The following is a 247,893-nucleotide window of genomic DNA, read 5'->3' as shown; positions in this document are numbered from 1 at the left end:
CACAAGCTTCAGGAACACACTTCTACGCTGCCTGTGCGGAGTTTGCATGCTCTCACTGCAACCGCATGGGTTTCCTCCGGGTACTGTTTCCCCCGTATCCCAAAGACGAGCCGATAGAGTAATTGGCCTCTGTAAATTTCCCTTAGTGCAGACTAAAGGCAAAAAGAATCAATGGAGAGTTGATGGGTGTGTGCATGTGTGAGAGAGGCTAAGGTTCAGGAGATGGACACAAAGTGCTGGAGTAACTCAGCGGGACAGGCAGCATCTCTGGAGAGAAGTGGTGGGTGACATTTCGGGTCGAGATCCTTCTTCAACCTGGTTCAGGGCTGCAGGACTATGGAAGGGGGAATGGGAGCAATGAACTTACTCAACCCAGTGCACCTTGGACCTGATGGGCCGAATGGCCTCCTTCTGTGTCACAGTAAACAACCATTTTATTAAGGCAGTGATTCTTCAATGCATGCACGCTCCCTGCAATAAATTTCTCCCATCCCTTTTAAAACAATAAAACACAGAAATAAGGCTGTTTTTATCAAATTGTTTGAACCGGAACAATGAGTTTAGGGTAAACACAAAAAGCTGGACAGGCAGGACAGACACCATCTCTGGAGAAAAGGAATGGGTGACGTTTTGGGTCGGGACCCTTCTTTAGGATTAGAGGGCACAGATAGAGCACTCACCAGCCTTCAGAAAGTGATTAGAGATAAGTTAAGTATAGGAAGGAAGTGCGGATGCTGGTTTACACCAAAGATAGACCCAAAATGCTGTAGTCGAGACAACCCGAAACATCACCCATTCCTTCTCTCCAGAGATGCTACTTGTGTCGCTGAGTTACTCCAGCATTTTGTGTCTATCTTTAGAGAGAGGTTAAGTTCGCCACAGTAGGATATATTCCCATTGCAAGCAGTTAACTCCCGGGCCACAGCGTGCATGATATAAGAACATAGAATGGTACAGCATATAGTATAGAGTATAGGAGTTGGGAGGTCATGTTACAGTTATATAAACCATTGTTGAGGCCCCATTTAGAGTATCGTGCTCAGTTTTGGACACCTTGTTATTGGAAAGATGTTGTCAATCAGGAAAGGGCGCAGAGAAGATTTACAAGGATGTTGCCAAGACTCGAGGGCCTGAGCTATAGGGAGAAGTTGAGCAGGCTAGGACTCTATTCCTTAGAACACAGGAGCATTGGGGATGATTTTAAATTATGAGAGGAATAGATTGGATAAACGCACAGTCTCTTGCCCAGAGTGGGGAATCGAGAACCAGAGGTCAGAGGTTTAAGGAGAGGGGGAAACAATTAATAGGAACCTGTGGGGTAACTTATTTTACACAAAGGGTGGTAGGTGTATGCAACGAGCTGCTGAAGAAGGTAGTTTAGGCAGGTACTATCACAATGCGCAAGGAAGCATTTGGACAGGAACATGGAAAGGACAGGTTTATAGGGAAATGGGCCAAACATGGGCAGGTGGGATGTGTAGATGGGACATGTTGGTCGGTGTGGACGTTGGGCTTGTTTCCACATTGTATGACTATGACAGCACAGTCAGAGACCCTTCGGCCCACAATATCCTTGCTGAACATAATGCCAAATTAAACTACTCTACCTGCACGTGTTCCATTTTGCTCCATTCCCTGCATATCCATGTGCCGATCTAAAAGCCTCCTAAATGCCACCATCGTAGGTATCTGCCTTCTCCACTGCCACCCCTGGTACAAACTGGGTAAAGATGGGAATTTCCCCTAATTTAGCTGCCAGGTTTTAAATTATATTACTATTGCTGGTTTCTTATTGGATCCTAAAAACATTTAATTATTTAAATGTAAATTGCAATTTAATTATTTGAATTAGGGGACACAGTGACGCAGCGGTAGTATTGCTGCCTTACAGCGCCAGCGACCCGGGTTTGATCCTGACCTCGGGTGCTGTCTGTGCGGAGTTCGTACGTTCTCCCTGTGACTGCGTGGGTTTTACTCCGGGTGCTCCGGTTTCCTCCCACACTCCAAAGAAGTACAGGTTTGTAGGTTAATCGGCTTCGGTAAACATGTCTTTCATGTGTAGGAAAGTGCTAATGTACGGGGTGATTGCTGGTTGTGGCAAACTCCGTAAAGGCAGCACCCGTAGCAGGGTCTGTGGTGCTGTTAAGCAGCAATTCCACCACTGCGCTAATGTGTGCCGCCCTAAATCAGGGAAGGAAAATGTCTGATTAGCCACATTAGAGCTAGTTAGCCTCTGGCTGTAGTCTAGTGATGCTCACAACACCACATTTGTTTTAGATATTGCTAACTTTTCGTAAGTAGCTGACTATGTTCCTTATCCTGGCTGAAGACTTTGACTCAGGAAGAACGCACTTGGTTACTCAGTCCTTTTGAGTGTCAATCTTTCCACATGTTATTCCTGTTTCCGGAAACTCAAAGGCCTCAAACGAAAGGGATCAAAGATTGTGACTCAGGACAGCAGCCAGAAACTGCAGAGTTTCCACAAATAAACGACCGAAGTCAAGTAAACAGACACGTTAACAAGCAAGGATGTGGGAAACTCACAGAGCAACTCTGGCAGCCCAGCAGGCAATTCCTGCTACAAAACTTAAGGAAGGACACAGTGCTGGAGTAACTCAGCGGGTCAGGCAGCATCTCTGCAGAACATGGATAGACTCCGTTTCGGGTCGAGCCCCTTCTTCAGACTCAAGTCAGGTTCTGAAGAAGCTGGTCACGGATGCTGTCTGTAAGGAGTTTGTATCTTATCCGTGTGACTGCGTGGGTTTTCTCCGGGTGCTCCGGTTTCCTCCCACATCCCAAAAACATGCAGCTTTGTTGATTAATGGCTTCTGTAAATTGTCCCTAGTGTGCAGGATAAAACTAGTGTGAATAGGTGATCGATGGACTCGGTGGGCCGAAAGGCCTGTTTCCATGCTGTAACTCTAAAGCTAAACTCAAAACTAAAACAATCAGGATGATCCAATGCCTCTTTCTCCCACTGTTTTATTTTTCCTGAACAAGGACTTTTTATTGCATAATCAGTTACAAAATACTGCATAAATCAAAATTGCTTGTGCAGCTTGCAAACATCAAGCATTAAATTACCACATTGCCATCCATATCCATGACTCACTCGAACCCCCGTGGTGACCAGCATTCATCAAAGGCTCCAAAATTCCCATGGACATGTGGGATATGTGTACAAAATCATAAGAGGAATAGATCAGGTAGACAGACACACAGAGTCTCTTGCCCAAAGTAGGGGAATCGAAAATCAGAGGACATTGATTTAAGATGAAAGGAGGGGGGGGGGGGAGATTTAATAGGAACGTGAGGGGTAACCTTTTTACACAAAGGGTGGTGGGTGTGTGGTACAAGCTGCCAAAGGAGGTAGTTGAGGCAGGTACTATGGCAACGTTTAAGAACAAATACATGGATAGGATAGGTTTTGAGGAACATGGGCCAAACACAGGCAGTTGGGACTAGTGTAGATGGGGCATGTTGGTCGATGTGGACAAGTTGGGTCGAAGAGCCTATTTTCATGCTGTATGACTGACTCTATGACACCACGTGCTCCCACTCCAAGGTCTCGTGGGCAAGGGAGTGACCCTGGAAGAGGGGCAGGCAGTCAACTTGGACAGAAGCCTTATTGTCTCCAGTAGCATATGTCAATGTGGAAACTCTTCAGGGATGTTCTAAGGGAGTCTTCAAATCTCATTTCTCTCCCCGCAATGTTATTGTTTCCCCTCCCCCTTCCCTGCCGACTCTCCACAAAGTAGCAGCTTTGGTACTCTGCCATCAAACATTCTTTGGAATGTCTGAAGAAGGGTCCCAACCCAAAACACCACCTATCCATGTTCTCCAGAGATGCTGCCTGACCCGCTGCATTACTCCAGCACTTTGTGTTTTTATCACATTCCACCTGCTTCTCGTGTCTCCATTTGTCATAAATTCATAAGTCGTAGGAGCAGAGTTAGGCCATTCGGCCCATTGAGTTTATTCCACGATTCAATCAAGGCTGATCTATTTTTCTTTCTCAACCCCATTCTCCTGCCTTCTCCCCGTAACCGTTCAAGGTTAGACTGGATAGACTCGGCTTGTACTCGCTAGAATTTAGAAGATTGAGGGGGGATCTTATAGAAACTTACAAAATTCTTAAGGGGTTGGACAGGCTAGATGCAGGAAGATTGTTCCCGATGTTGGGGAAGTCCAGAACAAGGGGTCACAGTTTAAGGATAAGGGGGAAATCTTTTAGGACCGAGATGAGAAAAACATTTTTCACACAGAGAGTGGTGAATCTCTGGAATTCTCTGCCACAGAAGGTAGATGAGGCCAGTTGATTGGCTATATTTAAGAGATGTGGCCCTTGTGGCTAAAGGGATCAGGGGGTATGGAGAGAAGGCAGATACAGGATACTGAGTTGGATGATCAGCCATGATCATATTGAATGGCGGTGCAGGTTCGAAGGGCCGAACGGCCTACTCCTGCACCTATTTTCTATGTTTCTAATTCCAATGGAATTGGCTCAAGTCCATTTTCTTAGACTTAAATGCTGGAAACTAATAAGGGTGTTTAGGTGATTTATGTCCAGAGTAACTGTTTTCTGGAGCGTGTATGAACTGGAATATAATCAAGATGTTTAGGTAAAAATAGTAAAGATTAAACAACTTTCCTGTTGTATGTTGATTCCGTTTCTCGGCTGAATTGCCAGAGCCTATTACAAGTGAACTTTCTGTTAATTTTAAAGAATGTTTCAAAGTCCTAGGTTGTTTTTGTTCAACCCAGGCAGGCTTTGCCAGCGTCACAGGATTATACAATTCAGGTCACTGACGCACAGGGAAACTTATTGCAAACTGATTGCAGTATCTTTTATCGGGAAAGGGGTAGGAGACTTGGCAAGCAGGTAGCTGGGGGTGAACAGGGTCATTAAAAACACGCAGAGGCTGTCTTGTACCTGCAGTTGCCAGTGGGAACAATCACCCCTGCACCAGAAGGAATGGGGCAGCCAAAGGTACAAATCAACTTTGACAGGGAGAAGGTACACAAAATTGCTGGAGAAACTCAGCGGGTGCAGCAGCATCTATGGAGCGAAGGAAATAGGCGACGTTTCGGGCCGAAACCCTTCTACAGACAGGGAGAATACTGATGTGCCTTCCCGATCCCCCATTCGCTGTGATGGCATTTCAGTCTCAGTCACAGAGGCCGACGTCAGGAAATCCTTCAGAGGGGTGAACCCCCGAAAAGCACCTGGTCCTGATGGTATACCCGGTTGTGTTCTAAAAACCTGTGCGGACCAACTGGCGGGAGTTTTTACGGACATTTTCAACCTCTCACTTCTGAGGTCTGAGGTCCCCACCTGCTTTAAAAGGACATCAATTATACCGGTGCCCAAGAAGAGTAAGGTGACGTGCCTCAATGACTATCGACCAGTGGCACTAACGCCGGTGGTGATGAAGTGCTTTGAGAGGTTGATCATGGAGCAAATCAACTCCTACCTCGACAAAAACCTGGACCCACTGCAGTTCGCGTACCGCCACAACAGATCAACAGTGGATGCGATCTCGCTGGCCCTCCACTCCGCACTGGACCACTTGGACAACAAAAACTCATATGTCAGGCTGTTATTCATTGATTACAGCTCGGCATTTAACACAATCATCCCCTCTGGTTACCAAACTCGCAGAACTGGGTCTCTGCGTATCCCTCTGCAACTGGATCCTCGACTTCCTCATCCGCAGACCACAGTCTGTTCGTATTGGTGGAAATGTGTCAGCCTCGATAACAATCAGCACGGGAGCACCTCAAGGCTGCGTGCTCAGCCCCTGCTGTACTCACTCTATACCCATGACTGCGTAGCGAACCACAGTGCGAACTCCATCATCAAGTTCGCTGACGACACCACTATTGTGGGGCGTATCACTGATGGGGATGAGTCAGAATACAGAAGAGAGATCAAGCAACTGTCCATATGGTGCCAGCGCAATAACCTGGCCCTCAACACCAGCAAAACCAAGGAACTGATTGTGGACTTTGGAAGTAGTAGGAGGGGGACCCACAGCCCCATTTATATCAACGGGTCAATGGTTGAAAGGGTCAAGAACTTCAAATTCCTGGGCGTGCACATCTCTGAAGATCTTTCCTGGTCCGAGAACACTAACGCAATTATCAAAAAGCTCATCAGCGCCTCTACTTCCTGAGAAGATTACGGAGAGTCGGATTGTCAAGGAAGACTCTCTCTAACTTCTACAGGTGCACAGTCGAGAGCATGCTGACCGGTTGCATCGTGGCTTGGTTCGGCAATTTGAGCGCCCTGGAGAGGAAAAGACTACAAAAAGTAGTAAACACTGCCCAGTCCATCATCGGCTCTGACCTTCCTTCCATCGAGGGGATTTATCGCAGTCGCTGCCTCAAAAAGGCTGGCAGTATCATCAAAGACCCACACCATCCTGGCCACACACTCATCTCCCTGCTACATTCAGGTAGAAGGTACAGGAGCTTGAAGACTGCAACAACCAGGTTCAGGAATAGCTACTTCCCCACAGCCATCAGGCTATTAAACCTGGCTCAGACAAAACTCTGATTATTAATAACCACTTTCTATTATTTGCACTTTACCAGTTTATTTATTCATGTGTGTATATATTTATATCATGGTACATGGACACATTTATCTGTTTTGTAGTAAATGCCTACTATTTTCTGTGTGCTTAAGCAAAGCAAGAATTTCATTGACCTATACAGGGACACATGACAATAAACTCACTTGAACTTGAACTTGATCAACCCTTTAGAAAACAGAAAACAATGAAAGACAGAACAGAGAGAAAAAAAAAGAAAGTGCCCGAGCTTTCATAGGGACAGGGACCCGGGTTCAATCCTGGCCACGGGTGCTGTCTGTACAGAGTTTGTATATTGTCCCCGTGACCGCGTGGGTTTTCTCCGGGTGCTCCGGTTTCCCTCCACGCTCCAAAGACCTACAGGTTTGTAGGTCAATTGGCTTGTGTAAAAAAATGGTAAATTGTCCCGAGTGTGTAGGATAGTGTTAGTACAATATATATATATAAGTTTGCAAGTTCTCCCTGTTTCCTCCATGCGCTCCGGTTTCCTCCCACATCCCAAAGATGTGCAGGTATGTAGCTTAATTGGCCCTCTGTAAATTACCCCTAGTGCATGAAGGGAATAGATAGATAGTCCTTTACCTAAGGTAGGGGAATCAAGAACTAGAGGTCTATGATGATGCTGGCTGCCTTTTTGAGACAGTGCCTCCTGTAGATCCCTTCGATGATGGGGAGATCAGCACCTGTTAGAGAGGCAGTGTCCACCAGCTTCGGTGATCTCCTAGGCTTGCTGGAACAGCCAGAAGCGGACACAACATGTGAAGAAAATTTTAAAAATCCTCTGAGATTTGCAAATTATCTTTTTAACATCAGGGCTTAAAGCGTTCAGCAGTAGTTTTGGCAAACACCTTCTCTCTCTCGGCCCTATCATTGCAACAGCTGACTGATGCAGAGTTACAGGGATATAAGCAAGGCAGGCAAAACAGTGCATGCTGTATCCCGCCACGCAATACACTTATGGGACCTTTGAGACCACAGCAATGCAACTCCTGTAAACAGGAATCTAAAGATAGTTTCCATGCTGTATGAACAGTGGCACGGTGGCACAGAGGTAGATTCACAATGCCAGAAACCCGGGTTCGATCCTGAAATTGGTGCTGTCTGTCTGGAGTTTGTACATTCTCCCCTGGGACTGTGTTGGGTTTTCTCCGGGTGCTCTGGTTTCCTCCCACATTCATAAGACTACACCAACTGAACTACTATCTACCTCATTGGAGACCGTCGGACTATCTTATATTGGACTTTACTGACTTTATCTTGCACTAAACTTTATTCACGTTATTCCTTTTATCATGTATCTGTAGACTGTGATGACTCGATTGTAATGTTGTATTGCCTTTCCGCTGACTGGTTAGCGCGCAACAAAAGCTTTTCACTGTACCTTGGTACACGTGACAATAAACTAAACCAGATGAAAGACTTGCGGGTTTGTAGGATAATTAATAATAATAATAATAAATTTTATTTATGGGCGCCTTTCAAGAGTCTCAAGGACACCTTACAAAAATTGAGCATGTAGAGGAAAAACATGTAAGGGGAATGAAATAAATAGTAGAGACATGACTAGTACACAAAGTAAAGACAGAATTCAATACAAAACACAGTATGAGGCAATTAATGTACAGATGAAAAGGGACGGGGACGTGGGGCTAAGGATAGGCAGAGGTGAAGAGATGGGTCTTGAGGCGGGACTGGAAGATGGTGAGGGGCACGGAATTGCGGATCAGTTGGGGGAGGGAGTTCCAGAGCCTGGGAGCTGCCCTGGAGAAGGCTCTGTCCCCAAAACTGCGGAGGTTGGACTTGTGGATGGAGAGGAGACCGGCTGATGTGGATCTGAGGGACCGTGAGGGTTGGTAGGGGGAGAGGAGGTCAGTGAGATATGGGGGGGCCAGATGGTCGAGGGCTTTGTAGGTGAGGATCAGGATTTTGTAGGTGATCCGGTGGGAGATGGGAAGCCAGTGAAGTTTTTTGAGGACTGGAGTGATGTGATGCCAGGATTTGGTGTGGGTGATGAGTCGGGCGGCTGCGTTCTGGACCAGTTGGAGTCGATTGATGTAGGTGGAGCTGATGCCAAGGAGAAGTGAGTTGCAATAGTCCAGTCGGGAGGAGATGAAGGCATGGATGAGTCTTTCAGCAGCAGGCGGTGTGAGAGAGGGTCTGAGTTTGGCGATGTTGCGGAGATGAAAGAAGGAGGTTTAATGACATGGCGGATGTGAGGCTCAAGGGAGAGGGTGGAATCAAAGATCACGCCAAGGTTGCGGGCCTGGGGAGATGGGGAGACAGTGGTGCCGTCGATGGTGAGAGTGGGGTTATTGATTTTGCTGAGTGTGGCTTTGGAGCCTATGAGGAGGAATTCTGTCTTAATTTTGGCTTCAGACATTGGCTTCAGACATTGTCCCTAGTGTGTAGGATTAAAAGGGTGATCGGGTAGACTCGGTGGGCCGAAGACCCTGTTTCTACGCTGTATCTCTAAACTAAACTAAAGTTGCATTTATTGGCATTTGATGTTTTGTTCTCCAGCTTTGGTTCCAGCTTGCAATAATCATTTGCAACAAGGGTTATAGAACGCTCTTGGAACAGGACAAGTTAAAGAGAGATTAAGGCACTTGAAAATCTCAAGGGATTTCAATAGAGCACTGATAGAGGCAGGGCACATGCAATTAAAATAAAGGGCAAACGGGATCAGTGAAGAAATACTTTTGGTTTTATTCAGAGAAGATCTGGTCTGGGACACACAGCTGGTAGTGCGGTGGAAACTATGATTAAAAGAGAATTGGAGAGACGCAAGGGGGAGTAATTTACAGGGTATGGGGAGGGAAAGGGCACAGAGAGGGGTGGCGTGGTGGCACAGCGCCTTACAGCGCCAGAGACCTGGGTTTGATCCTGACTGTGGGAGCTGTCTGTACAGAGTTTGCTTGTTCTCCCCTTGACCGCGTGGGTTTTCCCCAGGTGCTCCAGTTTCCTCCCACATTCAAAAACGTAGGTTCATTTGGCTTTGGTAAAAATTGTAAAACTGCCCCTAGTGTGTAGGATAGTGGTAATGTATGGGGTGATCGCTAGTCGCCACAAATCCGGTGGGCTGAAGGGCCTGTTTCCGCACTGAACCTTTAAACCAAACTAAAGAGGGCAGAAAGAATAGTCTCTTTCTGTGGACACAAGAGACTGCAGATTCTGTAATCTGCAGCATGAAAAATGCTGGAGCAACTCAACGGGTTGAACAGCGTCTGTGGAGGCAGGGGATGATGGACTTTGTCCATGGAACTGATGCACTGCAATGATAATATTCTGCACTCTGTATCTTCCCCTTTATCTATTGTACTTGAGTTTGAACTGAATGGCATTATCTGGTCTGATTGGATAGCGTGCAAAACTAAGTTTTTATTTGTACCTCAGTACATGCGACAATAATAAACCTAACCCCAAATCAAGCTATTTGATCTTAAGCACACACTGGAAAGTTAAAGTAACCAAACGAAGTGTAAATAATCAGGGATATATACAAGGTGTCCCTGGGTTACACCTGATTAGGGACACTAGTACTTACAGACGACCTCCTACAATATGATGTATTGCTATTAAATGCAGAAGTCTCACGTAGGTACATACTTGCGATCGTACAGGCAGCATAACTAGTTTCCTCTCTCTACCCACTTTTATTAATTGTTCTTTCTTATCAGCGCTATTTGCTTATGATGCCATTCATTACAATACTGTGGAGATATGCTCACCATAGTGATTGCTTTTTATGTATTTTCCAACAAATTAGACTTGGGCATCTGTAAAATCAGAACCAGCTTCTTACCCTGGTATATTCCTATATGTACATGTAAAAAACACAGGGAGCAAAGTACAGGGTTTTCTCCTTGACCATTATTTACAACTTGTTTTGAGAGATAAAAGTACTGGTTCAGTAAGTGCTGTAGATAGATAAGTCAATGTCATAGAGAGTCATAGAGTCCGACAGCACAGAAATAGGCCCTTCGGCTCAACTTGCCCACGCCAACCAAGATGTCCCATCTATACAAGTTCCGCCAGCCCGCGTTTGAGCCATGTTCCGCTGAAATATCCATGTACTTGTCCAAATGTTTTTTTAAATTGTTATAGTACCTGATAAGAGTGTTTAATTGTCATATGTAACAAAATGGAACATGGAATTTCTTACTTGCAGCAGTACAACAGTTTTGTAATCACAGTACTCAGCAGATAATGTAATAATAAGCAGACTAAAAAAAAGTTCAATAAATGACAAAGCCTATAAAGTGCAAAAAACAAAACAAAACCCAAAGTCCCCAGTGCAACCCAGACAGTTCATTGTTCACGTTTAGTTATAGTGTGTTCAATAGCCTGATGGTCATTGGGAAGAAGCTGTTTCTGAACCAGAACATCATACCAACCCTTTCCCCTTGGGTAAAAGATACATTGGCATTAGAGCTCTACCAATTGTCCAAGCTTATAACAGCATTTAAAAGACACTTGAAAAAGTTTAGTGGCATATAGGGCGAACGTGGACAAATGGGATGAGCTTAGATAGGGCATCTTGTCAGCATAGATGGGCCAAGGGCTTGTTTACGTGCTGTTTGACTATGACTCTATGATATTTAACCCTCAATCAGCATTACTGAAACAATCATCCTGTTGTTATCATATTAATATTTATGGGAGATGGCTGTGCACGGATTGTCTGTATAAGACTTTGGAACATCCAGGGCAGTGAAAGACACAATAAATATATAAACCTTACATAATTTTAAATTTTATTTTAATTGTATATTTCACAACCAACTCTGAGAAAGTTTGAAACTTTGTGGGTCCAGTCTCCAAAGTAATCTATTTTCCCATTTTCCACTTCAAGAAAGTATTTTTTCAAAGAAATCTGCTATTAAAATTAAGTACCCATATTCTTAATTTTGGCAAGACCCTCACTCACTCTGTTCCACCCCCCTTCTTCTTCCACTCCAAACTTTATTTCCCAGGAAATGTCAAAGACTAGAAAGCAGACCCTTAAGGTGAGAGGGCTAGAAACATAGAAACGCAGAAAAATAGATGCAGGAGTAGGCCATTCGGCCCTTTGAGCCAGCACTGCCATTCAATATGATCATGGCTGATCGTCTAAAATTAGTACCCCGTTCCTGCTTTTTCCCCATATCCTATGATTCTGTTAGCCCTAAGAACTAATTCTAACTCTCTCTTGAAAATATCCAGTAAATGGACCTCCACTGCCTTCTGTGGAAGAGAATTCCACAGATTCACAACTCTTTGGGTTTTTCCTCATCTCAGTCCTAAATCGCCTACCCTTTATTCTTAAATTGTGACCCCTGGTTCTGGACTCCCCCAACATCGGGAAAAATTTTCCTGCATCTAGCCTGTCCAATCCTTTAGAATTTTTTGTTTCTATAAGATATCCTCTCATCCTTATAAATTCCAGTGAATACAAGCCCAGTCGACCCATTCTTTCATCATATGTCAGGCCCGCCATCCCGGGAATTAACCTGGTGAACCTACGCTTCATAATGTCCTTCCTCAAATTAGGAGACCATAATTGCACACAATACTCCAGGTGTGGTCTCACCAGGGCCATGTACAACTGCAGTACCTGCAGTTCTTGCTCCTAAACTCAAATCCTCACGCAATGAAGGCCAACATGCCATTAGCTTTATTCACTGCCTGCTGTACCTGCATGCTTACTTTCAGTGACTGATGTACAAGCACATCCAGGTCTCGTTGCACCTAATCTGACACCATTCAGATAATAATCTGTCTTCCTGTTCTTGCCACCAAAGTGGATAATCTCACATTTATCCACATTATACTGCATCTGCCATGCATCTGCCCACTCACCCAACCTATCCAAGTCACTCTGCAGCCTCATAGCATCCTCATCGCAGCTCACACTGCCACCCAGCTTTGTGTCATCCGCAAACTTGGAGAAGTTACATTTAATTCCCTCGTTTAAATGTGGGAAAATAAAGGAGATGATCGTTTAAAGGAGATGTGCGGGCTAAGTTCTTTTATACATGGAGTGGTGGGTGCTAGGAATGTGCTGCCAGGGAAAGTGATGGAGGCAGATACAATAGTGGTGTTTATGAGGCTTTTAGATAAGCATATATGCAAGTGTATATGCATGGAATGAAGTGATAAGGATCATGTGCAGGCAGTGAAGATTAGTTTAACTTGGCATTGTGTTCAGCTCAGGCATTGTGGGCCGAAGGGCCTGTTCCTGTGTTGTACTGTTGTACGATAAGGATTGCCTAAGGCTTTCTGAAAAGATATGCCATAGATCATATGGCAAGAAAACAGACCCTTCGGCCCAACTTGCCTGTACTGACCAAGATGCCCTATCTAACCCTGTCCCATTTGGCCCATATTGCTCTAAAACTTTCCTGCGTTATATTCTACTTTGTCAACCGAACTTTAAATGAGTTAGACTGGAAGGATTTGTGTAAAATCCAGCAAAAACACCTCGATAAACTTCCTTTTATAAAATGTCAAAAAACCATTGAAGATTGTGTTCAAAAGGGAACTGCAGATGCTGGAATATCGAAGGTACACAAAATTGCTGGAGGAACTCAGCGGGTGCAGCAGCATCTATGGAGCGAAGGAAATAGGCGACGTTTCGGGCCGAAACCCTTCTTCAGACTGATGGGGGGTGGGGAAAGAAAGAAGGAAAAAGGGGAGGAGGAGGAGCCCGAGGGCGGGCGGATGGGAGGGTGGGAGGAGACAGCTAGAGGGTGAAGGAAGGGGAGGGGACAGCACAGGCTAACCAAATTGGGGGAATTCAATGTTGATGCCATAAGGGCGCAAGGACCCCAGACGGAATATGAGGTGCTGTTCCTCCAATTTCCGCTGTTGCTCACTCTGGCAATGGAGGAGACCCAGGACAGAGAGGTCGGATTGGGAATGGGAGGGGGAGTTGAAGTGCTGAGCCACCGGGAGGTCAGGTAGGTTAAGGCGGACTGAGTGGAGGTGTTCGGCGAAACGGTCGCCCAACCTACGCTTGGTCTCACCGATGTAAATTAGCTGACATCTAGAGCAGCGGATGCAGTAGATGAGGTTGGAGGAGATACAGGTGAACCTTTGTCGCACCTGGAACGACTGCTTGGGACCTTGAATGGAGTCGAGGGGGGAGGTGAAGGGACAGGTGTTGCATTTCTTGCGGTTGCAACGGAAAGTGCCCGGGGAGGGGGTGGTGCGGGAGGGAAGGGAAGAATTGACGAGGGAGTTGCGGAGGGAGCGGTCTTTGCGGAAGGCAGACATGGGGGGAGATGGGAAGATGTGGCGAGTGGTGGGGTCACGTTGGAGGTGGCGGAAATGGCGGAGGATTATGTGTTGTATTTGCCGGCTGGTGGGGTGAAAGGTGAGGACCAGAGGGACTCTGCCCTTGTTGCGTGTGCGGGGATGGGGAGAGAGAGCAGTGTTGCGGGGTATGGATGAGACCCTGGTGTGAGCCTCATCTATGGTGGCGGAGGGGAATCCCCGTTCCCTGAAGAACGAGGACATTTCCGATGCCCTGGTATGAAATGTCTCATCCTGGGAACAGATGCGGCGTAGGCGGCACTCTCCGCCGCCTCCACGCATTCCACTCTCTGGGCCCTCACCCCCTCATCTTCACCATGGATGTCCGGTCACTCTACACCTCCATCCCCCACCAGGATGGCCTCAAAGCCCTCCGGTTCTTCCTCGACCAGAGGAGCAACCTTTACCCAGCCACTGACACTCTCCTCCGCTTAGCGGAGTTGGTCCTCACCCTCAATAACTTTACATTTGACTCCTCCCATTTCCTCCAAACACAAGGCGTAGCTATGGGCACACGCATGGGCCCCAGCTACGCCTGCCTCTTTGTCGGGTACGTTGAACAATCCTTGTTCGATGCGTACCAGGGCCCCATCCCCGACCTCTACCTCCGCTACATTGACGACTGCTTTGGTGCCACCTCCTGCACCCACACACAACTGACTGACTTCATCCACTTCACCACCAACTTCCATCCGGCACTCCAATACACCTGGACGATTTCCGACACTTCCCTACCATTCCTTGACCTCACCATCTCCATCGCAGGGGACAGACTCCTGACCGACATACATTATAAACCCACTGACTCACATGGCTATCTGGACTACACGTCTTCCCACCCTGCCCCCTGTAAAGACTCCATCCCCTACTCCCAATTCCTCCGCCTACGCCGCATCTGTTCCCAGGATGAGACATTTCATACCAGGGCATCGGAAATGTCCTCGTTCTTCAGGGAACGGGGATTCCCCTCCGCCACCATAGATGAGGCTCACACCAGGGTCTCATCCATACCCCGCAACACTGCTCTCTCTCCCCATCCCCGCACACGCAACAAGGGCAGAGTCCCTCTGGTCCTCACCTTTCACCCCACCAGCCGGCAAATACAACACATAATCCTCCGCCATTTCCGCCACCTCCAACGTGACCCCACCACTCGCCACATCTTCCCATCTCCCCCCATGTCTGCCTTCCGCAAAGACCGCTCCCTCCGCAACTCCCTCGTCAATTCTTCCCTTCCCTCCCGCACCACCCCCTCCCCGGGCACTTTCCGTTGCAACCGCAAGAAATGCAACACCTGTCCCTTCACCTCCCCCCTCGACTCCATTCAAGGTCCCAAGCAGTCGTTCCAGGTGCGACAAAGGTTCACCTGTATCTCCTCCAACCTCATCTACTGCATCCGCTGCTCTAGATGTCAGCTAATTTACATCGGTGAGACCAAGCGTAGGTTGGGCGACCGTTTCGCCGAACACCTCCGCTCAGTCCGCCTTAACCTACCTGACCTCCCGGTGGCTCAGCACTTCAACTCCCCCTCCCATTCCCAATCCGATCTCTCTGTCCTGGGTCTCCTCCATTGCCAGAGTGAGCAACAGCGGAAATTGGAGGAACAGCACCTCATATTCCGTCTGGGGTCCTTGCGCCCTTATGGCATCAACATTGAATTCCCCCAATTTGGTTAGCCTGTGCTGTCCCCTCCCCTTCCTTCACCCTCTAGCTGTCTCCTCCCACCCTCCCATCCGCCCGCCCTCGGGCTCCTCCTCCTCCCCTTTTTCCTTCTTTCTTTCCCCACCCCCCATCAGTCTGAAGAAGGGTTTCGGCCCGAAACGTCGCCTATTTCCTTCGCTCCATAGATGCTGCTGCACCCGCTGAGTTCCTCCAGCAATTTTGTGTACCAACCATTGAAGATTGTTTGATGCCACGCACAAATGTTCAGATTCAGATGCAAACTTTATTGTCATTGTGCAGTGTACAGTACAGAGACAACGAAATGCAGTTAGCATCTCCCTAGAAGAGCGACATAGAATATGAGCAATAAATAAATATATGGCATCTGAGGAGCATTTAAAAATACCCCCAAGTTGAACATTTACCTGCAAAGCCTGATTTTAAGAATATGAATCTGCCTCGATAGGGGACTGATTCCATCGTTTCATTTTGTATTTTCATTCTTTCTATTTATGTTTCAGTTAATGCTTTTGGCTTTGCCCCTCACAAAGATGGCGGGCTGCGGCTGCGGCTGCCTCCCGGTATCCAAGGCGGTTGTCAAGGGCAACGGAGCCGGCGAGCCAATGAAGGCGTGGCTTATGAGGCGGGGTGCGCTGCCTGGGAAGAGGACATGTCTGACTCAGGCAGGGCCTGGGAGCTGAGAATTCCTCGATTTAAGGCTGGCTCCTTAGAACATCCACAGGCTGAGCAGTGCATCAAGGTGAGTATGCACCTAGGAATAAAACCCAGGTACTCCGCTTCTGCATCTTGAACATTTTATTGTCTACATTTAAAATGTCAGTGGAGGGGAGGGGAAGGGCCATGTATGGTGTGCTCACCTTGTCAGATCCAGCTGGGAAAAGACTGATGGGCTTATTAATCTTGTGCATGCATCTTTTTTTTAAAGGGCCTTGCTGCTTGGCTATTCTTTACAATGAGATATTAAACCGGCGTGTCTGCCTGCCTTCAGACATACAACACAGAAACGGGCCCTTCGACCCGATTCGTCCATGCCGACCAAGATGCCTCATCTAAACTAGTCCCATTTCCCTGCCCCCTATTTCTCTCCCCGATGCCACACCTGGACGTACTTATCTCTCCCCTCCCATTCTGCCTATATTCCATCTGCCTATCAAAACGCCTGTGTACACCTATTGCCTGCCATGCTTTGTCTTATCCCTCATCTCTTCCAGCTTTCTTCCCCCCACCCCCAACAATCAGTCTGAAGAAGGGTCCCATCGCTAAATGTCACCTATCCATGTTCTCCAGGGATGCCACCTGACCTGCTGAATTAGTCCAGCACTTTGTCTTTTTTTGGAAACCAGCATCTGCATTTCATTGTTTGTACCTCCTCTGGTAGTTTGTTCCATCTACCCATCACCCTCTTGAGAGAACGTGTTGCCCCTCGGGTTCCTATTAAATCTCTTCCCACTCACCTTAAACCCATGTTCTCTGGTTCTTAATCCCCCTACCATGGGTAAAAAAAACTGTGCATTTACCCAAACTATTACTTTCATGATTTTATACACCTCTATTAGATCACCCCCTCAGCCTCCTACACTTCAAAGCATAAAGCCCTAGCCTGCCAAATCTCTTCTTATAGCTCAGGCCCTTGAGTCCTGGCAACATCATCGCAAATCTTACGATGTGTTTTGACTGCTAACTCTGTGGCGGCACAGTCGCGCTGCAGTAGAGTTGCTACCTCACAGCAGCAGAGACCCGGGTTCAATCCTGACTACAAGTGCTGTCTGTGTGGTCTTGCTGTGACTGCATGGGTTTTCTCCAGATGGTCTGATTTCCTCCCACATTCCAATGGCGTGTAGGTTTGTAGGTTAATTTGTTTCTGTTAATTGCCCCTAGTGTGTAGGATAGAGCAGGAGTATGGAGATTGCTGGTTAGCACGGACTTGGTGGGCTGAAGGGCCAATTTCTGTGCGCTATCTTGGAACTAAATTAGACTATTTTCTTTGATGTTTCAGGGCATTTGCTGTGGTAAGGGTGTGGCATTTTGTCCCAGGGACATAAGGTGCACCATGAGCAATTGTTTCTGAGCGCCTTTTACTCAGTGTTGCAGATAAAAGCTCCCTCGAGTGACTAATTGATGGAACTGCATTAGTTCATTTCATTTTATCTCCCAAATTCTGTAATATTCAATAATGCCCAGTGAAGTTCTTGAACAGATCTAAATTCTTTATTTAAACCACGCACTATCGCTCCCCTGTCCCATTGTAAGATTTATTACCCTATCCCATTGGGACATCCATCGCTAACTGTGGCCTTGTTTGTGTCTTTATATTTTTGGTTCTTTTTCTTTTGGGGGCGGCACAGTGGCTCAGCGGTAGAGATGCTGCCTTGCAGTGCCAGAGTCCAGGGTTCGATCCTGACTGCGGGTGCTGTCTGTAGGGACTTTGTACATTCTCCCTGTGACCACCTGGCGTTTCTGCTGTTTCTCCGGTTTCCTCCCACACTCCAAAGACGTAGAGGTTTGTAAGTTAATTGGCTTCGGTAAAATTGTAAAACTTGTCCCTAGTGTGTAGGATAATCCTGGTGTACATACAGAGTGAACACTGGTCACTGCGGACTCAGTTGGCCGAAGGGCCTGTTTCCATTCTGTATCTCTAAAGTCTAAAGTTCTGCTTTGCGCAGCTGACTATTCATATTGCCAATTTTCTGTATGTAACCTATCCTGGTCAGGTTGTAATCAAGAGTTTATATGGAACCCCACAGTGATACTTTGAGAATGTAGGCTTGTGTTAAAAAGAAACCTGGAACTCAACAAACCAGGTGTGGTGAAAGGACACAAAGAGCTGGAGTAACTCAGCAGGTCTATCTATTGAACTTGAGTTTGACGATTGTATTTATATATAGTATATCAGATCTGTTTGGTCAGCATGCAAAACAAAGCTCTTGACCGTACCTTGGTACACATGATAATAATAAAGCAAAACATACTGATCTGCAATAATGTGGCACCAATATCACTGAACGATTCTTATCTTGGTGTAAGCTCAATAGTGTCTTGAATTATAAACTCCAATGATTCCACCGGGGCAAAAGTAACCAATGATCGAATGTGAAAGTGTAATAAGTTCATAAGTGATAGGAACAGAATTAGGCCATTCGGCCCATCAAGTCAACTCCGCCATTCAACCATGGCTGATCTATCTTTCCCTCGTAACCCCATTCCCCTGCCTTCTCCCGATAACCCCTGACACCCGTACTAATCAAGAATCTGTCAGTCTCTGCCTTAAAAATATTCCTAGACTTGGCCTACACAGCCATCTGTGGTAATGAATTTTACAGATTCATCACCCTCTTGACTAAAGAAATTCTTCCTCGTCTTCCTAAAAGAAAGTCCTTTAATTCTGACCTCTGGTCCTAGATTCTCCCACTAGTGGAAACATCCACTCCAACAAGGAACTGCAGATGCTGATTAATGCCACAGATAGACACAAAGTGCTGGAGGAACTCAGCGGGTTAGGCAGCATCTCTGGTGAACATGGATAGGCGATGTTTCGGGTTGGTTTCCTTCTTCAGACCGATTGTAGGGGGGAGTGGGGGGTGAACTGGAAGCACGAAAAGGCCAGGACAATTCGTACCGGCAACAAATGATTTTAGATTGGGAAGATAGACACAAAAAGCATGAGTAGCTCAGCGGGACAGGCTGCATCTCTGGAGAGAAGGAATGGGTGACATTTCGGGTCGAGACCCTTCTTCAGACTGTTTAGGGATAAGGGAAACGAGATATAGATGGTGATGTGGAGAGATAAAGAACAATGAATGAAATATATGCAAAAAAGTAAAGATGATAAAGGAAACAGGCCATTGTTAGCTGTTTGTAGGGTTAAAATGAGAAGCTGGTGCGAATTGGGTGGGGGAGGGATAGTGAGAGAAGGAATGCTGGGGCTCTCACCTGCAGTGAGAGAAATCAATATTCATGTCCTGGGTCTCCTCCATTGCCAGAGTGAGCAACACCGGAAATTGGAGGAACAGCACCTCATATTCCGCCTGGGTTGCTTGCGTCCGGATGGCATGAACGTTGAATTCTCCCAGTTTTGCTAGCCCTTGCTGTCTCCTCCCCTTCCTTAACCCTCGAGCTGTCTCCTCCCATCCCCCCCGCCCTCGGGCTCCTCCTCCTCCCTTTTTCCTTCCTTCTGCCCCCCACCCCCCATCAGTCTGAAGAAGGGTTTCGGCCCGAAACGTTGCCTATCTCCTTCGCTCCATAGATGCTGCTGCACCCGCTGAGTTTCTCCAGCATTTTTGTGTACCTTCAATATTCATACCACTGGGCTGTAAGCTGCCCAAGTGAAATATGAGATGCTGTTCCTCCAATTTGTGTTCAGCCTTACTCTGACAAGAGGAGACAGAAAGGACTGTGCAGGAATGGGAAAGAGAATTAAAGTGTTCAGCAACCGGGAGATCAGGTTGGTTCACGCGGGCTGAGCAAAGGTGTTCCGCGAAGCAATTGTCCAGTCTGTGTTTGGTCTTGCTGATGTATAAGAGGTCACATCTTGAAGAACGGATACAGTAGATGAGGTTGGAGGAGGTGCAAGCGAACCTCTGCCTATCCTTAAAGGACTGTGGAAATCTCAAGGTATGTCTACTTTGAAGAAGTTCTCCCTCTGAAAAAATCAGCATCTGCAGTTCCTTCTTACAGATTTTGTCTGCTTCACTGCAAAATCTCCTCAAGGTATGTCTACTTTGATGAAGGTCTCCTCTCTCCGAAGCTCCAGAGAGGCTGCCTGTCCCGCTGGGTTACTACAGCTTTTGGTTTAAATCAGCACCTGCAATTCCTTCTTACACACTTCAGGTAGGGAGGTTCCCAGACAGGCCAATTGTTGGCTAGGGACGGTGTGGAACTATGAAACTGTTAACTGACTTTTTGTGGAGGAAGGGGAGTGAGAGCAAGGGGTGTTTTTTCGAAGAGTGTTTATAGAAGTTACCTAAAATTAGATAAATCAATGTTTATACCACTGGGTTTTAAGCTCCCAGATCAAATGCAAAACTTGGGCTCAGCTACTCACTGGAACAACTGTGGTGTGCTTTCATTTAGATTGGAGCATGACGCTGATTAAAGGAAGCTTCACCTATTCCAGCGGTGAGGAGTATCATGGCGAGTGGAAGGAAGGTAAGTCATTCTCTCTACACTTTGTTCCTCTGTGGCCCACAAAGGGTGTCTCAGGTGGCTTGTCTCATTCAATTGAACTACCTGGTCAATTTAGAGATACAGTGTGGAAACGGGCATTTCGCCCCACCGAGCCCACGCTGATCACCAGGTACACTAATTCTATCCTAACACTAGGGTGGCGCAGCAGTAAAGTTGCTGCCTCACAGCGCCGGTGAGCCAGTTTGATCCTGACTACATGTGCTGTCTGTGTGGAGTTTGTACGTTCTCCTTGCGACCACCTGGATTTTCTCGGGTTGCTCTAGTTTCCTCACACGCTCCGAAGACGTACAAGTTTGTAGATTAATCGGCTTTGGTTACATATTGACCCTATTGTTTAGGATAGTGTTAGTGTAGATGTGGGGCCTGTTTCCGCACTGTATCTCTAAAGTCTAAGGACAATTCATAAGTGCCAGATACCCAGGTTTGATCTGATCTTGGCAGCTATATTCGTGAAGTTTGCACATTCTCCCTGTGACCATGTGGATTTCCTTTGGGAACTCCTGTTTCCTCCCACATCTCAAAGGTGTGTGGCTTTGTAGATTGATTTTCCCTCTGTAAATTATCTCTCGTGTGCAGGGAGTGGATGAGAAAATGGGATCCCATCATCTCAGTCTGAGAGTCATACAGCATGGAAACAGGCCCTTCGGCCCAACTTGCCAATGCCGACCATGATGCCCATTCTACACTAGTCTCACCTGCCTGCGTTTGGACCATATCCTTCTAAACCTTTCCTATCCATGTAGCTGCCAAAATGTCTTTTAAATGTTGTCATCTCTCCCTGTTCCAGTAATCAATAGTTCTTCGACAAGGCTATTCAAAAGTTTGCCCACTCAGGCATGCCAGTTATTGCATCAACTAGTATTACATAACATCTATTGTACTTTGCACTCTCGAGTTCCAGTTCCGGTTCCTATCGCATCCCGTCGGTGACTCAGCAGTTACACTCTCCCTGCTGATTCAGAACACAAAGTCCCATTCCAGACGGATGAGCACAAAATCTAGACTCGCTCTCCAAGTGCAGCACCCACATGAATATTAGACTCTCAGCAAGCATGGAGGCACAGAGATACAGTGCAGAAACAGGCCTACCAAGCCCCCTGACCACTAACCATTCTTTAAAGTTTCGTTTCGTCTAGAGATACAGCGCGGAAACAGGCCCATTGGCCCACCGAGTCCACGCCGACCAGTGATCTCCGCACATTATCTATCCACCCCACACATCCATTCACCACCCACCCACACCAATCTGACACTAACCCAATTGTTTTATTATCTCCACCTTCTCAACTTAATTTAGTTTAGAGATACAGCATGGAAAAGGCCCTTCGGCCCATCGAGTTCATACTGATCACCCGTTCACACCAGTTCTATGATATCTCACTTTGTCATCAACTCCCTACACACTATGGGTAATTTACAGAGGGCAGTTCACCTCCAAAGCTGCATATCTTTGGGATGTAGGAGGAAACCTTGATTAGTAAGGGTGCCAATGGTTGTGGGGAGAAGGCAGGAGAAGGGGGTTGAGAGGGAAAAATAAATCAACCATGATCGAATGGCGGAGCAGACTTGACGGGCCAAATGGCCTAATTCTGCTCCTATGTCTTGTTATCTTATGAAACATGAGCACAGGGAGAACGTGCAAACTCCGCATGCCTTTGGCGTGTGGGAGGATAACCACGCAGTTGCAGGGAGAACTGCACGCAGACAGCAGCTGAGGTCAGGATCGAACCTGGGTCTCTGGCGCTGTGAGACATTGACTCTACTAGTTGCGCCGCTGTGCAGGAAGTTCCTATGTTGTTACAGATGTCCCGCACAGTGATTCACGGCCTGGCATACTTACTGTGAAATCATCCTCGCTGTGATTTTTATTTTTTTCTCCGCTGCTCCAGGTCGACGACAGGGGATCGGACAGCTGAGGTTTGCGGATGGCAGCAGCTACGTGGGTCAGTTTGAAAATGGCCTGTTCAGTGGCCGCGGGACACTGGCCTTCTCGGACGGCTCGAGGTAAGTCCACTTACTGCCAATCCTGCTCCCTCGCGCACTTGATTGCTGACCTCTGGTAGAAACAAAACAACACTGCACCTCAGTACACATGACACCAAACTGAACGCTTAAGGGCCTGTCCCACGAGCATGCGACTGCATGCGGCAAGCGCGACCAAACCGGAAGCGGGGGCCGCGCGGAGGTCGAGTGATCCCCGTACGGGTTGATGTGAAGTTCGAGCAAAGTCTGCGGGAAGTTTGCGCTAGGCGTACGCCGTCAAGACGCTGCGTACGGCGTCGAGACGGTGCGTACGCCCGTCGAGGCGGTGCGTACGGCCTCAATGCGGCTGCGGGCCGACAGGCCATTGCCGCGCGGAATTTTTGAACTGTGTCAGTTTTTCGGAGCCCCACGCGATGTGGAGACCAGCTCCGCACAACTCCATACGGCTCCGGTGATCGAAGTGGGACCGGCCTCGCGAGGCCGTACGGCTCAAGCGACCAAGTTAGATCCCGCTTGCCGCATGCAATCGCATGCTCGTGGGACAGGCCCATAAACCTTTCCTATCATGTACCTGTTTTAAAATGTTGTTGTTGTTGTAGCGAGCTCCTCTGGCAGCTCGTTTCATATACCCACCACCCTCTGAGTTGAAAAAATTGCCCCTCAGCTTCCTATTAAATCTTTACCCTCTCACAAACCTATGTCCTCTGGTTCTTGATTCCCCTGGGTGAAAGACTCTGTGCGTTCACCTTATCTATTCTACTCATGGTTTTATACACCGTTTCAAGATCACCCCTTAGCCTCATGCACTTCAATGAATAATGTCCAAGCTTTCCCAACCTCTCCATATAGCTCCGGCACTTGAATCCTGACAACATCCTCCACTTGTGCAAAGCATTCAGCTTGCTGCCCTCTAACAGAAACAAAAGGAGTGTCTTGCCTTTTATAATGCCTTTTCAAAACCAATGTAGTAGTTTCAGAAGCTTGGTTGCTGATGTACATCAATAGACACAGGAACTAACATAAATACCACAAGTTCCCTCATAGCAATGTGTCAATGTCTGCATGTGCGTGCGTGTGCCATCCGATGACGCGACTATTGTTGGAGTATAAACAGCAGCTTGGACCTTTTACGTTAAATGGGTTTTCATAAGTCATAGGGACAGAATAATACCATTCGGCCCATCAAGTCTACTCCACCTTTGATTGATGGCTGATCTAACATTCCCTTTCAAGCCCTTTCTCCTGGCTTCTTCCCTTAACCTTTGACACCCTTACTCATGGGCAGCACGGTGGTGCAGCGGGAGCATTGCTGCCTTACAGCGCTTGCATTGCTGGAGACCCAGGTTCGATCCTGACTACGGGTGCTGTTTGTATGAAGTTTATACATTCTCCCCTTGACCGCGTGGGTTTTCTCCGAGATCTTCCGTTTCCTCCCACACTCCAAAGACACACAGGTTTGTGGGTTAAAGGCGTGGTGTGTGTAAATTGTTCCTAGTGTATGCAGGTATGATAGTGTTAATGTGCGGGTATCACTGGTCGGTGTGCTCGGTTGGCCGAAGGGCCTATTTCTGCGCAGTATTTCTACACTAAACTAAATTAATCCAGTATCTGTCAATCTCCACCCAAAAAATTGTCCTTCTGTACGGTAATCTCTATGGATTGGATGATGGTTGGTGGGAGGGAAACAGATGAGGGGACAATGGTTAATTGAAGCAAAGCTGACCTGACCGTCCAACTATGTAGGAAAGAACTGCAGATGCTGGTTTTATTCGAAGGTAGACGCAAAATACTGGAGCAACTCAGTGGGTCAGGCAGCATCTCTGGAGAGAGGGAATGGGTGATATTTCGGGTCGAGACTCTTCAGACTCAAACGTCTCACCCATTCCTTCTCCCCCAGAGGTGCTGCCTGACCCGCTGAGTTGCTCCAGCATTTTGTGTCTTCCTTTTGACCGTCCAACTGCTTTCCTCCACCTTGCACACCACAACTGTTATGGCCTCCATCTGCCTTCAGGTACGAGGGGGAGTTTGTCCAGGGGAAGTTTCAAGGAGTCGGAGTCTTCACTCGATGCGACGGGATGAAGTTTGAAGGAGAGTTCAAAAATGGACGCGTGGAAGGATATGGTAAGGAGTGATCTACCCGCAGGATCCTGGGTACATTAAAAAAAAATTCACTGGGAGTCAAACTAGCCTCACTTGTCTAAACCTGTCGAAGAATATGATCTCCCAGCCCAAACTGGCTTCTGACTTGGTGCTGACACAAACCCATCCAATTCTGCCTGTTGCCATTTGAGCTTATTTTTTGTTAATTTTTGTGGTATATTGTGATTTAACAATTAAACTTTCTTCAAAAATGGTAGTGTTGTCTTTTGACCTTGGGGGAGAAGAATGGGAGGTAATAAACTTGGTTTGATAGTTGGAGTAACTCAATGGATCAGGCAGCATCCCTGGAGAACATGGATAGGTGAAATTTCTGGAAGTTTGAAGAAGGGCCGTGACCTAAAGCGTCACATATCCATGTTCTCCAGAGATGCTGCCTGACCCGCTCAGTTACAGGCACTTGTTGCCTTTTTTTGTTGTAAATCAGCATCTGCAGTTCCTTGCCTTAAATTTAGGTTTAATAGAAGTTGTGCAAAAGAAAAATATTCAACCCACCCTCAAAGCTCAGCTAGAAATGGATTTGGAAGGAGTGAGACTTCATGTTGGTTGGGCTATGTCTCAATGTGTTTGGTTTGAAGGGGTCACCAGGAAACACATTGAGACAAAGGAGAACATGCCAGGGCAGACAGGATTGTACTGATTGGTGGGGCAAGCTTGAAGGGCTAATTTCTTAAGTTCTTATCACCTTGGGTCCTTGAGAACCAGAAAGAGAATGAACTGATGGAGTTTAGAATAATGATGCAAGTTAATTTATTTAATCTCTAGCAAAGCTCGTGATGAAAGAAATAACATTGAGGGTAGAGGTTTGGCTTACTAACATGAAAATAAGTAAATGAGAATAATATAGAAACAAGGAACTGCAGATACTGATTTAGTATAAATAGTCACAAGGTAACTCAGCGGGACAGGCAGCATCCATGGAGAACATGGGTAGGTGACATTTCAGGTTGAGTCCCTTCTTCAGACTGAAATGTCACCCATTCTTTCAGTCCCGAAACGTCACCCATTCCTTCACTCCAGAGATGCTGCCTGACCCTGAGTTACTCCAGCACTTTGTGTCCTTCTTTCCCCATTGTTATACCTTAATCCTTGTAGCTGTGTGTCACTGGACTTAATTCGGGTGTTGTTCTTTCTCCCAGGGCTGCTGATGTTTCCTGATGGGTCTCACGGTCACCCCAGAAATGAGGGCATCTTTGAGAACAACAGGCTGTCCAAGAGGGAGAAGTGTCAAGCTGTGATTCAGAGAGCGCAGGCAAGTGCGAAAACCGCACGGGGCCTCTCCCTTTAACTGCTTCCCCACATGAAACATCCATCTTTTATGCTTGCCGTGTCTGTGCAAGAAACCAGCAAGGCTGGGTTTGAGCTGTGAATTGTTGATTTCAATCTTGTGTGTGATGCTGTGCTATTTATTCCCCCCCCCCCCCCCCCCCGTTCCTCATTATCTGTCAGTCCTACCAACTCTGGTTGGAATTGTGCAGGTAGCTGAAGACTGCCCGCAGCTGGGCGCAGGTAGGACAGTCTTTGCATTTGATAGGCTCACTAATCTTGAGGTGCAAAATTAAGACCTCACCTTCATTTGGAGATGCTGATACAGCATGGAAACGGGCCTTACGGCCCACCAAGCCCATACCAACTCATTCACACTAGTTCTATGTTATCCCACTTTTGCATCCACGCCCTACGCGCTGGGGGAATTTACAGAGGCCACTGACCCATATGCCTTGGGATGTAGGAGGAAGCCGGAGAAAACCCACGTAGTCAAAGGGAGAACGTGTAAACTCCACACAGATAGCACTGGTGCGCCACTGTGCTGCCCCCTGAACTGGCGACGTTCAAACCTTGCACGGCAACACACCTGACCTGATCCTTGGAGTTAGTGATCAGGCATTGGGGAGTGGTTACTGACCACTGGATTCTTGGCCTTTGACCTGCTCTTAAATACATACTAAACTTTGTGGGAGAATGTCCATAAGTCATAGGAGCAGAATTAACCCATTCGGCCGATCGAGTCAACTCTGCCATTTAATCATGACTTATCTATTTTTCCTTCTCAACCCCATTCTTCTCCCTGCAACCTTTGACACCCTCATTAAACAAGAACCTCCACTTTAAAAATACCCAATGACTTGACCTCCACCGCTGTCTGTGGCAATGAATTCCAGATTCACCACCCTCCGGCTAAAGAAATTCTTCCTCGTCCCCTTTTCTAAAGGGATGTCCTGTACTTTTAGAAAGGAGATGAGGAAAGAAAGTCTCCCCAGATTCTTTCTGCCAACTTGCAGAACGCAATACCTCTTTTGTTGAGTGGCCCACTCTATCAAGACCTTGCAGTATTTTGTACACCTCAACATGACTCTATTCTCGACCTGCACTGACCCAGTAAATGATTGGTGCTTGCAGCTTAGTGTTTTTATTTAAGATTTATCCATTGAACAGCTGCACTAGTGCAGATCTTTCCAGTGTGTGGCTTCTCAAGTACCAAACCAGATAACCCTCGCAATAAAGAATGTAGAACAAAGTCCTGGGCTTGGTAGGAAGGATGTCTCGGAGTTGCCAACAACCAAATGTATCTTGTCCAATCTCACTCATTAATCTCTCCTTCTGAGGCCCTTCGACCGCGTTGGCATACAGGACATTTGGCCCATTGCGTTTTTGACCTTCCTATCCAGTTAGTCTGACGAAGGGTCCCGACCAGAAACCTCACCTGTCCATCTTCTCCAGAGATGCTGCCTGACCAGCTGAGCTACAGCACTTTGTATCTTTTGTCCATTTGTGTGTAAGTTGCTTTCCTAGATTAACACAACATATAACAGCACAGAAACAAGCCCTTCGGCCCACGACATGTGCTGAACAGATAGCATTGCCTTTATTTCTCATGTCCAACCCTCCCACCCCACCGCTCCATTATTGAATTGTTATTCTTGAAGTCCAATGCACCCAGTCCATTCCCTCCTTATCTGTCCCACTCTGAAACCTCTGGTGGGAAGTAGGTGCGGATTGCAATCACACCCCTCCTGACATTATGACTCCATCACAGATCAGTTTCTCTCCACGTTGTTACCTTCCTGGAGCCGGAACAACCCGCCTGCCACCCCTCCTCGATGTGATGTGTGTCGGATCATGTTGCCCGGTGGGTCAATTGTTTCACCGGTTATCATGTATTATCTCAGCGTTGGAACGCTTGCCAAGAACCAAATGAGTGTTTGGCATGACTTGCCGAAATTGGTTGAGAGTTCGACCCAGCACAGTGTAAAATCAAAGGTTAGCCTTGCAGTGATCCAGTGTTCCGTGCGAGTATGCTTTTTATTTGTGTTGCAGTATTTGAGCAGTCCCATGAAGCTGCTGGCTTTAGAGCAAAGCTGAGAAGTATTTCCATTAAAACATGCAGTATTGACAAACCAGAATCTCACTGCGAGCTTACCTAGAAGCCAGTAAGACACTGAGATCGCATTTCCCCCCCTCCCCTCCCATCCCCTGAGAAGCGAGTTATTACTTTATTCTCCAAGGAGTAGACTTGATGGGCCGAATGGTGTAATTCTGCTCCTATTACTTATGACCTTATGACCCGGTGTGAATTCAGCCACCACAGGAACCCAGGAGACATCGCCTTAAGTATGAGAATGAATAGTCAGTGGGGCTACTTTTTGCATTTGCAAATGGCACCAAAATATGGTGCCAGGTGCAAGAATATCTGTGCAGTGCATACGTGACAATAAAGAACTATTGATTGTTCCTGCGCTACCTCTTCCCTCTCCAGGCCATTCACACTCCCACGTTCCATGTTTAAGATCATGCACAAAGGGCGGGTCTAGGTTAAATTCGGGCCAGTCCGGGTAAGGTTCCTGAAGCCACCTGATTGATTTTCACTACAACTTTGTAGCTTCCATTGCAGGGGCTTTTGTTATCAGGTTGAATCATTTGTAGTTAAATTCAGCAGCTCTTGTGGTGGGATTCAAACTATTGCCGCCAGACCTGTAGTTCAAGCCTCTGGGTGCGAGTTTACCAGATAACTTGTCAATCCTATCACAAAAATACCTCTTCCGTACCATACGATCAAAAAAAGACACACAGTGCTGGAGTGACTCAGTAGGTGAGGCAGCATTTCTGAGGCACATAGATGTTTCGGGTCAGGACCCTTCTTCAGACTGATCGTGGTGAGTGGTGGGGGGATGGTGGGGGGGGGGCAAAGAAAGCCCCCCTCCCCCACAATCAGTCTGAAGAAGGGTCCGAACCCAAAACGTAACCCATCCACATTTCCCACAGATGCTGCCTGACCTGCTGACTTACTCCAGCATTTTGGTTTGGAAACCAGCATCCTCAGTTCCTTGTTTCTCCTAAACCATTTGATCAGTCTGGGAGTGGGTGTGATTTGGGGGAAGGGGAAGATTTTGGTGGTAGCATAATTTTAAAAGGGAGTCTGATGCCTTAACTGTGGGAATACCAATTGATGTGGGGTGTGTGATAATGAGAGACAATTGGGAAAGCATCTTCTGTCGAATGTAAACCAGTCAGTGGCAGCTTTTTGAAGCGGGCTTCTTTTAATTGTGAATTTTATAAAGTCTGAAATTGGCAAAGTGCTTAATTTCAAGTAACGTTGTTTTGCTGCTGCTGTTTATTGTGCCTTTTTGTTTTGCCTTTGGATGCAGTGAAGTGTAAAACCTGTGGCTGAATGTGTTAGAATAGGAACATTTCTCCCAATCTGTTTGGATGTGAACGCAGTGTAGATGAGGTGGAATAGGACATTTCGGACTTTGGGTTCCGTAAATTCTACACTGGGATTTCTTCACCTCTTCTCTGGGTGTGTTGTTTGTTCATTAGCAGAGATTTATAGGTGTGTTTGATCAAAAGCTCCTATCGTTGTAACATGGGACTATCTAAATGGTGGAAGATACCTTCATGGTAGTTCTATGAATGATCTATTAATGTAATGAAAAATATCGTCAGTGGGTGGTAATTCAGATCACCATCCGAATCTTACTGGCAGAATGAGACTTGAATTCTGTCCATACATTTGCTGTATGTCTTTCTATTCCTGTTGGCAGATCGGTTCTATTTGATCTGTGCCCTGTCCTGAACTGCTGGCCTCAGTTAGTCCAGTCTTGGGGGTTCTGAGATTGCTTTCCGTACTTTGTAATAGATAGTTTTTAACCCCTTTGCCATTATCCATTTTCCCTTTCTCTACCAGATTTACCTGTGACTCTCTCACCATGTTCCAATAGAGCACAAAGTGCTGGAGTAACTCAGTGGGTCAAGCAGCATCTCTGGAGGACACTGATAGGTGACATTCCAGGTCAGGACCCTTGTTCCTCAAGACTGAGGATATCAAAAGTGGGAGGGCCCTGAACCAAAACATCACCTATCCATGTCCTCCAGAGATGCTGCCTGACCTGCTGAGTTACTCCAGCACTTTGTGTTTTGCGCAAGTTACCAACATTTCCTGTCTCTTGTGTCACCGCACTCCACTAACCTGACTTCAATTTTCTTTCCATTTTCATTGGGTGTGTATGTGTCTCTGGCTCGTGTCTGCCTTTGTGTATGTGTCTGTCCGTCTGTGTTTCGTGTCTGCCTCTATCTGTCTGTGTGTGTGTGTGTGTGTGTGTGTCTCTCATGTCTACCTCTGTCTGTGTGTGTCTCTCGTGTCTGCCTCTATCTGTCTGTGTGTGTCTCTCATGTCTGCCGGTGTGTGTGTGTGTGTGTGTGTGTGTGTATCTCTGTCTTCACTCATTCTTTCACTTTTTCTCACACACCTTCTTGCCCTCTCCATTTTCATTCATTTCTGTACCACTCATTTAATTTGGGTATCTTGGCCTTTCTTCACCTTAACATTCCCATCCTTTCTTCACCTTGTCTTTCTCTGAGTTGGGGGAACCCCAAAGGTATAATTGTGTTGCTGCTGCAATCTATAACAGCTACACTAACCTGGTTGATTTATAATTTTTAGCCATTGTTCTAAAAGGGCTGGATTCCTTTTAATGTTTGCAAGTGCTGCTTTCGTCCCGTGTTCCAGCGTGATGTGAAGCAGGCAGGGAAACTCATTAACCATGACTACCAAACTCAATCGAGCTAATACAGAATGTCGGTCAAGGTGAAACATGGTGCTTTCCAATTACTTGACTATTTATTTTTACGCCTTCAGTATCTGTGAAGAATCGTGTATTTTCTTGCACACTTAACGAATAAGGGACAATAATCTCCTGGAATTGTATTAATGTCACATTCTTACATGGGCTGCCTTTTTATTAAAGTCTTATTTTTCAAGTGCGATTAAATATTTGTTGTGATTACAAACTGGTTTGTTCAAATAATGCAATAAATGTGGGCTCTATAAATGACTTTTCTATCTTTTTGCCATTCTTTTCTGTGTAGAATCTCTATCCTTCAGTGGGTCAGAGGTGCTGATATAAATTGTTTACAATGGGATGAATATACTAAAGGGATTATCACAGAACTTGCTCCCTTATTCTTGCCAATGGGTTGGAACAGAATAAGGTTCCCCGTACACTTCCTCCATTTAACATTTAAACCTTCAGAAATTCTTGCAAATAAGTGCAGCATTGCCATTTTTAGTTTAGAGATACAGCGTGGAAACAGGCTCTGCGTCCCACACAGACCAGTGATCATCCCGCACACTAGCACCATCCTACACACAAGGGACAATTTATAATTTTACCGAAGTCAATTAAGCTACAAACCTGCACATCTTTGGAGTGCGGGAGGAAACCGGAGCACACGGAGAAAACCCACACGGGAGAACGTGCAAACTCCGTACAGATCGTGAGGTGCTGTGAGGCAGCAACTCTGCGACTGCGCCGCCATAAATGTTCCTGCGCTGTATGGTTTTATTTTGATGCTGGAATTAATATGCAATTAAACTAACTGCAGTGTGGTAATTCTCCACTTTGCAGACAAAGTCGAGGGTTGGTAGGAGCAATGGTTTAGGGAGTTGAGAGGAGATGAAGTGCACTTGATTATGGAATTAGTAGATTGATGTTTTCAAGTAAAGTGGAAGCATAATTCTTTCTGAATCCCAAGATTGCAGAGAGTGCCGGTGGACAAGGTTACAGCCAGCCGTTGGATGTGAAGTCATTCCGTAACTCCCCCCTCTCTGCTTCTGTTAGGGGTAAGAGCGGAGTTCGGCAGGAGCCTCCGTAATATCCAAACCATTCCATCGCTTCCTTCAGGGCTGCGATACCAAACTTGCGTGTAATCTGCGGGAAATAATGTCTATTAGATCACGTCTTAGACCCGGGCGATGAAATGTAAACCAAAGTTGCTGGATTTATGTTTGAGTCTGAAGAACGGTTTCAACCCAAAACATCACCTATTCTTCTTTTCCCCAGAGATGCTGCCTGACCCACTGAGTTACTCCAGCATTTTGTGTCTATCTTCGGATATATATTTGATGTATTTTGTTGATTTTTACTTTAATATAGAAATACCGCAAGAAAACGGGCCCTTTGGGTGGCACAGCGATAGAGTTGCTGCCGTACACCACCAGAGACGCAGATTCAATCCTGACTATATCTGTATGGTTTGTTTGTACGTTCTCCCTGTGTCTGCGTGGGTTTCCTCTAGATTCCTCCCACACTCCAAAGAAGTGCAGGTTTGTAGATTTATTGTCTTTGGTAAAATTGTAAATTGTTCCCAGTGTGTAGGATAGTGCTAGAGTATGGGGTGATCGCAGGTGAGCGTCGTCTCTGTGTTATCTCAGTAGCTCCAAAAGACTCAACACCGACCATCGATCACCCGTTCACACTAGTTCTACATTATCCCACTCTTGCATCAACTGCCAACACACTGGGAACAATTTACAGAGGGCCAATTAACCTATAAACCTGCCCATCTTTGGGATGTGGGAGGAAGCCAGAGCACCCGGAAGAGACCCACGCAGTCACACGGAGAACGTGCAAACTCCACACAGACAGCACCTGAGGTCTGGATCGCACCTGGGTCTCGAGCTGTGAGGCAGCAGATGCTCCACCGTGCCGTGAATGTGGCCGAACACTGGAATAGATGGTCTGAGCTGTACTAACCGCTGCGTTTGGCTCGATCAGCCTGTACTGAAGTTCCTGGGCGTCCTTCCACTTTCCAGTCAGGCAAAGCTTCTCCAGATTGCACAGTGGCTGTCCGAGAACATTAGCCAAAGCGCACACCCCACCCACAGCACCTGCGACGATAAAAAATCAACTAAAACGGCTGGAAAATTAGTGATGGATTGAAAGATACAGCAGGGAAAAACAGGCCCTTCACCCCATGTCGACCATTGAACACCCATTCACACTTGGTCTATGTTATCCAACAACTTACAGAGGGTCAAATAACCTACGAAGCTGCACATCTTTGGGATGGGGGAGGAAACCGGATCGCCAGGAGGAAACCCACGTGGTCACAGGGAGAATGTGCAAACTCCACACAGACAGCACCTGAGGTCAGTAGCGAACCCGGGTTTCTAGCGCTGTGAGGCAGCAAATCTACCGCTGCACCATCTACTGTAAATGGAGAGTAAATTACACAACTACACTGGTCCTAGGTTTCTTACATATTTAATTACTTTTGAAATACATGGGATTTTGACTTTAGAGATAGAGTGGAAACAGGCTCTTCGGCTCTCCAAGTCTGCACCGACCAGCAATCATCCCGTACACTAGTTCTATCCTACACGCTAGGGACAATTTACAGAAGCCAATTAACCAACAAACCTGTACGTCTTTGGAGCCTGAGAGCAAACCAGAGCACCCAGAGAAAACCCACGCGGTCACAGGGAGAACCTACGAACTCCGTACAGACAGCACCCGTAAGGATTTGAGTATAGGAGCAGGGAGGTTCTGCTGCAGTTGTACAGGGTCTTGGTGAGACCACACCTGGAGTATTGCGTACAGTTTTGGTCTCCTAATCTGAGAAAAGACATTCTTGCCATAGAGGGAGTGCAGAGAAGGTTCACCAGACTGATTCCTGGGATGTCAGGACTTTCATATGAAGAAAGACTGAATAGACTCGGCTTGTACTCGCTAGAATTTAGAAGATTGAGGGGGGATCTTATAGAAACTTACAAAATTCTTAAGGGGTTGGACAGGCTAGATGCAGGAAGATTGTTCCTGATGTTGGGGAAGTACAGAACAAGGGGTCACAGTTTAAGGATAAGGGGGAAATCTTTTAGGATTGAGATGAGACCTAAATTCTATTTCTATGTTTCTATAATCAAGATCAAACCCGGGTTTCTGACGCTGTAAGGCAGCAACTCTACAGCTGCGCCACTGTGCCACCCTTAATTTGTGGACAGGTTCTCACATAAAACCAAGTATAGCAGCATATGTTTTTTTGCTCTGATCTACCCATTCCCCTACTCACCTATTGAGTAAGCGGCAAGGAGATATCCCGCAGATCCAGCCAGCAACTGGAAATCCTGCTCCCGAGTTTTGTGAACAATCAGTGCCATTCTTGTAACCTTGAGGAAAGGGGAAGAGTTTACAGGTGGACGGGAACAAAGGAGATGACGGAGAGTGGTGGACATTGCCTGGTCCATCACAGATACTGACCTGCCCGCCATCGAAGGGAGCTACAGGAACCATAGAGTCATACAGTGTGGAAACATGCCCAACTAGCCCACTCCAACCAACATGCCCCATCTACAATAGTCCCACCAGCCTGCGTTTGTCCCATATCCTTCTAAACCAATCCTATCCATGGGCCTGTCTAAATGTTTTTAAATGGAATAGTACCTGCAAAAAAAAAAGAAAAAAAAAGTTGCCCCTCATGTTAAATCCTGCCCCCTCACCTTATGCCCACGCCCCCTGGTTCTTGACTAAACACTGCCTCAAAAGGGCAGCCAATATCATCAAAGACCCACACCATCCCGGTCGCGCTCAGGAAGAAGGTACAGGAGCCTGAAAACCGTGACCGCCAGCTTCCAGCTTCTTCCCAGCAATCTTCAGGCTCTTGAACACTGCACAAAACTAACCTCATGTATGATTTTCTATGGTTGCACAAAATACTTTTTTTATTTGCACTAATATTGTGGTTATTAATTCATTGATTTTTTAAAATTTATTATCTATGTGTATTTTTTTACTGGCCTGTTATGCTGCTGCAAGTAAGAATTTCATTGCTATAGATCACTGTGTGGAAACAGGCCAAGGGGCCCAACTTGCCCACATTAACCAACATGTGCCGTCTACACTAGTCCCATCTGCTTGCATGTGGCACATATCCCTCTAAACCTTTCCTGTCCATGTACCTGTCTAAATGTTTCTTAAACGTTGCGATAGTACCTGCCACAACTACCTCCTCCGGCAGCTCGTTCCGTACACCCACCACCTTTTGTGTAAAAAAGGTACCCTTCATGTTCCTATTAAAGTTTTCTCCAACCCCCCACCTTAAAACTATGTCCCCTGGTTCTTGATACTCCTCCTTTGACCAAGAGACTGTGCGTTTATCCAATCTATTCCCCTCATGATGTTATACACCTCAATACGAGCACCCCTCATCCTCCTGCGCTCCAAGGAATAGAGTCCTCGTCCTGCTCAACCTCTCCCTATAGCTCAGGCCTTCGAGTCCTGGCAACATCCTCTCAAAATAACTTGATTCTTGAGCTGCCAGTCACACAGCGAGCTTCATTGCAGGTAGGGCATGGATTAAAGAGCAGATTACACAGCAAACAACAGTCCACTAACCAGCAATCAGATGTCTCCAATTCGGCTTGTGAAGATGGACACAAAGTGCTGGACTAACTCAGTGGGTCGGCCAGCTGAGATATTGCCTGACCCATTGTGTTACTCCAGCACCTTGTGTCTATTTTTGGTATAAACCTGCATTTGTAGTTCTTTGTTTCCACCAGAAGGATCCCAACCCAAATGTCACCTTGTTTCTCCACTTCAGGTCGTGACTCCTCTACAATCGTCTTGCCATTGACGTCTTCACCTGCACCCAGATGCAGTGGAAAGGCTTTGTGGGTACAAAGAACTGCAGATGCTGGTTTACAATAAAAAAGGCACAAAGTGCTGAGGTAACTCAGCGGATCAGACAGCATCTGTGGAGAAAAGGAATAGGTGACGTTTTGAGTCTGAACCCTTCTTCATGACCTGAAGAAGGGTCTCAACTTGAAACATCACCTATTTCTTTTCTATAGAGATGCTGCCTGACCTGTTGAGTTACTCCAGCATTTTGTGTCTTTACTCTGGGAAAATATGGAGACGGGTTGGACCCTGCACGGGGGAATTGATGGTTCCCAACTCGTAATGTCACCTATCCACGTTTTCCACAGATGCTGCCTGATCCAGCATTTTTGTCTTTTTTTTTAGCGAAATGCTTGCGATCGTGACAAATCATGCCATACACGAGTGCAAAAGAGAGTATAAACAGAGTGTTTAAACAAATAGATAGAAATACAGGTGGGATCAAATACAGCATTACAAGTTTCACGCCGCCTCGGCAAGGCCACCAGCATAATCAAGGACTAATCTCACCCCGGTCACTCCCTCTTCTCCCCTCTCCCATCAAGCAAGAGGTACAGAAGTGTTGAAATGCACACCTCCAGATTCACGGACAGTTTCTTCCCAGGCAACTGAAGCATCCGACCAGCAACTAGACAGAGATCCTGACCTCCCTATCTACCTCATTGGAGATCCTCAGCTCTATCTCTACTTGGATGTTACCTTGCACTAAACGTTATTCCCTTTATCCTGTATCTGTACACTGTGGACTACTTGATATCATGTATAGCCTTTCTCTTGACTAGATGGCACACACCAAAAATGTTTTTCGCTGTACCTTCGTGCACGTGACAATAATAAGTAAACTGGGCTCAAGGGTTGGGCCAGGAGATAAGAGTCGATTCCTAGCTATAGGTGAGAGAGACAGTAGACACTCACGTCGTTGCCGCTGTCCTTCAGGCCGACAATGTTGGGGTGTTGTGCGAGAGTGACGATGGCATCCACTGGCAGCTCCAAAGCCGTGTTGCCTGGGACACTGTACAGGACGACCGGCACGGGCGAGGCATCCGCTACCTATATTTCAATGAACAAAAGCAACAGCCATTGAACTCAATTAACCGACAAAAACGCACCTCTTTGGGATGTGGGAGGAAACCCACGCGGTCACAGGGAAAACGTGCAAACTCCGCACATACAAACTCGGACAGCGCCCGAGGTCAGGATCGAACCTGGACCTCTGGTGCTGTGAGGCAGCGGCTCCACCCGCTGCACCACTGTGCTGCTCTGTGTAACCAGCCTCAAGAGCAGCAATGAACTGAGATACATCTCTGCCTGTACTGAGAGCCATGATCACATTGAGATAGGAAGCCTCAAGAGCAGCAATGAACTGAGATACATCTCTGCCTGTACTGAGAGCCATGATCACATTGAGTTAGATAGAGCTCTAAGGGCTAGTGGAGTCAAGGGATATGGAGAGAAGGCAGGCACGGATTATTGATAGGGGACGTTCAGCCATGATCACAATGAATGGCGATGCTGGCTCGAAGAGCCGAATGGCCTCCTCCTGCACCTATTGTCTATTGAGAGTTCAGGTTCAGGAGCAGCTTCTTCCCTACAGTCATCAGGCTATTAAACACTACAACCTCCAAATAAGCTGCAAACTATATAGACTTAGGGCATTGGTTTTGTCTATTTGCACTATTATTGTTTGTTTTTATGTGTATGTATGTGTATAATATATTCACACACACACACATATATCTACACACATATACACTTACATATATGCACATATACACACATGTATTTTGTTTTTTATTATTATGTATTGTATCATTTATTAAATATATCCAATGAGTTTCACTGTCCTGATTAATTTTACTGTTTATATGCCTCGTTGTCACCTTCCCCTCAGCCATCAATGAACCGTTGTACAATTTCGTGATCATCGCCTGCTTCATCTGTCCTTTTCGCACCTTACATTCTCTTCGTACCCTTCCATATCCCCAGTTGACTCTCAGTCCGAAGAAGGGTCTCGAACCGAAACGCCACCCATTCCTTCTCTCCAGAGATGCTGCCTGTCCCGCTGAGTTACGCCAGCATTTTGTACGAACCAGCATCAGCAGTTCCTTCCTGCGTTGTCGTTTATTATATTGTTTATAGAGTACTGTATTATTCTATTGCGCTGCTGCAAGAAAGAATGTCATTGTTCTGCCTGGGACATGAGGCAGTAAAACACTCTTGGCTCTCGAGTGCTTACCCGTGTGTAGTGGTGGATGAAGGCAGCACTGTTCATGCGGCCCCTGTAGTAACATGGAGTGATGACCAACACCGCACTCGTGCCTGCATCCGCCATCTTCTGTGTCATCGTCACAGTGGCCTCCGTGGCTGTGGGGAAAGGAAGCAAGGTGGTTCCTCAGCTCGGGCAGAGAGCTCACAGTCTTCAACCAAGGCCAAGAGTTCTTTCTCAGAGAGCTGTTTAAATAACCAGAAACAACTTGCACAACCTAACAACTCCCCCACCCCCCCGAATACAAAGATACAAAGTGTTGGAGTAACTCAACGAGTCAGGCAGCATCTCTGCAGAAAAAGGATGCGTGACGTTTCGGGTTGGGACACGTCTTCAGACCGAGTCCATGCTTCAGATTGAGTCATGTCCTGACCTGAAATGTCTTCTCCAGAGATGTTGTCTGACCCACTGAGTTACTCCAGCACTTTGTGTCTCAGTATAAACCAGCATCTGCAATTCCTTTCTACACAACCTCCCCCCCGCCCCCCCCCCCCCCATCACTTATCTCACCCCCCAATCCCCAGCCTAGTCATCCTACTAATTCCACTGTTCACATCCTTGTATCCCTGTCATTAGCACACGTTTTCCCAGCCAACAATGGGCCATTATGGACTCCACCCTTCCTGACATCATCTGTGTACTGTTCTCCGTACTGTTCTGGCCTATCGTTCAGTCTGACCAAGGGCTCCGACCAGAATCGTCACCTATCCCTTTTCTCCCGAGATGCTACCTGACCCGCTGAGTTACTCCAGCATTTTGTGTCTATCCACCAACTTTTACAGTTGTACAAAACATTGGTGTGACCACATTTAAGGTACTTTCAATTTTGGTCACCGTGTTACCGGAAGAATATTGTCAAGCTGGAAAGGGTGCAGAGAAGATCTACGAGAATGTTGCTAGGCCTCGACAGCCTGAACTAAAGGGAGAGGTTGGGCTGGCTAGGACTTTACTCCTTGGAGCGCAGGAGGCTCAGGGATGATCTTATAGACACCTATAAAATCAGGAGGGGAATAGATAGGGTGAATGCAGAGTATTTTATCCAGAGTAGGGGAATCAAGAACCATAGGTTTGTGAGTGGGGAAAAAATTGATAGGAGCATGAGGGGCAACTCTTTTACACAGAGGGTGGTGGGTGTATGGAAAGTACTATCAGAGAAGGTAGTCGAGGCAGGTAATACGACAACATTTAAGAGACATTTGGACAGGTATGTACCTGAATAGGACAGGTTTAGAGGGATATGGGCCAAATGCAGGCAGGTGGGACTAGTGAAGATGGGGCCTGTCGGTCGGCAAGTTGGGCCAAAGTTGAGGCAGAGGAGGCAGTTGAGGCAGGTATAACACTATTTAAGACATTTGGTCAGGTACAAGGGGTGGAAAGGTTTCGAGGGATATGGACAAATAGGAGTAGCTTGGATGGGGCATCTTGGTTGGCAGGGACGGGTTGGGCCGAAGGGCCTGTTTGCGAGCAGCACGACTATAGACAGGAGGTGAGCACTCACACAAAAGGAGGGAAGAAGTTAACACGTTCTTGCCTTACCTCACAGTGCGCTGTGGTGGGTGTTTATGTTGATTTTTATATAGTTGTGTGTCTTGTTGCTGTTTTGGTATCACTGTGTGGCAAATCAAATTCCTTGTATGTTTTTACATGCTTGGCGAATAAATGAATTATAATTATTAGCTGGCCTGTCTCTATCAGAGCCTTGGCCCAGGCGGGATCCTCCTCGGTTCACTTCCCCATTACTGTTTATCCACAGATTCTACTCACATTCACATCCCGATCCGGCCACCAGAAGCATCTCCTGAGGGAGCACCTGCCTCACCCTGCGGACAACCTCGACCCGCTCCTGGCCACTCAGGTAGACAAATTCCCCATTGGAGCCCTGCACAACCAGCCCTGCAGAGAGGGAGAGAGAGAGAGGACTCGCGTTCAGTTATGGGCCTGTCCCACTTAGGCTATTTTTAGGGGACTGCCGGTGACTGTCATAGTCGTTGTAGGTCGTCATAAAAACGACAACTGGACCTCCCTTCGATATAAAATTTGAAATAAAATCATTACTTTAACAACAACAAAAAAATCCAAAGTCAGCACCAGCGACAACCTACGCCACTAGGTGACAACCTACGTTAACCTGGCGATAACTACGACAGCACCTACGTCAGGCGAAGTCATGCTACGCTCATTGGCATCAAACCCACTGTCGCCGACTGTCTCAGAAAAATGTTCATCATGTTGAAAATCCAGTGGCGACCAAAAAGACGCTACGACTCCTTGGGCGACTGAGGAGACTACTCACGACTATACAGGCGACACCCCAGTGACCATGGGGCCACAGCCTAGTCACTGGCAGTCGCCCAAGTGGGACAAGCCCAACATGCCTTCCCGACGGTGAGATATGCCAGGGAACATCACATGTAAAGAAGCAGATGTGCAGTGCAGCCACTGTTGTCAATGTGGGAAGCAGAGATACAGCTCAGTAACAGGCCTTCTGAGTCCACGCCAACCAGCGATCCCCACACACTAGCACTATTATACACACACTGGGGGAAATCTTTTATTTTTACTAAAACCTGTAAACCCGCATTTCTGTGGAGTTTGGGTGGAAACTGAAGCACCCGGAGTAAACCTACACGGTCACAGGGAGAATGTACAAACTCCGTACAGCCTGCATCCATAGTCAGGGTCGTAGAACTACTGTGAACGGGTGATCGATGGTCGCCACAGATGATTTCTCCTCTAAACTAAATTAATCTTTAAGCTTTGCCAATCTCACCCGTTGAACCTGTACAAAGCACAGGTTAGATCATAGGTGGAGTCCTGAGTTACAGTCTGAAGAATGGTCTCGACCCGAAACGTCGCCCATTCCTTCTCTCCTGAGATGCTGCCTGTCCCGCTGAGTTACACCAGCATTTTATGTCTATCCTGAGTTACACACACTGGATTTAAACGAACATCCCTTACATGGGAGCGAGTTTGGTAGACCGGCGAGATGGATGGAAATAGACTTGCTGGCTGCTGCAGTTCCTAATTCTTAAAGGGATATGGGTTGGAAAGCGGGAGAATGGGATTAGTTTATATGGTGAATCTTGGTCGGCAGGACGAGTTGGGCCGAAGAGCCTGTTTCCGTTCACTGTAACTACAAGAGATCTTCTTATTTCGTGTGGCGTGCACAGCCTAAAGTTGTTGGACAACTTGTTCTATTTGACCTTACGTTTGTGCAAGTCGAGTTGATTGCATTAGTCGAAACGGGGCGGACCACTTGAAGGTTGCAATCTTCCACCCCGCTACAGGATCCACCCCGCTACAGGAGATGTCAGGAAGGGAGGGTCGTCCAGTCCAAGGTGCGTGTAAACGTTTGCAGAGGGAGCAAAGCCAAGGACCTGACCAACAATTCATTAATGTGTAACAGGAGAACAGCGAGACATTAGGGGCGTGACAGTTCCCTATTAGGCCGGGCACATTGGCTACAGCTCTGTCCGCCTCCTCTGGATACACGGGGTTATATTGTTGGGTCACGTTTAGATATACGGCACTTCAGCCCATCGAGTGCACTGACCAGCGAGTACACTAGATATAGGATCATTGACTAACACTATCCTACACGCTAGGGACAATTTTACCAAAGCCAATTAACCTACAAACATGCACGTATTTGGGAGGAAACCGGAGCACCCGTAGAAAACCCACCCGGTCACGGGGAGAACATGCAAACTCGGTGCAGACAGCACCCAAGGTCAGGATCGAACCCGGGTCTCTGGCGCTGTGAGGCAGCGCTGCGCCACTAAAATAAGTACACGTTACCTCTAAAGGGGATCTGGCTCCACTTGTGAACGTTGCTCTCCAGTTTCTGATAGTCCACCTCGCCCCCCGGGTTGAATGGGGTGCTTATAGGGGGGTAGATACCAGCCAGGTCCAGTCTGCAGCCAGAGCTGCTGGCCCTGCTCTCCCTCATGCCCGTCGCCGACACCCACCGCCCCAAACATCTCCATGGGGAAAGTTTCCTGCAGAACATCCTCCCAGGCCCTCGTCTCTCTTACACAACCTCGACTAACTTTGACTGCCCCAGAACCTCTCGAGTTATTCTCGCGAGTTGTTTATATTTCAGGGTAAAAAAACGACACGTGCAGTTTAAAAAAAACATTCTTTAACCGCACACGTGCACAAAGAAAAATAACTTTAAAGGTGTTTTTTAAAGTTTCGCGAATGAACTTCGGACGGCTCAGCTGCGACGCCCGGTGGCCATAGGGGGTAGCACCGCTGGAGACTGGATTTAGTTTAGTTTATTCTCATTGCTTCACGTTCATTTAATGTGGAGAGGGAGAATGAAACGGTGTTACACTTTTTCAATTCAATTCAATTCAACTTTAATGTCATTGCACAAATACAAGTATGGGTACAACGAAATGCAGTTTAGCGTCAGTCCGTAGTAGTAGTGCAATATAGAAATAAAAATACAGAATAAGCAAAGAATGTGGACGGAGAGACTGGAGACATCTATCGGCGGGACTCCGAGTTCAGCAATGTGATAGTGTTGTTGTAGAAGCTGTTCCTCATCCTACTAGTACGAGACCTGAGGCTCCTGTACCGCCTCCCTGATGGGAGGAGGGCAAACAGTCCATGGTTGGGGTGGGAGGGGTCTTTGATGATCTTCCCGGCCCGTCTCAGACACCGTTTTCGGTGGAGGGCATCCATGGCAGGGAGCGGGGCACCGATGATGTACTGAGCGGTTTTCACCACCCGTTGTAGTGCCTTCCTGTCCGCTACGGTGCAACTGCTGTACCATACCGTGAAGCAGGTGGTCAGGATGCTTTCGATGGTACAGCGGTAGAAGTTGGTCAGGATCTGGGGGGACAGGTGGGCTTTCTTGAGCCTCCTCAGGAAGTAAAGGCGCTGCTGCGCCTTTTTGATCAGCTTGGAGGTGTTGAGGGACCAGGACAGATCCTCCGAGATGTGTACCCCGAGGAATTTGTAGCTGGAGACGCACTCCACCTCAGTCCCGTTTATATGGATGGGGGTATGTCTGCCCCCTCTGGTCTTCCTGAAATCAACAGTAATTTCCTTCGTCTTCTTGGAGTTGAGGACTGAACAGTACAGCACAGGAACAGGCCTTTCTGGCCACAATGTTCGCTCACAAGGCTAACTCATATCTGCCTGCACATAATCCATTTCCCTGCATATCCACCTGCCTATCCAAATGTTTCTCAAATACCACTATCGCATCTGCCACCGAGTCAAGTCAAGTCAAGTTTATTTGTCATATACACATACAAGATGTGCAGTGAAATGAAAAGTGGCAATGCTCGCGGACTTTGTGCAAAAAGACAAACAAACAAACAACCAAACAAACTACATACAGAATCACATATTCTTTTACATATTAAATATTGTGGGCGGAAGGAAAAAGGTTCAGTAAAGTTAGTCCCTGGTGAGATAGGAATTACAGTCCGAATGGCCTCTGGGAAGAAACTCCTTCTCATCCTCTCCGTTCTCACAGCATGGCAACGGAGGCGTTTGCCTGACCGCAGCAGCTGGAACAGTCCGTTGCAGGGGTGGAAGGGGTCTCCTATGATTTTATTGGCTCTGGAGTTGCACCTCCTGATGTATAGTTCCTGCAGGGGGGCGAGTGAAGTTCCCATAGTGCGTTCGACCGAACGCACTACTCTCTGCAGAGCCTTCTTGTCCTGGGCAGAGCAATTCCCAAACCAGATGGTAATATTTCCGGACACCACCACCACCCCTACATGGCAGCACGTTCCAGGCACCCACAACTCTCTGTGCAAAAAAAACATGCCTCACCTGTCTCCTTTAAACGTTGCCCCTCTCATCTTAAAGCTATGTCCTCCAGTCATTGATATATTTCACCTTGGAAAAAAGGTTCTGACTGTGTCCCCTATCTATGCCACTCTTTATATACTTCTATCAGGTCTCCCTTCAATCTCCGATGCTCCAGAGAAAACAATCCAAGTCTGTTCAACCTCTCCCTGTAGCGAATAGCAAATACTCCAGGCATAATTCTCGTAAAACCTCTTCAAAACCTCCACATCCTTCCTATAATGGGATGACCCGGACTGCACACAATACACAATATGTGGCCTAACCAAAGTCTTATAATGTTGCAACATGACATCCTGACTCTTATACCCAACGCCCTGACTAATGAAGACAAGCATTTTATATGTTTAAGAGTCTGAAGAAGGGTTTCGGCCCGAAACGTTGCCTATTTCCTACGCTCCATGGATGCTGCCGCAACCGCTGAGTTTCTCCAGCACTTTTGTCTACCCAGCATTTTATATACCTTCTTTAGGTCACAAAGTGCTGGAGTAACTCAGCGGGTCAGGCAGCATCTCTGGAGAAAAGGAATAGATGATGTTTTGGTAGACACAAAACACTGGAGTAACTCAGCGGGTTAGGCAGCACCTCTGGAGAGAAGGAATGGGTGATGTTTCAGGTCGAGACTTCTTCAGACTGCCACTACACTGTGGACAGCTTGATTGTAATCATGTATAGACTTTTGGCAGACTGGACGGCATGCAGCAGAAGGCTTTCCATTGTACTGTGGTACAGCTCACTGTACCTTCTGAGTGACAACATGTTCACCAAGGTACTGTTCTGTGTGCGGTACCTCCTGTCAGATGGGAGCAGAGGAAAAGAGGGACGACTGTGAATGACTTGGAAAATCATTTACCATTAGCCACCAGCATAACCAAGGACCAGTCTCACCTGGTCACTCCCTCTTCTCCCCTCTCCCATCAAGCAAGAGGTACAGAAGTGTGAAAACGCACAACTCCAGATTCAGGGACAGCTTCTTCCCAGCCGTTATCAGGCAACTGAACCGTCCTCTACCAACTAGAAAGCAGTCTTGACTTCCCATCTATCCCATTGGAGACCCTCGGACTGTCTTTAATCAGACTTTACTGGACTTTATCTTGTTACATCTTAATGGTTACATCATTTATCCAGTATCTGAACACTGTGGACGGCTTGATTGTAATCTTCGCTGACTGGATAGCATGCAAGAAAAAAGCTTTTTACTGTACCTAGACACACGAAACAATAATAAACTAAACTAAACTGAACCTCCTGTGATCCGCGGAATGCAAAGACAGCCCATGCAGTGTCCATGTTGTGAAGGACATGTGTAAAGGCTGGGACATGATGAGTATAGGACAATCAGGCAGTCATATTTCCATTTATTGAGGCCTTTAATTATCAAGAGATGGAGATAAACACTGGAGTCCGGACTTGTCAACTTGAGATAGGGTTAGTCGATCCGAGATTTCTTTATTGAAAAGGTTGTTAACTTTAGATGTTAGAAAAAAGCTCTTTGGCCCGCTGAGTCCACGCCGATCGATCACCCTGTACACTTACACCCTCCTACACACTTGGAACAATTTACAGTTTGCAGAAGCCAAACCCGCACGTCTTTGGAGAGTGGGAGGAAACCGGAGCGCCCGGAGAAAACCCGCGCGGTCACAGGGAGAACGTACAGACTCCGGACAGACAGCACCCGTGGTCAGGGTCGAACCCCTGGTGCTGGTGCTGTGAGCTGGTAGCTCTACTGCCGTGCTGCCCAACAGAATTCTCCAGGGGCTATGGATGCTCAGAAGATAAAGGTATTCAACGCTGAAACAGATCCATGTTGGACACTGAGGGATTGTTTCAGTTGTGAAAGTATTTTGGGGAATTAGCTTTTTATAAGCCACTGTTTTTTTAATGCAAAATCACTGAAGCCTTACAAGGTTGTGATATCACAACGCAGTTGTGGATGCAGCCCAGTCCATCACACAGACCAGACTCCCCACCATCGACTCCATCTACACTTCACGATGCCTCGGGAAAGCAGCCAACATAATCTATGACTTGTCCAACCCTCAAGATAGACACAAAATGCTGGAGTAACTCAGCAGGTCAGGCAACATCTCTGGAGAAAAGGAATAGGTGATGTTTTGGGTCGTGACTCTTTCTCAGACTCACCCCATATAACCATATAACAATTACAGCACGGAAACAGGCCATCTCGACCCTTCTAGTCCGTGCCGAACACATAATCTCCCCTAGTCCCATATACCTGCGCTCAGACCATAACCCTCCATTCCTTTCCCATCCATATAACTATCCAATTTATTTTTAAATGATAAAAACGAACCTGCCTCCACCACCTTCACTGGAAGCTCATTCCACACAGCTACCACTCTCTGAGTAAAGAAATTCCCCCTCATGTTACCCCTAAACTTCAGTCCCTTAATTCTCAAGTCATGTCCCCTTGTTTGAATCTTCCCTACTCTCAGTGGGAAAAGCTTTTCCACGTCAACTCTGTCTATCCCTCTCATCATTTTAAAAACCTCTATCAAGTCCCCCCTTAACCTTCTGCGCTCCAAAGAATAAAGCCCTAACTTGTTCAACCTTTCTCTGTAACTTAGTTGCTGAAACCCAGGCAACATTCTAGTAAATCTCCTCTGTACTCTCTCTATTTTGTTGACATCCTTCCTATAATTAGGCGACCAAAATTGTACACCATACTCCAGAATTGGCCTCACCAATGCCTTGTACAATTTTAACATTACATCCCAACTTCTATACTCAATGCTCTGATTTATAAAGGCCAGCACACCAAAAGCTTTCTTTACCACCCTATCTACATGAGATTCCACTTTCAGGGAACTGTGCACAGTTATTCCCAGATCCCTCTGTTCACCTACATTCTTCAATTCCCTACCATTTACCATGTACGTCCTATTTTGATTTGTCCTGCCAAGATGTAGCACCTCACACTTATCAGCATTAAACTCCATCTGCCATCTTTCAGCCCACTCTTCCAACTGGCATAAATCTGGTTATAAATAGACTTTGAAACTCTACTTCATTACCCGCAACCCCACCTATCTTAGTATCATCTGCATACTTACTAATCCAATTTACCACACCATCGTCCAGATCATTGATGTACATGACAAACAACAGTGGACCCAACACAGATCCCTGTGGCACCCCACTCGTCACTGGCCTCCAACCTGACAAACAACCATCCACCATTACTCTCTGGCATCTCCCATTCAGCCACTGTTGAATCCATCTTGCTACTCCACCATTAATACCCAACCATTGAACCTTCTTAACCAACCTTCCATGAGGAACCTTGTCAAAGGCCTTACTGAAGTCCATATACACAACATCCACTGCTTTACCCTCATCAATTTCCCGAGTAACATCTTCAAAAAATTCAAGAAGATTAGTTAAACATGACCTTCCAGGCACAAATCCATGTTGACTGTTCCTAATCAGACCCTGTTTATCCAGATGCTTATATATATTATCTCTAAGTATTCTTTCCATTAATTTGCCCACCACTGACGTCAAACTAACAGGTCTATAATTGCTAGGTTTACTCTTAGACCCCTTTTTAAACAATGGAACAACATGCGCAGTACGCCAATCCTCCGGCACTATTCCCGTTTCTAATGACATTTGAAATATTTCTGCCATAGCCCCTGCTATTTCTACACTAACTTCCCTCAATGTCCTAGGGAATATCCTGTCCGGACCTGGAGACTTATCCACTTTTATATTTCTCAAAAGTGTCAGTACTTCCTCTTCTTTGATCCTCATAGTTTCCATAGCTACTCTACTTGTTTCCCTTACCTCACATAATTCAATATCCTTCTCCTTGGTGAATACCGAAGAAAAGAAACTGTTCAATATCAATGACCCAGTTGGTCATTCCCTCTTCTCCCCTCTCTTGTCGGTCAGAAGCTACAAAAGCTTGAACGAACACACCACCAGATTCAGGAACAGCTTCCTCCCTGCTGTTATCACACTATGAACAGTCCTCCCATAAGCTAGGGATAAACTCCCGGTCTTCCAACCCACCTTATTGTGGCCCTTGCACTTTTTTTATCTGCACTTTCTCTTTAACTATATTCTTCACTCTGTGTCCTTACACTTTTTGCACTACCTGTTTAGTTTAGTTTAGTTTAATTTGGAGATACAGCATGCAAACAGCTCCTTCGGTCCACCGAGTCTACGCCAACCATTGATCACCCGTACACTAGTTCTATGTTATCCCACATTTGCACCCTACTCACCAAGTACAATTTACAGAAGCCAATTAACTTACAAACCTGCATGTCATTTGCGTGTGGGAGGAAACCGGAGCACCCAGAGAAAACCCACACAGTCACATGGAGAACGCACAAACTCCACACAGGCAGCACCTGAGGACAGGATTGAACCCGGGTCTCTGACGCAGTGAGGCAGCAGCTCTACCTGCTGCGCCACTGTACACCTGTTGTACTCATGTATGGTAGACCTTTCCTGGATAGCACGCAAAATAATTTTTTTCTCTTTATCTCGATACATTTGACAATAATAACTAATAACAATATCAGTTTTTATTCCACTACCATTTAACTATGGAGCTACACAACATGGAAAAAGGCCCTTCGGCCCACCGAGTGCATGCGGGCCATCGACCACCTATCCACACTAATCGCACATTAATTCCTATCTATTGCCCCGTATTCCCACCAACTCCCCCCAGATTCTACCCCTCACCAACACGCTAGGGACAGTTTACAGTGGCCAGTTCATCTACGGACATGCGCGTCATTGGGATGTAGGAGGAAACTCCAGGATGCGCTCCCCAGGAGAACGTGCAAACTCAACACAGACAGCCCCCGAGGTCAGGATTGAACCCGGGACCCTGGGGATGTGAGGCAGCGGCACTACCCGTCGCTGAGCTCTGTGTCCAACCTTTGTGATTATTCTGAGAAGCATCAATTGGTTTGTGGGCTCCTTTAATCCCACTCCCCAACAACCTGGCTGGATCTCGCATCATCAGTCAGCGGTGGCTAAATGTTTGGCCTGCAGGTGTCTTCGTTTGGCAGAATCAATGTTTAGAGTCACAGTCACACAGCACAGAAACAGACCCTTTGGCCCAATTTGCCCATGCTGTCCAAGATGCCCCATCTACATTAGTCCCACCTGCCCATGTTTTGCCCATATCCCTCTAGACTTTTCCTATCTCTGTACCTGTCCGAATTTATTTTAAGTACATGCCTCAACTACCTCCTCTGGCAGCTCATTCCATCTACCCACCACCCTCTGAGTGAACCTTCAGATTCCTATTAAATCTTTCCCCTTTCACCTTAAACCTAAGTCCTCTGGTTCTTGATTCTCCTACTCGGGTGACTAGGGTGCATTCACCCTAACGATTCCCCTCATGATTTTATACACCTCTATAAGATCACCCCTCAGCCTCCAGCGCTCCATGGAAAAAAGTCCTAGCCCGCCCAACCTCTCCCGGCAGCTCAGGCTCTCGAGTCCTGGCGACATTCTTGTCAATCTTCTCAAGATTTCGTAAATCTCGTACGTCTGTAAAAGTGAAATTAGTTGCGGGCTGCGATGTTTGCGGGGAAAGATTCAGCGGACAGTCAGAGTTTTGTTAGCGGAAACGTTGCACGATGGTTTTACTGCCGCATGCTAGTTTGCGTGGGCAAAGGCGCCTTTAGTTTCGAGTTGCCACTGCTGCACCAGGTCGATGGGAGTCTTCCCCTCCTACATGAAAGAAAGACAGACATCGTCAGCCCACGAGCAGGGTCTTGCACCACACAGGGACAGCATCTTACCACCACACCACACAGGGACAGCATCTTACCACGAGCAGGGTCTTGCACCACACAGGGACAGCATCTTACCACCCACCACACAGGGACAGCATCTTACCACCACACCACTGCGCTAGCTGATCAAGATCTCCCTGTCATTCTTGATAATCTAATTGACACCACACACCAACGCCTCTATTTCCCTAGAAGGCTCAGGAAGCTCGGCATGTCCCCATCAACTCTCACCGACTTCTACAGATGCGCCGCAGAAAGCATTTTATCGGGATGCATCACAGCTCCATCCGAGACCGCAAGAAATTACAGAGAATTGTGGACGCAGCCCAGACCATCACACAAACCGACCTCCCTTCCATTGACTCCATCTACACCTCACGCTGCCTCGGCAAGGCCACCAGCATAATCAAGGGCGAGTCGCACCCTGGCCACTCCCTCTTCTCCACTCCCCCATCAGGCAAAAGGTACAGAAGTGTGAAAACGCACACCTCCGGATTCAGGGACAGTTTCTTCCCAGCTGTTTTCAGGCAACTGAACCATCCTATCACAACTAGAGAGCAGTCCTCACCCACCATCTACATTGGAGACCCTTAGACTATCTTTGATCGGACTATACTGGGCTTTATCTTGCACTAAACGCGTTATTCCCTTTATCCTGTATCTGTACACTGTGGACGGCTCGATTGTCTTTCCGCTGACTGGAGTGCTCGCAACAAAAGCTTTTCACTGTACCTTGGTACACGTGACAATAAACTAAAACTCAAGCTCAAGCCCTTTGAACCTTTCGGTAATTCGCCAGACACTGTCGTGAGGCTCCGAAACGTCTCAGGAATACTCACGTTGTTTTTGGTCCTCAAATCAGCCCCTTGCAAAATGAGCAGTTTGGTTATCTTGTAGCGGCTCAGTCGAACAGCGTCGTGCAGGGCAGTGTCACCTTCCTGCGGGACAAAGCGCGAGGCAGTCAGGACATTCCCGCTCACATCACAGACGGTAGACCATAGAGCAGTACAGCACAGGAACAGGCCCTTCGGCCCACAACGTCCCCGCTGTGCTCGATACCCAAATTAAACTAATCTCCGCTGCCTGCATATGATCCATATCCCTCCATTCCCTGCACATCCACCTGCATATCCAAATGCCTCTTAAACACCACTATCGTATCTACCTCCACCACCACCTCTGGCAGTACGTTCCAGGCACTCTGTGCAAAATAACTTGCCCCGCACATCTCCTTTAAACATTCTGCCCCGCTCACCCTAAAGCTATGGCCTCCAGTCTTTGATATTTTCACCTTGGGAAAAAAGGTTCTGACCATCTTCTATGCCTCTCATCATTTTATAAACTTCAATCAGGTCTTCCCGCAACCTCCTGCATTCCAGAAAAAAACAATCCAAGTCTGTCCAACCTCTCCATGTAGCTAATAGCTCTTAATCCAGGCATCACAGACATAGAGCATAGAACAGCACCACAACGGATCAGGCCCTTCGCCCACAACTTCCGTGTTGAGCTCGATGGCCAAGTTTAAGTAATCTCCTCTGCCTGCACGAGATCCATTTCCCTCCATATCCACGTGTCTATCCAAATGCTTCTCAAATGCCACTGTCGTATCTGCCTCCACCACCACCCCTGCCTTGCGGCAAGTTCCAGGCACCCACAACTCTCTGTGTAATAAAACTTGCCCCGCACATCTTTAAACTTCTGCCCCTCTCACCTTAAAAGCCTTGCCCCACGGTACGAGTTCATTCCAAGAGCTCTCCCGAGTTAAGAAAAAAATCAAACTCGTGGTAAGCACGGAGAATGAACGTAGCGGGTACGTCGTGGTTCGGGGACATCTCTTAGAGGCTCGTAACGCTAACGGCAGGTACTCGGGAAGACTCGCTAACGGCAGGTAAGCACGGGAAGCCTCGTGAAGATTTTTCAACATGTTGAAAATTTTCCACGAGAGCCCCGAGTACCGACGAGTGACCATTACCGTAAATCTCCCAGTTCGAATCAGGGCAAACTCGGGAGAATTCTTGGAATGAACTCGTACCGTGGGACAGAGGTTTAAAGCTATGCCATCCAGCCATTGATATTTTCACCTTGGGGGGGAAAAGGTTCTGTGTCTCCCTTATCTATGGCGCTCATAATTTGATATATTTATATCAGGTCACCCCTCAATCTAAAAGTCTTGTAAACACACTGTTGTATCTGCCTCCACCACCAGCCCCGGCAGCACGTTCCAGGCATCCTGTTTATCGCGGCAGTGGGGAAAAGGTTGACCTTACCCGGTCCCTGGAGTTGATGTTAATGTCACAGGCGATGAGGTACTCGACGCACTCCAGGTGGCCAGTCCGGGTAGCGACGTGTAGCGGAGTACTGAGCAACTGTAACCCAACAAACTCCCCATTAGATTGGAGCAGCCCATTAAACATCCCACAAATCACATCCTCGCCGACCACTGCTGCGATCCAGCGGTTCATTCACCCGTAAAGACAAGACACAAAGCGCTGGCGGAAGATCACCCCTCAGCCTCCAGCGCTGCAAGAAGTAAAGTCCTACCCTGCCCAACCTCTCCCTATAGCTCAGGGCCCTGAGTCCTGGCAACATCCCACGTCTCCCCCCCCCCCCCCCTCCCCCCGACCCTCACCTTGTCATGTACATTGACCGAGGCCCCTTTCTCCCGCAGGATTTTCAGCACCTCCAGCCGTCCCCCCCGACAGGCCCAGTGGACAGATGTACAGTCGAGCTGCAAGGAGAGGTGACAGAGGAGGGGAGTCAGAGACCGCCTGGGACCACGCTTCTGACAATGGGTCTCAGACCAGAGACTTGAAATCTGTTTCTCTTTCCACAGATGCTGCCTAACCTGCTGAGTGTTTCCATTATGTTCTGTTTTTATTTCAATATTGTGTGTGTGTGTGTGTGTGTGTGTGTGTGTGTGTGTGTGTGTGTGTGTGTGTGTGTCAGTGTGAGTGTGTGGCATTGTGAGTGTGTGTGTCACTGTGAGTGTGTGTCAGTGTGAGCGTGTGTCAGTGAGCACGTGCCAGTGAATGTGTAATTTGTTTTAATGTGTGTATATGTGTGAGTGTGTGTGCATGTCAGTGTGTGTGTGTGCACACATGCGTGTTTGTGCCTGTCAGTGTGTGTGTGTGTGTGTACGTGCATATATATGTGTGCGTCAGTGTGTGTGTGTGTCAGTGTGTGTGCGTGCCTGCGTGTGCTTGTCAGCGTGTGTGCGTCAGTGTGTGTGTGTCAGTGTGTCTGCATGTGTGTGTATGTGTATGACTGTACGTGTGTGTGTGTGTGTGGAGCTGGATCACCATTGAGCATGTCTTCTGTTCTCACACCTACGACAGACAGTCCAGGGTGAAAGTGTCTGATGGCATCGGAAGAGATGGTTTCTCCTGCATCGAGTTTGTGATTTGGAATTTCCAGCCCAAAGTGGGCAGAAACAGATTTAATAGGGCTGGTCCTCAGAGTGTGTGACGGGAGTGTAGAGTGTAGAGGGAGCTTCACTAACCCGTGCTGTCCCTGCCCTGGGAGTGGGTGATGGGACAGTATGGAGGATGGAAGTTGAGGAATAAAACACTCACCCTGTCCTTGAAGTCAACAGTGGCTCCTGCATCCAGAAGTTCCATGACTATTTCTGTGTGACCTTCCAGAGCTGCTCGGTGCAGGGCGGTTCGCTTAAACTAAAAGATAAAGTAAACATTGAATGCACAGCATATTTGAATTGCCACATGATTGGAATTCTGACAGCAGATTTTAATGTATACAACATCAATAATTTATTCCCGACTCCCCGACCTACCTCCTTGTGGCCTTTGCACTTGTTTGAATCTGCACTTTCTCTGCAACTGTAACATTATATTTTGCACTCTTTTAGTTAGTTAGTTAGAAACAGGCCACGCTGACCACCAGGTCCACGCTGACCACCGATCACCCATTCACACTAGTTCTATGTCATCCCACATCTCATCCACTCCCAACACGATTACTAAGGGTCTATCAACCTATAAACCCGCACGTCTTTGGAATGTGGGAGGAAACCGGAGCACCCGGAGGAAACCCATGTGGTCACAAGGAGAAGGTGCAAACTCCACTCACAGGCAGCAACCAAGGTCAGGATCGAACCCGGGTCTCCGGCACAGTGAGGCGGTGGCTCTACCAGCTACACCACCATGTATTGTCATAGAGTCACAGAGCAGGGAAACAGGCCCTTCGGCCCAACTTAGTCCATGTGAACCAACATGCCTCACCTGCCCGCATTTGACCCAATTCTCTCTAAACCCATCCTATCCATGTACCTAACACAGACACAAAATGCTAAAGCAACTCAATGAGTCAGGCAGCATCTCTGGAGAGAAGGAATCGGTGATGTTTAGGGTCGAGACCCTTCGGAGCTCAGTCTGAAGAAGGATCTCCACCCGAAACGTCACCTATTCCTTTTCTCCAGAGATGCTGCCTGTCCCACTGAGTCACTCCAGCATTTTGTTTCTATCTTCGGTGTAAACCAGCATCTGCAGTTCCTTCCTACACTATCCTTGTACCTGTCCGAATGCATTTCAAATGTTGTTAACATTGAGCCTTGAGCTAAACACAAAGCGCTGGTGGATGAAATGGAGACAGGACGGAGACAGGGCACAGGGTTAACAAAGAGGGAGACCGATCGACCCACACACACCCCCCTTGCCCCCCCCACTTCCACCCCCTCCCCTCCCACCTCATCACAAGCGTCAGCATCTCCACCGTGTGCAAAGTATTTCTTGACAGTTCCAATCTTTCCTCGAACCGCTGCAAGAAGAAACTCTGGCACCTCGACTGGCCCTGGCTGGAGACACAGACAACAGATGCATTAAGGACTCGAGGGCCTGAGCTACAGGGACAGATTGAGCAAGCTTGGACCTTATTCCTTGGAGCGCAGGAGGATGAGGGGTGATCTTACACTTTGGTTCACTTTACTTTAGACTTGCAGCGTGGAAAAAGGCCCTTCAGCTAGAACGAGATTAGTTTCTTCAAGAACAGGAAGGCAGATTATTATCTGAATGGTGTCAGATTAGGAAAAGGGGAGGTGCAACAAGACCTGGGTGTGTTTGTACATCAGTCACTGAAAGTAAGCATGCAGGTACGGCAGGCAGTGAAGAAAGCTAATGGCATGTTGGCCTTCAATGCGAGAGGATTTAAGATTAGGAGCAAGGAGGTCCTACTGCAGTTGTTCAGGGCCTTGGTGAGACCACACCGGAGTATTGTGTGCAATTTTGGTCCAATTTGAGGAAGGACATTAATGCTATTGAAGGAATTAATGCAATTTGAGGAAGGACTTTAATGCTATTGAGGGAGTGCAGCGTAGATTCACCAGGTTAAATCCCGGGATGGTGACACTGACATATGATGAAAGAATGGGTAGACTGGGCTAATATTCACTGGAATTTAGAAGGATGAGAAGGGATCTTATAGAAACATATAAAATTCTTAAAGGATTGGACAGGAATTTTTTTCCTGATGTTGGGGAAGTCCAGAACCAGGGGTCACATTTTACGAATAAGGGGTAGGCTATTTAGGACTGAGATAAGGAAGACCTTTTTTGCCCAGAGAGTTGTGAATCTGTGGAATTCTCTGCCACAGAAGGCAATGGAGGCCAATTTAGTGGATGTTTTCAAGATAGATTTAGATTTCGCTCTTTGGGCTAAAGGAATATGGCGGAAAAGCAGGAACGGAGTACTGATTTTAGATGATCAGCCACGATCATATTGAATGGCGGTGCTGGCTCGAGGGGCCGAATGGCCTACTCCTGCATCTATTTTCTATATTTTCTATGTTTCTTTGTTTAGTTTAGTTTAGTTTATTGTCACGTCTAATGTGTAGGTACGGTGAAAAGCTTTTTTGCTGCTGCTATCCAGTCAGCGGAAAGACTATACATGATTACAATCAAGCCGTCCACAGTGTACAGATACAGGATAAAGGGAATAGCGTTCAGTATAAGATTTTCCAGTAAAGTCCGATTAAAGATAGTCCAAGGGTCTCCAATGAGGTAGATTGGAGGTCAGGACCACTCTATAGTTGGTGATAGGATGGTTCAGTTGCCTGATAACAGCTGGGAAAAAAGCGTCTCTGAATCTGGAGGTGTGCGTTTTCACATTTCTATACCTCTCGCCTGACGGGAGAGGGGTGGTCAGTATGGGAGTGGGAAGGGGAGTTGAGATAGTTAGCAACCGGGAGATCCAGCCGGCTTCGCGACGTACTTACAATTTCCTCATCCTCGGGCTCGGGAGCTGGAACCTTCTTCCTCTCTTTCCTTTTCTTCCGAAGTTCAATCAGGTTATGGATTCCGCCCAGACTGATGATTTCCTGACGGAGATCCCTGGAGGTTCTCCTTACTCTCTCTTCACCCTGAGCGGTTCAGACAGCAACAGGACGTTACGGGGACCACGGACGGTTCTCAGACAGTGACTGTGTTCGTTGCTCGTGTCTGGGGGCGAGCACGATGGTGGTGGGGAGAGCGGAGGGAGGCTCGTTGCAGGAGGGATGGAACGTGCCAGTGGCAGAGGGAGAGAGAGAGGGAGAGAGAGAGAGAGATAGGTTGGGTGAACAACACGAGAGAGGCAGAGCAGAGGGGGAGAGAAATGGACCGAGAAACAGAGAGAGGGGGAGGAAGGGGGAGGGCAATGGAAGATGGGGGAGAGGGAGGTGATGAGAGCGAGGGAGAGAATGAGACAAGTGGAAAGAGAGAGATGAGCTGTATCTTTCTTTCACACATTCTGACTCTTTCTCACACACACTTGTACTCTCCCTCGGACTCTCAGACATGTCTTTTTTGTTTTTAGAGATACAGTATGGAAACAGGCCCTTCAGCCCAGCGACTCCATGCCGACCATCATTCACCCATTCACACTAGTCCTACATATCTTATCGCAGTTTTGCATCCTACACACTAGGGGCGATCTTACAGAAGCCAATTAACCGGCAACCCCGCACGTCTTTGGGATGTGGGAGGAAACCGGAGCACCCGGAGAAAAGCCATGCGGTCACAGGGAGAAGGTGCAAACTCCACACGCAGGCAGCACCTGAGGTCAGGATTGAACCCGGGATTCTGGCAGCGTGGAGCAGCAACTCTCCCTACCAAGTGTAGTGTGCCGCCCGGTGGGACGGGTGTAGGTGGGGCATCGTGGGCGTGCTGGGCCGAAGGGCCTGTTTGTATGCTGTACTGCCCTGTGACTATGACATTGGATTGTGGGGGGTGGTGTCTGAGGTTGCCCGTTCAACATGGGAAGTGCCAACACAACAGGTGTCACCAGTACTGGACCAAGGTCACTGAACAAATCTCCGCGCTTTACTGCAGCTGCTGAACAAAGCTCACACCGCCATCGAAGCCACAAAACCCTGGGAGCCGGGGAGCAGGGGATAGATGCCACAGCGCAATCTGCTTACAGTTGCCAAGGTTACCCATTGATCTAGCCTGACATTGAGAGCATGAAGGTGACTGAGGCAATGCTGAGCCCACAACAGTTGGCACCGGTCCACAGGATGGTGCCACAATGCTCTGGCACAGTCAGCTGACTCCTCCCTGGTCGCACAGTGACCCACACCACAGCACGTCCTTCCTCTTAGACTCACACAGCGCGCAAACAGGCCCTTCAGCCCAACTCGACCGTACCGACCAACGTGCCCCATCCATGCTAGTCCCATTTGCCCGCGTTTGGTCCATCTCCCTCTCATGCCTACGACAGGCACAAAATGCCGGAGTAACTCAGCGGGCCAGGCAGCATCTCTGGAGAAAAGGAATAGATGGCGTTTCAGGTCGGAACCCCTCTTCAGACGGCAAGTCCGAAGAAAGGTCGTGACCTGGGATGTCATCTATTCTTTTTCTCCAGAGATGCTGCCTGACACGCTGAGTTACTCCAACATATTGTGCGTTTTTCCCCCCCACTGTCTTGAGCTTGCTCTGGGATTCAGCCTCGTGTCAGTCATTACTTTCACTGCCAGAACCCTGCCGCCTTCCGCTGCCTCGCGGTATTTCTCTTTCTCCAGGTCAGCCGCTTCCATTCCGGTGATCGCCATCTTGCACCCACGGGACCTCTGCTGGGAATAGAGGGAGAAGCAGCATTTTAGTAAGGAGTCTCCATATCTGAACCCTCTCTCTCTCTCTCTCTCTCACACGCAGAGTCACACAGAGAGGAAACACGGCTGACACGAGCATCTCAAAGTATTAAAAATGTAGAAAGTAAATTCTACTGAAAGTAGAAAGTAAGTTAGTCTGAAGAAGGGTCCCGACCCGAAATGTCACCCATCTTTTTTCTCCAGAGATGCTGCCTGACCCTTTGAGTTACTCCAGCACTTTGTGTTTATCTTTGGTATCAACCAGCATCTGCACTTCTTTGTTTCTGGAAAATAAATGGTTTACATTTATATATAGATGTTTAGATATAGTTTGAATAGTGGGCAAATGGGACTAGCATGGATGGAGTCTGGTTCAGTTTACTGTCATGTGTAGCAAGGCACAGTTAAAAGCTTTTTTTGTTGCATGCTATCCAGTCAGCCAAAAGACTATACATGATTACAATCAAGTTGTCCATGGTGTACAGCTACAGGATAAAGGGAATTATGTATAGTGCAAGATAAAGTCCCGATTAAAGATAGATTGAAGAGTTTTCAATAAGGTAGATAGTAGCTCAGGGCCGCTCTCTAGTGGTGATATAATGGTTCAATTGCCTGATACCAGCTGGGAAGAAACCGTCCCTGAATCTGGAGGTGTGCGTTTTCACACTTCTGTACCTCCTGCCTGTTGGGTGAGGGGAGAAGAGGGAGTGACTGGGGTGAGACTGGTCCTTGATGATGCTGGTGTCCTTGCCGAGGCAGCGTGAAGTGTAGATGGAGTCAATGGAATGGACGTTGGTTTGCATGATGGTCTGGGTTGCGTCGATGTCTTTGATCTGATAACTGCTATTGATTATTATTGTCACATATCTTTTCCCAGGGTGGAGATGTAAAAGGCTATAGGTATAGGTATAGCTTCAACATGAAACATGGACAGGTGATGTTTCGGGTTGGGACCCTTCTTCATATCCTTCTTCAGGACTCGACCTGAAACTCTCATCGCCTATCCATGTTTCCCAAAGATGCTGCCTGTCCCGTTGAGTTCACTCCAGCACTTTACATCTTTATTTGTCAACCAGCACCTGCAGTTCCTTGCAGAAACAAAAAACTGCAGATGCTGGTTTACACCAAAGTTTGTAAACAGGCTCTTCGGCCCAACTCGTCCATGCCGACCAAGATGCCCCATCTACACTAGTCCCTTGTGCCCGTGTTTGGCGTATATCCCTCCTATCCGTGTACCTGTCCAAGTGTATCTTAAAATGTTGTTATAGTACCTGCCTCAACAGTGCGGTTAAATTGGTATCATGGTTGGCAGTGACATCACGGGCCGAAGGGCCTGTTACTGTTCTGTGCTGCTCCATGTTCTATGTTGCTTTCATATCCATGCCCTGGGTCAATCAAACAGATTAACGGGCAAGAATAAGCCATCTGCAGTCTACAGATACAGGATAAAGGGAATAACTTTCAGCGCAAGATAAAGTCCAGTAAAGTCCAATTAAAGATAGTCCAAGGGTCTCTAGTGGGGTAGATGTGAGGTCAGGACCGATCTCCAGTTGCCTGATAACAGCTGGGAGGAAACTGTCCCTGAATCTGGAGGTGTGTATTTTCATACTTTTGTACCACTTGTCTGATGGAAAAGGGGAGAGGGAGGACTGACCAGGTGAGACTGGTCCTTGGTTATGCTGGTGGCTAATGGTATATTTTGTGGGATTTTCCAAATCATTCCAAGTCATTCCTTCTTTCCCCTGCTCCCATCTAGCAGGAGGAGGTACCGCACATAGAACAGTACAGCACAGAAACAGACCCTTCGGCCCACAATGTCTGTGCTGAACGTGATCTCGAGACCAACTCTTAAGATGTGTGCATAAATTCATATTCCTCCATTTTCTGTCCATAAGTGTCTTAACATCGCGCGCCGGGGGCTTTGACTTTGTCTTTGACTCTGACATGGGGGGGAGAGGGGAGTGCAGGGGAGAGATATGTTTTTTTTGCCTTCCTTCACAGCGAGGAGAAGATGCGCTGTGAAGCATGTTTGTGTAAATTGTGTTGGGTCTTGGGTCTTTTTTGTTTTGTATGTATGGCTGCAGAAACGGCATTTCGTTTGGACCTCAACGGTGTCCAAATGACAAATAAATGTATTGTATTGTATTGTATTGTATTGTATTGTATTGTATTGTATTGTATTGTATTGTATTGTATTGTATTGTAGAAGGCGCGCACCACCAGACTCAGGAACAGCTTCTTCCCCTCTGTTATCAGACTTCTGAACGGCCATTCCATAAGCTAGGGTACTGCCCGATTCACCTCTACCCCATTGCGGACATTGGACTTTGTCTGTGGAACTGATGCGCGACAATGCTGATTACTATATTCTGCCCTTTGTATCTTCCCCTTTGCTCTACCTGTTGTACTTGTTTGACGATTGTATTTATGTATAGTATTATCTGATCTGTTGGGGTAGCGTGCAAAACAAAGCTTTTCACTGTACCTCGGTACACATGACAATAATAAACATGAACTTTAAATCTCCAATAATTCACCTGAAAATTCCCCTGTCTTCTCCAAGTGGGGGAAGGTGAGGGAGCTGGAGCGGTCGTAGTCTTTTACATCAGTAAGACCGAGTGTAGATTATTGCCTGATTCGCTGAACACTAGAAAAATGGGATAACCTAGAACTGGTGTGAATGGGTGATCGATGGTCGGCGTGGACTCCTGGGGCTGAAGGGCCCCTTTTCCAATCAATTCAATCCCATTAACCTACGAGCCCGCACCTCTTTGGGAAGTGGGAGGGTACCAGAGCACCCAGAGGAAACCCCATGGTCACAGGGAGAACATGCCAACTCCACACAGACAGCACCTGAGGTCAGGATCGAACCGGCGTTCCTGGTGATTTCCCCCAACATCCAGTAGCTGTTGCAGTTTGGAGCGTGAAAGGATTCCTCATAGAACTGTACGGCGTGGAAACAGGCCGTTCGGCCCACCTAATTCCGTGGCGACCAAGTTGGCATACTGACTAAATCCCTATTTGCCTGCAATTGCCTCGCATCCCTTACCATATCTTTCCCAATTACTTTAAAAAGTCAATTACATCCGTTTCTATAGCTCCTGATCAAAGACAGGGGGAATAAGGGATTGGGAGAACGTGCAAACTCCACTACTGACAGCAGTGGAGGTCGGGATCGAACCCTCGGGTTAGTCTTGGCAATTTACCTGCTCCGTCCGCTCCAGGCTCTCCTTCAGTTCCACCTGGTCGATCAACAAGCTGATCTCCATGTCCCCTTCCATGCCTCTCCCTCCCTCCCTCTGTCCCTCCCTCCAATCCTCGGTCGACGGGTTGCAACCGGTCAGGAACCAAGTCCTCCTTTATAGCTGTGGGGAGAGGGAGGAGGGGCAGGGATGGGAGGGGTAGGACAGGGAGGGAGGGAGGGAGGGATGGGAGGGAGCATGATAGAGGTAGGAGGGGGACGGTGCTCGACAAATGGGCTCCTAGAGTCAACTGTGCCCAGGAGATGGGGAGGGAGGGGGTGGAGTGACTTTGGCCTCAGGCACCAGTAACAGTTGGGATGGGGAGGGGAGGGACAGCTTTAGCAGCTCAGCAATGACGGTTAGGGAATGCTAGGACTTTTGAGGTCATTTGACAAGCACACTGCCACAGAGGGGTAGCGTGGAGATGTACTGGAAGGACACATGCACACGCACAAACTCAATGAGTCATTGTAAATCACAGAAGATGCCCAGAGAGGGAGATGACACAAGGGCAGAGGCATGCGGGAATGCAAATAATTGGTGCCCAGCTATTGGAGTGGGATTGTGGAGATTATGCGTTAATTTCCGTGAAGTGATCAGCTCTGATCCCTCGGCAGCAGCCCGCCTGTCCAGCCTGGAAAATAATACACATAGACCATAGAACAGTACAGCACAGGAACAGGCCCTTCAGCCCACAATGTCCGTGCAAGAACATGATGCCAAGACCAACTCTTATCTAATAACAAGTGACTGCAGATGCTGGTTTATACCAAAGAAGCGGTGGTGCAGCGTTAAAGCTGCTGCCTCAGCGCCAGAGACCGGGGTTCGATCCTGACCACGGTGCTGTCTGTACGGAATTTGTATGTTCTGCTGATGACCGCTTGGATTTTCACCGGGTGCTCCGGTTTTCTCCCACACTCCAAAGAGGTGCAGGTTTGTAAGTTAATTGGCTTTGGTAAAATTGTAAAGATTGTATATTATCCCTAGGGTGTAGGATAGTTCTAGTGCACAGGTTTGGCATGGACTCGGTGTGCCAAAGGACCTGTATCCACCCTGTTTCTCTAGAGTAAAGCAAGGTGCTGGAGTAACTCAGCGGGTCAGGCAGCATCTATGGGGAACATGGACAGTTGACGAATCGGCTCATGACTCTTCTTCAGATTCCTCTTATTCACCTTATCTAACTTATCCAAAAGGCTCTTAAATGCCACTATCGTACCTGCCTCTACCACCACCCCTGGCAGCGCGTTCCAGGCACTCACCACGCTCTTTACTTTTCCCACACTACTCCCTTAAACTTTACCTCTTTCACAAAGCTATGCTCGCTAGTATTTAGTTTTTGATTAGTTTAGTTTATTATTGTCACGTGTACCGAGGTACAGTGAAAAGCTTTTATTTCCGTGCTATCACAGTGCCCAGATAAAGGATAAAAGGTACAACATTTCTTGCAAGATAATGGTCCGATAAAGTACGATTAAAGGTCTCCTTCCTGGGAAAAAGGTTCTGTCTTCCCTATTTATGTCTCTCCTAATCTTGCATATTACTATCAGGTCTCCCTGCAACCTCCAGAAAAGTCTGTTCAACATCTCCTTAAGGCTAATACCAACCAACCCAGGCTTCATTCTGGTAAACCTCCTCTGTAGTTCTGAAACCTCCACATCTTCCTGTAATGGGGCGACCAGCTCTGCACGCAATACCACAAATGTGGTCTAACCCAATAAAGCTGCATCAAGACTTCCTGAATCCTTAAATATTTCCAGGAGATGCAGGAAAAATGCAACTCAGGCCAGAAACCAGCTGGTCAAAGACAAGAGGTTGAAGGTTAGAGGGGAAAGGTTTAATAGGGACCTGAGGGGCAACTTAGTTTTCTCCTAAAGGGTGGTGGGTATAAGGAATGAGTTGCCAGAGAAGGTAGTTGAGGTTCGATGGTGCTTTTAATGTCACATGTGCAAAGTGCAAACACATAGTGAAATTATTTTCTTACCGACAGTCCAGTAGAGTATTACCATACTCGAGTACATTCCCAATTAGCAAATTGTACTGAAATTGTCTACTGATCCTGCATTTCCAGAGTCCAGTCCATGCTCTGTCTATTGTGAGTGGTACCTGTTCCAGGCAAGCGCCTACGACTCCACGAATAGTATGATTTGACCGGATAGCAGTGGAGAGCACATAAACAAAGGCAGTCCACTGTATGCTCCATAGATGCTCCCGCTGAGTTTCTCCAGAATTTTTGTCTACCTTCGATTTTCCAGCATCTGCAGTTCCTTCTTAAACTTGTTAACCACTGTATATCTCGGTACACATGTCAATAATAAACCAATACTTATAATTTTTGAAACACCACACCGCATATGCAATCAGCAAACTCCAAACAGTTAGTTAGTCCCATTTCTGTGGGCAAATAGGACTAACTTAGATGAGACACCTTGGTCAGCATGGATGAGTTGGGCCAAAGGGCCTGTTTCCGCTCTGTATGACTCTAATACATCAATAACAATGATTTAAAAAAAAAATCATTTTGTACAACTATATCGGTTGAGGGACGAATATTGGGCAGGACATGCAGGCAATAGTGTTTACTCCGAGCAAGTTCTATTAATCAGTCTGAAGAAGGATTTTGGCCCGAAACGTTGCCTATTTCCATCGCTCCATAGATGCTGCTGCACCCGCTGAGTTTCTCCAACATTTTTGTGTACCTTCGATTTTCCAGCATCTGCAGTTCCTTCTTGAACACAAGTTCTATTGACCTTGGGTTCCAATGTTGCCAATGACCAGTTGAACTTGGAGATGCAGGCAGGTCCTCCCGGCCGGCAGGGGGCGCCGGGGCAGCAGGAGGCGCGCCGCTCTTTCCCTCCCCGCACTCTCTTTGACGTTGGGCCTCCAAGATGGCGGCGCCTAGGGCTTCGCGGAACGAGGGTGCGGGACACGATCAACTTACTTTCCTCTTTCTATTTAAAAATCGCAAGGGGGAAAACTTCAGCAAACGAATGCAACCGGTTAGATACAACTTTGGGCGGGAGCAGCTGCATGTAGAGAGCTGCAATTAAGCGTTGTTGTTGCAATGGGAGCTTGGTTCCGGGACCCGGGAGGGACAGGGCTCGGGCAGGCGATTTGCAGCTGAAAACAACCTTTTGCAACGAATTACACCCATAAAGACCGAGTTTGCACCTTTAATGCAACATTTGTCGTTCAGTGCATTCTCTTCCTGCTTCTTCTTGTCCATATTTAGTCTTATGTTCATCTTGCCCTGGTGATTTTCTTGCAAAGGTTGTGTCTGCGGCATTCACACAGCCGAAGAGGGGCTGAAGGGCCTCTTCCTGTGCTGTGTTGCTCGACCTTCTTGTTGATTTTGCAAGGGTTGTGTTTGTGTGTTTTGGAAAGAAAAGTTTTTTTTTCTACTTCCTCTAAACATAGCTCAGTTTGCTTTAGATCGTAGAATATATTCAATACAGCACAGAAACAGTCAATTAATAGACCCTTTGGCCCAACTTGCTCATGCGATCAAGATGCCCCATCTACATTAGTCCCACCTGCCCTTGCTTGGCCCATATCTCTAAACCTTTCCTATCCATGTACCTGTCCAAATATTTAAATGCTGTTATGGTACCTTCCTCAACTACTGTTGCTATGGTACCTACCTCCTCTGGCAGCTCGTTCATGCCCTCACCACCCTCTGTGTGAAAACGGTGACCCTCGGGTTCTTATTAAATCTCTTCCCTCTCACCTTAAACCTATGTTCTCAGGTTCTTGATTCCCCTGCTCTGGGTAAAAGACTGCTCATTCACCCTAACCGCCTCATGATTTTATACACATGTATAAGATCATTTATTACACCCCTTCGACCTGCAATGTCATTCCCGTTCTCATCTTTGACTCAACGCTTCGAAGGATGCACAACAAAACTAGAGGAACAGCATCTAACCTTTGACAAGAGACTTCTCAGCCCCTAGGAACCAGCACCAGACGCAGCAAATTTGGATAAGGACCCTTCTGTGTGTATTTTCCTTTCCTCTGGACACACCTTTCATTCCTTGCCTCTTTATTCTCTCAAGTCTTTTACACCATCACAAACCTTTGCTCTCCTGCCCTCTATGCTTTTTTTTCCAACTTTTATTCTTATTTGAAGTACGGTGTGCATGCCTTCATTGGTCAGGCATTGAGTATATGAGTCTGGAAGTCATGGTGTAGCTATATAGGACTTTGGTCAGGCCGCATTTGGAGTATTGTGTGCAGTTCCAGTCGCCCCATTACAGGAAGGATGTGGAGGCTTTGGAGAGGGTGCAGAGGAGGTTTACCAGGATGATGCCTGGATTAGGGAGTATTAACTACATTGAGAGTTTGGGCAGACTTGGATTGTTTTCTCCAGATTGCTGGAGGTTTGCAGGGAGATCTGATAGAAGTATATAACATTATGAAGGGCCTCAATAGGGTAGACAGAACATTTTATCTATGCCCTCTTAATAATAGAGGGGAGAGATTTAAGGTGAGAGAGGCAAGTTTTTTTATACAGAGGATAGTGAGTACCTGCAACATGTTGCCGGGGTGATGATGAAGGCAGATACGTTTGTGGCATTCAAGAGACTTTTGGATAGGCACATGGATATGCAACAAATGGAAGTATATGGATCAGGTGCAGGCAGATAAGAGTTTGGCTTGGCATCATGGTCAGCACAGACATTGTGGGCCGAAGGGCTGTTCCTGTGCTGTACTATTCAATGTTTAAAATTCTACTAATTTGTTTCTTATTTTAATGTAACGTCGCTGTTTAGTAACGTGTTGGACAGCCTGTGTTTTTTCCCCTGTAGTGCGGGGAGGCTGAGGAGTGGCCTTATAGAGATGTTTAAAGTCATGAGGGACATGGATCAGGTGAAAGGCCGAAGTCTTTACCCCAGCGTAGGTTTAGTCTAGAACTAGAGGGCATAGGTTTAAAGTGAGGGGAAAGATTTCAGAGGATCCTGAGGGGCAGCTTTTCCACGCAGAAGGTGTGGGTGGGTGTAGGGAATAAGCTGCTAGAGGAGGTAGATGAGGTACTATAACAAGTCATTTGGACAGATGAGAATATCCATTGTGGATAAGAAACATTTAGAGGGAAATGTGCCAAAAGTTGGCAGATGGGACTAGACCCTCTGTTACCTGACCGTTCGAGTTTCTCCAGCACTTTGTGCCTATTTGTTAAGGCAGCAGATAGCTCAGTAGCTCACTGAATGAGTTAGGCTGAGGGACCTATTTAACTTCATGACCATGTTAATTCTGTTTCTCCGCAGATGCTGCCTGACCTGTTGAGTGTTCTCCCTGTCGCCACTCAAGCATCTGCAGTCGTTTGCTTTGGCCTGGGAGGTGGTGGGCGAGAGGTGGGATCGTTGCGTTAGACCTTGGCGAGACGGAGGACCCTCGTGAGGAGATGGAGGTTGCCGAGCGCCCGTTGGCCAGGGCGGGCAAGCTGCGGGCCAGTGTTGAGAGGGCAGAGGCCACGTTCCCCCCCGGTGCCAGCGACTCCCCCTCAGACTCCCTCTCGGAGGGTCACGTGGTCACCATGCAGGCACAGACCCACAATTTGCCACAAGGACACCTGGCTCCAGACTCCGAGCCGACCAGCGGCCGTGGTGACTCTATCCCTCTGCCAGATGCCTTGGACGGATTGGCTGCCGGCAGCGGTCAGCTGACAGGAGCTCCCATGCCCTCCGACCCTCATAGACTGGACGTGACGAGAGGTAAAGATGCACCGTGCGGTCACAGTGTGGCGTACATCGCGGAAACAGGCCCTTCGGCCCACATTGTCCCTGCCGTCCAAGTTGGCATATTGGGAGGCAGTAACAAGGAACTACAGATACTGGTTTACAAGAGAGGCCACAGAGTGATGCAGGGAGGGGGGAAGGATTTAATTGGAACCCAAAGGGCAATTTTTCACTCAGATGGCGGCACAGTGGCACAGCGGTAGAGTTGCTGCCTCACAGCGCTAGAGACCTGGGTTCGATCCTGACTACGGGTGCCGTCTGTACACAGTTTGTACGTTCTTCCAGTGACCGCGTAGGTTTCCTCCGGGTGCTCCGGCTTCCTCCCACATTGTCACGTGCACTGAGGTACAGCGCAAAGCTTTGATTTGCATGCTATGCAATCAGTTCAGATAATACTATCGAATCAGATATACAATCAAGTCAAGTCAAGTACAATAGGTGGAGCAAAGGGGAAGATACAGAGTGCAGAATATAGTTCTCAGCATTGTAGCGCATCTGATCCAGAGACAAAGTCCAATGACCACAATGGGGTAGAGGTGAATCGAACAGTATCCTAGCTTATGGAAGGATCGTTTTGAAGCCTGATAACAGAGGGGAAGAAGCTGTTACCGAGTCTGGAGGTGTGCACTTTCAAGATTCTGAATGGTCATTCCATCAGCTCGGGTACTGTCCAATTCACCTCAATCCCATTGCGGATATTGGACTTTGTCTCTGGAACTGATGCGCTACAATGCTGAGAACTATACTCTGCACTCTGTATCTTCCCCTTTGCTCTACCTATTGTACACATTTGGCTTGATTGTATTTAGGTATAGCATTATCTGATCTGATTAGCAGCATGTAAAACAAAGCTTTTCACTGTACCTCGGTACACGTGACAATAATATACATGAACCATACAATTATAATTAAGCATGGGGGAGGGGAAGGAATGACCAGGGTAGGACAAGTGATAGAGCTAGATAGATAGAGAGACAGTGTGCAATCAGGCCCTTTGGCCCTCTGTGTCCACGCTGACCAGCGATCCCTGCACAATAACACTATCTGACACATAAAGGTCGATTTACAATTTTTCTGAAGCCAGTTAACCTACAAACCAGCATGTCTTTGGAGTGTGGGAGGAAACCAGAGCACCCGGCGAAACCAAACGTGGTCACAGGGAGAACATACAAACTCTGTACAGATAGTGCCCATAGTTGGGATCGAGCCCGGATCTCTGGCGCTGTAAGGCACCAACTCTACTGCCGTACCACCAGTCTATGATGGTGTTGGTGTTACTGTTCAGGACGTTGACTCTCAGTTGGGACTTGAGTCCCCGGCGTTGGGTTACAGAGACTGCCTGGGTTTACTGTTGGGGTCTGTTCCCCTCTTGCACCCGCAGAGAGCTGGGACCTCCTGGAGACGGCGCAGGTCCTGAGCGAGATTGCCGGGCCCTTCCCGCCGGTCAGCGGCACGTCGGAAGAGGAGAGCCCGCCCAATCCCTTGGCCCGGGTGTCCGACCCGCACCTCCTGGTCCTGTCGACGGCACAGACGGAGAACCCCGAGCTTCAGGTGACCGAGGAGGTGATTCTGGAACTCCCCAACGGCATCAAGATGTACGGCAAAGACCTGTCCGGCCTTACGGAGCTCCTGCATCCAACACAGGTACTGGAACATAACACAGGTACTGCAACCGGCAGGAGGGAGCAGTGGAGTCTAATGCAGAGAAGTGCGAGCTGCTCCATTTTGGGAACTCTAACGAGGGCAGGACCTACACAGTGAACTCGAGGGCCTGAGCTATAGGGAGATATTGGACAGGCTAGGAATTTATTCCTTGGAGCGCAGGAGGATGAGGGGTGTATGAGATCATGAGAGGCATAGATAGGGTGAATGCGCAGTCTTTTACCCAGAATCAAGAACAAGAGGATCTTAGGTTTAAAGTGAGGGTGGGAGGGGGGGGGGTGCAAGATTTAACAGGGACCTGAGGGGCAACGTGGATGTATGAAACGAGCTGCCAAAGGAGGTAGTTATGGCAGGTACCATCATGTTTAAGAAACATTTGGACAGATACATGGATAGGATAGGTTTAGAGAGATATGGACCAAACGCAGGCAGGTGGGACTGGTGTAGATGGGGCATGTTGGTCGGTGTGGGCAAGCTGGGCCAAAGGGCCTGTTTCCACGCTGCGTGATTCTATGACCATTAGTTTAATTTAGTTTCATGTTCTGCTAATCCAGCTAGTCATGTCGGGTCTCCACCATAATCACAAGAAGCATCTTAAATCAACAGGGCGGCACAGCGGTAGAGTTGCTGCGTTACAGCGCTTTCAGCGCCAGAGACACGGGTTCGATCCCGACAACGGGTGCTGCCTGTGTGGAGTTTGTACGTTCTCCCCGTGACCGCGTGGGTTTTCTCAGTGATCTTCGTTGTCCTTCCACACTCCAAAGATGTACAGGTTTGTAGGTTAATTGGCTCGGTATAAATGTAAATTGTCCCTAGTGTGTGTAGCGTAGTGTTAATGTGCGGGGATCGCTGGACGCTGCGGACTCGATGGGCCGAAAGGCCTGTTTCCGTGCTGTCGCTCTGAAACTAAAAAACTAAACCTAAAATATACTTAACAGGTTATATATAACTGTTGACCCATAATATGACTGTCCCTGCTCTGGGAGTGTGTGATGGGACAGCCCAGAACCAGGAGCCACATGTCTTAGAATAAAGGGGAGGTCATTTAAGACTGCGGTGAGAAAAAACTTTTTCACCCAGAGAGTTGTGAATTCATGGAATTCCCTGCCACAGAGGAAAGTGGAGGCCAAGTCACTGGATGGATTTAAGAGAGAGTTAGATAGAGCTCTAGGGGCTGATGGAGTCAAGGGATATGGGGAGAAGGCAGGCACTGGGTTATTGATAGGGGACGATCAGCCATGATCACAATGAATGGCTGTGCTGGCTCGAAGGGCCGAATGGCCTCCTCCTGCACCTATTATCTATGTTTGTATGTAGAGGGAGCTTCAGTCCGAATTGTGGAAGTAACATTACTGGTCTTGTTGATGATGAAGGTTTGCGGTGCTGAGTGTGATTTGCTTTTGGGACCGTGACCTTTCACCGGGCAGGTCCTCCTGCAGGTCGGCCCTCGGAAGTTCACGCTGGCCACGACTGACGCGCTGCTCCCGGCCGGCTCTCTGGTCTTCACCGTGTCACAGGAAACGACGCAGGATGAGACTCCGGTGAAGCAGCCAGGTGAGTCCCCTCGTCACTTTAGTCTCATGTGTTTTGTGTTTTATGACTGTTGTCAGATCAATTTCCCTCCTGGGATAAATAAAGTTCTATTGTATCGTATCGTCCCCCTACCCCCAGCTGGACCTTTAGTTTAGCTCGGTGCAGAGATACAGCGTGGATACAGGCCCTTCAGCCCTCAATGGTTCTTTATTGTCATGTATGCACTGCACAGTGAAATTCCTTTTCCATAGCTCACATGTGCATACGTTTTAATTTAGTTTACAGCAGGGAAACAGACCGTTCGGCCCACCGGGGACCCATTCTGTGCCGCCCCGCTATCCCCGCAGACGAGCACTATCCTGCATATACGGGGGGCAATTTACATTTTTCAGCAGCCAATTAACCTACAAACCTGTACGTCTTTGGAATGTGGGAAAAAACCCGCGCACCCGGAGAAAACCTACGCAGGTCATGGGCAGAACATACAATCTCCGTAGCGACAGCACCCGTGATCAGGATCGAACCCTGGTCCCTGGCGCTGTAAGGCAGCAACTTTACCGCTGCGCCACTGTGCCGCCCTATTTTATAAAAGTTGCCATATTTTGGTGTAATTTACATAAAAGTCCAAAGCGGCTCTCGATCCTAGTGAGCCCCAGGCTGCTGCCCCAAGGCCTCCCTCCTTCGTTGACCGGCTCGGCCCGTCAACCAACGCCCCTCTCCTCGCCGGACCACCTCTGTGTCCCGGGGACGCCTCCCGCAGCTGAACTTGAAGCCGCCTTTGGGATTTGGGAGGAAACAGGAGCACCCGGAGAAAGCCTACCGGGGGGGGGGGGGGGGGGGGTGATGGGTGGAGACATAGGGAGAACATGCAAACTCCACACAGACAGCACACGAGGTCAGGATGGAACCTGGGTCTCTGGCACTGTTAGGCAGCAGCTCCACCGCTGCGCCATCTCTGAAGTGTAAAGTAGAGGCGTTGGCTGTTGCTTCATTGCTCGCCACAGATCGTGTTTCTTTAAACAGATGCAGAAGTGGAAGGGAGCTTGTACAGATGTTACCTCTGCAGTTTGACCTTCAACCGCCGTGGCAATTACGTCCGACACAAGAAAATCCACATGGTCAACACCGAGGTTGGTGGGCTTCCTGTTTCTTCCCATCAGCAAAGCCACCGATAGCTCACTCGGGGCTCTGTCCTCTCCTCTCCAACTACCCCCTGAGACCTCTTCCCTCCAACCCCATTCCCTTGCCACCAATAATGGAAGAAACGTCCGGACACGAAACGTCACCTATCCGTGTCCTCCAGAGATGCTGCCTGACCCGCTGAGTTACTCCAGCACTTGGTGTTCTGCACAAGATTCCAGCAGCTGCAGTTCCACATGTCAGTACCTTCAGCTTGCCCATCAATGGCCTTACCTTCAGCTCCCTGGGCACAATGTTTAGAGATACAGCATGGAAACAGGCCCTTCCGTCCACAGAGTGTATGCCCACCATCGATCACCTGTTTGTACTAGTTCATTCTGCTGCAAGAAGGGTCCCGACCTGAAACGTCACCTATCCATGTTCTCCAGAAATGATACCTGACCCACTGAGTTACTCCAGCACTTTGTGTCTTTTGTTTTTGTAGAATCCAGCATCTGCAGTTCCTTGTTTCTTCATGGCACTAGTTCCATGTTATCCCGCTTCTCATCCACTCCCAACACATTATGGGCAATTTTCAGAGGAACAATTAACTTACAAAGTTGAAGGGTTTTCTGCAGAGAACAAATATACCTCCAGGGGTGTGTTAGAGGCTGGGATCTTTCAAGCGGTTTGGAGGGTTTATGTGTCCAATGGCAGATGCCTGGGATTGAGTTAAAGGCTGGGATCTATCGAGGGGTTTATGCACAGGAATGTACCCCTGGGATCTGGGACGTCTTTGCGGTATGGGAGGAAACCCACGCGGTCTGCCATGGAGCTGATCATTCAACACTGTTAATGCTGCCTCTTTTCCCCTCTCTCCGCCCCCCCCTCTCTCCCCCCCCTCTCTTCCCCCCCCCCTCCCCACTCTAACCCCACCCCCCCCCTCTCTCCCCCACCCCCCCCTCTCTCCCCCTCCCCCCTCTATCCCCACTCCCCCCCATCCTCCCGCTCCCCTCCCCACTCCACCTCCTCCTTCCCCTCCACCCCCCCTCCCCCCCCCCCGATGCAGGAGGATGCCAGGTACAAGTGCCCCCACTGCGACCGGCAATTCATCCAGCATTGTGACCTGCGTAGACACACACACGTCCACACGGGGACCCAACCCCACAAGTGCGAGCTGTGTGGCAAAGCTTTCCTCAGAGCAAGGTAAGGGAACGGTCTCCCCGACGACCAGGGGCAATCTCACCCAGCCTCCTCCCCTATGGTTGGTGGGCGCTGTACGGTGAGCGTTTGGTGCTGTACAGTGGGCGCTGTACGGTGAGCGTTTGGTGCTGTACAGTGGGCGCTGTACGGCGGGCGCTGTACGGTGGCAGATTGTCGGCACTGGGTTTGCACTCGCTGGAGTTTAGAAGGATATGGGGGGACCTAATTGAAACCTACCGAATAGTGAAAGGCCTGGATAGAGTGAATGTGGAGAGAATGTTTCCACTACTGGCAGAGTCTAGGTCTAGAGGGCCCAGCCTCGGGATAAAAGGATGTTCCTTCAGGAAGGAGATGAGGAGGAATTTCTTTACTCAGGGGGTGGTGAATCTGTGGAATTCATTGCCACAGACGGCGGTGGAGGCCGTCATTGGGTATTTTTAAAGCAGAGGTTGATTAGTAAGGGTGTCAGGGGTTACGGGAAGAAGGCAGGAGAATGGGGTTGAGAGGGAAGGATAGATCAGCCATGATTGAATGGTGGAGTAGACTTGATGGGCCAAGTGGCCTAATTCTGCTCCTGGATCCTATGAATGTATGACCTCCCGTTTGCTTCTGACGCTGTGTTCTGCTTGGCTTTTTCAGTGACCTGGTGGTTCACAGACGGTTCCACACCAAAGATCGACCCTTCCAGTGCGGCCAGTGCCAGAAATCCTTCTTCCAGTCTGGTGAGTTTGTCCAAGACCCTGTCCAGTCCAAACCCCCGGATGAGATGGCAGCGTGTACCTCACTCTGGGGGGGGGGGCCGTGTGGACGTGTAAACCTCTTGATTACATCCCAGCTTGTAACCCAACCCGAGCATCTGTTATACTGTCCATAAACAGCCCCTGAAAATATCCCAGCCTGTAACCAACGGGGTATGTTACTGTCTATAAAACTCTGTTTACTCCAGCACTTTGTGTATATAAAACTCGATGATCCCAGCCTTCAACTCAATTCTGTGCATCTGGTATTTTGTGCAAAAACCCTCCTAACTGCTCAGTAGACCCCAGTCAGTAACTCCTTACTAACCAAGAATCTGCAGATCTCTGCCTTAAAATACCTAACAACTAGCCCTCCACAGCATATGTGTCAATGAATTCTACATGTTCTCTCTGGGTGCTCTGGTTTTCTCCCACATCCCCAAGACATGCAGGTTTGTAGTTAATTGGCCCTCTGTAAATTGTCCCTCGTGTGTAGGATAGAGCCAGTGTACAAGTGATTGTTGGTCGGTGCGGGCTCAGTGGGCCAAAGGGTCTGTTTCCGCGCTGTATCTCTAAAATAACTAACGATTCCAGTCTGTAGCTTATTCCCAGATATGTCAAAATGGAGAAGCAAAGAACTGGTTTATAGCAAATTGCTGGAGTAGCTCAGCAGGTCGGGCAGCATCTCTGGAGCAAAAGGATGGGTGATCTTTCGCGACCCTGGTAATGAATAAGGTTGCGATGCAAAACATCACCCATCCTTTTTCTCCAGTGATGCTGCCCGACCCGCTGAGTTACTCCAGCACTTTGTGTCTATCCTAGACATGTCAATGTTTGTTTGGGACCATTGATTTTCAAGACCTTTCCAAATATGCAATTTATTTTAGCTGAAGCCTCCCGTTACTGCCCCTGATATTGAAAAACTACAAGGATGCAAACCTAACGCTGGGCCCCATTCAACAATAATAATACAATCTTCATCCCCGGTGGTGTTTATCGCTTGAATCGAGCTTGCGGAAGTACTTATGACTGAGGAGAGAATGTCCAGTTATTTCAATGTGAAGACAACTGCTGCTTAACCAGATCAGGTGCCTTGTTGCAGCCTTGACTTTAGCCGCCTGTCACATGAGATGCCTGTGTATACTACATGGTGAAAGTGTATGAAGTTCATTGAAGATAGACACAAAATGCTGGAGTAACTCAGCGGGCCAGGCAGCATCTCTGGTGAGAAGGAAAGGGTGACGTTTCAGGTCGATACCCTTCTCCAGTCTGAAGAAGGGTCTCAACTCGAAACGTCACCCATTCTTTTTCTCCAGAGATGCCACCTGTCCCTCTGAGTTACTCCAGCATTTTGTGGCTACCTTTGGTGTAAACCAGCATCTGCCGTTCCGTCCTATACATATGAAATCCATTCACAACTTCAAAATCGTTTTCAGCTTGTGGACTCCACACAATATTCGGACTAGATTGGACATCACTCCTGTAGCTGAATAGCCTCCCGGGGCAGCACATTGGCCAGCGTAAGAGCTGCTGCCTTACAGCGCCGGAGACCCTGGTTCAATCCTGACCACGGGCGCTGTTGGTGTATGAATGGGTGATCGCGGGCTTGGTGGGCCGAAGGGCCTGTTTCCGTGCTGCATCTCTGAACTCCACTAATAAAATATCAAACCTATCTGTTGGAATCTCAGGTTGAAATATAGGAATATTTTACATTTTGCATCCCATTCAATCTGTATTCACAGATGTAAGCTTAACAATCAATAGTTCCACATCACCTACAAATATCAATGTGGTAAGCACCCCACTGATGGTTGGCATGGACTCGGTGGGCCGAAGGGACTGTTTCCACACTCCCTCTAAAGTCTAAAGTAAAGGAGGCTTGACGGAGGCTCCCATGATCAGTGTCTATCACAAAGCTGCCATTGAATAATGGACCACACATCGAGATAGAGTTGACTGGTTTGAAGGTAGTAGGAGAAGAAGGGGATGGAGGGCATTGAACCCTTGGCTGTGGACCCTTTGTGCAATCGGTGATTTACTCCACAGGTGACCTCCGGCGGCATGTGAGGAACATCCACATGACCAACGCCCGGATGTTGAGCTGTGGCCACTGCAAGAAGAAGTACATCAAGGAGGCCACGCTGCTCCACCACATCCAGACCGTGCACCAGGATATCCTGCTGCACACCCTGAAGGAACAGGAGCAACACAGCAGGTACGTTTAGTTTAAAGATATACCGCGGGAACAGGCCCTTCAGCCCACTGAGTCCGCGCCGACCAGCGACCACCATTCGTTCATTCATCATCGTTGAAAACTTTAGCGAGGCAGCAGTGCTGGTTTCCAACGGGAACGGTGACGGACGCACCACACGTCTCCGTCCTCCAGTTCCTGCAGACTTCCGCTGCTGGAAGTATAGGATTTTGGTGTGTGTGTGCTTTATCATCATTCCTCACAATGCAATGTACGACAGTGATCACCACTTCTACTGAAGTGTGTGTGGCTCGCTAGGAGCTCATCCGCCCTTTGACAGGTCTTGTTTTTGGTCCTGCTGGTGGTCCACAGCCCCCTCCTCCCCCCCGGACAACGACCACTGCACACTAACAATATCCTACACACGAGGGACAATTTACTATTTTTACCGAAGCCAAGTGTGGGAGGAAACTGGAGATCAGGAGAAAATCCACGCAGGTCACAGGGAGAACGTGCAAACTCTGTACAGACAGCACCCCCTAGTCAGGATCGAATCCGGGTCTCTGGCGCTGTGAGGCAGCAGCACTATGTCACCGTGCCGCCCGTTTAACTTAGAGATACAGTACGGCAACAGGCCCTTCAGCCCGCCAACCGTCGATCAATCAATCACACTAGTTGCCAGGTCCGAATGTTTCGTACCTTTTCATACCTCTATTTTCCCTCCCCCTCTCAGTCTGAAGAAGGGTCTTGACCAGAAACGTCACCTATTCCTTTTCTCCAGAGGTGTTGCCTTGATCCACTGAGTTACTCCAGCATTTTGTGTCTATCTTCGGGGAGAAGGCATGAGAATGTGGTTGAGATGGAAAGAAAGATCAGCCATGATTGAATGGTGGGGTAGATTTGATGGGCCGAATGGCCTAATTCCAATATTATGGCATGAACATCATTGTATTTGACTGTTGTTCATGTTGAGCGAGCAATTTATTGAATGTTCCCGCTGCTGTGGGTTGATTTGTGTTTCTACCGCTGTCTTGCAGTGATGTGATGGTGGCGGAGGTCGGAAATGGAGACGAGGACGAGAGGGTCTTGAGCGGCTACAGACTGCCGCACGTGGAGACATCCACTACGGATGATAACGGTGAGTGGAACTGCCGGCAGGGGGCTGCTCGGTCTGGCTGGGTGAACAAGATTGTACAATGGTGACGTGTGTTAAGTCAGCGGGGTTCCAGGTGTGAAGACCTTGGATGATCCTAATAAGCGGGTTAAGAACACAGGGGAGAACGTGCTGTGAGTGGCACGGTGGTGCAGCGGTAGAGTTGCTGCCTTACACTGCCAGAGACCCCAGTTCCATCCTGACTGTGGGTGCTGCCTGTGCGGAGTGTGTACGTTCTCCGCGTGATCTGCGTGGGCTTTCTCCGGGTGCTTTGGTTTCCTCCCACATGCCAAAGACATACTGGTTTGTAGGTTAATTGGCTTGGTAAAATTGTAAGTTGTCCCTAGTGCTAGTGTACTGGGTGATCGCTCTTCAACAGAGACTCGGTGGACCGAAGAGCCTGTTTCTGCGCTACACTAAACAGAAATGGGCTCTGTGCTGATCTCCTCTGCATACATGTGACCCATCTCTCGCTCTCTCTCTCTCCTATTTATGATCTAAAAACCCTCAAACTGTCGTACATTTCCCACACCACCCCTGGCAGTGTGTTCCAGGCCCCCACCACTCACTGGAACAGCTCTTTATTTTCCTCTTTGTTACTATTTATTTTCTCACACAGGGAGAGGAGAACATGCACATCCTGACCCACCAGTCACGGCTTCCTGCTCTACATTTTATAACTGCTTCACTCCGATGTGCTCTCCACTTCTAACCGCTCCCATTCACATATCGATCATGCCAGCCTGGTTTCCAACATCCTCATAGTCACCCCAGGTTTACCCTATCCGAGGCTCAACACCCCTCCCCTCGCCTCCTCTTAGAACAATACATCATGTGAACCCTCCTTCCCACACAGACCTTTCAGTCTGGGGTCCCCTTCACTGTCGGAGTGAGGACCCACGCAAACTAGAGGAGCAGTACCTCATATTTCGCTTGGGCAGTTACAACCCAGCGAAATGTACCTTGATTTCTCCAATTTCAAGGAACCCTCCCAGTTGTCCTGCTAGTTCCACTGCTGCACCCTTCCAGCGGTCATCTGTTGCCAATCATCATTTTTTTTTTCTGGCCTTTTCCTCCCTTCAGTTCTCTTTCTCCCCAGAAGTGTCTAGACCCGAAACTTAACCCATTCATTTTTCTCCAGAGATGGTGCCTGACCCACTGAGTTACTCCAGCACTTTGTGTCTATCTTCAACACAGGAACAGACTTTGTCCCACTGTGGCAAATATGCCAACTAAAACGAATCTCTGCTTGTATGCGATCAATATCCCTCCGTTTCCTGCATATCCACACACCTAGCTAAAAGCCTTTTAAACACAGCTATCCTCTCTGTCTCCACCAGCACCCCTGGCAGCGTGGTCACGGGAGCAACCACCCTATGTGTAAAAACACTTGGGAGAGATTTAAGTCGAGCTTTCTATTTTATTTTCCCCACTCACAGCCTGGTTGTATTTGGAACAAGCTGCCAGAGGAAGCTATAGAAGTGTTTATAATTGTGACTTTCAAAGATAGTTGAAGAGTAGGATGTGGAGGGATACAGACCAAAAGCAACTTGCCCTGAATGACGACCGGTTGAAGGGCCCGTTTCCATGCTGTACAGCTTTATGATTCTGTGATCCATCCCACGATGGGGCTCATAAATTAGAGGTGTAAAGGGACTTGGGAGTGCTGGTGGCAGGAACCCCAAAAGGTTAATTTGCAAGTTGAATCAGTCGTAAGGAAGGCAAATGCAATGTTGGCTTTTTACTTCAAGAGGATTAGACAATAAAAACAGGGATGTAATGCCGAGGCTTTATGGCACTGGTCAGACCGCATTTGGAGTATTGTGAGCAATTTTGGGCCCCATATGAGGAAGGATGTTCTGGCATCGGAGGGAGTCCAGAGAGGATTCACGAGAATCATTCCAGGGAATGATTGGGTTAATGTATGATAATCGTTTGATGGCACTGGGCATGTAATTGCTGGTGTTTATAGGGGGGGGGGGGGAGGGGGGCACTGAAATCTACCGATCAGTGAAAGGCCTGGATAGAATGGATGTGCAGAGGATGTTTCCACTAGTGGGAGAGTGTAGAACTGGGGAGCACAGCCTCAGAATAAAAGGATGTACCTTTAGAAAGGAGATGTGGAGAAATGTATTTAGTCAGAGGGTGGTAAAGCTGTGGAATTAATTGCCACGGATGGTGTGGAAGCTAAGCCATTGGGTATTTTTAAGTTTAGATCGAGAGGTTCTTGCTTGGTACGGTATCAGGGGTTACAGAGAGAAGGTAGGAAAACAGGATTGAGGGGGAAAGATAGATCAGCCATGATAGAATGGCAGAGTAGACTTGATGGGCCAAATTACCTAATTCTGCTCCTATGTTTTGTGGACATGAATGCTGAGCAATGCTTTTTATTCCTCCACAGTCCTATCAACCGAGGCAGGTGTACATGGGGAGACTGCTTTGGAGGAGCCACATGCCCCACATTACGATACAGAGACCAATCCTTCTGTCTCAGGCCAGCTGTTGGAATCCACGGTCACGGACAGCACGAGGGGACAAATGCAAGCTCTCCTAGGTTGCAGTGGGTCGGGACCCGGCCTTGTGTTGATAGACATGCACCCTGCGGTGACCATAGCTTAGCGGCCGGAGCTGGGAAAGCACTGAGACTGACCACCAGTGAAGTGAACTGACATTTCTTCTTTGCCAAGAACATGCTCCATTTTTCATCTGCAGAGGAAGATGTGATCCTGTGTAAGTTTGCAGTTACTTTAGAGATACAGCATGAAACAGGCCTGCCGATCACCCCGTAACCTAGCACTAACATACACACTAGGGACGATTTACAAGTTTACCAAAGCCAATTAACCTGGATGTCTTGGAAGTGTGGTAGGAAACCGGAGCATCCGGAGAAAACCCACGTGGTCCCAGGGAGAAAGTGCAAACACCATACAGATAGCACCCGTTGTCTGGATCAAACCCGGGTCACTGGCGCTGTAAGGCAGCAACTCTACTGATGCACCATCATTGATCCTGTGTTATGTTGAATTGAATTGTACGGAACTGAAACAGGCCTTTCTGCCCATCGTTGACCATTGATCCCAAAAACTTTTCATTCTGACCAAGGAAAGCTCGGCATTCAATAATACCAATGTGGCACTAATCTCCAGGGTTCGGGTGCCATTATCACACAACTTGTATTCCACTGGAGGAGCCCACGGTGAAGGAAAATTTAATGCTCAATATCAGTTTATACTTGGAATGACAAAGTGCTGGAGTAACTCAGGTGGTCAGGCAACATCTCTGGAGAACATGGGATAGGTGATATTTCGGATCGGGGTCTGAAGTCACCTACCCATGTTCTCCAGAGATTTGGAATATTATTGGAGAAACAATTCAACAGAATTGTCACATCTCTGGCCCTTGTTCAGCCATCTGTCAATCAAACCCCCCTCACTCGAGTCTGAAGGGTCCCAACCCAAAACGTCACCTATCCATGTTCTCCATGGATGCTGCCTGACCTGCTGAGTTACTCCAGCACTTTGTGTCTTTCATCAGTAAACCAGTTCCTTGTTTCTACATGAGCTTGGACTTACCTTGTACTATTGCTGATGTTTTATTCATGCTGATCTTTCATGCTCCAGTCACAGGGAGGAGGTTTGAATTTTAAATTCCCCTCCCATTCCCACTCTGGTGCACACCCATTTCTCCCACTATCCCACCAGTCACCTTCCTCCTTTCCCCTCCTCTACGCTCATCTCTCTTCCCGAGTCCTTAGTTTTCCTTTTATCCCCCTCTTTCCCCTTACACCCAATATCCTTCCCTCCACCTTCCCATTTCACTCTTTCTATCTGACACCTTTGTCTCCTTTCCACCTCCAGCCATTCAACCCACCCCCCCAACCTGCATTCACCTATCACTTGCCAGGCTTTTAGCTCTCTACCCCTTTTCCAGCTTTCTCCCTCCACCAATCAGTCTAAAGAAGGGTCCCGTCCCGAAAATGTCACCTGCTCATTCCCTGCACCGATGCCGCCTGACCCGCCGAGTTCTTCCAGATCTTTGTTTTGCTTGAATTTTGAACTCTACATTAGAAAAATATTTTTTGATTTGAGTTTAGGAAATGAAGTACAAAATTGCCACAGCCAGAGATGCATTTTATAATTTAGGAGTGGTGATTCAGAAATAATATCTCTTAAACCCCTGATCCCATATGGTGGCACAATGGCACCACTGCTGCACAGTGCCAGAGACACAGGTTCGATCCTGACCTTGGATGTTATCTGGATGGAGTTTGCGTGTTCTGTGATCGTATCGGTTTCCTCCCACATCCCAAAGACATGCGGGGTTGTAGGTTAATTGGCCCTCCGTAAATTGCCCTTAGTGTGTAGGGAGTAGTTGAGAATGTGGATAACATAGAACTAGTGTGAATGATGGTTGGTGTGGGCCCATTTCTACACGGTGTCTCTAAAGTAAAACCTACTCCCAAGAGCAACAGGCCCACAGATTCCTTCTCACAACTTATCACCACGTCTAAATGCTGAAACTCTCAGCCAAAATCAAGGAAGGACATCAGTTCAGGAAGAGCACAGGTGTGGGAACAAAATATGGACACTGGCAGCAATGCTCATGGCCTGAAAAGGAAGGGGAGACAACATTCTGGAGGGCGGCAGATGAGGGATGCGGGGCTTGATGTTTTCGCCAGTCCTACGCACTCTTACCAGCAGGGGGCACAGTACACCAGTCAGGAGCATAAGCTGAGCATCCAGATCCTCCCGAGATGCTGCTTGAAACGCAAACTACTTCAGCACTTTGTGTCTATCTCCAGATCCTTAACATGACTGCTGGGAAGTGTAGACACATTGTGCAAAGTTTGTTTCAGATCCCAAACACTGGGCACAAAAAAAGACACCAAGTGCTGGAGTAATGCAGTGGCTCAGGCAGCATCCCTGGAGAAAAGGAAACCATGACATTTCGGATCGAGACTGCTTCCTCTACCTGAAACATCACCAGGTTCTTTTCTCCAGCGATGCTGCCTGAGTTACTCCAGCATTTTGTGTCTATATTTGGTGTAAACCAGCATCCGCAGTTCCTTCCTACACCCTTCAGACTTAGTTTGAAGGATTCCGACCAGAAATGTCAGGCATCAATTATACAACCCGAAACGTCACCTGTCCATACCCTCCAGAGATGCTGCCTTACTCCAGCAGTGTCATTTTTTAAATAAACCAGCATCTGCAGTTCCTTTTCTTTTTAAACCAAACACTGGGCTGTTCTGTCCAAAGCGTAGATACACAATTGTTCATTGTCACGACTGGGGCTTTGGATAAGCATTTAAATGAAAACACTTGCAAATCACTTTAACCATTTTATAAATGTACATATTATAAAGAGCTTGTACAGATATAGAATTACTTTGATTAGGAGGAAAGAAAATAAACTTGTATTCTGAAAACAATTCTGCTCCAAGAAACTAAATATACACAAACGTCATCCAATATTTACACACATCAGATACATAGAAGACTCAAATGCAGAATTCTGTATAGTGTAAACAGCACAAATCACAGGGAGATGCTTCAATAGTCTTTAACTGAATTCAATGCAATTGTAATTGTTGCCATCACTTTTGCTGTTAGGGGTGGTGTTTCACTGCTTCAGAATTCAGCATTGAACCTTTAGACAACACACATCTCTCCCTCTTTCTCCCGAGTGATCTGTAGATGTTGGATCTCATTTTAAAATCAAGTTATAATCAAAAAATTTTTTTTTTTTGCTTCTGTTCATTTTGATTAATTAAAAAGGAAGATGTGCTCAGTTAAGTAAGAACTGGATGCCAGTGGAAACACTGATCCCCACCTGATGTAATCAGAGGCCATGTTGTTAATGCCTGATAGTGAAGACGTTCATCTCATGTTATAATTGACTTTGCACGATTATTTCTGGTTAAATGCATTAATAGGGCAGCCAGGACAACTGTGTCAATGTGTTAGCTGAAACGTGCTACATTTGCTGTGTGGGTTCAACCTGCAGATCTGTGAAAGAGATAATGGACAGAAGAATGGGAACCGATGGAGTTTTAGCGCCGTTTCTCCACCTGCCCCGGCACATGGCACGCACCAGGGGAGTGTGCACCAATGCACACTTCCAATATGCACAGAAATAATGCTGGGATTGAGTGGAAATTTTAAACAATGTATATTCTGGTTAATTGGGATGAAAACAACAATGCCCCAAGATTCATTTTGTGCTTCTGTCGCTTCCAATTTCAATCATTTAGATTTCTATAAGTTATATCTGTTTTGAAAAAAGGTTAAAGTGAAATAATAGTTATTTCTCCACAGATACATCCAAGAAATGTTTAGAGAGGTATGGTGGGTCCAAATGCAGACAAATGGGACTAGCTAGGATCAGCATGGACAAGTCGGGGCAAAGAGTCTGTATCTGTGCTGCATGACTAAGACCTGCAACTCGTTTTTATTTCAAATTTCCAGTGCCTGCTGTATTTCTTTAAGCAATATAACAGGTCAGATTCAGCAGAACAGCACTCAGCTCTGCCAAATGAGGGATGCATGAAGTGGATCAGAGAATAACAGAGCTGACCGTTGGTTGGTGTTGCGGTGGGAAAATGTGGGACTTCTTCATCGCTCTCAAATCCAGGACAAAAGGAGGGTGCAGGTGCTAAACAGCAGTACACTTGTAAGGAAAGAGTTTAAAAGGAGATGAAATTCGTCAAGGATGATTGTAAAATCTGGATGAGAACATTAAATGGACAATTGACTGGAACAAAAACTACAGATACTGGAACTCAAGATCAGGCGAATTATGGCATTTTATTTTTGAAAGGGACACTCCTCTTTCCCTGTATGGGGGGGACAGTTGTTTTTCCTCTCCTCTTCCCAGCGTGTCCTTCTGAAGATGGAAAAACAGGGTGTGGTGCTTCTAAAGACAATGAGGATAAGAGGAAAAACCCCGATTAGCTTCATTGGATTATCACTATCATTAAACCTCCAACAGATCTATCTCCCCCCATCCAGTCACATTCGCAACACATCTCCCCCATCCCATCTATCCAATCCCACACACAACATACCTTCCCCCTTCCATTCATCAGTCCCATACATACGTCTCCCCCCATCCAGCCTCATACGCCACAGATCCATCTTTAATCTATCACACCCATACACAACAGATCTCTTCCTATCCATCAGTTCCATACACACATCTCCCCCTTCCCATTGATTAGTCCCACACACCACAGATCTTCCCCATTCCCATCCATCAGTCCCATTCGCAACAGATCTCTTCCTATCCATCAGTTTCATACACAACAGACCTTCCCCCTCTCCAGGCATCAGTCCCATACACTGCAGGCAGCCCATGGATTACATGGGGAAGACCTATTCATGAGGTATAAGCAATTCTATAATCAATTTCTTACTCATTCACAGGCTTCTCACCTTTGAGCTTTTTATAGGTAGGAGTTTAAGGGTCTAACCTGCAACTTACCCAAGGAGGCAACAATTCCCTGAGAATCAGCAGACTTTTACGCAGAGTGAAAAGGGAAGCTTTGTGAAAGGTTGGCAGGTGCAACGTAAGCACCTGAAGATGGGAAGCATGGATGTTCAGAACAAGATGATCATCACATGCTCCCGTTTCTCCACCCAAAGAGTAATAGCCCGTGGTAGTTTGGTTACATTATTTCAATATACTTTAAAAAAATAACAAATCTTGCCCAATTTGCACAAGTATTGTACCTTTTAAAAAAATGGAAGTACAGTCTATTTGAAACTTTGATTGGTGTAATTAATGCATAAAACACAAGTACTTTTTTTTGGTGCTTAGCTTGGCCTTTGCATGACTGTGGCATAAACAAACGTGATTAACCACTGCACAGTGTAAGCCAACGCCAAACAATTGTAGAACCCTCTCTATAAAGCCTCAATACGCCACCACAGAACAGCCTTTCAAAGATCTTCACTGCGTGCACTCTCAACAAAGGACCAGTGAAATGGATGTCAAGTTGGCCAGAAATGATTGCACTTTTTTTTTTTGAAGCAGAGGTGAAAAAAATAAGTAGGATATGGGAGGGGGAACTGAGTAATGCCAGGGAGAAAGAAAGGGTAGGGAGAAACAAAGGCAGTGAAGAGGGAGGAAAATAGGTCAGGGGAGCAAGAGGAATTACCTTCATATACAGTCAAAAGCATTCATCAGCTGGCCAGAGTAAAAAGGTCAATTAATGAAACATGGTCCCCTCTTGTTGGCATCCACTGTCGAGGACCAACAAAGCTGGCCGCTGCACTTCTTCCAGTGCACTCCAACATGACATTCCTTCTCAGGTCAACCAATGTCAGAGCCCTTCAGGTCTTCTTGCACAAAGTAATATAGTCACATGTCTTGCATATGGATTTATTTTTATCTAATAATTAAATAGCAGCTACCTCATTGACTATAACCTGTACCACAAAGTCCTTCTGGATTTTGGTCTCCTGCAGCCGCATCTTGTCGGTGAGCAGCCTCCCTGAGAAGAACCAGCGCTGCCGGGAGGGTTCGATGGCCTCCTCCGCGTGCAGCTGCCGCTTCAGCTGCCCGATCGTGTCCGCCATGCTGGCGTTCAGTTTGACGTCCTTGCCGGTGGACAGGCGGACCTTGAGCAGGAACTCGCGCTTGGCGTGAGCCGGCGGGTCGGGCATGTCGGCTGCCTCCTCGTCGCACTTCTCCGTGATGAGGTTGAGGGGCGGCGCCAGACAGTAGACGGGAAGCTGGTACCTGTTGCCCAGCTCGTCGTAGCATTCCGACAAAGAACCTGGAGTAGGACGCAGGGAATAAATATCTTCAGTCAGACCTTACATTCAACTCCAACTTCCCACCCAATACACACCAGGCTGGAAGCAAAATTGATTCTCTTAAGCAAGTATTATAATAGCATTTAAAATACATGGTACATGGATAGAAAAGGCTTAGAAATATATGGGACCAGCTTTGATGGGGCACCTTGGTCAGCATGGACAAGTTGGGACAGAAGACCTGCTTCCATGCTGTATGACTGACGGAGCGGCACAGTGGCGCAGCGGTAAAGTTGCTGCCTTACAGCGCCAAAGATCCGGGTTCCATCCTGACTATGTTGCTGTCTGTATGGAGTTTGTATGTCCTCCCTGTGACTGCGCGTTTTGTCTGGGTGCTCCGGTTTCCTTCCACACTCCAAAGACGTACAGGTTTGTAGGATAAAATTGTCCCTAGTGTGTGTAGGTTAGTGTATGGGATAATCGCTGGTTGGCATGGTCTCGGTGGGCTGAAGGACCTGTTTCCGCACTCTCTCTCGTCTAATGTCTCTAAGCGATTCATTCATTCATTGGCAATGACTCTCACCACATCGGCAGATTCATTAGCTGCCACAGGCTACAGAATAGCGCAGCACAGGAATAAGCCCTTTGGCTCACAATGTTCGTACCAAACCTGATGCCAAGTTAAATTAATCCCCTCTGCAGGCTCATGATCCATGCCCTGAATATATCCATTTAAAAGCCTCTGACACACCACCAGTGTATCTGCATACATCACCACCCGTGACAGCAGGTTCCAGGCATGCACCGCTTCTCCCTTACACTTTACCCCCTCCATCTGAAAGCTATACCCTCTGCTCTTTGACATTTCCACCCTGGGGAAAAGGTTCTGACCGTCTACCTTATTGATGCCTCTCGTAGTTTTATATCCTATCTTTAGACTTTAGATACAGCGGGAAAACAGATCCTTCGGCCCACAGAGTCTGTGCCGACCAGCAATCACCCCATACACTAATACTACAAACTAAGGACAATTTACAATTTTACTGAAGCCATTTATCCTGCAAAGCTGTACGTCTTTGGAGTGTGGGAGAAAACCTGAGCACCCGGAGAAAATACATGCGGTCACGGGGAGAACGTACAAACTCCGTACAGATAGCACCGTAGTCAGAATTGAACTCAGGTCACTGCTACTGTAAGGCAGCAACTCTACAACTATGCCACTGGGCCACCCAATCAGGTTCCAATGCTCCAGAGAAAACAATCTAAGTCTGTCCAACCGCTCCTTGCAGCTAATACCCCTAATCCAGGCAGCATTCTGGTAAACCTCTTCTGGATGCTTTCTAAAGCCTCTATATCCTTCCTATAATGGGGCAACCAGAACTACACGCAATACTCCAAATGCGGCCTGACCTTATACAGCTGCATCAGACTTCCTGACTTCTACTCAATGCCCCATGCGGCTGTCACTGGGTATTTAAAATTCATGAGCTCTGACAGTTAATAGCGAGCGCAATGGGTAATGAGATATTTCTTGGCACGCTACTGGTTTAGAATAACAGTGATCCTGTGAAGGGACATTCCCTTATTCCACTTCAGACCAGTCACACTCCCCCTCCCCCGCTCTCCCTGCCTACATTAGTACACTCCCTCCATGAAAACGATCACTTCTTATCAGCGACGTGTAGTTCCTTTGCCCAAGCTTCTCTTCTGTTAAGCTTTAACGATGAAAATGGGCAGTTTAATTATCAGTTCCAATCTTAGTTGGACTATGTGGACACGCGTTGAGTAAAGAACATGCTAAATTGAGTAGTGATCCGTCAGAAACCTTGGGTGATTATTTGGCTTTTGGGCCAAAATACTGATAAACCAAATAAGACCCCTTCATTTAGCTAGTTTGTCAAGCTTCAATGCAACACTGGGTGGTATGTTTACTCACCAAAACATCTGGACAAGTTATATTTATAGGGCACAGAAAAGACCCTTCGCCCAACTCATCCATGCCGACCAAGATATATTCTAGCTCAAACAAGATTTATGACTACCATGTTAAAAATAATAACATCGCTAAACTTAAAGTAGTGGAGGCAGCCAGCACAATTGATTTTATTTTAAATTGGAGGTGAATCATGCAAGAATGCTATCCTGCGATCTGTCTGCACAGCAAGATGGAGTCATTTCAACATACATACATACCACTGGGATAGTTTACAGCATCTGTTGTCTCCAGCCTTTAATATTCCTGTGGTTCCTGGACAACCTCCCATTCCCATTCCATCTAAAACTCTGCTGCCTGTACCCTGCTTGGACAAAGGTTTGCTCAACCATAGACCGACAAAAAGCTGGAGTAACTCAGCTGGTCAGACAGCATCTCTGGAGAAAAGGAGTAGGTGACGTTTCGGATTGACACCCTCCTTCAGACTGAGCGTCAGGAGAAAGGTGCCCCTTGAGGGGGCTCAGCGGAATAGTTTGCTCAATCATAATCCAGTTTTGAGAACTCTGGATCAAACAATGACTAGTTTCAAGCTTATTGCCAAACACCTACACATCCAATTAAAAGAAGAGCTAATATGCACAACAAACACTTCAAGGGACTCGATCGAGTAAAGTCATCTTCAAGGACTCTGAGATTGTACCAGTTAGAGCCAAACACCACTGAAGCGATGTCATAAGGAACTGCAGCTTCTGGCCGACACAAAAACACACAAAGTACTGTAGTAACTCATCAGGTCTGGATAGGCGACATTTTGGGTTGGGCCCCTTCTTCCTACTGATTGTGGTGGGGGGGGGGGGGGGGGGGGGAAGGGGAAGGAGTGGAAAAACCTTGAAGAGAGGAGGGGCAGGACAGCCTGGCAAGTGATAGGTGGATACAGGAGGGTTGATTGGCAGATTTTGGACAAAGTTCAGAGGTGAAAAGACAAAAAGTGAGATGAGGAACCCGAAGATAGAAGAGGTGTGAATGTGAAGCTAGAGAAAGGAATATAGTTGGAAGTGGATGGGAAGGGAGGGTAGGAAATAGACTAAAATCCATGAGGGGCACAGGGAAGAAAGTGGAAAGAAAAGGTTTGGGGGGGTGGGGCGTTTGTAGGTTGGTGATCTAAAACTGCAGAATTCACAGAAACAGTGGGGAGATCACCATTGCTTCCACAGTTAGGTTCAAAATACACCCAGACCTGGTAGATCAACATCTTCAAACTCGTGGTTTTGCAGGGAGCTTTCTCAACATTGCAATGTTTACAGGCACGGGATTTCCTAGACCAATGTGTTTTTTTGGCAGTGCATGATTAAATAAGGAGTGAGAGGGGGAGTGGGGGAGAGACAGTGGGAGCGGACAGTCTTGAAGGGAGGGTCAAGAATAATTTGATTTGACAAAGGAGCGTGGATGCAGGATTTTTTTTGAGTTGTGAGACGATGGAATGAGTCATTGGACCAGTTCCCTAACCTGTCTGCATCTGTTTGACAGACCAAATTAACCTTGCACGTTAGTTATACTTTACAGAAATTGGTGACAGCATTATATTACGAGAAACATAATTTTGAGTGCAGTTCTAGTTTGACCAATGTGGAGATACTGCTCACACCTGGCCTATAAATTTTAACCCAGCCAACTTTACTGAAGAGCTCAATTGAAACTGAACAGTGCAGGGGGTGATATGTAAACTGGAGAACTGGAGATGCAGGTTAATACACAAAAGGACACAAATTGCAGGAGTAACTCAGCGGCTCAGGCAGCATCTCTTGAGAACATGGATAGGTGATAAGTTCATAAAATTCATTAGCAGAATTAGGTCATTCAGCCCAACAAGCCTTTTGTGGCAATGAATTCCACAGATTCACCATACTGAAGAAATTCCTCCTCAAATCCTGTCTAAAGCAGTGTCCTTTTATTTTGAGGCTCTGGTCCTAGAATTTCCCACTAGTGGAAACATCTTCTTCGCATCCATTTTATCTAGGCTTTTCACGATTATCATAATGTTTCGGGTTAAGATCCTTCTTCAGATGTGCGAATTGCCTTTGCAAAAAAGTGCAAGCAGAACTGGCAACGCCATTAACCTTAATGAATTTCTCTTTAAAAAAAAAAGTGCTGGAGTAACTCAGCGGGTGAGAGAGCATCTCTGGAAAACATGGGTAAGCGGAGTTACAGGTTGGGACACTTCTTCAGACCTGCTGAGTTACTCCAACAATTGATTTTTTTTGTAAAATCAACATCTGCTTTTGTTTATGAATGTTTTATTTCCTTGTTCCATTCATCATTCTCCAAAATAGAACAATCGCTAAAGAAAACCTCAGTGATCTACTGAATCAATACCCAAATGCAAAAATGCAAACCACACATACTCAGTTACATTTTCTTTCCAAAACAATGTTTTCCAGGACCTCTCTGATTAACCAGAATCAGTGTAGAACCAGGCTCATCTGCCCAGCTTGCTTACACCGGCTAACATGCCCCATCTACACTAGTTCCACCTGCCTGCATTTGGCCCATATCCCATTAACCTTATCCCATACCTTGTGCCTGTTCAAATGTTTTTTTTTTTTAATGTCAAGATAGTACCTGCCCTCAACTACCTCCTCTGGAAGCTTGTTCCATATATCTACCCTTTGTGTTAAAACGTTGCCCCCTAGATACCCATTAAATACTTCACCCCTCACCTTAAACCCATGTCCTCTGTTTCCCCTGCTTCTTGATTCCCCTACTCTGGGGCAAAGATTGAGCATTTACCCTATCTATTCGTCTCATGATCTTTAATTCTCCTTCCCATTCCTACACAGACCTTTCAGTCCTAGGTCTCCTCCATTGTCTGAGTGAGGCTAAATGCAAATTGGAGGAACAGCATCTCATATTTCGCTTGGGCAGCTTACTGCCCAGTGGTATGAATATTGATTTCTCTCACTTCAGGTAACCCTGGCATTCCCTCTCTCTCTATCCCTCCGCCACCCAAGTCGCATTAGCTTCTCGTTTTCACCCTACAAATAGCTAATAATGGCCTGTTTCCTTTATCACCATTACATTTCTGCATATCTTTTATTCATTGTTCTTTATCTCTCCACCAGCTATATCCGTCGTTTCCCTTATCCCTAACCAGTCTGAAGGGTCTCGACCCGAAACATCACCCATTTCTTCTCTTCAGAAATGCTGCCTGTCCCGTTGAGTTAATCCAGCTTTGTGTCTGTCTATCCTCTCATGATCTTATCATTTAGTGACTCTTTTCCAATAATCCTGCATCACTTGTTTTTACTCAGCATGCTATTAGCAAAAAAAAATCCCAACAGTTTAAAATAAATCCCTTGCCTCAAGGGATTCCAAGATTGGTACTATTAAAAGAAATGATCTCCAGATTTTCCCTTGCATCTGTATATCGGCATCTATTACTGTACACTGTCCAAGTTGGAATCACTTGCATTCATACTGGGATTCTCCAATAATGATGCTCGGGTTATGAGGGGGAGAATGGGTGCTGGTGGGAAAGTGTGTTTGTTTTACGAAACAAAAATCAGAAGATTTGAAGCCGGTGCAGGAAAATAATGCTGAAGTAAAGATTAACCATGATTTTATTTAATAGTGCAGCTGGCATAGGGGCCATTGACTGACACCGTGTTTATTTATATGAATAGGGAAGGAAAATAGTACCTGGAGCACAAGGTACTCGATTAGACTTTATACAGCTACCAGCTCACTAAATATTTGTTCAGGGCACGAGTCCCTTATGAATCACAACAGCACAAATAAACAAAACACTATTCTCCTCCACACCGAGGCGGGAGTCACACTAGATCAGGGTGCAGATGCCGGAGATAGTTTGAAGTCCTTTGTTATTTGTCACATTTAAGTAAGAGTGAAATGTTCTGCAATCTGGCAACAGCAATTAGAAGGGTCAGGGTTTCTCCACCTTGTAAACATTGGAATTTTCCAGAAAATAAAGTAGTTAACATGCCACTAAGGTGGTAAGATGTACAAATGCACAATATGACCCAGACAGATAGGCTGTTTCCATTACAAATGCGCAATGACAAACAAGAACAGGAAATGCATTAAGATGTTAAGATGCATTAAGACTATTATATTACAAACACAAGAATCAGGATCACTCCTCTCCAATCAGCGTGGCTGTTTAATAAAATCCCAAATGCAACCTTATCTCCACATCTTTGACTATCCGTGCCAATCTTTTGCGTCTTGCCTACCAAATATCTCACAAATAAAGACTGCTTCCACGACCCTTTGAGAAAGAGTTCCAAAGACTACAACCTTACCTCTTTACGAGACTTAACTCACTACACCTTGGCTGGACATTAATAAATCTCAGCCAAGTGCGAGACTTGTCTCAACCATAAATGTTAAGGGCTTACACTCTTTGTTACGGCGTGGTCAAAAGCTTGGTTTTAAATCTGCTATTTCCTCACCAGGGTTTGTGCACAACCCTGCCACTATTGACAGAGCTTTATGACAGCTGTGGTACCAGTTATAAGTAAAAGTTCTGATAACTCTGATAAAAGTTCTCATAAAAGTTAGTGCCTCTAAGCTAGTTTTGCCCTATACAATAGATTACATTTTGCAAAACACTGCAAATTGTCTTGTTACTAGCTGGCTCAAAACAATATCACAAAAGCTCAAAATCAACAAGATGCAAACTGGCCAGGCATCCAAAGATTACCTCATGTAAAAAAAAAGTCTAAAAGCTCATTTATTCAACCAATAAAATAAACGAGTCAGTTGAACTGATAAAACTGCCTGAACGTTTCTGAGAAATCTTGTTTTAAACACATTGTTAAATTTTTATTGAAATGGAATTCAAACATTTAAGTTCAAGGACAGCTTATTCCCCACTTTCAGACTCATGAACAGACCTCTTGTAAAGCAAGGATATATTCCCCAACCCCTAATCTACATAGTTGAGGTATTGCACTCTTTCCTTTACCTGCAATTCCCCTGTAGCTGCAACACTACAATCTGCATGGTGTGATGCAAGGTAGACACAAAATGCTGGAGTAACTCAGCGGGTCAGGCAGCATCTCTGGAGAGAAGGAATGGGTGACGTTTCGGGTCAAGACCTTTCTTCAAACTGAAGAAGGGTCTCGACCAGAAACTTCAGATTCTTTTTCTCCAGAGATGCTGACTGAACCCGCTGAGTTACTTCAGCATTTTGTGTCTGTTTTTTGTCTCCTGGTCAGAAAATTTAAAGGAAATCATGAAGGGATCATATCCTTAGTCTCAGTTTACCTGCTGTGCCCAGAAATGAGAACCGAGAAACTGTGAAAATCAGGTGTTCACAAAATTAAAATGCCAATTTTAAAACTAAATTTTGAACTCTTCTCCAACACTCGATACACATCTAGTTAGAGTGCAGATGCATGTGCAAAGCATCTGTTAACAATTTTCCTGACTTAATTAAATGTACATCGAGAGAGAAAGTTGATTTTTTTGTTGTTTTTTTTTACTTGTGGCTTGGATGCATATTACTAGTCCAGCAGGAATCTACATTACTCAGAAATTGCTTGTGATGAAAGCATTGCACATCAGGGATTGACAAATATAATATCCCGCATCATGTTAAAGCAAAGATAGAGCTAGCATTCACAGATCTTTCCTACATGTTAAAGCATGTTTTCCACACTCATTTATAAAAGCAATGATAACCAAAAGTAGTCATCAGAAATCACCAGTTTCTTAATTCCAGTAGACTCCAAAATATTCCGAAGCAGATGTCAAGCTGCTTATGAAATATTTCTAAAAACCTGCATCAGCCTTGTTCCATCACATTTTCCCCCTGCAGTCACATGTTTTCGTGTTCAGATCACATAGCTAAGTACTTGTGGAGACAAAATTCAACGTTTTCACTGATTGCAGACCAAGTTAGCGTGTAAAGAGGTACTTTCTGAGAAGTAGTTCATATTATGGACAAAGTGTTTCACTAAACTATTGCCATTAGTCAGTAATGCTTCGCCAGAATTCAATGGCATGCTGCAACTCACAAAGCACTCAAATACTTAGGAGTGTAAAGATTGGGGGAATCGGGATAAAGAATAGTCAAAAAGTTAGCTTTCAGATACAAATGAACTACAGGTTCTGGTTTGCAAAATAAGACACAAAGTGCTGGAGCAACTCAGCGGAACATGGATAGGCCACGTTTTGGGTTGGGATCCGAAAGTTAACTTTTACAGTGAAGTGGTAAATAGTCAAACAAAACGCAGAGCGTTCCACAGGACAGGCGACAGCAATGGCAAAGATCTGCCAAGTGCAAACACTGCAGTATGCGTGCAAGCTTAGAAAGCTGTTGATAAGACAGCCAAGGACACATTTGAAAAATGTTCCCTGGGACATATGGAGTGTAGCCTAGTAAATATGGAGTTGATGGGCAAGGAGGACAGGAAACACCTTGTGGAATTTTAGAACTAGCACATGACTGCATAGCAGTGATACAAGAGTTGCTCAGCTCAATGCTGCCAAAATAGTTCAAAGTTTGAAACCCTGTCTGAACGATCCCATGAAGATAGATTGGACAGGCAAAGGTTTTGGAACAGCAAGAGTTTTAGTTTATTGACACATGCACTGAGGTACAGTGAAAAGCTTTTTGTTGCGTGCTATTTAGTCAGCGGAAAATACACAAATTCAATCGAGTAGTCCATAGAGGTCTTGGTTAAAAAGCAAGATTCTCAGAGGCATTGCCAAGTGGAAATGGAGAGGATATTTCTAGGATCAAGGGGTCTATTTAAAAATAAGACATTGCCCATCTCAGACATTCGAGGGGGTCATGAGGTTTTGGAACATTTCCTCAAAGGGTGGTGGAAACAGCCTGAATATTTTACAAATAGTCAGATTCTTGATAAGTAGGAGCTGGGCAGGTTGCAGCAAGTTGACAGGAATTAAGAATTGTAACAAGCAGATTAGTTGCAGTTTTCTTAAATTGAGGATTAAGGAGCAAGAAACAAGGAACTGCTGGTTTACAAAAGACACAAAGTATTGGAGTAACTCAGCGAGTCAGCCAGCATCTCTGAAGAACATTGATACGCGACGTTTTGTGTCGGGACCCTTTGTCAGATTAAGGAGTTAAGTGGCCCAATTCTCATGCTCACGAATTCAGGGGGGAAGACGTAGGCAATTCAGCCCGTCTATTGTAAGTCCCTTCCAATCAGAGACAGGTGAATTTATAATGGGAAACAAGGAAATGGCAGAACAGTTAAACAAGTACTTTGGTTCTTCACTAAGGAAGGCACAAACAATCTCCCAGAAATACTACGGGACCAATCTTATAGAAACTTACAAAATTCTTAAGGGGTTGGATAGGCTAGATGCAGGAAGATTATTCCCGATGTTGGGGAAGTCCAGAACTAGGGGTCACAGTTTAAGGATAAGAGGGAAGTCTTTTAGGACCGAGATGAGAAAATCATTTTTTACACAGAGAGTGGTGAATCTGTGGAATTCTCTGCCACAGAAGGTAGTTGAGGCCAGTTCATTGGCTATATTTAAGAGGGAGTTAGATGTGGCCCTTGTGGCAAAAGGGATCAGGGGGTATGGAGCGAAGGCAGGGATGGGATACTGAGTTGGATGATCAGCCATGATCATATCGAATGGCGGTGCAGGCTCGAAGGGCCGAATGGCCGAATGGCCTACTCCTGCACCTATTTTCTATGTTTCTATGTTTCTATTAGTTAGGAAATTGTGTTAGGTAATGGTGTTGGGACTGAAGGCAGATAAATCCCCAGGGCCTGATGGTCTGCATCCCAGAGTACTCAAGGAGATTGCCCTAGAAATCGTGGATGCATTGGTGATCATTTTGCAATGCTCTCTCGACTGGATCAGTTCCTGTGGAGTGCAGGGTAGCCAATGTAATCCCACTTTTTAAGAAAGGAGGGAGAGAGAAAACATTATAGACCAGTATAGAGAGGGAATTATAGACCAGTTAGCCTTACATTGGTAGCGGGGAAGTTGCTCGTCGATTATTAAAGATATTTTAGCAGCACATTTGGAAAGCAGTGACAGGATCGGTCACACTCAGCATGGATTTATGAAGGGGAAATCATGCTTGACTAATCACCTGGAATTTTTTGAGGATGTAACAAGTAGAATGGATAAGGGAGAGCCAGTGGATGTGGTGTCTCTGGACTTTCAAAAACCCTTTGACATGGTCCCACACAAGAGATTAGTGTGCCAAGTTAGAGTACATGGTATTGGGGGTAGGGTATTGACATGGATAGAGAACTGGTTGGCAGATAGGAAGAAAAGAGTTGGAATTAATGGGTCCTTTTCAGAATGGCAGGCAGTGACTAGTGGGGTGTTGCAAGGCTAGGTGCTGGGACCCACCCCAGTTATTTACAATATATATTAATGATTTAGATGAGGGAATTAAATGTGATATCTCCAAGTCTGTGGATGACACAAAGCTGGGTGGCAGCGTGAGCTGCAATGAGGATGCTATGAGGCTGCAGGGTGACTTGGACAGGTTGGGTGAGTGGGCAGATGCATGGCAAATGCAGTACAAAGTGGATAAATGAGAGGTTATCCACTTTGGTGGCAAGAACAGGAAGGCAGGTTATTATCTGAATTGTGTTAGATTAGGAAAATGGGAGGTGAAACGTGAGGTGGGTGTGTTTGTACATCAGTCACTGAAAGTATGCATGCAGGTACACCAGGCAGCGAAGAAAGCTAATGGCATGTTGGCCTTCATTGCGAGAGTATTTGAGTTTAGGAACAAGGAGGTCCTACTGCAGTTGTACAGGGCACCTAAAGTATTGTGTGCAATTTTGGTCTCCTAATTTGAGGAAAGACATTATTGCTTTTGAGGGAGTGCAGGGTAGGTTCACAAGGTTAAATCGTGGGATGGCGGAACTGACATGATGAAAGAATGGGTCGACTGGGCTTGTATTTATTGGAATTTGGATGGACGAGAGGGGATCTTATAGAAATATATAAAATTCTTAAAGGATTGGACAGGCAAGATGCAGGAAAAATGTTCCCGAAAGTTGGGGGTAACAAGTGTCACAGTTTAAGAATAAGGGGTAGGCCATTTAGGACAGATGAGGAAAAATGTCTTCACCCAGAGAGTTGTGAATCTGTGGAATTCTCTGCCACAGAAGGCAGTGGAGGCCTATTCAAAGAATGTTTTCAAGAGAGAGTTAGAATTAGCTCTTGGGGCTAAAGGAATCAAGGGATATGGAGAAAAAGCAGGAACGGAGTACTGATTTTAGATGATCAGCAATATTGGATGGCAGTGCTGGCTCAAAGGGCCGAATGGCCTACTCCTGCACCTATTTTTCCAACGTTTCTATGTTTTCTATGTTTTAACCCCGTTCTCCAGCCTTCTCCCCATTACCCCTGACACCCATACCAACCCATATAAATCTCTGCCTTAGAAATACCCAATATTTGGCCTCCTCAGTCTGTGGCAATGAATTCCAGATTGACCACCCACTGACTAAAGAAATTCGTCATCTCCTTTTTAAAGATGCATCCTTTTATTCTGAGGCTGTGTCCTCTTGGTTCTAGAGTTTCACACTAGTGGAAACATGCAACTTCATGCTGTGAATGCCGCAGCTACTGTGAATGCTACGATTGCTTTCTAACCGATTAGCACAGCCGTCCAAGACTATTTTGCCTCGTTAACAACTTTCAAGGTGATAAGTTTCAATATTGGGAGAGAAAAATAGGAAATATTCGGGTGATTAAAAAAATTTAACTCTGAGGTTTTACCCATTTGAATTTAGACTGAGCAAACAGCCAAGACAGAAAGAAATTCCATGTCGGTAAAACTAGGAAGTTTCCTGACAATGCATGTGGTTTCACTGGATGTAGTAAAGAGAACGGATGCAAAATCATGTTACACGTTTCACTGTTGCACTTACCATGTGGCAAGATGATACTGGCACCGTCTACAATAGCCTGAGCCAGCTCGAGATCATTGCATTCGATGGCATAGGCAGCTGCCTTAAGAGCATCCCAGATTTCTTTACGACCCTCAAATGCAGGTGCTGTATCCCAGAATTCGTCCCTTTTACTCCTCAGCTGGCCATCAGTCATAGGATAATCGCTCTTCCATTTTGGTCTCTCCTTTTTTAGAGGCTCGTTACGACCTGAAAAGAATCATAAATCAGCAATAAAAATCTTGCCGCAGACTTGGGTAAGAAAAGCAATATTTAATTTGTTGCCAAAAAGAGACAGTATCAGGTCATTCATATTAAATCTTGGCAAACAAGTACAATTGGACTTTCATTCTAGAAACAATAACCTTTTTTATGTGTATTCAATATGGCCACTAACCAGACATCACTAATTGTGGCACTAGCACAAAACCAGGAGAGGCTTGTAATTTTATCACTGCGTTGGAAAGGGTGATGATCCAAGCATACTATATGGCTACGCTACTCCCTTTGATGACCCAGATACATCCATTTGTAGAAAGTTGAATTGTAAGGGCAGGAAACAAATTCTAGGGAGCCAAAGTAGGCCAATTTGGCAACTTGGATGAGGTCTACCATTCGAAATCATGGCCGACAAAAGTGCTGGAGAAACTCAGCGGGTGCAGCAGCATCTATGGAGCGAAGGAAATGTCAACGTTTCGGGCCGAAACCCTTCTTCAAACTGATGCAGGGTGAGGGGGGGGGGGGGGGGGGAAGAAGAAAGGAAGAGCAGCCAGAGGGCTGAGGGAGAGCTGGGAAGGGGAGGAGACAACAAGGGCTACCGGAAATTGGAGAAGTCAATGTTCAAGCCGCTGGGGTGTAAACTGCCCAAGCGGAATACGAGGTGCTGCTCCTCCAATTTCCGGTGGTGCTCACTCTGGCCATGGAGGAGGCCCAGGACAGAAAGGTCAGATTCGGAATGGGAGGGGGAGTTGAAGTGCTGAGCTACAGGGAGATCAGGTTGGTTAATGCGGACCGAGCGGAGGTGTTTGGCAAAATGATCGCCAAGCGTACGCTTGGTCTCACCGATGTAGATTAGCTGACATCTAGAGCAGCGGATGCAATAGATGAGGTTGGAGGAGGTGCAGGTGAAATTCTGTCGCACCTGGAAGGACTGCTTGGGTCCTTGAATGGAGTCGAGGGGGGATGTAAAGCGACAAGTTTAGCATCTCCTGCGATTGGAAGGGAAAGTGCCTGGGGAGGGGGTAGTGCGGGTGGGAAGGGAAGAATTGAGCAGGAGTTACGGAGGGAGCGGTCTTTGCGGAAAGCAGACAGGGTGGGAAATGGGAAGATGTAGTGAGTGGTGGGGTCACGTTGGAGGTGGCGAAAATGGAGGACGATTTGTTGTATGTAACGGCTAGTGGGGTGGAAGGTGAGGACTAGGGGGACGCTGCCCTTGTTCTGAGTGGGGGGGGGGGATGGGGAGAGAGAGCAGTGTTGCGGGGCTTTTACCACTCGAGTTTTCCACAGGTGCTCCGGTTTCTTACATCCCAAAGACGTGTGGGTTTGTAGGTTAATTTGCCTCTTAAAAAAATTGCCCCGAGCGTGTAGGGAGTGGATAACAGAACTGGTGTGAACTAACGATTGATAGTTGATGTGGACTAGATGGGCCGAAGGACTTATTTCCATGCTGTCTCTCTCTAAACTAAAGTCAGATCAATGAGCTATTATTTTCTGCAATGACCTTCAAGGTGGCACCTTATTAATTTGCATCTGGCAATCTACACATGGAAAAACCTTAAATCTTGAAGCATCAGGCAGACAAGCGGAGAGCAGCTGCTGACTTGGCAAAGTGTGCCAACATACTGATGCCTCACTGCGATCTTTGCAGCCCAGGTTGACCTGGTACAATGGGTTGAGATAACCATATAACAATTACAGCACGGAAACAGACCAACTCGGCTCTTCTAGTCCGTGCCGAACACTTATTCTCCCCTAGTCCCATCTACCTGCACTCATACCATAACCCTCCATTCCTTTCCTGTCCATATACCTATCCAATTTATTTTTAAATGATAAAACCGAACCTGCCTCCACGACTTCCACTGGGAGCTCATTCCACACAGCTACCGCTCTCTGAGTAAAGAAGTTCCCCCTCATGTTACCCCTAAACTTCTGTCCCTTAATTCTCAAGTCATGTCCTCATGTTTGAATCTTCCCTACTCTCAATGGGAAAAGCTTATCCACGTCAACTCTGTCTATCCCTCTCATCATTTTAAAGACCTCTATCAAGTCCCCCCTTAACCTTCTGCGCTCCAAAGAATAAAGACCTAACTTGTTCAACCTTTGTAACTTAGTTGCTGAAACCCAGGCAACATTCTAGTAAATCTCCTCTGTACTCTCTCTATTTTGTTGACATCCTTCCTATAATTAGGCAACCAAAATTGTACATCATATTCCAGAATTGGCCTCACCAATGCCTTGTACAATTTTAACATTACATCCCAACTTCTATACTCAATGCTCTGATTTATAAAGGCCAGCACACCAAAAGCTTTCTTTACCACCCTATCTACATGAGATTCCACCTTCAGGGAACTGTGCACAGTTATTCCTAGATCCCTCTGTTCAACTGCATTCCTCAACTCACTACCATTTACCATGTACGTCCTATTTTGATTTGTCCTGCCAAGATGTCCTGCCAAGATGCCGAGATGGTCATTAATGAAGATAAATCAGCAGATCAAGACACCTTGGAAGATCTCCGCTCATCATAAACTGGCCAATACATTTATACGCATCAATGGAGTGTATTGTCAAGAGACCTGCAAAGTTGCTGCAACGGAAAAGAAACTGCAATGTCATTAACGATTCGGTGTTGATTCATAATTAAGTCACTACCCTATTTTCATGGCCTTCAAGATTTTTGAAATGCATGCCCCTGTGCGGAGGCTTGCCAGGGAAATCACATGGTCCATGAAGGAGATATCTGATCCTTACAGAGGACCTGTTAATCTGAGAGCACGTCTTGCAAGAGTGGATAGTGAGAGATAAAATATATAGCCTAGTACAAGATGACGTGTTTGTAACCTTTCACATCTCATCTTCCAACTTGGCACATGACAGCACTTAAGACTTAACAAAATTCAAAGACTTCAGGTAACCAGACTTTCCAGTATGTTGCAGATGTGCTGATTTCTGATTAAAAGTCAAAGTGAAACTCTGACAGTATATCTAAATAGATTCCATCTAACCTGCAGGGTTGCCTGAGAAGTGAACCGTTTGGTTTCACTTCTGAAGAACTTGCTGCAGCAGGGAAAATAAATAAATGACAGGCAGCAAGAGAGGTTGGGGTGGTGAGCAGATGGGCAGGCAAGGTGGCACAGTGTTCTGAACATGCAAAAAGACAGACGACTGGCTGGTTTATGAAGCCAACAGTTGGGTTACGACAAAAGCTCATTCTCACTTGCTGGGTCAAATTGGAGGTCTTTTAAGTGATGGTAATTGAAGATGACGAGAGGGTGTAAAATCTGAGAAAGTCGACCAGGTGGCAAATTTCGAGCAGCATTAACAATTACCTGGACACACTGAAACAGGAAAATGCCCGCATTCATAGACATTGACCAAAACTGAACTTGGCACAAAGTTCCTAGCCTACAATAGCCAGTTTAAAATCTGAACTAATGCAGATATGCTCCCTCAACATAAATGCAACATTAAAAAAAAAATCCCTGCATTATGGACTTTTTCTTCATGAATCTCATAAATGTTCAAAACAGAATGATACTTTGAATGCGCTGATCCCTTCCCCATTATCCTATTCATATTAACTGCTCACTTTTAACGTTTTTTTCCACGTCTAGAAACTTTGCGTATTTGATTATATAATCAAGTTGAATCTGTGTCATAACATTTTTACCAAGCTTTAATGCATGTCGGTTGATGCCCTTATCTAATTGCTATATTTTTAAACTAATTGTAAAATAAATATGGTGATCGTGTAAATCCTTTAGTTCAGTGGAAAGTTTTTGTTATGTGCTATCCAGCCAGCAGAATCAAGCCATCCATATTGTACAGAGTGGGAAATTCTGTTGTTAGAGGAGAGGTTACAGGCATTTAAAGTCAGAGTGATACAGCACAGAAACAGACTCTTTGACCCAAATCGACCAAACAGACCATGGTGTCCCATTCAAACCAGTCCCATATCCCTCTCAATCTTTCCTATCCATGCATTGTTCCAGGTATCTTTTAAGTTTGAGATTTCCATTATTTATGGGGGTTGGTTTTCCAACTATGCAAATAAATGGTCTAGATACAATGTTCAAATTAAACCTCTCCCCCCCTCCCCCCACACACACCTTGTTCTGGAGTCTCCCAGATGAAGTAGCTCTGCCCGTAGGAATTAGTTAATTTGAAACACCACAATTAGCTCAAATTTCTAAATCCAAAGTCCATATAATGAAAGCTTATGCAACTATGTTCACTGCTCAAGTCATTTGATAAATTTGCACACCGACCACGGCCAACTACATTTACTGTCAGCTGCAAGATCAAGATGGGATTTAACCACGACCATGGATCTGCAGGGTGAAGCATTTCTTGACCCGAGTAATTCAATTCCAGACAAACATTCCATTAGCCTTATGCTTTTTGGAACACATCCACCTACAAAAGGCATCGTATAAAATGCTATTGGTACTCATAATTCGGCTCGACATTAATGTCCTTCTGATCCCAATTAAAAAAAAGTAACAAAGCCAATCTCTTCACTGATCTAATTTGACCATAAATAATCAAACAAACTGGAAATAGAATGGCCCGTCTCCAGATTAAATTACATTGAGAAGAGGCAGGGTTTCTTACTCTATCTACACTGTGGATAGTTTGATTGTAATCATAACATTATAACACATTTGTACAGGTACAAGGATAGGAAGTGTTTAAAGGGATTAGAGTCAAACGCAGGCAGGTGGCACTAGTGTAGATGGGGCATCTTGGTTGGCATGGACGAACTAAGCAGAAGGGTCTGTTTCCATGCTGTATGACTAAGTGTTCAGCAGAGAAATAGTAAGGTTCAAAAATGTTAATCTTGATGCTTGCAACTCCCAGAATTATTTTTCCATCAATCTTGAACGATTACACATGTACATATTTACAATATTACTTCATTAACTAGCTTTCCTTTAAAATACTCTGTGCTTTTTATTTTTGTTTCTCATCATAACAATGTGAATTTCACTACCTTTTGGGTGAACAAATTGCTCCCGGATTTTCTGCATGTATCACCGACTGTCACTTATGGCCTTTAGATTTAGTCTGTTCTACAAGTAAAAATATCTTGAAACATCTGTTATCAAACTCTCGAGGTCCTGCTAAAAATCTAGCGGGTCACCTTGATGCAAGTGGCTGCATTCACAAAAGTGCTGGAGTAACTCAGCAGGTCAGGCAGCATCCCTGGAGAACATAGACAGGTGACGTTTGAGGGGGGCGGGAAAAGGGAAGGGAGAGAAAGAAAGCTGGAAAAGGGGAGAGGTAGGACAAAGCTGGCAGGTAATAGGCTGACATAGGCGAGGAGCGCTTTCATTGCCCCCTTGCTACTGTCAACACAAAACGTAGCAGGACTATTTTTAAGTGCACTGCCTAGGCTCCCATTTCACATAATGGAAACATGTAACAGTAAAGGAACACATATTAAATTTATGGCCATTATCTCAATCAGACCAAATGCTCTGCCAACACCCAAGAATGGCATGGGGTGTTGGTGCCAAATGAAAATGTGCCCAACTAAGTGAATATTTGCTGGAAAGATTTGGAGAGGGGAAAGTTGGGAAAAGCAGAGGTGAGGTGCAAAATCAAATTTTTTTTTTTTTAAATACAGACTTTCAATAAAGCTCATATTGATATATAAATAGAAAAACACATAAAATTTTATTGCTAGCTTTCATGGAAGCTATGACAAATGTCTTAGGCATTCAGCATTTATCAGCAGTAAATATACAAGTTTGGGTGGAACAGGTGTACATATACACATGAAGTGACAGGAATAAGCTGGCACAAGAAAACAAAGTCTCTGATATAGATTTTACCCTCAACATATTTAGTCATTAAATAACTTTCCAACCCAATGCATCCCTTCTAAACCACCCCCCCCCCCCCCCCCCCCCCATGCTACCTTGCAGACTGAACCCAACCAAGTTTATCAAAAGCCTCAATTTAGCAGTACTGCAACCACAACTTTGCAAATCACCATCCAAAGTTACATTATTCGGGTAATGTCAAGCTTTCTGGCCATTATAAGAGAAATAGCCTCCACATTCAGCATTCACCAGCAGTCTTTACCAGGTTGGGGTTTTAGTAACTATGTTATAGTTAAAGAAAAAAACAGCAACCATCGTGTGAACTTCCTTCAAGCTAAACACAGGGCTGCCAACTCACGAATTGAGCGTGAGAATCACGCATTGAGCGTGAGAATCACGCATTACACTCGATTCTCATGCTCTCACACTGATCACAGTATTCTCACGCTCAAACACTTTTTTTCAATTAAGAAAGTCATGAAAAATTCAATTCGCCCAAGGCTTCCACACTCTTCCACACTCACCAATGAGAATAGCTTTCTGTCAGTGGGTTGCCTGAAAATATCGAACAATTTGATAGGCTTAAGCACATTGCACACTATTTAAAATGGGAAATTCTGCAGTGCTAATGATTCCATTTGACACTCAGCTGCTGAAAATTCAAATTAATGCAAAAATAGTTTTAGAGGTGAGTAAAAACCATGAGGGAAATATATAAGGTGAATGCATAGTCTTTTTCCCAGGATATGTGATACAAGAACGAAAGGGCATTGGTTTCAAGCAGGGCTGTCAAACTATCGGCCCACAGGATGATTTGGGAAAAAATGGAGTTTAGTTTAGAGTCTAAAGGTGAGACACACTCACACCTCCCGCCCTCACCCCCGAGGCACCGCTCACTACTCCCACCCTCACCTCCGGCGGCTCTGTGTCCGTCAGCCCCTCTGTCCACACCCCATGGAGTTTTACCGGGCCGGGTGAATGGTGGCGTTATTGCCACCTCCAGAGCCGCGGGGATGAATCTCGGGCTAAGGCTCCGCTCCGATGCCCGATCCCCAGGTCACTGACACTCACCTCCCCCGGACCCCAGCTGGACAGAGCACCTGGGCCGGCCCGCATTCCCGGAGGGATAGAGATGCGGGGGGGGGGGGGGGGGGGGGGGGGGGGAAGGGAAGAGGGAAACGCTTCCCGGACACCGCCAAGTTGGGATGAAGGGCCTGTTTCCATGATGTAAGACTATGACACATTGTAGAAAGGGTGCAATTGCTCTGGAGAAGATCCAGGGCGATTTATGAGGATGTTGGCAGGGCTGGAATTTTTTTCACTGAAGAAAGATTTGATAACTGGGATTGTATTCTCTGCAATGGGGAGGTGAAGAAATGACTTAGTCGAGGTGAATAATATTATGAGAATAGGACCTGTTTCGCTTAACAAAAAGTGTAGGAAGGAATTGCTGGTTTAAACTGAAGATAGACACACAAAGCTGGAATAGCGGGACAGGCAGCATCTCTGGAGAAAAAGAATGGGTGATTCGGGTCAAGACTTTCAGACTGAAGAGGTTGAAAAACAGCCATATAGATGTAAAACACAATGACTAGAGATGCGTGTTATCCAACTCAGGGCAGAAATCAGAATCATGTGTTCAACTTTATTGACATGACACCATAATATATATATAATACAAAAAAAATAATTTAATGGGGTGGCACGGTGGCGCAGCTGCCTTACAGCACCACAGACCCAGATTTGATCCTGATTACGGGTGGTGTCTGTACAGAATTTGTACATTCTTCCTATGACCACATGGGTTTTCTCCAGACATTCCGGTTGCTCCCACACCCGAAAGAAGTGCAGGTTTGTAGATTAATTGGCTTCTGTAAATTGTCCCTGGCGTGTAGGATAGAACTGGTGTATGGTAGATTGCTGGTCGGTGTGGACTTGGTGGGCCGAAGGGTCTGTTTCCATTTATATGTTTTACATATATCTTAATTTTATTGAACCATATACTTGGTTGAATATGTGGCACTATTTTTGTCTTGTTTCTATCGTCAAAGGGTAAGGTTGATTAATTTGTTTGTGCAGAACAGTGATGGAAGTCCGACTCCTCTTGCCTTTGTTTCTATGTTATATATATGTAATTTAGCCTAAACTTATTCATACCTAATCCAATTTAAAGCATAAATGTTGCATTCAATTGTAAGTTAAAAGACTCGCTACAGTACGCACCAGATTGCACAATTTCAAGCTGAATAAATGCAAAAGCTCCCTCTACACCCCCCCTCCCACACTCTCCAACCTCCCCTTGGTCGCTACGCTCCCTCGGGCTTGATTGCTGCGCTTCATCGCAATTTCTCACTCTCAACTCTCACACAATGTTGGCAGCCCTGTAAACATGAAGTGCTGGAGTAGGTCAGGAGGTCAGGCAGGCAGGAGGTCAGGCAGCAACTATGGAAGCACTGTTTTGGGTTGGAAGGCAGTCTGAGGAAGAGTCCCGACCTGAAACATCATCCATCCATTCTCCGCACAGATGCTGCCTGACTTGCTGAGTTACTCCAGCACTTTGAGTTTCCAGCATTTGCTGAAAGATTCTAGCATTTGCAGGTCCTTGCATCTTCTCAGACTTCCTTCATGATGGACAACCAAAATTACGACATGACCTTCAATAAATCAAGGCACCAACCAGTTCATTATATCCAACGTGCTGGATGAACAAACACCGACACTGTCAATTTACAGCATCCAACATTTGGGTGGATTAATAGTCAGTAAAGTCAAACATAGTGCCACTTCAAACATAGCATTAATGGAGAAAACCGATTAAAGTAAAATTGCAATTTGCTCTCGATCACTTTGGAAGTCAGATTGGCCTTTTATCTGACTTGCATTTTGGTGTTTGCTGCAACAACCCTTTTCCTGTCCATGGGGGCCTTAGTTTTGCTTCCTGTCCACTCATCTGGGCACGGTTCTTGTGCTTATTTTAATTAACTAAACTCCAATAAAAAATGTATTAAAAGTGTGCATTAAAAGTGTGTTGACACCACCAACTCCTGCGCCTGCCAGATTATTAGAATTTTACTGTTACTTTTGCATAAATGTATGGTAGCAAGTGAAAAGGCAGTTACATATATTTACCAATGCAAATCCAGTGGAAAGTTATCCAAACGAGGTTTAAGCAAATAATGAGAAGCCCCATAGCATGCAGCCTTGTACAAGTATGGTGGATTTGCAGAAAATGGCAAAGAAACTGTCAATGCTCTTAGATACAAGATCAGCCTTCACAAATCAGTAGACTGAGGATAGTGATAAAAATCAAGAGGGTATACAATTGGATAGAAATATTCGTATGGTAGAAAATTGAAATACAATGTGTTTTCACTGGAAGAACAAGCGGAAAGAATATTTTGCAAAGGTACAACCCTACAGAGCGTGTAGGAATGAGGAGACCAAGGATTACATGTTCTAAAGTTTTGAAGCTGGCATAATAGACTGAGAAACTAATTAAGCACATTGAATCCTGGCCTTCATAAAGAGCTAGACAACAAAACTGAGTAAGGCATGTTAAAGATGTACAAAACGCCAATTCAGCAGTTCTGCATAAAATTCTGATCACCCCACCGAGGATATGAAGGTCTCGGAAAGTGTGTAAAGCCATAATATAATTATTATGCCACAAGATGGAAATTAGCCCATTGCTATGCCAGCTCTTTACCACAACAGCTTTCCACGCATCAGCTCTATTGTCCATAGTCTTGCAAATGTTTCCATTTCTCTTTAAGGCCACAGTGGAACCCACCTCAACTGTAATAACAAGCAATGTATTCCAGATTCCCACCACATACTACATACAATGTCATGATTAAACTTCTTCCTTTTTTTACCCGTGGCCCCTTGTCCTTGGTCCACAGAAACAGCCTCCCATTATCTACATTGTCTAAACCCCTCATTGCCAAAGTAGTTTGTCAGATCTTCCCTTTGCCTTTTATCCAAAGAAAAAGTCAGCCTCTCCAATCTATCCCTGTAGCTACAGCTTTTTACTATGGAAATCATTTCTCTAATCTATTCTGGACCCGAGCCAGCAACTTCACTGCCTTACTGTGAAGCATACCAATTTTCTTGATAGTACAATGAAGGTCAATCAGATATTTTACGTTCAGCGTGATATCCTTGCTTATATACTCGATATACTAGAATTTTGTATCCATTATCTGCTTCTTCTAATCTGCGCTGCCACTTTCAATGACTTGCACATCCATATCCTCAGCTCCCTCTGTTGCACCACTCCCTTTAGATAGCGTCTCTAAAGAATACTCCCTCTGTGTTTACTAACCAAATTTATAATTTCACATTTTTTTGCATGAAACTTCATCTGCCAAGTCTGCCCGCTTTACCAGGATATTTATATCCTGCTGCAATTCATCACCGTCCTTTTTGCAGTTCACAATATTGCTAAGTTCCTTGTCATCCTCAAATTTAGAAATTGTGGCATCCTTCCAAGACTGTCATTAATATAGATCAAAAAGTTAAGCAATGGCCTCTGACACTGATCTCAGGCAAACATCACTGTTCTCAACCTTCCTCCAATCTAAAAAAAGAACCATTCGCCGAGAACCTCTTGACTGTTACAATGCCAACTTCACATCCATTCTCTCAAAGTCTCTTTGCTGTTGTACTGCACCATATCAAAGCCCACTGGGACTCCATGTGCACCAAATCAACGACATTACCCTCATTAATTCCATTCATTATCGCAAAAAGTTAAAAAACTTTACAGAAATCGGCCTTAATATATCTGTGCCTTAATTAATCAATTTTCTTCCAGGGAACGATTAATCTTGTCCCGGATCTAAAAATTGTACGATAATAATAACATTTAAAAATATTTGGACATGTATAGGGACAGGAGAGGTTGAGAAGGATATGGGTCAAACTCAGGCAAATGGGACCAGCTTAGAAGGTTTCTTGGTCGACATGATGAGTTGGGCTGAAAGGCCTGTTTCCGTGCCGTATAACTATGACACTTCCACCACCAAGGTTAAACTGACTAGCTTATTTATGCTCAGGGTTATCCTTACTCCCCTTTTGACCAAGAGTAATATTTGCCACTCTCCAGACCTCCAAGATCACCAACATATTCTAAGACCACCGGAAGATTAGGCTCAGCACCTCCGCAATTTCTTCCCATTCTTCTCTCGCAGAAAGAATCGCATCCTGTCTTGATTTATTAACCTGCTTTAAGTTCAGCCATCACTTTAAAAATTAATAGCATGGAAATATTTAAAAATATCAGATGAATCAATGATCTCCTCCACTATTCCTTTCTTTGTGTGTGAAGTATGCTAAGTATTCATTTAATCTCAACCTGCCCTCAGTAGCCATTTGCAAGTACCCATACGAGGCCCCGAAAGGCTCAATTTCTCCATGGACGATTCCTTTTATAATTTAGTTGCTTATAGAATAAGTTTGGATTCCCATTGGCTCTTTCCTCGCATACCGTTGTCACTTATTTCAGAGCTTTATTATCAGCACACAATTTTCTTATAAACCCGAAACGTCACCCATTTCTTTTCTCCATAGAGGCTGTCTGACCGCTGAGTTACTCCAGCTTTTTATGATTATCTTGATCGGCAGTCCCATCCTTCACACTTTCTTATCGACAACCAGTATCAATAATCAACTAACCTTAACCTTGGTTTACGAAAGAAGATGCAGTGTTGAAGTAGCTCAGTGAGTCCGGCAGCATCTCAGAAGAACATGGATAAGTGATACGGAGGGTCATGTTCTCTTGAGATGCTGCCTGACCCACTGAGCTACTTCAACACTGCATCTTCTTTCGTAAACCAACATTGCAGTTCCTTGTGCAGGAAAGAACTGCAGATGCTGGTTTAAATTGAAGGTAGACACAAAATGCTGGAGTAACTCAGGCAGCATCTCTGGAGAGGATGGGAGAGGATTTGGGTCGAGACCCTTCTTCAGACACCCTCCAGACGTACATATCTGTTTTACCTTTCCATATCCATACAAATGTGGCACTGGCAGGCATCCAGATATTGTTGCATAGAATAGCTCCAGAGAGGATGCATAATAAGGGGAAAGGTTAGAGGTTGTTCCTTTAAAACAGAGGAAGTTGAAAGATGCGAGAGAGATTTGCAAAATAACGAGGGTTTTGGACAAAGTCATTTGTGTGTCAGTATGGAGGGGTTGCGATCCACAAGAAAAGCACAGTAACTTGCAAAAACAATCAAGATAAAATAGAGTCATAGTTGTACAGCGTGGAAACAGGCCCTTCGACCCAACTTGCCCACACCGGCCAACATGTCCCATCTATACCAGTTGTGTGCAGTTTTGGTCCCCTAATTTGAGGAAGGACATTCTTGCTATTGAGGGAGTGCAGCGTAGGTTTACAAGGTTCATTCCCAGGATGGCGGGACTGTCATATGCTGAGAGAATAGTGCGGCTGAGCTTGTATACTCTGGCGTTTATGATTGAGAGGGGATCTTATTAAAACATATAAGATTATTAAGGGTTTGGACATGCTAGAGGGGGAAAACATGTTCCCCATGTTGGAGGAGTCCAGAACCAGGGGCCGCAGTTTAAGAATAAGGGGTGTCATTTAGAACGGAGACGAGGAAACACTTTTTCTCAGAGTTGTGAGTCTGTGGAATTCCCTGCCTCAGAGGGCAGTGGAGGCCGGTTCTCTGGATACTTTCAAGAGAGAGCTAGATAGGGCTCTTAAAGGTAGTGGAGTCAGGGGATATGGGGAGAAGGCAGGAACGGAGTACTGATTGGGGATGATCAGCCATGATCACATTGGTGGCTCGAAGGGCCGAATGGCCTACACCTGCACCTATTGTCTACACCAGTCCCACTGGCCATATCCCTCTAATCACAGTCCTATCAATGTACTAAATGTATAAATTGCCTAAATGTTTCCTAAACGTTGCAATAGTACCTGCCTCAATTACCTCCTCCGGCAGCTTGTTCCATACACCCACCACCCTTTGCGTGGAAAAGTAGCCCCTCGGATTCCTACTAATCTTTCCCCCATCATCTTATACGTGTCCTCTGATTCTCGATTCCCCTGCTCTGGGCAAAAGACTCTTTGCGTCTACCTGATTTATTCCTCTCATTATTTTTTTTACACCTCTATAATATCACCCATTCTCATGCTCCCCAAGGATTAAGTCCTAGCCTACTCAACCTCTCCCAAAAGCTCAGGTCTTCCAGTCCTGGCAACATCCTTATAAATCTTCTCTGCACCCTTTCCAGCTGGACAACATCTTTCTTATAACATGGTGCACAAAACTGAACACAATACTCTAAATGTGGCCTCACCTACGACTTATACAACTGCAACATGACCTCCTGACCTCCCACATTCCATACTAAATGCTCTAACTGATGAAGGCCAATGTGCCAAAAGCCTTTTTGACCACCCTATCCACCTGTGATGCGAATTTTAATGAACCAGGCACAGAGATCACCATCAAAACAGGGGGACACACAATTTCTTGGCAGCCGTGCACGCGCACACACTCGAGGCTTCAACCGTGTGCCCTGTAGACGGTAACATCGGGAGCTGACATGGTTGGTGACCGACTCTGAACTCCAGCAACAGCAGCTTCGTCCGCCCCGAATCGTGGGGCTTGAGTCGGCCGGCGGGGGCTTCAACATCGGGAGCATCGATCCCCTCGATGCAGCAGATTGATTTTAAGCCGCGCCTGGCGCTGATAGGCCCCGCAAACTGGCTGATTCAGCCCTTAGAAAGCATCTGATAAAGTCCGGATCACAAAACAGGGAGGGGGGGGGGGGGGGGGGGGATGGTCCCCCACGTCTTAAAGCACGGGGGATGTCCAGGATTTCCGCCGATGCAATGAACGATGTACCTATACTCCTGGTTTGCTGTACAAACCACAAAATTGTAAATTCACACTGATCTATATGGTATATCTGAACTCCTTACTTTCTCCATGACTTTGCAAATTGTGTTTACTGACTACATTACAATATGAGGAACAAGAAATAAATATGTGGCAAAGGGAGAGAAGTGGAAATGTGGTACATAAGCACACAATATTCTTATTATTTATCATGCAAATAGGTACACAAGAGCAGTCCACTGGAGTGGAAAAGGAATTGAGATTATTAAAATTACATTTGCAGAGGGTAGCCTTTGTGAACCACAATGAATATTAAGTGTAAAATTAAGTCCCAATTAAATCTTGCAGTTGGATGATAACATTAGCTTGTTTACCTTAACTTTGTGTTCTCTGGTATGCTGTTAATTCCCCAAAATCTTCTAATGTTTACAATCTGGAACATGGCTACATGGCAAGAGTTCCTGCTTCCTATTTCCTCCGATGAACATATGAAAACTTCCATTACAACAATTGTTTTTTTGTTTTTTTATAAACACTGCTTGACTTCAAGATGTGAATAAATTCATTTCTATTTCTGAAATAATGCTTTAAGTGGTTAAGTGATCATTGTGTCCTAGTATGAATTTGATTACAGAAGCAACATGAAGACGCTTAGTACTCACAAAGGAATTTAAAACCTTGCTATGAATTTCCAGTCTATTAGCAGTTCCTTAGGATGGGCAGAGATAAAAGGAACTACAGATGTTGCAATATTAAGCAAAGCACAAAGTGCTTGAGGAACTCAGTGGGCCAGGCAGCATCTGTGGAGGGAATAGACAATGTGATGATTCGGGTCAGGACCTCAAGATTGTCCTTTTGGGGAGGGAAGATTCAACATTTATATGCAGAAACATAGCTATTAACAGGGAAATTATTTGCGAGGGATGCCGGAAGTGTGCATACACGTAGAGGTTTTCTTTCACTGGTTTGACTACATCTGTTGTCCAAACTCAAAAAAGTACAACTAGTTGAACAATGTGTTGGAAGTTGCAAACTGTTTGCTGAATATTTAAATAAATAAATAAATAAACAGGCTGCATTTAAGAGAAGTTACCTCAAAATAATGTTCAGCTTCCTTAAGCCTTTCATGGGTTACAATTCATCACTCATTTCAATACTATTAGTCAATCTGATGCACTTCTGGACAACGTGAAAAAAAGGGTACTCAGCAGGTGAGGTAAGGTTAGAAGCCAAAGGAACAGAATACAGACACTTTTTGATCAACACTTAATATAATAAATTCTTGAGTCAGAGCCATCCCAGACAGAAGAATGTGATTACAGTGCAACAAATTCACACAAGCCGTTCCCTTGTACAGGTGGATATGATTTACTTTAAACACAAGGACAGGAAATGTCAAGATTTAGTATATTAATTAATTTTATTATTTCCTCCAGTGTTTTGGTTTAAGTATTGATAGAGGCAGATTTTCTTACCTTGTCCTGTATAGACCCACATTTGTCACGGTTTAGGTACAATTAACGTTCTTTGATCATCAGCATAACGCATACCAAGAACAATTGAAATTTGATACCATTATTGTCACTATCTTCCCAAAAACCTTTATGCCTTTTCTTCCATTATACGACAGTCACCATATTTCTGTTTCATCTTCAATGTGTTCTCAATTTATTAAGGTAGCAACACAAACCACTGACTTCTTTCAAATTCCTAAACCAGGTAGTGGAAATCTTCCATACAAAGAAGCTTCAGAGAGAATATATTGAGGATTGTACACATAAATGATGGCACTTATTTGACCTTTCCCCCCCCCGTATAAAACCAACACCATTGTCTCCACATAAAAGCACAATTAAAAAAACGTAATATCATTTTCCGCCAGCTAAGAGATTTCAAGAAAGCTCCACATCAAATTCTCTCACCCAAGCAAGCAAATTTCAAACAGAAGTTACACTTATTTTGTCTTAACCACAGATGCATAGTTCCAAACATTAACTTGGTTTCAATAGTTATAAACTGACACAAAACAAATTATTCTTATCATCTTTCCCCTCCAAGCACCTCAACATGATGTTCATATGAAGCCCCAAGCCTCTGTACTAAAATGTTCAACCTCAGAGGACCACATCTTGTCCAGAAAACAACACCACCTTCTCACTATTCTGAAGGATCTTAATCCAAAACATCACTTGGCCATTCTTTCCCCTGATGCTGCCTAACTCTTCCAGCACTTTGTGGTTTTCTAAAGATTCCAGCATCTGCAGTCTCTTGCGACTCCGGCAACATTTTTTGCTGGGATAACACAAATATTCAAGAGCGCACATAATAAAAGACGTGCAGGTTTGCAGGCTTATTGGCTTCTGTAAATTGCCTCCAGTGGGTAGGGCATTGAACTATTGTACGGGCTATTGATGGTTAGTGTGGACCTGGTGGGCCGAAGGGCCCGTTTCCACATTATCTCCAACCTAAACAGTACATCAAGTATCTATTTAGTATTTGCAGTATTTTAACTTCAAAGCATTTATCACTCTGCATATATCAATAATGACTAGTGAAGGTTAAGCAAAAACTAGGATAAACCCGTTTAACAAGCCTTTAAAGCAGTTACTATCATGATTCAAGATATAAAGATATCAGAGCAAAAATGTACTAAGACGTGTTTACACATTATAGATGCAATGATGTTTAACTTATCAAGTCAATCAGTTGTGCTTTTTTTTGTTTTGGGTCTCAAAATATTAATTGTTTCAATGATGCTATAAGTATCACATGTGCAAATGCAGAGTTAAATTCTTTACGTACAACATTAAAGTAATAATGGTCCGGCTAGGGCAAGAGAGGAAGGGCAAGGCAAGGATCTCATTGCACTTGTCAGACGACAACTATGCAGAATAAGTATTTCTAGGAAGAGATGTGGCCGGGGAACTTTCCATTGATTCACTAACATTCCTCCGAAGAAGTGAAGAATTTAGCAGAGAAACCTGCTCAGCGAATATTCAAAATAATATTGACTAACAGATGAAAAGCTTGTAAGTAGACCGAAATTAGGGAAGCTTTTCGTCCAAGTCATTACTCAAAATATGCACTACATACTTGTAAAATATTTTATGGAGAAATATAACACACCCTTTGATCACTCTTCTCTAGTCCAATTAATGGGAAGAACATTCAGTAGTCTAGACAACAAAAGGAAGAAGCTGTTCCTGAATTTACTGTTTTTTTGTCATTTCTGGGAGAGGGGAGAGGAAAGAGGAGAGGGGGGGGGGGAGGAGGGGGGGGGGGGAGAGAGGAGAAGGGGGGGGAAAGGAGAGGAGAGGGGGGGGAGGAGGAGAGGAGAAGGGGGGGGAAGGAGAGGAGAAGGGGGGGAAGGGAGGAGAAGGGGGGGAAGGGAGGAGAAGGGGGGAAGAGAGGAGAAAGGGGGGGAAGGAGAGGAGAAGGGGGGAAGGAGAGGAGAAGGGGGGAAGGAGAGGAGAAGGGGGGAAGGAGAGGAGAAGGTGGGGAAGGAGAGGAGAAGGGGGGAAGGAGAGGAGAAGGGGGGAAGGAGAGGAGAAGGGGGGAAGGAGAGGAGAAGGGGGGAAGGAGAGGAGAAGGGGGGAAGGAGAGGAGAAGGGGGAAGGAGAGAGAGAAGGGGGGAAGGAGAGGAGAAGGGGGTGGAGGAGAGGAGAAGGGGGGGGGGAGGACAGGAGAAGGGGGGGGGAGGACAGGAGAAGGGGGGGGAGGACAGGAGAAGGGGGGGAAGGAGAGGAGAAGGGGGCGGGAAGGAGAGGAGAAGGGGGGGGGAAGGAGAGGAGAAGGGGGGGAAGGGGGGGGGAAGGAGAGGAGAAGGGGGGAAGGAGAGGAGAAGGGGGGGAAGGAGAGGAGAAGGGGGGGAGGAGAGGAGAAGGGGGGGGGGGAGGAGAGGAGAAGGGGGGGAAGGAGAGGAGCGAGGGGGGGGAGGAGAGGAGGGGGGGGAGGAGAGGGTGGGGGGGGGAGAGGTGGGGGGGGAGAGAGAGGGGGGGGAGAGAGGTGGGGGGAGAGAGAGGTGGGGGGAGAGAGGGGGGGGGAGAGAGGTGGGGGGGAGAGAGGGGGGGGGGAGGGAGAGGGTGGGGGGGGAGGGAGAGGTGGGGGGGGAGGGAGAGGTGGGGGGGGGGAGGGAGAGGTGGGGGGGGGGAGGAGAGGTGGGGGGGGGAGGGAGAGGTGGGGGGGAGGGAAGAGGGGGGGAGGAGGAGGGGGGAGGAGAGGGGGGGAGGAGAGGGGGGGAGGAGAGGGGGGGAGGAGAGGGGGGAGGAGAGGGGGGAGGAGAGGGGGGGAGGAGAGGGGGGAGGAGAGGGGGGGAGGAAGAGGGGGGGGAGGAGAGGGGGGGAGGAGAGGGGGGGAGGAGAGGGGGGAGGAGAGGGGGGGAGGAGAGGGGGGGGGGAGAGGGGGGGAAGGAGAGGGGGGGAGGAGAGGGGGGAGGAGAGGGGGGAGGAGGGGGGAGGAGAGGGGGGGAGGAGAGGGGGGGAGGAGAGGGGGGGAGGAGAGGGGGGGAGGAGAGGGGGGGAGGAGAGGGGGGGAGGAGAGGGGGGGAGGAGAGGGGGGGAGGAGGGGGGGGGAGGAAGGGGGGGGGAGGAGGGGGGGGAGGAGGGGGGGGAGGAGAGGGGGGGAAGGAGAGAGAGGGGGGGGGAAGGAAGAGAAAAAGTCTATGTGGATGCTTTCCCAGACGCAGTAAAATATACATGGCGTCAATGGCGGGAAGTGTGATCTGAGCTACATCAACAACTCCACAATTTCTGTTGGTCTTGGGCAAAGCTGTTGCTAAAAAAAATGGATGGAACCCGATAGTATGCTTTCTACAGCACTTTTGCAGAAATTGGAAAGAACTGCTGAAAAAATGTCAAACTCCCTTCGTCTTCTCAGAAGTAGATTATGGTAATCGTTCCAAAAAGTAATGGAGTTGTAAATTGGGGGGGGGGGGGGGGGGGCTTATTGATCATGATGATCAATACTTAGTTGTCACTTGCACAAATAGGTTTCAGTGTTTCTATTACAAAAAGCAAGAGTACTCCACTCCAAGGTACTTTGGGATGTTCTGAAAGGAAGGTGCAAAAGGTACTTAGGAAATGCACCCTTGTCTTTTCAAAAAGCAAATATTTGACATTCCCAATTGAAGAGTGATTATTGGTCATGCAGTTATTTCTAGACAACAGGAAATTCAATCTCAATGTATGTCAGCTGTTTAAAAGTAAACGGGTCAGAGCCGATAATGTGGTACGCCTGCTTTGCTGCCAAGTTCTCCTTATTATGTTGATACCGAAACCACATGAGAACAAAGGCAGGCTTGCAAAATACATAAAGGTCACTTTCATAAAGGCAATTTTTAGCACAGCAAATTAACTCTGTAATGACTTGAAGGTGTGCTGAAAATGGGAAATAAGGAATTATCAATGTAAATCTTGGTTAGTCCGACAATATGATTTAAATTTTAAACATTTCAAATACCAGAATTAATTATCCATCCTTGCTCGAGAAAGACATTTGAAAAAGCAAGTGTTTTTTTTTTTGAAGGCGGCACAGTGGCCCAACTGGAAGAGCCACTGCTTTACAGCTCCAAAGACCCAGGTTCGATCCTAACCTCAGGTGCCGTGTGGAGTTTGCACTTTCTCCCTGTGACTGCATGACTATTCTCTGGGTGCTCCAGTTTCCTCCCACATCCCCAAGATATGTGGGTTTGTAGGTTAATTGGCCTCGAAAATAGCCCGAATGTGTCAAGAGTGGATGAGAAAGTGGGATAACATGGAACCAGTGTCGGGGTGTGCTCGGTGGGCTGAAGAGCCTGATTCCATGCTGCATTTCTCCAAGCTAAACTGAGATGGTATTTTGGTATCCACCACAGCAGCGTACCAGATTAGATGAGGGCAGTTTTCCTTACCCAGACTATCCAGTAATTCTGTTACTGAGGCTAGCTACAAATCTAATTTCATTTAACTGCTGAATTTGGATTCCATAAAACAGCAGGCTAGGATTTGAGCTTCTCTCTCTGGATCTACTGTCCCCAACGTTGGCTGCTATTCCTGTAGCTTAAACACTCCACTGCCAAACTCTTTTCTTCACTCAGTGGCTGCTCAGTCGTAAATTTAAAAAAAAATTATTGGTTGATGTAACACTCCTTTACACTTCTGGCAAATACGTCATTCATGGATTTTTATAACTTCAACATATTCCCTTCCACACACCGCACGGAAACCTTGGGTGGGGTGCAAAGTCTCCAGAGGTTTCCGTTCAGGTTTCCTAAGTGGGACAGGGGCATAAGGCAGAGACAAATATTGAAAATTGTTTCCCAGCACTATATGATAAAGTATTGAGTTCATGTCCACACTAAGAATCTTATGGCACAAAGGAAAGCCATTCAGTGACAAGAAGCTAACCATCCAACCATGCTGAATACTTTACCACAGGTTACAGGACTACTGAACTGCATGACCAAGTATTATTACGCAAGTGTGGCGAAGGATTTTGTCTCTAAACTCAAAATGTAGTGACAAAAGTGGCCATTTTGCTGAGATGATTCTGAAAGCGGAATTCTGCCATTCTTTATCATTGTGTCAAAATGGCAATGATTTCATGCACATTCTCTTCCAAAGCCAAGTAATGCCAAGTCAAAGGGACTACACAACTTCCTTCACGAGTAAGCCGAATCAGCACACAAATATGTCACACCAGCCCATGACGTTTTGATTCTAGTGTGACAAAAAGTTAGTGCATGTTGTTAATTTGAGTCGAATGACTAATATATGCTATTAATTCAAACATGAACTAAAAGCACTCCCAAGGCAAACCAAAAATAAAAATTAAACTCAAACACCACTTATATTGTAGCGATTAAAAATGTTTTTATCAAACATCTCCCTATGCTGAGATTCACCTCTCATTTGGCCACATTAATTTGGTAATTAGGTTATCAAATTAAAATCAGGAATCGATTTAAGATTATGCTAAAGAACTTTATGCAATAAAATCATAATTGGACTTACACTTTGGGTCAAGCGGCGGCATCTATAGTTGGAAATGCTCAATTGTTCAGGTCATTGATAGATGCTACGTGGGCTGTTGAGCACATCCAACGGACAATTTTATTTTGGATTCAAGCATCTGCCGTTTTTGTTTTTGAACATCAGGGAATATTCTCTCGAAACAGGAAATTTTCATTGCATCTGGACTTCATTCGATTCAAGCTACTGGTGATCAAATAGCACTTTGAAAACACTGCATTATATTTGTTATGTTCAACACTACTTGAAATGGTAGCCCAACCTATCACTTGATATGCAGTACATATAATAACGACTCCATCAATCTCATTGCCAAGTCACATTTTTAACAGCTGACTGATTAAAAGAAAAGCTTGATCGATATGCAATTTACACTATAGCACATTAAAAACTCATCTCTCTGCAGCCGGGAGCATGAGTTTTTTTTTAAGCTATGTAACAATCATTTGGATAAAGCTAGGCAGATGAGATCATCAGGCAAAGCTTTGCTGATAGGCCAAATATTATCTACCACCCTCCAAGCTTCCATGGCTGAAAACTTCAACTTTTCATAATAGATCAAAAGAACCCAAAAGGCACGGCTAGAAATTGCAGCTTAAATCAGCTGCATTTCTGTCAATTATTTTTCATTTGTGATAATTTTTATTTATTTTTTATTTTTTTTTTACACATACTAGTTTTATCACACCTAACATCAGAACTTTACTGACAGATGTTGACAGACCAAACTGTGGTTTCTCAGTAACATTTGATTGATCAAAATACTGGTTCTGATGAAATATCCACAACTGAAACATGAATTCTGCATCCACTGATGCTGCCTGGCCAGGTACTTCCAACAGTTTTTATTTCCAGTATTTGCAGTTTATGAATTGCGGCTAAAATATATAGCAGCAGATATATGATTTTCTAAAGATACCTTCCCAGATATTGGTCAAATTCTGAAAAATTGAAATTCATACTAGGATTTATAAACATCTGTGGCTAGACTGCAACTTGCTGCATGGGAATCTAGAAGGAGAGTGCCTTCCAGAACCTCAGGATCGTGTGCATTTTTACATGAATTAAGAACATGTTTGCCACTCAGGAAGATGGTCAATAGTGCATTATTGTCACATATACAAACACAGAGTGATTTTTTTCCCATGCTGTAAGCACAATCCCTGATTAGCAAAGTCTACAGAAATAGTCCACCACGACGGAATGCAAGAAGCGCCAAGTCCAGTGCACACTCTAGGTATTATCAGCGGCGCCCGATTCAGGTGATCCCAGGCTGCTGTGGGGCCTCCAGCCGTCGCCTCCTTGGATGTCTGGTCTGCGGAGGACAAGCAGGGGCTGGCTTGGAGGCTTCCACCCCCAGGTTGCTAATGATTGCTGCTCAAGGTATTGGGACATTTCTCTCACCATCCCTTTGCTTTATTTCTAATTTAAGAGCAGTACATTAGTACATTACAACATCTAACCTTTAGAATGAGAGGAAGCTGTAGAGTGGGTCGGGAGGGGCAGTACAAGTATGTTTGACATATCTAAACATGGAAATTTAAGTAATTGAAATATCTAACATGTAACACCAACACTGATAAACACGATATTTATTCTGCACTAATGTCCTATTAAACAGAAAGAATAGAAAGCAGTAGCTGGAAGAACTTTGGGTATTAATTAGATCTCCTCACTCGTGAGTACTGTGGAAAATCAGCATCTGATAATAGTGCCCCCAACTGCTGGACAGATACATCAACTGCTGAGCCTCAAATATACCTTTGCATTTAATAAAAGGAAGAGCTCCCAACTGAAGTGAGAATGACTCAAAAGATACACTGGTTTCCCAGTATGTTCCATTAATTCTCTCGACATATTAAACAGGCAACTGCAGTCATCAACTCAAGATAAAATTCACATCTAAGTGATAATTGTGAAAGCATCCTGAATGCATCTCTAAAATTGACTTTCTTTGTCCAGGATCCCACTCTTTTCAGACGAAGTAGTAACTCAATTACTTCCATTTCAATTTAATGCAAAATATTTTGTGCTAAAACTATTTTCCTACAATGAAGAGAACAAAAGATTAAGCGGAACCGCTCTATTCATTCCACAAACATGATCTCAAACGTTGTACTTAAATTTTCCATCCCACCATTATTTTGATCAATGCACCAACAAGGCTCAAAATAAACTTGAGGAACCACACTTCATTTTCCAATTAGGCACAATAAAACCTGCAGAATCGGAAAAAAATCAGCAATTTCAGGCAATCTCACATTCACGTTTGGCCAGTTTTATTTCTGTGACCTCTTGTCGTTCTCAGGTTTCATTTGTCTCTTATTCATACTTCCCAGAAAATGACTTTTGTTATTCATCAGTCTTTACTTCCACTACTTGGATCACTCTTAATCCTCATTGCCTCCCTGTGCTTCTCCCCACCTCTGCTCCTTCCTTTGCAACCACGTTTATTTCCTTTTCAAATTTTTCCATATTCTGTTGAAAGGTAATTTATCAGTAAAATATGTTCCTCTCTACACAGATACAGCCTGACCCGATGAGTAATTTCAGCTATTTTTAGTTCAGGTCTCTGTATGCTCTTGCTGTTCTTGTTTAAAATGTACCAAAATCCATAAGGCTCATGCCTTAAAACTCTATTCTGTTAGAGCATTACATTCTACTTGTGATCAACACACATCTAATGTACAGTATCCTCAATCTCTATTCTAAATCTATTTATGATGACAACATCATTTTGATCTGGAAATGTATACAAGTCACAGTCATTTATTCCATTAAAACATCATTGGCAAAACATTCTGATGTTTACACAGACAGAACTCTCTAATTACACAGTGCAAACATAAACTAGTATTAGTAAGTGTCTGCAGAATTTCAGGCACCACCTCACCTCCCTTTAGAGTCAAGCACGTCTGCTGGAGCAGAACATTTATTTCCAGAGTCCAATTGAGAAGAGACTTTAATCATTTGTGGGATCAAAACATTTCTAGAATTTATGGCCCTACAAGACAAGTAGATAATCACAGATAGTAAATACTTCATTTGATCATCACTATGATAAATGTGGTAGGTCAAATGTGTTATTTTATTCACTACTCAACCAGGTGCATCCTTTTGTAGTCAAAAAACGATTTAGTTCAATTATTATGGGAATTCAATGGGGCACGACATGGCATTGGAAGCGTGCGGAGCCTAATACTTGTACTTTGTGCAACTAAAATAACTAGTTTTTACAATTCAACATTTAAAAGACATTTGGACAGATGCATAGATAGGAAAGGTTTAGAAGGATATGGGGCCAAATGCCGGCAGGTGGGACTAGCGTAGATGGGGTATCATGGTCGGCATGGGCAAGTTGGACAAAGGGCCTGTTTCTGCGCTGTGTGACTCCATTGGGCATTTAAAAAGCATTGATTGACAACATTCTGTGAGATTTCACAAAGTTGAAAACAAACTTAAGATGCCAAACTAAATGATGTTGGGATTAGTGACCAGAAGATAAATGGTTTTAGAGGATGGAAAAATAAATGGCTGAGTTGAGAAGTTTAGGAGGGGAATTCCAGATAATGGGGTCTAGACAACTGGAGGAAGTGTAATCACTGGCCAAAGTCAGAAAAAGCCGAGAAAAATGTAATCAAATTGTTATGAAGACAACGTGCTCCTTCCTAAGGCATATCCATACAGTGTGGCAGGAATCATGTTACTAGCAATGGGAAAAAAAGACAAAGATAGAGAATTCATCAAGACGCAAAATGTCATCTATCCAAAATTTCACTAATGTTCTGGCTAACATGGCTCACAACCAATGTTAACCATATGTTAACCATATCTCCTTTCCCATGTACTTGTATTGGTTTATGTCACGTGTACCAAGATACAATACTGCCCAACCTACTGAGTGTTTGCAGCATTCCTACCTTTATGTCAGATTTTCAGCATCTTAGTATTTTTTATTAATTGATTTAATTATGTTATAGCTAGAAAGATAGGTGTCAATAATTTTTTTTAAACTCCCTCTTTGATTTAAAAGATATAATTGGCAGCAGATAACTGTAGAATTGTGCTTAACTTTCCTGGGTTAGTATGGTTTAGAATCACTGTGGTCACAACCCATTGGGTTGCTGCTACTTAATTTAGAAACATAAAGCACGAAATAAAATACTCATGAATAATCTTATGAAATGTGATCTGTCTCATTCTGCCAACTGGTTACATTAAAAAGCTTCTGTGGAGAAATGGATAACCCTACTAAGCACTTTGCAGAAAATACGTTTAAGTTATCACTACAATTTTTAATCTGAAACTCGTGTGAATAACATATCCATTAATTTTGCTGCACTGAAATACAGCCCACAATGAAATGATTCAGGAAGATTGGTCACATACTCTGAAACTGTCCACCTGTTGAGGGGCACTGTTACTTAAAGGACATGTAAAGGTACATTAGGGTTGAATTAGCTAACCTTGTGTTAAATAAAACTTGCATGCATCATTAGAATCCATTACTCAGCATTTATAATAACAGTATTGATTGTTTTTTAAAAGATTCAATTCTATGAAAGTGTGCTTATTAACAGAACTTTTCATGGCCATGCATCCGCACCCAACCAAGTTACATAGCTAGCGTTGTTAATATTTGGTTAGAGATGTATACCCGATTTATGCATATCTGACTTATTAAATGCGGCTTCATTAAATATTCTCAAATTCTTCTCCTTGAGAAGCTGGGAAGACAATAGATGTTGGAAATGAACAGCAAACCCCCCCCCCCCCCGACAAATCTGACCCACTGGAGAAATTAAAGCTGGGTTTACCTCGCCCCCCCCTCCCCTCCCCCCCACCTCTCTCCCCCCATCTATTTCCCTTACTAGTCAAGATTTTAACACCTTGCAGAGATGCAAGGGACTGCAGATGATGGAATCTTGAGTGAAACACAAAATGCTAGAGTAACTCAATGGGACAGACAGCATCACTGTAGGACATGATAGAATATGATTAGTTTCACTATCCGTTTGATTAATTTTACTGATTGTATGCCTCCTTGTCACCTTTACCTCAGCTAACAATTAATCATTCTACATCTCCTTATCATTGCCTGCTTTGATTTGTTGTTTTCACACCTTACTCTTCCATATCTCTAGATTTCCTCTCCCCTGACTCTGTCTGAAGATGGGTCGCGACCCAATACGTCACCCATTACTTTTCTCCAGAGATGCTGCCAATCCCGCTGAGTTACTCCAGCATTGTGTCTATCTTCAGTGTAAATCAGCATCTGCAGTTCTTTCCTACATAGTATACTTATAGATCTCTTCTTTCAGAAATCTAACAACACACCAACTGTCTTTAAAAAAAAACCATGCCCAAACTATAACTTTATTTATTTATTTATTTGTTATTTCTGCAAAGACAAATGCCAAATACCGTGAAACTCGAATCTATAAAATCAGAGGCATTAACAAGTTCCATTCAGCAAAATGCATGCAATAGAACCAAAAATATCTCTTATTAACAGCACATTTAACCAAAATACCAATGTCCAATGAAATGCTTTCATATATGACATGATTCTGGATAAATAACTTTAAAAATCAACCAGATATGAGTGGCCAAAGGGAAGCGTGACTAAGCCAGTTCCTATGTTTCACCAGCTGAATAATCGATAGCCTATGAAACATGAACATGGCGCCGCATACTTTCGAAGCTAATATCCATTACAATGCATTATTTAGTCCTCCAAATCTAATGCATAGTATGTACTTTTGTCATCTAAAAGCATCACATTTGTTTTATTTTTAACTCAAGAGGCTACAAGATATTATAAAACAAGTAGATTGCAACACACTCTCTAGCACTCAAATACATAATGATTTAGTACAAAATGGTAACCAAAACCTCATCAGGTTTTGGTTACACCACATAGATGTGAATTCAGTTGCCTTTAATTTAAAGGTAATTTGGCTCCAGGGACTGAGAGAACAAGCCTCCCAGCAAAACTTACATGAGTAGGCTAAGCTGATTGGAACACTAAGGGGAGCACTTGCATTGAAGATGTACCTTATGTGCCACGGTTATGGTTACCTTGTATTACAGATTAATTTATTATACATTTATCTGTGCTGTTGTGTTAATGGGCCTGTTAAGCTGTAGCAAATGTATTTTTCCACTGCCGATACATATCACAATTAAATACTCTAGGCTCTTATGTTTGTGCCTCACCAGTCAAAGTTTTTGGCAAGGCATGCTTCATAACCCGAAAATACCTGGCCCGCAGGCGTATTTTTCTCTTCTTCCGAGGACCTCCGACATCCAGAATCTCGGAACAAGCGCACAGTGAGCGCAGCAAAACCAAAGATCTTTGGGTAAAACTACGACCAGCCGTGGCGAAAACTGACTGTGCCCCAAAAACCCTCCCTCCCCTCTGCTAAACGGCCAATCACAGCGCGGTTCAGTCGAGATAAGGGACAGTGAACGAAGTGCTGTGATTAGCCGCTGAGCGGGCACCCGCGCCCCGAGAGAGAGGGAGAGTGAGAGCGTCGGCCGAGAGAGAGCGTGTGTTGGGGGTGGGGTGGGGGGGGGGGGGGGGGTTAGCTGCGTCGGTTTCCTCCCACGTCACCAAAGATGTGTAGGTTTGTAGGTTAATTGACTTCAGTAACATAGAACTAGTATGAAGAGGTGATCGAGGGCGTGAAATTGGTGGACCACAGGGCCTGTTTCCATGCTGCATCTCTAAACTAAAACTGCAAGATTCCAAGCTAATCTTTCCCCAGCATATTTATTCTTGAACCCATAAAATTTACCCTTTATGGAATCCCAAATTCGGTCCACTGCCATGACCTGCACACCATAAGCAATTAATTGATTAGGAAGAGGATGATCTTATCGACACAAACTGTCAAGTACAGTGCGTGAACTCTCTCCATTTTCCCAACTCAGGAACAACTGAGTACAGTTCACACTTTTAGAACATATGTACCAAAGATTTGTTGAAGCCGCAGAGACCACTCCCTCCGTAACTCCCTGGTCAATTTGTCCCTTCCCACCCAAACCAACCCCTCCCCTGGTACATTCCATTGCAACCGCAACTTCTCGCTTTACCTCCCCCCTTGACTCCATCCACAGACCTAAGCAGTTTTTCCAGGTGCGGCAGAGGTTCACCTGCACCTCCTCCACCCTCATCTATTGCATTCGCTGCTCTAGGTGTCAGCTGCTCTACATCGGTGAGACCAAGCGTAGGCTTGGCGATCGCTTCACCCAACACCTCCGCTCAGTTCGCAATAACCAACCTGATCTCCCGGTGGCTCAGCACTTCAACTCCCCCTCCCATTCCGAATCCAACCTTTCTATCCTGGGCCTCCTCCATGGCCAGAGTGAGTCCCACCGTAAATTGGAGGAGCAGCATCTCATATTTCACTTGGGTAGTTTACATCCCAGTGGTATGAACATTTTCATACAACTCAGCAGCATCTCGGTGATAAACTTTATTTTATATTAAAATAACACTTTAATAAAAACCTGAATAGCACAATAAAATATAATTCACGAAGTCCCAAATGTAATAATTTGGTCATTTTCACAATAATGGCTTGATCAAGGTTTTACAAGCACCTCTCGGTCTTTAGGATAGGCATATGGAAATGCACAGAATGGAGGGATATGGATCACATGCAAGCAAGATTAGTTTAATTTGGCATCCTGCTCGGCACAGACCGAGGTTCCCACCATTGTGGGTTGAAGGGACAGTTCCTGTGCTGTACTGCTCTATGTTCTATGTTCAACACAGGAGCTGTAATTACACAAAGTAGTAATTAGCTCATTCATTCTCAACCAAATAATCTCTATTTTAGTTTTAATTAAAACATTAAAATTCACTAGTTCCTTGGGTTCAATATTTTGGAAACCAATGCAGGCAACACCTATGTTATGGAAATTAGTCCTCACTGAATTCATAAATAACTGGTAAAAAAATTGAGATATGGAATAAAGTTGCATTTTCAAGAGAGTCCAGAGTGTTTAATTGTCATGTGCACCTAAAAACGAACAAAGTTCTTACTTGCAGCAGTATAACTGGTCTGTAAACGCAGTACTCAGATATATTATACACAAAAAAGTTCAATATATCGGGCAAGAAAAGCCCAAAGTCCTTCGTGCAACAAAGAACATTCGTATTTCATAGCTTAGTTGGTGTTTGTAGTGTTCAACAGGCTTCTTCAAGGTTGTTGGGAAGAAGCTGTTCTTGAACCAGGTGGGAAAGACTCCCATACCTTCTTCCTCGTGGCAGGAGTGAAACGAGAGCATAGCCTGGGGTGGATTCTTGATGATGCTGGCTACCTTTGAGGAGGCACTTCCTATGGATCTCTTTGATGGTAGGAAGGTCAGTGCCAGTGATGGACCGGGTAGTTTCCACCCCTTTTTGTAATCTCCTTTGAGTTGACGAACCAGGCTATGATGCAAACGGTCAATATGCACTCTACTATACACCTGAAGTTCAAAAGTGTAATTGTCGACATACCAAATCTCCTCAATCTTCCAAGTAGAGGCATTGATCAGCTTTCTTTATGATTGCAATGTGTTGGGCCCAGGACAAATCTTCAGAGATAAGCATGCCCAGGAACTTGAAAGTTGACGACTCTCTCCACCACTAACCCGCTGATGAAGACAGTTTGTGAATTCTCAGCCTCCATCTTCTAAAGTCAACGATTAGTCTTACAGACTTTGAGACCAAGACACCATTCAATCAGACAATCACTCCCCAGCCAATATTAACTGTAGTGACTGAGGCATGTCAACTTACTCCTCTTGGACGCTGATATTATTCTTACCATTTAAAGGCAGATGCGAACTGCAGACCTCAGCAACAAGAGGTTGAATACAAACCCCGGCCAGTTGGTCTTGAGAATGCAGTCAGGTACACCATCAGGTCCAGACACTTTCAGAAGATTCACCCTCATCGAGGATAGTTCATTGAAGGCTTCTGGTTGGGTATCACTTGGATGATTTTGGCAGGAAAACGCTCCTCCATATATTTCCTTATGAAGTCTGTAACAACCATGGCGGCACGGTGGCGCAACAGTAGAGTTGCTGCCTTACAGCGAATGCAGAGCCAGAGACCCGGATTCGATACTGACTACGGGTGCTGTATGTACAGAGTTTGTACGTTCTCCCCGTGATCTGCGTGGTTTTCTCCTAGATCTTCGGTTTCCTCCCACACTCCAAAGATGTACAAGTATGTAGGTTAATTGGCATGGTAAATGTAAAAATTGTCCTTAGTGGGTATAGGAAGAGTGTCAATGTGCGGGGATCGCTGGTTGGCGCGGACACAGTGGGCCGACAGGGCCTGTTTCCGCGCTGTATCCCTAAACTTATGATTTATTCGTTCAGGTTTGTTGCAAAGTCCTTGAACATCACCCAATCTATCGACTCCAAGCAATCCCGGAAACGTTCTGCTGCCTCCCCTGACCAGCACTGTGCAGTCCTCCCCTCAGGTGCTCTTCAGTCACTGCCAAGACACAAGATGAAGGACCACAGGCAGGTGGTCTGATTCCCCAAAGAGAGGGCAAGGGAGGGTGCAGCGGTGTAAAATGGAAGTGGTCAAGGATGCTTGATCCTCTGATGCTTGTGTTCTTCCTCAAAAATTGTGTTCTTCCTCAAAAATTATGATGTGGAAAAAAATATTTCCAAATCATTAGTTGCTTTCAAAAATTCCAATATATTATTTCAAAGTACGAATGAGAAAACAATACAACATGTCGAGTGCACTATGCAGATTCTTCTGAGGTGGCAGCTGAGACCAAAGGTTTCTTTAAAATGAGAATACATTTTGACAAATGCACAATTGGCAATCACAGCCAAATGTCAAAAGACCCACCAAGAACAAAGGTTGCTCACTGCTATACTCAAATACTCATTAGTTATTTTGGTACCCAAATCATAACATTCACAAACTCATTCGCTCAAAAGTATAACAAATTTGACTGATATTCAATGTCACAATTTTGCTACTTACTCTCATCCATAGGCCATTCCACGTCAAAGCAAAGCCATCGTATCAGCCTCATTCCCCCTGCCATTATTTTTCTGCACCTTTGCAAGTTAAACCCATCAACTCCCCTTTTGATTATTTTGTCACTAGCACAAGCGGTGATTTACAGTAGCCAATTAAAAGGTATGAAATCTTAACAGTCGTTGCCATGGAAATTCTAGTGGTGTAATCTTAGCCAGACTAAAGCAGTAATTTTCTCTTCCATACAAACAGTAAAATCATAAATGGTGCTCATCTTAATTCCCAAGAATTCTTCAAAGAATGATTCATCTTTATTGTATGTAATCATAACCTATAGAGGCTATTGGGCTCCCATTTGCATCACTCTAATTCACTGTGGACATATCAATTTCTTAAGTAGTCTTCCCTTTTGAGGATAACTTGCTTTTACTCCCCTGGAGTGGAAACTGCCTGTGATTATTCATTTCACGAGGTGGGACTGCATGACAGTGACCACCCAGGCTTGGCAGAGCAAGCATTGGTCTAATGGCAAGGGGGATCCAAGGATTAGATTTGCTGCACAGGCACATTCCCTTGTTCTTGGTACTTCTGCACCTTCCTACCCTGATACTCTCAATCTTCATTTCCCCTGCAATTCTCTCAACCCCATGGTCCCATTCTCCCCTGCTTTCTCGGTTGATTCCTCATGCTCTCCAATCAAACCTGCCACCTTAGCCACTCCACACTCCGTCAGCTGGCCACATGACATTTTCCACTTACTCCGTCTGGTATCACTCACCCTCTTCAGCTCTGCTCCCCAACTGCAAATCACCTGGCACAGCTGGTAGTGTGCTGCCTCGTAGCGCCAGAGAGATTTGGTTCAATCCTGATCTCGGGTGCTGCCTGTGCAGAGTTTGTACGCTCTCCCTGTAACAACGTGATTTTCCTCCGGGTGCTCTAGTTTCCTCCCACAGCTCAAAGACATGTAGGCATGTAATTAAATGGCCTCTGTAAAATTGCCCCTAGTGCGTGATAATAGACGTGTGCATGGCTGTTTAATGGTCGTGGAATCGATGGGCTTAACAGCCATTTCCATACTATATTTCTAAAACAAACCTTGCCTCCACCATCAAATCAAAAAGCCACTGCGCCAAGCCCAGACCATCCAAACCTTTCTCAGAAAACCTCAGCAGAATCTTCAGCTGCCTGCTCTGGTATCAACAGATCAGTCTATTAATGCTCCGCAGATGAGTTGATGGGTTCCGGCAAATGGATGCAAATCCTTAGCCATCATATTAAAGGGAGGCACGATATCTAATAATATTTGAAAAGGTGGGTTGGTAGTACTCAGGTCAAGCAGCATCTGTTGAGATGAAACATGTCAGTTCTGATGAAAGGTCGTTAACATTGAAATTTAAAAAGCAAATATGCACTTAAGATGCAGGGAAGGGCGAGGTCGAAAAAGAATTAAAATAATGGTATGATTGGATAGAGACCAAGAGACCACAAAGATAGAGATGCCAGCTGAGAAAAAGTAGTCAGTAGTCTTACCAGCAGCTGATCTGTCTACTTGATATTTTCACATTTAAATTTTTTAATTTTTTTTTTAAACTTTAGTTCTGATGAAAGGTCAACCTTAAATATTAAAGGGCCTGTTCCACTTTCACGACCTTTTTTATTTGTGGATATTTTTCATCAGACTAGAAAAACATCCCGACCTACTTGATGCCACTAGTACCTACGACTAGCATCACGACCTACCTACGAACTCGTGACGACCATGCTGCAAGTATGAGTCAAGGGCAAATTCGGCAGAGGTCATGCAAGTGGGACAGGCCCTTAACATATTCTCTTGAGATGCTGCCTGATCTGCTGAGCCTCTCCAGTCTTTCTTGGTTTTATTTGATGTCCAGCCCCTTAAGTATTTTTTTATTTCTTGATGATATTTACTCTACAAGGATTACCAACATTCAGCTCCTTGACTTCATAATTACATACGATCTAAGTTGTCACAATTTAGCAAATGCCCAAGCGCGTCAGTGGAATTGAAGGAACCGCAAACTAACTTCAACTGCACTGTGCATTACCAGCAGGTTTAACCTCGATAAGGTAACATCACCAAATCACCATTTTAAATACTGAGTACAATTCAACCGTAAAAACACGGATATCCTTTTGCAGTGCATGCAGAGCAAATATGCCTGAACTATCATAGTGGCTTATAAACATCTTCACAATTAAGGTAGAACAAATTGTTCTACCTTATCTCTTAAAGATAGCGGAGTCAGGGGATTGGGGAGAAGGCAGGAACGGGGTACTGATTGGGGATGATGAGCCACGATCACATTGAATGGCGGTGCTGGCTCGAAGGGCCGAATGGCCTATTCCTGCACCTATTGTCTATTGTCAAATGCAGCATAACTCACTACCTCAATCCATAGATTCCAAACATTGCATTTTAAGTTTGTGTGCGTCACAAATATTTTTCCATACTACCAGAAGTCAATTAACTGCACAAATCATGTATTTGTAGTTAGCAAGAATAGGTGTGGCATCTGCCCAAGGGCAATGTATGACACCGATGAAGTAATGGGTTTTTAAAATAGGTTTACAAGCTTCCATCAATATTTTGGCAAGAGCACAACCTTGTGCAGTTATGCACACAACCCTCACACATACATCAAATATTGGGCATTAAAAAGAGAATTTAAAAGCACTGATCAGATCCTCTAAGTCTACTTCCATTCGGGTATGGTACATTGTTGTATTATACCAAATATGGTCACAGCATGCATAATGTAGTTACAGAATGTACTGTTAACAGTTCACCAATTGAGCAAGGAATAACGATAACACCTTCACAAACACATGGAAGATTTCTTCCTTTCTTACAACCACTTTACTGGACATAGTACCACTCTGGATCAGAATCCTGGAATTCCCCACACCTCAAAAGTATTGCAGCCCATAGTGACCTATCTTCAACCGCTGATCACAGAAAGGGAAATGTGCTAATTATGTGGTCATCACGACATATGTCTGATTAAACCAAAACACGAGACAATGGCATTAACTGATCCTCGCAGACAATGCCTACCCCACAATGGACAGCACATAGCCTCCGCTCAATTATTTGTCATAATGAGCAGCGGGAGGTCAAGAATCACAAATCCATAAAGATGTGTTATGTCATATCAGCGAGGTACATCTGATTTTTTGGTAAATAATCTTAAGGATCAGCCAGACATTCTCCGGTCGACATATTCTATAATTAAATGCATATTTTTGTGAACTTTTGTTGTATGTACAATGCCTTTTCTCAATCATTTGTCTTTCTTACTAACTAGAGTTGCTGGAAAGCACTGCCAGGAGTCACATTGGTTAAAAACTAGGACTTCTGGTTGAATTTATTTGGCTGAAAGAGATATCAATGGACACCATTACTGAAACACAGCCAAGTATAAGATGAGGTATCATCACAAAAATTAAGGGTTTAATGTGCACCCTGAAAATGTCAATTAAGGCACAAGCACCTGGCATATTTAATTAAGGCTTGGAATAAGTTTAGTCCATTAGAAAATGGATGTACAGTCAAACAAGGAGGTAAAGTTGAGAATATATTACAAATATAAAAGTTCCATACCTGAACAACTGTTGAAATCCATTTAAGCTTTCCAGTTCCAAGTGGGAAACTAAGATTTGCAATGCATTGGATTCCACTCAATGCAACAGTCTTTTAAGTTCAGTAGAACATCCACACTTTTCAGAAAGTCAGGTTGAGTGCTACAATCTTTCTGTTCCTAACCTTGTATTTTTCATCCAATCTCAGCTTACATTTTTCAAACCATTTTCTCATACTTTCTCATCAGCATCAGATTTGAATCTCAATCCACTATGTTACAATGTTTCGGCTTCAGAGCGCTTAAACAATAGAGAGCTTAGTGGCATGGTGGCAAGATAACAACCTCTCCCTCAACTTCAGCAAAACCAAGAAGTTGGAAATTGACTTCAGTGTGGAGTACACAATCCAGTGGGCATCAGTGGTGCTGGTGTGCAGGTGGCTGAGATCTTCAAGTTCACATTTATTCAACCTCCTAGGTGTAAACAGCACTACAACAACTTGTCCTGGTCCAACCTTGTCAACTCTATGGCTAAGAAAGAACATCAATACTTTCATTTCCTCATAAACTTAAAGGGATTCAGCTCGTCTCCAATAACACGTACCAATGTTTTACAAATCCACTGTTGAAAAAGCATCTGATTCAGATGCACCACAGCTTAGTGTGGGCAGCAATTGTTTACCATTTCCTCAGGCAGCTTGTGCCATATACACATCACCACATGTGGAAATAGGTTACCCCTCAGGTTTCTTAAACCTATGCCCTCTAGTTTTAGATTTCCCTTCCTGTGGCAATTTACTTTATGTATGTCCCTCGTGATTTTATAAATCCACATAAGGTCATCCCTCAGCTTCCTATGCTCAAGTTAAAACAAGTCCAAGTCTATCCAGCCTCTCCTTAAAAGTACCATCCTCAAACATGTTTTTTAACAGCGTTTCTAGTTTAGACATCCATAGCAGGGCCACTAGTACTCCAAATGTGATTTAACATGGCTTGTACAGATGTAATACAAGGTCTCACTAATGTACTCAACAGCTTGCTGGAGTGGAGAACTCAGTGGGTCAGGCAGCATTGTTGGAGGGAAATGGACATTTGACATTTTGGGTCAGGACCCTTCGAGACTACAGCCTCGTCTCTAATGTCCTCAATTAATTGACTAATGAAGCAAGCATGACAGTCTTCTTTATCACCATGTCTACCTGTATCGCCACTCTTAAAATTATGTATCTGTGCCACTAGGTTTCTCTCTGCTTTACTGTTTCGCTTGACTTGGTTTGTCTCACCAAATCGCGACATCTAGTATTTATCTGAATTAAATTTAATTTGCTATTCTTCAGCCCGGTTGATGAGATAAAACTTCATATGGGGTATAATAATAATATATTTTATTGTCATTGCACATCAGTGCAATGAGATTTAGTATGCAGCTTCCAACCGATGTAAAAGAAAAGTAAAATAAATAAATAAGCTGTGTGACGTGACCATCCGAGGGAGACAGTCCAGGGGGGGATGGGGGGCACTCAGCAGGGCCGGTTCAGAGCCGCTATAGCTCTGGGAATAAAGCTGTTTCTGAGTCTGGAGGTTCGGGCATAGACGGCCTTGTAACGTCTGCCGGAGGGAAGTAGTTCGAACAGTCCGTTACAAGGGTGTGAGGAGTCTTTATGAATGCTGACGGCCTTCCTGAGGCACCGTGTGTGGTAGATGCCCTCCAAGGCTGGTAGCTGTGTACCACTAATTGTAATGCCATTTGCAAATTTACTAACCATTCAACCTACATTTACATCCACATCATTAATTATAAATAAATAAGTGTACACCCATCTATACAACATTAAATATTGATCATCAATTTTAAAAACGAATTACTGCTTTTTTTGGATAGTCTCTCAATTTGCAAATACTGTTAATGATGTTTAGTTTTCAAGTAATGTTAACTAAAAACAAGTAATATTTTTTCTGCATTTCACTATCATTTTTAGCATGACTTTGTTATCGTCAGAATATATTGGAGCCAAGCTGGGCTCTAATGTTGACATGACCAAACAAATATAAATTATCTTAGATCTTACAGATAATGAGTCATGCGAATGTGGCTAATTGAACACAAAAAGCCTAAATAGTGAGTCAGAGTTGCTGTTTACATAAATAACTTAAAAGCTGAATTGATTTTCCTTTAAAAAGAGCCTTTGCTCCCAATCAACATTGCCATAACGGAAGGACGAGTTAGCCGAAGCAAAGAAGTGGATAACCGAACGGAAACGAAGCTGAAACGCTAAATAACCAAAAGTGTTATGGGACGCCAAAAAGCCAACTAACTGAAAGGCTGCATCACCTAAAAGCAAACTCACCGAATGGCCACTCTGCCGAAACGCCAACTAACCGAAAGGCTGCGTCGCCTACAAGCCAACTAACCAAATGGCCGCTCAACCGAAAAGTCAAATAACTTTCACATCACTGACCGGTGGGGACGGGAGGGTGGGGGTCATTTTCCTACACGAGCCAAAGGTAACTGGGCACTCTGAACCCGAGCACCAAGTTGTAAGCCGCCGATGGAACGCATCCCTCGGGACAGCCCCCACTTTCCCACGGCAGCCCTCCGCCTCGTCTCCCCCGTGCGGCCGCACTGTGACGGGCTGTGTGTCGGCAGCGTCGGGTGGAGCAGAGGTGTGATTTCACCCCCCCCCCCGGCCCACAAACGGGTGATTTACCCCCCGACACCCACACCGGGTGATTCACCCCCACCCCGGCCATGGGGACAGATGGCTCGGGGCATTGGCAGCCATAGTAAATCGCTTTTAAAACATGGGGGACACACACACAAATTCCCTGGCGGGCCGATGACATGTGTGCATGACAACGAGCAATTTTATCTTCTCCCACTACCCCCCCCCCCCCCCCCGGACAACAAGAAGCACGTATTTATTACTGTCTGGTTGCCTGCGTAACGCACACAAGCTCCCACGCACAAAACACCAGATAATCTGTAAACTGCTTTAACCGAAGATGGACACAAAAAGCTGGAGTAACTCAGCGGAACAGACAGCATCTCTGGAGAGAAGGAATGGGTGACGTTTCGAGTCGAGACCATTCTTCAGACCTGAAGACTGAATCTGAAGGGTCTCGACCCGAAATGCCACCCATTCCTTCTCTCCAGAGATGCTGCCTGTCCCACGGAGTCACTCCAGCATTTTGTGTCTATCTTTGGTGTGACAGTTGTCTAATTTCATCGGCTTCATGTATTGCGCGCATGGAAGAGACATTTTACATGCCACTTGCATCTATTCATCCAAGTATGTTCTCAATGAAATCTCACATCTTTGCGAGGGAGGGATGGAACGGATGTGACTACCGGCTAGCAAAGGCATAGTTTGGACAGGGAAATAATCCCACCACTTAATTAACCAGGTTCCCGAATGTAAGAACTATTTATACATGTATCATTTTTGTTTTGAAATCAATGTAACTCTTTTTTGATTTTTAATGCCAAGTTAAAACACCGTCCTGTGGGAAGGGCTTGCGGCAGCTGGTTTCATAGTGCCTTTATTGTTGGTAGGTGCTGTCCTTTCACATGGACTGCTTACAACTTGGTATTCCGGTTCAGAGTGCCCAGTCACCTATGGCTTGTGTGGGAAAATGACCCCCACCCTCCCATCTCCACCAGCCAGTGTCTGGACCAATAGCTGGCATGTCTCCCCCCCCCCCCCCGGCGACATCGTGTCCGTTATTTGACCTTTCGGTTGAGCGACGCAGCCTTTCGGTTAATTTGCTTTTAGGCGTCCCGCCCTTTCGGTTAGTTTGTATTTAGGCGTACCACCCTTTCGGTTAGTTGGTGTTTCGGCTTCGTTTCCATTCGGTTATTTGGCATTCACTTCTTTGCTTCGGCTTCTTGTCCTTCGATGCTTCTTGTCCTTCGATGCTACGTCCGCACACGGCCATAACTAATAATGTTAACTTTAGTATTTTTTAGTCAGCAAGGTTCCGCCCTCCAGGCACTGTAGGCGGTAACGCTGTAACGCCCTCCAGGCGCTGTAGCCAGTTCAATGTGCTGTTGTCGAGGGCCATGAGGTCTATCCCTCCACCCCCCCTGATGGAGGGGTAGACCTCATGGCCCTCGACAACAGCACATTGAACTGGCTACAGTACCTGGAGGGCATTACATAACTTCTGCTGCCTCAAACACAAGAAGAAGCAAGGTTCCAAAAGCCTTGGATGTTAAACTTATGATGGTTATGGAATTAAGGCAAAACTGTAGTGTAGCTAATAGTGCTGCAGAGACCAAACCTGACCTGGAATGCTGTCTGTGTGGTATTTGTACGCTCTCCATGTAATTGCGTGGGTTTCTGCAGGGGGCTCTGGTTTCCCCCTATATCCCAAAGATGGGAGCTCCAACGACACAGAAGGTTTGACAAGCCCCGACCCGAGGTCTGATCGCTGATGTTGGGTCTGATCGCCCCAACGCGGAGGGCCCGAATGCCGCCGGCTACGGGAGTAAGATCGCCCCGTCAATGGAAGGCTCGAGGCCCCCGACCGCTGGAGAACAAAGAAGGGAAGAGATTGAACTTTTTTTCCCCTTCCATAACAGTGAGGAATGTGGAAGAGTTACTGTGGTGGATGTTTATATTAAAATGTATTTTATGTGTTCCGTTGCTTTTTATTTGTATGACTGACTTGGCAAATGAAATTCCTCGTATGTTGCAAAACATACTTGACTAATAAAGTATTATTGTATTGTACTGTATTACATTTATGTCTGTGTTGTTGGCCGAGAAGTAGTAGTGAAAATAATAATCTATTTACTTTCATTATTTTAATGGAGGGAATTTGACACAACTCTTCATATTTTTGTATCTGCTTCCTGCTGTGTATAAATTCTTCATAATTATACTTTAAACAGGAAGTGTATAGCATGTTTGGTTAGCAGTTTAGATGTTTGATTACATCACTGCTGTACTCCAGAAATCCCCTAGAAATAATAAACCTATAGAAACCAATGTCGAGTGGTGATTACCAGAAAACAGATGTTATGTTGAGGTCATCATGGCCTAATGATTCTGAACACATCTTGGACCATCAGATTTGCTTCTGCTGGGAATAGTGAGATGCTCTTGCATCTCATTCAGCTGGGTTTGTTGATGGCAGCAACTCTGATTTAAAAATGAAAATGTAAATGTCAGGAATGTTCCCGATTTAATCTCTGGCCTAGCACGATTAAGTTGATCTTGGCTGAAGTAACAGTAGATCCTGCAGTTGGTGTAAGCTGAGACAAGATGCTCATTACTGAAGATTGAATAGCAGATGGCTGTGGAAAATGCAATGTGGATCTCATTTAAAGATCAGAAATGGCTGGGCTGTGACCCTGCAGCTTGAACAGCTTCACATCCTCTACACGTGTAAAGAATGGCCTTGCATGCACAGTCTTGGGGCTTACCCAACTACTTTAAACAATAATTGAAATCTAAAGAAAGGAAGTTAGATATAAAAACAATGTGCCGTGTCAGGAGCCACCTATAGAATGTGAACAGTTAATGCGAACAATAATTAAATGTGAAATCAAAACTATAAGATAATAAACAAATAAGAGAATTAAGTTGCAGAGTGGTGGAGGAGGGGCATGTGGAAAAAACCCAAAAGGATCACAAGAAACTGTAGCTTGAGCAATTTTAAGCAAAAAGCATTCTGAAGTATCCCGACCCAAAACGTCATGTCCATTTTCTTTCACATATGTTGCCTGACCCAGAGTTCTTCCTGTATCCTTTATCAGATGCTGCCTGTCCCGCTGAGTTACTCCAGCATTTTGTGTCTATCCTCCTGTACTTTTGTTTTTTGTCTTGAAGACAAAAGGAGTGTCTATAACAGGATAGGCGATTGAGGTTGCCCATGTGACATAATTTTTGGGGCATGGCAATTCAGAGGTGAGCAAGGGCAGAATAAAGAACAAGATGTGTGGAACATGCGAGAGTGAGAGAATAAAAACAAGATTTTAAATTGCTGAAATTTTGACACAAGCAGCACCTGTGTAGAGAGAGAAGAAATTAGCTAGCCAATCAGATACAAACTTGGCTTGAAAGTAGGAGACATGGTGGGGTTGTTTGAGTCATTTAATACTAGGCGTAGCATCGGAGAAGCATGAAAAGGTATTTAAGATTCCATTGCACGAGAAGCACAAGAGTATTACTGCAGGTTACAATTGAATGATTAAGAATGGTGCCCTCTTATTTTATTGGCCACTCCCAGAAATCACTGCAATTTGTAAATATTATTTAAAAAGCAGAAAAAAAATCTTCAATGCTTTTAGATATTTATACTTTAATGATGCACTTAGAACCACCAAGACCCCTCACACTAGCCACATGGACAAGGAGTAGCTACTTCAACATATTTCAAGTGGATACCACATGCTAGAGGATCAGGAAATGTATTTGATGTTCCTCACTCTGAATCCAACACGCCATCCCTACCAAAATCTCAACCACTGCCTAACCTCTGTCAAAACCAACCATGACAAACTATCCAAGTACACCCCACCAAGAGTCTTCTTCTTCTTGCGAACGAAACATAAACCAATGGAATAGTTAGATCTCAAGCCGGATGTTGAGCAGCCAGGTTGTTGTCTCAACCTGTGCTACCTCTTGGTACCCCAGCAAGAGTCAACAACTAAGATGAAAATGGATGGAGGTTTTGTTGGAAAATTAAGTTCCCAGTCATCATGTATTTAAAAAAAAGTCAAGTTGCCAGATAGTATCACTAAGGATTTAGCTTCTTTTTTTTAGCAACTATATGTAATTTTAAAAAAGAAACACTCCTGCAATAGCAAAACAGAAACAATATCGGTCAAAGATCATGTATAATACATATGAAATCTGTATCAAATATGAACCAATTAATTACTCCATTGATTGAAATGACATTGACATTGTGAAAGGGACTGTACAAATCTATTTAATATTTTGTGGCATTGTCTGTGTTTAAAACATTGGAAGCCAGTATGCTAAGATCTTGAAGGTCACCAGGTAGCACAGTTAATGTGGGATATGACTTATCCACAAGAACACGTTGTCATCTCTGCCAAGGCAATGTCGAGACAATTGTAACTGTCCAATATGAATGGTTGAGAGGTGGCCTGTAACACAGCAGTCAGTTAAATCCTGGTTGACTATCTGCGCACAGTCAGAAATCATGTGGCATTAACAATGTTTGCGCTAATCGTTGTTCCTAAGACACGATTAAGGAAATTCAAAAGGATTTTGAAAGTGTGAACTATAATTCTCAAAATAAAAGTGCCAGTGGATGACCCTATCGCTCAGTGTCTACTCCGGCAGGCTCGAGACAGTTTCTTTTAAACTGCTAATAGCCTACACATGAAAAATAAAGGAACATGCAGTCTCCTTTCATGATTACCAAAATCCAAACAATCACACATGCGGTGCTTGCCAGTAATATTGTTTGCTAACAGCTATTAAATTAGTGGAGTCCTCATACGGTCAAAAGCACAGGGAAGACTGTAAAGCGGCCAGATCCAAACGCATATATTAAAACAATTATTTCCAATTATTTCACTCTGCAATCATTCCTTTTTCTATAATATTTCTCACTTCCACCACGTATTTTAACAACTGTTCATTTAACTTCCTTTTCTTTGTTAGGAATCAAACTTGAGTTACCACATCATCATCATCACCATTTATTTGTTGCCAGCAGATATGCTACGAAGCTGGATAGGAACAAACAGCGTGCTTTAGAAATTGCACCAACATAATCCAATTGGTCATGAGTGCACAGTATTAAGCATCTGATCAAGATTAATCTTTTTGCTACTGTGCAGCTTCTGAAATAAAACAAAATCTCAGACAGCAAAAAATGGAGTCAAGGAATGGTGGCAACATGGAGAAGTTATATGGGAGATATTAAGAATGTTGAGACAGAGCCAAACACTTCGAGCACAGAAAAAAACCCTGCACTTTGCAGGGGCCTATGACATAACTGAACAGTAAACAAAGTAGCATAACTATAATTCCATTTATTAAACAATGGGATTTCCAATGTACAAATTTGTATTCAGTACAAGATCAGAGTAAAAATGCCACAAAATGAACTGGTTTATTACTGAATGAAGTCTGCTTATGCATATATAAATATAGGTCAGCTTACTCTAAAAAAAACCTTTGCCTGTATTTATTTCAAGGCTAAGATATATGATTACAGCATCCCTCAACTATAATTAATGACGCTGTGTCTAAGGCTTGCATATTTAGAATAGTATGCAGTGAAATAACTGTGCTAATGGACTCATTACTTTGAAATTTTCTACTGCTCACCCAGACAGTACACTGTGATACAGCTTCAGATTTGGCAATAATCATGAAGGAACTGTTTGAGACCACACATACATCACTGTCTTGATTATGAAGCAGATTGCAAGTAACCAACATGCAACAGTTCAGTTATTTGCAAAAGCAAGATAGTACACGTGTCTTGGTTCAGCGTCTTGGTGTAAATTCCAAAGCAAATTTGGTGCATAAATGGGTTGAAGGAGTAATAGCATTGGATTAAAAGTCCAAACCTGATGATTCAAGAGACACCACTTCAGATTCATGATAGCTTGGAATTTAAATTAATTGCAAACATTGAGTCATAGAGTGATACAGTGTGGAAACAGGCCCTTTGGCCCAACTTGCCCACACCAGCCAACATGTCCTAGCTACATGTCCTAGCTACACCTGGCTGCGCTTGGTCCATATCCCTCCAAACATGTTCTATCCATGTACCCGTCTGACTGTTTCTTAAACATTGGGATAGTCCCAGCCTCAACTACCTCATCTGGCAGCTTGTTCCATACACCCATGAAACCACGGACTGTCTTAAAAAAAAAATTGCTTTTAAGGAGGAATTGCAACCTCTAATCATCCCTTGACCTCTGTGGTTCAAATAGTCATTACCTGCATTTTCATTATGGCATTGAGGGATGGGGATTATGAGCTCACCTCAATATTGACACATGTATTTCTCATACAAAAATAACATTATTCATGCTGTTCTATGCTCAATTGTGGATTGAGATGCATCCTGACGGAATTTTAATTGCTTTAAGTTCATTACATGGTTCAGGATAAACACGCATGGTCGACATTTGCTTTGTACACAAAAGAGGAACCTTATCGAGTAAACCTAACAAATAATGATATAAAAATAAGATGCAAACAGTGTGTACTTCACCAAATTTCAAAATTGCTGGTTTACAAAAAGACAATGTGCTGGAGTAACTCAGCGGATCAGGCAGCATCTTTAGAGGACATGCCTGTGCACTGTTTAGGGCCTGCATCTTTCTGGATTGGATTGAAATAGGGGAAAGGACAAAGCAGGACAAGTGATTGGCAAATGGTGGTCAAAGCCTAGAGATGAAATAGCAAAAGGCTGTGAGATAAGGTGATAAGAGGCATGAACTGTGAAGCCAGAAGAAGGGACGGAGGTGGAAGGGGACAGGGGAAAGTGACCAGCTGCATTAAACATCAAATCAAACTAAATCTGAATTTACAGATGTGCTTCAAAAACACTATTAACATTGCTCCACATTAAATTAAAACATTTTGCAGGCCACGGAAAATAATGGTAAAACATTAGTTTGGTATTCCTGAAAATCACATGATCTGCCCTGGGCTGATAAATTCATGTGATCCCAAAGAGCATACCCAATGGCTCTACTTCCTCAGACGTTTGAGGAAATCAGCATAGTGTAGGTGTACAGTGGAGAGTATACTGACTGGCTGCACCACTGCCTGGGTTTTCATTTTAATGCTCATCAATGACGTTGTACAATGTGGAGGATATTGCCCAGACCATCACAGACAGCACAATTGAAAGGATCTACAGGAAGCACTGCCTCAAGGCGGCAGGTAATATCATCAATAACCCACGTCACCCTGGCCACGCACTTTTCTTGCTGGCACCCAAAAACCATTACCTCCAGGTTCAAGAACAGCTTCTTCTAATCAACCATCAAGTTATTGAACCACCTGACACAACCCCATCTCAGCACTGAACCACTATGGAAGTTGCATTACTGTGGTTGCACAACATGCTTTGGTTTTTGCACTATGGCTTACTTAAAATACCTAATCATTTATTGGTGGCTGGGCATCAAATGTACTTTTTAAGCTGCACAAAGTAAGAGTTCCATTATTCTTGTCTTTGATTTAATTTGATTGTATGATGGGAATAGAAAGTGTAAATGCACAGTCTTTTACCCAGAGTAGGGGAATCAAGAACTGGAGGACATGTTTAAGGGAGGGAGAGGGGAAAGGGTCAACAAGAACCTGATGGGCATCTTTGTTTAACATAAAGTATGGTAGGTGTATGGAACAAGCTACTGGAAGAGATAGTTGAAGCAGGTACTATCACAACATTTAAAAACATTTGGACAGGTGCATGGATAGGATAGATTGAGGGACACGGGTCAAAAACAGGCAGGTGGGACTAGTGTTGATGTTTGTCAGCTTGGGTAAATTGGGATGAAGGGCATGTTTCGACGCTGTATGACTCTGATTGCATTATTCCTGTAGTGAAAAGACTTGAAATTAATCATAATAGAATATCACCTGAGTTACTGCTGCGACTGGAACATAACAAGTCAGTCAGGCTTTTGAAACCTTTATCGGCCGATCAAGAAACAAAGTTCTAGGATTTTCTTGTCTCAATGCATTATTTAACAGAAGCTCAAGTTGTTGGCTCTCAACAAACATCGTAATAAAGATTGAACACATAAAAGATTAAAAAAAAGTCTGATAACAGATTTCCTGCTATGACAAGATTTATGAATGTCAATGGGCACCTGAAAAGCAATATGGCCTCAAGGAAGCCGAGCAAACCCTTAGTGATAAATGTTTTACTTAGACATGAAAGGCCAACGAGAAAAATATTAAACCATTATACTATCAATTTATTCCATTCAAATTCTCCTGCCTTATTAGAATATCTACAAAAGTCTCACACACCCGCACTCAAGGAAGTGATAAGGCCAAAATATCCACAGAAAGATAACGAAAGACAATCGGCTGCATTTAAAACAACACCATCGTGGACGTGGTTCATAGATAGTTGTTAACAATTGTCATTAATCAGATTTATTTTAAATCGATAAAGCGCCATTCGGATCACGCGAAAACAATCAGAATCAATTTAGAAATTTAAAAAAGCCACCTTGACGGGATAAACATTGACTCGTGCAACTGGTAGAAGCAAGGAACTGTAGATACTGGTTTACAAAATAAAGGATACAAACGCGAGTAAACCGATTTGCAGCGACAGGGGAAATTGTGTTAAGATCGAGGTGGTGGGCGTGGGATGGAATATATTGCGGCTTTTATCTCCTGATAATTATTCCCTGCCATACTATAATAATTTTACAACATTAGTGCAGCCTTACCTGATTTCCTCCCATTGCCACTCCGTCTCCCTGAGCGATGGTGTTGGTGCTGTTGCTGCCGGCGTTGACTCCCCACGCAGCCTCCCATCAATGACGCCCTTGGCCCCAGGTGCGTCTCACCCGCTGCAGGCAACCCGCCTGAACTCTGGCACAAACTCACTGCAAGTCCTCCCACCCTTCATCGACCGGATCTGAAACACTACCTCTCTTCCACTCCAAGAGAGAATGATGCCTCCTCTCCGCTTGCTGGTGCTTCAAGTTCTCCGCCAGGTAAGCGGCCACACGACCCTCCCCCGCCAACCGGCCGTAACCAGGGGCAACCACCGGCCCCTCACCTGCCTCTATGCAACCAGAGGGCAAACACCGGCTACTTTCATCGCTTCGTCAATCTTTTCATCCCGGGGGAAAGCAACTTGGCCGCATTTCCCTCTGTCTTAACGGAGGAGCCCCGCCTGCAAGCCACCTCGCCCGCCCACCTCCACCTGACACCTGAGAGGACGCCGCGTCCAGTCGTCGCCGTCCGTCCGTCCGTCCGCCAGCCAGCCAGCCAGCCCCCCACTGCGCCTGCGCCAAATCCAGGGGCATTCTGGGTAGCCCGCCCCCTCCCCTCGACGTCATCGCACCTGCACGGAGCTGGCCGCGCGTGCGCTCGTTGTCCAGGTGGGCGGAGCTTGCCGACCGCCCTCCCCTCGCTCCTTCCGAACCTCCGACTTCCCTAGCAACCGGACGCTTCCTCAATACAATACACATAAAGCTTCCGGTTGCCTGGAAAGAGCTTTTCAAGGGAGACAAGAGTGTTTAATTGTCATATGATTATTGTCCCAACCCACAGAACAATGACATTCTTACTTGCAGCAAGAGTCAAGAGTTTTTTTTTTTGTCCTGAAATGGAACAATGAAAGCAGCAGCGCAACAGAAATATATAAACGTAGTACACAGTAGTCACCATTAAAAAAACAATGAGGCAAAGTTCAATATGTAAAAACAATCAAACAATATTGTGCAAAGACAAAAAAACAATGTTCCCAAGTCCCCAGTGCATTCAACGGAGTTTACAGTTTGGAATTTAGTTGGAGTTGTTAATAACAACATAACAAGCCGGCAAACACAATACATATAGATAATATATAATATATAATAAACCAGGGACTTTGTTTTTTTCTGGACTAGTGGTTATTAATTTATTGATTGTTTTTGTTTATTATATATTATTCTTACTTGCAGTGGCATAATAGGTTGGTAAATACAATACACATAAAGAATATATAATAAACTAAGGACATTTTTTGGACTGGCACTATTTATTATTTATTTGTTTATTATATATCCTTATATATCCTTAATTGCAGCAGTATAATAGTCCTGTAAACACAATATACATAGATAATATATAATAAACTAAATACTTTTTTTTGGTTTAGTATTGGTTATTGGTTATTAATTTATTATATTTTTGTTCATTATATATTGTGTATGGTGTTTACAGGCCTGTTATACTGCTGCAAGTAAAACATTTACTGGTGCGTGGTCAGTCCATGTGAAAATTGATAAGACTAATATTAATTAATAAGGTTTAGAGGAATATGGACCAAATACAGGGAGGTGGGACTGGGACCTTTGGTTGGCATGGGCAAGAATGGCCAAGAAACCTGTTTCCATGCTGTATGATTCTATGACTCTATTACAAAAAATAACAAAGTCCTTAGTGAAAACAAAGGCAGCCCATAAATATCCACAGTTGAGGTTAGTGTTGTGGGAAGAAGCTGTTCTTGAACATGGTGTTCGTGGCTTTCACCTGTTTCTTCTTCCTGATGGTTGTAATGAGACGAGAGCTCGGCCAGGGTGATGAAATTCTGACTTGCAGCAGCATAATAGGCCATAAACACATTTCATATGGATAATATATAATAAACCCCCAAAATTCAATAAATTAATAACCTAAATGCTGGTGTTAAAAATACTAACCCTGTACAACCAAAGACGGTCCAGAGATGATGTTAGTATTTTGCCGCATTCAAGAGTCTGATGGAAATAAGTTATTTTTGAACCTGGTGGTCATGGTTTTCAGACTCTCAATAGGAGTCGTGAAATGAGAAGTGGTGTGGATCCAGCAGTGTAGGTCAGGGTGTGGATCTTTGCTGCCTGACCTGCTGAGTTACTCCAGCAGTTTGTGTCTATATGTCAAGAATCAAGAGTGTTTTATTGTCATATGTCCTGAAACTTTCCAATTAAATTCTTATTGGTAGCAGCACAACAGATTTGTAAATATTCTACTCTGTAAAACCATAATAAAATATATATATAGTATATGTATATATACTATCTTATCAATACAAACATTCTCATCTTGTTTCTATCTATCAATCTATGTTTGTTTGTTGTCCCATGTGATATGGGACCTATGCCAAAACGGCACACGGTTTTTGCACCACCTTACTCACCTTTTCCCCGCGGTCATTCCTATAAAGTTTCGTTCAGATTGATGTTATATTTCACAAGATATTTTACATTTTTAAACATAAAAAGACACGATTTGAGAATAAATTCTTCACTGCAACTATATCTTCAACTATGACTTCACAATGCTAAATTGTTGCAATCTTGGCACACTCAGTCCTGCCAGGCTACCAGCACTAGAAAATGCAATTGCAAGCTACAATGTTGCTATCCCTTTTGTTTAAATCCTGGCAGCATGGAGAGAAGGTGCATTAAAAAAAATATTTTAAAGCCACAGTACACTGATTTTTGAATAAGGCGAACTGAGCAGCCCCTGCAGTTGGGGGCTATGGGTGTGGTGGAACCTTGTGTTGGGGGAACGGGTTGCGTTGGGGAAACGGGTGAGTGGTGTGCAATATTTCCTTGGGGAATGGGTTGTGTTGGGGGACCAGGCCTCCCGTGGGGGCTATGGGTGAGTGGTGGAATCTTGTATTGGGGAAATGGGTTGCGTTAGGGAAACGGGTGAGTGGTGTGCAATATTGCCTTGGGGAACTGGTTGCATTGGGGAACCAGGCCTCCCGTGGGAACTATGGGTGAGTGGTGCAATATTGCGTTGGTGGATCAGGCTTCCCGCGTAACAGGGACTCAACGGGTCCCAGTTGGTCTAGTATATTACTAAAACTCTCATCTTGTTTGTAAATTAGTCTGTCTGTCTGTCTGTGAGTCATGCCCTGAATTACGTCAAAACGGTACACGATATAATACAATATTTGGACCACCTTACTCACAATTGACTTGTGGTGAATTTTTATCAAGTTTTGTTTAGATTGATGGTATATTTTACAAGTTATTCACATTTTTAACTTTACAAAATCCAGTTTGTGAAACATTTCTTCCATCTGCACACTGGCAGTTACAGCTATGAGGTCACAATGGGATCCAAATCCTTGCTGACCCTCCCCAAAACAATGTTGCAATCACAGAACAATGAGTCCTGCCAGCAAGATTTTAAAGTTTCAAAATAGGGAGGCTGAAGAGGAGGGGGAGGGAGTGCTGGGCAATAAGGGGAAATGAGCCGCCTCTGCTCAGTTGGGGGCTATGGGTGAGTGGTGTAATATTGCGTTGGGGGAACAGGTTGCGTTGGGGGAATGGGTGAGTGGTGGAATATTGCGTTGGGGGAACGGCTTGCATTACGGGGGACCAGGCCTCCTGTGTGACAGGGACCCAATGGGTCCCACTTGTTCTAGTACATTACTAAAACTCATATTGTTTGTTGGTGAGTCTGTCTGCGTGTGATTCATGTCATAAATTACGCAAAAACGGTACAATTAGCGCTACAATTTTTGGACCACCTTACCAATGTCCTGTGATGTGGTGTATCAAAGTTTCGTTCAGGTTGATGTTATATTTCACAAGTTATTCACATTTTTAACTTTACAAAATCCCATTTTGAGAAATAAATCTTCCATTTGCACTGGCAGTTACAGCTATGACATCACAATGGGATTGTAGCCCTGCCTGCTACAATGTTGCAATCCAATGACGCCGAGTACTGGCAGCCCCAGCAAGTGCAATTGCATTTTTTTAAAGTTTAAAATGAGGGTGGGTGAATAAGGGGAAATGAGCTTCCCCTGCACAGTTGGGGGCTATGGGTGAGTGGTGGAATATTGCGTTGGGGGAACGGGTTGCTTTGGGGAACAGGTGAGTGGTGGAATATTGTGTTGGGGAACGGGTTGCGTTGGGGGACCAGGCCTCCCGTGGGGGCTATGGGTGAGTTGTCGAATATTGCGTTGGGGGAACGGGTTGCGTTGGGGGACAGGCCTCCCATGTGACAGGGACCCAACGATCCCACTTGGTCTAGTATATATATATATATATATCAAGTCATATTTCAAGTCAAGTCACATTTATTTATATAGCACATTTAAAAAAACAACTCTCGTTGGCCAAAGTGCTTTACATTTGTATATAAACAGACAAACAAACAATAATAGTGCAAAGTCAAAAATAATATTCCCAAGTCTATAGTTTGGAGCCTATTTTGAGGTTGTAGTGGTTTTATGGAAGAAGCTGCTTCTGGACCTAGACATTACAGTTTTCAGGTTCCTTTTCCTTCTTTCCAATGGCAGGAGTGAAGTGAGAGTGTGGCCAGGGTGGTATGGGTCCCTGATGATGCTGGCTGCTACAATCAGTTCCTTGTGTTTCTATGGAATGAATACTATTTGTTAATAAAGAAAATAATTTTGTTTGAGTGACACGGTCTACTTTTATTTAAAAAAATAAAGAGAACTTAAAACAAAGGGCATTACATGACGTGTTGCCCTTTGTCTGAAGAAGGGTCTCAACCCGAAACGTCACCCATTCCCTCTCTCCGGAGATGCTGCCTGTCCCGCTGAGTTACTCCAACTTTTTGTGTCTATTTTCGGGCATTGCATGACAGCGGGTTTACATGCACTGCCTGTGTTTCGTGTGTCCCCGATCAGGTGACCAGCGCCTCGCCTCCCCGGGCCATATCCGCATCACGTGATCCCAGCGGCCTGGGTGCGCCTGCGCGCCGACGAGTCGGAGGGATTTTTGAAGATGGCGGCCGACTTGAGCGTGGTGGGGCTTGTGGAAGAGTTCGTGGTCGGGCAGCACGACGCGCCGGCCAAGGATCTAGCGACAGGTAGGAGTGGGGCTTGAAACGCGGCAATGGCCGTGCGTTGTTGGCTCAACAAGCGGCGGTGTGAGGGAACAGAGCCGCCAGGAGGAGGTGGGTGGGTGGGTGGATGGATGGACGGGTTGATTGATTAAGAGTCTCCACTAGGCCCCGTCGCCCTGGTAACGGCAACGGAGCCCGGACGGACCACAGTGGGCCGCCGGCGATCCCTGTATCATCATCGCCGCCCGGTGAGGGACTGATGGACACATAGCGCGTCTCCTCGACTGCCAGAGTGAAGCCGCACGCAAACAGCAGGGGCAGACTGGACCTCTTATTCATAGGAGCGTAGAAACATAGAAACATAGAAATTAGGTGCAGGAGTAGGCCATTCGGCCCTTCGAGCCTGCACCGCCATTCAATATGATCATGGCTGATCATCCAACTCAGTATCCCGTACCTGCCTTCTCTCCATACCCTCTGATCCCCTTAGCCACAAGGGCCACATCTAACGCCCTCTTAAATATAGCCAATGAACTGGCCTCGACTACCCTCTGTGGCAGAGAGTTCCAGAGATTCACCACTCTCTGTGTGAAAAAAGTTCTTCTCATCTCGGTTTTAAAGGATTTCCCCCTTATCCTTAAGCTGTGACCCCTTGTCCTGGACTTCCCCAACATCGGGAGCAATCTTCCTGCATCTAGCCTGTCCAACCCCTTAAGAATTTTGTAAGTTTCTATAAGATCCCCTCTCAATCTCCTAAATTCTAGAGAGTATAAACCAAGTCTATCCAGTCTTTCTTCATAAGACAGTCCTGACATCCCAGGAATCAGTCTGGTGAACCTTCTCTGCACTCCCTCTATGGCAATAATGTCCTTCCTCAGATTTGGAGACCAAAACTGTACGCAATACTCCAGGTGTGGTCTCACCAAGACCCTGTACAACTGCAGTAGAACCTCCCTGCTCCTATCCTCAAATCCTTTTGCTATGAAAGCTAACATACCATTCGCTTTCTTCACTGCCTGCTGCACCTGCATGCCCACTTTCAATGACTGGTGTACCATGACACCCAGGTCTCGCTGCATCTCCCCTTTTCCTAGTCGGCCACCATTTAGATAATAGTCTGCTTTCCTGTTTTTGCCACCAAAATGGATAACCTCACATTTATCCACATTATACTGCATCTGCCAAACATTTGCCCACTCACCCAGCCTATCCAAGTCACCTTGCAGTCTCCTAGCATCCTCCTCACAGCTAACACTGCCCCCCAGCTTAGTGTCATCCGCAAACTTGGAGATATTGCCTTCAATTCCCTCATCCAGATCATTAATATATATTGTAAATAGCTGGGGTCCCAGCACTGAGCCTTGCGGTACCCCACTAGTCACTGCCTGCCATTGTGAAAAGGACCCGTTTACTCCTACTCTTTGCTTCCTGTTTGCCAGCCAGTTCTCTATCCACATCAATACTGAACCCCCAATGCCGTGTGCTTTAAGTTTGTATACTAATCTCTTATGTGGGACCTTGTCGAAAGCCTTCTGGAAGTCCAGATACACCACATCCACTGGTTCTCCCCAATCCACGCTACTAGTTACATCCTCGAAAAATTCTATTAGATTCGTCAGACATGATTTACCTTTTGTAAATCCATGCTGACTTTGTCCAATGATTTCACCACTTTCCAAATGTGCTGCTATCCCATCTTTAATAACTGACTCTAGCAGTTTCCCCACTACCGATGTTAGACTAACTGGTCTGTAATTCCCCGTTTTCTCTCTCCCTCCCTTCTTAAAAAGTGGGATTACGTTTGCTACCCGCCAATCCTCAGGAACTACTCCAGAATCTAAAGAGTTTTGAAAGATTATTACTAATGCATCCACTATTTCTGGAGCTACTTCCTTAAGTACTCTGGGATGCAGCCTATCTGGCCCTGGGGATTTATCGGCCTTTAATCCATTCAATTTACCCAACACCACTTTCCGGCTAACCTGGATTTCACTCAATTCCTCCAACTCCTTTGACCCGCGGTCCCCTGTTATTTCCGGCAGATTATTTATGTCTTCCTTAGTGAAGACGGAACCAAAGTAGTTATTCAATTGGTCCGCCATATCCTTGTTCCCCATGATCAACTCACCTGTTTCTGACTGCAAGGGACCTACATGAGCGTGAGGGGTGATCTTACAGAAGTGTATAAAATCATGAAAGGGAGAAATCGGGATTAATACACAGAGTCTCTTCCCCAGCGTAGGGGAATCGAGAACCAGAGAACATAGATTTAAGGTGAAGGCAGAAAGATTTAATAGGAATCTGAATGGTAACTTTTTCACACAATGGGTGGTCGGTGTATGGAATGAGCTGCCAAAGGAGTTCGTTGCGGCAGGGACTATTGCAACTTTTAAGACAAATTGACAGGTACATAGATGGGACAGGTTTAGAGGGATATGGGCCAAATGCAGGCCAATGGGACTAGTGTAGATGGGACATGTTGGTTGGTGTGGGCGTATTGGGCTGAAGGGCCCGTTTCATGTAGTTTGACTTAACAGCACCTTATTCCCCTTTGGAAGAGCCATGTAGCATGGTCTTTTGGTCCAACTTACCCATTCTGTCCCATGTACACTAGTCTCACTTGGCTGCATTTGCCCCATATCCCTCCAAACCCACTTTATTCTCATGATAAAAAAGATGTACCTTTAGCAAGGGGATCGGGAGGAATTTCTTCAGCCAGAGGGTGGTGAATCTGTGGAGTCCATTGCCAGGATGGTGGTGAAAGCGAAGTCATTGTTTACTTTTAAAGTGGAGTTTGACAGGTTCTTGATTAGTTAGGATGTCAAAGGTTAGTGAGAAGACAGGAGAATGGGTTTGAAAGATAGATCAGCCATGGTTGAATGGTGGAGTTGACTTGATGTGCCTCAATTACCCAATTCTGCTCTTTGGAGGTATGAACTTATCCTATTCCTTTCCTATCCATGGACCTGTCCAAATTTAAATATTGTTTTAGTACCTGCCTCAACTATCTTCGCTGGCAGCTTGTTCCATATACCCAATACCCTCTGTGTGGAAAAAGCTGCCCCTTATGTTCCTATTTGATCTTTACCCTCTCACCTTAAACCTTTGTCCTCTGGTTCTTGATCCCTATACTCTGGGTAAAAGACTCTGCATCTACCTTATCCATCCCCCTCATGATATTGTACAACTATATGAGATCACCCCTTGGCCGCTTGTGCTCTGTCCTTCTGCCCAACCTCTCCTTATAGCTCAAGCCCTCAAGTTCTGGCAATGTCCTCGTAAATCTCTACTCTCTTTCCTACTTAATGATGTTCTCCCCATGGCAGAGTGATCAAAACTGAACATCATACCCCAAATGCAGACTCACTGACATCTTTTACAACTGTAACATAACATCCCAATGTCTAGTAGCTTACAACCCAATGGTATGAACATAGAATTCTCCAATTTTAACTAACATTCCCCTTCTATTTCCTACTCCATCTATATTCAACCCTCTGGCTTTACTCTTTTCTTACACTCTTTTGTCTCCTTTTCATATCTAGCCTTTGTCCATCCAACTGTCAGTCAAACCCTACTCACCTGTATCCACCTATCGCTGGCCATTGTCAGGCATTATTCTGCCCACCACCTCTTGTCCAGTGTTCACCCTCACCCACTACAATCATTCTGAAGTAGAGTCATGATCTGAAGCAACGTCTATCCAAGTTCTCCAAAGATGCCCTGTGACCTACTGAGTTACTCCAGCACTCTGTTATTTTTGTTTATAAACGACCATCGGCGGTTCCTTGGGTTTGCATAAACTGGGTCTCTTGCCTGAAACTCTCTTGTTTGTTCTTGTATCCGTTCGTACTGTTAGTCAACAGTTGGGCAGGATCATGTTGCTGCTAAGGCCTGCATTTCTTTCCCATTTCTAATTGCCCCTCGGGCTAATTTAGAATCAACTGCATCCTTGTGTCTGTAGTCAGATATCGGTAAGCTTCTTTCCCTGAAAGACAGTTGTGAGCAGGAGGAAACTTTTACTATAATTGGGCATATACATGGTCGTGATTTTATCATGAATGTATTTAATTGCTGTGGTGGAATTTGAACTTCTATTTAGTGAAGAATTATCCTGATGTATGTTCATCATGTTGAATTTTGCTGGATATCCAGTTTCCATGTAATAACTTTAGTGGGGATGGTACTTTTTAATTAAAGTATCTCGTGGTTCGGTAAATCAAGGTGAGGAATTGTGGGTAAGCGTAATATGAAAGTTGTTAATCTAAGAACAAAAAAGTTCTCTTTTTTCTGGATCTGAAATAATGTTAAAAGGCTTTGCTTTGCCTTTTTTGCACAAAAAAGTATAGTATTTGTTAAATGATGAGAGATTGAACACAAAAAATAGTAGGCCGCTCGACCCCCTCAAGCCAGTCTGTCCGTTAGCCTGATTACGATCTATGCCAGCCTTCTGTACCTGCTCTCCATATCTCTCAGTTTCTTGGTTGTTCTCCACCATAACCGTATGAAATTATCTTGGCTCATCTGTCCTCAATCGCAGAGAACATCAGAGATTCACTATCCTCTGTAAGTAGAAATTTCTGTGCATCTTAGTTTTGGGTGACCGGACCTTTATCTTGCAGCTTTTGTGCAGTAGATTATTGGAGAATGAGGTAAAGTGCGGTGACATCAAATGATTCGGAACACCAATATTATGTGTAGGAAGGAACTGCAGATGCTGGGTTATACCTGAAACGTTGCCTATTTCCTTCGCTCCATAGATGCTGCTGCACCCGCTGAGTTCCTCCAGCACATTCGATTTTCCAGCATCTGCAGTTCCTTCTTAAACGCTGGAGTAACTCAGCAGGTCAGGCAGCATCTCTGGAGAAAAATAATGGGTGATGTTTCGGGTCGGAACGGCTGAAGAAGGATTCCGACTCGAAGCATCATCATTTTTTTTTCTCCAAAGATGCTGCCTGACCTGCTGAGTTACTCAAAGGTAAATATCATGTCTTTATTACAAGAACGCTTTAATGCAGGAGTGAGGAACTCAGTGCAATTGTGGAGGGGATTGGTTCAATTGCACCTGGAATATTATGTGCAGTTTTGTTCTCCTTACCTAAAAGACTTGGCATGCAGCGAGTAGAGCATACATTCCATAAACAGGTTGCAGGTATGGTATATTTACCATATGAAGAGAGATTGAGTAGACTGACCCTACATTCTATAAAGGCATAAAAAAGGTTTCCATGGCGGTCAATGGATTTTAGGAGAGAGTAGATTTTATTTTTATTTTTAAAGAATGATGATTCCCTGGCTGAGAAGACTAAAACCAGGGGATTACAGTTCTAAAATAATGGATAAGTTGTTTAGGACTGAGATGGGAAATTTCTTACTCTGTGATAATCCTTGGAATTCTCAAATTTGGAGGCAAGTTGTTGTTCATTCAAAACAGAATCAACATATTTCCTGGATGTTAATGAAATCAAGGGTTATGAAGATAGTACTGGAGGCCCGCAACAGCCTGAGAACAAGCACTGCTCATAAAAACTAGAACCTGGACTTTGAAAATGGATTGATTGCCATAGGTGTTTTTATTGGCAAGGTGATCCAGACGCAGTGCCAGGGAGACAGTGTCCTCTGTAGATCTATTTTTCCTGTACTGAATTGCAAGGAGTCTTGTTTGGCTGAAAGACTGGCGTAGATATAGACCGTTATCAATCTTTCCAAGCACAAAGGTTTACCCTGATGAAGCTTTTGAAGTGATTTTTGCTCTAATTGTTTCAGTATCAACATTAAAATTCATATCAAAAAATAAAATTTGCTGTGGCATAAGAATTGTATTGATACTTTTAATCTACTTTTCACTGATGAAAAATTCAGTATTGGATGAAAAATCAACAACAGAGGCAGTGAATTGTTTTATTCGTTTGATAATCTTCCTGCAATTCCCCATATTAAAAAAAAAAAGCTAGCGAGTGAGGTAGATGATTGATTTTAATGTCTCGCATGATCATCAACTAAAATTGATAGTTGAAAACTTGGCACTTCAGGCCACAATATAGACAGTTAGAACCAAGCAAGGATGAGACCTTTTTATGTGCTTCACTGGGCTGTTGCAGAGAAGTAATGCTGTATTGATTTGAAAATTATGGATTTACTTGTGACATTGCTGAGAGTTGATGGTATTGTAACACTACATTACTTGCACTCGTGGTTTGTTCATTACTGCAGATGCATTTCAGCAGGCCAGAGTAGGTTGCATTTATTGATCTTGCACTGATAAACATTGGACATTTTATTGTGTGGGGTGTCACACCAGTAAAATGTTTTGTAGCACTTAGTCTGAGATCTATACAGCATGGAAACAGACTCTTTGGCCTAACCTTTCGAAGTTGAAGTGTTTTACAAGGTTTGCTTGGTGGAAAAGTTAGACCTAGATTAAACTGTGTGTGTCACTACGTTTACTCTTCATTGCGATTGTCATCGGAGTATGGAGGTGGGGTAATTTCATTCACTTTGAATCCATACTTTTGGAATTTCCAGCAATGAGGACAACTGCTTGGCAATACAATCCTTTTAAGGTGATTTTCTGCACCTTAACACAATGGTATGGAGTAATTGGTTTACATGGTGAGATTGCTATGTACAAATGTACTTGGAACCTTCTGGGGGTGCAGTTTCTGTGAGGGAAAAAGAAAGTCAGTTGAATAGTGATTTAGAAACATTGTCAGTAGGTAGACAAAATTGCTGGAGAAACTCAGCGGGTGAGGCAGCATCTATGGAGAGATGAAATAGGCGACGTTTCGGGTCGAGACCCTTCTTCACAAACATTGTCATGTACCTCATGCAGTTTTGAATGAAATTGTGTGTCTGGTTCCAAAACTGAAGAGGCCCCTAAGCCTATTTTGTTTGACTTCAGATTGCTTCTGCATCCAAACCTTCCTAAAGAGAGCAACAGACTTGATAAGTACTGTCCTGTCTCAAAACACCCTGCGTGATTCTGCTAATTTAGAAAAGCAAGTTGTCCTTCTTTCCTTGTAAGCAGCAGCATTGCTCATCTAAAGATCCAGTGTTCTATTTCTAAAACAATTCAAAATATGTTGCTTTTGGGGAGTTAATCAGGCATTCTTTTATTTTAATCACTCTTCACTATATGCAATTGGACACGCAGAGAACCAATTGCAGAAGAAAATGTGGGTTGACAGGCCTGCTGTTGCATCAATAGCTTGTACTGTGTCAACTCGCTGAACTGAACTAGCCCACAATTATTTGTTCTCGACTTCTCTCCATGACATTAGGCCTTGTACGCATGTCAGAGCAAAAAGCAGAGAACAATACATATAAGCTGCTTTTCTTTCGCAGAGTTGGCAAAAAAAAGTGGATGGAAATGCTGAGTGGTGAACTTCACAAAGGGTTTATAAGTAGAGTTTTTTCTTTAACCTGCTGTCATTAAATGAAAGTCGTAACATGTCTTCAATATGCTGCTATGTAATGATAAACAAATTTCAGTTCACTGCCGTTAAAATAAAGTTTGCAATATTAAATCCCAGTGTTTTGTTAAACAAATGGTAATTCATGGAAGAAAGAGTGTAGTAGAGATTAGCTTAGTTGGGTAGATATATGCAGTATGTTTAAAATGTGCTTTTATGATTACATGATCCACATTTGCAGGTGTGTATTGCATTGGCCATGATTGTAGTTCATTTTTATCTGATACGTTTATACTTTTTGCCTTGCTCAAATATGCAGCTTTTGCCCCAAACCCACTTCCTCCGTGAATAGGAACCTAAGACAAATTTGCATAAACACAGCATTTTTTTTGCATCTTCAAACCCATTCACACTTGAATCCCATGATATTTTTTAGATGAACTATTATTGCTATGAAGACAAACATGGCAGCTAAAAGGTTTTGGGTGCTGGTCAATGAGCTGAAAGTTGACTTGCACACCATGCAAACTTCCCTGAGCCTCAAGTAGTGTCAACCAATGTTTTGTGCAACTGCATGGGTGCTTGGAGTAGCAACCTGTTACATTAATGCAACAGTGAAGTGTTAAAACTGGTCTTCAACCCACAACCATCTGCTGCCTCAAAGGAAAGGTTGCAATTATCCACCAATAAATGAGAAAAGTTAAATAAACGGTGGATCTTGTTTCTCACGATGAAAGATGATGAGCCTGAAGTGAACTGGTAGTGTGGTATGTGAAAAAAGACATACAGCCTGTTTCTGGTCTAACAGCCAACCCTGGCTAATCAGGCCTAGAACATACAGCTCAAGTACAGGCCCTTCAGCCCACAATGTTTGCATCTGCACACAACTCATCATTACCTGCATATCCATGTGCATATCCAAAAGTTGTTTAAATGCCGCTAATGTATCTGCTTTAACCTCCGGCCTCACCAGCGCATTCCAGGCACTCGCTGCCCACGGTGTAAAAAAAAAACCATGCCTTGCGCATCTTCTTTACACTGTGTCCCTCTCACTTTAGGACCCTTTCTTGGTGTGAAGAGAGATTCAAATATTCTTAGGCTGTTGCAGTATGCAACTTGTCTGTTCCCCTCCACTAACCATTCCCCTCCCCCCTCCCCCCCCCCCCCCCACCCTGCAAACTACGTCCCATCTGAATCTCTGACATTCTGAGCAATTATACATTAATTAGTGTCATATTTAGTTATATTCATAAACTATCGTTACACTGAGCACCCTTGCTACTCATGGCCCACTGTTTGGTCCACTGACCCTCGTTTGAAGGGTGTCTCCACCAGACTCTGCTTCTTAATGTGCAGTACAGACCGTGGTCCTCGTCCACGGAGCTTTGGTGTTGGCTGCACCGGGCGCAGTGCGTCCCTCAGCATATACTCCTGCAGTCTGGAATGAACCAGTTGGCAACTTTCCCTGATGGATCTGGCTCTGCTGGTTCGTCAACAAGTTTCAGGCAGACCTTGGATCAGAGTCTGAAGATGTGTCTCGACCTTTTTTGTGCTTTTCGGTTTTGTGTCTAAGGTGTAAACCAGCATCTGCAGTTCCTTCCTACGCAAAGAGCATCTTTCACTGGAGTCGATGATCTTTCAACAGCACTTGATTCCTCCAGCACTCTATTTTGCTCATGATTCCAGCTTTTGCAGTTCCTTGCTTCTCCACCAAACTTTTGAGGGATGACCCCATCCTACACCTTTGTTTTGTGGATTGTGTGTGGTACATGATGTGTGTATTGTGACTAGACATTGAATGGGTAATCTTCCAATCACACTCACTGGAGATGGGAGGGAAGTCCTGACTGACCGATGATGGAAATTAATAATGTAGGGTACCATTCCACTTGGTCTGTCACAATGGTTAAGAAGGGTCTGAAGAAGGGTTTCGGCCCGAAACGTTGCCTATTTCCTTCGCTCCATAGATGCTGCTGCACCCGCTGAGTTTCTCCAGCATTTTTGTGTACCTGTCACAATGGTTGTTTAACATCTGATAAGGTACCTTGAGTAGAGGCAGCTGATTTATCAGCATTTAATGACATGGAACATGATGTAATTGTATAAGCATAAACATGAGCCTTCATCTCTACTTCCTCATGTTGCAAATTATTGTGCATGCTCAGAATGGAATTACCCACCCTAATACACCAGGCTCCAATTCTACCACTGCCCCCACCTTGGCAGAAAGGCTAAAGTACCACTAAAGCCAGAATGGTGTATTGTGGCATGACTTGTTTCTGCAATCATAAATGGGTATAAAATGTAGTTGGTATGTTGAAATGGTATCAATTTGCTTGTATGATCTCGTTCAAAGATTTCAGTTATTTATCTCTTAAAGATTGCACACAGTTTGTCATTTGGGTGGAATGTCACAAGAGATTAAAGTGCATTGTAACGTTGTCAGTAGTCGAAGGACCAACATGCTTACTAAGAGCGCAGTTCCAACATAAAAATGCACGACTAATAATTGTGGCCTATTTCAAAGTTAAGTGTTAAGTAATGAGTTGTAATAAGAGTTTGCCATGTAAACCACTTCCTGTAACATTGCAGTTGCTGACCCTGGCTGCTGCCTCATTCTAAAACAGCGCTATTCTAGGTCAACAGTCTGCAGTGGTATAAGAACCTTACGAGTGTTTGATCCTTGACTCATTTATACTCAAAACTCTGGTTGACCATGAATATCAATCGAGAGATGTGTTTGTTGGTGAACAGTCGCAATGCAAATGAATTGTGACAATGAATTGCACCTCTTGGGGTGTCTTCACTATGTGGAAAATCTTGCTCCTCAATCTTTAAATATTTCCTCAATGTCCTCTAGCTTTAACCCCCCCTGGGCAACCATCCTCACTATCCACAATATTTGTATCATCATCAAATTTACCAGATTACAGACATCCTCATCCAAGTAGCAAACAACAAAGGTCCCTGCACTAATCCCTTTGGTGGGCGACTTCTACATGCCATCACCAAGCCAGTTTTGATCTAGCTTGCCAAAACTGAGACCCATCTGCCCTCATTTTATCGACCATCATATAATGTGGGAACTTGTGAAAAGCCTTGCTAAAGTACATTTATGCCTTGCCATCAAATTTTTAGTATCCTCCTTGAAAAAAACTCAAATCAAATTTGTGAAGTCTGCAAGGGGTTAAAATTAGTAAATAAATTTGTGGTTCTAATGAGTTGTGAATCTAGTACATATAATGGAATATGAACTGTGTCTTGTTTTCCTGTAGGTGTCATCGACGGGAAATGCACTGCACTGGAAATTGTCGAGGCATTAGGGTAATGTACACATGATTCATTTTTCAGTATCTTAATTACGCTTTCTTTGTAGTGGAAACAATGAAATCATGTTCAGATCAAAGTCCCCAATTACACTTAAATAAAAACTGAAATGCATGAAAGTCAGCTGATCAAACCTTGACTTTGTAGCGAGGACATAGTTAACACGTTGGAACTCAAAGGTCATCCATGTGTTCCAAATTTAGAAAAAACGTCGCTCAACGCTGAGCATTTCGTTTAGTTTGTTTATTATTCAATCAAGTGCTGATCTTGGCTATTGAGTGTTGAATTTCTGTTCCTTGCAAAGCAACGACGGCCGTTCAATTAATGTGATAATAGAACGCGTGTACAGAGGAACGAGAGTTGGCCATTTATCCTTCTATCTGGTATTTGGTATGGTCATGGCTGATCTATAATCTCAATTTATTAGCATTTGTCGCGCATTCTCTTTTTCAGCAAAAATCCTTCGGTTTTGAAAGATTATAAAAAAAATCTAATTTGAAAATGTTGTTTGTCCACCATCAACAATCTTTGGGGAGCGAGTGTGAGATGAACTTATTTCCCTCGTAAACAACCTAGCTAAAGCAGTATTAAAGCTATACCATGATGTTCTTGATTTCTCCCAGAGAAGAAATTCTGCCAGGTCAAATCCATTTTAACATTTTTAATATTTTGATGAGCTTACCTTTCCAATTGCATGTTTTCTGGCAGGTCATTTGGAATTAAAATGGGGAGAATGTCATCACTGGGAGTATGGTGCGTGTACATCGCCATGGAGGTTCAGTCATTGATAGAATTAAAATGCATATTTAGTTTTTTGAGAATGTCAGGATATTGGGAAAGGGAAGGAAAATGGTATTGAAAGAGATGATCTTACTGAAAGCTCAGGGGACTAATAAACCGACTCCTATTCCAATCTATAGTGTTGTATGTTCTAGTATTTTGCTGTTGTCAAATGCATGTTGTCTCAATGTTGTTTGGTATTAAAGTGGGTTTTCCTGTGGTACCTTAGATATTTTTCTGCTGCGACTATTGTTAAGTAAGATTGCTGACCGTAAAACTATTTTAGAAAGAATACACTTGTGAAGGAACAAATGGGCAGATATGTGTCGTAAACCTGGGGTATTTTATAGGAGTTGTATTCATCCCTTACTATGTCATTGGTGTTTGCACACTGTCATCTAACTGAACCAATATGTTAACCGGATGCAATCTAATATGCTTGTATGGTTTAATTGCTAGAGCAAGTTTAACAAATTCGGAGCCACGAACAAGAGGTCGAGGGGTGCACCTCCTGTCCCAGGTTCTGCTGCTGTCTTATTCTACCCTCGGTCAAAAAGAAGGTAAGAACTGTTTCCTCATAGTGTAAGATGATCTTAAAGAAAAGGTTTTTTAACAAGACATAGATGCAGAAAAGGGGGAGCGATGTGGGTTGAAATGAAAGGGTAAATGGTTAACATAGAAATATATAAAATAGGTGCAGGAGTAGGCCATTTGTCCTTCGAGCCGGCAACACCATTCAATATGATCATGGCTGATCATCCAAAATCAGTACCCCGTTTCTGCTTTTTCCCACATATCCCTTGATTCGGTTAGCCCAAAGAGCTAATTATAACTCTCTTGAAAACATCCAGTGAATTGGCTTCACGTGCCTTCTGTGACAGAGAATTCTACAGATTCATAACTCTCTGGGTGAAAAATGGCCTACTATCTATTCTTAAACTTTGACCCCCCCTGGTTCTGGACTCCCCCAACATGGGAAACGTTTTTCCTGCATCTCGCCTGTCCAATCCCTTAAGAATTTTATATATTTCTATAAGATCCCCTGAATGGATAGCAAATTGGCTCGATGGAAGGAAGCATCAATGATTTGGATGAGAACATACAGGGCAAGATTAGCAAATTTGCTGATGATACAAAAGTTAGTCAAAAAGGCTTTTGGCACTTTGGACTTCCATCAGTCAGAGTATTGAGTATAGAAGTTGGGAGGTCATGTTACCGGTGTATAAGACATTGATGAGACCCCATTCAGAATATTGTGTTCAGTTCTGGGCACCATGTTATAGGAAAGATATTGTCAAGCTTGAAAGGGTTTAGAGAAGATTTAGAAGGATGTTGCCAGGACTAGAGGGTGTGAGCTATGGGGAGAGGTTGAGTAGGCTGGGTGTCTATTTCATGGAGCGCAGGAGGATGAGGGGAGATCATATAAAAGTATATAATATCATGAGAGGAATAGACCCGGTAGATGCACAGAGTCTTTTGCCTAGAGTAGGGGAATCGAGGACCAGAGGACATAGGTTCAAGGTGAAGGGGAAAAGATTTAATAGAAATCCGAGGGGTAACTTTTTCACACCAAGGGTGGTCGGTGTATGGAACAAGCTGCCAGAGTAGGTAGTTGAGGCTGGGACTATCCCATCGTTTAAGAAACAGTTAGACAGGTTTGGAAGGATATGGACCAACAGCAGGCAAGTGGGACTAGTGTAGCTGGGACATTGTTGGCTGTGTGGGCGAGTTGGACCGAAGGGCCTGTTTCCACACTGTATCACCCTATAACTATGACTCATCCTTCTAAATTCCATGAATACAAGCCCATTCGACCCATTCTTTCACCATATGATGGCCAGTCCTGCCATCCTGGGAATTAACCTGGTGAACCTACTCACTCAATAGCAAAAATTTCCTTCCTCAAATTAGGAGACTAAAACTGCAATCAATACTCCAGGTGTGGTCTCACCAGGGCACTGTACAACTGCAGTAGGACCACCTAAATTCAAATCCTCTCGCAATGAAGGCCAACATGCCGTTAGTTTTCTTCACTGCCTGCTGTACCTGCGTGCTTGCTTTTTGTGACTGATGTACAAGGATAGCCAGGTCTTGTTGCATTTCAATTTTCCTAATCTGACACCATTCAGATAATAATAAACACTTTCCTGTCCTTGCCACCAAAGTGGATAACCTCACATTTATCCACATTATACTGCATCTGCCCACTCACCCAACCTATCCAAGTTACCCTGCAGCCTCATAGCATCCTCCTCGCAGCTCACTCTGCCACCCAGCTTTGTGTTATCCGCAAACTTGGAGATGTTACAATTAATTCCCTCGTCTAAATCGTTAATATATATTGTAAATAACTGGGGTCCCGGCACTGAGCCTGCGGCACCCCACTAATCACTGCCTGCTATTCTGAAAAGGACTCGTTAATTCCTACTCTTTGCTTCCTGTCTGCCAACCTGTTCTCTATCCATGTCAATACCCTATCCCCAATACCATGTGCTCTAATTTTGCACACTAATCTCTTGTGTGGGAGCTTGTCAAAGGCTTTTTGAAAGTCCAGATACACCACATCCACTGGCTCTCCTTTATCCATTCTACTTGTTATAACTTCAAAAAATTCCAGAAGATTAGTCAAGCACAATTTCCCCTTCATAAATCCATGCTGACCTTGACCGATCCTGTCACTGCTTTCCAAATGCACTGTTATTAAGAGAGGTGTTGATGAAAGGTTTACTTTAGCCAAGTGGGGATCGGAAGCATGCTGCATGAAGGATGACAGAGGTAGGAACATTCGCCAGCTCTGGGGTAGCAGGGTGAGCAATTAAGGAGCCCTAATCTCTAGAGACTGAGACCTGAGATGGGAGATCAACTTTTGTCGTCCATGGGCTAGATTGTCCTCTCTTCTGTGCCCTAAACTTATAATTCTAAGACATACTCAAACCCCAGAATGAATCTGCATGCTCTTTTGCTGAGACTTAAGAATTATTCATATATTTTAACCCACTTTCTTTTATGTTGTGGCTCTATCTAGAGTTTTCACATTTGTATATTAGCTTTATCTGCTACTTAGTCACTTAAGGATTTTGTAGATGAAAGGGTGGAATTGTTTGCTGTGGTTATGGAACAGAATTGGCAAATGGAAAGTCGAAAACTACATTCCTACCATCTGAAATTGAAATGGGCAACTAAAAATGGGGGATTGTAGCCCTAATGTAATAAAATGATTGCAGATGCTGGTTTATACCAAAGATAGACTCAAAGTGCTGGAGTAACTCAGCAGGTTAGGCGGCATCTCTGGAGAAAATGGAGAGATAACATTTCAGGTCGGGACCCTTCTTCAGTCTGAAGAAGGGTCCTGATCCAAAACGTCACCTATCCATTTTCTCCAGAGATGTTGCATGACACAGTGGGTTGTAGCTCTGCTAGTTTCATCCATGTCTCTAAAATAAATATATAAAACTAAAATTGTCTTGTAATTTACTTCTTTCAGTGGAGGTACTGATTATCTTCTATGTCGATCGATTGAAGGACCATCACCTCATTACCCCTTATGTACTGCAAGGATTGAAAGCTCTGGTATGGATATATTTTGTGCCTGCTCTTTAACTGTTTTGTCCTTAGTAAGATGAAAAGCATTAGTGCCCCACATACTTTTCAATTTTTCCCACTATTTATTACGAGAAGACTTCCCTGATCGCCTCCAGGTCAAGTCAAAATGAGTTCAGTTTCTTTTCCCCATATTTCAACCAAGCCTCTGAGCCACAATCATGAGTGGACCCTGGTGCACTAGTTTAGTTTTGTTTATTATTGTCACGTGTACTGTGAAAATTTTCTGCAGATATCAAAACAAGGAGGAAAATACTTTTAAATTGGGTTCTGGCACTGTTTGGTGATGTATGAGGTGATCTCAGGGTGGAACCTTCAGCTCTGCTTTAAGTGCTTTTTTCCCCCAATGTAAACCTTAAAGTTTAGAAACGAGGAACTGTAGGTGCTGGTTAACAGAAAAGGACACCGTGCTGAAGTAACTCAGCGGGTCAGGCAGCATCCCTGGAGAATATGAATAGGTGACTTTTCAGGTCGGGTCCCTTCTTCAGACTGAAGAAGGTTCCTGACCCGAAATGTCACCTATCGATGTTCTCCGAAGATGCAGCCTGACCCGCTGAGTTGCTACATATGGTAGTGCCTTGTGTAATTGCTGTTGTTGGTGGGGAGGACTGTGTCTATGATGGACTAGGCTGAGTTCATCACTCTGCAGCTTCTTGAATCCCTGTGCTTTGGAATTGCTGGTCCAGGCCGTGAAGTAACCAGTCAGGATACTTTTTACAGCGCACCTGGAATAGTTTAGTTTAGAGGTACAGCATGGAAACAGGCCCGTTTACCTACCAAGTCCACGCAGACCCACGATCACCTGTTCTATCCTACACACTAGGTACAATTTACAGAAGCCAATTAACCTACAAATGTGCATTTCTTTGGAATGTGTGAGGAAACTGGAACAGCCAGAGAACACCCATGAAGTCACAGGGAGAACATACAAACTCTGTACAGTCAGCCGGGATCAAACCTGGGTCTCTGGCACTGTAAGGCAGTAACTACAGTGATGTCCAAGTCTTGTAGAGTATTTGCATGCATGGCAAATCACTTTAAACTTCATGGACAGGTCATCTGGGATGCTAACGCCCAGGAATTTGAAGCTGGCAACTCTCCACAGCCAACCTACAAATGGAAACTGGTGCGACGGTCAAAAGAGAGCACAGCGCACGCAAATGAAAAATATTCCCGTAGTTGCTGTGCGATTAAAAGGGTCGACCACATCAAGAGTGGTGTTCACTGCTCTGATTGCACAGGGGCCATCACCCGATAGAGTCAGAAGACGGGGTCAAAAACGTAATGTGTAGGAAAGAACTGCAGATGCTGGTCTAAATGCTGGAGTAACTCAGCGGGACAGGCAGCATCTCTGGATAGAAAGAATGGGTGAAGTTTCGGGTCGAGACCCTTCTTCAGACTTGTCAAAAACGTAATATTCATGTTAAACCAGGCACATCTCCGGATGTTGAAATGTGCAACTGCTTCCTACAGAGAAAATGCTACTTTAAAAAAATAAAGGATTTTTTATAAAGAGCTTTTGCGTCATTGGCACTTCACTACCCAGTATTAATTTTTTTTATTTGCATACACAACAAAGGCGAATTGTGATTCCAGTCTGTAAGCATTCTTTGTCTGCAATGACAGCTCATGCTGCATCACAATGAATGATTTGAAGTTAAAACAAGTTCTTCAAATTTTCCCAAGATATAATTGTGGATCTGAGTGCACTCTCTTATTACCTTTGTGATGCCGATATCACTTTGTTAGGTGCAAGCTACTGCTCACAAAAAAGTGCACGAAAAGCCACTCATTTGTAGCTGCCTGACCCCCATTTTACTTTTAGCCACTGTGTTTACCTGTGTTTGTCTGTTTACACAAGTATTTTTGTAGCGCAAAGGCCAGATTAACTGCTAGGTACCACACCACAACAGTGCATATACTTTAGATAGACTCTGCTGGAGTAACTCAGCGGGTCTGGCAGCATCTCTGGGGGAAATGGGTGGGTGACGATTCTGGCTATGGGTCATTTTTTCTAGTAATTAGAAGCAGAATTTCTGAGGATATTCCCATCCTATGTGCGGATTAGAAACCAACTAACCCTGTTTTGCTCCATTGCAAGATAGCATCTGAGCATGGTGACTGTGTGCTGAGGGGTATCTACTATCATCAGGTCCAATCGTCTCACTCTTCATGTTTGCTTGATTGTATTTGTTTATGGTATATCTGATTGATCGGATAGCGCGCAAACAAAAGCTTTTCTGTGTACCTTGGTATACATGCAAACAATAAACCTAAAACTTTTCCATGTCCTTCATCACTGCTAAGATTGATGAGCATCCTATACATCAGGGGTCGGCAACCCGGTTCTGCCTAGGGGCCGGGCCCTGGGTCTGTGAGCGGTTGGAGGGCCACATCTATCGCCATGGTTAATGAACATGGTTAATAAACTAATGACATAGTTATATATTTAAGAAATATTATGTCTACTGAACATAGGAGTTAGTTTGAGACACTGGTATTGAAACAACCCTCAAGAATTTTAAGATCAACTTTGTGTTTATTGTGCAAAAGCAACTATTTAATTTAACACAACCATTAACACAATTTAATATAAGCATCGACTACAGTGGAATTAACATTGCAAAAACAACGATTTAACAACAACCAATGCAATTTAACATTAACATACAGTGGAATCAACATTCCTCACTGACGACAGCCCGATGTACTGACCCTCTCGTCGGGATGATCGAAACTCCGGCATCAGGACGGATTGCAACACAACAAGAAAAAGTTTCCCCCCCCATTCCCCCCCCCCCCCACATAAAACATATGAAGAAACACCAAAACATAACCTTAACACACTCAAAACAACTAAAACAGAGAAGGGCCATGACAGGCTGCTTGCGAGCAAAAAAGATACCAATGTGGGCCGGATGCCTGCGGGGAAAAAAAACGTCTGTGGGCCGGATGATTTCGAGTTACGGGCCCTGCCATACATAATGCTCCACCATGACTTCTTACCCCACCCCTCTGGTGAATTGAGTAGAATAGTTTTTAAATGTTATTTTGATACTTTTATGACCATTGGTGCTTTTTAATTCCAGATATCTGTAGTTATCTTGATATAAATTTTCAAACTGCCGTTTTGTGTTTAACTCCATTCCAAATCTGTTGTCTGCCTTTGGGATCAATAATCTAGTAAAAGAGCCAATTTGCTCTGTATCCTAATGCATTTATTCAATTAGTTGTTGGTGTGAGCTTTTTGTTTTGGTATGACACAATGGGTCCTCATGTTTCACGAACAATAACTACATAATTGAGACCCCCGGAGAACGATGTGGTTTAACTTGTCTTCTGCCCACTCTTGGTACCTTGAATAACTTTATTTTCTCTCTATCCTTAGAGTATGAGTTCTGTGATGCCAGAAGGGTTGGCGGTGATGGTTTTGAAAGCATTGTTCCAGGAGCTACATGTTCAGGTGAGTGTCAGAAAATCCAAAATCCAAACACCTCTGAGAGAAAGCCCAGATAAATTGGTGAAGGTTTCCTTCAGACCACCTTCTGACCAAAACCCCCACTTATGGTTTGTCCTGAATATAGACTTTGGGTGGAGGTTAATTTCTAGAATGCAGATTATATCTGCACACTGACTATTATTTATAAGCCAGGACCACAATGATTCTGTCAAATGTCATAAAGCGACGCAAACTCAGCAGATCAGGCAGCATCCACTAGCCCCATGAGCTCTATCTAACTCACTTTTAAATTCATCCAGTGAATTGGCCTCCACTGCCATCTGTGGCAGAGAATTCCACAAATTCACAACTCCCTGGGTAAATATTTTTTCTCATCTCAGTTTTAAATAGCCTCCACTTTATACCCTGGTTCTGGACTCCCTCAACATTGGGAACATTTTTCTTGCATCTGGGTTGTCCAGTCCTTTTATAATTGTATACGTTTCTATAAGATAGCCTCTCATCCTTTTAAATTCCAGTGAATACAAGCCCAGTCTTTCCAATCTTTCATCATATGACAGTCCCGCCATCCCACGGATTAACCTCGTGAACCTACGCTGCACTGCCTCAATAGCAAGGATGTCCTTCCTTGATGGTCTTTGTTACGGAGTTAAGTCAGGAGTCTGGTACACAATGGAAACATTAAAGACGAGTGTTGTCTCTTTAACGTGAGCTTTTCTTTCCTCCTTTAGTCACTATTACAGTCTGACAGGCATTCAGTATACAGCATAATCACCAATTTCATGGACAACAGAGAGCAAGGTAAACGTTTTTCATTCTGATTACATCTGACATTTTTTTTTCCAAGGACAATTGTAGTTTATAGAAAGCAGCCTGAAAGGTAGAAGTGGCCACAAAGTGATCTGTCACTATTTTCTCTAACAGTAGCAAACCTCTTTAGGTGATTTGGCATCTATCGCTCAGCCCTATGTAAAAAAAGTTGCTTCACAGTACACTGATTGGGTTATTTATAAGGATGACAATCCAAGTAAAATCCACAAACATCTGCAGTAACTCAGTAGTCAGGCAGCATCTCCGGAGAACATGGATAGGTGATGTTTCAGGTCAGGACCCTTTTTCAGACTGAGGCACTTTGTGTCTATCTTTGATATAAACCAGCATCTGCAGTTCATTTTTATTAGATTTAGTGTTGTTTAGAGATACAGCATGGCAACATGGTCCACTGAGTCCACGCGAATCATTGATCACCAGTTCTATGTTATCCCACTTTCTCGTCCACTCTACACACTAGGGGCAATTTTCAGAGGCTAATTAACCTACAAACCCACACGCCTTTGGGAACTTAAGTGATGGTGTGTATTTTTTTCAAAACCCATACTGAAAATTTCTTTGCATACTCCCATTTTGCATTTTGTTCCCTCAGAAATCAATAGTGAGCTGTATTTCTTCTGAATTACTGTACAATGTAACACTGATTTTTGCACTGTTTGCTCTTCTGGGCACAGAGCTGAAGGGTCTGGGAGCGGATTTCACATTTGGTTTTATTCAAGCGATGGATGGAGAGAAGGACCCAAGGAATTTACTAATGGCCTTTCTGATCTCCAGAGACCTCATCGTAAATGATTACGACCTTGGTACGTATGTGTGTACGGGTCTGGATAAATCATACTTTTACTTGCACTGTACAATGCAATTGATGTGCAGTTCAAAAGCAAATAATTTCAGATTTTTGCCACCGCTGACACAGCCTGGCACTCTACTGGAATACCTTGGGAGGTGTTTCTCCTTGGTCACGCCTCTAGTTTAAGAACTGTTGTAGTTGTCTTTTTGCATTTAGCTATGCATGCAGCTGATTAAAGTTGTATGTTGGTAAGATGAATCAACATAGCAGCTGCTAGTGAGGATGGACTGTGTCACACAAATGATTACTTCGAACAGTCAATGGGAATGTAAAGTTTTTTTCCCCTCATGGCATCAGAGGTCATGGTACATCTGCTGATCATTATTCTTCACTGGAAATTTGGCACCCACCACAATTTTGTTTGGTGTATGGAAGATAATAACATTTACTGTTTTGGAGCTTAAGTTGCCTGAGTGAGAAAGATGGGACGCGTTTTAACTCTGCCCTCTTTTCTTCCCCCCCCCCCCTCCCTCGTACGTCTCCCCCTGCCCCCATCTTCCTCAGTTAATCACTGTTAACCTCTTACTTGTATTCAAATTTGATAAGCATGCATCATAGCCTCGGACTAAGTCATGTAGAGGAGAGCTCACAGGATCCATGATGGATGATCTCAGTTGTTCCAGTTAGAGGTTGCTGCCATTGATTTTATGTACCTTGAATGCTGGTATCAGACAAAAGACCAATGAGGATTCCTGCCCCTGATTAATAAACAAAATAGACTTTGTGCTGTATAGCCTGGAAACAGGCCCTTCAGTCCAATTCGGCCAAGGTGCCAAACCGGCCTAATCCCACTTGCCCACGCACGGCCCATATCAGTTCATAACCTATCCATGTACCAATTTGGGTGTCTATATTAAATGTCATGTTTGTTACCACTTAACCACTTCCTCTGGTAGCTTGTTCCATTTACGTGCCACCCTCTGTGCAAAAGTTGTCCTTCAGGAAAGTGCAGTCTCTGCTGCCCTTGCAAGCGGCCACTGAAAGGTGAATTAAATAGGAATCTTCTATTGCTGTCTTATTGTTTTCAGGGTCCTTTGTGGAGGAACTCTTTGAAATCACTTCATGCTATTTTCCAGTTGATTTCACACCGGTGAGTTTTTTTTTGTTATTAAGTTACCATTTGAATGAATGTTGAGAAAAGTAGCAAATTCTATCACCATTGTTTTGACAAAATCATCTTGTTAAAGGACAATAAATTTTGAATGTAACTTATCCCCATTTGGTGACTATTAGGTTAAACTAGACCAAGTGCAGACCCGTTGGGTCTGTTCCCCCAACGTGCGGTTGTGGGGGGGGGGGGGGGGGGGGGGGAGGCGGCATGCAGCGTCACACACACTAACTATCTCTCTCTCCCCCCCCCCGCATTCACGCTAATTTCCCCCACTTGATATTATATTAAAATTATTAATTTGCTCCTTTTACCCCATAACCACCCTATCTACTGACACATAGCCCCCAACTTGCAGTCACATCTAGAAATGGGGGGGAGGGGGGTGGAGGGAAGAGGGTAGGGGTGTGTGGAGAGGAGGGGGTTTAGGGGAGAGAGAGGGGGGAGGGAGGGGGAGAGGAGAGGGGGGGGGGGAGGGGTGAGAGGGTGTGCTGAGGGAGGTGGGGAGCAGGGAGGGTGGAGGGAAGGGGGTAGGGGGGGGGAGGGGAGGGACGGTGGGGGAGGGGAGGAGGGAAAGAAAAAGGGGAGAGGGGAGGGGGGGAGGGGAGGAGAGGGGGAGGGGAGTAAGGGGAGGGGAGGAGAGGGGAGGGAAGAGGGAGAGGGGGAAAGAGGAGAGGGGGGGGAAGAGGAGAGGGGGGAAAGAGGAGAGGGGGGAAGAGGAGAGGGGGGAAGAGGAGAGAGGGGGGGAAGAGGAGAGAGGGGGGGAAGAGGAGAGAGGGGGGGAAGAGGAGAGAGGGGGGGAAGAGGAGAGGGGGGGGAGAAGAGGAGAGGGGGGGGAGAAGAGGAGAGGGGGGGAGAAGAGGAGAGGGGGGGAAGAGGAGAGGGGGGGGAAGTGGTGGGGGGGAGAGGGGTGGGGGGGGAGAGGGGTGGGGGGGAAGAGGGGTGGGGGGGGAGAGGGGTGGGGGGCGAGAGGAGAGAGGGGGGGGAGAGGAGGGGGGGATGGGGAGAGAGGTGGGGAGAAAGAGGAGGGGAGAGAGAGGGATAGGGAGAGAGAGAGGAGGGGAGAGAGAGTGAGAGTGCCTTTTTACTTCAACCCAAACCCCCCAAACAACCATTTGCAGGCAGTGCTTTTTTACTTCAAACTAACCATATTTTCATTTTCAAACCACATTAAGGGTACTCACAGCTGTGTAGACATTTGTTCAGTGTCATTCAGAGCTCAGAGTGACCTCCATATTGCAGAGACTGATTGAGGCACACCACTTCCTGGTTTTATAGTCCCTCCCCCTCCCTCCAGCAGGGGCAGCAGAGAGAATGGTGATTTTTTTAAAACATTAATTTCTCTCTGATTTTTCATCGATGGGAAAAATACTCTGGTCCAGGAAGGCAGACGTGGGCTCTGATCGAGGTGGACAAAAATGACGGCCGTAGGTGACGGCGTTCTCTTGGAAATCGCAGCACAGTAGGCCAGAAGCGGTCAAGATCAGACTTTTAGTAATATAGATATAATGCTTATGCAGTGGTGACAATAAGAAAACTGACTTTTTATATGATAGTAATTGATAGCAAGGTCAAGTACAAAGGTACTAGAGGAGCTAGTATCTTTGGTCAAGTATCAAATTTTGGGTGAAGGGGAGACAATACTGGGGAGTTCGAGCCTTGGACCATATTAAGACTTGGGGAGGGCACATTTTAGCTTTGTGTTGGAGAGGGGAGAAGAATGTCTTTAATAATTTAAAATTAAAGCAAGAGTTTTAAATTTTGAACAAAAAATAGCAATAAAATGGAATGACTCGTAAAGGTGGGGGAAGAGTGAATTAATAATTCACATGAGAGTGTCTCTCTAGTTTATTGTCATATGCTCAAGTGCAGCTTGCAGTACCAGCTGGAATAAAGCACTAGCGCAATTGGGTGTATAGGACAAACCAATTAAGTTGAAATGGATTTCATTGTGCATTGATATTTTTAAAAACTGACCACACTGTTTTCTTGTTTGTAGCCTTCGACTGACCCACACGGAATATCTCAAGATGATCTGGTGCTGAGCCTGAGATCTGTTCTTACTGCGACACCTCGGTTTGCAGAGGTATCTCTTAGAAATCTCATATCTTAGCTTTCATCCATCACTTCTGCTGCAATGACCTAAATGCAAGCTCTTCAACTTCTTCTTTAACTTATTATTGTTGATGGAAAACTTCATTTGGTTTACCACTGTCCAGAAAATAACATGTTTTCTAACTGATATGGCCCAGATATAAAACACTGCACAGGGTGCTTGCGTCTTAATAGTCTTCTGAGAAGGCCAAGTAATTCGCTCGGGAGTACCAAAACCACAACATGCCTCTTCAACTGGTGGTCTACAACAGTTTAAGCCACGAGCGTGCTGCCTGAAAGGATGTTGAAGGCAGTAGCCTGCACTAAAAAAATCTTGAATAACCATAAGAAATGAAGCTCTTAAGGTCCCCTTTTAAATTTTGTATCACTCCGAACTCCATTCCGTTCAATGATAATTTGGGATTGACAAGAATTGGTGCCATTTTCAACAATCCTGCATATGACTACATTTTAAAATAAGGCCACTTATAAGATCACACTTAGCATCAACCCACTTTGATTCCGCAATAGTCCAAACTATTTTCCGCTTCAGCTTTGAATGAAATACCCTCACCAGCTCTCAACACCAGGCCTTGAGTTTACTTGTCAATTTAGTTTTGTACCTTTATGCATTTTCTGTTGATTTGTTTCTGTTCTTGGCACACAGTTCCTATTGCCACTTCTGGTGGAGAAGCTGGATTCAGATGTTCAGAACGCAAAGGTGGATTCCCTTCAAACTCTGGTAAGTGAGGAGCTTGGTTGTTAGCATTTTGCATGTGGATCTGGAGTGGCATTACACATCCACTGATCGGCTTTGGTGAAGTCACTTGCCAGGTTTGTTACTTTCAATCCATTATTGTAAATGGGTAAATGCAGATCGCTGCAACTAAACAGTGGCACATCTGATCGAGGCACTGCCTCACAGCTCCAGAGACCTGCATTTAATCCTGACCTCGGGTGTTGCCTGGAGTTTGGACGCTCTCCCTGTGACCTGATGGCATTCCTCCTGATACTGCGGATTCCTCCCACATCCCAAAGCACTTCCCCGGCAGTGCCTCCCGAGCCATCTAAAAGAACAGTGGCACTGGTACATTGGACTACTGTTTGTAAGCCTTGTGCACCATTCTTACAACTGCTGTTCCATCATTGTTGCTGGGCCAAACATTCAGCACACCCATGGTCCAGGTGAAGCTCACAACCACCAGAAGACCAAGGGAGGGCCAATAAACATCATGCTTGTGACCATAGCATCCTCAGCATCAGTGAAGTAAATCTTCTCTCTATGTTCTTTGTCCTTCAGATGGCATGCTGCAAAGACTACAGGACAAAAGATCTGAAAGAATTCCTACCAGCTCTTTGGCATTCCATACGCAGAGAGGTAAGAGAAAGGAGGAATACCTTGCAGCATCTGCTTGTGGCCTGGGTACCAGCTTCAGCACAGTTTGTCATAATCGGAGACTGAGATCCAAGCCCCTCTCGTGAGATTAAAGCAGAGGTTGGAACTTTTGTCAGTTGTTGAGGGGTGGGGAGATGCACTGTACATATGCCTTGTCCCTAAACTGGGCTTGTTGCCTGAGGACTTTGGATTGTGAAGCTGCACAGTAGCGTAGCGGTAGAGTTGCTGCCTTACAGTGCCTTACAAGTTCGATCCTGACTATGGGTGCTGTCTGTATGGAGTTTGTACATTCTCCCTGTGACGAGTGGGTTTTCTCCAGGGTTTACTCCCACATTCCAAAACCGTGCCGGTTTGTAGGTTAATTGACTTCTGTAAATTGTCCCTAGTGTGTAGATTGGAACTAGTGTGCGGGATGCATGTTCGTCTGCCTGCACTGCTTGGGCTGAAGGGCTTGTTTCCACACTGTATCTCTAAAACTAAGAACTAAATTATTTTAAAAGTTAGGCGCCAAAGACTATATTTTTAGTTGTGAGCAAGACCAAAACTGGATGTCATTAATACCAGAAAATTACTGATAAATCCATTTGGAAATAGAAATTTAAAAGATTGGATTGTTTACCTCACTATTACAGTGCCACAAATGTAGATCATCTTCAGGGAAATATGACAACACGGAAAAAGGCGCAGCAAGTGGTGGCAAAAAGTGTTGGATGAAGAGGGGATCTGGGAAGCTCGACATGGAGCAAAAGCACAGACAGGGACTTAATAAGGCAGTGACTGAATTAACCTGGCAGCAATGACTTGGCGATTATTTTGTTGGAAATATCATGTACAGGGCTGTCTTACAAGCAAGACGGGTTTAGAATATCCTCTTGTAATTTGAAGTCGGTCTGAAGATGGGTTCTAACCTGAAACGTCACTTACTCTATTTCTCTAGAGGTGCTGAGTTACTCCAGTACTTTGCGTCAACCCCTGGCTATAGGTTTCTGGGCATCAGTTGTGATGGGCAATTTCCTTTTACGGAGAGCGTTCAAATTAATTGGGTGACCTACTGCACCCTCATTTCCATGCTGTCCAGCCAGTTTACCTGTTGGTGCATGTGATGTTTCACTTGCAATGAACCATCGTGAGCTTTATACCAAGTATTCATTTTAAGGCACAAAGTTTTGGAATAACTCAGCGAGTCAGGCAGCATCTGTGGAGAACATGGACAGCTGACGTTTTGCGTTGGGACCCTTCTTCAGAAAGCCCTTCTTGATAAGGTTGGGATCCTTTGTATACAGAAGGGTCCAGACCCAAAATGTTCTCCAGAGATACTGACTGACCCACTGAGTTACTCCAGCGATGTGTGCCATTTTTTTGCTGTAAATCAGCATCTGCAGTTCCTTGTGTTTACAAGTACTAATTTTCTTCTGTCTAGGTCTTTCAGACAGCAGTTGAAAAAGTCGAGACTGAAGGTCTAGCTGCTCTCCAGGCAATCGCGACCTCCCTGTCCAAGTCTGTGATTGATTCAGATGCAGAGGATAGCCTGGATACTTTCCTTAGCAATGTTCTACAAGGTGTGTGCAGAAGACACTGTGCTAAATGACCAGAGCAATGTCTTTCATTCATTCATTGATCCTGTACAGTAATGTAGTATCTTGAAATCTGTCCCCTTTCTATCTTCTCTCAGACTGCGAGCATCACTTGTGTGAACCGGACATGAAACTTGTTTGGCCAAGTGCCAAACTTCTTCAAGCAGCGGCGAGTGCTTCCTACAGGGCATGGTGCAAGATTACCAGCTGCATCTTCCCTCTGCTCTTGGAGCAATTCAACAAGCATAAACAGGTAAAGTGAGAACAATTGTTCAGCTTGGAGGTACAGCATGGAAACGGGACAACCGACTCCTTACTCACCCAGTCACGAGTTCCATGTCATCCCACCTTCGCATCCATTCCCTACACTAGGGGCAGTTTACAGAAGGTCAGCTAACCAACAAACCTGTACGTCTTTGGGATGTGGGAGGAAACCGGAGGAACCTGTGTGGTCACAGGGAGAACATACAAATTCCACACAATGTGTTCAGGTCAGGATCAAGCCTGGTTCTCTGGCGCTGTGAGTCAGCAGCTCTACAAGTTGCGCCACTGTCCTACCTACAGTGTTGGCAAGAAACACCGGACGGAGTCTATAATCAATAATTTAACGCAAGAAAGTGGTTATGCACTTTCGTAAAAGCAATTCAAAGGCAGGCTCATACTTTAAAGAAGAAAGGGTGCAGATGAGTGAAGTGTTGATGGATTGAAATGTTCTCCTGCCTGACTCCATCAGGTCTACAGGCGGATACACCAAGTGGTATGGAAGGCAAATAGCATATCTCACACTGATCTCATCTGCCTACACATGATCCATATTCCTCTCTTCTTCGCCCTTCCACGTGCCTATCTAAAAGCCCCTTGAACTCTACTGATACAACTGCCTCTACCACCACCCCTGGCAATGCTTTCTAGGCCCCAACCACTCTGTATATTAAAAAATAAATACTTTCCCTGCACATCTCCATTAAACTTTGTTCCTCTCACCTTATAAGCCCTCTGGTGTTAAACATTTCCACCCTGAGATAAAGTTCTGACTATCTACCCTATCTGTGCCTCATAATTTTAAATACTTCTATCAAGTCTTCCCTCAACCTCCAACCTTTTGCAAGAGGGTTGGAGTTTAGAAATGGGGAAGTTACAATTTACAGGGTACTGTGCACAGTTTTGATCCCTTTAAGAATGGAGATACTGGCATTGGAGGCAGTCCAAAAGAGATTCATAAAGCTACCTCCTGGGCAGAGAGAATTCTACTATCACAAGCAGGTAGTGAGACCTATATTCTTTGGAGATCAGAGGATAATTGCTGAGTTTACCACCTATACATATCAGATTAGTAAGAGCGTCAAAGATTACAGTGACAAAGCAGAATGGGGTTGAGAGGGAACAATAGATCAGAACAATAGAGGGAACCATGATCGATGCTGGAACAGACTCAATGGGCCAAATGGCCCCATTCTGTTCCTAAGTCTTATGGACAATCTGTCATCCTGAGGTTTTCATGAGGTTTTGAAAGTGCAATTAGTCTCCACCATCGTTTCATAGATCACGGCTTCTGAAGGCTTATGCATTCAGATATGCTGTCCTTTGCTTTGGTGGATGTTGAGGGTTTTGTAGCACTGCAAAGAAAAGCAGATTACTAGTGCCCCAAGCGACACCTTCAGCAGCTCCTGCTCTATCCTATCCATGCTGTCCTTGCTGTCAGAGAGATGCTTAAAAGCTATTCAAATTTCATGCAGTAAGGAAAAACATCGAGTGGTTCGGCAATGGGCCTATTCTTCCTGGAATTTAGAAGGCTGAGGGGGGGGACCTCATTGAACCTTACCAAACAGTGAAATGCCTGGATGGAATGGATGCAAAGAGGATGTTTCCACTGGTGGGAAGTCAAGGACTAGATGGCACAGCTTCAGAATAAACATAGAAAATAGGTGCAGGAGTAGGCCATTCGGCCCTTCGAGCCTGCACCGCCATTCAATATGATCATGGCTGATCATCCAACTCAGTATCCTGTACCTGCCTTCTCTCCATACCCCCTGATCCCTTTAGCCACAAGGGCCACATCTAACTCCCACTTAAATATAGCCAATGAACTGGCCTCAACTACCTTCTGTGGCAGAGAATTCCAGAGATTCACCATTCTCTGTGTGAAAAATGTTTTCCTCATCTCGGTCCTAAAAGATTTCCCCCTTATCCTTAAACAGTAACCCCTTGTTCTGGACTGCCCCAACATCGAGAACAATCTTCCTGCATCTAGCCTGTCCAACCCCTTAAGAATTTTGTAAGTTTCTATAAGATCCCCCCTCAATCTTCTAAATTCTAGCGAGTACAAGCCGAGTCTATCCAGTCTTTCTTCGTATGAAAGTCCTGACATCCCAGGAATCAGTCTGGTGAACCTTCTCTGTACTCCCTCTATGGCAACAATGTCTTTCCTCAGATTAGGAGACCAAAACTGTACGCATTACTCCAGGTGTGGTCTCACCAAGACCCTGTACAACTGCTCCTATACTCAAATCCTTTTGCTATGACTAACGCCTCAGACTATCTTTAGAAAGGAGATGAAGAGGAATTTCTTTAGTCAGAGGATGGTGAATCTGTGGAATTCGTTGCTGCAGACGGCTGTGGAGGCCAAGTCATTGGCTATTTTTAAAGCAGAGATTGACAGATTCTTGATCAGTAAGGGCAGGAAAATGGAGTTGAGAGAGAAAGATGCATCAGCCATGATTGAATGATGGTAGACGCAATGAGCCGAATGGCCTAATTCTGCTGGATGGCAGTTAATGAAACTAATGGTGCAATGTTATTTTTCTTTTGCAGAGTAGCCAACGTTGGACGATCTTGGGAATTCTGAAGATTTTTATTAAACTTGCTGACAATTGGAGCAGAGATGAGGAAGGTGTGTGTTGTTTTTCCAGTCTGGATTTCCACATCTGTGTCGGTGCCTGTATCATTGTGGAAATTGGGGGGGGGGAGACAGGGTGGTGATGCATTTTTCACTGATACCTTGCTTGGTCGCACCATCCGTTTCCAGGAATGTGAGTGTTAATAGAATAAGTAGGAAGAGGGGTCATTCTAGCATCACATATAGGGAGAAGCATTATCAACAGTACTATTGTGATCTAGAATGTGTAGCTGTCGTATGTACTGGCAACAGAGCAATGAAATTGCACTGTACGGAGTGAAACAGAACCTACTGACCACAGCTTTTCAAATAAAGATGGCATCATCTTTGAGGACGCCATCATGCACCTGCTCCATCGTTCCTATGCCCACCTGGATAATCCGGGAAGCACTGTGAGAGTCATGTGTTTTTTTACTTCTCCCGTGTTTTTAACACGAGCCTGCACTGCAAGTGAGCAAGCTGACGAAGATGCAGGTGGATGTTCCATTGGTGTCCTGGATCACCAACTACCTGATTGGATAACCACAGTATGTCAGGCCACAGAACTGTGTCTCGGACATGGTAGTGAGCAACACGGGGGCCCCACAGGGGCCGGTCCTCTCTCCTTTCTTGTTCACCATCTACACCTCGGATATAACTCGGACTCCTGCCACCGGCAGAAGTTCTCTGATGACTCTGCAATTGTGGGCTGCATCAGTGAGGGGAGGGAAGCTGAATACAGAAGTGTAGTCAACGACTTTGTAGAATGGTGTGGGCTGAATCACCTGCAGCTCAACACTGACAAGACTAAGGAGTTACTGGTGGACTTTAGGAGGAGAAGAATACCCGTGTTCCCTGTCTCCATCAATGGTGTGGATGTACAGTTTACCGAGGAGTACACATACTTTGGAGTTTACCTGGACTGGTTCAAGAAGTGACAGAGCCGGCTGTATTTTTTAAGAAGGTGCCGCTCCTTCAACGTCTGCAGTAAGATGCTGTAGATGTTCTACCAATCGGTGGTAGCCAACGCCATCTTCTTTGCTACCGTGTGCTGGGCAGCAGGGCGAAGGCTGCGGACACCAACAGGATTAACAAACTCATCAGGAAGGCTGGATGCATCCTGGGGGGAAGAGTTGGATTCATGGGAGGGGGTCTTGGAGGGGAAGATGCTCCTCAAACTGCAGAGCATCCTGGACAATACAGTTCACCCCCTCCTTGACTCACTGGTCATCCTGACGAGTATCTTCAGCAACAGACTGGTTCCACCAAGATGCAGGAAAGAACGTCACAGGAGATCCTTCTTCCCTGTGGCTATCAAACTGTACAACAACTCTCCCTTCTGTTGTGGGGTAGACTGACTCTCCTTCCCCTTCCCCCCCCCCCCCCAAAAAATCTGCACATTCCCAATCCTTTCCACTCATCACTTTAATTTCATGTATCTTGTGTTTTATGACTGTTGGCAGATCAAATTCCCTCCTAGGATAAATAAATAGTTCTATCGTATCGTTACTGCAGCTTAACAGGTCTGTAAATGCAGTAAACACAGATACATTTTTAAAAAATCATTAATTTATAACAAACACTAGTGCAAAAAACCAAAGTCCTTTGTGCAACCATAGACAGTCTGTCGAAGTTCATACGGAGGCACAGTGAGCTGCAAATGCTGGTTTATAAAAAGACACAGTGCTGGAGTAACTCAGTGGGTCAGGCAGCATCTCTGGAGAACGTGGGCAGGTGACGTTTCTGGCCTGGACCCTCCTTCAGATTGTGTGCGTGCGCGCACGAGAGATTATAGATGCTCAGGAACTTCAAGCTGTCGATCATCCATAAGGCATCTCCTTCAACAAGGACAGGGTTCTGTTCATGCCCGGCTTTCTTAAGTCAGCAACTAACTCTTTTACATCTTGCTGACATCATGCATACCCAGCCGTATGAATATTGATTTCTCCAATTTCAAGTAAACCCTGCATTCCCCTTCTCTGCGCTGTTCCTCAACCCTAGACGTCCTGCTGGTTCCACTGTTCTCATCATCCATATATCACTTCGTTATCAACACTTCCACAACCAACAATGGACCATTGAGGGCACCACTTTTCCTTTGTTGTCGGTGTCGGCTCTGATTTGTTCCAAACCTTTTCATGCCTCTTGTTTTCCACTCCCCTAACTCTTGTTCTGAAGAAGGGTCTCAAGCCGAAATGTCACCTATTCCTTTTCTCTTGATCCGCTGAGTTACTCCAGCATTTTGTGTCTATTTTCTCTTGCAATGTTTGCTTGACTGTTGAGTATTTTTCCAGCTCTCCACCAACATCACTGTGAGTCAGCTGTGGACGGAGACTAAAGGTCATGGAATAAACAAGAGCAAACCAAGCCCTGAACTCTGCATTTGTTCCTCTCCCATAACTCAAAGAATATTGTTTATTTTCCCATAGAAATCTTTGCGGAGTACTGTACATTGAGTAGGTGTGTGCTATAGAGGAGGCAGCTGTGGTAAAGTCCTTTGGGAATGATCTTCACAGAGCATAGTTGTTCCCTTTGTTTGCATGCTATAATCAAATGAAACAGCACCGATACTGTCCCTACGAGCTTATCCTGTGGGAGATCAAGCTGTATAAAAAAATGTTGTAATCCTGACAACTGTTCTTTTTCATTTTGTACTAAGATTTTAATAGCGTGAAAAGCAACTGGCTTTGGGGTTTTTTTTTGTTCAGTCATTGTTTACACAATCCTCCTTGGCTAAACCATTGACTTTAATCATTCTACCCAGGATGAAGCGATAAGCTTCCCACATGCTTAAGCTTTGGAGCTCTCTCGCTGCTGCTCTCCTTAAAGACTTTCCTCCTCGATCAAAGATTTTGCTCAATGACCGTAATATTCTTTTTTATGGCTCGGCATTCATTTTTACTTGAGTTCCCTGCTAGGATTTTAGAAGTTGGTACTGGCATCTCTAAAGTTTAATAACTAGATTTTCAAATGTTTAGACTTTTTTTATATTGTAGAAAGATTACTAAACTGTAAAAAAAAAAAGCAAACGGATTAAATTAGGGCACTTAAACGGCTTAACCAGTTTATAGGACAAAGATCTTAAAAAAGCAAGGGCGGTAGAGTTGCTACCTTACAATACCAGAGACCTGGGTTCGATATTCATTATGGCTGCTGTCTGTACGGAGTTTGCACGTTTTTCCTGGGGCTACGTGGATTTTCTCCAGGTGTTCTGGTTTCCTCCCACATTCCAAAGCCATGCAGGTTTTGTAGGTTAATTGGCTTCTGCAAATGACCCCTAGTGTGTAGGATGTGAAACTAGGATAACATAGGACTAGTGTATGGGGTGATCGTTGGTTAGCGCGGACTTTTTATCTAATTCTGTTTTTGTTTCATTTTCCCTCCTTGCAGATGAGAATTCTCTCTGTGCCTTTAAGGATCAACTCTGTGGCCTGGTCTTCTCTGCACTGACCGACTCCAATGCCCAATTACAGACTGTGGGCACCAGCACTTTGGCAGTCCTGGGATCCCAGCAAGGTTCAGATCCTTACACTTTGCTCTCTATGTTTTCCCTTTATATTTGTGATAGAACTTTATCAAATTGCTTGGGTGAGTGCACGGAATTATTAACCCAGGGTAGGAGAATCAAAAACAGGAGGACATGAGGTGAGAGGTGGCAAGATTTAATCAGAACCCGAGGGGCACGTTTTGCACATGGAGGGTGATGAGTATTTGGAACAAGTTGCCAAAGGACGCAGGTAATATAACAACAATTAAAAGTCATTTGGACAGCTGCATGGATAGGCAAGGTTTAGCGGGATATGGACTAAACACGGGCAAATGGGACTCTTATGGATGGAGCATCTTAGTCAGCATGGACAAGTTGGTCCGATGGGCCTGTTTCCGTGCTGTATGACTTTGACTTTAAATCGCATGAGCTTGAGCCACCTGTGAATAGCTCTCTTGTATCTTGCTTTTGGTGTGTGACCAAATCTGGCTCTAGGTGTGTGACTTCAAATTTCTCCCATGCCCTAGGTTTGCTGTCGCCCTCCGACATTGAGCTAAGCGTAGATCACTTGAACAGACTGATCCTTCAGGAGGACAACCCACAGGTTTGGTGAGTGTATTTGGTTGTTATTCGATCTCAGTCAGCACAACTATAAGGTTCTTGTTATAACCTTGAGTATAATCCGATTTTCTTCTATCTCAGTACGGACTTTGGACTTTAGACTCTGACTCTGGTACTGTTGTGCTACAATGCTGAAAAATATATTGTGCACTCTGTATTTTTCCCTTCGCTCTACCTATTGTAGTTAACTTTGGCTTGATTGTATTTGGGCATCGTATTATCTGATTTGATTGAATAGCACGCAAGAGTCAAGAGTGTTTTATTGTCATGTGTCCCGAGGTGGAACAATGACATTCTTGCATGCAAAACAATGCTTTGTAAAAATTGCCTGCAAAAAATGCTTTTCCTCAACACAGGACAATAATAAACCTAAACCACTCACCTTGGGACTGGAGAGTTTAAGTAGATTAGACCTGTACTGTGGCTGCTGCAGTATAATGACATTAATTTTAACTGAAGACAGGATTGAGCTATATATTGACTGCTGCAGGAACTTAGTGGGTCAAGCAGCATCAGGGGAGGGGGAAGGAATTGTTGATATATCTGGTCGAGACTCTGCTCCAGACTCTGGCAATAAAACCTTGGTGCCATCCTTGCTATTCGTGGCTGAATATTTGCTGTTGATTGTGCGTCTCAATTTCACTTTACGTTGGTGAAAATATTTGATCACGCCTCTGTGTCGTGCCTTGGGACACTTTGAAGGTGCTTTAAAAAATGCTGACTTTGTTTAACCTTTCTCTCCTCAGTGCTGCAGCGTTGGAAGCCTCTGCGTCCATATCTGCAATTCATCCCTCTGCCTTCATCAGCAAAATGGTTCCAGCATTGACAAGAGAGCTGAGCACTGGTATATCTCACTGCTGCATTTAATATTTTACAGTACACATTTAGCATTGCATACATCCCACTAAGGCAGTGGTTCTCAACCTTTTTTCAGTGATGTACGCCCTGTGAAATATTTTTTCAGCCAAGTACCCCCTAACCAGCGCAAAAATATAGGCCTACATATATGTAGGCCTATATTTTAAAATCTCACGTACCCCCTGGAGTGCCTTCACGTACCCCCAGGGGTACGCGTACCCCCATTTGAGAACCACTGCACTAAGGTATACAAAGCTATGTAGTGCTAAAAGACCATTAATAGACCAAGCACGATCCAACAAGCACAATCTAGTTGATTGGATCATGTTGTACAATGGGAGGCCATTTGGTCCATTTTGCCTGTATAGCTGCGCAGTGGTAGAGCTGCAAGCTTGCAGTGCCAGAGACCCGGATTCAATCTTGACCTCTGCTGCTCTGCGAGAACTGGCGTGACGGTGCAGCGAGTGACCCGCGTGTTGACTGTGCAACAAGTGACTGGTGCGTTGACATTACAGAGCCCATGGAAACGAAGGACGACATGGAGCAACCTGCACTGACCAGGCACGTTATGCACCAGCGCAGTGTGCGGGCTCTGGCAGCCATCTCCACCCATCCCAGCGTCGTGCAGAAAACCGTCCCGGTCCTGTTGAAGCATCTGACCGATTTACAGAAAGGTGAGTGTGATGGAACAAGTTCCAAGTGATCGGAGGGGTTGTTGGAAGTTTGAAAACTTTGTTCAAAGTGGCACAGTGCCACAGCTGGTAGAGTCGCTACCTCAGCGACAGGGAACCGGGTTCAATCCTGACCGCTCGTACTGTCTGGGTGGAGTTTGCACAGTTTTCCTCTGGTTTTATCCCACATCCCAAACACGTGCGGGTTTAAAGGTCAATTGGCCTCTGTAAATTGTGTAAAGATGAGAAAGTTGGATAAGATAGACGTCAGTGTGAACGGGTGATCAATGATTGGCACAAAATGCTGGAGTAACTCAGCGGGTCAGGCAGCATCTCGGGAGAGAAGGAATGCGTGACGTTTCAGGTCGAGACCCTTCTTCAGGCTGATGTCAGGGGAGAAGACGGGACAAAGATAGAATGTAGGCAGACAGTAAAACTAGTGGGAAAACTGGGAAGGGGGGAGGGGATGGAGAGAGAAAGCAAGGGCTATCTGAAGTTAGAGAAGTCACGGTTCATACCGCTGGGGTGTAAACTACCCAAGTGAAATATGAAGTGCTGTTCCTCCAATTTGCGCTGGACCTCACTCTGACAATGGAGGAGGCCCAGGACAGAAAGGTCAGATTGGGAATGGGAGGGGTAGTTGAAGTGCTGAGCCACCGGGAGATCTGGTAGGTTAAGACGGACTGAGCGGAGGTGTTCAGTGAAACGATCGCCGAGCCTGCGCTTAGTCTTGCCGATGTAGAGAAGTTGACACCTGGAACAGCGGATACAATAGATGAGGTTGGAGGAGGCACAAGTGAACCTCTACCTCACCTGGAAAGACTGTTTGGATCCTTGGATGGAGTTTAGGGGGAGGTAAAGGGACAGGTGTTGCATCTCCTGCGGTTGCAGGGGAAAGTACCTGGGGAGGGGGTGGTTTGGGTGGGAAGGGACGAGTTGACCAGGGAGTTCCGGAGGGAATGGTCTCTACGGAAAGCAGACAGGGTGGAAATGGGAAGATATGACCAGTAGTGGGATCCCGTTGGAAGTGGCGAAAATTTTGGAGGATTATATGCTGTATGCGACGGCTGATGGGTTGGAAGGTGAGGACAAGGGGGACTCTGTCCTTGATACGAATGGAGGGGAGGGGGAGTAAGAACGGAGCTGCGAGATATCGAGGAGACCCTAGTGAGAGCCTTATTTATAATGGAAGAGAGGAATCCCCGTTTCCTAAAGAATGAGGACATCTCTGTTGCCCTGGTATTGAACACCTCATCCTGAGTGCAGATGCGGCATAGACGGGGGGGATTTGGAGTAGGGGATAGAGTCTTTACAGGAGGCAGGGTGGGAAGAAGTGTAGGCAACATAGCTATGGGAGTCAGTAGGTTAGTGATCAATGATTGGCTTGGACTCAGTGGACCGAAGGGCTTGTTTCCATGCTGTATCTCTGAACTAAATGAAAACCTCTAGTTATTCTCTCTTTGAATAACAATCATAGGAGCTGTTAACAAAGCAGGCAGAATTTTCTGTGCCATGGAGAGGCTTGCAAAACCACTTCCCAGTCGTTGATTAGTGAAGGTAATGCAGTGGATAATGGGGTGCATATTCATAGATCTCAGCAAGTGGCAACACAAGTCAATCTAGTGGTAAAGAAGCTTGGTTTCATTGTTCATGGTGTTGAGTACAAACGTTGGGAAGTAATGTTGCAGCTGTATAAGACTTGGGTTTGGTGTGTGGTGTAGAGTTCTGGTTACTGTATTGCAAGAAGGATGTGGAGGCTTTGGAGATGGCATTGACTTGTCATGATTCTGCCTGGGTTAGAGGATGTTGGCTCCAAGAAGAGGTTAGACAAATTTGGATTGTTTGAGGCTTTGATATGTCAGGCAGTCGGAACCTTTTTCCAGGGTGGAGATGTCAAATTTGGAGGGTATAGCTTCCAGGTGAGAGGGTGAAAGTTTAAAGGAAATTTGAGACAAGTGTTTTTGGAGTGGTAGAAGCATATACTATAAATTTAACAGGCATTGAGATGGGCAATAGAGGAATAAGGACCTTGTGAGGGCAGATGGGCTTAATTTGCAGAAGGACACAAAGGACAAAAAGTGTCCTTTTTTCGGAATCAGAAGTTTGGATAGGCACAGATATTGTCAGCCGAAGAGGACTGTTCCTGGAAGAACAAGAAGGCAAAGCAGGGCAAACAAGAGTCAAGAGAGTTAATTGCCATGTGTCCCAGATAGGACAATGAAATTCTTGTAAGCATATTCTGAAGAAGGGTCCTGCCCCGAAACGTCACATGTCTATGTTCTTCATGGGTTCTGCCTGACCCGCTGAGTTACTCCAGCATTTTGTTTGTTTCTTTGGTATGAACCAGCATCTGCAGTTCCTTGTTACATTGGGGCAAACTTATCGATTGTCAGAGTAAACAATATCTCTTAACTAATCTGTCCTTTGCTGTTCCTGTGATGCAGCGTTCTCCGCTTGGTAAGGGCATGGAACACCTAAAATGGCCCAGTTGTCAGAAGAGCAGGGTCACATGCAGGAACAGAGGGAGGGCAGGGTAGGGGCTGGTTAGCAGTCGGTTATAAATAACATTGGGTTAAAAACAATGAATCTAATTCTTGAAAAAGTTGGGAGACTAGGAGGAGAATATTGTTTACCCTGACAATTATAAGTTTGCCCTGCTTTGCCTTTTCATTCTTCTAATGGGAGAACACCTTCAGATGAACAACTGGGGGAGAAGGAGGAGATTATTTTGTGGCCCGGAATATAAAAGTTCGGCTTTATAAAAATTTGGCTAGGCCACAATTAGTTTTAGTTATGGAGGTACAGTGTGGAAACAGGCCCTTCGGCCCACCAAGTCCGTGCCGACCAGCGATCACAAGTACGCTCATTCTATCCTACAAACTAGGGACAATTTACAGAAGCCAATTAATCTACAAACCTGCATGTCTTTGGACTGTTGAAAGCAACCGGAGCACACAGAGAAAACCAACGCGGTCACAGGGAGTACGTGTTGACTCCGTACAGACAGCAGCCATAGTCAGGATCGAACCCGGGTCTCAGGTGTGCCACTCTGCCACCCCAAAATCAACTGCAATGTTGTGTACAGTTTTGGCTGCAAGGTGAAACTCCAAGGCGACTTGCGCTGGAATCCTCATATCCAGGTAACGGGATGCTTAACGCTGGCCTCCTCTTTTGCAGAGAGTGCCGACTCCAAGGGAGACGTCGCCATCCTGACGTGCCAGAGCCTGCAGCTGGTGGTGGAGCAGTGCAAGGATGCCGGTGACAGCAGCCAGTACTTCCACCAAATGGTCGTTCCCTGCCTGCTGGGGCTGGCAGTCCAGGCATCGATCCAAGGCAAGTCTCATTACCAGCCACACACGCACACATCAGCAGCGGGAAGTATCTCGCTTAACAGCCCTCTCGACACAAGAGAGAACTGTTTAACTTGACTTGGAGTTTTTGCCGCAGATTGTTTATTGCACTGTTTAACTTTGTGGATGTAATTGTTCCTTTCATCATCTGTTATTATAACAAATTAAATGAGCTACAGTAGTAGTTGAGGCAGGTAACATAACATTTAAAATAGCGTTTATTACCGAAATGCTGGAGGAGTCCAGTGGGTCAGATCTTATCTCTGGAGAACATGGATTGGTGACGTTCAGAAGAAGGTCGTCAGAAGAAGGGTCTTGACCCGAAACGCCACCTCTCCATTTTCCCCAGAGATTCTATCTGACCCGCTGAGGTACTCCAACATTTTGTCATTTTAGGTATAAACCAACACCTGCAGTTTATTTTAATTATATTTTATAACATTTCCAAAATATTTGGACAGGTACATGGGTAAGAAATGATATGGATATAAGGATATGGACCAAATGCGGACAAATGGAACTAGCTTGGATCAGCATAGTGTTATAGACAATAGGTGCAGGAGTAGGCCATTCGGACCTTCGAGCCAGCACCGCCATTCAATGTGATCATGGCTGATCATCCACAATCAGTACCCCGTTCCTGCCTTCTCCCCATATCTCTTGACTCCGCAATCTTTAAGAGCTCTGTCTAGCTCTTGGGGCCGAAGGGCCTGCTTCCACAATGTCAGACTCAGACTCTAAATACTAAAGCTCCAATTAAATATGCTATCTGTTTCTGCAACATAAAAAACAAACTGCTGGAGGAACTCAGCGGGTCCAACAACATCAATGAGGCTGAGCGATGTTTAATGTCTCGGGTCAAAACCCCATGTCTGGAGTTCCTTGTGTCTGCCGCAGGTTTCTAATTTCCATTAAACAAGAGGAGGCTAATCAGTGTTCTGGCTTTCTGACAAGAGTCATTCTCCTTGTTCTCTCTCAAATGTTTTCTTTTCAATTATTTATTTATTCAGTATCCTTTCAAAGCTGTTATTGATCCATCGAGAAAGTTAATTTGTTTGGGGTCATTGAACATGTCTATTGTGCACACACTCAAATTAACCCTCTTGTTCCTTCTGCACATATTAGGTTTGCTCTTTACTGAAACAACCTTGTTTACTCCAGGGATGTTTAGGGTAATGGGGAGAAGGCAGGAGAATGGGGTTGATAGGGAAAGATAGATCAGCCATGATTGAATGGCGGAGTAAACTTGATGGGACGAATAACCTAATTCTGCTCTAACTTATGAATTCCAGCTGTTTTTGTTTTTTTTGTGTTGAAGGTAAATCCCGCACAGGCTAGGAATCCAACCTGTGACTGTAGACTGTCATGGGGACATACAATAGAATCAGGGGTAGGCCATTTGGCACCTCACCTGCCTTTATTTCAATGTAAAAGAACATAAGGTCTATTTGGAATAATTCGGTGGGTCAGGTGGCAGATGCTACCTGACCCGCTGAGTTACTCCAGCAGTTTGTGTTGTATCTGTGGAGATCAACTGAGTTAACTAACGTTTCAGCTCATTGCCCTTTCATATGAATTAAAAATGTATCCAGAACTTTTTCTGCTAATAATGGGAAGTCACTGACCTGAAAAGTTAAATTTTTCTTTCTCCTCTGATGCTACGAGACCTGCTGAGTGTTTGAATTATCTTGTTCCTTCAAAATGATAGGATCCGCAGTTATTTGCTTTCCCACAAAGCTGTAGATTTGTAACTCTGGTAATTTATATACTTAGTCACATCTTCTGTATATAGAGGAGGTGGTTTAAATCTTAAGTTTATTCTGAAGCACAGACTGATCAATAACATGACTCCCATCCAATTCAATGAATGCCTCATTGATGTGTCTGAATCTGGCCTTCATCCCAGAGTACACTTCCTCAGCATTTATTTTTCTGTAATAACCAATTAACTGTGGGAATGTTAATAGTGAGCACACATAATCCTGGCAGTGGCTCCGTTCCACTTCTGCCATACTTATTTTTGGTGATGAAATGCACTGCACTTCAGATTTCCCTTTTCCAAAATAATGCTTTGGTGGGACAAGACTGAAGCCAGGAGACATAAGAAACTGCAGCTGCCACATTACTGAGCAACAAAACCCAAAGTGCTGGAGGATCCCAGCAGGGTCATGCAACATCGTGGAGGGAATGGACAGTTGACGTTTTGGGTTGGGAACCTTCAACTATTTGAGGTGGAGGTATCAAAGATGGGAGGGCATAGGTTTACGGTCAAAGGGGGAAAAAGTTCAAAGATGTGCAGGGCCAGTTGTTTTAGTGGTGGGGACCCAGAACGTGTTGTCAGAGGTGGTGGTGGAGACAGATACAATAGTGGTGTTTGAGTCTTTTGGATGGGCACATGGATGTGTAGGGAATGGAGGGATATAGATCGTTCAGGCAGAGATTACTTTAACTTGGCATCAGAATTGGCACAGATATTGTAGCCCCTGTTCCGATGCTGCTCCATGTTCTACATGCGATTGTTCTTTATTTTGTTTCTGAAGCCTCTGCTGTAGGATGTGGTTCTGAAGTCCCACTGGGGGTCTTGTGTGAAGAAAAGGTCATTGCAGCACTGGGGACTGTGATCAGTACTGCCTACAGTCACAGACAAACAGAGTAAGTGCTCACTATTTCTACACCCAGCTAAATGCAAGGAAATCCAAACAGTTGCCTAACTTCCCATCCCTCCTAACTTCCCCTTCCTTTCTTTTCCTTTGCAATTTCCTTTGCACCTGAATGTCATTGGCTTGATATCTACTGTAGAGAACTGTACAGAACCGTCAAAATGGAACAGGATCAAGTGCGGCTATGTTCCACCCATTCCCCTTCCCTCCCACTGCCATGCGCTCTCTGCGATTTAATATTCCTACCAGAAAGCTGACTCTACCACCTGTACAGATCTTCCCCAGGCTTCGAACACTTGGCTTGTGTTCAGCCTATTACGGGCGTTTGGGGAAACCAGTGGAATGGATTTGCGGGCTGCTATTGGGCTGCAGGCATCGAATGGCACATTGAAACTCTGAAGTCGTATTTCCGACGTGAAGTATTGATAGGAATAGAGCCCCACAGTCACCTGGGCGGAATCTACACCAGAGAGCGCTAGCATTGGCATTCCAGATTTGGTGCAATGCACACAGTGAAAAACATTTGCACTCCCTATCGCACTGGGAGAATGGTACCGCTTGTTTGCAGTCTTTGTACAAATGTTTTGTTTTTTTGCCGAAAGTACAAGCTTCAATGTTGAAACTGGACTTTGAAACCGTTCCTTCCCTCAGGCAGACCAATTATTCTTCGCTTCCTGTTTCTCCATTTTACGGAAGCTACGACTTCTCTCTGATCTCGCTTTCTTATCAGAAGCTGGGTGTTGCCCCATCAGCAACATGTTCCCCAAACTCTAGCCCACAGAATGACAAAGTGCTGGAGTAGCTCAGCAGGTCGGGCAGCAGCACTGCATAATAAAGGACCAGTTTCACCCCGGTCACTCCCTCATCACCCCTCTCCCATCAAGCAAGAGGTCCAGAAATGTGAAAACGCACACCTACAGATTCAAGGACAGTTTCTTCCCAGGCAACGGAACCATCCTATTACCAACTAGAGAGAAGTCCTGATCTCCCATCTACCTCATTGGAGACCTGTGAACTATCTTTAATCAGACTTTTCTGGATTTTATCTTGCACTAAACGTTATTCCCTTTATCCTATATCTACACACTGTGGACAGCTTGATTGTAATCATTTATAGTCTCTTCACTGACTGGAGAGCATGCAACAAAAAGCTTTTCACTGTCCCTCGGTACAGGTGACAATAATAAACTAAACCATGTTATCCAGAGATGCTGCTTGGCCCGCTGAGTTACTCCAGCACTTGATCTTTCTCTGAAATGTCATGGTGAGCGACTACACTATAGTAGACTACTAACATTGGACATAGCACAGGGATAGGCCTTTCAGCCCACATTACCTGTGCCAAACTTACCAATGTAATCTCATCTGCCTACACATCGGGTCAAGATATTTCACCAACCATTACCTTGGGTGACCAGAACTGGGAAATAAATACCAACCTTGCCAGTGATGCTAGTATTCCAGTGGTGAATCTTTTTAAAGAAAACCATAGCCGCTCGTACAAATTTGTTTTTGAACATCCTACCATTCAGTTGTATTATTATTATTTTTGACGACTAACCCCAGTGCTTTCTTTCTTGCTTGGTCTCTCCTTAGGCTGGTTTCGAGAACAATCTCGCAGGTCGTTGCCTTGTTTCTTGACGGGAATGACTCCTTCTTGCCTGAAAATAACCTCAGTGGAAAGTTCCACCCTTTTCATGTGAGTACCTCTTTTTGTGTTAATTACCTGGGATCATGTAGCTGTCTAAATGTTTCTTAAATGTTGCGGTAGCATCTATCTCAAATACCTCCTCCGGATGTTTGTTCTATACATCCACCACTATTTGTGTAAAAATAATAGTTGCAGCTCGGGTTCCTGTTAAATCTTTCCCCCTCAACTAAAACATATGTCCTCTGGTTCTTGATTCCCACTACTCTGAATAAAATAGTCTGTGCATTCTATAAGATCACCCCTAATTCTCCTGCGCTCCAGGGAATAAAGTCCTAGCCTGCTCAGACTCTCCGTATAGCTTGTTATTGTTAATTTATTTAGAGATGCAGAAGGGAAACAGGTCCTTCGGCCCACCTAGCCTGCGCTTGGTCTCCCAGTACACACCAACACTCCTACACACTCGGGACAATTTACAATTTTTACCGAAGCCAATTCATCTACAAACATGTATGTCTTTGGAGTGTGGGAGTCAACTGGAGCACCCGGAAAAAACCCATGCGCTCATAGGGAGCATGTGCAAACTCTGTACAGACTGAATCTGTAATCATATGGAACCTGGGTCTCTGGCACTGTAAGGCAGCTGCTCTACCGCTGCACCACTATTCCAATTGTGAACATATTGCTCTATTCTCTGTGAATTGTTATTATCTGGTTTGCAGCACCACTCTGAGGTGTTTCTGAGTACTGCATGTAAAACACTCAGCTGATGTTGGATTCGATCTGTCCCTTTCAATGAGCTGTTTTCGGCCCTCAAATGGAGGGCAGTGTTTCGGGAGGCGACACGAGTGACTGCAGATTCTGGAATCTAGCACACAAGGAGAGACCATTTGTTGTAGGGATGAGGCTTAAAAAACTCTAAATTTGGGCAATTCCTGTTCATTCCATTTGCCAGTGAGCCCGACACCTCAAAAACAGTATTGAATTTAGCCTGTTAACTTAGTGTCGAAATGGGCCCTTCGGCCCCGAGTCCGTGCCGACCAACAATTTACCCCTTACACTAGCACTATCCTATACACTACACTTGTATGTAGTACCATGGGTGGCTTGATTGTAATCATGTATAGTCTTTCCACTGACTGGTTAGCACACGATAAAATATTTTATTTGTACCTCGGTACATGTGATAATAAACTAAACTAAAGATAATTTACAGAAGCCAATTGGCCTACAAACCTGTACGTCTTTGAAGCGTGGGAGAAATCCGGAGCACCCGGAGGAAACCCATGTGGTTGCAGGGAGAACGTACAAACCCCGTACAGCCAGCACCCGAGATCAAGATTGAACCAGAATCTCTGGCGCTGTAAGGCAGCAACTCCACTGCTGCGCCATTGTGCCGACTTTGAGATGGACTTTGTAGCCTGTAACAAAGTCTCTGAACTTGGTGTCACTGTGTCCTCTCCATCAATGCACAGTGTCCTGATGAGATGGTTCCAGGGAAACCCTGTTTTTAATTTGATCATTGGATGTGTTTGATATTTGGAGTGTTTCACAAATCATTCAACTTGAGCTATCACAGCAGTGCCTTCCTTCATCTGTGGAAAAACAATCCAACAATACACCAATACAAGTTGAAGACTTCAAATTCTCACCAATATATCCTGACTGGACCAAAGCACTCCGCATTCATGAAGGTTAATGAAGGTTTTTCTTCCAGAAGAGCGGCGCAGCGGGTAGAGCTGCTGCCTCACAGCGCTGGAGACGCGGGTTCAATTCTGACCTCGGGCGCTGTCTGTGTGTGGAATTTGCATGTCCGCCCTATGACCACGTGGGATCCTCCAGGCGCTCCGATACCATATCCCAAAGACATGCGGATTTGTAGGTTAATTGGCTCTCTGTAAATTGCCCCTTGTGTGTAGGGAGTAGTTGAAAAAGTGGGATAGTGTGAACGGGTGATGGTTGGTGTGAACTCGATGGGCCGAAGGGCCTTTTAACATGCTGTAACTATTAATCAATCGATCAAATTCAGCCTCGGGATGTAAATTCATTCTGTCATCATACGTGATGGTGAAATTCCAAATGCTTGATGTGAGTGGTGTAACAATGTTTCTCTTTACAGATTCCCAGCCCCCCGTGGCCACAGACCCAGTTAATCACTCTTCTGCAAGCAGCTGTTTGTTCTTTGCCCAAGAATGTGAGTACATTATTATTTTGACATGATCTTAATTCCAGTCAATACAAGGTCCTCCTTGGTCTGGTCTGATTGCTCAGTGTCTTTGGAACCAACAGCTGGAGAAAGACGCACAGTGCTGGAGTAACCCAGCGGGCCAAGCAGCGTCGCTTTTTCAGGGAGGGTCCCAACCTTAAATATCACCTTTAGTTTAGTTTATTATTGTCACGTGCACTGAGGTACAGTGAAAAGCTGGGTTCAGACAACTGAACTGTCCTCTCACATGCGAGAGAATGGTCCTGACATCCCATCTACTTCATTGCAAATCTTTAATCAGACTTTATTGAACTTTATCTTGCACTAAGCGTCAAACCCTTTATCCTGCATCTGTACACTGTAGATGGCTTGATTGTAATCATGTATAGTCTTTCCGCTGACTGGATACGATACGATAAACTTTATTCATCCCCTGAGGGATATTTGGTCTGCCGACAGTCACGACACACAACAAGAAACACAAACTTGAAATTAAAAGTGAAAACAAAAAGAAAAAGACAAGCGACTGTTGACTGGCTGCCGTATGCACAGCGCCTTCACCGGAACAAATGAACAAACAAACAAAAACAGACTTATCCCCAGGGCAGAGGAGTCTAAACTACAGTGCCCCCCCCCCCCCCCCCCCCCACACACTGGGTTCCCCATTGTTCTCCCACCGTCCCTCACGCCGGCCCCCCACGCCGGGTCCTCCATTGTTCTTCATGGTGGCCCCCCCACGCTGGGTCTCCATTGTCTTCCCTTTCTCCCTTGCGCTCATCGACCGCTGATGCCCCCGCTGCCACCGCCGAGGCTTCTTTGGCCCAGACAGGCCTCGCCACCCGGCTTCACCGCAGTCCCCTGGGAGGCCTTCGGTTGTCGTTCTGGTTGTCGGCGGCATGGTTCTTCGGCGGGTGGTTCGGGTACACTCCCGCCGCGCGCGTGGATCCCCGGTACACTCCCGCCGCGCGCGTGGATCCCCGGTACACTCCCGCCGCGCGCGTGGATCCCCGGTACACTCCCGCCGCGCGCGTGGATCCCCGGTACACTCCCGCCGCGCGCGTGGATCCCCGGTACACTCCCGCCGCGCGCTTGATCCCCGTACACTCCCGCCGCTGCGCGGTGTATCCCCGGTACACTCCCCCGCGCGCTGTGATCCCCGGTACACTCCCTCGCTCTCTCGGTGGATCCCCGGTACACTCCCTCCTTCGCGCGTGGATCCCCGTACACCCCGCCGCCGCGTCGGTTTTATCCCGCTTACACTCCCGCCGCCGCGCGGTATCCCCGGTACACTCCCGCCGCGCGCGTGGATCCCCGTCCACTCCCCCCGCGCGCGTGGACTCCCCGTACACTCCGCCCGCGCGCGGGATCCTCGTACAACCCCGCCGCCTTACCCCGTCCACTCGCCTCGCGCGACGTGGATCCCCGGTACACTCCCGCCGCGCGCGTGGATCCCCGGTACACTCCCGCCGCGCAACTAAAAGTTTTTTGCTGTACCTCGGTACACATGACAATAATAAAATAAACTAGTGTAGATGAGGCATCTTGATCGGCGCGGGCAAGTTGGACCGAAAGGCCTGTTTCCATGTTGTTTGACTGCCACTGATTATCGTTATTGACTCTTCGTTGACATAAAGAAGCAGCATAGTGGTAGAGTTGCTGCCTTTTGTGCCAGAGACCCAGGTTTGATCCTGACTATGGGTGCTGGTTGTGCAGAGATTACACTTTCTCCCAGTGACTGCGTGGCTTTTCTCTGGGTGCTACGGTTTCCTCCCACACTCCAAAGACGTACTGGTTTGTAGGTTAATTGGCTTTGGTAAAAATTGTAAATTGTCCTTTGTGTGCAAGTGTATGGGGGTGATCGCTGGTCGGCGCGGACTCGGTGGGACGAAGGGCCTGTTTCCACGCTGTATCCCGTCTAAAAGGGATAGGTCAGAGGTAAAATCTCATTGCTGACTTTGCTGATGAAGTTGCTGAGACTGTGCACCTTGTATAATTGTAGGTGGTGGTGCCTCAACAAGAGAGGCTGTTGGCCCAGCTGATCGAGCTGTGTTGTACCAGCAACCACCAGTTCACCTACACCTCAGCTGCCAAATGTGTCGCTGGCCTTATCAACAAGTATCCCGCAGGTGAGAAGGAGGGAGTCTGGTCACTAACGTCCTGCCCGATCTCTGATCCAAACCAACCCATTCTGGATGCAAAAATTAACACACAGTGCTGGAGTAACGCAGTGGGTCAGGCAGCATCTCTGGAGAACATGGATAAGCGATGTTTCGGGTCGGGTCCCCTTCTCTGCCACAGAAGGTAGTTGAGGCCAGTTCATTGGCTATATTTAAGAGGGAGTTAGATGTGGCCCTTGTGGCCAAAGGGATCAGGGGGTATGGAGAGAAGGCAGGTACGGGATACTGAGTTGGATGATCAGCCATGATCATAATAAATGGCGGTGCAGGCTCGAAGGGCCGAATGGCCTACTCCTGCACCTATTTTCTATGTTTCTATGTTTAGACTGATTGTAGTTGGGTGGATAAAGATGCAAAAGTGGAGGCAGAACAAAGCCAGACAAGTGCAGAAAGGTCCCGACCTGAAACATCCACGTTCTCCAGAGATGCTGACTGACCCACTGAGTTCCTCTAGAACTATGTATGTAGCTCAAGATTGCAGCATATCCAGTTCCTTGTATCTCAACCCCATTCTCCAGCCTTGAACCAAGTGCACAATGGATCATTCTTCATCAACCAAAAGACAGAGACACCATCCATTAGAGTCATAGAGTAATACAGCACGGAAACAGACCATTTGGCCCAACTTGCCCATGCTTGTGATAGGCCCATATACCCTCTAAACCACTCCTGTCTATGTACCTGTCCAAGTGTCTATTAAATGCTGTTATAGTGCCTGCCTCAAACTACTTCCTCTGGCAGCTCGTTCCATATGCTTGTGTGGAGAAAGTTGCCTCTCGGGTTTGTTTTAAATCTTTCCCCTCTCACCTTAAACCTAAAAGGAGGTTTTGGTGTTGCATGCACATCTCCATCACCATCGTTCTGCGGTCGGTTCCCAGTATTCGGGGTAGCAATGGAGACTGTCGGGGTAAACGGGCTTGCTGTACCGTTCATCCTGCAGCAGGGTAAATAAGCACGGTCCTGATGATAAAATGGAGAACAGCAGAGAGGCGTGGTTGGTGAAGGTCAGATTGGAGGGATGGGATGCAGACAAACGTAAGGCACGAATGTTTTGCCAAGGGGAACTGCTTTTCAGCCCCTCTGTGCCATCTATAATAGGCTGGTGAAGCCAGGAGCTAAACTCCCTGGTTCGCTCTCTTGTAGGTGAACAGTTGGACGGTGTCTTGCGAGACGTGCTGAAGAAGATGGACAATGAGCTCCAGAGGAACGGCGGTGACTGCTCTCAGCCGAGCAGCCGGACACGGATTTTCACCTTGTTGCTCTGGGTAAGGGGATTGTACACAACATCAATTGTGATAGATATTTCTCTCGACTACAAGTCTTTCACAAGCTTTGTAATACATCAAAATGCCTTGCAACCAAATGGGGCAGCACAGCAGCGCCACAGGTAGATCTGCTACCTCACAGCACCAGAGACCCAGGTTCGATCCTGATCTTGGGTGCTTTAGTTGTTTGAGGAAAAAGGCCCTTCGGCCCACTGAGTCCTTACTGCCCAATGATCACCCACATGCACTAGCACCATCCCACACACTAGGGACAATTTTTTCCGTAATTAATAGGCAATTAATCTGTCTTTGGTGGGAGGAAACCAGAGCGTCCGGAGAAAACCCATGCAGTCACAGGGAAAACACACAAACTTTGTACAGACAACACCCGAGGTCAGGATCGATCCCAGGTCTCTGGCACTGTAAGGCAGCAACTCTCACTGTGCCACCCTGTTTGGTTGCAAAGCATTTTGGTGCATTTTAATGGTTGTGAAAGACTTTTACTGTGCTGTCTGTGCGGAGTTTGCATGTTCTCCCTGTGACCGCGTGGGTTTTCTCCGGGTGCTCCGGTTTCCTCCCACATTCCAAAGACGTGTGGGTTTGTAGGTTGATTGGCCTTGGTAAATTGCCCCCTAGTGTGCAGGGAGCAGATGAGAAAGTGTGACAACGTGGAACTAGAGTGAACGGGTGATCGATGGTCAGTGTGGACTCAGTGGGCCGAAGGGCCTGTTTCTGTGCTGTGTCATTCAATCAAGCTTCCGTGAGGTACAATACGGCTTCCACCATGTAATCTATGTTCTGGTTTTATTTCCTCAGCTAACTAAATCCCTTGTCTTACGATATCATCCTGTGGCTGCCGCACTGACTGATAAGGTAAGTTTCTCCAAGTTGCTTTAGACTAACGCAAGACCTATCATGAAGCCTTTATGCTGACTTGCAACATAGAACAGTGCAGCACTGGAACAGGCTGTTGGGCTCACCATGTCTGTGCTGAACACTATGCCAAGACCAACTCTTCTCCGCTATTTGATCATGGCTGATCTCCTTTTCCCTCTCAACCCCATTCTCCTGCCTTCTCCCCGTAACCTTTGACACCCGAACCTATCAAGAACTTGTCGATCTCCGCTTTAAAAATACCCAGTGACTTGTGTCCACCGCTGTCTGTAGCAATGAATTCCACAGGTTTGCCACCCTTTGGCTAAAGAATCTATTTATCGATGCCCCAGTTAAAAACACATACCTCCAAATTCAGGGACAGTTTCTTCTCGGCTATCATCAGGCAACTTTACCATCCTCTCACCAACTAGAGAGCAGTTTTGACCTACCATCTACCTCAGACTAGATCGTACTCTACTGGACCTTATCTTGCACTAAACGTTATTCCATTTATCTTGTATCTACACCATGGACGGCTCGATTGTAATCATGGACTAAAAATGCTGGAGTAACTCATCGGCTCAGGCAGCATCTCTGGAGAGAAAGGACAGGTGACGTTTTGGGTCGGAACCCTTCTTCAGGTCAGAAGAAGGGTTCCAACCTGAAAGGCCACCTTTTCCCTGAGATGCTGCCCGACCCGCTGAGTTATTCCAGCACGTTGTGTCTATCTTCAGTATAAATCAGCATCTGCAGTTCCTTCCTACAAATCGATTGTAACGGTGTATAGTCTTTCTGCTGACTGGATAGCAAGCAACAAAAGGTTTTTCACTGTACCTCGGTACACATGACAATAAACAATAAACTAAACTAGACTCTCATAACGGTACCTGCTTGTATCACAACTTGACATCTGCGAACCGACCTGATTGTTGTTTCTCCACCGCCCGGCCCTGGGTGTAGTTGATGGCGCTGCTCACCGACCCCGAGCTGGGAGCAGAGGCTGCAGACGGGTTCTTCCTGCTGGTCAGCGACTCGGCGGATGTGCTGAACAAGGCCACTCACGCCGACGTGCGCATCATGTACCGACAGCGCTTCTTCACCGAGAACGTCTCCAAATTAGTTCAGGGTTTCCACGCGGCCGGTAAAGGTGAGTAGTGCGCTTCCAGTCGCAGTTTGGCTTTGTTTAAAGACGCAACACGGAAACGGGCCCTGAGTCCACGCAAACCATCGATCACCCGTTCGCACTAGTTCTACACACTCACCTGGGCCATTGGGAACAACTTTGAGCTTTAGAGATACAGCACGGAAACAGGCCCTTCGGCCCACTGAGTCTGTGCTGACCATCGATCACCTGTACATTTTTTTACTTTTGTAACTTTGTCAGCGTCAAACATGTGACCACTCTCGTGTACTGCCTAGGCCAGGTCAGTTGTATCATTTTACCCGGTTGTATGCAAAACCAAGCATTTCACTGTAGCAAGGCTCATTTGACAATAAAGTATCATTGAATTACTTCTATCCTGCACACTGACCTGGGCCATTGAAGATGACCTTGAGTTTAAGTGATACAGCATGGAAACAGAGCCCTTCGGCCCACTGGGTTCACGCCGACCATCGATCAGCTGTCTCACACTAGTTTTACGTTATTCCACTTCCTCATCCAATCCCTACACACTAGGGGCAATTTACAGAGACCCATTAACCTACAGACCCGCACATCTTTGGGGTATGGGAGGAAACCAAAGCACCCAGAGGAAACCCACTCGATCACAGGGAAAACGTTCAAGCTCTACACTGACAGCACCCGAGGTCGGGATCAACCCCGTGTCTCTGGCACGGGGAGGTAGTGACTACCCGCTACACCAGTCAGCGGGTGTTTGGAAACGCAAGGGATGGAACAGTATGTTCACAGGCACTTGGGTACCCGTCACTGAAAGGCTATCAGTACAAATCAGGTGGACAAAAATGCTGGAGAAACTCAGCGGGTGAGGCAGCATCTATAGGAGTGAAGGAATAGGCGACGTTTCGGGTCGAGACCTGCTGACTGGATAGCACGCAACAAAAAGTTTTTCACTGTACCTCTGTACACATGACAATAAACAATAAACTAAACTAGTCTCTCATAATTGTACCATCGTCGCCTATTCCTTCGTCCATAGATGCTGCCTCACTTGCTGAGTTTCTACAGCATTTATGTCTACGTTCGATTTTTCCAGCATCTGCAGTTCTTTCTTAAACAGTACAAATCAGGTAGTCCACTGTCCTGGTGTCAAGTAGCATTCTTTCCCAGGTGGGAGTGTCTCTAACTGTATCCTGGGTGTCAAAGCAGTGCAATGACCAGCTCTGTGAACGTATGTACGCAGTGCTCAAGGGAATCTGAATTTAATCTGAATACAAGGTTTTAGTTTCTGAAACCGGAACTTGTTTCTATTCATATAATGAGAGGATGTTGCTATTGTTGTAAACCACCATTGTATTTGGAGGGAAGTTAGTGCTGACTGGCACTGCATGAAACAAGCAAAACACCAAATGCTGAACGAACGCAACGGGTCAGGTGGCATCTGCAGAGGGAATGGACAGAAGCTTCTGGTTGGAACCCTTCTTCAGACTAACCACAATCAGTCTGAAGAAGGCTCCCGACTTTAAGTTTCTGCCCATTTCCCTCCATAGATGCTGCATGACTAACTGAGTTCCTCCAGCACTGTGTTTAGCTCAAAATTCCAGCATCTGCAGCTCGGAAACCAATGCCCTGTCTGTGACTAGTGGCCCCCAATAACCATCTCTGAACATGAGGGCCCTGCTTAGCTCTTGGCACTGGTAAGCTCCAGAGTTGATACGGACAATCTAATGCTCACGACTGACTTTGGTTTGTTGCAGATAACAAGTCGAACTACCTGAAGGCGCTCTCCCATGTGTTGAACAGCTTGCCGAAGCAAGTTCTGCTGACACAGCTTCCATCGGTCAGTACCACGTAGTCTATCCAAGGACATGGAGGCCATTGAGCCATCTCCTGTGTGTCTGAGCTTATCATCCTTAACTTGAACCTTTTTCTTTTTTCCTCTGATCTTCCACCTTCAGCCCGTAGCGTAGCACAGCCCATCACGCAAACCAATCCCCTTTTCACAAACTCCATCTAAACTTCATGCTGTCTTAACAAGGCGACCAGCATAATCAAAGACCAGTCTCACCCCGGTCACTCCCTCTTCTCCCCTCTCCCATCAGACAAGAGACACAGAAGTTTGAAAACGCACAGCTCCAGATTCACGGACAGTTTCCTCAGATCGCGACCCGAAAGGTCATCTGTTCCTTTTCTCCAGAGATGCTGTGTTACTCCAGCATTTTGTTTTTGTCTACGTACAGTTGATTTCCCAGCTGGTATCAGGCAACTGAACTGTCCTCCCGCAGGTAGAGTGCAGTCCTGAGCTATCATTGATCAGACTTTATCTTGCACTAAACGTTAATCCCTTCATCTTTAATCTGTACACTGTGAATAGCGTGATTGTAATCATGTATAGTCTTTCCGCCAACTGGATTACACGCAACAAAAGAGCTTTTTACTGTACCTCAGTACAGCTGACAATAAACTAAACTTATGTGAGCAAATTGGATGAATGTAAAAGGTGTGAGAGTGGGTGCCTGCATGCGCCTGTGTGCTAGTCCTTACCCGACCGCCACTGGCCAAGGCTTGGTGGTCCTGTACCATTGGAGGCCACCTCGGTTGGGTAAGCGTGCGATGCTACTTGCACTGGAGCCTCCATTTGACGCGTGCTTACCTTTAACCGTTGCTCTTTTATCCTCAGTTGCTGACGTTGTTGCTGGAGGCCTTGTCCTGCCCAGACCAGGTGGTCCAGTTGTCCACTCTTGGATGCCTACATCCTCTGCTGCTGGAAGCCCCACACATTATGGGTTTGCACATAGAGACGCTGGTGAGCAAGCTGCTCCATCTGACCACGAGCCCTGCCATGGTACGTGCAGAGAACCGCACCACTCCCACCTTGATCCAATGCTGCTCTTCTTTCCTGCACGCTTTCCAAGCTTGTTCTTCATCCCACCTTTACGTAGCATTGTTAATCTGGGATCCCTTCTGGGGCCGAGTCCAAAATCTCACATTCACAGTTAATTCTAGGCCATCTGAAGACTGTTGTGATTTGACCCATCTGAATTATTTTGCTATATAATTATATTGTCTTGAAACCAAGAATTGTAATGCTTGTTTACAAAAAGGACACAAAGTGCTGGAGTAACTCAGCGGGTCAGGCAGCATCTCAGGACAATATGGATAGGTGACCTTTCGAGTTGCGATTCTTGTATCTATCCATGCTCTCCAGAGATGCTGCCTGACCCGCTAAGTTACTCCATCACTTTGTATCTTAAAAAAAAAATATTGCCTAGAATATTGTAAAGCTGTGCACAAATAGGGAGGGGCATTGCTGGTCTGGATAAAATTGCAATGACTTTGTTTCTGGACTAAAGTTGGACCAAGTGATCGGGAAGTGGATTAAAGTACGTGTATTTTCAACTGTCTCTGTGCTGGGGAGACCTTTTGACCCTTCCAAATCTTGCTCTCTGAATCTAGCATAAATCTTTACAGCCCGTTGTACTGTGCTGCAGTCATACAGCACGGAAACAGGAGACCCTTCAGCCCAAATCATCCATACCGACCAAAGTACCAAACTCAGCTTGTGCCTTACTGAGTGTCATAGGAAATGGGCCCAAATAGCCCAACATGTCCCACCTGCCTGCGTTTGGCCCATATCCATCTAAACCTGTCCTATCCATGCACCTGTCTAAATGTTTCTTAAACATTGCAATCGTACCTGCCTCAAATACCTCCTCCGGTAGCTCGTTCCATACACCCACCATTCTTTGTGTAAAAAAAAAAAAAGTTAACCCTCAGGTTATTATTAAACCTTTCCCCCTCTCAAAACAGGTTCTCAGATTCACGATTCCCCTACTCTGGGTAACAGGTTGATTCACCTTACCTATTCCTTTCATGATTTTGTACACTTCTATACGATCATCTCTCAACCTCCTGTGCTCCAAGGAATTGAGTTGATGATGGTTCTTTGAAAGAGCTCTTCTGTTAATCCTACCTCCTTGGAGCTTTGCAGCTACTTCCCAATTTCCTTTTTGCAAGTTCCCATTGAATCAAATTCCTCTGCCCTTTCAGGAAGTGGGTTCCAGACCATAGCAACATCATGTCAACCCATCTCCCCATATCCAGTTTATTCTTGGCAGCTATCTGGAATCAGCAAAAATGATTTTATATTTGAACAGTCAGCCAAGCTTTATTTTTTACCCTTTTTGTTCGCTTGCGCTTAATTTTTGTAAGCATCAGAGAAAAGATGGTTTGATGGAGTACCTCAGTTGGTCGGAACCCTTCTTCAGACTGATTCTGAACCTCGCCCGAAACCTCACTGATTCCTTTTCCCCAGGGATGCTACCTGAGCAGCTGAGTTACTCCAACATTTTGCGCCTATCTTCGGTATCAACCAGAATCTGCAGTTCCATCCTACACATAGAGATATGTTGATGTTCGGGAAGATCTGATGTTCTAGGTGTGGTATCATTGAAAGGATTGTTTACTCTCTGATGTTGGTCTGTCTCTGTTTTACTTGCAGAAAGTCCGCATTTCCTCTTTGCAGTGTGTGCATGCACTGACGAAACTGCCCTCGCACGTGGTAAGATCTGCATAGTTGTTCACCTCTCACTTCATTCACTGACCTTGCAATTTTGGGAGCACAGTGGCGCAGCGGTAGAGTTGCTGCCTTACAGCGCATGGGACCGGGATTTGATCCTGACTATGGAGTTTGTACGCTCTCCCCGTGACCGCATGGGTTTCCTCCAAGTGCTCCAGTTTCCTCCCACATTTCAAAGACGTGCAGGTTTGTAGGTTAATTGGTCTCTAAATTGTCCCTAGTGTCGAGGAGAGAACAAGTGTATGGGTGATTGCGGTCAGCATGGACTCGGTGAGCTGAAGGGCTTGTTTCCACTCTGTATCTCTAAAGGTATAGGTGGGCATGTTTCCCACGGCCTTGTTCTACTGGCAGATCGAGTCGGAGTCATAGAGTGATACAGTGTGGAAACAGGCCCTTCGGCCCAACTCGCCCACAACGGTCAACAATGTCCCAGCTACACTAGTGCCACTTGCCTGCGCTTGGTCCATATCCCTCCAAACCTGTCCTATCCATGTACCTGTCCAACTGTTTCTCAAACGGTGGTATTGTCCCAGCCTCAACTTCCTCCTCTGGCAGCTCGTTCCATACACCCACCACCCTGTGTGAAAAAGTTACCCCTCGGATTCCTATTAAATCTTTTCCCCTTCACTTTGAACCTATGTCCTCTGGTCCTCGATTTCCCTACTCTGGGTAAAAGACTCTGTGCATCTACCCGATCTATTCCTCTCATGATTTTATACACCTCTATAAGATCTCCCCTCATCCTCCTACGCTCCTTGGAATAGAGGCCCAGCCTACTCAACCTCTCCCTATAGCTTACACCCTCTAGTCCTGGCAACATCTTAGTAAATCTTTTCTGAACCCTTTCAAGCTTGACAATATCTTTCCTATAACATGTAGCCCAGAACTGAACACAATATTCTAAATGGGGTCTCACCAACGTCTTATACAACTGCAACATGACCTCCCAACTCAATACTCTGACTGATGAAGGCCAAAATGCCAAAAGCCTTTCTGACCACCTTATCGACCTGCGACTCAACCTTCATGGAATCATGCGCTTGTACTCCTAGATATAGGATAGAGCACGGCCTTGCTGTGCTACTGTGTTGAAGGCAGCCTTGGACTTAACCTGCCTTCCTTCTGCAGATTCTTCCCCACAAGGCCCGTGTGATCCAAGCTCTGGCCAAACCCTTGGACGACAAGAAGAGGCTGGTGAGGAGGGAGGCGGTCGTAGCGCGGGGAGAGTGGTACGTGTGGAACGGAGGGAGAATAATCCCTCTGCTTATTGTCCTTGAATGTCCAGTCTTTTTACTGCGGTCACAGGTGGGAGGGCAGGATTGAGTACCAAATAGCTGACAGCAAGTTTCCCCCACTGCTCTGTAATGTCCTAGAGGTATACTGCAGAGAAACTGGCCCTTTGGCCCACCTTGTCCATGTTTTGCACACTGGACTGTGCCATGTTCCTGTGTAGGAAGGAACTGCCGATGCTGGTTTATACTGAAGATAGACACAAAATGCTGGAGTAGACTCTACCCTTCCTGAAGTCATCTGTTGCCGGCCCTGATATATTCTGGTCTTTTCTCGCCTCCAGTCCCCCTCCCCCTCCCCCTCCCCCTCCCCATCTCTATCTCTGTTTGACAAAGGGTTCTGACCCAAAATGTCACCTATCCCATTTGTTTGCGTTTGGCCCATATCCCTCTAAACCCTTCCTTTCCATCTACAGACTACTCGGAGTAAAACATTTGCCCAGAGTTCTCTCTGAAATCTCTCTCCTGCAGCCTGTAAAAGTTCAATGTTCTAGTTCCATACATTTGGAAACCGATCACTCTTGTATTATTTTGCGGAACAGGAAAGAATTATTGGTCAACTTTTTTTCCCCTTTCTCCCAGATCTGCCAAAAATAATAGTTATACAGAGTGGAAAGGGGCCCTTTGGTCCAACTTGCCCATGCTGACCAACATGCCCCATCTACACTAATCCCACCTGCCAGCCCATATCCCTCGAAACCTATCCGATCCATACGCCAGTTTAAATGTTTGTAAAATGTTGTGATTGTACCTGCCTCAACTACCTCCTCTAGCAGCTCGTTCCATACACCCACCATTCTTTGTGTAAGAAAATAAAAGATGCCTATCAGTTTCCTATTAAATCTTTCCCCCCCCCTCGCCCAAACCCTATGTTCTCAATTCCCCCTCCTCTGGGCAAGAGACTGTGCGTTTAGCCGATCTATTCCTCTTGATTTTGTACACTTCTACATGATCACCTCCTGCGCTCCAAGGAATGGACTCATAACATGCTCAACCGCTCCCTATAGCTCAGGTCCTTGAGTCGGTGTTGGTTCTTTGAAAGAGCTGCCTATGTACCTGTCTAAATGTTTGTTTATCATTGCGATTAGTACATGCCTCAACTATCTGCGGGCTGTGTTTCAGGTTTCTTCTTGGGAGCCCGGGCAGGTGATGTTCGCCCCGACCAACTGATCTGAGAGAGGACAGGGACAATCAGCTGAAACACAGCCTTTTCCCCCCATGTTTACAGCCAGAAACCTGTTCGACGCAACGTTCAAAACCAGAGGGAAATTGAACCATCTCTCACAGTGACTGACGCTTAACCGATTGTTTAATAAACTTATTACAAAGCACATTTTTCATCGAGCCCTGTGGGCTATCGATGGCCAGTGTTAGGAGTAGGATGTAAAGAAGCAACCTCGTGATCTCTGAGCAACTCACTTTGATTGTTTCAGTCATCGACCAAGAACCGGAGAGGAAAAAAGCCAGCACACTTCAGGGCAGCCTCATCAAGCACTTGGGCCATTGCCTAATCAGAGCCGATAGATAAATCGACACCGGAGCTGTATCGGGAAGGACCATGCCCTATATCAGCAATTCCAGGAGGGTTGGAATAACGTCTTTGGAACAATGGATACCTGGGAGGCAGTTACAGGCAGCATGCTAATCATTGTTTTTATATTTAGATCAGTGAGCAGCACAGTGGCGCAGCTGGTCGAGCCGCTGCCTCGCGGCGCCCGTGACCTGGGTTCAATCGTGACCTCAGGTGCTGTCTGTGTGTGGAGTTTGAATGTTCTCCCCATGACTGCGTGGGTTTCCTTCGGGTGCTCCGTTTTCCTCCCACGTCTCAAAGATGTGCGGTTTGCTGGTTATTTAGCCCTCTGTAAATCGCCCCTAGTGTGCAGGGAGTGGATGAGAAAGTGGGATAATGTAGAACCAGTGTGAATGGGTGATCGATGGTCGTTGTAGACTTGGTGAGCCGAAGGGCCTATTTCCATGCTGTATCTCTGATATAAAAAGAGAAATCCTAGCAGTGAGACTGAAATCGAGTGAAAGTGAGAGACTTTGAAATCCGGGTGCTGAACTTGCTTGGTTTAACTTGCTGGTCGCTTCCAGCAATGTTGATCATGAAGACTTGGATGGGTGCACGGTTAGGAGTGACCGTGGTGTTCCAGCGTGTAATACAGGGGGTTGCTGCTTGGTTGAAGCTGCTTTGTGTTGGCCGCTACTCTTTACGACAGCGGTGTTTATTACTGTGAGTGAGCAAGGTGTGAAGTGCGAACAAGCAGAGTTTGTGCTGGACAGAAGGTTTGTCAGTCAGGCTGCATATACAGATGACAACACCTCCAACCAGAGTGGAAGGGTCCTGGCCCAAAGCATTGCCTCTCCCATTCCCTCCACAGATGCTGCCTGACCTGATGAGTTCCTCCAGCACTTTGTGGATGTTACAGAATTACTGCCAGCACCGTACAGATACTAGGCAGTATCTAGATTAGTTAAAGGGTGCCCTTCAGACCATTTGTAACTGTGTTCCAGAGGCTGTTGGCTTGTATTTTCCAGTGGTCTGCTGGCTTGCAGCAGGGAAGGTCGTGTCCAAGGAAGGATTCCTTGGTCTGCTCCTCGTCCCAGGGAGGGCCCTTGCTCAACGCTTGCTTCCACGTTTGACTGGTATAGTTACAGCCTGCTCTGTGCAGTGAGCTTCTTCTCCAGAGAAGAAAAGAGGTGGTGTGACTAACTGGGTTCCAGCTATCTAGTTCACAGAATGGATGTGATTTGTAGTTGGCTGCACAGCTGATGTGAATTTAACTTTCAACTGGAGGAATAATGAACATTATGAAAATTAAAGATGGGTTTCCCCCAAAGGATATACTTTAATAAAGACTGCCAGTGTTAAACGATGCTTGTCAGTGGGTTGTGTTGGCTGTTGTTGGGATGTGGAACATGGGGGCTGCTACTGCTAATGACAATTTAAAAAGCTGCTCAGTTTCTGTATTGTCTTTCATGAACGTGCTGTTCCAGCCACGACAATCAACGAAGCACATTAAATGTATGAAATGGTTATTTTACATACGGCTGATTCCCACAAGCCACAATGGGTCATCATATTATACAGCGTGGAAACAGGCCATTTGGCCCACATCAACCAACATGTCCCTCCTGCCTGCGTTTGGCCACTAGAGGGAAATTGGGCAGCACAGTGATGCAGCGGTTAAGCCCCTGTCCCACTTAGGAAACCTGAACGGAAACCTCTGGAGACTTTGCGCCCCACCGAAGGTTTCCGTGCGGTTCCCGGAGGTTGCAGGTGGTTGCTGGAGGTTGCAAAACCTCCGAGAACCGCACGGAAACCTTGGGTGGGGCGCAAAGTCTCCAGAGGTTTCCGTTCAGGTTTCCTAAGTGGGACAGCGGCATTATTACAGTTCCAGAGCCTGGGTTCGATCCTGACTATGGGTGCTGCCTGTACCGAGTTTGTAAGTTGTTCCTGTGACCGTGTGGATTTTCTCTGGGTGCTCCCACATTCTAAAGACGTACAGGTTTGTAGGTTAATTTTGCTTTGGTAAGTTGTAAAATTATCCCTGGTGTGTAGGTGTTAGTGTACGGGGTGATCACTGGTCAGTGCAGATTCAGTGGGCTGAAGGACCTGTATCTCATAAGGTTTCCTTCGGGTGCATTTCAAAAGGCTAGTCACTGGTGCAGTCTGTAGCTCCGAGTGAGCTTAATTTTTTTTCTGCAATCTTGGGTAAGGGGGCATAACTCACTGAACGTCTGCCCAGCTGCAGACCCTACCATTGGGGTAGTGAGGGTAGGTGTCAGATTTAATTCCATCCTCATAGGTTTGTGAAACATGCAGTGTAGGTCCAATCAACATTTCTGTCTGTAATATTCTTAAATGATTAAACTAATGAACAGGATGTGCAAAATGAGTAGGAGGTTGGTAGATTGTAAAAGCCAGCTTAAAGTAGGGGCAGACTTCCTTCTATGCACAGAGAATGCCCCATTCTTAACAATATTTAAAAGCAGATTTTAAGGTTTCCTTTAACTTTCCACATTGAGATGAGGGCCAGTTGTAACAAATTTCCAGCTTGGCCAACTAAAGAAAGATATCGCTGTTGTGAAAATTGTCAACAATTAAGATTTATTTGTAGGAGATGGTGGTTGCCATTACACTGAAATTCACCAAAGTTTAAACGGTACAAATCTTGCAGTTATTGGAAGTACATTAGATGACTGATGGAACAAGGATGTTATTGTGGTAGGATTTGAACAGATGCTGAAAGAGAGAACACTGAAGTTTAAAAAATGTGGTGCTCGACTATACACGTATAGAAATCCTAGATTCTTCAGTAGCTCTGACTCAAAACAAGTCTTGACTTATTCCGAGACATCGTGAGAGCAGCATATGAATCTGAAGGTATTTAACCCAGGCTGTTTTACATGGATTTCTATCTTGAGAGAAATAGCATTCACAAAATTAACCCGGCTGGGCAAATAACAAAACATTACTTTCACTAAAAGCACTTGCCCTATCCCAAGCTCAAGAGAAGAAACATTTTACCAATGTAGTTGGACATAAGTCGACCACTAATGTTTGTGAGGGCCAGCTTCAAGTGACAAGTACCTGAGTGTGACTCCGCTGGGATTATGGGTGCAGCTGCAACCCAGCTTGTGGACTCTGGCTCAGAAGAGTGAGGGTGCTGGTGATTTGTGGGCTGAGCTCACTGGTTCCTGTTCTGGTAGCACCAACTAGCTTGCATTGGCAACGACAGCCAACTGTTTCTGCCCTAATAAGGAGCGCCTGACGCTGTTGCTCCTTGACTTCACCATCCCTGTGCAAGAGGGACACCCATTTCCTTCAGTGAGAGGAGTAACTCGGAGGACACACACTCCAAACATCTCCAATGCACTTTAGAGATGCCAGAGTAACTAAAGTGTGATTTGTAGTAAACTTGACAAAACAAATGACCCACAAAACAATGTTTACAACAATAATCATTAAATTATATAACTGCAATACCCAAGTACCAATAATAAAGGAAATGATCACTGAATCCTTCACCTCCTTTCCACTGTGAGGCAGGGAGATGCTTGTACCATGGTGATGCGTGTGACTTTCACACACTTACGCACCACACAAACAGGCTACATACATACGCACCTGGGGGCGCACAGGCACGCGCACACACTCACCAAAGCTGTGTTAAGGTCATGGATCACATCTAGTCACTTCACACGCTTTTAAATTGCGGAAGTGGGAAGCAAAATATTCGCAACCCTCTTGGATACAAACAAGGTCTTAATTCAGAAAATAAAAGACTCAAAGTGCTGGAAGAAATCAGTAGATCAAGCAGCACCTCAGGAGGACATAATCTGCCGATGTTTCTGGTTGGGTCAAGAAATATCACCTATCCATGTTTTCCAGAGATGTTGCCTGACTGTAGAGATATAGCGCTTGAACAGGCCCTTTGGCCCACCGAGTCTGCGCTGACCAGCGATCACCCCGTACACTAGCACAATCCTACACACTAGGGACAATTTACAATTTCACCAAAGCCAATTAACCTACAAACCTGCACGTCTTTGGGATGTGGGAGGAAACCCGAGCACCCGAGCATTCGGGGGAAACCCACACGGTCACAGGGAGAACGTGACCAAACTTCACACAGATAGGATTGAAACCGGGTCTCTGGCACTGTGCCACCGTGCTGAAACGTTTCAGCACTTTGTGTCTTTTTTTGTAAAGCAGCATCTGCCTCTCCAGTCGCAGGAACTCTATTCAGCAAAGTGAAATAGATTTCTCTCTAGCCCCCTCCCCCCCAACTGTATGAATGGTGAGAGGGGTTTTGGTCCTTATTTCCCTACTGCACCTAGCAAGTTAAATCCCAGTGATTACGAGGAACTCCTCCCAGCACAACCTCACCTTCTCACTTCCATTTGACAGCATCTTGAGGAAAGGAAGTCATTTATTACACCTGTGGGAGGTTATAGCTATTTGTGACGTTGGCTCTCGATTAGTCTGTACATAAACGTTGGCGGGTATAAAAGCAAGCAAAACTCCCTGCTGACTCCCGTCCTGTGAAGCACAGCTTCATGGTGTGAGTAATGTTCAGCTGCTGTGGCCTTTTATGCTTTGCTGAGCGTATAACTATTCCCTTTGAACGCGAGGAGCAGTGAGCAGTCACTGGATCGGTTTCTGTTCCAGGGTTCCTTTTCCCCCCTTCGCTGGAGAGCGGGTTAAGTCCTCAGTCCCTGCATTTCACACGTCCTCTTCCTACTGAACAAAGATATCTGCTCCATTGCTTCTGCTTCCCCCCCTCCCCCCCCCCCCCCCCCCCCCCTCATCAAATCGCCAAGATTGTCTTGTCCACAGTGAAGGGTGCCGGGAGTGTCCACACCATTCCATCTCCGTAAGGAAGGTGTGAGGATGGGAGCAGCAAACGAGTGACATAGTGGCTGCAACACAGGAGAATGTGCATTAATACAACAGTCATTACCGCACTCACCCCCCAGTCATTCCTCCTCCTCCCCGCTCCCATCCGGCAGGAGGTACAGAAGCTTAGAAGTGCACACCACCAGACTCAGGAACATATTCTTTCCCTCTGTTACCAGGCTTCGGAACGGTCCTTCCATTTGCTAGGATACTGTCCAATTCACCTCTACCCCATTGTGGACATTGGACTTTGTCTCTGGAACTGGTGCACTACAATGCTGAGAACTATATTCTGCACTCTGTATCTCCCCTTTCCTCTACCTGTTGAACTTGAGTTTGACTTGATTGTATCTATGTATAGCATCAGCTGATCTGTTGGATAGCACGCAACTAGAGAGCGGTCCCAAGCTACTATCTACCTCATTGGAGACCCTCGGACTATCTTTAATCGGACTTTAAGAATAAGGAGTAAGCCATTTAGAACGGAGATGAGGAAACACTTTTTCTCACAGAGTGGTGAGTGTGGAATTCTCTGCCTCAGAGGGCGGTGGAGGCAGGTTCTCTGGATGCTTTCAAGAGAGAGCTATATAGGTCTCTAAAAAATAGCAGTCAGGGGATATGGGGAGAAGGCAGGAACGGGGTACTGATTGGGGATGATCAGCCATGATCACATTGAATGGCGGTGCTGGCTCGAAGGGCCGAATGGCCTACTCCTGCACCTATTGTCTATTATTTACTGGCTTTTATCTTGCACTAAACATTATTCGCTATATCCTGTGGATGGCTCAATTATAATCATGTATTTTTCCAGATTCTTTCCACTGACCGGTTAGCACATGACAAAGTTATTTCACTTATTTGAACACGACAAAAGCTTTTCACTGTACCTCGGTAAACGTGACAATAATAAACCTAAACCTGTCCCCACAACCGTGGTGTGTACGCAAGGAAGAATCATAGCAGATCTTCAACAGCCCATCTCCACCCTCTCTCAAGACACACTCTCCCCCACTTTAACGAATTTTACCTCCATTTCTCTATTCCCAGAAATATTTTCAAGTTGTTCAGTTTTCCCGCGTGAAATGGATTTCGGAAAACCTGTTCGGAGAGAAGGACAATGTAAAAATGCTGGGAATAGCGGGTGAGAAACAACTAGAGTTCAGCTGGAGGAACAGCACCTCTTATTCCACTTGGGTAGCTTACAACTCATGGTCTGAAGATTGAACACTCCAATGTTAAGTAAATACCCTCCCCCCCCCCCCACAAACTCCCGCCCCTGTGGCACTCACCAGAAGGACTCGGGAGAGCCAGTGAACACCGTGGGCTCCCTCTTCAAGGACTCGTCCTCGGAAGAGGGGCAGGCAGTCGGCCTGGGTGACCAACAGCCCACTGCCTGGACCTGTGAACAGCCAACTTGGCCAGGCCTTTGAGTGGACCACCAAGGAGGTCTCCCACCCGACTCTCTCTCCACCAGGTCTCCAAAGGTCAGTGAAAGGCCTGGACAGAGCGGGAGAGTCTAGGACCAGAGGCCAGAGCCCCAGGATAAAAGGACGTACATTTAGAAAGGAGACGAGGAGGAATTTCTTAAGTCAGAAGGGGACGAATTTACTGCCACAGAAGACTGTGGAGGCCAACTCACTGGGTATTTTTAAAGCAGAGATTAACAGATTCTTGATTAGTAAGGGAGTCTACTCCGCCATTCAGTCATGACTGATCTATTTTCCCCTCACAACCCCAGTCTCCTGCCTTCATCCCATAACCCCCGACACCCTTACTAATCAAGATTCTGTCAATCTACACCTTAAAATATCCATTGACTTGGCCTCCACAGCTGTCTGTGGCAATGAATTCCACAGGCTCACCATCCTCTGTCTAAAGAAATTCCTCATCATCTCCTTTCTAAAGGTACATCCTTTTATTCTGAGGCTGTGGCCTCTGGCCCTAGACTCTCCCACTAGAGGAAACATCCTTTCCACATCCAGGCCTTTCACTGTTCGGTAACTATCAGTGAGATCTCCCCCCTCATCCTTCTAAACTTCAGCGACTATTGTCATTATGTCCCGAAACGGGACGGAACTTACCCGGCCCTTCTGCTGCTGTCTCTGCCGTTCCTTCTTGTTGATGTGCCTCTCGATACTGGTTTCCCCACACATGATAAGTACCATGTGCCACAGAGTGAGGCCGCAGAGGGCCAGAGCCACCGAGCTGGCGGGAGAGAGAGAGGGGGTTGCATTAACGGCACTGCCAAACAAAGCCCACTCAAGCACCCAGGGTCTCCGGAGCTGCGGACAAGGGTGGGGTGAGGGAGATGTCAACTTAGTTTAATTTATTATTGTCATGTGTACTGCGGTACAGCGAATAGCTTTTTGGTGTCTGCTATCCAGTCAGCAGAAAGACAATATGGATAATTTTCCTTTCATTTTTTATAATTAATGGATATTTTGAAGGCAGAGATTCTTGATTAGTACGGGTGTCGAGAGAAATCAGGAGAACGGGGTTGAGAGGTAAAGATAGATCAGCCATGATTGAATGGTGGAGTAGACAATGGACCGAATGGCCTAATTCTGCTCCTTTTACTTATGAACATGAACTTAAGAACTATACATGATTACAATTAAGCTGTCTAGTGTACATATACAGGATAAAGGGAAGATAGTGCAAGATGGTCCAGTAACGTCAGATAAAGATAGTCTGAGGGTCTCCAATGATGTACATGGTTCAGGACAGCTTTCTAGTTGGTGATAGGGTGGTTCAGTTGCCTGATAACAGCTGGGAAGAAACTGTCCCTGAATGTGAAGGTGTGCGTTTCCACACTTCTGTACCTCTTGCCCGATGGGAGAGGGGAGAAGAGGGAGTGACCGGGACGAGACTGGTCCTTGATTAGACTGGTGGCCTTGTCGAGGCAGCCTGGTGTAGACAATCAATGGAAGGGAGGTTGGTTTTTTATGGGTCTTGGATGGAGCTCACATGATGGATGGGCACCTGATCACATCCTGCAAACATCCCGCCCTACATCGCAGTCATATAGCACGGAAACAGGCCCTTCAGCCCAACTCGTCCATGCTGCCACATCTACATTAGCCCCACCTGCCTGCTCGTGGCCCACATCCCTCTAAACCTTTCCTGTCCATGTCCCTGTCCAAATGTCTAGTAAAGGCTATTTTGGCTCAACTATCTCCTCTGGCAGCTTGTTCCACATGCTCGCCACCATCTGAGTGAAAAAGTTACCCCTCAGGTTCCTATTAAATCTTTTCCCTCTCACGTTAAACCTATGTCCTCTGGTTCTTGATTCTTTAACTCTTTTATTGTGGTTGTGTGTTCTTTATTATTGTATCGCTGCAGACAACCCAAATTTCCACCAGCCTGGCTGTGTGGCAATAAATTATATCTAATCTAATCTAATCTGGGTAAAAGATTCTGTGCAATTACCCTATTCCCCTCATGCTATGATACACCTCTATAAGATACATCTCTATAAGCCTCGTGCTCCAACCTCTCCCTATAGCTCAGACCATCGAGTCCCGACAACATCCTTGTATATCTACAAACATGGAACGCTTCACGAATCGGTGTATTATCCTTGAGCAAGGGCCGTGTGGATCTTCTCTGCGTTGTTCCAATTTTAGTATAATTGCTGTGAAGATCTTGGCTCATTGCAAGTCATGGCTCTTACTCAAAGATAGCTACAACTTTGTGCTGAGATCCCGCATGAGAGGTGGACATCAGGAGGAGAGCGCTGACCTGCAGAGAACCCAGAGGTAAATGATGGACTTGTGGAAAGCCTTTTCTCGGAACGAGATGGTGGGAGCTACGGTGGCCATCTATGTGTGAGAGAAAGAAAGAGAGTCAGTCGTACAGCACGGAAACAGGCCCTCCAACCAAACTTGCCCACTGCGTACAGGATGGCCCCCATCCGCACCATCTGCACTTCATGCTGCCTCGGCTTGGACAGCAGCAGAATCAAGGATCATCTCACCCCAGTCACTCCTCTTCTCCCCTCTCCCATCAGGCAAGAGGTAGAGTAGGGAAAACGCTCTACTCCTGTGCCACTACTGAAGGGTGACCTCATTGAGGTGTACAAGAACACGAGGGGCATGGAGAAAGTGAACGCTTACAGTCATTTTTCGCAGGGTAGAGGATTCTAAAACTGGAGGCCATAAGCTTACGGCGAGAGGGGAGAGATTTCAGAGGGGTTTGGGGCAGCTTTTTAGTCAGAGGGGAGTCCGTACCTGGATGAGCTGCCAGAGGGAGATGTAGGAACAGTTAAAACTCAGCGGGTCAGGCAGCATCTCAGGAGGACATGGATAGGTGACGTTTCGGGGTGGGACGGAAGAGTCCAAAGAAGGGTGCCAACTCAAACCGTCATCTATCAGAGATGCTGCCTGACCCGCTGAGTTCCTCAAGCACTTTATTGACCCTTTAATGACATTGTTCCTGTACTCGAGGGAGCAGAAGCACACACACAGTGCTGTGAATGTGTTCCCCTGTTGTGGGAGGAGAGCCAGCACAGCACAGCGCAGTGGAGCCACCCGTCCCCGTGATAGACATCCTTCCTGCAGGGGGCAGCACAGTGGCACAGCGTTGGAGTTGCTGCCTCACAGCGCCAGACACCCGTGTTCGATCCTGACTACGGGTGCTGTGTGTACGGAGTTTGTACGTTCTTGTGACCGCATGGATTTTCCCCGGGTGCTCTGGTTTCCTCCACAGACGTACATGTTGGTAGGTTGGCTTCTGTAAATTGTCCCTAGTGCGTAGGATAGTGCTAGTGTACGGGGGTGATCGCTGGTGGGTACTGTCTCGGTGGGCCGAAGGGCCTGTTTCCGTGCTGTGTCTCTAAAGTCTGTAGAGGACGGCGAGGCAGGGATTGCCTGCATGTACGGCCTACGCCCGGAGCAGTTGCTTACGTTGATGGTGAGGTAGGCGTCCACAAACATCTCCCTGCTGCTCACGCTGCAGTAGATGCAGCCCAGCGTCATAAACAGGCAGAAGGAGAAGAAGTAGCGGTGATTGTAGTGACCAACGCAGTTATTCAGCCAGGCTGTGCCGCAGTCAAGGAGGTAACGCTGAACACAAGTTGTTATCTGTGCCACAGCTCCCTCCCTCACCCCCTAAACCAGCTCCATTATAGAAAATAGGTGCAGGAGGCCATTCGGCCCTTCGAGCCAGTACTATCAGTATGTATCGAATCCGTGCTGTCCCTGCCCTGGGAGTGCGTGACGGGACCAGTGCAGTGCATGGACTGTGTACCCGAGTCTGACAAAAACGCTGGGGAAACTCAGCGGGTGAGGCAGCATCAATGGAGTCTCCAGGTGAAGAGGTTCTCCTCCTCTGCTCCATAGATGCTGCCTCACCCGCTGAGCTTCTCCAGCTTTTTTGTCTACCTTCGATTTTCCAGCATCAGCAGACCCTTCTTAAACAAACTTGTACCCGAGTCTGATCACTTTCACCCACTATTCCACATTAAAAACATGTACAAAAGAGATTGAAACAAGGATACGACAATGATGATCCATCTTCAAGATACATCTGGAAAACAGAACATGCCAAATTAATGGTCATATTGTACAAGTTAAGGCCTGAGTCTAGCTTCACCCACATCCATCACCCCCAGTCATTTATTTTCCCCATTTAAGTGCAGTAAACCCTCGTTATAAAGGACCGTAGCGGGGGAATGGTGTCCGTTATTGTTGTCCGCTATAAGCGAGTAAGGGATTATCATTGTATAAGTAGTCGAAACAAACAACTGCAGATGCTGGTTAAAGGGCACAAAGTGCTGGAGTAACTCAGCGTGTCAGGCAGTATCTCTGGAAAACATGGATACTTGACGTTTGGGTTCGAGACCCTTCTTCAGACTCTCGGTCCGGGCCTGGGCCTGGAATCCAGGTAAGTTGTCAGCCCCGCCTGTTGGTGCCCAGGGGAGAGGTGAGGATCGGCGGAGTCAATGGTCGTGGGTGGCCGGAATGCAGGTGAGGTGGCGCGCGCCACGGTGGCGGTGTGAGCCAGAGGTGGCATCTACAGCCCAGCCTGGCGGTGAAGGTCGGCAGGTCCGCCCGTTATAACCGTAATCCGATACAAAGACATCCGCGAAAACAAGGGCTTACTGCAATTTCCCTTTGGAAAGCTGCCATTGAATCTGCTCAGACAGACCTTTCAGACAGCACCCAGTCCCAGACTGAGTTTGTGAGCAGAGTCCCTGGGCACAGCAACAGTTATTTTGTGTTTAACGATACAACGCGGTAACAGGCCCTTCGGCCCACCAACCAGTGATCACCCGTTCACACTAGTTCTGTTTTCCCATTTTCACATCCACTCCCAACACACTAGGGGCAATTTACAGAGATCTACTAATCTACAAACCGGCACATCTTTGAGACGTGGGAGGAAAACAGACCGCCCAGAGGAAACCCACACAGTCACAGGGAGAACGTGCAACATCCACACACAGGCAGCAGCCGAGGTCGGGATCGAACCCGGTTCTCTGACGCTGTGAGGCAGCCGCTGTAACAGGCCGGACACAGTGCCGCCCGCAGTCCTTGGGGTAACCGCAGCTAAGAGATACAGGGTGACTTCCCTCCACCCCAGGCACCAAGCCACCCACTCACCCTCCCCACCCGGGAACATTGGGCCTCGTCTCACCGGTTACAGATGCTGCAGTGATGGGCTCGAGGTGGCTTGGGATTAATACACTTCCTGCAGATAGAGACCATCGGAATGTCGCTTTTACCCTGCATGGACAAGGAGAAACCATTTAAAATGTGGAGTTGGTACAAAGTTACTTAGAAGCAGTGACACTCCCTCTACACCAGGGGTTCCCAACTTATCTCTGGCAACTTTAATAGCACATGACAAAGTTATTTCACTTATTTGTGAACAACTAATGATGAACAGATACCGGTATACCAGAACCAAACACAGTCAGTCAATGAGAAAAAATGTACAAACCCAGAATCAACAAATTTACCCCCTGGGTAGGCGAAATCTACCCCAGGTTGAGAACCCTTGGTATACACTGTCCCATCACACACTCCCATAGCAGGGACAGCACGGGTTAGATACAGTGAAGCTCCCTCTACACTGTCCCATCACACACGCCCATAGCAGGGACAGCACGGGTTAGATACAGTGAAGCTCCCTCTACACTGTCCCAGCACACACGCCCATAGCAGGGACAGCACGGGTTAGATACAGTGAAGCTCCCTCTACACTGTCCCAGCACACACGTCCAGGGCAAATCAAAACCCCATCCTCACCTTCAATGACACTGAGCCCAAACCAAGATCCACTCCGTCCCTTATCTATCCCATAGTGGTCCTGAGCCAAATTCCAATGCCCTCCGTCCATTTCCTGATGGTTGTGGTGACAACAGTGTCCCATTTCCCCCCTTCCCCCCATGACTCCTTTGATAAAAGTGTGTCCCCCGCCCCCATTCCACCTCAATAGACCCTGATGATAAAATTAACCTGTGGCCATTCCCACCCATTCACCCTTTGCGACTCTACCCATCGCTCCTCCGTGACCCTGTCAATCCCTCATCCATCCACCACCGAGACCCCCTCTTCCTCCACTCCTCCCCCTACTGGCCCCCCTCTATACACCCCAGCCATATACTTTCCCCCCCCTCACATCCCCCCACTGAGATGGCCCTCCCACTCCCCCATCCCACCCATCCTGTCTCAGCCTCCCCCCCCCCCCCCCCCCTAGCACAATGCTGAGGCCAGGACCCTTGCGGATGCCCCCCACCTCCCCTCCCCCGCGTGCCCCTGTGGGGAGAGCCCCTACCTGTGTTGGCTGCCCGGGCAGCGTGCGCACGGCCTTGTAGTAGTGGAAGATGATCTGCACCAGGTTCCAGTGGCCGTAGCAGAGGTGCCAGGCCACCCAGCCGGCCGGGTAGGTGCTGACGATAACGGGCAGCATGCACACGTACACAATCAGCACGATGGTGGCTGTCAGGACGATCACCAGGACCACAAACACCTGCAGGGGAGGGGTTGGAGGAGGCGGTGAGGGCGGCAGAGCTGGGGGCGAGGGGCTCCCTCGGCAGGAAGTGTATTCATCCCAAACCCCCCCCCCCCCTCCCCCATCCCTGCAGCATCCCTGTAGCAGGCGAGGCACAATTACCCTGGGTCACCCAACCCATGCCGACCCTTCATGCGAGTTCTATGTTATCCCACTACCTCATCCACTCCATGCACATGAGGGGCAATTCAACCACAAACCTGTCCGTCTTTGAGATGTAGGACATTGGTTTAAGGTGAGGGGGAAAGATTTAAAAGGAAACCGAGAGGTAACTTTTTCCACACAAAGGGTGGTTGGTGTATGGAAGGAGCTGCCGGAGGAGGTAGTTGAGGCAGGTATTATCGCAATGTTGAAGAAGCAGTTAGACAGGTGCGTGGATAGGATAGGTTTAGATGGATGGGACTAGCATTGATGGGGCATCGTGGCCGGCATGGACAAGTTGGGATGAAGGGCCTGGGTCCGTGCAGTATGATCACGGTGACGTGGTCTATGGTCGACAGTGCACAAAGCAACGGTCCTGTGACGCTTGAGTCTTTGGACTACGATACTCACCACGCCAAACCAGCGGGTTACATGGTCCACCAGCCAGTAAATGGGTTCGAAGAGGGAGTCGAGGAGCACGTCGCTGTTGGTGAAGGAGTTGTAGAGCAGGGAGTTGGCGCACAGCTTGGAGTAAGTCCAGTACGTGGCAGCACGGTGCAGGAGCCGGGACCTCCGCCTGCGCCCCAGCCCGCAGCAACGCAGCATCAGGCGCATGGTGCCGCACATCTGCAGCAGCCGCTTCCTCATCGCACGGCAAGCCAGGACTCACCGCGCATCACCACCCACTCCGCGGGTCGCCGCACGGGCTCGGCTGCCTCACTGAGAAGAGAGAGCAGCAGTCAGTCCGTGGTTAGGTACAAGGAACTGCAGATGCTGGCTGACCAAAAAAGACAAAATGCCGGAGTAACTCAACGGATCAGGCAGCATCTCTGGAGAACATGGATAGGCGATGTTTCGGGTCAAGACCCTTCTTCAGACTGATCCCGACCTGAAACGTCACCTGTCCGTGTTCTCCAGAGATGCTGCCTGAGCCGCTGAGTGTGTTTGGCCATGTAGGAGCACTTCAGGCAGTGCAAACGAGAGAATAAGCAGAGCGTGGAATTTAGTGGAGACACAACAAACGGTAGATACCGGTTTACCAAAAAAGACACAGCGCTGGAGTAACTCAATGGGTTGGGGAGCGTCTCAGGAGAACATGGATAGGTGATGTTTTGGGTCAGGATCCTTCTTTATACTTATTCTCCAGTATTCATGTTCTCCAGAGATGCTGCCTGAGCCGCTGAGTTACCCCAGCACTTTGTGACTATACACAAGGTCGGTTCAACATCTAATCCAGACATTGAGTGGGACGTCACTTACTGTCAGACGGAAGCCCTGCAGACGGTACCACGAGCAGACTCTGCTGGCAGTGATGGAGCGGCAGGAGCCTGGCATTTCATGGCAGTAACACTGCGCGCCTCTCTCTCTCACTCGAGTACTGGAGAACCAAGCCCGTCAACCTGCTCGTGCGCACAAGTGAAACGTCTGCAATAAGAGTTAACATCATTAATAGAGTCATACTGCATGGAAACATGCCCTTCGGCCCAACTTGCCCATGCCCCCCCCCCCAAGATGCCCCATCTAAGCCAGTGTCATTCCCGGCACAGCTCACACCAAGCTTTTCACTGTACACGGGGGTGGAAGATTGCAACCTTCACGTGGTCCGTCCTGTTTTGACTAATGCAATCAACCCGGTGTGCACAGTCAAATAAGATCAAATAGAACAAGTTGTCCTACAACTTTAGGCTGTGCACGCCCTATACGCAAGAAGAAGACTGTACACGGGACAACTAATCCAGGCAGATGGGTGCAGAAATGGATACAAAGTGCTGGAGTAACTCAGCGGTTAAGGCAGCACTCCGGAGAACATGGATTGGTGATGTTTCAGGTCGGGACTCTTCTTCAGACTGGGACAAGAATCAAGAGCATTTTTATTGTCAAATGTCCCGAAACAGAACAATGAAATTCTTACTTCCAGAAACACAGCAGGTATGTTAGCAGAACGTAATTAAAAGGAACTGCAGATGCTGGTTAATACCAAAGACAGACACAAAATGCTGGAGTAACTCAGTGGGTTATCTCTGGAGGAAATGATGCATTGGGGCAGCAACTCTACCGCTGCGCCACTCTGATGGACCGTAATACAAATCCTCTGTTTATTTTCACCATGGCACCCACTGCCACACACTCCTCCCTGCCACTGGCTTCCGAAAACCCGGCCCGGAGCCACCCGCCGCTCCATTGCCTGTCATCCGACACAGGTTAACAGACACGGACCGAGCTGGGTTTCTACGCTCGAGACCGCCAGCACGTCTCTGACATGGAGAACCGCGCTGGACGTTCTGGAATCAGAGTCCTTCAGGAGGAGGCGGCACAGACACGATCACAAGCCCGAGAACAGAATGACTCACCGCCCTCCGAGCAAAAAACCTCTGGTTCCTGGGCGAAGGAAGGAAGGGATCTTATACCCCGAACCCATTACACCTTGAGAAGATCAGTTAAACTTTACCTCTTAATTATTAAGGTCCAAGTAATAAAGACTAATTACTTCTATAATTCATGGTGAAACTCAAGCTACTGCTTCCTGGACAGATTTTGATCAGCAATGTACAAATCAAACATGTAGGAAGATTGGGCACTCAAGTCTGCTCCCACTGCCCCACATGTTTAATTCAATTCCAGTGTCACAGTGCTCGAGTTACTGCCTCACAGCGCTAGAGACCCGGGTTTGATCCTGACCTCGGGTGCTGTCTCTAGGAAGTTTTCCCCGGGTGCTCCAGTTTCCTCCCACATCCCAAAGGTACGTGGGTTTGTTGGTTAATTGGCTTGATAAGCTTCAGTTCAGTTTAGTTTATTGTCACATGTACCGAGGTACAGTGAAAAGCTGTTGTTATGTGCTGTGCCACGCAATATTGTAAAACTTGTCCCTAGTGTGGATAGTGCTAGTGTACAGGGTGATCGCTGGACTCAGTAGGTCGAAGGGCCTGTTGCCATGCTGTATTTAAAATTTAAATTAAAGGCACAGAGTGGTTAGACCAACACTTCCAACAGCAGAGTGCCAGCTGTTGGTGAGGAACCAGCACATGGCCGAGAGAGGGGGAGGACTGGTGACGCACCAACACCAAAGGCCGAAGGGGCCATTTCCTTCAGCGTCCCTTCTTCCCACCACAGTAATGGAAAACATCCTCCAGCAGGAGAGAGGAAAGCCAAAGGGATTTCAGTTTCACCAACGTGTCGTCATTACACAGGATAGAGAGGCAACGTTGGGTAGGCAGTCAAAACCACTTTCCCAGCATGGAAATACTAAACACTAGAGGGCAGATCTAGATGGTGAGAGGAGCAAAGTTTGAAGGTGGTGTGCAGCACAAGTTTCTTTTTACAACAGTAGTGAATGCTAGGAACATGCTGCCAGGGATGGTAGTGGAGGCACTAATAATGGCTTTTAAGAGGCTTTTGGATATGCAGGGAATGAAGGGATGGGTCACGTGTAGGCAGATAAGAGTTGGTCTTGGCATCATGTTGGGCACAGACATGATGGGCCGTCGGGCACGTTCCTGTGCTGTACTGTTTTCTGTTCTATTAAACCAGGTTTCCCCAGACTCCCATTAGGATGATCACCGTTTGTCAAGGGGCAAATGTCCCACGTTCCCCTCGCCCGATGGTTGGCCGCTCTTAGACTTGGCTTGCTTCACTGATCATCCATGCTCCTTCATTCATCACTAAACCACTCAATGGGAACCAGTGTTACTGTCAATGCGTTTATTACCCATCCCCAATTACCCGAGTGACGGTGAGCCATGGTTTTGAACCATTTCTGCCAAAGGTAATCCCACGGTGTGGGTGGGGAGGGAGCTTCAGGACCTCCAGCCTGTGTCGGTGAAGGGCCAGCGATATATTTGCTTGTTTGTTTCTTAAACTGAATTTTTTTTCGTTGTTTATTACGGGGTTTACAGAGTACTATGTTTGCCTATCTTGTTGTGTTGCTGCAAGTAAGAATGTCATTCTTCCATTTGGGGACATATCACAGTAAAACATTCGTGACTCTTGGCAATTTTAAAAATAGAACTCAAAGCAAATGAAAACGGAAACAATTAAATCAAATAATTAAAATCATTGTTTCCGTGGAGTATGACGATATCCTGAGGGGCAGGTTTTCCACACTAGAGGGTGGTGGGCGTATGGAACGAGCTGCCGGAGGAAGTTGCTGAGGCAGATATTATAACAATATTTAAAATACATTTGGTCAGGTACATGGGGAAGAGAGGTTTAGAGGGATATGGGCCAAATGCGGGCAGGTAGGACTAGAGTAGATCCTGGTCGGCATGGTAACTGGGACTAGCTTGGATGGGGCATGTAGGTCGAGTAAGGGCTGAAGGGTCCATTTTTGTGCTGCATTACGCTAATTTTAAGAATGATTGCTTCCTAACCTGGCCTGGAATCCCCTCCCAGATCCGATGCAGCGGCTTAGCAATAGAGCTGCTGCCTCATCACAGTGACAGGTCCCGCTCACTGGGTGAACGTACAAACTCCATACAGACAGCACACTCAGTCAGGATCGAACCCGGGTTTCTGGGGCTGTAAGGCAGCAACTGTACCAGCTGTGCTACTGTGCTGCCAGAACCGTTTAAAATATCCAGCATAAATACGATGGCCTGAACAGCTTCCTCCTGTGCTGTACAAAGCTGCGATTCTCCAAACTCTGTGACAGAGATTAAAAACTGCTTGATCTTAATACTCATCGCCAGACTGAGCCTAACCATCCCAGGAAGCCTAATCTCCTGACACAGTTAAACAATCGGCAAACCTCTGTCAATATTAAAAGCACAGAAACAGAAGAGGTAATGAAAGCAGATGGAGAACGGAGCCTCTGCCTTGCAAATGAAGTGCTCGGGTTATGTTACCAGACCTTGATCCCAGGGATATTCAATTCAAGTAATTAAACTGGAATTTAATAAAAACACACTTGTCCTAATAACTGTAACATGAAACTACTGGATGCTTACAAAACGCCCAATTCGCAAATCAAAGAGAACTAAGCCGGACTTGTACATTCAACCACAACACAAATCCTTCATAGTCAGAGAATAGAAATAGGCCCTTTGGCCCACCATATTACAGGCTGGCCAAGTGGTATAGCTCCATTTGCCAATAGTCCTCTAAAGTCTCCCTATTCATCTATTAAAGTCAGAATCTGAGAAGCTCAGATTCTCAATTCATGGTCGGTGACGTTTAGGTTTAGGAGCCTTCTACACGTTGCCCTTCCCGTTGAAGGAAGGGTCCACGTTGTCCACTGATGCTGCTGCTGCTGCCTGACCCGCTGAGTTACTCCAGCACTCACTGTATGTATGTTTATAGCCTGAAACACGCTTGGTCTGGAGGGGGAGGGTAGGGAGCACGGGTAAGAGGAGGAGGCGAGGGGGAGAAGGAGGGGAAGGATGGGGGGGAGCAGAGTTCACGCTTCCCGGGTCCCCACACTCACCGGCCAGGGCCCTCCTCTCTCCCGCCGCCTCACTTCACCTCACCTCACTGCAGCTGAGGCAACAAAGACAAGGCGCCGTCCTCCCGCCGCGGGGCGCTCTGGGAGCTGTAGTTCTCACCTCCGTCGACCCCCATCGTCGTCACCAGCGGCGGGACTACAATTCCCGTCATGCCTCCCTACCCAGCCGCACTCCAAGGCCGGACGAATCGCTGCGTGATGCAATCGATTGCTTGCCCCCAAGTACCTGTCGGGCAAGTGCGTTCAGGTCAAAGATCTTATAGCAGAGCTATAGGATCTTTGGTTCAGGTGGCTCCAGCAGACACCCAATTACCACCTCCCCAATGCATCAACTCAGCCCTCCCTGCTTCCAACTCCTTTGATGAATGGTATGACTTCAACAGCACGACTGAGCCCAACAATCTCTTGTGGACAGATTGCAGGAAGCATTTTCATACAAACCTGACACGCAGCATGCTTCCTGCAATCGGCCCACAAGAGACTGCAAGGCTCAGTGGTGGAGTTGAAGTCATAAAAGTAATCAAAGGAGTTGGAAGCAAAGAAGACAGAGTTTATGTAGAGACAAGGAACTGCAGTTTCTTGACTCCACATGAGTTGTTCCAGTCACAAAGTGCTGGAACAACTCAGCGGGTCAGGCAGCATCTCTGGAAAAACAGGATGGTCTGGACCCTGGACCTTCTTCAGACCAAAGAAGGGATCCGACCATCCTTTTCCACCAGACATGCGACCTGACCCGTTAAATTATTGCAGCACTTCAGATTCATTCTTTATTGTCATTGTGCAGCGTACAGTACAGAGACAACGAAATGCAGTTAGAAACCCAGAAGAGCGAACATAGAATAATGGAACAGTAAAATATATATATGTACATACATCAGCAATAGTGCAATTTTTCTGGGGGAAGGAGTGTCCAGGGGGGGGGGGGGGGTGACTGGCAATCACCAAGGTGCAGAGTTAAGTTGTGTAACAGCCGCAGGGAAGCTGTTCCTGAACCTGCTGGTCCGGCAACGGAGAGACCTGTAGCGATTCCCAGATGGGAGGAGGGTAAACAGTCTGTGGCAGGGGTGAGAGCAGTCCTTGACGATGCTGCGCCACCTTCGCAGACATCATTTGCTCTGGACGGGCTCAATGGAGGGGAGTGAGGAATCGGTGATGCATTGGGCAGTTTTCACCACCCTCTGCAGTGCTTTCTGGTCGGAGTACCTTTGTACCTATCTTGGGATGGTTATGATTGGAATAATAATTGAGAGTTCATTACAGGCTGGAAACTTTAGGTTTGGTTTATTATTGTCACATGTACAGATATACAGTAAAAAACTGTTTTGCATTCTATTCAGGAAAATAGGAAACGACCAGACCCCGTTGGGACCCATTCCCCAACACAATATTCCACCACTCACCCGTTCCCCCAACGCAATATTCCACCACTCACCCATTCCCCCAACGCAATATTCCACCACTCACCAATAGTCCCCAACTGCGCAGGCGCAGCTCATTTCCCCATATCCTCCAGCACTCTCTCCTTCTTCTTCCCCTCTCCACCTTCCCTCCCCCACCAATTCCTCCCTCTCCTTTCCCCTACCATCAGTCACTCCCTCCCTCCATAACCTCTCTCCCCTCCCTACCCCCCAGCTCTCCCTCCATTAAACAACAATCCTCTCCTCGTCCCCTCCCCCACGCCCTCCCTCTCCTTACAACAATGTTACAAATCTCTCATTGGACTGGGAGTCCTGTCTTTGTTAACATTGTTCATAACCCCTCTCCCCTCCCTACCCCAATTGGGACCCATTGGGCCTCGCTCCCCCAACTCAATGTTCCGGTCTGGAGCCCCGCGGGAGTGAGGAGTGCAGCTCTGGGCCCAGTCCGCGAGTGTGTCCGTCCCTGTGTCCAGCCATGCTCAGTGTCCTGGGCTGTGGTTCAAGCCGGTGCGGGTGAGCCCGTGGGGAAGCTTCTCCCTCTCCCTCCCTCCCCCGCGGCTCCGCACGCGCGCCATTTAAAAATAAGTGAAAGTCAGTCAGTGATTTTTTGAGGCTGAGGTCTTGATTCGCGGAAGGGGGTGGGAGAGGGAGGGAGGAGCGCGGCTCCGGGCCCAGTCCGTGTGTGTCCAGCGGGCTTTTATCGGGGACAGCGAGTTTAAAAAATATATAAATGAGATCCCATTGTGACATTGCACACTGCCACTGCACTTGAAGTTATTGTTTTAGAAGTGGGGGTTAAAAATGTGAATAACTTGTAAAATATAACATAAATCTGAACAAAACTTGATACAACACACCACACGACAATGGTGAGTAAGGTGGTACAAAAATTGTAGCACTATAGTGTACAACGAGGTAGATTGGAAATTCATTCCGAGTTTATGGGAAGACTGTTCAGTGGTCTGATAACAGCAGGGAGGAAGATGTTCCTGAATCTGATGGTACATACTTTCAAGCTTTTATAACTGCTCGATACAATCTGGGAGGGGAGGGAATGACTGGGGTGTGAGTGGTCCTTGATTATGTTGGTTGATTTCTCGAAGCAGCGTGAAGAGTTTGCATGATGGACTTGGCTGCATTCACATCTTTGATGATTTTTGCACTCTGCTTTTCTATCTCATTTTATTTCTAATGTCTTTATCTGTTATCTCAACATTTACACCCCTAACTGCAGCAACTCCAACCCAGACACAAAGTGCTGAAGTAACTCAGCGGGTCAGGCAGCATCTCTGGAGAACATGTATAGGAATCTGGTATAGAACACAAAGTCCAGATTCCAGCACCTGCAGTTCCTTGAGTGATGATTAGGACTCGCTTGATATTGTTTTTTTTAATTAAATGATTTTAAACGGCCTGCATTAGTAGGATTCCAACCCTTATCTCTGGATCGATAGTCCACACCTCTGGATGTTTGTCCCTTAGTTTATATACCTCTCAGGTGTCTCATAATGAATCTTTTGGGACTAATATGTCCCTCTCTGGAAGCTCTGTCACCAGAGATGACACAAAGCACCGGAGTAACTCATCAGGTCAGCCAGCATCTCTGGAGAACATGGATAGGTGATGTTTCTGCTCTGAAATGTCACCCATCATTGTTCACCAGAGATGCTGTCTGACCCGCTGAGTTACTCCAACATTTTGTGTCTGCTTTTGTAAACCAGGTTCCTTTTTTGTCTGTTCACTGGAGATCTGTAACAACAGAATACACTGTTACACGTTCATTTTGGATTAGGTTTGAATGAGAACAGAGTTGCAGTGAGGAAGGTCGAGTTCCTTTAAGTTTAAAGCCCTCAAGTTACACAGCCTTTTACTGTATTCACAGAACTTGCCAAAACATTTTACAATCAATCCATTAACTTTGTAGTGTGGGGTGACGGTGATGCAGCTTCAATTGCCACTTATCTCCTGATCAAGATCACGATGAGCGGTTGCTGTGCCAGGTACAAGTGTGTTCAATGGTGCTTTTTGTCACATGTACAAAACACAGTGAAATTATTTTTAGAGTTGCCCGATCTGGCACTGTTTCCACACACTGGGGTGTGTCGGAGTATGCACCGTGCCTGCACCCTGTCTCCCACTAACAAAAACTTAGCAGCAGTTCATGTTGCCAAAGTGCGATGAGTGGCAGATTCACAGCGAATGACTACATATACAATTTACACATTTCAAAAAAGTTAAAGAGCTGGAGTTAACGAAAAATATTTATTTATTTCAATTTAAAATGTAGAACGGCAACTGTACCCAGTACCTTGAGACTGTGCTGTACAGAAGAATAAAAGATATTAGTCCTGGCATCATCTGCCGACGGAGCCGCTTCTGCAGTTTGTACCTCCGGCCCCGGGAGCCTCGTGTTCTGCGAGGCAGTGTGAATGCGAGCTGGATCCATGGACAGGTCCCTCGGTGGTGACAGCTCTCAGGTGTGGAGGAACTCTGGCTGCACTCGAGCCACTTTGCGGAACTCTTTCCCGTGCGACTTTGGACACTGCATCTCACACCAGCTGACAGGAACCATCTGGGCACCTGGGAGAAGACAGCGCAACATTTTAAAGTAGAGACACACACCGCGGAAACTGGCCCTTCAGCCAGACTCATCCTTGCCGACCACGATACCACTTCTGAGCGAGTCCCATTTGCCCGTATTTAGCTCATATCCCACTCAGGAGGCCGGAGTAATCCTCTTGAGAGTTTATGAAGACACTGCACCTCCAGAATCCAACCGTTCCCCGAGACGTAAATATTCCTCAGATCCATTCCAACCCACTTACCTGTTAACTTTAGCTCTAGTTTTCTGCTGTCTACCCTATCTCGGCCCCACATAGCTTTGTATATTTTAATCCGGCTTTCCACTCTGCCTCCTCCATTCTAAGGAAAACAAACCAACCTATCCATCCAAATCCAGTCTCTCCTCATAACCGAAGTACTTAATCCCTGGCAACACTCTGGCATATCTCCATTTCACCACCCTCTCCCACGTAATCACACCTCTCCTGCAAATAGGCACAATGCTTCAATATACAAGGGGCAGCACAGTGGTGCGTCTAGTGGAGCTGCTGCCTCAAAATGCCAGAGACCCAGATTTGATCTTGACCTCGGGTGCTGTCCGCCTGTGGAGATTGCACTTCCACCTTGTGACCGCTTGGGTTTTCTCTGTGTTCTCCGGTTTCCTCCCACATCCCAAAGACATGCAGGTTTGTAGGTTAGTTAGATGACCCTCTGTAAATTGTTCCTTGTGTGCAGGGAGTGGATCCGAAAGTGGAATAACAAAGAACTAGAGTGAAAGGGTGATCGTGGGCTCGGTGGGCCAAAGGGCCTGTAACATGCTGTATCTCTAAAATACTTCAGCTCTGTTCAAACAATGTTTTATAAAATTGTGCCATAATCTTCCTGCTCTAATATTCTATGTTCTGACTAATCAAAGCAAGTATCTCATATGCCTTCTTCACTACCTTATCTACAAGTGCTACCAACTTCAAGGAGCCTTGTACATTAAAATCCCCTGATCCTTGTTTGAAACATTACATCTGGAAGAGATGAGATTCCTCTTAGCAGGTAAAGCAGACCAATTCCAAAAGACGTGGTCTACGTTTATGGACCTATTACAAGCATGAGGTGCAATAGTAATTTTTAAAATAAATAAATAAATAAATGGTATCAGGACCTGGCAATGGGAGGTAAAACAACAAAAACAGACTTGGTTGGTAGTCCCCTTTCTGCGGAGTTTAATGTTATAATAGAGCGATTGTTCCTACTTTCTTTTTCTTTCTTTTCTAGGGTCTACTTTCTTACTTTACTTCCTTCTCTAACTTCTTTTCTAAGGGGCTTTCTTTTCCCAACACTCTATTGCACTTCACGACTCTTGCGCACTTTCTTTACTTTCCTTACTTCTATCTTTTTCTTAAAGCTCAAAAAATTGAAGCGGTACAAAAAATGTATTAAGATATATGTGTTGTGTATTATTGTAATTTACCGTACTTCTAATAAAAATAACTTTAAAAAAAACCAAAAAAAAAAACCCTGATCCTCAATACTCCTTGGGCTGAACCTTGGGGCTGTCTTGAAAGTAGACACAGATACAGCGCGGAAACCCAAGTCCGCACTGATCAGCGATCACCCCGTGCACAAGCACTATCCTACACTAGAGGGACGTTACAATTTTACCAAAGCTAATTAAACTACAAACCTTTGTGTGAGGAGTACCTGCAGACAGCCCACACGGTCACAGGGAGAATGTACAAACTCCGTACAGACAACACCCATAGTCAGGATTGGACCCTTGGCGTCTTTGGCGCTGTGAGGCAGCAACTCGACCGGTGTGCCACCCCAGACGATTGTTGGACTTCGGCACTGGAAACATTCAAGGCGAGAGAGCAGCAGGACCTTACCTGCCTCGCTGTGTGCGACAACCACACCTAGTTCATTCTCCGCAGTTGTCAGCAGGTAGTTGGACTGAGCATCACCCAGAGAGATCTGGGAGTGAGTGTGAAGGATAACGTTAGAAGAGCATAAACAACACAAGTTTGCAGATTGAATGGAGATGGAAAAAAAATCTTCTCTCCAAGGGTTGAATAGCTTTGGGACTTGGCCCTGACAGCGGTCTGTGGTGAGAAGTCCTTGAGTATATTTAAGGCTGATGGGGTCATGGGGAAAGAGGACATGTGGAATATTCCATCATTTGCGATCCCATTAAATGCCAAACCAGGCTCAAGGGGCAGAATGGCCCGCTCCTACTACTTATCATGGTACAGGATAGCACAGCAACAGGCCCTTCAGCCCACAATGTGCCAAACAGATTGTCAAGTTAAACTAATGTCATCTGCCTGCACTGATCCATATTTCTCCATATCATTGGGCCTATCTAAAAGCCTCTTACATGCCACTGTCATATCGGTCTCCAGCACCGCCCTGGCATTGCATTCCAAGTACCCTCTGTGTAAAAAAAACGTGCCCTGCACAACTTTAAACTTTGCCCCTCAGACCTTTAAGCCAAGTCCTGGTGTACTTAACATATCAACCCTGGGAGAAAGGTTCTGACTGTGTACCCTATCTATGCCTCTCATAATTTTAGTTTAGTTTATTATTGTCACATGTACCCAGGTACAGTGCAGCCCAAAGACCTGCAGGTTTTTAGATTAATTGGGCTCTGTGAATTGACCTTGGTGTGTAGAAATATACATATATCAATGGTTCATTTTGGAACATTGTCTGTTCCTGAACATGAGCTTCCAAGAAAGTGCGAATTATGAGATTTAAACCATAAAGGATACCACTTTTGCTAAAACAATGTCGCCGGGTCTGAAGCATTTGTAGACCTCGATCTGTAGGAGAGAAGGACCAACAAAATCATTCAGTGATCTGGCCACAGTAATAAGTTTCTTATCTTCACCACATCCCACGGTGCTCACATTACATAAACCAGCATTGATGCACAAGCACTTGGGGAAGCTTTCTGTTCGATACATAGTAATAGAGTAATAGTGTGGAAACGGGCCCTTCGGCCCAACTTGTCCACATTGACCATCCACGCTAATCCCACCTGCCTGCATTTGGCGTATAGTGCTCCAAACCTGTCCATATGTTTATTTGGAAAAAGATGCTGAGTAATTCATTTGCAACAGACTCTTCAAACAACAGATGCGATAAAAAACGATGCTCACTTGTTAGGTTTTGTCCCGCTCCCACCTCTCTTTTCCAGGGCCTGCTTCCGTGAGGTATGACTCTATGAATCGAGCAAAAAGCAGACTGCTAGTGGAACTCAAGGGAGGTCAGGATCGAACCCAGGTCTCTGGTGCTATGAAGCAGCATTGTCTGATAAGGGGGAATCTGAAACGTTAACACTGCTTCTCTCCCAACAGATGCTGCCTGACCTGCTGAGTATCCTGCATTTTCTGGTTTTATTTCAAATTTCCAACATCTGCAGTTTTGCTATTCATTTTATGTTTTTATCAATTTTCTACCATTTAAGTCAATCAATTTTTGTGCAGCGGTTGGAGAATTGAACTGGTATGGAGAGGGGTTCGTACCTTGTCCTTTTCTGTAGCTCGGATATCTTCCCTCCTGTGAAAAATAATGCAACGTTACAATACCTGCCTGAGTCTGTATTCACAATAAATGCTGCCCTGTCAAGTGTTTAATTGTCAAATGTACCATACGTTCTTCAGGTAGACACCCAAAGTGCTGGAGTAACTCAGCGGGTCAGGCAGCCTCTCTGGAGAAAAGGAATAGGTGACTTTTCTGGTTGAGACCCTACTTCAGACTCCGTAAGTTCTGGGTTTGGTCTGTGAGCCAGTTCCCATCCTGAGCAGTTGTGGAGGATGCATGACAACAGAGTTGTGCACCATTTTGAAACAGTTCCTCACTGTTATGCTTGTATTCCTGCACCCACAATATTTATGTTTCCGGTCCCCTCCAATGTCAATACGCTATGTCATGAAGAAATGAAATGGGAATGCCACAGGAATTTCTCAAGATTAGTAGTGGCAGCCGGCCAACATTGCTGCTCCAAACCATATTTTTTACCACAGGAAGAGTGAATGGACATCAGGAAAGATGGTGTCAGGTTATAAAGAGACAAGAGACTTCAGATGCTGGAATTTGGAACAGAAAGGTGGCATAGCGTCGCAGCTGGTAGTGCTGCTGCCTTGTAGCATCTGAGACCCGGGTTTGATCCTGACCTCGGGTGCTGTCTGTGTGGAGTTTGCACGTTCCTCCAACATCCCAAAGACGTGTGTGTTTTTCATATTAATTGGCTGCTGTAAATTCCCCCTAATGTGCAGAAATGGGCCGATGCAATTCTTACTTGCGGCAACGTAACAGGTCTGTAAACACAATACACACAGATAACATAACAAACAAAAAAAAACCTCGATAAACTAATAATTCTGTCATAGAATCATTAGCATCTCATTTTGTGGCATTTATGCATAAAAGTAGTGCCACATGTTTCACTTGGTGAGGTTTTTATAGTTCTCTCAAAATTCAGCCAAATTGACCTACATTTCACGCTCCCTCTTCTCCCCTTTCCCATCAGGCAAGAGGTACAGAAGTGTGAAAATGCACACCTCCAGATTCAGGGACAGTTCCTTCTCAGCTGTTATCAGGCAAATGAACCATCCCATCACCTACTAGAGAGGGTTCTGGAGCTACTATCTACCTTGGACTATCTTTAATTGGACTTTACTGGACATCATCTTGCAATAAATGGTATTCTCTTAATCCTGTATCTGGCACACATGACAATAAAATAAACATTTTTTTTTAATGTGTTGAAGGAATATTGTGGATTGTATTAAGCAAGCCAAGAATGTGGGTCGTCAGCACATTGAGCAGGCCCTGACTCAGTTCAATTGCCATCTCCCCCTTTTTTAATTTTAGTTATCAAAAAATGTATTCAATTATTAAAAAATAATATTTACACTATAATAAAACAAACCAGAACCCACCACCATAATACAATACAAACAAATATTCTAAATAAACCACTATACAACTATGTTACAATCCTTAATGAGGATACATTCAACCCCCTGCGGTGCCCAGCGGTTCCGGAAATCCCCCAGGGTGCCCGTGGGTGTAGTCCCTTTCTAACCCACGCGGGCGCGGATGGGTCTTCACCCAAAATGTTGACTCACATTTTTTGCCTCCACAGATGCTGACTGATCTGCTGAGTTTTTCCAGTGTCTAGGTTTTAGAGATATAGCATGAAAACAGGCCTTTCGGCCCACCTGAGTCCACCCCAACCATCACCCATTCACACTAGTTCTATGTTATCCCACTTTCCCATCCACTTCCTGCACATTAGGGGGAATTTACAGCAGCCAATTAATATGAAAAACACACACGTCTTTGAGATGTTGGAGGAACGTGCAAACTTCACACAGACAGCACCCGAGGTCAGGATCAAACCCGGGTCTCAGATGCTACAAGGCAGCAGCACTACCAGCTACGACGCTATGCCACCTTTCTGTTCCAGATTCCAGCATCTGAAGTCTCTTGTCTCTTTATAACCTGACACCATCTTTCCTGATGTCCATTCACTCTTCCTGTGGTAAAATATATGGTTTGGAGCAGCAATGTTGGCCGGCTGCCACTACTAATCTTGAGAAATTCCTGTGGCATTCCCATTTCATTTCTTCATGACATAGCGTATTGACATTGGAGGGGACCGGAAACATAAATATTGTGGGTGCAGGAATACAAGCATAACAGTGAGGAACTGTTTCAAAATGGTGCACAACTCTGTTGTCATGCATCCTCCACAACTGCTCAGGATGGGAACTGGCTCACAGACCAAACCCAGAACTTACGGAGTCTGAAGTAGGGTCTCAACCAGAAAAGTCACCTATTCCTTTTCTCCAGAGAGGCTGCCTGACCCGCTGAGTTACTCCAGCACTTTGGGTGTCTACCTGAAGAACTTATGGAGTTGGATGAGTGGTGGGAAGGGCAGAGGATTGTGGATTGACTGCTGAACGATACGTGCAGTGCCTCTGGGTACTGAGCAGGTTATTACAACTGAAAGGGTTTGAGAAGGGAATATGTTTGTTCAGCGTGGGAAATGTTGACAGACTGTGGACATGTGGCAAGTGACGGAACTCCGTGCAAAACACATAGAAGCTCAAGAGTCAGAAGTCGAGTGTATATACAGGGAATGCCGTAACAGGGCAGCGGGCAAGGTTACATATCTGGAAAGTTGGCTCTATCAACCATTTTCCATAACGCAAAGCTGCGTCAGCTGCACATTTTTCAAGATATGCGTCTTAAAAAGAAAAACATTTTGGGTTGACTAATTTACCGTAACCTTTAAGGGTCATTTGCACAGGTACATGGATAGGATACGTTTAAAGGAATATGTGCCAAGCACAGGCAGATGGGACTTACGAAATACGTAGGAAAGAACAGCAGATATTGGTTTATACCGAAGATAACCATTAAATGCTGGAATAACTCAGCAGGACCGGCAGCATCTCTGGAGAGATGGAATGGGTGACGTTTCGGGTCAAGACCCACCATGTTGAATCGGCATGGGCAAGTTGGGCTGAAGAGCGTGTGTCCACACTGTATGACTATGACTTATTCACCTCTTTCCCACCTTCCCACCTACACAAATTTGGTGACAATTACGTATTAACAATTTTGGGGTAACGATCTGCAAGCTTTCCATGGGCACATTTTAATAACCCAAAAGGCGGTAAAAGTGCCTGTGTTCCGTGAGGAAATGTAAAACACATTTATAGATAAATCACATCAACATATATTCGCCCAGCTGGAACAGGTAGTCCGTAAATCCACAACATTACCTGATAGTTCCTCTGAAAGCCCCTTTGAGTGGAGTAGATCGTACGTATATAATGTGAACTTTAGCAAATCGAGGGTTAATACTCGTGACCTGACAAAAAAATGAAAGAATAAAAATCCGTAAACATATAAATAATAATACATATGCCCGGCAAGGTTTTGCAATGGTTCATTGATCACAACTACAAATCCATAATAATCAGTGGTGCAGCGGTAGAGTTGCTGCCTCACTGCACCAGATACCCAGTGACTAACTACAGGTGCTATCTGTACGGAGTTTGTATGTTCTCCCTGTGACTGTCTGGGTTTTCTACGGGTGCTCCGATTTCCTCTCACACTCCATAGACGTACAGGTGTGTTAATTTAGTTTGGTAAATTGTAAATTGTTCCTAGTGTGTAGGATAGTGATCGCTGGTCAGCGTGGACTCGGTGGGCCGAAGGGTCTGTTTCCATGCTATGTCATTAAAGACAATAGACTAAGCGCTGGTTTGGGTTTTTAAAAAACCCGAAAGGCTTTTGGAACTGAGCGGGTCAGGTATCATTGGTGGAGTGAAATGGACCGATAACGTTTCACGTCAGGAACCTACTTCAGACTGATCAAATTGGTTTGCGTTATTTAGGCTAATTGGCATCTGTAAATTGCCCGTAGTGTGTAGGACAGAGCTAGTGTATGGGTGATCGGCATGGATTCAAGGGGCCGCATGGCATGTTTCCATGCTGTATCTCTAAACTAAACTAATCAGACAATAAAATAGCCACTCTGTCATGAGCTGTAAAGAGAAGATGTGAAAAGGTCTTACCTTGCACGTTACCACAACGCCCACTTCTGGCAGGAGTTGGGGCTCTGTATCTCGAACCACGCATATAACTGGCACCTGCAAACACCAACTTCCAATTAGCGCAGAACTGCATCTGGTTTACAGCACAGGGCCATTTGGCTTGTGTCCAGTTAGTCATATCTGGATGTGTAGGAAGGAACTGCAGATGCTGGTTTACACCAAAGGTAGACAGTCACAAAATGATGAAGTTACTCAGGGGGTCAGGCAGCGTCTCTGGACAAAAGGAATAGGCGACGTTTCGGATTGCGACCCTTGTTCAGACTTTTGGATCGAGACCCTTCTTCAGACGCTGCCCAACTGATTACTCTTTGTCTGAAGAAGGTTCTCGATCCAAAACATCACCCATTCCTTTTCTCCAGAGATGCTGACTGAGCTGCTGAGTTACTCCAGAATTTTGTGGTTATATATAGATATGCTTCCCATCCTTTCTCCCCCACTTGTTTATTCAGATTCCCATTTCCCACTTCACCTACTCTTTGGTAATAACTTGCATATCCTGACCACCGTGGGTAACAAGTTTCCTGCTGCATTCAATCCCAACCAAACTAGATTTAAGAAGTAGAAAGAAAGAACTGCAGCTGCTGGTTAATACAAAGAAGGATAAAGTGCTGGAGTAACTCAGCGGGTTAGACAGCATCTCTGGAGATGTCAGTCCTAAGAAGGGTCTCAATCCGAAACGTCACCTGTCCATGTTCTCCAGAGATGCTGCCTGACCCGCTGAGTTACTCCAGTACTTTGTGTCTTTTTGAGCACAAGATAGAATTAAACTGGCCTCCAGGAGGTGCAAGAGAGCTTTCTTTGGTCTGATACACACAGTGGGAAGAAATTGTCAAACCTGGCACAAGGTTTGGAAGGATATTCAGTCAGTCTACAATAGATGAATCATGAAAGCTTGGCTAGGGTGTATTGTGCTCCTTTCCTGACTCCTGGCAGATTGTTTTTCTATCCTTTCATATGATGCCAGCATTTATGGCCCATGCATAATTGCCTCTGAACAAAAGATTCTCAGACTCTTTAATCAAACTTTATCGTGCACTATACGTTGTTCCTTTTATCCTGTATCTGTACACTGTGGATGGCTCGATTGCAATCATATATAGTCATTACACTGACAAGATAGCACGCAACAAAAGCTTTTCGCTGTACCTCGGTATATGTGGCAATAAACTAAATTGGGGAGGCAATTGAGCACCAATCACCCCTAGGCCAAAACAAAAACACCTGTCCCGATCTGAAACATCATCTATCCATGTTTGCCAGAGATGCCACCTGACCTGCTAAGTTACTCCAGAACTTGGTCCCTTTTTTCTGTTAACTAGCATCTGCAGTTCCTTATGTCCACATACAAGTCCAACTGGGTAAAGATTGAAGATTTTCTTCCCAACGTTAATAAACCAGTTGTTATTGTGACAATCTCGTAAACTCCATGGTTACTAAGACTGCTATTTGATTCGTAAATTCCAAATGCCTTACTCTGCTGGGATTTGAACAGAGTGAACAAACTCCTCTTCCCCAAAGATTCATCGCTTGGGGATGTTCAGATGCAAAGATGAGACGACTGAGTGGGAAAGGAAGCACCCAAACGGAGCCTGTGTCAATGATCCTTGCCTCACTTACAGCACATGGTGCAACTCAAAGAGCTGCTGCATCACAGTGCTGGAGACCCGGGTTCCATCCTGTGCCGATTTTGCACCCTCCCTTTGTGACAACATAGAAAAATAGGTGCAGGAGTTAGCCATTCGGCCCTTCGGCCAGCACCGCCATTCAATATGATCATGGCTGATCATCTAAAATCAGTACCCCGTTCCTGGTTTTCCCCCCATATCCCTTGATTCATTTAGCTCTAAGAGCTAAATCTAACTCTCTCTTGAAAACATCCAGTGAATTGGCCGCCATTGCCTTCTGTGGCAGAGAATTACAGATTCACAACTCTCTGGGTGAAAAAGATTTTCCTCATCTCAGTCCTAAATGGCCTACCCCTTATTCTTAAACTGTGACCCCTGGTTCTGGACTCCCCCAACATCGGAAACATTTTCCCTGCATCTAGCCTGCCCAATCCTTTAAGAATTTAATGTTTCCCAACATGGGTTTCTTCCAGGTGCTCTGGTTTCCTCCCACATTCCAAAGGTTTATAGGTTAATCGGCTTTCTGTAAATTACCTCTGGTGTGTTGGGAGAGGATGAGAAAGTGGGATAACATAGAACTAGTGTGAACGGGTGATCAATGGTCAGCATGGACTCGGTGGAGCAAAGGTCCTCTTTCCATGCTGTATCTCTAAACTAAACTTACCATTCCATTGTCATTTCTCTTCAGCACATATCCAGCTAAAGATGCAAAAATGTATCCGTGCCTGGAGTACGTGCCATCACCAGGAGTGCTGTCTTCTATGCTGCACAGTCTCTCTCCTGTAAGCTTGCAATGCATCAGATTAGATACATTCATACATAAAAAGACATGTATTTATATGAATCTTTTATGAATGCAAGAATCCTAAAGCACCTCGACAATTCCAATGTTAAGCAGTTTGAAGTGCAACTAGTTACATTATCCAACGAGCCGTTTAGAGGTGTATAAAAATCTTACCAAGATGTATAAAATCATGAGGTGAACAGATAGGGTGGCTGCCCTGTCTTTTTCCCCAGTGTAGGGAAATGAAGATCTAGAGGACATAGGTTTAAAGTGAGAGGGGGGAAATTTAATAGAAACCCATGGGTCAACTTTTTGCACTGGGTATACGGAACGAGCTGCTCGAGGAAGTAGCTGAAGCAAGATACTCTCACAGCACTTAAAATACATTTTGAACAGGTACATGGATAGAGAGATATGGGCCAAATGCAGGCTAGGTGGGATTAGCATAGATGGGACATCTTAGTCGTTCTGGGCAAGGGCCAGAGGACAGGGTTAGGATCAGAGAACATGGTTAGGGTCAGAGAACAGGATTAGGGTCTCCTCCTCCCCTGCCCCTCTTTCCATCTGTCTCTGTCTGTCTCCCTCCCCCTCAACCCCTCTCTCCCCTTCCACCTCATCCTTTCCCTCTCTCCCTCGCCACAGATGCTCCAGCAACACCAGCCTCACGTTTACCTGGGATACAGAGCTTCATGGGCGCCATCGTGGCTTCGCGGAGCCCTCCCCCTCCCCCCCCGGGAGCGGCGCCGCGATTGGCCGAGGCCCATGGCCACACTGCAAGCAAGGAGGCAGCGGATTGGCTGTGAGCGGGCGGTCGGGCGCCCCCACTGGCGGCGCGGGGTGGTGCAGCGGGCCGTGGACACACGACAGTCAGTGAAGGTCTTTATTCTGTGTGCAACCCAAGCAGAGCACACGTTCGCGAGTACAAGAGAAGTGGTGCAAGAGAAAATAAATGGTGAGCATCTATCTCCCTGCTCCAGAGATACTGCCTGACCCGCTGAGTTGCTGCAGCCGATTGAATGAATGATACTTTAAGTAAATAAACAAAGTATCATCCATCCATTCATTCATTGTTGTTGCTGTGTGGCTTTTGGGACGCCGACTTGCGCGGTGACGGCACGCCGTGTACGTGCGCCCAACGACGTCAGCGCGGGGGCAACGCACGCGCTCCGGCACCTGACGCGGGCGCGGGGGCGGCGGGAACGCGCACGCAACGTGGGGCCTCCCCCCCTCTCCCTGCGCGCCGCGTCGTTGTCGCTGTTGTTGACGACGACGGTCGGTCGGTCGGCAATGGAGGCGGGCGGGAGCCTCGAGTCACTTGATGACAGCCGCCCGGGGGAAGGAACGACTCTTCCCCCCCAACAACCCTCTCAGAAAATGGCCAGTCGTGACTCTCAACGACGCCCGACGGAAGAAGGTGGCATTTGCAGGTGCGGAGTTGTCGGTAAGCCGTCGTTAATCTCCTCACTGAGAGGAAGGGCATTTAAAGCGCCAGCCTTCCAACTTGACAACCTTCCCACTTGACAACTTCACCTCACGCTTTAACAACAAAACACTGTCCCTGTCCCGCCTCCAGCACTCGTTCACGCACGTTTTTACCTCAGTGCCGCCAACATTTTCCTCTTCCACGACCGGCCGTCTGCTCCAAAGATCCTATAGCGGAATAAGATCTTTGGTCTGCTCATTAAACTGTTTACTTTTCTTCCCACCGTTAAGCGTCTCAAATTTTGAAGGAAACCCTCCCAGGCGCCGAGCTTCCCAGGAGTTGTAGTCCCGTCCCACGGTCCCAGTCTCTGTCGCTCCTCCCCCAATCGCACTCACGCACACACACACACTCAATCATCATCACCACCTTCCTTTCTTTCCCAATTGCCCGGTGGCTTTTAGACTTTATTCGCAGCCTTCAGCCTTGCTGGTTGTTTCTCTTGCTGCTGTAGTCGCCTCTCTGAAATGAAATCTTGTGGAAACTGCTGCGGATATCAGATGAAGCACAGCAACATGCAAAGAGGTGTTGTGATGGTGCCACATTTAAGGTTGCTCGTATTTTAACCTGGAAGTGATTTTCGTGATGGCTGTTTGCCATAATCTTCTGCGGCTGCACACTGTTACCCTTGTATTAACAGTTATGTTTCGGCGAGGTGGTTGTGAAAAGAGTTTCATACGATTTCTGAGCGTATCCACGTTTTGTTCACTATACATCTTGTTTCATATTGTGCAAGATAACTAATGAGCTACGAAATAATATTGGGTGGTGGGTTGATGAACGAAAGCTATTGATAATTATTCCTATTTAATAAATTTAATGAACTGTGTAAACCTGTAACGGAGAAAAGAGGCTGATGTATCTAACGGAGGCAGAAGAAACCATAGATGCTGGAATCTTGAGCAAAACACAAAGTTCTGGAGGAATTCAGCGGATCAGGCAGCATCTGTGGAGGAAGTGGACTGAAGACCAGTGTGAAGAATGATCCTGACCTGAAACGTCACCTGTCCATTACCTACACATATGCTGCCTGACCCACTGAGTTTCTTCAGCACTTTCTGATGTATCTATTGTCAATTAGATATCTTTCATGTCTTTTTGCTTTTTTTGGGATACATTCGTTTAGACCGAGGGGGAAAGAAAACTAGAAATTTCAGTTGTGGGAAAATGCAAGTTTGTTGAATTACTGAATTGTGAGGAGAAAATAAAGAGGCTTCAAGGCGAATTAAGCAGTTTGGATGAATTGGCGGATGCAATATAATGTGCTTAAATGTAAACAAAGCATATTATTTAAATACATTTGAATGGGGAAGCAATGATGTACAAATAGATTTGGTTTTTCAGTTACTCCACTTACTGAAAGCAAATTGCAGGTGTAATGATCATTTAAGAAGGCAAATTACTCTTTGGATGATTCAGATGAAGGAATGCCGGGTCTTGGTGAGACTGCACGTTGTATATTTTATACGTTTTGGTCGCCTTTTCTTAAAAAAAAAAAAAACTTGTTGTAGATAATTGTAGATCAATCCAATGATACTGAAAGATAACTGAACTGGATTGATTGCTGGAATGGAATGTCTTATGAAGAGAGATTTGGTCAACCAGATATGTGCTCAGTAAATTTGGAAGTATGAGATGAGATTTAAGTGTAACTTGTAATTTTCTGACGGGATTTTAATTGAAACGTGTAACTTTGTGACGGGACTAGACAGACTAGATGTGAGGCAGTTTCTTCTGGCTCAAGTCTCTGCACTGAGAGGGGTCACAATGTCAGATTATGAGATAAGACATTTAGAAGTGAGATGAGGAGAAATTTCTTCACCTCGGATATGGCAACCTTGGATTTGGCCATCACAGAGGGCTATAGAGGCCAAGTCATTGAATATATTTAATGAAATAAGTGAAGTCTAGACAAAACGCATTAATGGACAGTTGGAGAATGTGGGAACAAGAGAGAGCTAGATAGAGCTCTTAAAAATAGTGGAGTCAGGGGATATGGGGAGAAGGCAGGAACGGGGTACTGATTGGGGATGATCAGCCATGATCACATTGAATGGCGGTGCTGGCTCAAAGGGCCAAATGGCCTACTCCTGCACCTACTGTCTATTGTCTATAACATGACATTGAGATGGGTGATTAGCCATGACCACGTTGAATGGTGGAGCAGACTCAAATAGCCACCACCTGCTCTTTTCCTATGTTTCTATAAAATTAACTTGATTATTTTTATTCTGCACTTTTCTTTCTGGATGATATCACTCACTTTGAAAATGTAATTTTTTTGATCATGAGACTATCTCATGAGATAAGCTATTGAAAATAATTTAATTAAAAATAATGTGCTTGTCATGTAACTCCTAGGGGCATGAATATCAGAACTCACTGAGTGTTTTGTGCACGGGTAATATTAATATTATTATTAAAACTACACGAGTTGACAATGTAGGAATAATTGTGGTTTGGTATTGATCTTTTGCAGAATCAAGGTTATTTTCAGTACAAATTCTCCAGCTTTTGCAGAATCGTTGTTATTTTCATTGTAATTGTTAATTTGACTAAGTTTTATCTTTCAATGAAACTTCAAGTATGAAGGTTGGCTTATGGTGTACGCAACACCCATTTTCTTTCTAATATTGCCTCTTTCCCCTGAAGGTGCTGGCTGTTGTGATGATTTTAATCCAGGAGAGCTGCCAAATATTTTGTCCAGTGCCTAAAATAAAATTGCGCTCATGTACAAGAATACTCTGAGTGTAAATAAATATTCAGTCATGGAGTTTATCATAGCTGAACTACCGTTACATTATATCCAAATATTAACACATTGTTTCAGAAAGTTTCTGAACAGTGAAAGGAGTCAAACCTTGGGTATTAAGTCTGAAGAAGGGTCTCGACCCGAAACATCACCCATTCCTTCTCTCCAGAGATGCTGTCTGTCCAGCTGAGTTACTCCAGCATTTTGTGTCTACCTTGGGTATTAATTACTATCCTAACACGAGCATGTGTTATATTTCATTTGTCTGATATAGTCGAGGAATTAAAGCTTGCACATTCTGGGTTTGACCATTATATGTTATCATAACTCTTAGCATTACAGATTTACACATTTGTTCTATATGAGTGTATTTAGTTAGCCAAAGTGCTCTGATTAAAGAAAGTACCTATAGCAAAGTCCAATACTCCAGCATCTAACTGTTTGTAAATGTTGATAATTCAGCACCTGGCTCGGAGTGAGATCTGTGGGTCCAGAGTGCAAGCAGGGAGAGAAGACTGACTGTGGACCAGTTGTGCAGCTGATGCTGGAATTGGGGTCCTAAATACTAGGGTAGGTTTGTGGCCGCGACCCAGAATATTTGTAATTTTTTCCACCTCCTTTAAACTCACTGCACTCATTAGAGGATTTTTTAATTGTATTTTATACAATATCGTTTATAAAAAATGATATCAATGGGAGTAACATCCCGTGATATCGTGCACTGGTATAATTGAACACCACCAAAGTCCTCAGGATATTGGATTATCAGAGTTTTATTGTGCAGATGGTGATGTAAAGTGGATATAAATGTTTTGATACATAGATTAAAGTTGAAACTAGGAACTGCAGATGCTAGTTTGCAAAAGGTTAAAATGTACAAAGGTCTGAAGAAGGGTCCTGATCTGAAACGTCACCTATCCATGTTCTCCAGAGACACTGCCTGAGTTTATTTTAGCACTGTCTTTCTTTGATATATGGATATGTGATCTATATTGCCCAGTAATGAGGAAACCTTCTTGAATTTCACAATCAATATTAATCTTTTCTTATCACTAACTTTCAATTAATACTGTTTTGTTCAATGATGATCAAGAAGGTGGGGGGTGGGCGGTGCAATAAGAGGTGAAACAAAAATAATTGCTTAGGAATTGGATTGCACATATTTTTGATGTCGTCAAGTTCCATGCCAGAAAGGAGGTCTCGTTCACCTGGCTGATGAGATTGAGGGAATAGACGTTGTGGTGGTGGGATGAGGTAGTGGCCAGGAAACCTACAATGCCAAACATCAGAAGAGACTATTGAGAGGTGGAACACAAGTCTCTTCCAAGAGTAAGAATCCATGTCCTCATGTGATAATTTAAGGTGATTTTATGTGGAGATGTAAATTCTTTGAGATGTGCCATTCATCAGCATGAGGAAAGTATACACTAAATGGCAGGACCCTTGATAGCATTGGAGTATAGAGGGGTCTGGGTGTGGTAATACATAGCTCTCTGACAGTGGCAACACAAGTGAACAGAGTAGAGAAAGTGTATGGGGGTCTATCCTCAGTCAGGGCATTGAGTATGAAAGTTGGGAAGTCATGTTGTGGATATATAACATTGTGGTTAGGCCTCATTTGAAGTATTGTGGGGAGTTCTGGTCTCCACGCTGTCGGAAGAATGTGAAGACTTTGGAGACTGTTTGATTTTATACAGAAGGGTTCAGTGCCTGGAGCATGCCGCCACAAGAGGAAGCAATTTTTAGACAGCACAAGAGTTCCAAATGCCTTATTTACTGCTCTATCTACTTGATTTGTTACTTTCAAGATGTTGTGGACTTTGACTCCAAGATCCCTCTGTACATCAATGCTGTTAAGGGTCCTGCCATTTTTCCCTTTCACTCGACCTCCCAAAGTGCAACACCTCACCCCTGCCTAGATTAAATTCCATCTGCCTCTTCTCCACCCATTTAATTTCATATTCCTACTGTATACTTTGACAGCCTTCTTCAGAGTCTGGGATCCCAGCAATCTTGGTGTTATCTGAAAACTTGCTAACCAAGCCTATCAAATCTACGTAACCAAGTCTACATTTAGGTCCATGTCATTTATATTTATCACAAACAGCAGAGGTTGCAGCACAAATCTCTGAAGAACTCCTTTTATCATAAACCTCCAATACCACAACCCTCTGTCCTGAATACCACAACCCTCTGTCTTCTTTCAGAAAACCATTTTTCCCCCTTCATTTTCATTTTGTCTCTGTGTTGTGAGACCATTCATGGACTATATGTCAGATACTTTTTCCATGCAATTTGTCCTTCTCTGCTGTCTGCAGTTGGTCTTGAGAATGCCATATTATAATGCAATTCATTTTGTGATTTCTACATTTCTGTAACTATCTTGTTTTGTAGCAAACTTTTGGAGCATTGCTTTTGCATATCATGGTAATTATGTCTTACTTAATGGATAAACCTGTATGTTTAGAGAGTGCTGTATTATTCAGGAGCCATATTGTGACCCGCTTAACAAATACAAGTATAATATGCCTTCCGACTTACTGGATGAAGCAATGAAGACAAAGGCGGAATCAGCTAATCTAATATCGTACTTATATAATATCATTTTAAACATAGAAATACCCACAACAGATGGAATTAGAAGAGACTGGGAACAAGAATTAGCTATAAAAATTTCAAAAGAGAGCTGGGATAATCATTTACTACAGGTGCATAAATGCTCGATCAATGTACGACATACGCTTATCCAATTCAAAACATTACATAGACTATATTATTCAAAAACTAAATTAAATAAAATCTTTCCTAATGTCTCACCAATCTGTGATAAATGTCTGTGTCAAGAAGCTACCATAGCGCATTCTTTTGTTTTTTGTACAAAAATCCAAAAATTCTGGCATGGAATATTTGATATTTTTTCAAAATTAATTAAAATAAAACTGGTACCAAAACCAGAATGGATCATTTTTGGGATATCGGAAGGTATCCCTGAATTAAACGTGTATCAGAAGAACTTACTCAATTACGGGCTAATAATGGGAAAAAAGCTCATACTTAAATTCTGGAAAAATGCGCCCACACCAACAATAAAAATGTGGACATCAAATATTTTTGAAACATTACATCTGGAAGAGATGAGATTCCTCTTAGCAGGTAAAGCAAACCAATTCCAAAAGACGTGGTCTACGTTTATGGACCTATTACAAGCATGAGGTGCAATAGTAATTTTAAAAATAAATAAATAAATAAATGGTATCAGGACCTGGCAATGGGAGGTAAAACAACAAAAACAGACTTGGTTGGTAGTCTTTCTGCGGAGTTTAATGTTATAATAGAGCGATTGTCCTTACTTTCTTTTTCTTTCTTTTCTAGGGTCTACTTTCTTACTTCACTTCCTTCTCTAACTGCTTTTCTAAGGGGCTTTCTTTTCCCAACACTCTTGCACTTCACGACTCTTGCGCACCTTCTTTACTTTTCTTACTTCTATCTTTTTCTTAAAGCTTAAAAAAAAATAATGAAGCGGTACAAAAAATGTATTAAGATATATGTGTTGTGTATTATTGTAATTTACCGAACTTCTAATAAAAATAATTAAAAAAAAAAAAAAAATACAAAGTAATTTAAAACTTGCAACTTTTGATTCAATTGACTGATTACTGTGAGTCCAGTTTCTTGGTTGTGAATTGAATTTGTCACCTCACATGTTTTTAGGGGTTTAATCATGTAGAGGAGGACTAAGCAAGATTGCAGGTTTACACATTCACAACTGTCACTTGAACTTAAGAATTACAATATTGGAATTTGTGGAGTTATTGTTTATGATGTAATAGTAATTAATATAAAAAAATAATATTTTGATTAAAAAATGGAGATGAATATACGGAAGGATCAATAATTATAACTTATTTGTTCAATAATAAACTCAGGTGGCCAGGAAATCATGGTCAGTTGCATAATACAGAATAAATATAGTTACAGAATAACTATGTATATGATTTGGTATTCCATTAAACGTTGATACATAATAATTCCTGTTTTCATCATTTTAAATAATTAAGCAACCCAGGCATCTCTCACAATATACTTGACTTTGATAAATTCAATTGCACAGCATTGGGAGAATTCTATTAGTGTTTAGCTACTGGCTGGATTAATTCTTATGAAGATGTAACCTGCAGGGCAAGCGAAAACGAAAACCAGCAGATACAGAATATGGATTATTCAAAATTCATTTGCTAAGAGCCTTGCATAAAATAGAAGCCTAGGTTATTGACGGTAACCTATTGTCAAGGGAGGTGTATTGGATAAAGGACAATACACAAAAAGGATAGAAAGTAGCAGGATAATTTCAGGTTGGTTTGCCAGCAAGGTGCCACAGAGGATTAGTTTTGCCCCTTATTTAGTCACAATTTACATAAAGAACCGTTGAAAAGAAATAATGTGAGGTAGTAGAGCGTTCTGATAATTCAAGATTAGGTGGGAAGATCAGTCTGATCAGATGACAGATGGAATACAATGTCATAGTACAGCATGTACAGCATAGAAATTGGCCCTCTGGCCTGCTATGCTGACCTTCTTGCCAATCTAGACTAATGTGACATTGTGTATTTTGGTTGGAAACTAGAAAAGGCTGAGTCATTTGTAAATGGTGAGAAATCTAAATAATTTTGTGCAGGGTGGGTGTGCAGGTTCAAGAGATGCACAAAGCAAACCCGCGGGTCCGGTACAAAAATATGTTATATTGTTGAAAGGTAAGCTCATTTAAGCCATACAAGATTCTGAGCGGGTTTGTTAGAATGGTTGCTTAACAGCTTTTTCTTCTCGGTGAAGAGTCAAAAACAACCAAGCATAGTCTTAGAATAAAGATTGACCCAATAAGATCATGTCTAACGATGGATCTCATCCAACCACTATATAGTGCCCTCCATAATGTTTAGGACAAAGACCCAACAATTATTTATTTGCCTCTGTATTCCATAATTTGAGATTTGTAATAGAAAAAATCACATGTGGTTAACGTGCACATTGTCAGATTTTAATAAAGGCCATTTTTATACATTTTGGTTTCACCATGTAGAAATGACAGCAGTGTTTTTACATAGTCCTCCCATTTCAGGGCACCATAATGTTTGGGACACAGCAATTTCATGTAAATGAAAGTAGTCATGTTTAGTATTTTGTTGCTTATCCTTTGCATGCAAGTCCGATTCATGGACATCACTAATTGCATGCAATGGATATAGAGAGAATGTCTTCTCAGGTGATGATCTGCCAGGTTTGTATTGCACCATCTTTAGTTTATGGTTGTTTTGGAAGCTAGTTCCCTTCAGTTTTCTCTTCAGCATATTAAAGGCATGCTCAATTGGGTTCCGATCGGGTGATTCACTTGGCCACTCAAGAATTGACCATTTTTTAGCTTTGAAAACCTCCTTTGCTTTAGCAGTATATTTGGGATAATTGTCTTGCTGTGGAATGAACCGCCGGCCAATGAGTTTTGAGGCATTTG

At 45.4% G+C, this 247,893-nt stretch overlaps 9 protein-coding genes and 1 non-coding gene across 23 annotated transcripts in view; 4 read left to right on the top strand and 6 right to left on the bottom strand.

The window, feature by feature from the left end:
* The first annotated feature begins 16,167 nt into the window (after nucleotides 1–16,167).
* On the top strand, nucleotides 16,168–27,062 carry morn4 (MORN repeat containing 4). Its single transcript, XM_033034138.1, has 5 exons — nucleotides 16,168–16,311; nucleotides 20,643–20,717; nucleotides 22,646–22,760; nucleotides 24,751–24,860; nucleotides 26,036–27,062. Exons 2-5 carry the CDS (start codon nucleotides 20,651–20,653, stop codon nucleotides 26,182–26,184), a joined length of 441 nt encoding a protein of 146 aa, XP_032890029.1. The 5' UTR covers nucleotides 16,168–16,311; nucleotides 20,643–20,650; the 3' UTR covers nucleotides 26,185–27,062.
* ankrd2 (ankyrin repeat domain 2) lies at nucleotides 27,056–61,141 on the bottom strand. Of its 3 annotated transcripts, XR_004414191.1 has the most exons (11): nucleotides 61,012–61,140; nucleotides 57,680–57,787; nucleotides 55,955–56,098; nucleotides 54,432–54,539; nucleotides 53,302–53,400; nucleotides 52,359–52,457; nucleotides 51,997–52,095; nucleotides 50,569–50,667; nucleotides 48,520–49,664; nucleotides 32,843–32,848; nucleotides 27,056–27,505 (listed from the first exon to the last, which is right to left on the bottom strand). XR_004414191.1 is itself a non-coding variant. In XM_033034137.1 (9 exons), the coding sequence occupies exons 1-9, from the start codon at nucleotides 61,084–61,086 to the stop codon at nucleotides 49,590–49,592; spliced, it is 903 nt and encodes a 300-aa protein (XP_032890028.1). In that variant the 5' UTR covers nucleotides 61,087–61,141; the 3' UTR covers nucleotides 47,827–49,589. The 3 variants fall into 3 exon arrangements, 2 of the variants coding, with proteins under 2 accessions (XP_032890028.1, XP_032890027.1); XM_033034137.1 differs by lacking the exons at nucleotides 27,056–27,505; nucleotides 32,843–32,848 and having other exon boundaries at nucleotides 47,827–49,664; nucleotides 57,680–57,784; nucleotides 61,012–61,141; XM_033034136.1 differs by lacking the exons at nucleotides 27,056–27,505; nucleotides 32,843–32,848 and having other exon boundaries at nucleotides 47,827–49,664.
* hoga1 (4-hydroxy-2-oxoglutarate aldolase 1) lies at nucleotides 30,993–42,287 on the bottom strand. The gene is made up of 7 exons (XM_033034135.1): nucleotides 41,913–42,287; nucleotides 39,879–40,007; nucleotides 38,085–38,212; nucleotides 36,764–36,898; nucleotides 34,245–34,341; nucleotides 32,930–33,063; nucleotides 30,993–32,104 (listed from the first exon to the last, which is right to left on the bottom strand). The coding sequence occupies exons 1-7, from the start codon at nucleotides 42,121–42,123 to the stop codon at nucleotides 31,955–31,957; spliced, it is 984 nt and encodes a 327-aa protein (XP_032890026.1). The 5' UTR covers nucleotides 42,124–42,287; the 3' UTR covers nucleotides 30,993–31,954.
* A 2,771-nt stretch (nucleotides 61,142–63,912) lies between the features above and the next one.
* On the top strand, nucleotides 63,913–79,963 carry LOC116981246 (zinc finger protein Gfi-1b-like). Of its 4 annotated transcripts, none has more exons than XM_033034133.1 (10): nucleotides 63,913–63,963; nucleotides 66,312–66,758; nucleotides 68,164–68,426; nucleotides 69,872–69,998; nucleotides 71,001–71,107; nucleotides 72,166–72,302; nucleotides 72,939–73,021; nucleotides 75,083–75,251; nucleotides 76,265–76,365; nucleotides 78,782–79,963. In XM_033034133.1, exons 2-10 carry the CDS (start codon nucleotides 66,449–66,451, stop codon nucleotides 78,997–78,999), a joined length of 1,515 nt encoding a protein of 504 aa, XP_032890024.1. In that variant the 5' UTR covers nucleotides 63,913–63,963; nucleotides 66,312–66,448; the 3' UTR covers nucleotides 79,000–79,963. The 4 variants fall into 4 exon arrangements, with proteins under 4 accessions (XP_032890024.1, XP_032890022.1, XP_032890023.1 ...); XM_033034131.1 differs by having other exon boundaries at nucleotides 63,933–64,234; XM_033034132.1 differs by having other exon boundaries at nucleotides 63,935–64,043.
* Nucleotides 79,964–81,708: 1,745 nt separating this feature from the next.
* Nucleotides 81,709–143,527, bottom strand: ubtd1 (ubiquitin domain containing 1). Its single transcript, XM_033034129.1, has 3 exons — nucleotides 142,951–143,527; nucleotides 96,978–97,205; nucleotides 81,709–85,159 (listed from the first exon to the last, which is right to left on the bottom strand). Exons 1-3 carry the CDS (start codon nucleotides 143,036–143,038, stop codon nucleotides 84,780–84,782), a joined length of 696 nt encoding a protein of 231 aa, XP_032890020.1. The 5' UTR covers nucleotides 143,039–143,527; the 3' UTR covers nucleotides 81,709–84,779.
* A 4,411-nt stretch (nucleotides 143,528–147,938) lies between these two features.
* On the top strand, nucleotides 147,939–207,019 carry mms19 (MMS19 homolog, cytosolic iron-sulfur assembly component). Its single transcript, XM_033034126.1, has 31 exons — nucleotides 147,939–148,051; nucleotides 158,715–158,763; nucleotides 160,006–160,106; nucleotides 163,031–163,116; nucleotides 166,535–166,609; nucleotides 167,338–167,407; nucleotides 168,112–168,240; nucleotides 169,316–169,377; nucleotides 171,395–171,481; nucleotides 172,157–172,231; nucleotides 172,790–172,867; nucleotides 174,306–174,444; nucleotides 174,558–174,712; nucleotides 177,271–177,349; nucleotides 180,725–180,850; nucleotides 181,349–181,430; nucleotides 182,189–182,286; nucleotides 182,816–182,974; nucleotides 186,149–186,304; nucleotides 188,862–188,973; nucleotides 190,578–190,680; nucleotides 192,749–192,823; nucleotides 194,835–194,961; nucleotides 196,156–196,277; nucleotides 197,094–197,150; nucleotides 198,114–198,300; nucleotides 200,031–200,113; nucleotides 200,954–201,118; nucleotides 202,775–202,834; nucleotides 203,981–204,081; nucleotides 205,264–207,019. The coding sequence occupies exons 1-31, from the start codon at nucleotides 147,967–147,969 to the stop codon at nucleotides 205,289–205,291; spliced, it is 3,111 nt and encodes a 1,036-aa protein (XP_032890017.1). The 5' UTR covers nucleotides 147,939–147,966; the 3' UTR covers nucleotides 205,292–207,019.
* Nucleotides 207,020–209,849: 2,830 nt separating this feature from the next.
* On the bottom strand, nucleotides 209,850–224,239 carry zdhhc16 (zinc finger DHHC-type palmitoyltransferase 16). Of its 2 annotated transcripts, XM_033034128.1 has the most exons (11): nucleotides 224,121–224,239; nucleotides 219,962–220,126; nucleotides 219,113–219,421; nucleotides 218,324–218,518; nucleotides 217,181–217,269; nucleotides 216,042–216,070; nucleotides 215,449–215,582; nucleotides 214,286–214,365; nucleotides 212,626–212,749; nucleotides 211,572–211,642; nucleotides 210,332–210,567 (listed from the first exon to the last, which is right to left on the bottom strand). In XM_033034128.1, exons 3-11 carry the CDS (start codon nucleotides 219,347–219,349, stop codon nucleotides 210,456–210,458), a joined length of 1,071 nt encoding a protein of 356 aa, XP_032890019.1. In that variant the 5' UTR covers nucleotides 219,350–219,421; nucleotides 219,962–220,126; nucleotides 224,121–224,239; the 3' UTR covers nucleotides 210,332–210,455. The 2 variants fall into 2 exon arrangements, with proteins under 2 accessions (XP_032890018.1, XP_032890019.1); XM_033034127.1 differs by lacking the exon at nucleotides 214,286–214,365 and having other exon boundaries at nucleotides 209,850–210,567.
* LOC116981688 lies at nucleotides 214,088–214,191 on the bottom strand. Its single transcript, XR_004414283.1, has one exon. It is a non-coding gene; the product is annotated as a U6 spliceosomal RNA (small nuclear RNA).
* A 3,560-nt stretch (nucleotides 224,240–227,799) lies between the features above and the next one.
* Nucleotides 227,800–238,917, bottom strand: exosc1 (exosome component 1). Its single transcript, XM_033034125.1, has 8 exons — nucleotides 238,828–238,917; nucleotides 238,036–238,151; nucleotides 235,708–235,782; nucleotides 234,910–234,998; nucleotides 231,637–231,670; nucleotides 230,881–230,931; nucleotides 229,999–230,083; nucleotides 227,800–228,136 (listed from the first exon to the last, which is right to left on the bottom strand). Exons 1-8 carry the CDS (start codon nucleotides 238,853–238,855, stop codon nucleotides 228,030–228,032), a joined length of 585 nt encoding a protein of 194 aa, XP_032890016.1. The 5' UTR covers nucleotides 238,856–238,917; the 3' UTR covers nucleotides 227,800–228,029.
* A 145-nt stretch (nucleotides 238,918–239,062) lies between these two features.
* The window catches only part of lcor (ligand dependent nuclear receptor corepressor), a 63,417-nt gene continuing 54,586 nt past the window's right edge, over nucleotides 239,063–247,893 (top strand). The window contains exon 1 of one of the 8 annotated variants that reach the window (XM_033034109.1): nucleotides 239,063–239,107. In XM_033034109.1, coding sequence (XP_032890000.1) covers nucleotides 239,105–239,107 — 3 coding nt within the window. In that variant the 5' untranslated portion in view covers nucleotides 239,063–239,104. Of the gene's footprint in view, nucleotides 239,108–239,356; nucleotides 239,597–247,893 lie in introns of those variants that run through there. The other 7 variants (XM_033034113.1, XM_033034120.1, XM_033034108.1 and 4 more) reach the window with 7 other exon arrangements.

Source organism: Amblyraja radiata, chromosome 15 (assembly GCF_010909765.2).
Source record: "Amblyraja radiata isolate CabotCenter1 chromosome 15, sAmbRad1.1.pri, whole genome shotgun sequence".
Classification (NCBI taxonomy): Eukaryota; Metazoa; Chordata; class Chondrichthyes; order Rajiformes; family Rajidae; genus Amblyraja; species Amblyraja radiata.
Note: the sequence above shows the minus strand (reverse complement) of the source record. Positions and strands in the feature narration are given on the sequence as shown.

Excerpts from the sequence above, each read along its gene's own strand:
- hoga1 (XM_033034135.1), bottom strand. The coding sequence starts at position 42,123 with ATGTTCTGCAGGAAACTTTCCCCATGGAGATGTTTGGGGCGGTGGGTG. Across the intron at positions 40,008-41,912 it reads GAGCCAGATCCCCTTTAGAG|GGCTGGTTGTGCAGGGCTCC; the intron begins GTAACGTGTACT and ends CCCTCTCTGCAG. Across the intron at positions 32,105-32,929 it reads TGATCGAGCCAAACGCAGCG|ATTACACGCAAGTTTGGTAT; the intron begins GTTAGTACAGCT and ends TATTTCCCGCAG.
- morn4 (XM_033034138.1), top strand. The coding sequence starts at position 20,651 with ATGACGCTGATTAAAGGAAGCTTCACCTATTCCAGCGGTGAGGAGTAT. Across the intron at positions 22,761-24,750 it reads GCCTTCTCGGACGGCTCGAG|GTACGAGGGGGAGTTTGTCC; the intron begins GTAAGTCCACTT and ends ATCTGCCTTCAG. Across the intron at positions 24,861-26,035 it reads TGGACGCGTGGAAGGATATG|GGCTGCTGATGTTTCCTGAT; the intron begins GTAAGGAGTGAT and ends TCTTTCTCCCAG.
- exosc1 (XM_033034125.1), bottom strand. The coding sequence starts at position 238,855 with ATGGCGCCCATGAAGCTCTGTATCCCAG. Across the intron at positions 231,671-234,909 it reads GCTTTCAGAGGAACTATCAG|GAGGGAAGATATCCGAGCTA; the intron begins GTAATGTTGTGG and ends TATTTTTCACAG. Across the intron at positions 230,932-231,636 it reads GAGCTACAGAAAAGGACAAG|ATCGAGGTCTACAAATGCTT; the intron begins GTACGAACCCCT and ends TCTCTCCTACAG.
- zdhhc16 (XM_033034127.1), bottom strand. The coding sequence starts at position 219,349 with ATGAGGAAGCGGCTGCTGCAGATGTGCGGCACCATGCGCCTGATGCTG. Across the intron at positions 218,519-219,112 it reads TAACCCGCTGGTTTGGCGTG|GTGTTTGTGGTCCTGGTGAT; the intron begins GTGAGTATCGTA and ends CCTCCCCTGCAG. Across the intron at positions 212,750-215,448 it reads ACGCCTACCTCACCATCAAC|CTCGGTGGCTCTGGCCCTCT; the intron begins GTAAGCAACTGC and ends CTCTCCCGCCAG.
- LOC116981246 (XM_033034133.1), top strand. The coding sequence starts at position 66,449 with ATGGAGGTTGCCGAGCGCCCGTTGGCCAGGGCGGGCAAGCTGCGGGCC. Across the intron at positions 66,759-68,163 it reads TAGACTGGACGTGACGAGAG|AGAGCTGGGACCTCCTGGAG; the intron begins GTAAAGATGCAC and ends TTGCACCCGCAG. Across the intron at positions 71,108-72,165 it reads TCCACATGGTCAACACCGAG|GAGGATGCCAGGTACAAGTG; the intron begins GTTGGTGGGCTT and ends CCCCCGATGCAG.
- mms19 (XM_033034126.1), top strand. The coding sequence starts at position 147,967 with ATGGCGGCCGACTTGAGCGTGGTGGGGCTTGTGGAAGAGTTCGTGGTC. Across the intron at positions 171,482-172,156 it reads CGACACCTCGGTTTGCAGAG|TTCCTATTGCCACTTCTGGT; the intron begins GTATCTCTTAGA and ends CTTGGCACACAG. Across the intron at positions 177,350-180,724 it reads TTGGAGCAGAGATGAGGAAG|ATGAGAATTCTCTCTGTGCC; the intron begins GTGTGTGTTGTT and ends CCCTCCTTGCAG.
- ankrd2 (XM_033034136.1), bottom strand. The coding sequence starts at position 61,086 with ATGGAAGGGGACATGGAGATCAGCTTGTTGATCGACCAGGTGGAACTG. Across the intron at positions 54,540-55,954 it reads AGCCCGAGGATGAGGAAATT|CCAGGGCCAGTCGAGGTGCC; the intron begins GTAAGTACGTCG and ends CTGTGTCTCCAG. Across the intron at positions 52,458-53,301 it reads CTGTTGACTTCAAGGACAGG|CTCGACTGTACATCTGTCCA; the intron begins GTGAGTGTTTTA and ends CTCTCCTTGCAG.
- ubtd1 (XM_033034129.1), bottom strand. The coding sequence starts at position 143,038 with ATGGGAGGCTGCGTGGGGAGTCAACGCCGGCAGCAACAGCACCAACAC. Across the intron at positions 97,206-142,950 it reads TGGCAATGGGAGGAAATCAG|GTCGTAACGAGCCTCTAAAA; the intron begins GTAAGGCTGCAC and ends GATTCTTTTCAG. Across the intron at positions 85,160-96,977 it reads CAGTATCATCTTGCCACATG|GTTCTTTGTCGGAATGCTAC; the intron begins GTAAGTGCAACA and ends GTCCTACTCCAG.